Below are 288,358 nucleotides of genomic sequence, written 5' to 3' on the forward strand. Positions count from 1 at the left end.
TAGTGAGAAAAAAATTTAGTACATTCTGAAGTAAGTTTTCAACTGTAATTTCAATATCATTACACGGATATATGAGAAAAATTTCATGATCGTTGAGAAATTATGAAAAAATGTTTAATGTCATAGAATGAGAAATTCAAAATTATTTTCACATTTTATATGTTTATTCAGAAAATGATTCAACTATGGATGATGCATGTTTAGCACTATGAAATCCAATGTTTTAAAATCCTTTTCCCCTGCATTTTTGTTTATTACATTTTTTTTATAGTCCTGAAGAAATTCTCTTATCTGAAGTTTTTCATGCATTTGGGTATTTTGCATGATGTCTAATGTGATCAATAATAAAAGTGGCAGTGAGGCCATAGCTCTAATCATAACCCTCTTGTAACCTAAAAACATTAACTTTCTTTTCTGTGTAGGCAGCTATGAAGTTACCAAATAATGACTGTCCATCTGGAAGGAACTGGTTATCTTTTCCTTGATCAATTATTATGTCTAGCTGAGCACCTGGATAGGACTTCACAAAATGGGTAGCAACTAAGCCTTCCATTTATTTTGATCTGTCCTCAAATATCCACTAAAGGCTTTTTTGTCCAAAAGACAGAGCACTGGATTGCAAATTGGAGCAAATGCTGACACAGATTTGTACTTTCCAGGATTCTTCAAAGCACAAATCAGAGTTTCATGGCCTCCCATGGAGTGGCCAAAAATAGACATCCTGTAGGGGTCCACAGGAAAATGGGCATTTATGAGTTGGGGAAGCTCCTCAGTTACATAAGAATACATTCTGTAATTGTGGCTCCTGGGTGGCTCAGTTGGTTGAGTGTCCAACTCTTGGTTTTGGCTCAGGTCATGATCTCGTGGGTGGTGGGATCGAACCCGGAGTCAGGCTCCATGCTCAGTGGGGAGTCTGCTTGAAGATTCTCTCCCTCTGCCACTGTCTCTCTCTTTCTCTCTCTCTAAGTAAATAAATAATTCTTTTTTAAAAATGTAAGTCTTGTGGTCGTTTTTAAAAATCAGTGCCTATACAGTAAAAATTGGAACCACCGGGCTCATAAGTAATTATTTGGGGACCATTTTCACAAGAGTCCTAATATTACAATTTTATAATTCTGTTTCTGCTAACCACTTCATATTTTTTATTTTCTAGGCTTGAAGTTAGCAGGCTTAACAATTTTTACACTCCTACTCTGCAAGTGTTTATCCATTTTTACGTAAGTGACAAATCAATTCCTGAGTTTTGTTAAGGGCTTTCTATTTTTTGGATAGTGAAGGTCTTATAATAGGGTGGAGAGAGAACATTTGGTTCCTTTTGTGTCCTTCTCATACACATTTTAAAGCAACGGCTTCAGTTTTAGGAAATGCTGGATTTTTTGGAAACATCTGAATGTGAGACTTCCAAATTCTGAGAAAATAAGCAAATAACCAAATAAAATGGCGCTGTAGTGTAATAACTGAACCTTTTAGACTCAAGATTCTAGGTTTTAGAGGAAGGGGCAGATATAAAAATGGCGAGAAAGAGAACTATCAGAAAATGATAAAGAATGTGACAAGGCCATCTTTCAAAAGCAGGAGTAAGATATTTAGCAGATTTTTGAAAAAATAAAATCAGTAATATGTATATTTCTCTCTTGCAAATTAGGGTTATGCTCACCAATCTGAGAGCTCATGTTTGACGGTATAGAGGCTCTGGGTGATCGATACAAGTAAACAAGACCTGATGGGTGACAGCCCATCTGGGCTCTCTGTAAAATGAGAAGGTTCTACTTGACACTGTTTCTTAGTCTAGGGGGGCAGGAGGAGGGCACACAATGCTTCAAGAAGTTTATGAAGGCTATAGATCCTCTCTCCAGAAAAATTCATGATTTGCATGTGATTCCATAGAATCAGATGCCCTGACCATGGCTGATGGATGAGGATGCCTAGAGCCCAAGTGAATCATACACTTCACACAGCCCTTGGCATAGAGTAAGTTCTAGATGTTGGTGATAATGATAACAAATAGCTTCATTTCATGAGGTGAAGAACAAGAAAAAAACCACTTGTTTCATAAACGGAGTTTCATTCAAGCTAGTGATCAGTGAAACTTCCTTCCAGATTCTGACAATAGGCTGTCAACCTGTACTGTCAGCATTTTTTATTTTGAATGGTCATTCTTTCCTGTTTTTAATCAATAATTTTTGGCAACTTGGGAGAAGATCCATTTAAGAACTACTATTTATTTATTAATTCCTTTGTACCAAGCTCTCTGATAAGCAATTAGTCTGCATTAGCTCCTTTAATCCAAACAAATCCTAGTAAGTAAGGTTTACTAATGAAGAAGTTGAGGTTTCCAGTAACTCCAGTGGTCCCACAGACTATTGTGTGGCAGGAGCATCTCCTTTCACAAAGTGAAAACTGTATAGAACACTAATCATTTTTTTTAAATAAATCCACCTTCCTTGGCCCAGGAATTACTGAAAATTTCTTCCAGATTCTAACAACGGTCTGTTAATATTCATCTTCACTGTCTGTTGTTTTGGATTGTCATTATCTCCGGGCTTTCATCAATATATTTTTTAAAGATTTTATTTATTGATTTGACAGAGAGCGAGACAGCAAGAGAGGGAACACAAGCAGGGGGAGTGGGAGAGGGCCAAGCACGGAGCCCGATGCGGGGCTTAATCCCAGGACCCTGGGATCACGACCTGAGCCAAAGGCAGACGCTTAACAACTGAGCCACCCAAGTGCCCCTTTCGTCAATATTTTAATGTGAACTCTGGACAAGGTAAACTAGGAGCTGCTAGCCCTTCAATATACCATTCTGACCAGAACTGTCATTTCCACGGCATAGCTCCAACATTGCCATTTGGCTTCCTTATTAGCTTTGGCTTTCCTCAAGAACTTGCTACCTGGATTATAAACTGAACAATATTCTATGCTCTATACTTGCATACCTTGATTTCCTTTTCATTCATCTTGGTTTCATGCTAAACATGAAATTAGCTAGAACATTCTACTTCAAAGTGTTCATTACGAGGTTGTGAAGAAAAGAACACCATTTTTGTAAAGACTATCATGCTCAACTTTATTTGGTAAGTATTTGCCATTAATGTCAGTAGGTAACAGAAACTGCTCATCCTGTGGTCATCTGCTTTCTCTTTTTAGACTTCTAGGCTCTGCCCTCTCTTTCCACCATTTAAAAGCTTTTCTGATGCATATTCCTCTTTTGGCCTCATATTTTCATACTCTGCACATTATCCTTGAGTGATCTCATCCACTCTCAGATAGTCATGACATGCAAATCTCCAGTCCCAGCCCAGACCTTTTTCCAAACTCTTGACTTGTTTAATCATTAACAACTTGGATCAACCATCCAGTTTTCCATAGGCATCTCAAACTCCACATGTCCAAAATAAAGTTATTATCTTCAACAATCCTTCTACCTCCTGAATCATCCACTTCCCTCCCACCATTCACCCATAAAGAATTAACTTCTGATGTTTCTCACCACCCCATAATTATCACCTGCATTAATTTTCCTTGTGAAACTCAGAATCACCTACATTCATTGATCCATGAATCATTAATTGCTACTTTCTGCATATGTAAGTAGGAAGAGTAACATCCACTTACCCCAGCAGGGTGGGGGGGGATTGCAATTGTTTGAAGGCTCTTTCAAATATATTTGTGTGTGATTAAAATGATGGAATATCTTTGGATGAATTTAAGTACAAAAGGCAAAATATTCCATCCCGGTAAGTTTTTTCCTTTTGGCTTAGAAAATGTTAATATTTTTACTCAAGCCATCTGGGTCTTGGAAATATCATGTGCCTTTGATGACTATATGTGAAAACTATTTTTTGCATCTTTAAAAATTCCTGAAGGAATGCTATTACTAAGTTTGTTTTCCTATTTTTCTGACAACAAATTACAATTAACTTGCAAGTCAAAAGACAAATTTGAAATCTATTTAAGCAGTTCCAAGTCAACCTCACAGATATCAAATGATCTTATTAAAAATATTAATAGCTATAGATAACTCAAGTGTTTCCTTGACTTAATGTCTTTTGTTTGGATGTAATTTTCTTTCATATATAAAAAGTCCTTTAGCACCATCTGCTTCTATAACACTTCGCCATGCTTAAAAAATTTTATTCCCAGACACGGCAGTTTTGAAATTACTCCATCAAAGTTTCTCAAAGAAAATAAACTAGAAAAAGAATTTCCATTCCTCCTAGCTTGTTTCTTAACAAACAGCAGACAAAGACAATGTTTGTTACCCAAGAAACACAGTGCTACATGAATATTTTGTTATAATCGGAAATTTCCCTTCTGATTTTCCCTCTGACCATAAGGCTAACTGGTGCCTGAGGAAACAATATTTTATGTGCTATATGCACAATCTGTGCAATAATATTCCTTTAAGATATGCAGATCTCATTTTACAATCTCAACTAGAAAATGGGGTGAATTTTCACAAAATCTCGTCCATTTTATGGATAAACATTTAACAAATGACTAGATTAAAAAAAAAAATGACTAAATTGCCAAAATAAATTCCCCAAGGGAAGCTGATAGACTGAAGCAGTAACACCAGTAAAAGAAATCCAACAAAGGAAATAGCTCTTCCTCTATGAAACTGAAGCACACTCTTAGAGAAAAATCAGAATTTTCCAGGGCACCTAGGTGGTTCAGTTGGTTAAGCATCCAACTCTTGATTTCAGCTCAGGTCATGGTCTCTGGGTCTTGGGATGGGGCCCTACATCAGGTTCCACGCTCAGCGGGGAGTCTGCTTGAGATTCTCTCTCTCTCCCTCTGCCTCTGCCTCCCACCCCCCGACCCCCCACGCACGCTCTCTCTCTAAAAGAAATAAATAAATCTTTAAAAAAAAAATCAAACTTTTCCAATTCTTGACAGTGGTAGTAGAGGATTAGGCAGCTGAATTTTTCCATGTGTACAACTCCGAGTCAGTGATATTGATTTAGAAATATAAATAAGTGGTATTAGGATAGTGATGTTGAAATTGTTGTAGACAGAATAAGATAGGCCAATTGTCTTCCTAAGGAAGTCCAAGTATGGATGTGAAATTGTTTACAGATCTATTCATCCTTTCAGTCACTATTCACTATACATCAAACACCTGCTATATCTAGATTCTATATTAGTTTCTGGAATGAATCAATAATTCTCTTATAATTTATAATAAAATTTATTCATCATCTTGTAGATGTAAATGGACCTCCATCCTCCAGTATTTTCTACCTGAATCCATTTCCCACAAATGAGCCAGAATTCACTTTGTAAAATTAAAATTAAATTGCATGATAAAGTTCAAACTCCCTAATAATGGTTTACAAAGACCTTGATGGTTTGACTCTTGCTTACCTCTCTCGCTTTGCTGTTCCACCTTGCTCTCTGGCCATAACGAATTACTAACCATTCACAAAACAGGCCTTTGCATGCTGTTTCCCCTAGCCAAATGCTTTTCCTCCTCTCCTTGTCTGACTCTTTTCCCCTGACCTTTTGTTTCTAGGCCTCTCCTTGGCTAAAACTTCTTCAAGAACTAAAGTGTGCACAGGTGAGCCTCTTATGCAGTCAAATGCTCTGCTCCTGAGCTATAGGCACAGGTGAACTTCTTATGCACCACATAACACTCTGGGCCTTATACCTTGTAGCACCTACCACAGCAAGTGATTTACTTGTCTCACTCCTGCTAGACCATATACCCCTCAAGGACAGGCACTGTGCCTTGTTTGCTCTGTAAATCTCATGATGTGAAATGCAGCCTTGGCACATCTTAGTGATAATAACTTGCTAAATGAGTAAGCAGAAAATTGAACTATGCATTCTTCCCATTCATCTTGGTGAGGTCATTTTACAGTGGCAAGCATGTGAGGTAAGGGAACTTATCCTTAGCCTCACTACTTGACTACATGAATTGAGACATCTGGTGGTAAATGCACACACTTAAGCATATTCTCTCCCCCCCCCATACATTTTAGTTCTAATTTATCATGAAAATGTTTCATCCTGAAATCAATAATGCCTGATCTTTCCTACTGAGAATATTAAGTGGCTTCTTCTTGCTTTATGTTTTATGATGGATCAAAATACAAGGCATCTCCAAAATCAACTTATCTTTTTTTTCTTTTTCTTTCTTTCTTTCTTTTTTTTTTTTGAAAGCAGGGTAGAAAGTAAAATGAACTACTCTAGAGAAAGAAATATGCTCTTAGTAGAGAGATGAGAACTCCTTCTGGATAAATTGTTTTGGTCTGCACAGTGTAGCATAAAAAATACCAAACTTCTGCAAAGGTTTTATTTCATTGGTATTTTTTCTTTAAATATTTACTGATATGGATATGGCACCCCAGTGCTACAGCATAATTTTAAGCGATAGTTATAGATCCCAAGATCAAATCTGTAAACTAAATAAACATACATCTACATATATTTGACCGGGAGGAATTAGATCAAAACACTGACAGTTACCTATGGTTGAATTTTATTTTCATTTTCACTCCTCTATATTTTCCTAAGGTTTGACAAAAAGGTCAAAAGAAAACCAATAAACATTTTACACACAGGAATGAACAGAAAAGATAGTAACATTGTTCAAGAGAGAAATTAGTAGATATGGGTGTTCTGTAAGTTTCATCCTATCTTTAAAATTCTATAATTTTGACTTCTCAACTGTACTATGCAAAAATATGTAGATTTTAGTCTATTACTAGACACAGCCGGGATTCAGATAGAAATGTCTGTCTTTCACAATAGAAACAATTCTTTCACAATAGAAACAATTAATGAAATAGTTTACATATGACTTTGGTCATAATAGAAGGTGAATGCCTTGCACTTAGTAGGCACTCATTATGTCTTAAATGAATTTCAATTGGTCAATGAATGTTAAATGACCTTGGTGTTAAAATTCTGTCTCTGCTGCCCTCCAGTGGCTCATGTGCTTAACTCCAAAAGAGAAAATCAAGTGCCTTCCATTCCCAGACCCTTATTTGAGGGGTGTATGAATGTCAGATTTCAGGGCTTGGTATTCCCTTTGGACAGAGTTTTGTATTCAACCTCTGTGATAGTACCTTGGTGGGTCAAGGCCAAATGCATTATCTGTCTCCTTCCACCTGCAAAAAGTCAAACTGAAGCAATAGCAATAGATGCTGTCAAACACTAATTATGTTTATGCTCACACTTCATAGAGATTTTTCATTTGTGTCACCACAAACTTCTAGTAAGAAATTGTGGTGAGGGGCACCTAGGTGGCTCAGTGAGTTAAGTGTCTGACTTCGGCTCAGGTGATGATCTTAAGGTCCTTGGATTAAGCCCTGCGTCTGGCTCCGCGCTCAGCAGGGGAATCTGCTTGTCCCTCCCCCTCTTATTCTGCCTCTCCCCTGGCTAGTGCTCTCTCTGCCTCCTCTCAAATAAATAAATTCTTTAAAAAAAGAGATTGTGGTGATAGTAATAATAATAATTGCAACTCTTTTATTAGAAATAGCTCTGGCCCCTTGTTAAGGGGTGATGGTGTTGTCATGTGCCATTAGGCACAAAAGTTCCCATCAATGGCACATCTTAATGAGCAGCCCAGAACTCTAAACTTACATATCATCTAAGTGTAGTACTGTAGAAAAATGTTAACTCGGCAGCAAATACCATCGGCAAATATCAGCGCTGCCATCGGTGAACACTAGAACTATATTTTGGTATTGCCCTCATCTGTGAGAGTTATACCCTGAGTTCAGTTGGTCGTTAGAGTGGCTGCAGGAGGAAACCTAGTTTCCAGAACATTTAGTTTCAGTTTTTTTGACACTGGCTATGATCTACTCTGAGACATCCTGTACTTCAGGCCCCTCCTGTGGTTTTAGACGATCATCTCCAAATAAGTTATCTTCTACATGACTTCCTTTTTTTTTTTTAAGATTTATTTATTTTAGAGAAAGAGAGAGCAAGAGAGTGTGGGGCGGGGGCAGAAGGAAGGAGAGAATCCAAAGCAGACTCTCCACTGAGCCAGAGCCCCAAACATGGGGCTCAATCCCAGGACCCTGAGACAATGACTTGAGCCTAAATCAAGAGTCAGACGCTTAACCGACTGAGCCACCCAGGTGCCCCTACATGACTTTTTAGTGTTTATCTTCCCCTGTTATTATAGTTCTTCTGGAATACCCTTTTAGTGTTAACCAAGGAATCTCTCAATTCCTTGCTCATCTGCCACCACCATACCTCCGGGTGAGGTGATTACTTCTATCTTTTTGCTCATCTGCAATCTATCTTTTTGAATTATAATCTCTATTTTATTTGTCTCTTATTTTTCTATCTCTTAAAATTTTTTTCCTTTTTGGTAGTATGGAAGTATGAGGTATTACCCTTCATATTAAAGAGTATTTGTGTTTTCCTTATTCTCAGATTATGAGAATTTTGTGTATTGTATTGATGTTTCCATAAGCTCTTGGGTTTAGTTAGCAAATGTATCATTTTGTGCTTTTTTACTTCACAGTAATTTTGTGACTTGTTTTCAATTACAGTATCAGGAATATTAGAACATTTATTTTTACAACTAATCTTAGAATAATTTTCTCACAAAAGCCTTTTTTTATAATACTCAAGCATTTTAAAAAATAAATGTCCAATAAGAGATGTATGATACAAACTGCACCGTCATAAAATGTAATAATATTTAGGAATTAAAATCATGTGTTTTCTTAGGAATTAAAATTGTTTCTTTAAAATATTCATTTGCTTGTTACAAATCCATAAAATATCAAGTAAAAGTTAAAAATTGTATGGCATTGCCAAGATGTCCATCGACAGATGAATGGATAAAGAAGAGGTGGTATATATACACAATGGAATATTATGCAGCCATCAAAAGGAATGAGATCTTGCCATCTGCAACAACATGGATGGAACTGCAGGGTGTTATGCTGAGTAAAATAAGTCAATCAGAGAAAGACATGTATCATATGACCTCACTGATATGAGGAATTCTTAATCTCAGGAAACTGGGGGTTGCTGGAGTGGGGGTGGGGAGGGAGGGATGGGGTGGCTGGGTGATAGACATTGGGGAGGTTATGTGCTATGGTGAGCGCTGTGAATTGTGCAAGACTGTTGAATTACAGATCTGTACCTCTGAAACAAATAATGCAATATATGTTAAGAAAAAAAAAGAAGATAGCAGGAGGGGAAGAATGAAGGGAGGGAAATCAGAGGGGGAGACCAACCATGAGAGACGATGGACTCTGAGAAACAAACTGAGGGTTCTAGAGGGGAGGGGGCTGGGGGGATGGGTTAGCCTGGTGATGGGTATTAAAGAGGGCACGTTCTGCGTGGAGCACTGGGTGTTATACTCAAACAATGAATCATGGAACACTACATCAAAAACTAATGATGTAATGTATGGTGATTAACATAACAATAAAAAATTAAAGAAAAAAATTGTATGGCATTGTGGCAGTTAAAAAATAAAAACAATAAGTATAAACAGTATTTTCCCCATTTTTAGAAATTAAGGTGCATGCATGTATTCTGTGTATGTTTATGTGTTGTGTGTATGCACACACATCTGAAGGAATATACTCTAAGCTACCAACAGTGACTTTATCTGTGTCACAGTTGTCATTATCTGACTCTGTAACCAAGAACTATCCCAACTCTCATTATTCTTCATGAGGTTTTTAACCTACTCCAATTGTGCCTTAAACTTCAGCATATATTTTCATACAATTTCCTAAACATTTCAAAAAATTATATTGTAATGCAATAAAACCTAACACATTATAGTACCATCTCTATTCCATCTGTTCCAATCCATTACTAGCAGAATATATTTGAGATTAGAACATTAAGGTAATTCCTTTGACCAATGGGCATTATTGAGTAAGGGAGAAATTCAGAAGTGGAAATGCACTGCACTTGAGAAGCAAAGACATCAAGCTTGGTTTGCAAGTTTAAAATGATAAATTAAGAAGACATTTTTCCTTAAGAACTTAAGGAGAGACACACACAAAAGGAAAAATTAAGGACTGGACCATGGTATGCTTTTCATTCTTGTTGCAACAAAGGTGAACCATGAACACAATTAGAATTTGTTTTAAAACACCAATTTGTAGTACTTAGTTATGGCAGCCCTAGAAAACAAATACAATTTTCTTAGGAAATTATCCATTTTCTCAAGGTCTTAAAATTGTATTTGTATAGACATCTATAAAGCAGTCCCTTGATTTTTATTTTTTTTTAAAGATTTTGTTTATTTATTTGACAGAGAGAGAGAAACAGCGAGAGAGGGAACACAAGCAGGGGGAGTGGGAGAGGGAGAAGCAGGCTTCCCGCTGAGCAGGGAGCCCGATGCGGGGCTCGATCCCAGGACCCTGAGATCATGACCTGAGCCGAAGGCAGTCACTTAACCAACTGAGCCACCCAGGTGCCCCAGTCCCTTGATTTTTAAATGCTTTCTGCTTCAGTTTGTTTCCACTCAATTTCTCATTTTGTATTTTTTTAACTTCCTTTTTTCTTGATTAAATTAGTATTTTGTCTACTATTTTATTTTGCTGCAAAATGGGAGTTTTATTTATGAATTAGATCTACTGTTTTCTCTTCTGAACCTCAGCAATTCCTCATTTTATCTTTATTACTTCCCTGCTTATTTCTTTCTTTGGTTTGTATTATTTATCTTTATTATTTTTGTTTGTTTTTTTCCCTTGTATTTTGATCTGGGAATTTGATTCATTTATTTTCACTCTTTCATTTTTACTCATAAAAATGTTTAAGGCTATGAAGTTTCCTCTGATCAGTACTTTAAATATATCCAGTGGATTCCAATACATAGTGTTTTCATTATCATTAGTTTTCAAAAATTCTGTAATTTCAGTTTGTATTCCCCCATCATCTATTAAGCAAGAGTTGTTGAACAGAAAGCTTTTAAATTTCCAGTTAGACTTCTGTTGTCAGTAATTTTTATTTTTTGGCTTTGTGATAAGATAATGCATATTTGTACTTCATGGTCCTGATTGACACTTTCCTCATGACATATGATCAATTTTTGTGACTGCCATGTGCATTTGAGGAGGTACACTCTATTATCAGAGTTTGAAGCTTTATATATCCTTGAGATCTTTTTTCTTTTTTTTAAGATTTTATTTATTTGTCAGAGAGAGCAAGAGCACATGAGCACAAGCAGGGGGAGCAGCAGGCAGAGGGAGAGGGAGAAGCAGACTCCCCGCTGAGCAGGGAGCCTGATGGGGGACTCAATCCCAGGACCCTGGGATCATGACCTGAGCCGAAGCCAGGTGCTTAACTGACTGAGCCACCCAGGCATCCCTTCCTTGAGATCTTATTATCAGTTTGGTATTCATTGTCTCAAGTCTATCATATTATTTTATAATTACAATATATATTTGCTGAGTTCTTTTTATATGCATTGTATCTTTTCTTCACTCTTTTACCTTTTAAAATATCTTTTGCTATTTAGAAAGTTCTAGTGTTATCATCTCCTTATATCTTTTTTAAATGCTTTTAGTCCTCTCTTCTTTAACCTTTTACTCAATATTTTATTAGTTTTTTCTGATATCCATTTACTCTCCCCTATTCCCTATATTAAAAAAAGAATGAAATTATTCTACCTTCCTCTTTTGCTGTCCCGTCTCCTCTCATATTTTAGTTGCATTGTTTATATTCATCCAAGAATAATTTATAATATATAGCATACAACATATTCTTCTACCATCCTTGTCCTCATTTTTGTTTTGGTATCACTTAGATCTACAACCGAATGTATTAAATGTGTGCCATTAGCCTTTTTTTATTGAACTTTCACCAGTCACATCTTTGGTTAGAAGAAGCTCTTGCTCTAGTAGATTTCTCAAGAAAGCCTGTTGAATATAGAATGTCCTACTCTCTAGCATATTAGCACCAATATGTGAAAGACAGCTTGCCTTTATACAATTCTTAGTTCACACCTCCTTTCTTTGAGCTGTTTGAAAATGCTGCCTTCCTTTATATATGTTTCTCTAAGAAATTTGATGCTGGTCTAATTATCTTATTCTTATAACTTCTTTGATTTTTTTTTAACCTGGTGGCCTTGAGACTCTTTTTCCTCATTTTTAAAGTCTAATAGTTTTAGACTCATAGGTCTAATAGGGTGTATCGCCACATTTATCAATGTGGGTCAATTTTTTCTTTGTATCTGGTGGGTCCTTTCAATATGTAAATACAGGTCTGGTTTGTTTCCAGAAAGTCTACTTAGATTATACTTTTAAGTATTAGTTCTGTTGTATTGTTTAATTTTTCCTCCTTCTGAAACTGCAATTATACGTAGGTTAGTTCTTCTTTGCTTGAATACTGTCTCAATCACTTTTCTTTGGCCTTTAAAAAATGTCTTCATTTTTCATTTCCATCGTTGTTTTCTTACTATCATTCATTGCACTTTATTAAATGTTCACTCATATCTTTTCTTCCTTGGGTACTCCATAATTTAGTCTTTATTTTTTATATGATTCCCCTCCCTCTCCAGTTCAATCAACTCCCATCTCAATTCTTCTTACTCCTGGATTTTTGATGCAACCTGTTTTTTTGTTTTGTTTTGCTTTTATTCCCAAATGTTGGTGTCAGAATTTTTAATTCTGCTTGGAATATTCTGTTATAATCTCCTTCTGCTTTGCTTTTCTTTTGTTTGAGGAAAAGTTCATCAAGTAAAGTCTATTTTCTTTTAAAAGTAATTTGTACAAAGACTGTGTACCTGCTTGGGGTAGTTTATGAGATTCTTTTTTTTTTTTAAAGATTTTATTTTTAAGTCATCACTATACACAACATGGGGTTCGAACTCACAACCCCGAGATCAAGAGTCACGTGCTACACTGACTGAGCCAGCCAGCCACCCCTTATGAGATTCTTAATTCAAAAACACCTTCTTCTGTCAGTATAGCAAAGTATAATTTCTTTCGAGATGGTGCTTGTTTTTCTGTAAGAAGTAAAAAAAAAAAAATGTGTGCTCTTTGACATTTTTATTTCCTTTTGTCTTCCAGGATCTTAAACTTCCCTCTTTTGCTGCTTCTTCTCATTCACTATGAATTTTCCAAGACAGGATACTCTCAACTTTTTAAGCCTTATCTCACCCCAAAATTTACTCTTTTCCAATTGCTTCCTTACATCCTCTGTACATTTTTAAGCCCCTTTCATGAGATCACTACTCTTCTTCAGTATTTTTACACTTAGGGTTGATTTTCTTTGGAAGCGATTTTTAGATCAATCTTAGGTCCACTGACAGTTAGTTCCCTTTTTCTCTCATGCAGCTTTTAATGGACTGCTATTGATCTCAAATAACACTTCTGTCAGGAGTATGAGATAGAGTTCACTGGCTTTTTGTTTTTATTTTTCTAATTTTACACATAATTTAGACTTTGGATTTCTACTACAAAAGTTTCGCATTGTTTTATTTGTTCTTATTGCTCTTTTTTAAAAAGAGGCTTTAAAGAGCTTTAAAGACTTTTTTTAAAGATGCCTTTGCTTTGGGCTCTCCAGATTCCACCAATTTTAAGTGGTGGGTTTTAATATATTGTCATCAACTTGATTAAAAGTAACTTTGAAAATAATGTGTTTTTTAAAGCAAAAACATCCCACAATTTCTTTTGAGATGCCAGAATCGCTACCAAGCATCTTTGAGATATCAAGGGTACATGGGACAGTTGCATATTTCCCATCGCAAGTGGGAAAATACTGTTGAAGTTTTCTCAACAGGAAAGATGGATTAGGTAAGATAATTATAGCAATTTTGATGTTGAGCCTCGATGGTGTTACTGGATGGTTATTAAAAAAGGTAGTGTGCAACTGCTAAGATGAAGCATTAGTTGAATATGGGTTTGTTGTGAAAAAGTACTATCAGGTTATCTAGACTCCTTTTTTTTTTTTTTGACAGGATGGACAGACTTGGGCATTACTATAAATGCAATGTATCCAAAGTGGAAATACATTTGACAGATCTTTTATTAAATCTTTTGGACAAATTAGGAAAATGTACACTGTTTCTTATTGTTTCCTATAGGCTATTAGACTTATCTTTGTGACACTCATTCCTTCATATTAAAGAGGTCCATCAACACATTCTTTTTCACTAGCATTATCCTAAACAATTTTCCCTTATTTATTCTTTATTTTTACCCCAACTTCTGACTGATTCATTTTCCCATTTATGACTTTGACTTGAGCCTTGGAATTCATTACAATTTGCTGGCTAATAGCTATATTTGGCTAGACTTCCTATTCTCTTGGATTACTTCTATGAAAAGGGATGGCTATAACTTGAAGATGGTAGAGCTTTAATGTAAAACAAAGGGATAAAAGAATGATAGAGTCCATATTTCAGATTTGAAAACAATTTTAATGGCACCATACATACGTTAAGTTAAATGAATTTCACAAGATTTCTTCTTATATGTTCCTCTTTTTTCTTATATATGTTATAATGTTTGATTCTGATAATTATTGACTTTCTTATGTTCTCAAATTTTTTGTTCTGAGGAAACACTCCCAACACTCCCAGCAGATGGCACTGCTAACTTGAAGAACCAATTTCTAGATGCATTAAAAATTGGAGACATGACTTCTTAAAACTATTAACAGACACTATTTTTTCATCACACATGTGTATTGCAAGATAATGAGAAAATAAAGTTAAGCAGATGGAAGAAATTTAAAATCATCCATAATTACAGATAAAATCACTATGAACATTTTAGTGCATAGCCATGTTTTATATTCACATATTTAACAAAAATGGAATATATCCTATAAGAGTTTAGTAAGCAGCTTTTTAAAATGAACCATGTATTATAAGCAAATTACCATGTCAAATTTCAACAACAAAATTTTTTTATGGCTGTAACTGTATCATAATTTAGTTAACCAATAACATGTTATCTGAAATTTGGGTTAATTCCAATTTCTTATTCTCATAAATAACACTGTCATGAACATCCTAGTGCCTAATTCCTTACTTATAGGGTCACATACTTAATTGTCTCCACAGGACAAATTCCTAGAAGAGAAACTTCTGTTTTAAAATATATCTATATTTTTAAAGTATTATTTTTAAATTGGTCCCAAGAAAGGAAATACTAATTTACATTCTTTTTTCCCTTTGATTTATAAACACTGTATATTAAAGTATCATTTGCTTCAAAATAAGTACAAAGTATAACTTTTAAAAAATTCTCTTTCATTAAATATTTTAAAACTTTTTATAGGTTTATGACCTACTTGATTTTTGTGAATTTCATAGAATTCATGTCTTTTACCCCTTTTGAAAAACAGACTACTTCATGATTTCTCTACTTATTTTGTAAGCACTCTTGACATATTAAGGTTATCATTGCCATTAAGATTATCCCAAATATCCTAGTGCCATTAACCCAAGAATAATGCAAGAGAGCATTCTTTTACTTAAGAAACAATATATTTCTTATTTTTAAAGTTTATTGAATTATTCTTTGAGTGTTATTTTAGGATTAATTTTAATAAATATCCTCAGGGGCTATGAAAAGAGTCGATACTTCCATGCTATAGAATTCAAAATTTACAATCCTGCTATATTTCTCAAAATCCTCTACATACTGTCATTTATTTCTTGACCACTGGTTTCTCATGAAAAACAGATGCTAAAATTTTCTACAATCCATTGGGTTTTTTTTCTTTACATATTTTACCATTATATTAGCATTTTCAGTGTGGATTTTGCATTTTGGTTCAAAAAAAAGTTCTTTGCCCGATTTCAGTTGTTTTTCTCTCTCTCCCTCTTTTTAATCTCAAATTACACTTAGTATACTTCTTAATTAATGTATCAATAAGTACATTATTAACATATCAATCAATAGATACTTCTAAAGTGGTTGAAAAGTTTAATCTTTTCATTAGCCTTAAACATTTTACTGGTAATGTTTTCTATGTTTTTTCAGTGGCTTCCTTCAACCAGTAGCCTTGCCACATACCACATATTTTGAATTATTAGGGTCTAAATTCCATAATATAAATGCTATAAAGAAGGATCTTAAGTGTCTCTTATGTACTCACTGCTTAGGGAACTGCCTAGTTGGAATAGAATATTCCCATTGAAATTAAAAAAATTTTTTTAAAAATGGTCATTCACTTAATGACAGGGTTTTCAGGAATAATTTAAAATCTTTAAGCATGGAATAGGTGTATTTCCTTATCAAAACATCCATACAAGGTAGGCATTATTATAATATTTTAGAGATGAGGAAACAGAGATTAAATTATTCCCCCAAGGTAAGGAAGCCAGGATCCAAACCCACATGACAAAGATATCTGAGTTTGTGGTTTTATTTCCACAACCATGCCAGAGACAGACAAGCCTGTGAATTTTTTATGTCTTTTGTTGAATCACCTGTTGGAACTTTTTTCTTATTTTATATAGTTGATAAAAGCTCTTTATGCACTATAGTTAGTAATCAGTTGCAATGTCAGTGACAAATATTTACCCTTAATTTCTCTTAGGTAGAGAATGATTCTACCTCATTCCTGATGTCTATGTGTGAACTCTATTTGCATAAGGTTCCTAGATATTTTCTGACCTTGTTATCACTCCTCTCAAGGGAGAAGAAGCATCATGATCCCACTGATGAGTTTGGGAGGAAACTTCCGCCACAGTGAGACAAGAAGAACAAGCTCTGTTCTGCTCCCTCATGTTGTGAGTTTGACAGGGGCAGATCCCATATGTAAAGGCCTGGGTTGGTCGGAGGTTGTCTGTGAGTGGATGGGTGTGCCTGCCTAACTCAGGGACTTTATAGTAGTACACCACCGATCACTGTCCAGCAACATTCTCCAACATTAGCTTAATAATAAGAAAGGTGGTATTTTGGCCCCTATTGACTAATGATCTCTTTTATTCTTCAACAGGTTCAGAAGTTGGGCAGAGTAGAGAGGTGCTACTTACTGGATCATTTGAATTTCAATAGTTTGGTGTTTTCTTCTCAATGATGTGTTTTTTATAATATAAACTATTTTAATTTTTGTGAAGTCAAATTTCTTGCTGTTTTTATTCCTTAGATTGCTTTTATCCTTAGAAAATCTTTTCCCATTTAGATTTATCTATATTTTCATTCAGCTATTACATAGTTTGGCTTTTTGTTATTTAATTCATGCGAAATTAGTTTATATACATGCTGTGAAGATTTCTTTCCTAAATAATTAAGAAAATACCCTGGCACAACTTTTAAAATTTTCCTTTTTAGGTGCCTGGGTGGCTCCATCAGTTAAGGGTCTGCCTTCAGCTCAGGTCACGATCCCAGGGTCCTGGGATCAAGTCCTGCATCAGGCTCTCTGCTTAGCCCGGAGTCTGCTTCTCCTGTGCCTCTGCCCCTCCCCACCTGCTCATGCTCTCTCTCTCCCTCTCTCTCTCAAATAAATGAATAAATAAATAAATAATTTTTTTCTTTTTATTCACAAAACTGCTATAATTTTATGATATACCATTTATGTGTATGTATATATTTATGTATATGTGCATATATATATGTATTTACCCACATATTAGTACTGTTGTGTCTCTGGACTGTCAATTACCTACCCTGTTGATTCTTTTGCCAAAGTTCTATTTTTCAATTACCACAGCTACATATATTTTTTTATTGAAGTATAGTTGATATGCAATACATATGTATTTTTTAATCATGTAAAAGTTCTACTTTGCATGATCGGATTATGTGAATACATGTTATAATCCACAACATAACCTAAAAATATTATTTTTCAGCTATCAAGTTTGCAAGCAAATGTTTAAATCAATTTCCTACAAAGGTTTTATTATTTTATAAGTAGGATATTTAAGCACTGTCCATGTGTATGAGGCGTCTGTGAGCTCGGCCATGGATTATATTGTGGATTGTGCTACCAGCTGGCCTGTTGTATGACAGAGAATGGTCACCACCAGTCACAAATTGCATCTGTTTGTGCCTCTATTTGTTAGACAATCTGGCACCAGTAACAGCTGAGAAGAAAGATTTGCAAACTGCCTGCCTGATGGATGTGTCTAGAGTTATCTCTAAATCCAAATAAAATGTTAAGTGCTATCAAGAAATCATAAATCAGGCATATCTCTCTTTGAGCCATGAGAAGGTCTTACTAAAGCTTTTATGACACCCCATGTGGGAGAGGTATGATCGGCTGATATTCAAAAAGAGAATTTGGATCAGTTTGTTCCATACTATTAATTAGGTCACATTTTTAACCTGATTGAGCTTAAGGTATACCAGAAGGCCTACCATTTAAGTCATGATGATAAAAACAAACAAACAAAAACCCAAATAAAACAAAAACTAGAGTTTTCGATCACGTAAGAGGAATATAGCACCAACCAAGAATGCAGAAGGTGGTTGATACCAAGGAGTATGTTGGGAAAGCAGATAACCTGTGATCTAGGTTACCTGTTTTATTTTTTATTTTTTTTTAAAGATTTTATTTATTTATTTGAGAGAGAGAGAATGAGAGCACGAGAGGGAAGAGGGTCAGAGGGAGAAGCAGACTCCCTGCTGAGCAGGGAGCCCGATGTGGGACTCGATCCCGGGACTCCAGGATCATGACCTGAGCCGAAGGCAGTCGCTTAACCAACTGAGCCACCCAGGCGCCCTAGGTTACCTGTTTTATAGCCAGACATCAGTCGGGACAGGCATGAACAGTGCAGGGTAGCTGAGCACCAACCAGTACGACACAACCTTGGGGGAGATCCCAGCACTAAACCTTCATGGGTTATGACAAGAAGTTTTCACATTTTTATATCTGTGAAAGTTCTAAATGCCCACAAGAGAGTGCAAAAGTAGCTCTTTATCAGGCAAAACGTAAAAAAAAATATTTCCTGATCTGTTGTATTAGATGCCACCAATGAATACCACCTCTGTCTAATTTAGGGGGAAAAGGAATTACTGGAAGAATATCATGAAGCTCACAGAATCAACAGGAAGGCTAGAGAATCAAACTTGAAAAATGGGTAAAAATCAAAGAAAGTTAGGCAGGAGGCACTATGTCAGAGCAACGAGTCATTGGGCTCTGGGGAGACCTTGGCAGTAGCACTTCTGTCCTGGACTCTGCTGCCTCCATGCACCCTGACAGTGAACAACTTTGGCTTTTATTTTTTTTATTTTTTTATTAACATATAATGTATTATCTGTTTCAGGGGTACAGGGTCTGTGATTCATCAGTCTTACACAATTCTCAGCACTCACCATAGCACATACCCTCCCCAATGTCCATCACCCAGTCACCCCATCCCTTCCACCCCCCACCACTCCAGCAACCCTCAGTTTGTTTCCTGAGATTAAGAGTCTCTTATGGTTTGTCTCCCTCTCTGGTTTCGTCTTGTTTCATTTTTCCCTCCCTTCCCCTATGATCCTCTGTCTTGTTTCTCAAATTCCTCATATCAGTGAGATCATATGATATTTGTCTTTCTCTGACTTATTTCATTTAGCATATTACCCTCTAGTTCCATCCATATCATTGCAAATGGCAAGATTTCATTTTTTGATGGCTGCATAATATTCCATGGTATATATATGCCACATCTTCTTTATCCATTCATCTGTTGATGGACGTCTGGGCTCTTTCCATGGTTTGGCTATTATTGCTATAAACACTGGGGTGCATGTGCCCCTTTGGATCACTACATTTGTATCTTTGGGGTAAATACCCAGTAGTCCTTTGGCTTTTGTTTGACTCACGCAAGACTCAAATTCCTGGTTAGGAGCATCTGACTGGCTGATCCTGTGCATGTGCCCACCTGGTTTGGAGGCAAGGGTCAAGAATCTGAAACCTTGGACTTCTTTAATGTAAGGAAGTGCCTTGACTCCTTAGTAAGTCCAGAAGAGTAGGAAGGGAGAAAGTCTCCATGTCAGGTAGCAGAGAAAAAAAGAAGGAAGAAAAAAGAAAAAGTAAAAAATAGCACCTCCCACATACACACATAAATATATCAAAAATGAAATTCTATACCTAAAATTTAAACATTGTGAATTTTTGTTACTTATATAATAAAAATGTCTTTTTTTCCTGCAATAATTTGTTTTGAAAAGGATTATTTCTTAAGGTCTGGTTTTTTTTTTCTACTTTTGGTAAAAGAAATATCTTCTGTTTGTTCATTCTTTTGATAAGCACCTGGTATTTCTCTGAGAAACAGGGTGCTTGGACCCTCCTAGATTTGCCCCAAATATGGCTGATCTCTAGCTCCTTGATCCAGCAGCCCAGATGGAGTGCAGAGGGATCTGGGGTAGCAGGCAGTCCTGGCAGTTAAATCTCACTTCTGGAGAGTTTCTCATCTGTGTCTCTCAAAAGTTACATGCCAAATACCTCATCCTGTATGGCTGGATCTCAGTCCTGGTGCGGCCTAAGCTATGGAAACCCATGTTTAAGTTGTGTCACTTACCGGAGACTATTCCCCACCTCTGCCCACTCCTATTTTAGCACTCTGAAGTTAGTGGCCTGGGCTTTGGCAAAAGTTTTCCAATGTCGCCATCGTTAGCAGCCAGTGACTTGATAAAGTCTTCCATGGCTCAGAACTCTCAGGATGGTTAGTCTTGAACCCTGTGGGACTCCCCTCCAAAACCTACACCATCGAAGTCCGTAAGCAGCCGCTGCCAAAGGCCTTCCAGGAGGAGGGTTTTCCTATGATCTGATGGTCCATTTCCAACTCAAGCCCTGGACCATATAAATTAATGTATGTTTATAATTCTTCTTCTTAATTTTTGGAAGGCTCTGATTTCTAGAGCAATGCCTTCTTAATGTTCAGAAGGTTCTAATTTCCAAGGGAAATGATTTGCCAGTCAATCCTGATTAATCTTCTTTAAACAGGTCTCGTGTGCCCTGTAATTAACAGAAATTCTAGCATTTGGATGGCACCCTTGCTAGTTTCTTATATGAATGCAGTTGTTTCTCCATTTCTTGGCTGATTCCACTAGTTACTGGGGAGGGAAATGCTAGACATCTGCTGTCAAGTAGCCAACTTGTCCCACTGATGGCAATGTGATCTGCAATTGTTCTTTTTTATATTTTTTTCACCTCCTCCTTTGAATTCTTGTCTCCTCACTCTCCTTTGCCATTGACAGAAAGGTAGGAGGCAGAAATGAATTAGGCAAGAAGGGAAACAGCACATTTCTCTCATATCCCCACCTCTTGGGGAGGCTGCTTCCTGTGAGCTTCACTTCTCTCCCCTGCCCTCACACCTACCTAGCTAACGACTGCTCAGCTCAAATGCTATCCTCTCTGGGGAGTCATCTCAGATTGCCCTCCCCATTGCTGGACCCCCTGTAAGTGCTTAGAGTGCTCCCCTAGAGTGCTCTAAACGTGCCTCTCTCGCACATATCCATGCTATCTTAAATTTTGATGTATTCATTCATCTCCCCACCCAGACTGTGAGCTCCCTGATAGAGAGGGCTTGTCACTGTATTTCCAGGGTCAAATTTAGTTGGTTAAAAGAATGAACAGATTTGGAAAAGAGACAGAAGAGTCAAGAAGAAAAGTTTCCTTAGAACCTCTAGATAGTTTCTAAATTGGTAACATTTAAGATCTCTCATGCTTTGTTCGACCAATATGGCAGGTCAAATGTGAAGAATAAAGAAAGAGTTGGATTATTGGAGCTGATAACCATTTTTGGTTATGTTCTGTTAAAAGCATAGTGCATGTGTTGAGGGTTAATTTATTGATTATAAATAGTTACTAATAGCAAATAATTATAAAACATAGCTTTTGACAATTGTTTCTATATAATCCCAGTTCTTTATAATACCTGCACTATTCTGCACTGGTAGAAAAATGAATTGTTCACTATGAAAATGCCACCCATTAGTGCCACTGCTCCCAAACGACATACAATTTTGTGTTTTATGGCTCTCAGCTGCACACTGCCTGGAAGATACTTTAGACATGAGCCAACTTTTTACATCTAACACATGCCCAGTAAAAGACACTTAGAATTCCAATTGGACTAAATTTGCCCCTTCTCCAGAGGGCACATAAATGAATAAATACAAGGAAATCCCCTCCCATCACACACACACACACACACACACACACACACACACACACACACACACACACACATGCATGCACGCAATCCTCAGAGCAGCTGTGTTATATTATAAGTTGGAGGCCTTTTGTTAGTTCAGATGTTTAAGGTCTGCAAACGCACTCTGCAGAAGAAATAAATATTATGAGTAAGTCTCGTTTCCATGCTTGTAGTGGGGAAACACTTACTAGCACCGTTTACTACAGTCTTATACTGAAACAATCTCATAAAAGAATACCAGCATTACTCACCCAGCACATGACTGCTAAGACAAGATGGTATCTGTTTTATTCCCTCAATATTCAAAACATGATTTCATTCAGATGCTTTCCCAGATGGACTTTCTTTTCAGTAAAACTAATCAGAATAATCATGGATTGTGTGCTTGCTAAATCTATTCTTGTTTCTTTTTTCTTAAACCATTCACCTCTCTTTTACTTTACTGAATAGTGCATATAAATAAAACTTCACAAACGAGAAAGATTGGATATTAGCACTGAATTGTCAAAGGAAAGGCAGGTTGGAGCTGCGTGGGGACTCAACCTGGAATCCAGGTCATTCCATTGAAGGATTTGGTGTTCTGCTGTGAAAGCTTAGAGTCTGAGGTTGACAAATTTCCGAAGAAGACAGTGTACTAGGGATTGATATAAATGTGGACTTCCTAATGTACAAGGAGAAAGGACTCTCATAACAATACCACAAGTCTGCACAATCGTTGCATTCTCTTGTTATTATGAAAGCATGTGTGAAGCCGAAATATAATAAGATTGTTTAGCGAACATAAAGTCAGAACAAGGAAACACAGAGAAATTTATGTTTAATGGCACTGAGAGCCTAACATGTCCATCTCCTTCTGAGGTCCTGTCAAAGGCATTAGAAACACTTTGCCATGCTCCTCCCAAAGCCTGGTACATTCTTTCCCCATTCTTCACTAACTTTTACTAATCCATCTAATCTTGGTTTAATTATCACTTTCTTAGAGACGCCTTTTTTGGTCTTCTTATCTAAGAAAGGGTCCCCACCGGACACTCCAGAGCACTCTGTAATTTCTCTTTACAGCACTTACCTCAACGTGTACTTAGATACTTATCTGTTGCTTGAAGGTCTGTCTGCCTCTAGAATGGAAGCTCTAAGAGAGCAGGAACCATGTGTGTTTTGAGTCCCACTAGCTTCTCAGTGCCGACCAAGTGCCTGGCACATCTGCAAGCATTCAGGACATACTTGATACATGAACAAATGAGAAAAGCTCACCCAGGAGGTGCGCGGGCTGATGGCGAAGGGCACAGGAGCTAGATTCAGAAATCCTGCCTCTGTGTCTTTAGTAACTCTGTGAGCATAAGCAAGTTATCAAACAGGATGCTTTAGAAAATTAGGGCAGTGCTAGTACCTGCCTCAAGCATTCTCGTGAGGATTAAACAATTCATAGCTACACAACACTTGGAACAGTGACTGGCACAGAGTGAGCCCTCAAGCAGAGTTAGCTCTTAATATTGTCTTACAAATGATAATTCTAAGAGAAACTGAAAGTCTGATGGTTAAAACTCAGTTTCCTTGGGATGTTACTGGGATGGGTGCAATTCATATGAACCTCTAAAGATATTTATTCGTGTTTCCATGGTTTTGCAACTATCTTTCTGATGAAGAATACTTCCATTAAATATGGAAGGTATTAAAACAGGGTATACCCGGGGCGCCTGGGTGGCTCAGATGATTAAGCATCTGCCTTCGGCTCAGGTCATGATCCCAGGGTCCTGGGATCGAGTCCTGCATCGGGCTCCCTGCTCCTTGGGAGCCTGCTTCTCCCTCTGCCTCTCTCTCTCTCTCTCTCTCTCCCTGTCTTTCATGAATAAATAAATAAAAAAAATCTTAAAAAAAAAAAAAACAAAAACAAGTTATACCCAAGCCCTTCCAGCTTAGAAGCTACTTTTATCTTCTTTTTGTGGTGTTTTGTGTCTAGGTACTGACCCATTATGCACGAACATCAGAACTTAACTCTAATGGCAGCTGTATTTTATCCTTTTCTCTAAGTTCTTGGGAGGGTCATCTCTGTAACAATGCATTATGGACAACAATATTCAAGGTGGGTATTTTATAACATTTATAAAGTAGAAGAGGACATAATAAATGTGCATAATTCTGTAACGACAGAGGGAATCATCATTGTATTCGTCTTATTTGGTTTTAAAGGCTTTACTGACAAATATGGGACAAAGCACCATATTTAACAATTACATATTATAATGTTGTCAGACAAAACTGGCAAAGTTGTTAGAGTCTTAATCCCTGGTTCATTTGTTGAACATGTATTTATTGAGTGCCTAATAGGTGCCAGCCATTATACTAGGGATGGTCTATAACACTTTGGGTTTGAATTGCAGAATGATATAAACAGGACTCTTGTTATGTGATGAATTGGCATTTTGGTCATCAAACACTTAATAAATTTTTACTATATTGTTGTCTGCTATTTTCAATGATAAAATGCTGACAATGATAGTGTGTGAGAATGTAGTGCTAAAACAACTAAAGGGTGGGCAACCACCTTTTTTATCCCCCCACCCTACATACACATGAAGTGTGTCCTTTGATCATTAGCTGTAGGTGCAATTCAGAGAGCCTATTTTCATGCACAGTTGAGCATTATTTACTTGAAATTAAAATACATTTATGTCAAAACCTACTTCTTCCTTACTTTTAATGCCATTCTGGCAATAAACCCCAAATCAGGCCTTTCTGATGTGCCTTTCTTTATTTTAGCTTTGATTTATCCACCTTCTCCCTGTTTGGAATCCCTATCTTCTAATTCTCTCACATAGGAGATCTGCTGCCTTCAGTCCATAAGATAAAATTTTACCTTTGTCCACATGAATATCCCAAAGACTAAACTAATCCACTGAATCTCAGAATTGGTCCAAACTCAAAGATGTTATGCAATTACTCATTAGTTGCTGAATTTCTCCTTACAAAAAAGAAAGAAAAAGAAAAAAGAAAAACTGATGAAAGAAATTGAAGAAAACAGAGGGCGGAGCAAGATGGCGGAGGAGTAGGAGACCTGGATTTCGTCTGGTCTCAGGAATTCAGCTGGATAGGGATCAAACCATTCTGAACACCTACGAACTCAACAGGAGATCGAAGAGGAGAGTAGCAACAACTCTCTGAACAGAGAAGCGACCACTTACTGGAAGGTAGGACGTGCAGAGAAGTGAATCCGAGGGGATATTCGGGAGGATAGACAGCGGGGGAGGGGGCCTCCGTCGGCCGCTTCTGGCAAGTGCTAGAGCCGCGGAGCACAAAATCGGACCTTTTAGAAGTCGGCTCTGCTGAGGGACGTCACACCAGTGGCTAAGCTGAGGGTGGAACCCTCGCGGGACAGTGTGGTCTCAGGACCCTCGGGGTCAAAGAAAGACTGCAGGTGCCTGAGTGCGGCAGAGCTCCCAGGTATCGGAGCGGGGAAGCCGGCTGCAGAGACGGAGCCAAGGCACCGGCTCTCAGCTCGGGATTGCCATAAACTGTGATCAGCGACACAGTCGGGCCACTGCTCCTCCAGCAGGGACCCAACAAGCGGCAGATCCCGGGAGACTCCCCTTCCTCCCCTGGGAGGAGCGGCGCGGGAGTGCACCACAGGGATCTGCTGGGTTTCGAGACTCCACACGGGGTCGGGTGCCAGAGATAGAAACGCTCGGTCACAGGCTGGGTGAGCACGGAGTGCGGCCGGAGACCGGGGAGACAGGAGTGATTGACTGCTTTTCTCTGGGGGCGCACTGAGGAGCGGGGCCCCGAGTTCTCAGCTCCTCCGGGCAGAGATTGGGAGGCTGCCATTTTCACCCTGGTCCTCCAAAGCTGTACCGAGAGCTTGCAGAGAACAAAAGCTCCTGAAAGCAAACCCGAGCAGACTGCTTAGCCCTGACCAGGCAAGGGTGGGACAATTCCGCCTCCAGCAAAGACATCTGGGAACCACGGCAACAGGCCCCTCCGCAGAAGATCAGCACGAACAGCCAGCCAAGACCAAGTTTACCAATCAAGGAGAACGGGAGAACTCCAGCGCTAGGGGAATACTGCACATAGAATTCATGGCTTTTTTACCATGATACATTAGTCTTTCAAAGTTAATTTTAACTTTTTTTTTTGAATTTTTCTTTTTCCTTTTTTCAACCAACATCTTATCAATCCCTTTTTTAAAAAAAACATTTTTCTTTTTCATTTTTAGAGTCATATTCTATCCCTTCATAGTAGTTACCCTTATTTTTGGCATATATATATATAAGTTGTTCTCTCTTTAAAATTTTGAGATACAGTTTCTTCTATCAGATCAAAATATACCCTAAATCTCTAGTATATGGCTTTGTTCTAGTCTCCTGCCTGATCACATTCTCTCCCCTTTTTTTTCTTTCTTTCTTTCCTTTTTTTTAATCCTCCTCTTTCTTTCTTCAAACATCTTCTTATAAATTCCTTTTTTAAAATTTTTTATAATTTTCATCTTTACAGTCATATTCCATCCCTTCATTGTATCAACCCTTATTTTGTACATATATAAGTCTGTCTTTCTTTAAAATTTTAGGAGGCACTTTCTTCTGACAGACCAAAATACACCCAAAATCTAGTGTGTGGCACTGATCTATGCACTAGCCTGATCATATTTGATCATATTCTGTTTTTTTTTGTTTTGTTCTGTTTGTTTTTATCTTTTTCTTTTTTTTTTCTCTCTCTTTCGTTTTTCTTTCTTTCCCTTTCTTTCCCCCTGGCTTCAGGTCTTTTCTGATTTGATTAGAGTATATTTTCTGGAGACGTTGTTCACCTGTTACCATTTTGTTCTCTCATTCATCTATTCTCCTCTGGACAAAATGACAAGACGAAAAAAATCACCTCAGCAAAAAGAACAAGAGGTAGTACCATCAGCCAGGGACCTACTCAATACGGACATTAGTGCGATGTCGGACCTAGAGTTCAGAATCATGACTTTAAAGATACTAGCTGGGCTTGAAAAAAGTATGGAAGTTATTAGAGAAACCCTTTCTGGAGAAATAAAAGAACTAAAATCTAACCAAGTCGAAATCAAAAAGGGTATTGATGAGGTGCAATCAAAAATGGGGGCACTAACTGCTAGGATAAATAAGGCAGAAGAGAGAATCAGCGATATAGAAGATCAAATGATGGAAAATAAAGAAGCTGAGAAAAAGAGAGATAAACAACTACTGGATCACAAGGGCAGAATTCGAGAGATAAGCAATACGATAAGATGAAACAACATTAGAATAATTGGGATCCCAGAAGAAGAAGAAAGAGAGAGAGGGGCAGAAGGTATATTGGAGCAAATTATAGCAGAGAACTTCCCTAATGTGGGGAAGGAAACAGGCATCAAAATCCAGGAGGCACAGAGAACCCCTCTCAAAATCAATAAAAATAGGTCAACACCCTGACATCTAATAGTAAAACTTACGAGTCTCAGAGACAAAGAGAAAATCTTGAAAGCAGCTCGGGACAAGAGCTCTGTAACCTACAATGGTAGAAACATTAGATTGGCAACAGACCTATCCACAGAGACCTGGCAGGCCAGAAAGGACTGGCATGATATATTCAGCGCACTAAACGAGAAAAATACAATATATTAACAAAAGAAAGAACAAGAATCATATGATCCTCTCAATAGACGCAGAGAAAGCATTTGACAAAGTACAGCATCGTTTCTTGATCAAAACTCTTCAGAGTATAGAGCTAGAGGGTACCTACCTCAATATCATAAAAGCCATCTATGAAAAACCTACAGCGAATATCATTCTCAATGGGGAAAAGCTGAGAGCTTTCCCCCTAAGGTCAGGAACACGGCACGGATGTCCACTATCACCACTGTTATTCAACATAGTATTAGAAGTCCTAGCCACAGCAATCAGACAACAACAACAACAAAAAAATCAAAGGCATCCAAATCATCAAGGAGGAAGTCAAACTCTCACTCTTTGCAGATGATATGATACTTTATGTGGAAAACCCAAGACTCCACCCCAAAACTGCTAGAACTCATACAGGAATTCAGTCAAGTGGCAGGATATAAAATCAATGCACAGAAATCAGTGGCATTCCTATACACCAACAACAAGACAGAAGAGAGACAAATTAAGGAGTCAATCCCATTTACAATTGCACCCAAAACCATAAGATACCTAGGAATAAATCTAACCAAAGAGGTAAAGGATCTGTACTCAGAAAACTATAAAATACGCATGAAAGAAATTGAGGAAGACACAAAGAAATGGAAAAACTTTCAATGCTCATGGATTGGAAGAACAAACATTGTGAAGATGTCAATGCTACCTAGAGCAATCTACACATTCAGTGCAATCCCCATCAAAATACCATCCACTTTTTTCAAAGAAATGGAACAAATAATCCTAAAATTTGTATGGAACCAGAAAAGACCTCGAATAGCCAGAGGAATGTTGAAAAAGAAAAGCAAAGCTGGCAGCATCACAATTCCGGACTTCCAGCTCTATTACAAAGCTGTCATCATCAAGACAGTATGGTACTGGCACAAAAACAGACACATAGATCAAGGGAACAGAATCGAGAGCCCAGAAATGGACCCTCAACTCTATGGTCAACTAATCTTTGACAAAGCAGAAAGAATGTCCAATGGAAAATAGTCTCTTCAACAAATGGTGTTGGGAAAATTGGACAGCCACATGCGGAAGAATGAAAGTGGACCATTTCCTTACACCACACACAAAAATAGACTCCAAATGGTTGAAAGACCTAAATGTGAGACAGGAGTCCATCAAAATTCTAAAGGAGAACAGAGGCAGCAACCTCTTCGACCTCAGCCACAGCAACTTCTTCCTAGAAACATCGCCAAAGGCAAGGGAAGCAAGGGCAAAAATGAACTACTGGGATTTCATCAAGATAAAAAGCTTTTGCACAGCAAAAGAGACAGTCCACAAAACCAAAAGACAATCGACAGAATGGGAGAAAATATTTGCAAATGACGTATCAGATAAAGGGCTAGTATCCAAAGTCTATAAAGAACTTATCAAACTCAACACCCAAAGAACAAATAATCCAATCAAGAAATGGGCAGAAGCCACGAACAGACATTTTTCCAAAGAAGACATCCAAATGGCCAGCAGACCCATGAAAAAGTGTTCAACATCGCTCAGCATCAGGGAAATCCAAATCAAAACCTCAATGAGATACCACCTCACACCAGTCAGAATGGCTAAAATTAACAAGTCAGGAAATGACAGATGTTGGCGGGGATGTGGAGAAAGGGGAACCCTCCTCCACTGTTGGTGGGAATGCAACCTGGTGCAACCACTCTGGACAACAGTATGGAGTTTCCTCAAACAGTTGAAAATAGAGCTACCATACGATCCAGCCATTGTACTACTGGGTATTTACCACAAAGATACAAATGTAGGGATCCGAAGGGGTACATGCACCCCGATGTTTATAGCAGCAATGTCCACAATAGCCAAACTGTGGAAAGAGCCAAGATGTCCATCGACAGATGAATGGATAAAGAAGATGTGGTATATATATATACAGTGGAATATTATGCAGCCATCAGAAGGAATGAGATCTTGCCATTTGCAACGACGTGGATGGAACTGGAGGGTGTTATGCTGAGTGAAATAAGTCAATCAGAGAAAGACATGTATCATATGACCTCACTGATATGAGGAATTCTTAATCTCAGGAAACAAACTGAGGGTTGCTGGAGTGGTGGGGGGTGGGAGGGATGGGGTGGCTGGGTGATAGACATTGAGGAGGGTATGTGCTATGGTGAGCGCTGTGAATTGTGCAATACTACTGAATCACAGATCTGTACCTCTGAAACAAATATGCAATATATATTAAGAAAAAAAAAGAAGAAGATAGCAGGAGGGGAAGAATGAAGGGGGGGAAATCGGAGGGGGAGACGAACCATGATAGATGATGGACTCTGAAAAACAAACTGAGGGTTCTAGAGGGGAGGGGGGTGGGGGGATGGGTTAGCATCGTGATGGGTATTAAAGAGGGCACATTCTGCGTGGAGCACTGGGTATTATGCACAATGAATCATGGAACACTACATCAAAAACTAATGATGCAATATATGGTGATTAATATAACAATGAAAAATTTAAAGAGAAATTGAAGAAAACACAATAAGTGGAAAAATTTATATTCATGCATTGGAAGAATTGATATTATTAAAATGTCCTAATTACCCAAATCGATCTATAGATTCAGTGCAATCTCCATCAAATTCCAATGGCTTTTTTCACAAAAACAAAAGAAACAATCCTAAAATTTGTATGGAACCACAGAAGAACCCAAAAGGCTAAAAACCTTGCACAAGAAGAGCAAAACCCGAGGCATTACATGTCCTGTTTTTAAACTATATTACAAAGCTTTAGTAATCAAAACAGTATGATATTGGCATAAAAATAAACACAGAGATCAATGAAACAGAATAGAGAACCCAGAAATAAATCCATGCATATTAGTTCAACTAATTTTCCATAAAGGCACTATGAATACACAATGGGGAAAAGATAGCATTTTAATAAATGTTGTTGGGGAAATAGGATATCCATATGCAAAAGAATGAAATTGGACCTCTATCTTACACCATACACAAAAATCAACTCAAAATGGATTTAAGACTTAAACATAAGACCTCAAACTGTAAAACTCCTAAAAGAGAACACAGCAGAATATCTCCTTGACATCAGTCTTGGCAATGATTGTTTGGATTTCACACCAAAAGCAAAGGCAACAAAAGCAAAAATAAACAAGTGGAACTACATTAAATTAAAAAGCTTCTGCACAGCAAAGGAAACCATCAATGAAATGAAAAAGCAATCTATGGGATAAGAGAAAGTATCCACAAATCATACATCTGATTAGGGATTGATATCCAAAGTATATGAAGAACTCATACAACTTAATAGCAAAAACAAACAATCCAATTAAAAAATGGGCCAGGGGCTGAAAATCATTTTCCCAAAGAAGACATACAAATGGCCAACAGGTACATTAAAAGGTACTCAATATCACTAATCATCAGGGAAATGCAAATCAAAACCACAACGACACACCACCTCACACCTATTAGAATGGCTATCATAAAAAAGACAAGAGATGACAAGTGTTCGCAAAGATGTGGAGAAAAGGATATGCTTGAATGCTTTTGGTAGGAACATGAATTGATACAGCCATTATGAAAACCAGTATGGAAGTTCCTCAAGAAATTAGAAGCAGAACTACCATATGATACAGAAATTCCACCTTTTGGTATTTATTCAAAGGAAATAAGATCATTATCTCAACTCCCATATCCATTGCAGCACTACTCATAATACCCAAGATAAAGAAACAACCTAAGTATCCCTTAATGGATGGGTGGGTAAAGAAAATGTGGCATATACATACAATGGAACATTATTCAGCCTTAAAAAAGAAGGAAATCCATTTGTGACAACATGGATGATCCTGGAAGACATCATGGAAAACGAGATAAGCCATACATTATGGTACGGTATAACTTATATGCAGAATCTTAAAAAAAAAAAAGTCAAACTCATAGAAACTAAGAGTAGACTAGTGGTTGCCAGGGAAACTGTAAGGTGGAGGAAATGAGAGGCTGGTATCGCTTTCAGTTATAAGATGATTAAGTTCTGAGGATCTAATGTATATCATGGTGACTGTACTTATAACACTGCAGAGTACACTTGAAATTTACTAAGGCCATAGATCTTACACACACAAGAAAGGTAACTATGTGAGATGATGAATGTACTATTTAGCTTGATTGTTGGAATCATTTCATAATATATACATATATTGAATCATCAAGAGTTGTATAGTTTAAATATCTTACAAATTTGTCAAATAAACCTCAATAAAGCTGGGGAAAAACCACCATTTTCCACTTAGATTACCAATTATAGAGAGGTATGTTAAAATCTTCTACAGTGGCTATAGATTTGCCAATTTCTCTTAGCAATTCTATACATTTTTCCTTCATGTATATCAGGGCTATATAATTAGATATATAAAGCTACAATATATGATAGTAGGCCAATAAGAAATACATATTAATGAAACACAATGTACAAATTATAAAGCATATTTATGTGCTCATGGGAGACATCAGTAATCAATCACGGCATGCCAGTCTGCTCCAACCTGACTCCAGAATATTTTCTAGCATTTCACCCTATGCAGTCATCTTAGTTGTTACTCAAAGTAATTCCTTTTGCCTTTCCCTGGCCTACCTTAGTATTGTCATGAAGGATAGAATATTCTAAAAAAGACAGAATTTCAGATAAATGGGATGAATAAAAGATTATTCAAGAACTAGCAGTAGAACAACTGATGCTTTGGGAAAGAATGCCATATTTCTATGGTATAGTAAGAATAATTCTGGATTGATTGAAAAATTCAATATAAAAATAATTAACTCCTAGAAAGTCTAGAAGAGAACATAGGTGTAAATTACCTTTTCTTGGGATCCAGAGAGCTTTTATGACCATAAAAGAGAGGCTGGAGAGAAGTTATAAGAAAAATGTCTGATAGATTAGGTTTTATAAAAATTAAAATCTTGTTTTTCAGTCATAAAAAACAAACTGAACAAATGAGGGAATATTTAGCAGTGTATATAATACTTAAAGTTCTTAATGCACAAATATCTTACAAATTAAAAAAGAAAGAGACAAACATCCTACAGGAAAAATAAACTAGGAACAAACTCATATAATGTACAAGAGGAGAAGTATTAATGGCAAATATGTATGTTGCATAAGTTTACATTTCACACTAACAACAAAATAACACGAGATATCTTTTTTACCCATCAAATTACCATGAAGAGTTCAGAAATGAGAATGTCGTGACAGAGAGCGCATACGTGAAAATATCTGGAAGAAAATTTGAAAATACACACCCAGGGCCTCATAAGTATTCACACACTTTGATTCAGTAATTCCATTTCTATAATGATCTGAATTAGATATAATGATCCATAATTAGAGCATCACATGAAACAGAATGGACGAAATGCCGACATTTTATTCCTAATAGTTAAAAATTGGAAATAACTAAAACAGGTGAATGCCTACACAGACAACAGTGTATCTGTACATTAACAATCAAAGTTGTAATAATCAACGATGGTAGAAATTAAAAGAAACCATGTGCTGTGTGCTTCAAATTTTATTTAACATGCATTTTCTGTATATTTAATATGAAAGAATTTGGGATATAAATGTACAAACATGGTAATAATGTTTGTTTTCTAAGTCTGGGCTTGACCCTGAAATGACTGGCTGTTGTTTTTATTCTCGGTATTTGATGATTGTTTTCCTATTACTTTTTTTTTTTTTACAGTGAATGGCTGAAATCAGAAAAAGATTTTTCAGAAGAAAATGTCAGAGAACAGAGAGTGCCTAAAAATCACATCAGTCTATTGCAGTTCTCAAATATTTCCTAATCCAGAGAGATACAATCAACAACTGTCTTATTAGACTATTGCCAAAAAAAAATCTCAAAAATCTAACTTTGCTCATGAAGACAGAAAATGTCTCCCTGAGTACATACTGTAATCACGCAGAAAGGCATGTGTAACTCACAGCTCAAAATCTCTAGGACTGTCCCCTCGTCAGCACAGTTCAGTCCGGCCCCTTGCCCTCGGCTAACCTAAAGCAACCCCTAAGTCTGGTCCACAGGCCACACACCCAGGCTTTGAGAAAGAGCCAGAGAAGCCCTGTTGGTTTGCCTACCCTAATCCTGTGATTACCAGAACATTACAAAAATAAGACTTATCTGTGGATTTGTATTTTTATTAAATTAAGTCTCCTGAGAGCATCATGGTTATGCATAAACCGCATTTATTAATCCTGGCATAGCTCAAAGAGATCACTGCAAAAATAGACTATGAATAAATTGACCACGTCATACTTACTCAGTGTGCAGTGTAATTTTCCTAGTGTTATTTTGTGCCGCTGAGCCGCTGAGCTGCTGAGGGGCTAAATGAAGGCTTCTCTTTCTCTGAGGTGGTATAGTTTTCAAAACTGGAAAATTCCTTTCCACACAGTGTTGACATTAGTACACACTTCCTGAGCCCTTATTTATCTAGCATAGTCACTTTCAGTGTACTGCGCTATTTATAGAAGATGCGAGAAGATGCATCTAGCATCTAGAATTCATTCAAGATGGCTGAATTCAAGAATGTAAAGAGGCATTTTCATAATCTGTGTGTGCAACTAGCAATTACCGCTAGGTAAGGCAAAGGGCAACTTGACTGTATTCATTTTCTGATCTTTCAATCACATGACCAAAACGAGGGCTAGTTTTGGGAAGCAATTTGCAAAGCCATTTTAAATATGGTGCTAACAGTTCAAAAACATTCTGCTTCAGATTTGCAAAATGAGGATTCCACGAATCAAGTTAAGTCAAACTGAAATTTAATAGATGCATAGATCTCCTAAAGATTCGTCACACGAAATATTGTCTGCCATCTTAGCCATTCACTCTGCAAGTTTGAAATATTCCTCCTGTCCAGGTCCCCAGCGACTACCATGTGGCCAGATGAGATGGCCACTTCCCATTCCTGTACTCCCTTCATCCTCTCAGCAGCCTTTGACCAAGTGGACCACTGCCATCTTCTTAAGGAACTTCCTTCTCTTTCCCCCCAAAATGCACAGACCTGGATCTCCTCCAGCTTCTCTGGTAGTTGTTTCTCACTTTCTTCTGCCTTATTTTAACTTGCTCTTCTTCTTCTTCTTCAATACAGCCTCTTAAAGCCGACATTACTAAGCGCTCAATCCTGGGCCCTCACTTTTGCTCCATCTGAACTCGCCCATGACAATCCATGCTGTCTCATGATTAAACAACATCCATGTGTGCAGAAAACTCCCCCATTGATACTCAAGCCCAAACTTCTTTTCTTGGCTGCAGACCTAAATTGGTCCTACTTAGCAGACATTTTTATGATTAATCATATGATTAAGAACATTCTCCTCCCTAAACTGGTTTTTAATCTGATCTTTAGCATCTTACTACACAACACCACATCCACCCAGGTCTTCTCTCCAGAATTCTCAACAACATTTCTGTTCCCCCTTCTGCTTTGCTAGGTCCTGTTGTTCTGAAACCTGATAGAGACAGCGATCTTTCTTTTTAGAACTTTTTAGAGACATACCGTCGCCTCTGCTGTGTTCTGGTCATTAGAAGTAGTTATGAAATCCAGACCATGCTCAAACAAAGAGGATTCCACTCTTGGGGGCCATCTTGGAGGCTGCCTGCCCCACTGACAGGGCAGGCTTGGCGAGGGCTGCTCTGACCCTTCTGCAGTGCTCTGAACCCTGCCAAGAGCTTCTCTCCTTACACTGCCACATGGTCTACTGGAAGCAGTTGTCGATGTTTCCTTTGGACTCCAGGGCCTGGCCTAGAGCCTAGCCATGACCTGCTGAACTGAACTGAATTGTGCATCTCTCAGCCAGGGCCAGAATATATAAACAGTGCTGGGACTAAACCGAGAAATGAAGCTCCTAAGATGGGATGTTTCCTTTGGAGGTGATCTCACGGTGCCCTAAAAGCAAATCTAACATATTTGAGGAATCTGTGGTAGGAGTCTGGAACACTCCAGTTATAATGAAGAAGCGGAAAGGAGACAGGCAGTGAGAAAGAAGGATGGATCTGTCATCCTGGTAGGAGCTTACATAATGGTTTTCAGTCTTCTGTGTCTCCTCACAATACCTCAGGAAACTCCAGATGAAGTTTGTGATTAAGGGAAGCAGAAAAGAGGAGGCAACAGAAGGGAACATTGCAGGGAACTCAGGTACCAGTTTTATCATAAAAGGAACCAAGGAAGGACATTTGCTTACCACCCTCAGGTTCCCAAATGACAAAGGCCACAGAAGGGCCAAATCCAATCCAATCCAACCCACTCTTTTCCTGTACACAGAGTATGTCTTGAATTCTTGCTCACCCTTCCCCCCCAATTTAGCTGGGTAAGTAGCACAGATAACTTTTCTTCTCTACCAAAGCATAGACTTCAAGTATGCAGCTCTCCACAACTCCAAGCCTGCCTTCCCTCCAGCATTCAGTGGGCCTCCAAACAATCATTTCCCCAAGCTGCAAAATGCGGTTCTGCATGACATAACCTCCACACGCTACCATAAAGGAAGGGGTGGGGGGTGGGCGGGGAGACCTGAGAGAATAAGCCAAGGAAATCTCTTTAATGCTTCACTCCCCTAGCAAGAGAATCCACTAGCAAGGCCTAAAATTCTTAGGGAGAAAGAAAGATGTGGTTACATTTATTCCCTTTCTTTCTTTTTTTTACGATTTTTATTTATTTATTTGACAGAGAGAGAGCACAAGCAGGGCAGAGCTGCAGAGGGAGAGGGAGAAGCAGGCTCCCCACTGAGCAGGGAGCCCAACATGGGGCTCTATCCCAGGACCCTGAGATCATGACTGGAGCCAAAGGCAGCTGCTTAACCGACGAAGCCACCCAAGCGCCCCATATTCCCTATTTCATCATAAAATAGGTACCAAGGGCTATAATACATTGGGAACTCTGCCAGGCACAGGATTCATAGACATAAAGGACACAAAAATCAGCCTTAACAGGCTCATCTTCTTGTGGAGTCTTGCGGACTCTTGACAGAGTCAAGAGCAGGTTAAGAATTCTACCATAACAGCCTGCTGTGGGTTAAGAAAGAGGTGAGCACAGAGTGTGAGCTCCCGGTGAGAGAAGAGGACATCCAACTTGGATTGGGGCATCAAATGAAACTTCTCAGGGAAGTAAGAACCAGGTGGAATCTTGAAGGACCGGCCATGATTGGCTAAAGGTAAACAGGGGAGTAACATTCCAGCAGAAGGGAAACCATGCAAAGAAGCAGGGAGATCAGAAAGAGTGTGGTGGTGATTTCAGGGCACTACAGTGACTCCTCCGACAAAAAGTGTGAGGAAGGCAGGATGAGGAAGGGAGAGAAGAGAGGGCAACAGAGGACTGCCACGCCAGGGAGTGTGGAGGTTACCCCAAAGCATCAGGAAGTCATAAAACATCCCAAGCAGGAAAATGACGTGGTCAAATTTATATATAGAAGGAGCTGTCTCACGTTAGTGGAGAGATCTGATTGGCAGGGAGACCCACTCCCTGCTGCCATAAAAAGTGAGGTGTGGGGGCAGTTGAGGAAGGGACAATTCAGAAAGAATGTAAACTTGTTGAGACTCAGATAAATACTGGGTTAAGGAAAAAGAAGGGTGTCAGGGATGACTCACAGCTTAGTGGCTTAAGAAGCTGAGGAGAAGATGGTGGTATTCACTGAAACAAGAGATAAAGGAATTCCCAAGGTTTTAGGGAAGATGAGTTTAGCATTGGACATACTGATATTATAGGGACTTAGGACCAATTTCCCCAGGTACTAGGATCTTGGATTCATTTAAATTCAGACAGACTCTTCGGTCAGTAGAAATTTAGACTCTAGGTCTTGAGAACCTTGGAAAACAGTTTGAATTTCATCAGCTCTGAAACTATAGTACCTTCCCTAAGCTGTCTCCCACCACTTCCCATAATAACATCCCTCTTTCATATAGGGCTGGGATGGTTGGGAAGTGAACAGTGGAGACCACCATAGCTGTATCAACTTAGCTCTCTTCTCATACTATCTTACCCCCAAGGGCACTTGAACATTGAGAATCAGGTATTACAGGTCAACTTAGAGCCATGTCAACTTGAAAAAGTTCTGAATTTATATACAACTTGTATGTAGCCAGTAATAGCCTGTTAATAGTCAGTCCCTATTCTGAAGTACTTGTTTTCATAGAACTCACCAATAAGAAAAAGCACATATTCTCCAACATTCCCACAGATACCTTCATTTACAGGTACTTGGAACTGGGTCCAAGTATCTGGAGGCATGTTGGTTTCCAGATACATTTTAGCTCAACAAGAGTGGCAGAAAGCCACTATGGAGATACGGCCTGTAAAAATGGCATCTGTCTTAGAGAGCCTTTTGCAGCGATGGGGAGGGAAAGCAAAGTTTGAAGGTTTTCTGTCCTCTCTGATCTCACTGTTAATTCTAGTTGGCTATTAAATGTTTTTCAGATTAATAATATTATATCTCAACTCCTGAGTTTCAGTTACTTGTGAGATAGCCATATAGGTGACTAGCTATGCAGGTGTTTCCAAAAGAGATTTCATTCAGCTACAGGTATAGGGGTCACACATACTTAGATGTGGTCTAATGCTGTAAAACGGTCGAAACCACTCTTAGGAATGTGTACAGCCAAGAAGTGTGCCGAGGACTTAACTTGGGAAAAATCAACATTTAAATTCTGCAGGGGAGGAAATGGGGGGGAGGGGCTTGAAGGAGACAACAACAAAAAGTAACAAGAAAACCAGGAAGGAACTCTATCAAAAAAAGCCAAGTGAAAAAGAACTTTAAGTAAAAAGAATAGCCAATACTGCCACATGTTGAGGAAAATTCAAGTAAGATACATACTGAGCTATCGATTAGCTTGGCAAGTTGGATTTTTTTTAATTTCATTTTGATAAATTTAAGTTTTGGCAATATGTCTTCCCAGGCAGATTTGAAAACTTTATGTAGTCAACTGGATTCATCTTTATAGGATTTCCACGTTTTGTGTCATATCAAAGGTGTTTTCCATGAGAATATACATATTTACATAAAATTTATAAATTTATTCATTTATTTATATTTTAGATATATTTCCTGCAAGTGAGTGTGTATGTGTGTGTGTATATCATATAACTTGAGAGAAAGGCTTAACTTGGGAGAAACGGAATGTTTTGGAAGGATACCAGGTAGCTTCTGGAATACTTGGGAACACTGGAGAGCCAGGCAGGAACCAAGGCAGTCAGGTGGCAAGTCCCATGGCCAAGATCTCAGCAGAGGAACAGCCTGGTCAGGGTGACACAGCTCTGCTGCTGGACGCTGGGCACAGCGGCTGGCACTACCCTCACCGGACACTGGATACTGCTGAGGCCCTGCCACGACTGCATGCTACTCTTGGCACCACCGCCACCGAACACTTGATGCCACCACCACTGGAATGAATTCTAACTACCTCCTTCTTTGTGTCGCCTGCTCCAAATTCAAAGTCCCAGCAAAGGCGTCTCACTGTCTGAGCTTAGGTCACTCATCCATATCTAGCTATCGGGGTTTACAAGAGCAAGTACTCATTTTTCTTGGCTTCTACAGGCAGAGCTGGGACCTGCCTCCTCCCAAAACTCAACAGGCAAACATAAGAAGAAGTTCAAGGGATGCCTGGGTGGCTCGGTCGTTAAGCATCTGCCTTCGGTTCAGGTCATGATCCCAGAGTCCTGGGATCAAGCCCCACATTGGGCTCCGTGCTCCTCCCTCTCCTGCTCCCCCTGCTTGTGCTCTGTCTGTCAAATAAATAAATAAAATCTTTTTAAAAAGAAGAAAAAGAGGTTCAAATACTGAGTTTAAAAAACAAAACCAAAAATTAAAACTTCACGGTAGAGGATAATGCCTTCCTCACAAAGATGTTTTTGTGATTTGCACCTGATCATAAAATGACATCTGTAGTTGTCATAATTTTTTATATATAAAAACTTTAATCAAAACATGAATTGAACAGTATCATTGTACTTGACCCTTTACATACATTCTCTTTTTTTTCAATGAGCAATAGTCATGCCTCATGGACTAACTGGCTACATGGACTAACTTAGCTAGTACACAAAGCCACACATTCTTTTTTTAAGCCTTTATTTTTTAGAGCAGTTTTAGGTTCACAACAATATTGAGAAGGAGGCACAGAGAGTTCCCATATTCTACCTGCCCCTACACGTGCTCACCTCCCCCATTATCAACATCACTCACCAGGCTATTACATTTTTTGGCAAAGATGAACTTATACTGACCCATCACAACCACCCAAAGTCCATAGCTTACCTTAGGGTCCACTCTTGGTATTATATTCTCTGTGTGTTTGAACAAATGTATAATGACACATATCCATCATTATTAGATCATAGAGAATATTTTCACCGTCCTAAAAATCATCTGTGCTCTCGGCCTGTTCATCCCTTCCCCCCCCACTGCCCCCAGAAACCACTGATCTTTTTACTGTCTCCATAGTTTTGCCTTTTCTAGAATGCCATATAGTTAGAATTCATAGAGTATGCAGCCTTTCCAGATTTGCTTCTTTCACTTAGTGATATGCATTTAACATTCCTCCATGTCTTTTCATGACATGATAGCTCATTTCTTTTTAGCGCTGAATAACAGTCCGTTATCTGGATGCGCCACAGTTTATTTATCCACTCACCCACTGAAGAACAGCTTGGTTGCTTCTAAGTTTTGGCAATTACAAATAATGCTGCTATAAATATCTGTGTACAGGTTTTTCTGTGAACATGTTTTCAACTCCTTTGGGTAAATACCAAGAAGCATGATTGTTGGATCCTATGGTAGGAGTATGTTTAGTTTTGTAAGATACTGCCAAACTGTCTTCCAAAATGGCTGAATCATTTTGCATTCCCACCAGCGATGGATGAGAGGTCCTACTGCTTCACATCCTCACCCGTGTTACAGATTCTGGCCATTCTAACCGGTGTGTGGTGGATAAATTTTAAAAGTAAAACATCTCTCTGGCAGCAGCATTAAGGGTCTGAACAGCCTACGGCAGTGGCATCCCCAGGAGGCTGGTGGAGGGCTTCTTCCCTCAGTACTATTTAAACTATATGTATTAACTTCAGGGTCTTTGAACTGTGGCCATATTGGAGTTTTCCAGTGGGTTTTCAGGTGGACAGTGGGGCTGGATGAATCAGGAAGAAGTGCCAAGATCATGGATGTGATCAGCAGGTTAGAGGTCTCAGAGAACAGTTTTGTCCCATAGTATGGAAAATCCAGACAGAGACCCATACTCTTTAAAAGCCCCTGTAACACACTGGAGTACCAAAGATACACTTCCGAGGGGCCAAGGGTGATATGACAGAGAAGCAGTGTAGTCAGTCTTTGGGAGCAAGTAAGAGAAGTGGGTTAAAGTATGATATGCTGACTGAAAAGGTGATTACTGCAGACAAATGGGAGTACTGGCGTGCTCTCTTTCCGGTGTCTGACTCGTGCTCTGGGAAAAGCTGGAACTCTTTAAAGAGACCAGCTGGGATATCCTTCCATTTATCCTCTAGCTCTACTTGCCCCTGCTCTAGGCCTGTGGAGACTGACTTCTGTGAACTCTACCAATGGGCTTCCTTGCCCTCCAGCTTCCTATTGGGCTTGGCCAATGGTGAGAATCTGCCAGAAATCAAAAGCGTTCCCATGAGCTGGCCAAATCCCTTAACCAAAGGTCTCAGTTCCCAATAGGAAGCTCTCTTTCAATACAGTCACCCCTGTCTCTAGGTTCCAATAAGTGGTTTTCTGCCCCTTTGACTCTCAGGCCTCGAGACGGCAAAGAGCACCTGTTGGAGGTTCACGTCTCCACACCAGTTCTCATCGTTCCTCAACATCTTACACCTTTGTACGTCTCCCTTTATTCTACTTGAGTAAGCCATAGATTTCATTTTGGGACCCAGACAACAGCCCAAGATAGAAATTTATAAATTTTATGGGACAAAAATTGACCATTTCAGTAGATAATTTTTCCTTTTGGAAGTTCCCGCTAGCACACAATTAAATACTCCACTGTCTACAGTTCATGCAATTTTTCTTCCACCCATCCCCATCCCCTTGCCCACCTGCCACTAATGAGTTCTCTAGGTCTCCACACTCCAGCAGCCCGACTCCACTCGGTTTTTCAAGTTGGAAATCTGGTATTCATTTTGACTTTATCCTTTCCAAATTTGTCTCCAATCTGCCCTTTCCCCTCCCTCCGCCTCTTGTCCCTCACGTGCAGTAACAGTGGCCTCAGAGCTGGTCTCCATTCTGAGAAATGAACTTAACTGCGCATAAGCAAAACAGCCTCAGGTCATAGGCTGTGTTCCCAAGATGAGCCCCTGAACTGGCTTAAAGCTACCCACATCACTGAATCTCTCCCTTTCCAGTTTCTGCTTCTTTCCTTGTCCATATTCCTACCTTCTTGGTGCTGCCAATATCATCACCTGTTTATTGACTGTGTCTATTCTCAATACATCCACTTTGCTCCCTAGCACCCCATTTCCTTCTCTCTTCTGGAATGCTGCTTCCCTGGACTAATGTATCACTAACAAATACCCTTTCTTCCCCCTACCCTCCAAAATAAACCGAACCATTCAACATCTGTCACTTGTGAAGCTGAGAAGTGCTGGAGAAAAAAAATCACACCAGGGTGTCTGGTATCAGCATAACTTTATAGTGACAACCTCAACTGTGCGCTCTCTTATTTTCCACAATAACTGTCTTAAATCTTCTTCAACCTCACCTTCCACATCACAGAGATGATAGAAGTCATCAGGTGAGGGCTCAGTAAACTCTCTGCCATTCCCTCCTACAAATGTGTCTATTTACCCTTCCTTACCGCCTTCTAGTACAAGATCCTATGCTCAGGACTCCAGCCACTCCTGCCTTTCTGGAGACTTTGAACTATCTATTATCTCTTCTTTTTCTGTGTCTTTAACTTCTTTCTCTCTAGAGGATCTTTCATAGCACACTTTCAAAATAAATAAAGAAGAAGTTCCGGGGGCACCTGGCTGGCTCAGTCAGTAGAGCATGCATGCGACTCTTAATTTAAGGGTTGTGACTTCAGGCCCTATGTTGGGTGCAGAAACTACTAAAAAAAAAGAAAGGAAAAGAAAGAATAAATTCTGTCTTTGTCCAACTTCTCCCTCCAGCTGCTGCTTAAATTTCACTTCCCTTCATGGTCACTCTTCTTGAGAGAATCCGACTCATATACTGTCTCCATTTCCTCACATCCTGCTCACTCTCCAGTCTGTGCACACCACACTGGTCTTTTTTTTTTTTTTTGTAAAATATTTTATATTTAATGAAATAGTACTAAAATTCTTTTATTATTATTATGTCAATCACCATACATTACATCATTAGTTTTTGACGTAGTGTTCCATTTAGTACTAAAATTCTTATCTCATGCCCCACTGCTCCCCGGGACTCCCTTAACCAAGAGCATAAACCACTTCTATGTTGCTAAGTTCAATGGAAACCTTTCAGTTCCTTCTATTGGACCACTCAGCAGCATTCAACATACTCCATGCTTTCCTTCTGGAAATGCTCTCTTCTCTCCCCTTCCCTTTTGTGACACACTACTTTATTAGTATCTATCTTTCTACCTACCTAGCTGCTTTGTGTTCATCTTTTTCTCGCTCTTTTATCTTTCACTGACTTTGAAAGGTTGGAATGTTCCATGGCTCAGCTCTAGGGCTTCCTCTCCTTCCACATGCTCCCCCTCAGCCCATCTGCTTCACTTCTGTAGCTTTCGCGGCAATCTACACTCCCATGGTGTTTCACCACTCTTAGAATGAAGCTCTTACTGAGACAAAGAAGACCCTGAGTGACCTCCCCTATCTGCTTCTGTAGCTTTTGCCCTTACTTCCTGCACCCCCAACAAACTGGCTTTTTCCATTTCCATCACAGCACCATGGTCCTCCTTACCCTGGCCATTTGCACATTTTTCTCCCATTGCTTGTTACAGTCCACCCCCACACCTCCTGAGTTTGGCTGTCTTTTAGTCATCTTACAGAGCTGAGCCTCAGTGGCACTTCCTCAGAGAAGCATTTCTTGCTTCTCGGACTAGGCCAGCCTCATTTTTTTTTTCAGGCTCAGTTTTTACATAATTTTACAGTATAGTGTATCTCTCCAGATTATAATTATTTATGTAATTTTTATTATTCATTCCCTCACCAGACATTAAGCTCCGCTGCCTGTTGCTCAATGTCCCACATACAGTAGGTATTCTGTATAATGCATTAATTCACTGAACAAACATCTTCTTTCAAGAGTCCTTTCCAATTTTATAAGATGTAGGCCTCCTGATGCACCTCTAATCACTATCCTAACAATTCATGAGAGATCCCATCCATTTTTAAAAATAAAAACCCACACTATTGACTCCCCAGGAGTTTTCTGGAAAGGGCTGCTGACCAGTGAGGCGGAGAATTAGGTCATTGCCCTTTATGATAATTAGAAGGGGCTCTTTGCCAAGCTTCACCAGATGCATGAGAGCCTGGTGCAGACCACAAGCACTAACGTGGTGATGTGCTGACTCCGGCAGGAATGGGGCTAGTCTCATCAGCTGCTGTGCGGCTGAATGCCAGTGTCTAGTTCAAGACGTGGCTCAGAACAGTGCTACTCGCTCTTTGAGCCTACTTCCTGGGAGTTTTGGCCAGCTTCTGAGATGCAGAAGCAAAGATAGCAGAGGTGGTGAGGAAAACTTCATTGGTGGCTGACTGTACCTTATTAACAGGAAGACAGGCCCTCATCCCCCTGTGCTCTCCTCATGCCCTGAAAAAGCCATGAAAGAGTGGCACCTGGTCTCACCCTCTGTGGCTGAACGAGCCTGCCAGTATTAGGAAGAGATTTGCTGGCATTGTAGGAATGGAAGGCCCTCTTGTTTCAGGGTTACAAGAAACTGCTGCAAGGAGTGTAACTGGCTGGTAGCCTCTAGCTGCCACACTTTGGAATCTGCTGCAGTGGGCTTCACTCAGCCAACGACTGGTTCATTTCGGACCAGCACTCTCCCTCAAATTCTACCTTGAATTTTCCCTCAACAGAGTTTTGTCTCCCCTTAGCACTTCGTGGTACTGTGCTCGCCTTAAGACACGGGTTGTGGTGGAATTTGAAATAGATAATTTCCTGGAATGACTGGTCTAGAGGGTGCAGTTCCTACTGGATTCAAAGACAGGCGCCATCACCGCTCATTCTATATTTTAGGGTAAAGAGGATGCAGAGTGCTCCTTCGGAAGTCTTCTTCCTGAGTATCTGAAGGAAGAGGGCCCTTGGGGCGGGGGTATCACCTTGGACTTCCCTTCATTGATGGCCAGTACTGATTTAGCTCACAAATCTAGAGTCAACCAAATTTCCAGAACCCTGCACTTTCCCTAGTGTTATTTATGGAAATGACAGGTAGCCACACTGTTCATCTTGCTAATTCCTAAACTGCACATAAAATATGTGCTCATCTTACAAACATTCAAATTTTCCATGAAATAGACAGCATTCACAGGGTATTCTCAACAGAAACAGAAACAGAAATAGGTTTCTTCTATTAAAATTACATTAGGATTATTTTGGTTGCAGTTTAAGGACTCAAACTCATATGAACCAAGCCCCCCCAAAGGGTGAATTTATTAAGTTAAATAACAAAGAAGTGCAGTAGATAGATCTGGCTTTGCACATTATTTCTTGTTCATGGCACATAAAAGCTTCCAACAGCCCTGGCTTACCTGGTCCTCACAGACGCTGATCTAAGAAGGAAGAACATATTACAAAAGGTCCAGGAAAACATAAAACCTTGGACTGGCCAGTATGAGCTATAAGCCCATTTCTGAATCAATCACTATGGGTAGGTAGTAGAGGTGTTCTACATGGAAAATATTTGCAATTTATATAACAGACAAATGACCTAAATTTTTTATAGAGAGCATACATTAAAACTCCTATAAATAAGAAAAAGAAAAATGACCTAAGAAGAATACAGACAAAAGCCACAGAAGAGGAAAATGAGTAACAATAAAAATATGAAAAATTCTCATTAACAACAGTATTCAGTGAAATGAATATAAATTAAAACAATGAAATACTATTTTTACTCTATTCAAATGTAAGAATTCAAAGGCAAATGTTGATGAGAGTGTGGGGAAATGGGACCTCCCATACATTGCTGGGGAGTAAATATACCATCATATATCCATACTTGAGATGACTATGTTGTCAATAGAAATAATGGGCAGTGCAGTATGTGTTAGCACGGTAAAGTCTCCAAGACAGATTGTTCAGTGGGAAAAGGCAATTCACACAGTAGAATATTTTGGAAGCTGTGGAGTTGCACCTTTAGGAGAACTTGCTGCAAGGAATGTGACTGGCTGACAGCCCACAGCTGCCGACTCCATGGACTCATGAAGCCAAAGAATGAGGGCACATCAACACAGGGCAAAGAATCTTAAGCAGTGTGGTAAGTTCAGTGACAGAGATGTGCACAATATAGACAGACATGGACATAGACAGAGACACAGATATGTGCGTGCCCAGAGGCAAACCCAATGCAACTTTGGGAAGATATGGGACTTTGGGTCTGGGGTGGCTCCCAGGAAGGATGATGATAAAGCTGAGATGTTAACTGGGTACAGAGAAGAGGAAAACATTCCAAGCGGGCAGAACAGCATGAGCAACTCATGGAGGGAAGAAAGCTGTGCACAGGGAACTGACAACAGGTTGCTAAATACTAAACTAGAGGCTTGGATTGCAACAGACGAGGCAGCGAGACAGGCAGAGTCCAGCAAGGCCTCCTTTGTCATCCTAGAGAGGCTGGAATAGGTTTTCATATGGCGAGAAGCCACAGAAGGCTTTGGAGCAGGAGAGTCCATCTGAGAAGAGATTAGAGGATAATAAGACACAGGTGAGAACAGACAGGACGCTGTCGCTGTCATTCAGAGAGGGCGAACGTCTGGAAAGGAGATTGCCATAGGGTTATACAGGTTAGAATCAATGGAGGGGAAGAAATCTAGGAGCGTGGAGTTGGTACCATCTGTAGGAATTGGTAATGGGCTGGAAGTAGGAGGTGGGGTGAGAGATGGGGAGGAGCCCGATTAGAGACACCCAGGGTCCTGGCGTGAGGGCAGAGAGGTGGTGAACTGAATCAGATCAGGAAACCTATACCTCAGGGAATACAGTGATGGTTGCAAAGGCATCTGGTATTGTCCTTCTGCCACTGTCTTAAAAGGGATTCTAAAGGGATTTTCTTTCCCTTGTTCCTCCAGCACTACACTTGCATTACTGGCCTAAGTGGATACTCACCAGCTGGCCGTGTCCATCACTACCGCCAAGTCTGAGAATTCCCGAGTATACTTAGAGCCTGTGGAGCTGCTGACACAAACAGTCATTAGCAGACGACCCTTTTGTAACCAACTATGCTTTAAAATGTAAACTGCGGGGGCATTTTCCTTGCATTGTCCAGAAGGAACTTTCTCCTGCCTGAGCCTGGATTAATCATGAGAGAGCTCGTCAACATTCCACTGGTACATATTCTTACTTTGGTTGCCTTCAGCGGGACTGAGAAACTTCCAAAAGGTTTGTTTCGGAAATCTTGTCTTCTTGTTGCCTTGTCACAGTTCTAGTGTGTGTGTGTGTGTGTGTGTGTGTGTGTGTGTGTGTGTGTGTGTGTGCGCGCACGCACACGCGCGCGCACGCACTCTGATCATGACCGATTCATATGATGATGGGCTTGGGTGTTACTTGGTGAAGTTGGGGTACAATGTATGGAGAGGGAGAAAACTGTAAAAGTAAGCAGTTGCTTGATGGTCTCATTTCTACTAGCATCCCTCCCCCGCTTAAGTTCTGCAATAAAAAGTTTAGCCACCCAGTACATGCGAAGCCCTCACTTGTAGGGAAACATCAGCAGGTAGACTGTAAGTTATCAAGGTCCGTTTTGTTTATGTGTGTGTGTCAAACTTCAGGGTGGTCTAAATGGATGATGAAAACCTTTTCACATTAGGTTTGCCAGGAGTATAATCAACCCTACTCCCAGATGTCCAGACTGTTTGCTTCTGAACAAAAATCATTTCCATTTTCAGTTTCAGTTTTGCAAGATTCTTAGTAAATACTTTAGTTCCTAAAAATTGGAATTAAAGAAAGACTCACACCATTTGCCTATGTAATAAAAGCCTGAAGACAATGAGTTCTCAATAACTTTGAGGTTGGAGGCATGATTTGGCTTGGCCAAGAGACTGTGAAAGTTTTTTTTCAGAGCCTTTGGAATGTACCGGAAATAACACCACCTCAGGGAAAGGAAAGCAACTTAAGAAACTGACAGACACCTGTTGCAGGAGCAAGAATGTCCACAGTGATACGGTTTCTGGCCAGTGTATTATGAAACTGAGACTAGTGTATTTCAAATCAGGAAGAAAGGCAGGAAAATACGATATTTTGCAAAGTGACTGAGGGCTTCTTTGAAAATTTTTTTTAAAGGCACGAGTAAGATTGAATGATATCAGTTAAAGGGTTTTCAGATTAAATGTATTAGAGTAAAAAGAATTTTGTGTTTTATGATACTCTCGAATTAATTATTTTCCCCTCTGTTACCTTCCCAAAGAACTGAACACGTTTGTATTGTGTAGATAAGTGAAGGTAGCATCTGTATGTAGATGGGAAATGTAGCTTTAGATTTTGTGGTTCACTAGAATTTCAGAAGCCACAAGGGCAAGACTGCTAATGAGATACAGCTTTCCTCAAAAACAATCTGATTTCATAGATTCATGTTGTTTTGTTTTCCTTTTCTATCTTACACAAGCAGAAAGGTATCTTCAGATGTATTTAAACGTTTAATTGCCAACAAATACTTTAGGGTATCTCTAGATAAGGAAGAATCTAGATCTTTTCAAACAGCTAATAATAGACAGACTCAACATTGGCTTCAGATTATTTTAATACTTCCTGATCATACAACGGACGTCCGGTAAGGTAGCACCTGAATGTTCACACATATGGATTGTGACAAGTCTTATTTGCGCTATTCTAAACCACAAAGTTACATAAAAATGACATGGTTAAATGCTAAAATTCACTAAAATTCAGTCTCAGAAGGAGCGAAAAATTAATTTTGATGGTTCATATCAGAATTTGGTACATTAAAAAAACCTATCTCCATATAAACAACCCCTAATTTATATTCTAGAAAGAAACGATTTATAGTTTCCAGACTTTACAGGTAAAGCCCTTAATTCAAATGCATACTATCTCTAGTTCGAAAAATTCAAAATATGGTGATATAAAGATAACAAAGCCAAAAATCCTGGCTTTTAGATAAAATGATCAGATTATTAATCCAACTTTGTTTGTAACTTATTTACTACTATAGATTATAAAATCAAAAAATTAAAAGAATGTTTTTGCCCAGTCTCCTGTATTTATGGTAAAATTTAAACTAGTATGAACTTAACACCAACCCTAGCCAAGAATACCAGGCCTAGTAGGACAAACATCCATTAACGACACACACCTGCTCTGAGAATAAACATCATAAAAACATAGTCCTTAAAATTTTAAATGTCAGAATTCATGGAATATACTGGCACAAAACCCACAAAAATATGCTATCATTTTAATACTACGAAAAGCAATAAAGATGTTCCACACAAACTATCTCATAGTTACTTTCTCTATTCTTGACAGAGAATAAAAAGAGTTTTTTAGATGGATACCTTTGTCCTAAGTCCTTTATCATGAATGAATCGAGAAATCTGCACAATAATGTGTTACAAAGTAGACTGACAGATTTTAAATAGTGCAAGAGTAATTAGTGGATTCTTTTCTGTCTATATACCATTGCCTCAATAAAATTAATAATAGACTTTGTAGATTTAATAGTTTATTAATTTTAGTTTGAGATTCCCAATGTTCAAAGACAAGGGGAAAAATCACTTGTTCTGAATCATTCCAACTAGTGATACTTAGAACGATGAGCTCACTATCATAACCCACAAGTAGGAGAAATTTACCAACCTTCAGGTATGAAAGTGCCCAACATTTCATTGAATACTCGCCTTAACCACATACACTTCAATAATATTTAGTGCTTTATCAGGGAATATTAAGTGTGTGGTGGGATTTAAAGTCTGTAGGAGTATAGGAGTTCATGGAAGCAGCTCTAAAGTGTGTTTATTGTGCACAAAGAACTCCTGTCCAAATGCCACTTTACTCCCATACCTACAGGTTTCTGAGTCTAAGTGATCTATCTTCAGATATATTTGAGTAATTTCCTCTTCTGCATCGTATGTATACAAAGACAGGATTCACAGATTCAACGACTAGGCACAGCTGTCACTGAAATCCAGGACACCGAGTCCTGGATGAATATTGACGTGCACTGAAAGAGCAACTCATTGCGTGTTTGCTTTAAATACTACTGACCTTAAAGAACAGAAAGGAGCAGAAATGTCAAGATTTCTGCCACATTTCCAGAGTAGGAGGCAGCTTCTCAGTGAAATAGGACTTAAGATTATGGGAGAAAGGGACAAGTAAGGGGTGAGTACAGGACCCGAAGGATGTGGCCCAATTCAGGAAAGCGAGCAAAGGAGCAGACCAGAGAATGCAGAAGAACTACATGGCCATGCTGAGGACCCAACTGGGCTTGGGGACGGAGCCTTTGTCATGGCTTTAATTTGCACCACTGTTTCACTTCATCTAACAATACTATATGCACATAGGAGCAGCGAGGACAGCTGGCTGGATTAGTTCAAGGTTGGTGCTCCCCCGGGTCGGCGCAGCTAAAGGACTAGAGAGTAAGGGAGCTGAGATTATATGGCAACATACCATGCAGTCTAGGCTGAATAATGAAGGCAGTGAAGTGAGGACATTTAAGGCCCGGAAGAGAACATTAAGCTCAAGTTCCTTTTCCTAGTCTCCAAGGTCTTTCCATGTGTTTTTAGGGACAGCAGGTAGTCTCTGTGAGCCTCTGTTCCTCGTAAAATGAAGACGTGCATAGTAGTGTTCAAAATATAGCATTATATACTATGCTAAGGACTGTCAATGATTGGGGAAATGTTCATCCTTGGGCAACATGCACATTTTAGATTGGTCCCTATGAAACTATGTCTTTACCCAAATGAATTCCCCCAGGAGAGGCAATTTCAGACATTCTAACAGGCTCAGCCAGAACTCCTACCAGCCTGTGACCAGCACCATTCCTGAAGACAAGGACCAAAAGTGTGTTCTGTGATAATGAATGATACCACATTAAAAAGTGACTGAGATTATCGATGAAGTTTACAAACTCCAAAGGCATCATCATAAAAAATAACTTGCATTTTATTATATCACCAGTAGAATAAATGTGTCAGTGTCTAAGATAAGCTAAATGATGAGCAATACTGAATACCCTTTTTCTTTGGGGAATCTGAAAAATTTCCAGCACCAAAACGTGTTTTCTCATACTGAAAAAACAATACTGTATTCACGATGTTAGAAAAAAAACAGGAATATATCCCAAGTCTGAGCTCTAATTTTACTAAAATAGAAAGAAGCAAATACACCTGGCTTCTTGGTTTACTCGGTCATTTGGTCGTGTTAATCAACAACTATTCAATCAGAAGCTGGTATGCCAATGCCCATGTGGTTGGGCCCATAAAAGGGTAATGTCATGTCCTTCTCACCAAGCAGCTAGGATTCAAGTTAAGCTACTCTTTGGGTACGGGAAAGTGTTGTGCTCATTTTCATGTATTTGTTATTCATGTGGTCCTTGGATTGAGGAAAGAAATAGTGCCCTAGTTTAAACAGACTCTGGCTGAGATGAAAGCTGAATAAGAGAATGCAAGTAAACAGGAGACAGTCTGCTGAGTCAACAAATATCATTAAATACAACGATGTGATTTTGTCTGTAACGATTTGAAAGTGGGTTTGTTTGGATAATTTTGAAAGATGGGCAAAGTGAACTTAACCAATTATATCCTGCCTATACAAATTGATATTAATGTAAATCTTATTTTTCCCTCTGTCTGTGAGTAGTATTAGGCTGAAGACATAGAATAGCTTAGTGTTAAAAGATAGGAACTTTAAACCAACCTTCACCTTGAAGTTCAGCTCTATAACTTCCTACTTTCATTATGTTTAGACTAGTTATTTAACCATTCTTAGCCTCCATTCCTCATCTGCAAATGAGAACAATAATACTATCTACCATTATGTTTGTTGTCATAAATGAGATAATGAATGAAAAGTATAATGCATGGCCCATGGCAGGTTCTTGATATTGGATGCTAAAATTATTAAAAAAGAGTCAAACTTGACCCAAGACTGCCATGCCACATGTACATGATGGGAGGGTGTTAATCTAATAAAGTTCTTCGTAACGCCTCATATATGTCTCCTTAAATGTCAAGACATTGTAACATTTACTTCCTTGATTTTAACTGATCTCAACAGTCTGTAAAAGTATTAATAGTATGTCTATTACCTCTGTCACTTTGGAAGTATCAAGTGAGAAGAAACTAATGAATCAAGTTTATTTTATAATAAGACATGGCCATGAAGAATGATTTTGAAAATATAAAATATAGAAAAGCTTACAATAGAAAAAAATCATCCCAACTTACAAGACTACTAATGTGTTGGTATATTTTCTTCCATTTTTTTCTATGTATGATAAAAAACTGTTTATACAATTCTGCTGCCTGCCACTTCTACTTAACATGAATGCATGAACATATTCTATTATCTATACTCTTTAAAATACCATTTGCAGTGACTGTGTAAATAATATACTGTTTAGACAAGAGTTGCTGATATATGTTTAATATCCACCTCTCTGAGACAAAAAAAAAAGGCCCTCATCTGTTGCATTTGTTGATTTCTGTAAATATTCCAACTACAGTTGATTTCAAGCTAACGACGAATACTGAATTGGAAAGAGATGTGCAGTAGCATGCCTTTATATACTATTTCTACTATACGGATACATTGGATGTAAATTACTTCAAGAGCGTAGATAACAGTGCAGTGTAGTAAAACAATTAGGAAGTGATCCATTTTGAGTATTATTATTTTGTTTTTGACATGATTTATTTAATTATAATTTTTATTTCAATTTGTTAACTTGAGTAGAGTTGACACACATGTTAACATTAGTTTCAGGTGTACAACAGAGTGATTCAACTTCTCTATATGTTACGCTCTGCCTGTCACAAGCATAGCCACCCTCTGTCACCTAAATTTATATAATTTAGTTTTTAATAACGGCTCTATTTAACAATTGTCTCACAAAATTCTGGAAAAATTAGCCCTTGGCTCTGTTAAGCAAGCCAGTACCAGCCAGCTCCAGCAGATCCCAGCTAGAAGGCAGAACCGGGTGCCGAAACTTTCTTCCACTTCAGCATGATTAGTACAATTTAGGACAATTAATCGCTTTGTACAGTGAAGGTCATCTAATGTGCCTTTCCATCTTGAGATTATTTCCTTGGGAGAGATTCCCAGACGTAAATATTAATGGTAAATTTGCAAGTCATCCAGAGACTAGGAGAACCACTGAACTGTTCAGGCTTCAGTTTCCAAGTTACCAAATCAAGTAACACACAGTGTTCTGTATGGGCAAAGGCCAATTTTGAATGCTTCACGTATATTCATTTAATGAACCCTCCTGACAAGCCTCTGTGGTGGTTTTCTTATCCTCTCCATCTACAGCTGAAGATGCAGAGGCCCTGGCTGAGTGACTTAGAGCGGGAAGTGACAGAACAGGGATTTGAACTTGAGCCCTCTGCTAGTGCCTCTCACTCTTCAGGCTCAATAGTCTTTCCTTTTAAACAATGAAAGCATTCAGTGGGGGGGATGCGGTCGCTGGGGGATGGGCATTAAGGAGGGCACGTGATCGGATGAGCACTGGGTGTTATCAACTGTATAGTAACACAGATACTAAGAAATAAAAACAGTGAACACTTATTAAATATTTGTGGGATGCAGATAATGATGGGCCCAAAGGTGAATTGATCATATTGAATGCTTTCGTTGTTTATTTATTATTTTTTTTAATTTAAATTCAATTAGCCAACATATATTAGTGTTTGATGTAGTGTTCAACGATTCATGAGTTGCATATAACTTATCTCATCCATGGGAACCTTCATGCCTATGTATAAAAGATGTCATTTCACATAAAAATTCTGCTCTCTTATTTCAGCTATTCTCTTCCCACCTTTAAAAAAATATATGCTTGTTATAAAGGCCTCAGAGATACAGTTCATTTAAACATCACATCCGTCAATGTGCTAACCCTGGGGATAGAAAAAGGCCTAAGACATGGTCCCTGGCCCCAAAGCTCAAGACTTCTACAATTAAGTATGGGACAAAGACATAAACAGATCATTTTAATCACATCCCTGTCACAAGTGCTGTAAAAGCGACATTTGCAGGATGACCTAAGGTTCAGAAAAAGGGCATTTGGCTCTGTCTAGCAAGTCTGGGAAATTGGGAGAAGATGCTGCTTAAACTGGATCTTAGGAAAAGAACAACATTAAGGAGGAAGATGTGGGCCTCGTGGGACACTCGAAAGCACCGTGTTCCCTTACTCTCGGCCCATGAGTTTGTCTCTGAGTTTACTGAAAAAAGAAGGTTCGTTTAGATAGTGGATGCATGTTTTATGACCAATGTGCCAGTCTGTTTTCATGAAGCTGTGACCCCCTACCCTGCAGCTAAAATATTGTTCACACTACTTACTTGGCTGTCATGTGTACCTTGCATTTTAACTAAAATGACCATATAATTTGTTGTCCAAAGTCAGGCACTTTTGGAGTAGAGGGCACTATCAATAATTGTGCCAGGAGAGCAGGCATAACTGACTATTATAACTGATCATTATTTATCTATCCATCCTCATTATCTAGATTGTGGCAGAGATGGGTTTTACACATATTTTTTGCTTCTAGTGAACCTGGTGCTTGCTACATGGAAAACAGTAAATAAATCTCTGCTAAATAATAATGATGATAACAAAGTGGTAATGATAATTATTTTAAATAAGATTATGCAATGGGTAGATTTCCAGACTCACCCAAATGCCAGTGTTGGCACTTTGCCACACCATCCAGCCCTTGAGATAACCAGGACCCCACCCCATTTGCTTTGGTGGATTCATAGGTTTCCTTAAGGATTAAAGAGGGGTGCATCCATCCCACTACCAACCTGCTCTCTTCCTTCTTAATTTCTTTGTCCTCCTAACTCTTATAATCCAGGTGGACCCTCATTTCATAGAGGGACAGGAAGAGAGAAAGGACCATGTCACAGCCTCTCCTCCTGTTGTCTTTCTTTCGTGGAACACACACACACACACACACACGCACACACAGAGGCACATACACACACAAACAAAACAACAACACAAAAACAAAAACAAAACCAGCTTTGGAATATAACTCATATACCATGCACCTTACCCACCTAAAGTATACAATTCACAGAGTTGTGCATTTATCATCAAAATCAAGCTGAGAACATTTTCATCACACCTACAAGAAATCCTGTGTCCTTTAGCCACTGATCACCCCCTTACCGCTCCATTCTTCCCCCCCCCGCCCCAAGTCCTAGGCAGTCACTAATGCATTTTCTGACTACAGAATGGCCCATCTGGACATTTCATATAAATGGAATCATACAGTATGTTGTTCTTGTGGTTGGGTTCTTTCACTTAGCTTGTTTCCAAGGTTCATCCATGTTGTGGTAAATATTGGTACTTCATTCCTTTTTATTGTCAAATAATATTCCATGGTTCGGATATACCCATTTTGTTGACCCATTAATCTGTTGGTAGACGTCTGGGTTGCTTCCATCTTTTGGCTATTGTGAATAACACTGCTATGAACACAGTTGCATAAATATCTGAGTCCCTGCTTTCAATACTTTTGGGTATATATTCAGAAGTGGAACTGCTGGATCATATGGTAATCTTAGGCTTAATTTTTTGAGGAGCCACCATACTGTTTTCCACAACAGCTGCACCATTTTACATCCCCACTAGCAATGCGCAAGGGTTCTAATTTTTCCACCTCCTTGCCAAGGAGGTGGAATGTTGTGGATGTGAAGTGGCATCTAACTGTGGTTTTGGTTTGCATTTCCTTAACAGCTAATGATATTGAGCATCTTTTCACATGCTTATGTCTCCAACACAAGTGAAATTTATACAAACTCTTTGAAGATATGTCTATTCGGATCTTTGCCCATTTTTTATTTGGATATTTTGTCTTTTTACATATTCTTTTCCTAATTTACTCACATGCAGATCAGAATTCTTTGTAAATCTGATGAAGCTTGAGCTTCAAAGTCTTTTAAAACCCTCAGTGGGCTCTAGCAATGTGTTCATATGAACATATATTAAGAAATTTGGAAAAAAATGTCTTTAAACAATTGTTAAGACCTCTTTCTACTCTGATTCCCTTTAGTCACACTTCCCTTCAAGTTGATTTGTGTTGGGTGGCCACAGATATATTGTATGTAAAATTTTATATTATTTTCCTCAAGGTGTGTACCCAAATTACATAACTCTGGGCTTCACAAAACCTGGATCTGCCCCTACTTATATAAAATAAATTCCTACTCTCCTGGGAGCCTTCTCTTTTGATTCTCAATTGCCTAGTTTGAAGTAGAAACAAAATTCTCTACCTAAGATCTTCCTTCCTTCTGGCAACTTTCTGCTATGGGGAACTATAATTCTCATTCAGGTATGTGGTTGCCTCTGACTGCTCACAGAAGATTAGTAAACAGCATTCTAGAATGTTCTCATCTGATGTGTCCTCTCCTTGTAGCTCCTGTCATCACCACTCCTCTGGAAACAGTGGATGCCTTAGTTGAAGAAGTGGCTACTTTCATGTGTGCAGTGGAATCCTATCCCCAGCCTGAAATTTCTTGGACCAGAAATAAAATTCTCATTAAGTATGTATTCTGCCTTTTTCTATTAAGAATACCCACTGCTGCCTTGCAATTTAACTTTGTCATAAATGGAATCACAGCTCTTGGTAGTACAAAAGCTCACCTTCTAGAATATGAAAAATGCAAATGTCCTCATTTTATAAATGTAAGATCTGAACGTCAGTGAGGTTAAGAGAATTGCCCAAAGCAAAACCGAGACTTCGTTGACATGGGGACATGTGGGCTATTTCCAGGACCCCATTAGGAAAGACCATGACATCCTCGGTCTGGGGGCACAGAGCACATGTTTCAGGACATGCTGGGGAATTAACAGGGACCAGACTTCTCTCCTCTACTTCTACTACCCCAATAAGGTAAAGTATGTTGTCTAGGAACCTGACCTCTATGTCACCGTAACTTTTTCTTTTGAAAGTCAGAAGGGGTTCCTGATATATAATGAGGCAGCCTCTGCAAGAGATAAAACTCCCACCTGACGTGAAAAGGTCATGCTATCTTTTCCTCATTTACAATAGTTATCTGATCAAAAACACTCTAAAAAAAATCTGTAAGGCAAGGAACCTGGCTTCCCAGCAGGCAATACAGCTTTGCACTAGGGCCAGAGTGCTTACACTGGTAGCCACAGAGGGAGGTCCATGAACTTGCATGAGGAAAAGTTGTGTCTTTATTTGCACTAAACCCCAATGAAATTTAGTGTTTCCTTCTATGATACATGTTGTAATGTGGGAAATTACCCTGTGCTGTGGTCACCTTCAGGTTGTCTCCTAGGCAAGCTATTCCCAAAGTCTTGGGATAGAAAGGCTCAAAATAAGATGCTTGAAATACAGTTGACCAAATCCATTTAAAATAAAATTAAATTAAAAAATATAAAATATATAGAGACAAGAAGAAAGAAATGGGATAAATTAATGTACTTAGGAACCTCGGTTTACTCAGTGTTTCTATGTCCAGTCTGTCTTGTGCCTCAGACTCAGACCGCAGTGTTCTTACAAGGACCAGTATGGAGGCTGCGCCACAGATGGAAGGTGCCTGAAGCTAATAACATATCCTTGCTCTGTTGGAGAGATGTAAGCACATTTGGCCATGACTCTAGCTTGCCAATGAGCCTGCTGAACAGCCATGGATTTTAAGTGTGTTTCTTGGGTAGAGTGCATGGGACCATAAAGGGACCACATATTTATTGTTTGAGAGAGAGAGAGAGAAAAAGTGAGTGAGCAGGGAGGGGCAGAGGAAGAGAGAGAATCTAAAGCAGGCTCCATGCCCGGCGCTCAGAGCCTGACATGGGGCTCAATCCCACAACCACAAGATCGTGACCTGAGCTGAAATCAAGACTCAAACATCCAACTAACTGAGCCACTCAGGTGCCCCAAGGGACCACATTTTATGTCACCAATGGGTGGTTGATTTAGGGATGACAGAGCTGTCAGTCTAGAGGTGGCGTAATTATAAACTTGTCTTTCCATCCCTTTCTACTCGAAGCCATACTCTTCTTTGTTACATCATATTTTCTATTTATTCCATCAATCTTTGGCAGGTTGCTATTTTATTTACTGCCTATATTCAACACACCTTTTCAGCTCTCCCTGTGTTTCACAAGTCACTCTCCTGTCTCCCTCTAATATGAGTCATTGTGCCAATATCTCCTAAGCTATTAGCTTTACGTTTTACATGCTCATGTAAACATTTTCATGAGTTTTATCTGTTATTTGTGTCTTTGTCTTCTATAGTAAAATAAATAAAATAATGTCTTTAAATAATACAGAAAAACTTCATTGTAAATATGGATCATGAATCACAGTAGTCATAAAAGAACCTGTGAAGTTACCACAGAAGTTAGATAGCTTTGTATTACATTACAGCTGTTGCGCATATCTTGACATATTTATACCCTTCCCTACTTTGAAATTGTAATAGTTGTTAGATAGTCAACATTCAGTATTCAAAGGTCGATGTTCAAAGACTACTCTCCTCACCACAGCCCTCCAACTTGTCTGGGAAAGAAGTTTGATGCCTGCATCATAAATAGCTTTGAAACATATGGCCCAATGATCCTCTCATATGTTTATCTCTCAACATTATAAGGAGATGAAGAAATGAAAGATTTTTAAATTACACAAAGAAAATCAGCATTATAATATATAATTATATTACACATAATATATATATTTATTCATATATATATTTATTTATATATAAATAATATAAGCTCATGTTAATTTGGCTTGTAATACTATGAATAAAATCACTTAATACATTTGAATCTTCCCTTTATTATAAGACAAAAATGTTACAAATAAATAAGAAGTAAATGGAGCTATAGGTTTGAATAGTTAGTTAGTCAAAGAATCTGTGAAATAGGAAGAAACTATATTTTGAAAATATATTCGAGTGTCCTTTGAGGAATAATGAATACCTGGACACAGAAGAAACCTGAAAAGCACTACCTCAGACAGGTGATCAAGGTCAATAGCAACAGTGAAAAATGACATTGATAGCATACCCTTGCTATGATGTGATGTGGCACTCTACTTTTGTGATCCTCCTCCCAAAAGCCACAAAACCAGTTTTATCATGATAAAAACATAAAGCAAAGTCCAGCAGAGGGGCATCCTACAAAAGACTTGACAAGTACTCCACAAAATAGTCAACGTCATCAAAAACAAGGAAAGTCTTAGAAACTGTTGCAGTCAAAAAGAGCCTAAGGAGATATGACAAATAAATGTAATGCAGTGACCTGGATGAAATCATGGAACAGACAAAGACATTAGGTAAAAACTAAACAAACCTGAATAAACTAAGACTTACAGAAACTAGTTAATACTGTATCAATATTGGTTAATTGTAATAAATGTACCACACTAATCTAAGATGTTCACAATAGAGGAGACTCATGAGGGAGGAATACGGAAAGTACTATCTTTTCCATTTTTCTAGAAATCTAAAAGTGTTCTGAAAAATTCTATTTTAAAAATTATAAATATTTGAATATTCCTCACAATCCACAAGCAATTTACTCTAATTAAGCAACAATGATGCAACAGCTTATAAATCTTGAACACTTTATATTTCACAGAGTGGCTAGACTCTTGGTCCACAAGTACATCTGTAAAATATTCCAATGTTCATATTTTTCCATGAACATTTACACAGAGCGAAACAAAACAAAATCAACAAAATTACATGTGAGTGAGTCTCATGGCTTGCCATAATTATTTATTGTGAGTTAGTGAACTACCCAATGATTAGACCAAAATCTACCATACATCTTTTGGTTCCTCTTCAAGATCAGTATACAATGGTAGTCCCCTGTTGAGATTAGAACATCAAGAATCCACTTCCTTTCCCATTTTTTGTTTTCATATTAGTTCCCTATTTCTACTGTAACAAATGACCAAAAACTTAGTGGCCTAAAATAATATAGATTCATTATTTTATAGTTCTGGGAGTCAGAAGTCTGAAGTTCTCTCTGGGCTAAAATCCAGGTGTTGACAGAGCCGCATTCTTCCTGGTGGCACCAGAGAAGAATCTGATTTCTTGCCTTTTCCAGCTTCGAGAGGGCTACCTGCCTTCCCTGGCCCCTTCCTCCACTTTCAAAGCCAGCAATTCCATCCCTCTGCCTTCCACCACCACTGTTGCATCTCTTCTCATTCTTCGGGTTCCCTCTACCATCTTTCAAGGACCATCATGATTACATTGGGCCAAACTGCACAAGCCGTGATACTCTATTTTAAGACCCTTGGTATCTGTAAAATCCCTTTTGCCCTGTAAGGTAACATATTCAAGGGTCCTGGGGATTAAGACGTGGATTTTGAGGGGAACATTCTTCTGCCTAATGTATACATTTTGCATAAAGAATCTTTATTTGGTCATAAAACTGACTTTTATGTTGTTGCTTCCCCTCACATTTTTCTGTTTCCCCAATTCCCTTCTCAACAAACATGTAATTTAATGAGATAATGTATGTAAAACATCTATTTTTACAGTTTGAAGCGGCTTTGCTTCCTTATATATTCCAAGGAACTAGAACTGTGCTTGAAACTTGTCAGGCGCTCAACAAATATTTGTTTAATAAGTGAATGCTCAGTTAATTGTTAGTTACTTCTATAAATATTTAGTTCTTCCCGCTAGTCACATTTATGTGTGTGTGTTCGTTCCCTGGCCGCTACTTTCCAGTGATTATGGGGAGAAAACTCATATGTCTTGGTAATAATATACTTTCCTGAATAAAGTAAACTTTACGTTTGGTCTTATCAACAGACATCACCTTTTGAAAGCATTCTGGAGGGACTCAGTGGTGCTTTGATTATTGGAGTCGAGGGAAGATTAGAATGCAATGTTGGCTTTAAATTACCAACTAAGGTTATTATTCAGAACTCATTCAACTTTCCTTTTGCTTTTAACCTGCTTCCTTCATTGACAAGTCATCTGTTTTGATCAGTTAATCATAGCCAAAAAACATCACACAGGAGGGTCTAACCTGCCATTGCTGTCTGTGACCTGCAGGCTCTTTGACACCCGGTACAGCATTCGCGAGAACGGGCAGCTCCTCACCATCCTGAGCGTGGAAGACAGTGATGATGGCATCTACTGTTGCACAGCCAACAATGGCGTGGGGGGCGCCGCGGAGAGCTGCGGGGCTCTGCAAGTGAAGATGAGTGAGTGGGAGAGAGCCTCTGCTCATGATGTTAAAGCTGACCTGGTATACCCCGGAGCAGGCAGTAAATAGAGCCTCCTGCACACCTGGAGGTTCAGCAGCCAGCCAAGTTCAAGTCCAAAACACAACCTTGAGGCAGTGAATTCTACACCTTGTATTCCTGTCCTCAACTACAGGCAAGCCCCTTAGTTCTCTAGCCTCTCTTGTTTTCTTGCCTGTCCACAGTGCCTTCTGCTCCATCCTGCCTTCTGCCACCAGGCAACCTCCCTCTCAAATCTTCTCCCTGCACCTTTAAAACAGTTCCAACCAGATGCACTTTTTATCTGTAACCTCTTTGCAGACACTTCTACCCTTTTGCCTTATTTCAAACTTGATTTTCTTGGATGACTTTTCAAACTTGAGTGGCTTTTCTGCTTCAGTGGAGGCTGTTTATTTTTCCCCACTTTTCCCGTCTACAAGGCTCGCAAGGACCCCTAGCCCCCTTTCAAGCCATTACTGCTGTGCAAAATCTTTCCTCTCATGAGGACATGTGCCATTCTGACCATTCTCTCCTGTACATCTATTCAAGTCACCTGCTTACTTCTAGGCACTCCCCTGCACCCCCCAACATCTACCGAAGACTTTGATTCCAGACTCATTATCTTTCTATCCATCCCCACTCCTGCCACCATCCTAAGGGATTTGAACAACCATGAAACAGCCTCTAGCCATTTCATCCTTACAACTCCTGATATCCACAAGTCCAGTGATATCTGCCTTAACTGTTTGTCAACCCCATCAATGACCTTGTCACCCCCAGGAAATGGTCTGTATTTAAAATTGTAAGCTCCAGTATGTCATACTCTGAACATGGACACTTCTATTTCTCACTCTGTCCCATGAAGAAAACACTTTCCCACACTCATGTTGTGCCTCCAGAGAGAAGGCAAAAACTCTATCTGTCTCTTCCTCAGCTAAGAACAGAGTCCAGCTCTCTCACTCCCTTACTCCCACTAAAGAGCCATCACCAGCATGCTCACGTTCTCCTGCCCTTGACTCCTCCATTCTCCCACCCACTGATGCCCAATCGGGACTTCCTCAGTTCTCTCTCCACTGGGCTTTCTCTCCTCCCTGGTGTTCTATCATCCAGCACTCTTATCAGCACCCTCAAATCTCATGACCTCCTGTGCTGGAAGCCCTAGCTGCTTGTAGACTGTCCACCTTGTCATAATGTAATCTTTATTTTCTTCTGACACCACACTGCTGATGGCAAAAATCACAACATGCAGGTGTCATACAAAATCAGTGGGGTCCTGTTCCACCTGGGAACTTTATTGCAAGTTTTGTTGTTAGCTCTGATTGTCATCACTATTTCTTTTATCTTTTACCTTTCTACTTTGTGGTCATTGTTTTGCTGAAGGAAGTCATTCGCTCCTTCTTTTCAAAGTGTGAGCATGTGATTGTATAAAATCTAAGGATGCATTTTCTGAAACTTTGCATCTCTGGAAGTCTTCACTTTGCCTTTATTCCTGGATAAGAATTTGTCTAGGTACAGACAAGAGTTTAAAAAGGCTCTTCCCTTAGCTTTTATTAAACAATTATTCACTGTCGTATGACATTCCACACTGCAGCTGAGAAATCTTTTTCTTATTCCTGTACATAAGTCTAGTGTTTATCTTTTTTAAAAATTTTAGTATTTTCTCTTCATTTCTAGAATTCTATGAATTTCTCAAATTCATAAGAATATGTTAGGTGTGGTTTTCTTTTATTATTCCTACTTAGTGTTAGGTGGGCCTTTTGAATCTAAAACCAAAGTTGTTTTTTGAATCTGAAACAAAAAGGTTGTTTTTTTTTTCCAAAATAAGACAATACTTTTTTCTATTTTTTCTTCCTCTTCATTTTATCTAATTCTTAAACTTTTAATTAACAAATATTAGATCTTTTTTTTCCATTTTTCATGACCCCAATATTTTCTCATACTTTTTCTACCTGCTTGGAGATTTATTTAACTTTTCCTTCCATATCATGAACTCAAGTCTTCAAGATGACCATTCTACTATTCTGCCCTAATACTGAGGACTTTGATCTTAAAAACCCATATTTTTAAATTTCTAGGAATTACTTCACTGCTTTTTTTCTTCCAAAGCAAACTCTGTGTTTTATGATGCAATATTTGCTCAAGCCTCTAAAAGGATATCACTAATATATTTTTATTATTTTATTTTCTAAGATTTTATTTTATTTTATTTTATTTGAGAGAGAGAGAGCATAAGCAGAAGGGAGGGACAGAGGGAGAGGGAGTAGAGACTCCCTGTTGAGCGGGGAGCCCGACGTAGGGCTCAATCCCAAGACCCTGAGATTATGACCTGAGCCGAAGGCAGACGCTTAACTGAGTCACTCAGGCGCCCCAACTAATGCTTTTTTTTTTTTTTTTTAATAATCTTCCTTTTCTTGCTTCTTCATGTTTAAGTTTTGATTTCCTTTTGGTTCCTTTTTTTCCATGTTCATGTTTTTTCTCAAACATCTACTAATCTTTTATGTTTGATCGTACTTATAAATGAAGTCCTAGAATCATTAGAATAGGGATGTAGAGGGGCTAGTGGGACATTGTGTGGAAGCTGGTCTGGGGGTTCTGTGAGTGGGTAGGTGTACCCACAAGAAAGCTTTCTTTCAGCATATGGGCAGTGAGGAAATCAAGTAAGAAAACTTGAATGTTCTCCTTTGCTAAATAATGAAGGCTTGACTCTGAAGACAGAGCACATTTAAGTATTTCACTATTTTGTGAGGCTACCTTTCCTTTGAACATTTCTCATATTCTCTCTGGCACTAAATGTTCTTTATTTTGGATCTATCCTAAATCTTCTCTTCTTTTCTCCACATTCTCCTTAGGAAAGCTCACCCAGTCATGTGGGTATACCCAGGTTTGGGCCATCCCAATTGCTGACATTTTGGAATGCTCCCACACTGCTTGGGAGAGACCTCCTTCCTGAGACCCCCAAAACCCTGGCCTCCATCACTACTCCAACTACCCTAGGATCTCTTCCAGGAGCTCCCTCCCCCAAGTTCCTTGTGGTCCATCAACTAAGGGTTCCATGCTGGCATAGCATGATGCTTCCAGCATCCCACTTTAACATGATGGCCAGCTCAGATGGGCCAGTGGTCATGGCTCCACCTGAAGAGTCTTCCCTTACAGTGGGGAATCCATGACTCAACATCAATGCTTAACTCATCCCCACTTCACTTTAGCTTCAAGTTCCCCCAAGAGTTCTCCTCACCTCTCACCCAACAGGTGACCAAGACATCTATTTCACTGAGAAGACAGGAGTCATTTGCTTTAAACAAAAGTTATTTGCTTAAGACATTGGGCATAGGGATTGGTTCAAGGAACCCAAGGGAAGGAATGAATAACACTCTCCTGCCCTAGGTCATAGGAATATCAACTCTTAACCTAAGCTTTTGCCAGCAGCTGTATGATAACACAACTCACAGCTGAGGTGCCTGGCCATCATGTAAATGTAGGTGTTCACTGTTGTTGAGGAGGAGATTTGTGTAATTTAGATAGTGGGCAAAGTGACAAAGTTGATATTTTCCTATAATATGTTTAAAGCCTGACTTGTAATTTTGCCATAATCCAAGATCATGCCAACTCTAAATGGCAATAATTGTCTAGATTAAACACCAAAAGACCATGCAGTCTTTGCAAATATCACTCCCAACCACCAACAACCGCCACATGCACAATTAAAATGGGAGGAAAACGTCCTTATTTCATGCTTTTCTCCATCAAAGTAACACACTGATTTTAGCACACAACCTGAAAGAAATAAAATGTGTCCATTTCTCAGTAGTCTCTCCTGCAAAGACAGGTCTCTGTTTTGTATCTGTAACATGAGATTCCTAAGGAAATAAATCTAGTTTTCATTATTTATGAATGTTTCAAGTAGTAAAATAACAGGCTACCTGAACTTGTCAATTCTTCTATACATTAGATTTAATAACTTCCTCTGAAAGCTTACTATCGGAGAATAAACAATAGCTGGCATAAACTATTTCTTCTGACAGAATTAATTTAAAAGCGTTTCACAGAACAGTAAATTATGAAAGTTTGCTTCACAGAGTACAGTTACTCTAAATTGTATGACAGAATTTCTCCAATTACTGATATAATAACGTCTAGTTTACTTTCTAGAGGATAAATGTATCTAATTCTTAATCACCAAATTTAAGAGTCAAAGTAAGACTAAAGGGAAAAGGAAAGCATAACTCAGAGTTATATAAAAAATAGATCAAAAATATCTCTTAAATGTTTTTGTGTCTGTTGGTATGAATTAAATGATGTTGAATTGTTACCATGACAGTTTATTTTAATCAACTTTTCATTAACTATCTTTTAAAGTGAAGAATACTATGACTTCAAACTCCTAATATGTTTCATGAATTTGTGTTTTTCAAATAAGATATGAATAAAACAGAGATAACCGAAACTTTGAAAAATTATTTCTGTTTGATATCCACTCAAAACCTGTCTTCACATTTGGTAAATCCTGTAATGTAATAAATTATTCTTAAAGTGGATATTTAGACTTAAATAGAAAAGAGAAAGTTTAATGCAGCCATATTGCCTTTTTAATTTTGAATTTTTGTTTCCCTTTAGAGCCAAAAATAACTCGTCCTCCCATAAATGTAAAAATAATAGAAGGATTAAAGGCAGTTCTACCATGTACTACAATGGGCAATCCCAAACCATCAGTGTCATGGATTAAGGGGGACGGTGCACTCAGGGTAAGTGATTATTATGAAAACATGTCTATACAACTTGTTTTCAAATACAACAAATCTTTGCAAAGTCAGTTACATGATTACAAATTTCTAGTATAAAACTGTTCCCTTATATAACATTTTAACCAAACTTAAATATTCCTCTTCCCATACACACCAACTATAAGGCATTCTGGTTGGGGCTGGCTAGGGAAAAAAAGATGGGAACCAGTTGTTCTTTATAGGGATGAAAAAGGAAGAAAAGCAAAAGCAAAGCTAGAGTGTTTCTTTGTAAATTGGTTAGTAGAATCATTTTGTTTTCTGACATTGAGTCTTTGAGACATGGGAGATAAAAAAGATAAAACTAAAATCCAGGTCTTGGACCCAACAAACAGTTTCTGGGAGAAGAGTGGGAAAGGATGATTGGAAGGCAAAGGATGAGAACTCGGCAGTGAAGTTAGAGCACAAACATGAACACTGGTGAACAAACTCCCTGACAAATACCTCAGTCACAGAACAGCCAAATTAAAAATCTATTATGTGCATGCTTATTTTATGTTGCTTTTGTGTCTCATACCTACATTTACTGGTAATTGATTACACTGCATCATCATTGTCACCTACTAACTGTGAACTCAGTGAGGTTTCTCATCTTACTATGCTCAGAATATTCCACAGAGAATATGTAGGTGTTGATATACGTCAATTAACTGAAATGAAGTATAATATCGATTAGCTTTGTTTTATTTAAAATAAAACAAATAATTTTGTTTATGATAATCTATAAATGATATTTTTGATGATAGCAGCGATGATGATGACCCGATGAAGTAAGGCAAATGATATCTTGGTAAAGCCATGGACGTTTTAAAATTCATGTCCCTATCCCTGGCAGGAAAATTCCCGCATTGCGGTTCTTGAATCTGGGAGTTTAAGGATTCACAATGTGCAAAAGGAAGATGCAGGACATTATCGATGTGTGGCAAAAAACAGCCTCGGGACGGCATATTCCAAATTGGTGAAGCTGGAAGTTGAGGGTAAGGAGTTGCATTCCTTCCCATTACGGTGCTATTAGAAGGGCCTCGCGTTCTACTGTGAAGGCTGGACATTAGCTTGCAGAGGCAGACATGTGGGTAGACTAGTTCCCTCAACTGTTCCAGATACTAAAGCATAAGGTCAAAACTCTGAAAAGAAAAGATAAAAGAGAGAGAAAGAAGTGTGCCCTAGTATAAAAGGTCATATTCTATCTGTTGCCCACAATCACTGGTAATTTTGACCAAAACAGACTAAATTCACTAAAACAGTAATACAGTAAGACACCAGTTCAGAACTTCTATTTGGCTTAGACAATTCTCCCTTGCTTATAAATTTGAAAACCTCATTTTTCTTTTTTTCAGGAACTTTTTTCAGATTGTATTCTATCACCAAGGGTTGAGAAAAATAAAATACTGACTCAAAATGTGTAACTAAAATATTGATTAATAAAAATATTCCTAGTTCTGTGAGTTACATTGTCAAAACACTTTTCATTTTTTTAAAATGTTCTTTTAAAGTCAACCAATTCAGCAGCTAGTTGTGAAGGTCTTCACTGAGAAGTCAGAATCCAGATAGGGCTAAGTGTTCTACCCATTTGACTGTCCGATCCTTCTTGATCTAAAATCACATCACATTTTGCTTAAAAATAGAAACTACCAGCATGCCTGTGCTTGGTGAGCAAAGTACAAAACTCTTTCCAGCTCTTCCTGTTTTATGCTGTAGAATTAATCTCTCTGGCTCCCAGTTCTCTCATCTGAAAAGTGGGATTTGTTACGAGTATTCAGTGAGGTAAGGTGTTGACAGGTAGCTAGCAGAGGGTCTGACCCTTTGTAAACACTCAGTAACTGTTGACTATAAGAATCATCACCTATTTTTCTGCTTTTCTCTTATCTGGTTGATAAAGTATTTGGCCTTTCTCACACTGGCCCACATTATAGTTCAATTGGGAGAGACTTCGGGAGTTCCCCATAGTGTACTTTGACTCCATCCTACTCAAGCCCACATCTCTTCCTTCTCAATCATATAGTTTTCTATTAGCTCCTTTTAGATTATTTTTATTTCCCAGGCAGGCCTTCCTCTCATAACATTAATAATCTCCTTTCCCACATCTGCTTCTAATGTAACATTTTTTTCAATTTTTTTTACTTTATTTTTTATTTATTTTTTATTTTTATTTATATTTATATTTTTTATTTTATTACGTATTTACTTTATTACGTTTTTTTATTTTTTTTACTTTATTACTTTATTTTTTTTTACTTTATTACATCATTGCATCAGTTGCTCATAGAATCTCTATTAACTCCTCATAGAAAAGAAAGAAGTTGATGGGAATAATGGCTGTCAGATGTAAAAAAAAAGATATATTTTCAGCATAGTTGCTACAATTTAGTATTTTCTGCATCAGCAATGGTATTTAAAGCTCAGTATGCAATACCCAGTTGATGTGACTTATTCAGTGAATAAACATACAAATGCACTCAATCACACATTCGGACACTGACTATCTGCCTGGATTCAGTGTTTCCTCAAACTGTACATGGAATAATACAGAATGAATGTTATCCATTTGTACATAATATCATAAAGATTTTCCTCTTCAAGATGTTAAATATAAGTCCTCTGTATTATAATACAGAATGCTGATAGTTTAGGTCACTGTCTTCATAGATATTGAAAATATTTGCTTTAACATTGACTAGAGAAAATGAACACAAACCACAATTAGTTGGAGTCCAATTACACAGCTTGGTCTTGCTTTGCCATTTAATCTTGCATCACATCTATCAGTAAAACTGAATACTGTCTTCTTTCCTCTTAACGCTTAAATGGTCATGCTCATTGCTTTAACAGTTAATGTATACGGAGGTGTTATTAAACTTGCTAGTACTGAGAGCTCATAATATCATTTAAAGTTACTCCAACAGTAGGTAAAATGATCCTTTTTGTACACATCTATTTCTACTCCATTTTGGTCCCTATTAAAGCAGTCAATATATGTGAAAATTTGTGACATGCTTAGCACAGTGGCTGGTACATAATAAACATTTAATAAATAGCATCAATTATAATCATTACTATTTGAGCATTAAAATTGTAGCAAATCTGTGTGGCTTCTCTTGAAGTTCTGAAAGGTTGGCTTCCACTTAAAGAAATAGTTAAGGCATTTCCACAAGATACAATGCAGACATGATCTATTTAAAGGAAGGGCCAATTTAACCAACAATTCAGAACAGGTGAAAAACCAACTGAAAAGCAACTGGCACAACCCCGAATGTGTCTGTAAGACCTACTAACTGGGCAATTATGAGGGCTGAAGATAAAGCTAGGCCATAGTCAGTGAGGCAGATGAGCATTTGTTATGCATTGTCTAAGTAACTCTGAAAATTAGTTTGAGCAAATTAGAATGAGAACTCCATAATGTCATTCAATGCCGGGCTACACGTACTGCACATGGTCATGCCATGGAAAAGTTGTTTGCCATTGCTAGCTTCTAACGGGGAGAAGCATACCAATTGTGGATGATCTTAGTTGCTGTAACAAACGTGAAACAGCCTTCAACATGAAAGTTAAGCTCCCTTTCTAGATCGCCATCCTCAGGCTGCTAGACCTCTGGAATGGAAACATGAAGATAGTCAACTTTTCTGTCTTGTCTTAAAAGGTTCAAACAGTGACATATAAAATTACTAATGAAACCATTTAACTCAAGCATAGCCAAACATGGATGTCCTTCCAAAAGGAAGAGCAATGGGATGGCTAACATTTTAAAATGCTAAATGCTTACACAGATTATTTTATTGAATCCTCACTAACAGTGAAGAAGGTCCTATCATTGTGCCATTTTAAGAAACTAAGGAACAGAGAAGACAACTAACTCACAGAGGTGTCTAAGACATTGAGTAACGCTAAGTACTGTGTGCTCTATTAAGGAACAGATAATCATGTGTGACATTGCCAAGAGTAGTGTCAGAATAGGGTTGAGAGAAAAAGACAAGAGTCTATAAATGATGGAGAATGGGAGCCGAAAAAAAGAGACAGTAGGGTATCAACAAATTTTTTTCAATAAATTTGGTAGAGAAAAGGGAAAAATCAAAAAAGTCAGCAGTAGCTAGAGGTATATATGGTATATAGGTAATGTTGCTTTGCAAGATTTTTCTTAAGATTAAAATGTTAAAAAACTGAAAATGTTAAAATATGAATGAGAAGGGGCTCAGAGAAAAGGACATTTAAATATAAGGGAGAGAGGTAGACTATTCAAGGGAATGTGGTACTTGAGAAGACAAAAACAGTGTATTGAGGGGACAAATAAGAGTGATAAACGCTATACGGAGGGTGACCACTTATCCCAGTTTGCCCAGGGCAGTTCTGGTTTACACCTGTTGTCCTGGAATAATTATTAATAGAATCCTCCTTGTACCTTCAAAAGTATCCAGGCTTCAATGACAGATTATATGGTCACTGTACTTAGGAAGAAGGAACTTCCTTCCTTGTAATAGGAAGGAGAAAGGGGGTATATTCCACTATAAATGAGTTAATGAGTTTGGTAGATGGAATTTGAGAAAGCTCTGTTGGATTCTATTTCCTTTAGGAAGTAGAAAGTAAGTTTATCTTCCGAAAACACTTCTGTAAAGGGAGTTGGAGGGCTGAGGAGAGTGGAAAGGTTTTAAAATAGCTGTTGGGAATGGGAGAGATGACTCACAAGGGGAACTGGGATTCCTAGGTAACATTAAAGTTTTAGTAGAGAATGGGACCGTGAAAATGGAGTGACATCAATGTGCCTCACTGTAGAAAAAGTAGAAGTTTAGCCAAAGTAGAATGCCAAATCCAAAGGCAAGATACAGGAATTGGAGTTTGCCAGGAAGGAAAACAGGGCAAAGGATTTGAGAATTATTGCAAGAGAATGGTTGAAGCGATTACTCATGGTATTTCTTCATACCAAATATACAAATGTAGGATTAAACTCTTACAGCACCAGCAATATGACAGACAAGATACCATGACTATGTTCCTACTACAAACACCCAGAATTGCTGGCTTATTCATACAACCCGCAGGATAAAATTACATCTCCAGAGGCCAGAACAAATAGGAATTGAAAAAACAGCAGTAAGCTCATAAGCTGGTTCTGCACTGTCCTGGAGCTAATGGCACGGTAGCCATCTCTATAACCTAGAATATGTGTTTTAAGACTCTTAAGGGAACAGGAGACAAGGTTGTGGGCCCCTGTGAAGGAAGGTTAGCACTGAGAGCCTTTCTTAAAGCTGAGAATCGCAGAAGTGAAAAGATGGACCAGAAAAATTCCACCCAATGGTACAGAAAGACAATGTAGAGGCTTGTCTGGCTACCTGAATTCTAGGTGTGAGAAAGAAAAAAAAAGAGGTTTTCTGATAATGAGTCTGTACTCAATGCTTAGGACTATATCTCATATAGGTTTGATGTGAATTCATACTGCCAGCATAGTCTGGGGCTCCCAAGCTAGAGAAATTAACATAACAATTTGTCCCAAGCCAAAGATTTAACAATAAAAAATCTTTAAAAAAATACCTTACCCAGATTATATAGGATTTTCATAATAAAGCCACACTAAGGATGAGTTCACAATGCAAAATTATAGCATCCACAGGAAACAAACTGCCTTAAGTGAGAGTTAGCTGACACAATATTCAAAGGGATTAAAACCCCAGGAAATTCAGCTAACACAATGTAATAGAGACTTGAAAATAAATATGTTTAAACTAATTAAAGACAAAAGGAGAAAAAAAAAAGCAAAGAAAAATACATTAGAAGAAGAAAGGCAGTTCTGAGAAAGAATTATATAATTTTAACAAATGAAAAATATAATTATAATTAAAATTCAATGGATCAATAATGGTATGTTAGAGATGAAGAGATAATGCACGCATTAGAAGTCACCTCTTCGAACACTGGCTGGAGTGTGAAGTGAGGAGGAGAGGGGTCAAGGTGCAGCTGGAGAGGCGGCCCCAGCCAGTGCAGAACTGGGGCCTGCAGGCCAATCAGGCAGGACTGAGGCTGGTCCTAAGGGGACCAGCAAAGGGGATGCTCTGATCAGGGCTACATGCTGAGGCCAGCCCACAAGGTCCAATGTCGAGGACAGACCATGAAGTGAAAAATGAAGTTGAGAAATGTATGTATGGAATGATCCCATTTGTGAGTATGGGGGGGAGGGGTAGATCCCGATTGTTTTAAAATATAAACCTGAATCCATGTGAAAAAAAAAAAAGTCACCTCTTCAGAATTTAGAATTCAATGCAGAGAGATGGGAAAGATAAAACTGAATTAAAGAAATAATTAAGGATAGGCATTACAGAAAGAGAGAATAGAGAAAATATGAGAGGCAATACTCACAAGCATAATGACTGAGAACTTGCCAAAATTAATGAAAGATTTAAATCTTCAAGTATGAGAGGCACAATGAGTCCCAGTCAGTAAAAACAAAGAGCAGGTACATTAATAGTTTCAGACTCAGATTCATCATAATAAACACCAAAGACAAAGAGGTGATCTTAAATTATTGAAGAAAAAACAGATTACTTACAAAGGACAATTAGGATGACAGCAATAAAGAAACCAACACTTTCAACTATTCCTATTATTTGATATAGTCTAATGGAGGTGTCTTTCTTTGTTCTTAATTTAAAAAAATCAAGCTTTAAAATGTGTATACATTTGTCTCAATAATTTAATTCTGATCATTTATCTAGAGGCATTATATACATAAATGTATGTTCAAGATTACCACAAAGTTATTTATAATAGTAAAAATTTTTTAAGAATTTAAATTTGCAAAAAATAAAATAAATTTGCATCCATAGGAGACTGATAAAGTATGTGAAAAAATCCTATGCAGCTATTAAGAGTAAGATCAATCTATATACTTTAACTTCTACAATCATCCACCATATATGTGATTTGGGTCTGTTTTCCATCAATGAGCCTCAGTTTCCTCATCTCTAAGATGGGGTAAAAAAAACTAGCACCTCCCTCTTAGGTTGTTGCAATGATTATATGAATTAATATAGGCACATAGCAAACACTATATAATTATTTGCTGTATTTATTACTATTTATTAAGTACCTATACAGTGCTTACTACGTGCAAGGTTCTATTCTATCTCGTTAGAAATATTAACTCATTAGAAATATTAATGTGTTCATAAGTGAAAAAGTTGAAGAACAGTATGTTTTATATATTCTATATTAGAATGTATAAACTAAGCTGTTAATAGTCATCATCTCTGCATGTAGAATTACATAGGAGGTTAACGTCTATCATACACTTTACATAGCTCTCTATACTTTTTGGATTTTTATAAAGAGGAAGAATTAATACACGTACTTATGTTTTGGAAAAAATTTCTTCCAAACATTATACTATTTTGATAAAGTGACATCAACCTTTCTGTTCACTGGTTTGATATATTATTTTTGCAGTTCTGCTCCATTCTGCTCTAGAACAAACTCAAAGATGGGAAAAGTTTTGTCAAAGGCAATTGGTTCCTATGTTGATTAGATATTTACAACATTGGCCATTGGCTGAAGAACTGGGGTTGAGGGTGAGGTCCTGATGAACAGAACCAGAAACATGCCATTTCCTTAGGGAAGGAATCAATCCATAAAGACAGTAAGTTTGAGGCCTGGAAGAGGAAGGAAGCCACCTGGATGGAGTGGGAAGTGAAGGAGTTCAGAGGGCGGCACCTGCTAGTGGATTCTCCCCCCATTTGACTCTTCTTTCTTACTTTATGGGCAGACCTGGAATCTGTGATTCCATAGTGGCTTGGAGGATCCAACACTAAAATTCAGTTTGGGTTCTGATTTCTCAATGAGCATTTTCTAGATGTGGCTGAGTGTTATGACTCAACGTAACAAAGGTAAATTCCCTGGAAAAGTGAAGCATTACTACTAGGTGAGAACTCTACAGGTATGCTGATTTACCACTAGTGGGGAAGTATCTATCATCTCCCAAATTCCATAGTCACTTGAAATGCAGAAAAGAGTTGTCCATCTCATAACGGTGGAGTCTCTTCCTTTGGAAAATTTAACCCGTCTCATGTACCTCTGTGACAATGGCCTTTAGGATAGGTTTCACGGCAGGATGTGACGAGGGCAAGAGAAATCTCCATATCATATTCCATAGATTCTAAGATGTTCATTTTTAAGTATTTTACCATAGCTGGGGTGAATCTCAGGGATATTTGTTTCTTACAATCGCCATTGGCTAATATTTGTTTCCTTTGTTGTGCATTTTAATATCTCTGAAACGGAGATTTGTATCACTGGTCTTAAAGAAAATCACACTTGGTTGGTAGTTTCTGACCACAAGCTGAGATCATTCTCCAAATATGAGAATGAATATATAATGGTAAAACAAAAATATATCAATCATATTGGCTCATAGATTTCCTTCTCTTTAACTAGAAATAGTCCTTCCACTTAAGATTTCTTTCTTTTTAATTTTTTTATTGTTGTTAATCACCATACATTACATCATTAGTTCTTGATGTAGTGTTCCATGATTCATTGTTTGTGCATAACACCCAGTGCTCCACGCAGAATGTGGCCTCTTTAATACCCATCACCAGGCTAACCCATCCCCCCACCCTCCTCCCCTCTAGAACCCTCTATTTTTTTTTTCAGAGTCCATTGTCTCTCTTGGTTCGTCTCCCCTCTGACTTACTCCCCTTCATTCTTCCCTTCCTGGGCTATCTTCTTCTTTTTCTTTTTTCTTAACATATGTTGCATTATTTGTTTCAGAAGTACAGATCTGTGATTCAACAGTCTTGCACAATTCACAGCACTCACCATAGCACATACCCTACCCACAGTCTATCACCCAGCCACCCCATCCCTCCCACCCCCCACCACTCCAGCAACACTCAGTTTGTTTCCTGAGATTAAGAATTCCTCATATCAGGGAGGTCATATGATACATGTCTTTCTCTGATTGACTTATTTCACTCAGCATAATACCCTCCAGTTCCATCCACATCATTGCAAATGGCAAGATCTCATTCCTTTTGATGGCTGCATAATATTCCATTGGGTATATATACCACTTCTTCTTTATCCATTCATCTGTCGGACATCTTGGCTCTTTCCACAGTTTGGCTATTGTGGACATTGCTGCTATAAACATCGGGGTGCATGTACCCCTTCGGATCTCTACATTTGTATCTTTGTGGTAAATACCCAGTAGTGCAATGGCTGGATCATATGGTAGCTCTATTTTCAACTGTTTGAGGAAACTCCATACTGTTTTCCAGAGGGGTTGCACCAGGTTGCATTCCCACCAACAGTGGAGGAGGGCTCCCCTTTCTCCACATCCCCGCCAACATCTGTCATTTCCTGACTTGTTAATTTTAGCCATTCTGACTGGTGTGAGGTGGTATCTCATTGAGGTTTGGGTTTGTATTTTCCTGATGCCGAGCGATGTTGAACACTTTTTCATATGTCTGCTGGCCATTTGGATGTCTTCTTTGGAAAAATGTCTGTTCATGTCTTCTGCCCATTTCTTGATTGGATTATTTGTTCTTTGGGTGTTGAGTTTGATAAGTTCTTTATAGATTTTGGATACTAGCCCTTTATCTGATACGTCATTTGCAAATATTTTCTCCCATTCTGTCGGTTGTCTTTTGGTTTTGTGGACTGTTTCTTTTGCTGTGCAAAAGCTTTTTTATCTTGATGAAATCCCAATAGTTCATTTTTGCCCTTGCTTCCCTTGCCTTTGGCGATGTTTCTAGGAAGAAGTTGCTGTGGCTGAGGTCGAAGAGGTTGCTGCCCCTGTTCTCCTTTAGAATTTTGATGGACTCCTGTCTCACGTTTAGGTCTTTCAACCATTTGGAGTCTATTTTTGTGTGTGGTGTAAGGAAATGGTCCAGTTTCATTCTTCTGCATGTGGCTGTCCAATTTTCCCAACACCGTTTGTTGAAGAGACTGTCTTTTTGCCATTGGACATTCTTTCCTGCTTTGTCAAAGATGAGTTGACCATAGGGTTGAGGGTCCATTTCTGGGCTCTCTCTTCTTTTCCATTGATCGATGTGTCTGTTTTTGTGCTAGTACCATACTGTCTTGATGATGACAGCTTTGTAATAGAGCTGGAAGTCCGGAATTGTGATACCGCCAGCTTTGCTTTTCTTTTTCAACATTCCTCTGGCTGTTCGGGGTCTCTTCTGGTTCCATATAAATTTTAGGATTATTTGTTCCATTTCTTTGAAAAAAGTGGATGGTATTTTGATGGGGATTTCATTGAATGTGTAGATTGCTCTAGGTAGCACTGACATCTTCACAATATTTGCTCTTCCAATCCATGAGCATGGAACCTTTTTCCATTTCTTTGTGTCTTCCTCAATTTCTTTCATGCGTATTTTATAGTTTTCTGAGTACAGATCCTTTGCCTCTTTGGTTAGATTTATTCCTAGGTATCTTATGGTTTTGGGTGCAATTGTAAATGGGATCGACTCCTTAATTTCTCTCTCTTCTGTCTTGTTGTTGGTGTATAGGAATGTCACTGATTTCTGTGCATTGATTTTATATTGTTACTTTACTGAATTCCTGTATGAGTTCTAGCAGTTTTGGGGTGGAGTCTTTTGGGTTTTCCACATACAGTATCATATACTGATTTTTGATGACTGCTTCAATTTCCTTAGTGGTTATAGGTCTGTTCAGGTTTTCTATTTCTTCCTGGTTCAATTTTGGTAGTTGATACATCTCCAGGAATGCACCCATTTCTTCCAGGTTATCTAATTTGCTGGCACAAAGTTGCTCATAATATGTTCTTATAATTGTTTGTATTTCTTTGGTGTTGGCTGTGATCTCTCCTCTTTCATTCATGATTTTGTTGATTTGGGTCATTTCTCTTTTCTTTTTGATAAGTCGGCCAGCGGTTTATCAATCTTGTTAATTCTTTCAAAGAACCAGCTCCTAGTTTCATTGATCTGTTCTACTGTTCTTTCGGTTTCTATTTCATTGATTTCTGCTCTGATCTTTATGATTTCTCTTCTCCTGCTGGGTTTAGGCTTTATTTGCTGTTCTTTCTCTAGCTCCTTTAGGTGTAGGGTTAGGTTGTGTATTTGAGACCTTTCTTGTTTCTTGAGAAAGGCTTGTATTGCTATATACTTTCCTCTCAGGACTGCCTTTGCTGTATCCCAAAGATTTTGAACAGTTGTGTTTTCATTTTCATTGGTTTCCATGAATTTTTTTAATTCTTCTTTAATTTCCTGGTTGACCCATTCGTTCTTTAGTAGGATGCTCTTTAGCCTCCATGTATTTGAGTTCTTTCCGACTTTCCTCTTGTGACTGAGTTCTAGTTTCAAAGCATTGTGGTCTGAAAATATGCAGGGAATAATCCCAATCTTTTGGTACCGGTTGAGACCTGATTTGTGACCTAGGATGTGATCTATTCTGGAGAATGTTCCATGGGCACGAGAGAAGAATGTGTACTTCGTTGCTTTGGGATGGAATGTTCTGAATATGTCTGTGAGGTCCATTTGGTCCAGTGTGTCATTTAAAGTCTTTATTTCCTTGTTGATCTTTTGCTTAGATGATCTGTCCATTTCAGTCAGGGGGACGTTAAAGTCCTCCACTATTATTGTATTCTTGTCAATGTGTTTCTTCGCTTTTGTTATTAATTGCCTTATATAATTGGCTCCTTCCATGTTAGGGGCATAGATATTTACAATTGTTAGATCTTCTTGTTGGATAGACCCTTTAAGTAGGATATAGTGTCCTTCTTCATCTCTTATTACAGTCTTTGTTTTAAAATCTAATTTGTCTGATATAAGGATTGCCACCCCAGCTTTCTTTTGGTGTCTATTAGCATGGTAAAGTGTTTTCCACCCCCTCACTTTCAATCTGGGGGTGTCCTTGGGTCTAAAATGAGTCTCTTGCAAACAGCATATTGATGGGTCTTGTTTTTTAATCCAATCTGATAGTCTGTGTCTTTTGATTGGGGCATTTAGCCCATTTACATTCAGGGTAACTATTGAAAGGTATGAATTTAGTGCCATTGTATTGACTGTAAGGTGACTGTTACTGTATATTGTCTGTGTTCCTTTCTGATCTATGCTGTTTTTAGGCTCTCTCTTTGCTTAGAGGACCCCTTTCAATATTTCTTGGAGGGCTGGTTTCGTGTTTGCCAATTCCTTTAGTTTTTGTTTGTCCTGGAAGCTTTTTATCTCTCCTTCAATTTTCAATGACAGCCTAGCTGGATATAGTATTCTTGGCTGCATATTTTTCTCGTTTAGTGCTCTGAAGATCTCATGCCAGTCCTTTCTGGCCTGCCAGGTCTCTGTGGATAGGTCTGTTGCCAATCTAATGTTTCTACCATTGTAGGTTACATATCTCTTCTCCCGAGCTGCTTTCAGGATTTTCTCTTTGTCTCTGAGACTCATAAGTTTTACTATTAGATGTCAGGGTGTTGACCTATTTTTATTGATTTTGAGAGGGGTTCTCTGTGCCTCCTGGATTTTGATGCCTGTTTCCTTCCTCACATTAGGGAAGTTCTCTGCTATAATTTGCTCCAATATACCTTCTGCCCCTCTCTCTCTTTCTTCTTCTTCTGGGATCCCAATTATTCTAATGTTGTTTCATCTTACTGTATCGTTTATCTCTCGAATTCTGCCCTCGTGATCCTGTAGTTGTTTCTCTCTCTTTTTTCAGCCTCTTTATTTTCCATCATTTGGTCTTCTTTATCACTGATTTGCTCTTCTGCCTCATTTATCCTAGCAGTTAGTGCCCCCATTTTTTATTGCACCTCATGAATAGCCTTTTTGATTTCGACTTGGTTAGATTTTAGTTCCTTTATTTCTCCAGAAAGGGTTTCTCTAATAACTTCCACTCTTTTTTCAAGCCTAACTAGTATCTTTAAAGTCATGATTCTGAACTCTAGGTCCGACATCGCACTAATGTCCGTATTGAGTAGATCCCTGGCTGACGGTACTACCTCTTGTTCTTTTTGTTGAGGTGATTTTTTTTGTCTTGTCATTTTGTCCAGAGAAGAATAGATGAATAAGAGAACAAAATGCTAACAGGTTAACAACGTCCCCAGCAAATATACTCTATACAAATCAGAAAAGACCTGAAACCAGGGGAAAAGAAAGGGAAAGAAAGAAAAGAGAAAGGGAAAAAAAAAACACAAAAAGAAAAAGATAAAAACAAAAACAGAAGAATACAAAAAAAACAGAATATGATCAAATATGATCAGGCTAGTGCATAGATCAGTGCCACACACTAGATTTTGGGCGTATTTTGGTCTGTTAGAAAAAAGTGCCTCCTAAAATTTTAAAGGAAGAAAGACATATATGTACAAAATAAGGGTTGATACAATGAAGGGATGGAAGATGACTGTAAAGATAAAAATTATAAAAGATTTTATAAAAGGAATTGATAAGATAAGAAGTTGTTTGAAAAAAGAAAGAAAATTTAAAAAAGAAAAAAAAAGGGAGAGAATGTGATCAGGCAGGAGACTGGAACAAAGCCATACACTAGTGATTTAGGGTATATTTTGATCTGTTAGAAGAAACTGTATCTTAAAATTTTAAAGAGAGAACAACTTATATATATATGCCAAAAATAAGGGTAACTACTATGAAGGGATAAAATATGACTCTAAAAATGAAAAAAAAAATGTTTTTTTTAAAAAAGGGATTGATAAGATGTTGTTTGAAAAAGGGAAAAAGAAAAATTTAAAAAAACAGTTAAAAAATTAACTACGAAAAACTAATGAATCATAGTAAAAAAAAGCCATGAATTCTATGTGCAGTATTCCCCTAGCACTGGAGATCTCCCGTTCTCCTTGATTGGTAAACTTGGTCTTGGCTTGCTGGCTGTTCGTGCTGATCTTCTGGGGGAAGGGCCTGTTGCCGTGGTTCCCAAATGTCTTTGCCGGAGGCTTAATTGCCCCGCCCTTGTCGGTCCGGGCTAAGCAAGCTGCTCGGGTTTGCTCTCAGGAGCTTTTGTTCCCTGCAAGCTCTCGGTACAGCTTTGGAGGACCAGGGTGAAAATGGTGGCCTCCCAATCTCCATCCGGAAGAGCTGAGAACTCGGGGCCCCACTCCTCAGTGCGCCCCCAGAGAAAAGCAGTCACTCCCGTCTCCCTGGTCTCCAGCCGCACTCCGTGCTCACCCGGCCTGTGACCGAGCGTTTCTATCTCTCGCACCTGACCCTGTGTGGAGTCTCAAAACCCAGCCGATCCCTGTGATGCGCTCCCGTGCCGCTCCTCCCTGGGGAGGAAGGGGAGTCTCCCCGGCTCTGCCACTTGTTGGGTCCCTGCTGGAGGAGCAGTGGCCCAATTGGGCTGCGGATCACAGTTTATGGCAACCCCGAGCTGAGAGCCCACGCCTCGGCTCCGTCTCTGCAGCTGGCTTCCCTGCTCCGATACCTGGGAGCTCTGCCGCACTCAGGTACCCCCAGTCTTTCTGTGACCCCAAGGGTCCTGAGACCACATTGTCCCGGGAGGATTCCACCCCACGCTTAGCCACTGGAGCGACGTTCCTCAGTGGAGCCGGCTTCTAAAAGTTCCGATTTTGTGCTCCGCGGCTCTATCACTTGCCAGAAGCAGCCGGCAGAGGCCCCCTCCCCCGCCATCTATCCTCCCGAATATCGCCCCAGATTCACTTCTCCGCACGTCCTACCTTCCAGAAAGTGGTCACTTCTCTGTTCAGAGAGCTGTTGCTACTCTCTTCTTCGATCTCCTGTTGAGTTCGTAGGTGTTCAGAACGGTTTGATCCCTATTCAGCTGAATTCCTGAGACTAGACGAAATCCAGGTCTCCTCCTCCTCCGCCATCTTGCTCTGCCCCCAAGATCATTTGTTTCAATCAGTTCCCCACGGAGATGAAAGCATTATTTTCAGTGGCATGATTCCATGTAGTCCCCTCTCCTCTCCCCCCCCCCGCCACCAATTATATTTGCTGCATATTGGTTTTGTTAGGTTGAAAACAGAGACAAAGAGACTTTTCAGTGCCCTACAGAAGGAATTCTAAGTCAAGAGACAGTCTATCTGTTTCTCCAATCTGCCTCATGTTCTACTTTAGGTATCCAAAGAATGATCCATACTGCCTCTCTTATGTATCTTTATTGAATTCATTTTCTCTAAGTTCTCTAACGGCCAGGAAGAGAGACACTCAGTGGCACAGGGATGTGGTAATGGAATGGGATGATATGGATGGCAGGGCTGGAGTTTTTAAGGAGAGGTTGCATCTCGGAGCCTTTAGATGACACTGAAATGCAAGATTCTGATTTTTACTTTCCTGTTTTTGACCCCAATATTAAAATGATAATATAATTTTTTTAGATGCAGTGGAGAAGTCATTGTTGACTTTTTTAATCATTGGAAAAGATACACTTAAAAATTTACAAGTATCTAATTTTCTTATATTTCCCTATATCCTTACATGTTTCCCTTATATTCTTTGACTTAACTATTATATGAAATGATTTATTTATTTGGAACTGAGTGTCGATTTTATTACATTCTGTGAATTTCACATTCAGACAATTCGGCTTTGTGTATAGGAACTGGTTGAGTGTGGAATACTTGAGACTCCATTTAAAATAGGTGTATGGTGGAATGTATTGGACTCCCTGTCAGCTGCATTTTCTATTATTACCTTGTTTACCCTTGGAGGTTTAAGCTATGAAGGAAAAGACTGGGCAGAAGAGAAGCTGGAACCAAGGGAGGGTTCTCTGTCCGCAATCACCAGTGGGAGAGGCGGCTCAGTACCTGTATAAAGCTGCAGATGAGAGCCCTCAAAGTAGATCAAGACCAGGAAGAGAACCATCTGAGGCAGAGGGTTATTGTAGGCTTCCCAAATGTTTAAACAATACCTCGTATGCAGGAGGCCTCAAAAAGCAGAACCCTGTCTCAACACTTGAGAGAGGCATTTGGGGGAGTGAGGAGGGAAGGTGAGCCACCTGGCGAATGTAAGTGGCCTGAGTACATGAGCCTCCATCACTTGTCAAGGCCCTCGAGTGTTGTCAGTCTGTTTCTCTGTAGTCTGAAAGGCTTTCCCATGTATCCTTAGGGCTGACTTGGTCTATCAAAGCCTTTTTTGGGAAGATTTTTTGCAGACATATGCAGTATATCAGACAACAAGAAAATCCCAAAAGATAAAAATAAATCATTACACATATACATTCTATATACATATATATGTATCTGTATATATGCATATACATACATAAACATATATACATACATATAAACATACACACACACATACACACACACATGATGTCCCAGAGGCAAATGTCAATAGATCTAACTAGAAGAGATCAGCACTGTCTTCAAATATGTTAGACTTCTGGCTGCCTTCCTTCCTAGAGATCAGATTTCCTTATTGCATCTAGAAGAGTGGAAGTGATCAAGTAATGTGGACACAACATTTGATTTGCTTTTTCCTTTGTTTATGCTGCAGCTCTTAATATGACAAATGCCACAGAGAGAGGTATTTAAACCCTAACGTGTGCTGTGCTCTCAGTGATTTGCAGTTTTAATAAAATTTGCGGTGCTCCTGTTCCCGGCATCAATTCCACTTGCCTGATGCCACTAACAGGTTTGATTTGCTGTCATGAATACATTGTCTATCTAAAAACCAAACCAAAGAAAAAGGCAGAAGTCTTTGATATCCCTGGGGGTTATTATGGGGAAAATTAAATATGCATGATTAATAAGGTGCATGCTCTAAGAGTTCTATCCACTGATTTCCACTTAAGGAACTACTATGTTGCATTCCCATCTAAAAAGTCCCGTAGTGCTTTCAAGAAACAATGGTACAGTGGTCCTTTAGTTGAGGAGTTGTCACTAGAGTTCTCTAAGGGAAGAAAAAGTTATATAATGATTATAGTACTGAAGAGATGCCACATCAAGTGAAAAAACAGGTAGACCCTCTTTAATTGCAGGTTTGAAGAAAAAAAATGTGCCTCAAAGATTTGTCTTAAATTGTTTACTATAATGGGGACATTGCATTATTTGAAATGAAAAGTTACTGTGACCTGAAATACGCATACTCTAATCAGAGTAAGCTTTGATTTTCATTTTTTAGGTGTCAAAATGAGATGTACAAGTTCAAGCATACATAGGCAAAAAAGGAAACATTCTTTCTCTTTATTGCACTGATTTATGCAACAGAGACTCATTTCACACTGTGCAAGATAGAGAAGGCCATGCCTCCACTGGCCTTAATTTCAAAATGTAGTAACTTTGAATCATGAAAAGATATAATAGAAAGCTATTAGAACTCGATGGCAATATGGAATTCAAATACTATTACTTAAGTTGTTTCCTTCAGGAATCAAATAGATGACTTTCAAATTGTAATTAGTATGTTCATTTCCATGAATGATAAACTAGTCAAGGCATGATTTTTAGAGGGAACTTAACGTACTGGCTAATAACATGGGCTCCAGAGCCTGGAGTAAACTCCTAAGTTCAGATCCTCGCTCTACCACTTGTGGAATGTCAGGTAGTTTCCTTAGTCTCTTTGTGCCTCAGTTTCTCCACCTGTACAAGGAGGTTAATAATACTTTGTACCTCATATGTTGTAAAAAGGATAAACTAAGATAACATATTTAAAGCTCTTACAAGACTGTACAGAGCAGTCACTCAGATAATAGTTATCAGTGTTAGTTCTCAGACTAATATATCTTCTGCGCAACAGAAGCGATGATTTAAAAACACTTGTGGAGATAAGCACAGCTCTTTATTCTGTGTGTCATTTTTATCTTTGAGGTAGACGCAATCAAGTTCAAAGGCAAAAAAAAAAAAAACCCTACATTTTTCTTTAAAAGAGAGTTGATTTTTATTAGCTTTGGTTCCATCAGAAGAGTAAGCATAGGTTTTCGGTCTGAAGTCGTAATTCTGTCCCTTGTTCCACAGATCAGGAAACTTGAGACTAGAAAAATCAGTACTTTCTCCAAGTTAGCAAGGAGATCGGACATCTTGGTTCCCAGGCCAGGATATCTTCCATTACCCCATTCTTGAGTTTTCCCCTTCTCTGTGTTTATGTTTCATAGACCAGCATGCTGGAGTGCTCACATGCTTTAGCATCAGATAGATATGGGTGCTAATCCTGACTCTGCCACTTGCTAGTTATGTGAGGTCGCATGATTTACTCAACCCTTGCAAGTCTATTTCCTCATTTAGGAAATGGGAACGATATTACTTAGAGCATAGAGTTCTTAAAATGGACTAAGAGCATATATGCCTTGATAAATACTGAGGCTCCTTAAATATTGGCTGTTGGTGGTCTCGTTGCCTGTTGTTTACATTCTACCCAGAGAATATTGCTGGTTAGGTCTCTCAGATTTCATAAATAGAATGTCAACATTGCCAACTGCTTCTCTTGTTTCCAAAGAACATAAATCTATCCTCAATCAGCAATGTTTTATAACTGCATGCTTGGTACTTGTCAGAGATTGTAACTTTGGTTTGGCCCCACTGGGACAAGTGATAAGAGAAAGCTTATCTAAGAAGCTATATGAAGATATGCCTTTACTGGCAAACAGGAAAGGGGCTGTTTAGAGTAGACCTGTACAAAAACATAGTATCCGCAATAGGAAAATCAAAGCAACCTTAGTGCATATCCTGGGCTTACCGCATATTTTACTCATTACAGAAACAGCGGTTCGCCAAAAAATCTTGTCAAAAATATCGATCATTCCATCATTTACTGCTTTAAGGTAAATCTTGAGAAATTGCTTTAAAAATCTAGTGCGTGGGTGGGGGAAAAATGGTCTCTCCTGAGAAATTGGCCTTTTGTTTCCCTCCTTGTCGTGAGAATGGTGTACTTTATTTTTACTTTGTTTTTTGCCCTACCTGGCATGTATCTCAGAATCCAAGTCATAGCACCTGTTACACTAAACCAACCAGAAGTCTCCTTTGCCTGACACTAATGTGTTATTTCATTTAATTTATTGTCACATCATTAATTACAGTCACTTCAAAACCCCTATGGAAAGAAATGGAAATAACAAAATTGGTGGATTAATACAACTCTTCCTCCAAGGTAGTGGTTCTCAAACTTCAATGCACATCAAAAGCCTCTGCAAATCTTATTAAAAGTTATAGCTCTAGGACGCATTCCCCAGAGATTTAGATCTAATAGGTCTGTGTTAGGGCCTTTTAACAATTTCCCAAATGAACCTAACCCAAGTAGTCTATGAACCACACACCGAGAAACACTGACTTGAGGATTTCTACTTGGAATGTCTTTATTCCAGACAAAGCTTAAAAATTTAAGGAAAAAGTTAGCTTATCCATAATTCATAGGATAAAAGTTAGAATAAGCTTCAAATTTACTCACTTGTTGAGTGCCTACTGTATTTTATGGAATGAGATTATTCCTAAGGATACAGAGATAAAGACATGGCTCATTTCTGGAAAAGTTTTCAAATTCAGTGAGGAAGATGAGCATGCAAGCAAGTAATTACAAAAATTAAAGTTCGACTATTTGCAATGGTAGAAGTACAGGACAGGAGAGATGGTGGGAGTCAGGGAAAGCTTCAGAGAGGTGAGGTCCAATGGGGCTTTGACTGATGAATAGCAGCTCATGGTACAGATCATATCACAGTGATGGGGGTGGGGGGAAGCAGATTTATCATGAGAGCACAAGCTGCTGCTGAGTCAGGGAGTAAAAGACAGACTAGAGAGTACAAGACAATATCTACTGGGATGCCATAAAAACCAGAATGGCCTGCAATTCAACGCACAGGCTAACACTGAGACTGTAACACGTGGTATCTTTCTTAGACATGGTTTTCAAATGCCATCTCTTTAGCATGGGGACCTACAGTTTGGAGGCCTGTGGTCATATCTGGGCATCTGGAACTCCATTTCAAAGACCACAGAAATGTTCCCAAGCCAAGCCATTTTAGACAACCAGGATACTATGGTGTCACTTAAGCTTAAGGTTATAGCTCCTATTTCTTTTCCTGGCTAAAATTTCTGGTAAGCTAAAATAATAATAATAATAATAATAATAATAACAATAAAATAACTTAAAATAAAAAAATTCTTGTTCTTAATAAACTTTGCCTTCTTTGATTGCTGTCAGAGCTCAAGTATCTTCCTTTTCATGAGATTTGGTCCAAAATGTTATTTAAAAGTAAACAGATTTTGACAAATGTACCATGGTTTTATATAAGATGTTAATATTAGAGGAAGTTGGGTGAAGGGTACCTGGAAACCCTCTATACTATCTTTGCAACTCTTCTGTAACTCTAAAATGATCTTAAAATTAAAACCTTAAAAAGGATAAACCAAGAAAGGCTTCTGTCCTGGCAATTAAGCAGCTTAGCATCTCCTCCCCATGAAAACCAGAATATATGCTTTTTTCAAGAATGAAAAACATGAATCACAACTGAAGTTCAACTTCTTCATTGGCTTATGGTTAAACTTCTAATACATTTTCAGAACCATTTTAGTAAATATTCTTAATAGTTGCTCCATCTCCATCTAGGACTGAACTAAAAACAAGTTAGCTTTGTGTGGCTCTTATCTGATTTACTTGATAAACACTTCTTGCTCATGGTCATTATTCACCGTCCTTATTTACAAGCTAGGGAAATGTTATTATCTCAAAGGCCACAGAAATGTTTCCAGCCCAAGCCACTTGAGAGAATCATGATGTCACAGAGCCAGGCCAGCCTTACTTTGAAGATGCAAAGGAAGGCTGTTTGTGAGGGTGCTGTGTATGTTTTCTAAAGGAGCTTGCATTCTGATTCCTTCGGAGATGGAGCCACAGTGGATAAACCTCATGCATTGCTCTGCTTCAAAGGAAACAGAAATGTAAACAGTGGCAGCGCACTAGAGTCGGGTTTCTCTACTTTAGCTACCAAGAAGTCAGCAAAGAAAATCCAGGTATTTACTTAGGTTTATTATTATTATTGTCACATGTTCTTTTAATGATTGGAAAACAAAATAATCTATCCAGAAACAGAGTACCACAGAGCCTCAATATCATTACTTTTCAATAATCGCCTGAGCCAATTTTTTTTAAGTAAAAAATAAAACTAAAATGACCCTTTTGCTGCCTGTGGTGCTTGTCTTCTACTAGGCATCTCCAACGCAGTAATTCATAAAATACAATGCTAGATGAGACAAATGTAGCCTATTTAAGAATGGATTCAAATAATCTAGTGTTGATTAGCATCCATGTTTTTTTAATAATAAGGTCTGAACAATGGACTTCTCTTTCTATAGAATTATTCCTCTCTTCTCAGATAAGTGAGGAATGGATTTAAGTACAAGCTTTTAACACCTACAAAGGGGGTACTCAACACGATCCGTATCCGGAATGTAGCTCCCTAAGGCAGACTGAAATTTAAAAATAAAATATACCTTCTTTCTTCGAAGGCTGATGGAGAAATAGCTTTCATCAGTCAGGAGGATACCATGAGCTACAAATAGCTCTGAAAAAAAATAAATGAAAGAAAGAAAGAAAGAGCTAGAAGACCTGGCTTCAAAATTAGCCTCCACTACGTTCTAGCTGTGCGTTAGTTGCTTTATTAACTGCTTGGTGCAAATCATTTCATTGAAAAATGAAAAAGTCCTAGGATGTTTTCCTGACAGTACCAGATGTTCAGAGATTTCTTTGAGGTTTTGCCTATGAAGAAAATTATAAACAACGCCATCCTACAAGGAGCAAGAATGTGCAACGGCAGCCTCCATTGAGACTTTGGCCTAGGTGGCCAGATTCCTATTATCTTCTTGGCTCTCCTCACTCTTGCAGTCTGAAGAATGGGAGCCATTCCTCAGTTCTGCCTATTTCCTCCTCTGGTCTCTTTCTTCCTCTCCACAAGGTCTACGTGACCTATATGATCTTACTAAATGTGTTCATTTCTGCCAGGGAATCTTGATGGCTTTCCCTCCTCCCATATAATAACACATTTCCCCTCCAAATTTCTTCTCCAATCAACTAATACAGTGAAGTGAATAGCAAAAACTTAATTTATCTTTCTTAAAATCAAATCATATTCACACACACACACACACACACACACACACACACTCACCTTCAAAACTGAAGAGCAAGTATAAAAACAAGTGTTGGATATTCATGATTTTCAATGGAATATGATATAACTGTATTTTTTTTATAAATACAAATAAAAATATATGCAAATTTATAGTCACAGAAGTAGAATATTAGAAAGAGTCTTACTATTCTTTGAATTTGTGAGACTTTCTATGTATGTATTAGTTTTAGTTCTGGGGTAAATTAAGATAAAAAGGTAAGATAAAGTTCAAAAGTGAGCAATCAGCATGGTAACCTCGGGCTAGCAAGCTTGGAAAAATGAAAATATTTGATGGATTTTTTTTTTTTGTCCAGTGGATAGGAACAGAAACTAAGTCTTGTGGGTGGTAATTATAAGGAGACTGATTTGGTTTGATTTAGAATATATTCCTTTTTTAAACAGTATTTTAGAATATATTCTTTTTAACAGGTTGTTATGATAATACTCAGTTCCCCATAAATCAAAGTATTCAAGAAAATGACGGATATACCTCAGATGTTGATTATATCTCAGATTATTCCAATAAGAGAAGTCTCTGATTCTCTATTCTAAATGTCTTATTGAACGATTCCAAGAAAGTAGAAAAGGAAAATGAATCACTACCCAGCTCCTTTTTTAAGTATTTTCTTTTTTCTATAAGAGACTGTGCTAAACTTTAGGGGGAAACAAAAACATAACAAAAATAAAGTATGCTATGCTGTTCCCTGCCTCCTGCCCCAACGGAGATTACACATCAGTTTGGAAGCCAAGACTGACGCATTACACATAAGGCAGTTAAATGGGAAGAAAGACCATGAAGCCAAATATTTAAAAATTGATAGGTGGTAAAACAGTAAGTTCAGAGGTCAAGAGGGATCATAGGCTAAGCAAGCAGGATACATGAAAAAACTAGGACTATAGTCTGACCTCAAAATGACCAACAATCTCATACACTGAATGAGTGTATTCAAGCTTGAATAGGTTTTGCAGATTATTCTTGCATCATTTTCTCTAATTTAAAGTGATCTCAATTGTGCGTGCATGTGTGTAAATGTGGTACATACTTGAATAAATATATAAGCATGTGTAAATACATATGTATAGAGCTGTATGTCTCTACTTGTGCCTAGAAAGAAACGCTGAGAGTCTCTATATGAAAATATAATTTCTGGCGGAACTTCTAGGCCTCCTCCTAGGAAAACGGCAGATCTTAGATAATCTTTCACCTCTTGAGTTGGTTCTGTAGATCCACAGGGGAGGAAAGGGGTGCATTCTTTCAAAATTTCACACTACTCCCAATTCCAAACAAATCAAGCAAAATGAACAGCAGTGACAACAGTAAGTACAAAGTGATAGCAGAGGGAAGTCAGCATGGTCTTCATGATACACTCTGAAGTACAGTCCAGTAAAAGATCAAACGAAAATTAAGCAAAATTGAAAGGAGAGGAAGAATGTACCTTGGCTTGTTCCAGAACCCAAAAAAGAACAGTGTATGAGGGAAAAAAAAAAAAAAATGATGAGCGAATAAGAATCTCAAAATTTACTGAGGCCTTTTAACTTTAGTGGAAAAAATTTTTGGAAATAATAGCGGTCAGGGAATGAAGACACTTCGTATTCCCTTGGAGTCCCATGCTCCTCTCAGCTACTCACAGATAGTTACTTGGCTGGTGAAAACCAAAAATAGTAAGATTTGGAAATAAGTACAATTGTGTTGAGGAACTAGGAAAACATGCTCAGCCCAAAGGCGTTCAAATGCAATTTTTCAGAGCCAATCTGGCCCAAACATGGACCTTCATTTATTTTTCCTGATTATGTCTGTGTTGGAAACCAGGGATCTCTATGATTTCAAGGGTCCACATGACCAGTTTTCAGTATGAAAAAACTGGTATCGAATAACAGGCACTGCTGGGGGTGTTGTTCAAAAAAAAAAAAGTGATTTTCTTTTTATAGGTACATTTGACAGAAGACTTTTAACTCTCCTTTTAACCATAAATGTATTCAATTTAACAACTTTTAAGTCGTCTTTGACCTTGAAAAAATAAAACAGGAATGTGCCACTGACTTGGTTGGTGGAGGCAGGGAATGTTCAATCAGAATAAAATTTAAAAGGGGAAATTATAAGTTTGCTTATATCTAAGAGGATTGGGTATTAAGATCAATAATGAAGGTTTCTTACGACGAAGCACATTAGAACAGGGAATTGATGTCTGAAAACTGGAGTGTGGCGTTTCTGGCTCTGAATCTACAGCAAAGCTCTGAGTCTCAGATTCCTCATCTGGAAAATGGGCTGAATAATATCAATTTATGTTTAATCACAGGAATAGGATCAGGGTTAAAGGAGATAACATATATCGCGTGTGCAAATATCCATAACCTGTGAAGAGCTATGCAAATACATTCCTAGCATTCAAAGTTGTTAACAATAGCATTGCTATTTTACACTTATAAACAAATGCTGCAGTTGGCTTGTCACTAATTTGAAGAAAGGTCTAAATGGACACAAACAAACTTTCAGGGAAGAAAAACAGAGCTCTAGGTGGGATCTACATCTGATATAGTTATATTAAACATTTTGGAACCATTAATTTGGCAGTTGTTTCTTTCCTGGGATTTTTTTAAAAATTATAAACTCTCATTCTGCATACCCAATGTAGACATTTTTACATTTTTCTTTATGGCTTGCTTCAGTGGTAGTTTCCTACAAGATAATGGTTTGCTCCTCCCTGCTCTCTGAGCAGCCTCCGGGAGTGGATACGGAAGAGAGAATCTCTGTTGGTGGTAGGCTCTGTTCTGCAGAAACCCCCTAATCCTCTGTTTACCACAACATGAGTCTATTGCCATAGAAATGATAGTTGAGATCCCAGATTCAACCTCACTGACTTCACAGCAGGGCCTTGTAAAAGGAGAAGCCATGCTAACAAAGGGAAAGCACAATTTATCAGAATAGTAGGCAGTCTGTTGCCTTGAAAGGGTAATTGTCAGCATTAAAATAAAAATGCATGAATGAGCTATGTTGTTGGGTATGCTGTAGTTTATTTTCTGTGTAGTACCGCCTGACTAAGAGTAGTAATTTGAAATTTTATGTCATTTAATAGTTTGCTTGTAAAGGTCAGCAGTTTCCCTTGATTGCATTTGTTTCTTATTGAAATAAGAAACAAGCAGATTCTAATTAAGCTTGTTGCACAACTGATGTTTCTGTGGTCAAAGATTTTCCCTTTTCATGATGTGTTGTTTTTGTTTGTGTGTTTATTGTGTGCGTTTGTCTTGTTTCTATTAATAGAAGAAAGTGAACCTGAACAAGATACTAAAGGTATTTTTTTTCTTTTTGCCCTGCTTCTTTTAAATATATGGTTCTATTCGATTGTTTATTTTTGCTGACCTTATAAACAATTCTAAGTGCTGTTATTTTTTTTAGGGAATAACAAACGATGTACAGGGAATACTGTGAGCATTTGATCGAGTGTTATTAGATGGGCTGCTTTATTTTATAATGTATTTATTGACCATTTACTTTTATTAAGTAAACTCTGAAAATGCAAACAAATGACATAAATCAGCAGGGGAATATAAATCTCACACAGATTGGAATAGAAAGTTACCTTGTGACTGAAAGCCTTTTTTTGGGGGGGGGGAATGGGGAGGGGAGGGTGTTATAATTTTTGGAGGAATGTAAAAATGTTAAGATGCCAGCTTAGGTTTTTACTGTTATTACTCCAAGAGGACAAGTATTATGCAACTGCTCCAAACCAATCCAAATCAATCAAATTTAAATTAATTGTAATTGCCCAAAGATACATACATATATTTAGTGGAATATGTTTAGAGGAAAGTAGCTGGAAATCAAATTTGTTTGGGGGAAAACCCTACCTTGTAGAATAAGAGTTTTTCTTCCAAGAAAGCAGCTTCTATCCTGATTAAGATTCAAACTTTGTGCTGTTCTAACCTAACCTTTTATGTTTTTTGGATAAGATTCACAAGTTCTCATACAGGAGTTTGGCACTAGGAATAAAACTTAGGCTGGCAGTACTCGAAATAGCACCTCCTTATCTTAGGATACTTTTCTATTTCTAATCATCAGGCTGCTTACAACCAAATTTAGGTAAAATCATTTCACCTGCTCCTGTGTGATTCTTTTTGTTTTTATTTGCTTTCACTTCAACTCTATCAGTCATTGCTGGTTAGAATCAAGTAACCTAAAAAACAAAACAAACAAACAAACAAAAACCCTCCCTTAAGGGACACTAGAATAAAATAAAGGAAAAAATGAGAGGAAATAAAAGCCATGTGAGCTCACTGTGTCCTTTGAAATAATTACCCAGAAACAGAATTTGCAAGGGACTTAAGTACGCCTCTTGTCCAACTCCCTTAACAAGAAAGGAGAGGCCATTCCTCTCAAGCCAAACTGCTTCTTCATTTCGGGACGGCCCCCGGCTCTCCACTGCACCACCACTGCAATTTCAGACTGAATAAGAGCTCTATCTCCTTACTACAAATTCAAGTTACCCCTTAAAATAACAATCAATAGGAAGATTTATCATGTTTCTGAAAGTGCTTCGGATCATGGGAAGAGAGAGAAAGAGGCACGGACGGGTGAGAGTGAGAACGTGATACGGTTATGTTACAAAGGACTCGGGAAACACTGGCTGCTTGAGTCCAACTTTGAAAGTATGATTTTCAACCGGCACTTAGCACCGTAAATTTACCCAAGAGAAACTGAAGCCCGAAACCCATGAATAAATATCACGAGAGAAAACCCAAGGATAAATAGATTGCCCGTGTCTATTTCCCATGATGCAGATGAACAATGATTTGCTTGCCCACAGAAACTGGAGAATAATGGATAAGACTATAGAAAGAAGAGTTGCATCGTGTTTTTTTCCTTTAAAAATCCATACCAAAACAGTTGTAAACATTTTCCAAATTACTAAGTAATGTTGTAGCCCATCTATTAAGTAACTTGTTTATGTAACAAAAACACTTTTATGCTGTTTTGGATGCAAATAAAATGCAAGATAGGGATATTCAATGGACATTTTACTTGATATGAAATATACCACATTACTTTTTTTTTAATTTTATTATGTTATGTTAGTCACCATACAGTACATCATTAGTTTTTGATGTGGTGATCCACGATCCATTGTTTTTGTGTAACACCCAGTGCTCCATGCAGTGCGTGCCCTCCTTAATACCCATCGCCGGGCTAACCCATCCCCCCTCCCCCCTCCCCTCTAGAACCCTCAGTTTGTTTCTCACAGTCCATAGTCTCTCATGGTTCCTCTCCCCCTCCGATTCCCTCCCCCCTTTTTTCCCTTCCTTCTCCTAATGTCCTCCCTGCTATTCCTTATGTTCCACAGATAAGTGAAACCATATGATAATTGACTTTCTCTGCTTGACTTATTTCACTTAGCATAATCTCCAGTCCCATCCATGTTAATGTAAAAGTTGGGTATTCATCCTTTCTGATGGCTGAGTCATATTCCATTGTATATGGACCACATCTTCTTTATCTATTCATCTGTTGCAGGGCATCTTGGCTCTTTCCACAGTTTGGCTATTGCAGACATTGCTGCTATGAACATTGGGGTGCATATGGTCCTTCTTTTCACTACATCTGTGTCTTTGGGGTAAATACCCAGGAGCGCAATTGCTGGGTCATAGGGTAGCTCTATTTTTAAATTTTTGAGGAACCTCCACACTGTTTTCCAAAGTGGCTGTACCAACTTGCATTCCCACCAACAGTGTCAGAGGGTTCCCCTTTCTCCACAACCTCTCCAACATTTGTTGTTTCTTTCCCTGTCCATTTTTGCCATTCTAACTGGTGTAAGGTGGTATCTCAATGTGGTTTTGATTTGAATTTCCCTGATGGCTAATGATGATGAACATTTTTTCATGTGTTTGTTAGCCATTTATATGTCTTCTTCGGAGAAGTATCTTTTCATATCTTTTGCCCACTTTTTGACTTGATTATTTGTTTTCTGGGTGTTGAGTTTGAGAAGTTCTTTATAGATCTTGGATACCAGCCCTTTATCTCTAGTGTCATTTGCAAATATCTTCTCCCATTCTGTGGGTTGCCTCTTTGTTTTGTTGACTGTTTCCTTTACTGTGCAGAAGCTTTTTATCTTGATGAAGTCCCAAAAGTTCATTTTTGCTTTTGTTTCACTAGCTTTTGGAGATGTATCTTGAAAGAAGTTGCTGTGGGCGATGTCAAAGAGGTTACTGCCTATGTTCTCCTCCAGGATTTTGATGGATTCCTGTCTCACATTGAAGTCTTTCATCCACTTTGAGTTTATCTTTGTGAATGGTGTTAGAGAATGGTCGGGTTTCATTCTTCTGCATGGGGCTGTCCAATTTTCCCAGCACCATTTATTGAAGAGACTGTCTTTTTTCCATTGCATGTTTTTTCCTTCTTTGTCAAAGATTATTTGACCATGGGGTTGAAGATCCATATCTGGGTTCTCTATTCTGTTCCATTGGTCTATATGTCTGTTTTTGTGCCAGTACCATGCTATGCTGTCTTGGTGATCACTGCTTTGTAATATAGCTTGAAATCGGGCAACATGCCGTCCCCAGCTTTGTTTTTCTTTTTCAACATTTCCTTGGTGATTCGGGGTCTTTTCTGATTCCATACAAATTTTAGGATGGTTTGTTCCAGCACTTTGAAAAATGTCATTGGAATTTTGATCGGGATGGCTTTGAAGGTATAGATTGCTCTGGGTAGCATAGACATTTTAACAATGTTTATTCTTCCGATCCATGAGCATGGAATATTTTTCCATCTTTTTGTGTCTTCTTCAATTTCTTTCATGAGTGTTCTGTAGTTCCTAGAGTATAGTTCCTTTACCTCTTTGGTTAGGTTTATTCCGAGGTATCTTATGGTTTTTGGTGCTATTGTAAATGGAATCGTTTCTCTAATTTCTCTTTCTACAGTTGCATTGTTAGTGTATAAGAAAGCAACTGATTTCTGTGCATTGATTTTGTATCCTGCCACATTACTGAATTGCTGTATGAGTTCTAGTAATTTGGGGGTGGAGTCTTTTGGGTTTTCCACATAAAGTATCATGTCCTCTGCGAAAAGAGAGTTTGACTTCTTCTTTTCCAATTTGGATACCTTTTATTTCTTTTTGTTGTCTGATTGCTGTTGCTAGGACTTCTAGTACTATGTTGAATACCACATTACTTTTAAAACTGATGACCTAGAAAGCATTTTCAGTTTGGGGATACCAGCAAAATAATGGGAGTTTATTACTAAATTACATCTAAGTTTATTATTACAGGTGTATTTTTATCGATGGAGGTTAGTCTGGCATTTACTTTTAATTGCAACTGGCCTTACTGTTTTCAATGTTTGATAACTATGGTGGAATTTCTTTCATCCCTCCTTCACCTCTTCTGCTTGAAACTGGTAACAAATGCAGACGGGTATAAAAAAATATCAGTTTTATTGCTGATAAAGCTGGATTGAAAAATAAAATTTTTCTACTTTTTCACCCAAGAATTAGACTAACCTGTTTCTTCATCCTCCTCAGGCCCTCCCCACTCTTTAACCTTCCACCCCTAGTTGTAGGACGGAGAAGCCCTGGGCTGGGACACTTGATGCACATTAACCTCATACCCTTGTTGTCTGAGGGTAGCTGGGAGAATGATGGCCCCAAGAGGGCTGGCATACTCATAACATAGAGAAGTCCCTTTCTCCAATCTCACCAATCAGAAGAGTCGCTCATTCATTCATTGATTCATTCACTCATTCAACAAATATTTATTGAATGTCTGCTATGTACCATGCAGGGCTCTATCTACCTTTCAGTCAGCCTGTATTCATGAACAAAACAAGCTCTGCCCTGTGATGCTTACATTCCAGAGGAGAAGAGAGCCAACAAACAAACAAATCCATAGTTATGACATGGTGATAAATGCTATGAAGAACCACAAACAAGGGTAAGGGAATGTGCTGAGAAAGAGTTTGATAAGGAGACATCTGTGACCTTCTTTGGGGGCAAGGGGAAATTAGCAGGAAGGGTGGAAGCCATCTTCCAATACTGAAAAAAGGGGGCAAGTTCCTATTTTATCTTTTGGCAAGAATGTGGCTGTGCAGAAAACAGCTTCCCTTTTATTCCTGGCCTTTTCCCCTCTCCACTCACTGGACTTAACAATGTGTGTGGAGAAGCTGGAGCTAGTGTACTGAATTAAGAGCATGTAGATTGTGACCTGGTGAATGAGGGCACAAGCCACCCACATGGGCTTGCAAGGAGCTCCCTCAGCATCCCAGCTCCCACTTTGGGGAAGTGAAACCCATGGGTTCGTTGTGATTGAAGGCATAGTTTCAACACACCCACACAAAGGAAATAGAATCATAAGATTTATTATTTACAAATCCCAGAAGCCAGGGCCTGGGGAGCATGCTGTGAGCCCAGGGAAGGGAAGTCCTCTGACCCCAGCCACAGAGAAGGAGACAGAGAGTGGGATAGCAAGAACCTACACTTAGAGGTGATTGAGACGGAGAAGACTAACTTTTCTCAGGCTTTACTCTAAGTGGTTATTTTAAAAGGTGCCCAGGAAAAGCAAAGTGGGAACTTATGATGGACACCCTAAACTCAAGTCCTTATCTAAATGTCTAGACTCTGGGTGTGGTAGGGTTTATCATACTGTAAAATGCCAAGGCAGCAACTCAAAAAAACAACTTTGTTTTTTTCAAAAGGTGTTTTTCTCATCACACAATGAAACCCTGGCTCAGCCGAGGGTATATCTGCCCTTTTGGAGGAGACCAGAAGTGTATCAGCACAGTCACACCTTCAGGAAGCCACTGCAAATGCCAATAGTGCTCCTTCATGTACCATCCTGTGCCCCACTGGACCCCCCCAGAAGGTTCTGATATAGCACAGAGCAGTGTATTAAGTAAATTCGCTGCAAGGCCATGTTGACTCTATCTTACTTACCATCTCACATTATGCTTAGCTGTGTTGTGCAGTATAGATCATCAAAAGTTCTGCAGTGAGCCCAAATGACATTCTAAATAATATAATACTAGCCAAAAGGGGAAAAAAAGGCTGTAAATTAGAACAAAATAAATCCTCCCTTATTACTGCTTTTCCAGGAAGAATTTACAGTGCCCAAATGAAAACTCTTGCCTCTATAAATTAAAGCTGAAACAGTGTTTAAATTTCATTCTCCAATTTCTTAGTCTTCTTCTCTTTAGCCAGAAGGCTCTCTTTCAGGTTCAAGGGTACAGAGTTCTCTGCAGCAGCTGCTGGCTACACTTTTCCAGTACGTATGGGACTGAAATAATCCCACTCCCAAACTCTAAAAGATCCTGCTTTTTTCAGATTCTGAGAGGCAATGGGAACCATAAGATGAGTACAATTGTGTCACACTCAAAAAATGTAAGACACACAAGTATAGTCGCAACCCCAACAAGTTCTTTCACCAAATGATGAACATGGACTCGGCTATGCTGTGCAACCCAGGTCTCCATCATTGTTGCCAGAAAACATTAGAAAAGGAGAAAATACCTGAGAGCAGTCAGTCTCTGTTGGTTGTCAAGAGTGCACAACCTGTAAGCTTAGACTAAGTTGGGAGGAATCTCCCATTAGGTGGTCAGATGGGTCACCGTGTGTCACTCCGGTAGATATGGAAGAAATGTGCCCTGCCTCCTCACTGACTGGTCTTCTTGGGAAATTTAGAATTTCCGGTGAGGACAGCCTCGGTCACTTAGTCTTGATTGACACTTCCTTCAGACTCATTCATCATGTGACTTTTTATTTCCTATTTCACCTTGGAGCCCGGCTTTTCTGGAACTTCAGTCGAGGGACAGGCTTCACTTCCTCTTTTAAGGTGGCATTTTTATCCCTGACTAGCAGGACTGGCTCCGAAATTTGTGGGCCAGGTGCAAATGACAATGATTTTAATTCAAAAATCACGAGTAATTTCAAGGCAAGGACAGCAGAACGTTAAACCAAGCATGGGCCCCTCTTAGCACGGTGCCCTGTGAGACCACCCCAGGGCCTCTTACTCTTGGAGCCAACCCTGCTGACCACTATGGCTACCGCCACTCACTCTGCTAAGAAATTTCTCAGGCTGTATATATCACCTGCTAGGGAAAATTTTCCCACATTCTGTTTCAACTTGAAATCATCCCTCATAGAATTTTGATCTAAAACTGTTGTAGAGGGGTGCCTGGGTGGCTTAGTCAGTGAAGTGTCTGCCTTCGGCTCAGGTCATGAACTCAGGATCCTGGGATCAAGTCCCGCATCAGGCTCCCTGCTCCGCGGGGAGTCTGCTTCTCCCCTCTCCCTCTGCCCCTCAGGCTTGCTCTCTCTCAAATAAATAAATAAAATCTTTAATAAAAAAAAAAAACTGTTGTAGATATTTCTGAGGCTCTTAGGACCAATGCCTCTGCCAAATGTTCCTCCTCAGAGCCTTACTTTTCTTCAGTTTTGGGGTTTTCTAAAACTTGATGCTATTTAAATGGCAAAAGTGTGTGTCTCATCCCGTGTTTCTGAACTGTGGGGTAGGCTCCACAGCAATTTTTTAGAATGTTATTATAAAACTTTCAATCTCACAAAAAAAGTAGATACAGTACTACAGTGAACCCCCATGTACCCATGACCCACCAGCAACAATAATCACCAGTCTACCGATTTTGTTTCCTCGATTCCACTACTATGTTATTGCTGCTGGTTTCTTTTAAAGCAAATCCCAGACATTAGTTCAATCATCCAATATGCACATTAGTGAAAGGATTTTTTTAAAAAAACGTAATCACATTACCATGTTCATTACTCCACCCATCCCCAATTAGCACTAATTTCTTAGTACAATTTACTACCAGGACTGTGCAATTGTTATCCAATTATCTCAAAATATCTTTCTACATCTGATCTGTTGAATAAGAATCCAAACAAGATCCACACCTTGCATTTGGGTTATGCCTCTAAAGTCTTTTTAACTCTATAATAATTCCTTCTTTCTCCCCCCCCCAACCCAGTACAAGTTATTGAGAAAACTAAATAATTTGCCCTATTGAATTGTCTATATTCTGGATTTGAATGAATAGCATCCCCGTAATGTTGTTTAACATGTTCCTTAACCTCTTTTTTTGTAGGTTGGTAATTAGACCACAGAACTTTTTAAAAGCAGGCTCAGTTTTGTTTTGCCGGGCAGATTCAGCTACATTTTAAACATCTGATGCATTTTTTTAACCACCTGTTGCCTTAAAGATGGAGCCTTCCTTGCTTTTTCTTTCTTCTGGCTTTTGTGCCCAACACTGTATTTCTAACATGCTCTTCTGGATTCCATCTCTTAGAGTTCTCAATATCAAAAAATAGGAAATTTAATTAATCTGAACCTATAAATCTAAAATTAGAACTGCAAAAAGGATTCAGTTGTCAAATCATATCTTCCCCGAACTTTCTCTTAATTAATCAGTAGGGATTCAGTCTCAGAATGGAGTATTAATTACCTATTCTCCTGCTCACACTTGACCTAAAATACTTCTTTCTTTCTGGTCCAATGTGCTCATCTCATTCTCTAAAAAGGTGGAAAATTTTTTTCTGTCCTCCCACTATGATACACTTGAAGATATAAAGCATTAATTAATTACTTCATTAATTCAATTAAACACTATTACTTCGGTCAGGCACTCTGAACAAAACAGGCTAGGTTTTTGATTGCTGAAAACTCACAATCTACGGGGGTGGGGGAGAGGCAGACAATAAAATAACTTCAGATAGTGGTAAGGTCTGTAAAGACAATAAAACAGGATGATGAAAAATGAATGGCGGCAGGTTAGACCTTATGTTGGGTGGTCAAGGAAGCCCTTTCTGAGGAAATGCCACTTAACCAGAGACTGGATGATACAGGAACGTGCCACAGGAAGATCGGGGGGATGGGTGCTCTAGGCTGAGGGAAAGCATGGACAAGCTCCTAAGGAGGGAATAAGCTTGGAGTGTCCTTGAATGGTGAGAAACACAGGGTTACAGCATAAATGGCTTAGAAGCCAGGGCATGGCATTTGGTATTATACTGAATACAGAGGGAACATGGAAGGAATTTACACAGGAGAACAAGATTTGATTTGCATTTTTAAAAGACCACTCCAGGAGTGCCTGGGTGGCTCAGGTCATGATCTCAGGGTCCTGGGATCGAGCCCCACATCAGGCTCCCTGCTCAGCTGGGAGCCTGCTTCTCCCTCTCCCTCTCCCTCTGCTGCTGCCCCTGCTTGTGCTTTTTCTCTCTTTGTGTCAAATAAACAAATAAAATCTTTAAAATAAATAAATAAAACAAAAGACCACTCCAGCTTGAGCATTCCCTATAGGAGTCACTCACCACTTCTGTTTTCCTAACAGTTTTTGCCAGAATCCTGCGGGCTCCTGAATCCCACAATGTCACATTTGGCTCCTTTGTGACTCTGCGCTGTACAGCAACAGGCATCCCTGTCCCTACCATCACCTGGATTGAAAACGGAAATGCTGTGAGTGCCATCTGTATGGGGACTTGTCTGGGGAAGACTCATTGGAGAGGAATTTCAGGACAGACCACATATTTATGATGTTACCCTGATCTCTGTCATTGGTCCCACCTGCACCTCCATTTTTCAAAGCCTTCTAGGATTTTCATCTTAGAAGTCAATGCCCTAGAAATTGAACTCCATGGGTTTGCTTCTTTCCTTGTGTCGTAAGTGAAGAGTAGAAAATCAAATTTTTCCTTATGCTTTTGTGTAAAAGGGAAGAGGTAATAATTCCTTCCCACACAAGTAAAATAATTTTCACAAAACTCACCAGCTTAAGAATTAGTTCACTGGAGCTGGAGGCTACTTTGATGAAAAGTAATCCAGAATCAGAACCCATAACTGTCAGTTTAACATTCTTGAATTCATTTTTATACGGATAATAATAACATATATTAAGTGATCACTATGTGCCAGACTCTCTTCTAAGCACCTTACATACAAACATTCATTTATTCATTCTACAAATACCTACTGATTATCTCCTGGGTGTCAGGCACTATTCTAGGCATAATGGATACAAGAGCAAACAAAACAAGCAAAATAAGGCAGTCAGAGAAAGACAAATACCATATGATTTCACTCATATGTGGGATTTAAGAAACAAAACAGATGAACATAGGGGAAGGGAAGGAAAAATAAGATGAAAACTGAGAGGGAGGCAAACCATAAGAGACAGTGAACTCTAGGAAACACACTGAGGGTAGGGGAGATGGGTGGGGGGGTGGGGGTAACTGGGTGATGGGCATTAAGGAGAGCACTTGACGTAGTGAGCACTGGGTGTTATGTACAACTGATGAATCACTAAATTCTACCACTGAAACTAATAAAAAAATAAAGTAGTATTTTCAAAAAATAAAACAAGTGAAGCTCCCTGCCCTCAAAGAGCTTCCATTATGATGGGGAAAGACAAACAATAAAATAAAACAAATAGGAGAATATTCTAAGCAGACAGTGTCAAATACTGTGGGAAAATGAGACAGAATGTGCAATCTTAAGAGAAAGATTCCATTCTCAATACAGTGGTCAAGGAAGCCTCATTTAAGTGAAGACATTTGAGCTAAGATCTGAAGGAGCTGAGGAGGAGGCTATGTAAAAAACTAGGGGAAGAACCCTGGGGAAAGTCTCTAAGATAACGTTGCACAAGGTATGTCTGAGGAATAGCAAGTAGGTCAGTGTGACCAGAGGTGAGTGAGCAAAGAGGAAAGAAGTAAGGGGTGAGTTTAGGAATTATGGATCATATAAGCTTATATAGAGCATTGGAACAACTTTGGCTTTTATTTGAGTGAGATGGGATGCCATTTTAGGTCTCTTTATATTATCTGTTTTCCTGCTCACTCTTACTCATTGTGCTTTGTGTCCTTGCGTGCCTAGATATCTTTGACTACCTGCTGTTCATTGTTTAGGGTGGAAAAAAAGGTCAGGGATTAATTTGAGGTCCAGATAAAGATACTTCTCTCCAGAAAGAATTTTTGTTTATTTCTGCCAAGGACCAGAGACAACAGCTTATCTTGGACCATCTTAAACCTAGTTTAAGGTTTGAAGCTCCTTGGTCATCCCAGATAATTATAACACAGCCTACAATGCTAGTGGGCTATTTCTCTTGTAGTTCACGTTGATAACCTCCCTGATATTTGGTTCTTTGAGATTTTGGTTTATTGTATCTCCTATTAGACTTCTCATCTTTATGGAACCTGAGTTTTGATTTCTCTCTCCTTACTCCTCAAAGGAAACAAATTTTTCTGGGCTGGAAAAATGTCTTAGTGAGAATAAAAGTTTCTAAATTTGTTATATCTGGTAAAAACATTTTTCCAGAATTTTAATTTTTTCAGTGTGAGAGTTGGTTTGATAACCCAGCTTACCAATATTGGAAATAAGACTCTTTCATGGATTATTGTCATAATTATATTTTATAGACTTCAACCACTTGTCTATGTTTGGTTTGAATTCAGTCTCTAGTTTCTGATACTCTTTATGAGGTTAAAGATGTTTATTTTAATCTTAATTTAACAAATGTTTTTAACATAAGTCTATGTTAAATTCAATAAAATGCCTTGTCATTAATTATTTTAACTTTGTGATAAACATGTAATTTTTCACTTTAAATTGGAAAATTTCCTTTTCATTCTTTAAAAATGCTGCCCTTTTTTTTGTTTGTGTTCTTTCAATTTGCTGTAATTTTCCTTAGGATTATTGCATCTATTTTCAAAAATGGGAATACCCTAGTTTTTTGGGCTATCATGCTCAGGTTTTGTTAACAATGCCAGCCCTACAGAATCAATTGGCAAGTGGATGTACTTTCTTTTGACACAGAAGTCAAAGGGAGGAACTTGAGATGCAAATCTCTCTTAAACTCAGGGACATTTTCCTCTGTTGTATCCTTAATAATTGTTTTTCTCTTCTCTACATTTTTTTTCACTGCAGAACATAGAGATTAGGAAGAATGTAGTTGTAATAGAAGTTCATTAGACCTCTATTAAATAAATTTATTTAAAAACTACAATCTTTCTAATCTTTATGTTCTGCATATTTTTGTGGATGGACAGAGGGAGTCCTATGTAACACGTCAACTTTTTCTCAGGCTCTAATGTCTACCATAAATATCCCCCACAAGAACCTACTAAAGAAAATCTTATTCACGAGTTCTAGCCCATTGGACAGATGCCTCAGTCTAGTGCTATATGCACTCACAATAGTTCATAACATTCTTCTGCTACTTTATTGACTCAAAGTCTGCTCCTACTTACAGCCCTGTTATCTGAACTCTAGAATTTTCCATGACTCTATCCATTCTCCTCTCAGGGAACTTCCAGAAATTGCTGAAAATTTCTGGCCCTTTGATTATGATACCCTTCCACCTTTCTAGAAATTTATTTTTCCTAATTTTAGGTTTGATTTATCTTTTGGGATTTTGGTAGAATAAAGGACAGTTAAACATGTGGGCTGAGATTATCTTTGTAACTCGGGTGCTAAGCATGACTTGCAATGTAATACAACCTCATTTAATATCTTCTGTTTCTTTTAAGTCTCTTCAGCAGGGTGGGTTCTTTTCTCACCATTGAGGGCTACCCCAAGCAGGCTCTGTGACTTTTCCAGTTCTTTTAGGTGATTTTACCTCACAAACACCATCCCAATTTAGTAATTCTGAGTGCCTAGCCCTGAGTAATAACCAAAGTTTCCAACTGCAATTCACAGATGGGACCTTTCTTTTCTTTTCTTTTTAAAGATTTTATTTTTAAGTAATCTCTCCACCCAATGTGGGGCTCAAACTCACCACACTTGAACACTCTAGATGGAGCCAGCCTACCTTTCTTAAGACAACTGCATGCATGCCACCTGCCTTCCACAACAGTCCTGCGGTTAGCTTCTTCTCTCACACTCATTCACTCTTCCCCGACTTCTTAAATGCTGTTTAAGACTCCTACAGGTTTGGGGTTGGAAGAAGGGAGGAGCAGTAATTGAAGTGGGAAAGTTCTAATTTAACTGACACTCTTTCAGGTTGACTTTCCATCATGGTGCCTGACAAGTATTTAAAACAACTCTTTCCATCATGGACACATTCATGATTCTTGAGAAATCAAGGGATATTCAAGATGAACCCCAATGACTCATTTTTCCTCAGAGCAGCCATCTCCCTCTTAGCCCCCAATTTGTTAGTTGATGGGAAGTCTTTCTGTGGGGTCCCATCAATGCCCCCAAAGAGATCTTTGGGGAAGACTGAAAATAACTCCAAACCAGATCTTCTATAGAACCTGTATATCCACAAACTCTTAGATCCAGACCACTGAACAGAGCTACCCCTTCTTTGCTTCTTCCATTGGAGCTACTAGGCAGCCTGCTGTCCCTTCAGATTTTACAGGTGGGTATCAGATACATCTCTGCTATGTCAACAAATTGCAGGTGTGTCACCCTCAAGTTTGATGATTCACTAGAAGAACTCACAGAACTCAGGAAAGCCATTATCCTTATGGCTATAGTTTATTACAGTGAAAGGATACAGACTAAACTCAGTAGTGGGTAATCAGTTGTTCTCTCCCTATGGAGTCCCATGGAGAGCACTTAATTCTCCCAGCAATGATGGCAACATGTGCAACGCCTTGTACCAAGGAAGCCTACTCAGCCATGGTGTCCAGGGTTTTTCCTGAGGGTCAATTACAAAAGCATGGAGGGTTCACACGAATGACCTTAGCTAGTCTCTGACCTTTCCAAAGTCAACCTGATATAGTATAGAGTCCCTGCTGAACAAAAAGAGCTATTCACCATAATTTGCACTGTAACATAAACTATCTGGCATGGCTCATGGTCTCAGATATACAAAGACACTCTTATGAGGCAGGATTTTCCAAGGGATGAAAAGTTATCTCTTAGAAGCAAGTCAAAGGCCAGTCCTTTCTTTCACATGTGCAGAGTGTGAGCACCTCAAGTCCACTTTACAGTTAACCCTTTACTACATAGCAGGGGACGTATGCCAACCCTCCAGGTGGTCCTATTAAAGACCCTCTTTCATACACTAAGGAGATGGGATGCTTTTTAACCAGTCCCTTGGGTGGGGTGACGATGGTTCTCACTACAGCTAAACAGCTCAAACCTTGATGAGTCATCTAAGGGGTTCTGGGCTACTTGCATTTTTCATATCCTTCAGGATAGTCTCTCTTCAACTTTTTAGGATCTTGGTTGCAGTGTCCATATGTTGTCATATTACAATATATTAACAGCAGCATTTTAAAGTAAAAGGACTGTTCTAAATGAGGAGGAAAAAAGGAAGAGAGGACAAGGAGGAGCAATAGCACACTAGACATGGGGAGGGAAGTGTGTGGGAAACAAAGCATGTCCCTGTGTGAGAATCTGGTGGATATTGTATACCGGGAAAAAGATGCCAAATTCTAAGGCTACCTCAACTAATGAAGAGTGTCATCCTGCAATAGCAGCCTCTTTAGGGCTTAAATTCATTTATTATTTTTGTTTTCACTTTTGTTTGTGCAAAAGGGTTTTTTTCTTTTCTGATACTTGAACAAAACTATTCTCTCATAATTTGTGTTTAAAACTAATTTATCTTGTCTAAGTGCCTACCATGCATCTCTTCAAAATAGAGTCAGTAAACAAAATAATGTCACTTTATGAGCTTGCTGCTTGAGGGACGATAAATAAGAACAGGTGAAGGGTTAGCAGACCTAAGTTGGAAATGGCCCTCTTCAGCGAATGTTCATTGTAGGGAAGTCCACTTGCCTCTGAGACACTGATTTTCCCACATTTGTAATAACAGAGGTGTCAGGTGGCTAGAGAAAACCATCCCTAATATGACATCAGGGGTACAGGTCTCCCATGTTGTTAAGTTAGTCAAGAAACCTGTAGTTCCTGTTCTTTAAACTAATTAAACTTTAAATATCTTTTAAAATTCAAATCTTATTTGGCAGTCTGTTTTGTGGCTCTTCTGTGGAAGCTGCTGTTGTCGTCTTTGGCCCCTCAAGGTGGTGTAAAGATATGTCCTAAGAAAGCTGGTGGACTGATAGGACTCTACTGATTTGACTTCCCCTGTGAAAACAGGAATAAAGAAAATGGAAAGACACACGCTTTAAAAAAAAAAAAAAATCAGTGTTTTCAAAGGCTCATATGAGTCTAGAACTAGAAGATACAGGATTAGTCTGTGTTGGAGTTCGGGCATAATAAAAAAGTCAGATGGTTCGAATTAGTTTCAGTCTTATTGAGACCCCAACTTAATCATTCAAGATGTGATTCACAAAAAGCAGGAAGCAAAATAGACCCATTGCCTCAGATTTTAAGACAGGAATAAAATGAACTAAGAGCGGCTTTCTTCCAGGAAGACAGCAAAAGTACATCTGCGGTTCTCATGGTCAGGGAGAGGGTTGTTCTTAGAGCCAACTTTCAGTCGTGGGGATACTACCCATGTCCAACTATAAACCGAGATGATGTTGCTCGTGCTGACACAAATCACAGGAAATGGAGGCAATCATGGACATTTACTGTATAAGCAGCAAACCAGAAAAGTCTCCTGAGAACAGGGAAGAGCCCACAGTCCTGGTGTTATTTTGGGTGGACTGAACAAACATGAATGCAGAGCTGGGAGCTAACTGGCACAGAATAAAACAGAGTTTGAACTGTGGCTCTCCACTAACGAACTACTAAGAACAATGGGTACTCTAAAGGATGTGAAGGCTCCTTTTCTCCCTGCCTCTGTGAACATATCAACAACCTAAAACCCCAAGCAGTTAGAACAAGAGAAAGGCTAGCCACGTGCCCCAAAGCAATCAAGAATTATTTTGTTTTCTTCCTACAGAAATGTCATTCATTTTTCATGAAAATTTGTAGTCTTAGATGAACTTCAGAGTGAGTAGTGATATTCCTTTTGTTTTACAACATTGGAAATACTAGTTTCACATGGATAGAACAGAGCTTACTTTTCTAAAATAAACTTGTATTTTGATAACCAGATTTATTTCAAGTTATACTGATAATATCTCCATTATTTTGGTATTCAAATAAAAAATGTAGAAAAATTACATGTCTCTCTTGTTTTTCCAATAATTATAGTTTCTAAAATATTTTAAAAGTTGAATCATTTTAATTTGTTAAAAGAATTTTATAAAAATAAATAACCAAATTATCTATGTTAAAGACAGTGCTTTTGAATTTTCTCAAAGGGAGGCTCACCTTTATTTTACCCATATTTTTAAAAGGTAGTATTTTTGCTTCAGAGTACATGAGCTTTGGAGTCATCTTACTGTGTAAATTAAAATAATTACATATATCAGCTGGAAAATATTATGTGGAATATTGCAGCAGTCAGACTGAAAGAAGTGAAGATGTATGGTGATGTTGATCAGAAACAGTATGGAAAAATTCCTCAGTCTGTTATCCCTTTTTCTATGACAAATTGACAGACATTATTATATCTCCCTAAACATGGATGCTTCTGGGCCATACCCTACAGCTCCAGGTATTCTCAGCAAGCTGGAACTATGTGTAACATAAAGCCATCAGAGGTCTTCCTATGCCAACGTCAAGTCATGATGAAGTTACAAGATTATCCATAACTGTGAGCAGATTCTCTCAAACCAGCATTATTAATGTACTACTGATATATAAAAATATTCTACAGGTCAATACTAGTTTGCCACTTTCAAAAAGCTTTTACACACGTTATCTCAAGTGTAAATAAGGACGCCTATTTGTGATAGAGTTTCCTATCTGACTGCCTCTTTTTGAGGTCACTCTCTCAGAAAAAGAACCTACATCCAGAGCAGAGAGCTGTTTATCCAGCTCCTTCAGGTCAGTATGGCTGAGTGACTTGCAGAAAATAACATACTTACCGTAAATACCAGATATAGTCACCTCAATTAAGTACCCGGGTTTGCCTAGGCAATCCTTGGTCAAAACTCAGTAATAATCTGCACCTGAGGGGCAAAAAAATCAAAATGAAGGGCAAAGGATTGTTTTTATTTTTAGGTCATCAAAAAATACTAAACTGTTGGTCAGGATGATCCATGAAGAAAGAAAAACAAATTCAAACTATGACTAACAAGGCCTGCTGTGCATGAGTCACAAACTGAATCAAGCAAGGCCTCTGGAAACAGGAGGAAAAGCATCTAGGAGCCACATCATAATCAAGCAATGAGCCTTGTAACTTGTTGGTGTCTTCACTGAACTATTTCAATACCTTGATGAAGTCCAGGAGAAGAGAGGTCAGCCAGTTTAAAACTCCTCTTCCCTACCAAGAATGTTCTCGGTGACCTTGAAGAGGAGCGTAAGAATGGCTTTCTTAGGTGTGAACATGAAAATAGTGCTAGTTTAGTCAACCTTGGGGGATGACTCATTCCCCAATTGTGTCCTAGGCATTACGCTGACCTACTTCCTGAAGGTGGGATTAACCTTGCAAAGGGGGAAGGTAATTGTTCTATAGATTTCACTTCTATAAACTGGAAAGGGATTATATTTATAAATGAAATATCCCAATAGCATAAAGCGTGTTGATTGAGCACAGAAGTTTGAGGCCTTTCGCTTTTTTCTCCATGGTTGCTTTGTTACTAAAATTCGGGAGAGACCAAATTGTATTTCAAATTGTTCCATCTTTACTATCTCACTTGGAGATTCAAATCCATAAGAGGATGTGCTTCTGATAAATACAATAATGACAAATCCTATCTGAATTCCCAACTGAGGTTATGTCCCTTGAAGAAATTTTTCTCTCTGCCTTGTCAATTTCTCACAAAGTCCAGGCTGTTTATCTGGGGAAACCACCATAATACTTTATGTGACTTAAATTGATGCTCACATGAAGTTTTTATCATAGGGATTGAAACTAGTAGTACAGGGAAGGAATAAAAAGACAAGACAAACTTCCCTGCTTAATCGCTACAGAGAGTGCTTGGATCCAAGACCAGCCAGCCACCTGGCAGCAGAAAGAAGCAAGCCGGTTTCACCCCAGGGCTTCCCCTCCCCTTGTTAGTCTAACTGTGAAAACAGGCAAAAAAAAAACAAAATAACCGGCTCCAAATTTCTTATTCCCAGCCTCGTTCCCTACCATGGGACAGAGAGAGATCTTTCAAGGCCACTCCTCCGAGATAAGATCAAGGTGAATCATGGCCTGATTCCTTGGTTGTCATTCCATTCAAATTTCCCTCAAACTGGCATTTTCCCCTCATACAGTGATGATTAAAGAATAATTATTGTAACTAGAGTATGAATTCTAACTCTGCAACCTCATAGAAAGTGCTGGGCAGCTGTCTTTCCCACAGAGCTGAAAGGATGATGACTAACACATAAATTAACCCGCCAGTTGGGTGCTAATATTGCACTGATATCCTGGCTCTTCAAGGACATTTGATTTTCTGATTTAAACGGTACAGCATGATCTATGTCATGCCTCGGAAACAGAATTGGCTTTACAACCGTTTTTCTTCATAACCGTCCATCCATCTGGTGTGCATGTGTGGGGAACTGAACAGGAGTTAACCATTTCGTAACGCTCACAAGTCTGTGGGTTGTCTGGGTGGTTTTGCTGATTTGGGCCATGATTTCATGATCTTGGCTGATCTAGTTCCTGTGATTGGCACACTGACTGATCTAGAATGGCCTCACTTGTATATCTGGCGGCTGTTCTTGGATCCCAGCTGGGGCAGTGGGGCTAACTGGGCCAGGCATGCCTCCTTCTCTAGCAGGCTAGCTCTTCTGGGTTGGTCACAGGAGGTCACAGGTTCCAAGAGCAACAAGAAAGTAAGCCACAATGTGTAAGACTTTCACGAGTCTGTTTCTGATCTTCTAAAACAAGTACAAGGCCAGTTTAGGTTCAAAGCACAGAGAGAGATGCCACCTCTTGGGGGAAGAGCTACAAAGCTACATTGCAATGTCATGGGCATAAGGAAGGGAAAGGTTTTGGCTATTTTTGCAATCTACCATGGGCCCTTTGTTCATAATTTTGATGCTTTTTCTTTCAAGTCAACTGATGCAGCCTATTAGGAAATCCTTGACCTAATTCTATCCGTTTTTTTCCCTCGACTCCACCAGGTTTCTTCTGGGTCCATTCAAGAAAGTGTGAAAGACCGAGTGATTGACTCAAGACTGCAGCTGTTTATCACTAAGCCAGGACTCTTCACATGCATAGCTACTAATAAGCATGGAGAGAAACTGAGCACTGCAAAGGCTGCAGCCACCATCAGCATAGCAGGTAGGATGGATTTTCACAACCGCATTGCTCCAGGAGAGGGAAGAGTTGGCACTAGGCCCCATCTCATTTGGGGGAAAATCTTTTTTCTTTTATTTCTTACTCCAGTCCCCTTTGGGTGATTTCTTCCTCCTTGAGGACACACCAGAGGTTGATCTAGATAATTGATCTTGGGTGATTTATTGCCTCAAAAACGAAATCCTCCAATACCTGTCCCCATGATGGGTAACAGCTTCCAGAAGTTCATTTCTATTTCTTTTCTCTCCCTCCCTTTCTTCCTCTTTTTTAACCTTCCTCCTTCCTTTCTTCCTTTTTTTCTGTTTTTCCATTTCTTTTTTTCCCCTTCCTTCCTTTCTCTTTCCTCCTCCTTTTTTTCTTTCATGGGGCTAATCACACTTTCCAGGGCTCTCAAAGAGTAACTTGGCAGACACTTAACATGGTTGTGCCAATTTCTGCATGGCTCTTTCTTGAGGGCATTTTTACTTATGAGTATTCGATCTACTTTGTGGTCTTTCCCTTTCCTGTTTCAGGAAAGTGATAGCAGGACTTACAGGTGTTTTCAAGGAAAAGAGCTGACATACGGATTTCTAGGATATTTGTGTTGAGTTATAAAGGTTTATTTTTAAAATGTAAATGCCCCAAAGCCTTCTGAGAACATTTGTGGAATTCCTAGAGATGGAAATAATCCCTGTATCAGGAAATGCCAGGCATGCTATACTCATAATGTGTCTACTGCCCAAGGGTCAGCAGAGATGCTTGGCCTCACATGTGAGGCAAGCACTGGTAGAACCTGTGCCCAGGGCCAGCTCCCCAGATCCTGCTATGTCTTATTACCAGGCCACTTCTTTGATCTTCCATGATGGGGAAATTCCTAGTAATGTTTGTGATTTTAATATGAGATGAATAGAGACCACAGAGAAATACATAGGGAGAACTGGACAAGGCTGGCCTTCTAAAGTATGCCTTTGAAGGAAAGAGAAGATTCTAAAACCAAGGATTCCTTCTGCCTGCTTCTCCAGGGATCTATGTACTTATATCTACCTATGTTGAGATATCATATCAATTATTCTAGAATTTCCACTGATGGGAAATCATTTCTCCTACAGAATGGTGAGAATTCTAAAAGTGAATTCAACTCAATTTAACAAATAATCATAAAACAATTATTGCTTACATAGTACCTTGTTGTTGATAAAAGACTCTTACATGCATTTATTAAATACTAGATTCAGGCCATCATTAGGTAGAATAAAGGATGCAAACTTAAGTAACAAATGAGATCAATAACAATGGAGTCCCTGCCTTCCAGGGACTGTCAATCTAGAAAGGAAGTCAGCCAGCCATATACATTATGGCACAGACTATGTTCTCCTGCAGAAGCACAGACAAAGAAAACAGCAAGCTGTTGGCAAGCTTAGAGCATGATGGCGACTGGGAGTGAGATAGAGAACAGGAAGAAAGGTTTGAAATGTGGGCTCTGGCCGGGTTATGAACAGCCTGAGTAGGCTGAATGTATTCTTCAATCAGTGGGAAGTCATCTAATTACTTTAGAGTAGAGAAGTGATATGGTCAGATATATTGGATATCAGCTATATTATTAAATTAGCAGATGTTGGGTGTAAAAGACTGGGAGGCATGGCATGCAGTCAGGAGGCTATCCCAGGAGTCTAGAAAAGTAATGAAGTTCTGAACGACAAGTGCAGCAATTGGTCCAGAGAGAAGGGGAGAGATTCAGGTGACCGATCAGGATAGAAACGATAGGACTTGAGAGGTGCCTGGGTGGCTCTGTGGGTTAAGGGTCCAACTCTTGATTTTGGCTCAGGTCATGATCTCAGGGTTGGGGGATCGAGCCCCATGTCAGGCTCCACACTGCGTGTGGAGCCTGCTTAAGATTCTCTCTCTCCCTCCTCCCCCTGCCCTTCCCCTACCTCTCTGTCTTAAAAAAAAAAGGAATAGGATTTGATTGTGCTAGAATGTAGCAGTGTAGTAGATATGAGTCTGAGGAAGGTGTCTAGAACAAATAATAACAGATAAAACAAAATAAAAAATCAAGAACATGAGGAGGTCGAAAAGATAAAAAAATTAAATTTTTAATGCCTTTTAATAACCTGGAATTATTCTAGTCTCACTATCTTTGTTTTATTTGATATTTGATCAGCAACCAATGTTAAATAAATACCTATTTACAGCATCTATCCATCCTTCCCTCCATCTATTTAGATAACATGCGTGTGTGCGTGTGTGCGTGTGTGTGTGTGTGTGTGTGTGTGTGTGTGTGTGTGTGTGTGTAGAGAAAGAAAGATTTACATATGAATACTCAAATCCAAGAAAATAAACTGATTTAATCTAGTTTAACCTACATCTCCTCAGGGTGGAAGAGAAAAATTAATTTTGCGAATCTTAAGAGCATTTCATTTTAGGTAATTATTCAGTCATTCACATATTAATTCCCTGCCAGGGCTTTTCCTCCCCTTCCGCCCCTCTCCCCTAGATGGCAGGGGAAAAGGGACTTGGATACATGCAGTGGTGACCTCTGGAACAAACCCCTACCCCGTTCTCTGGTGAAGTCTACAGCTGGAGAACTTGTGATCTCATCTCTTGGCTTTGTTAGGACCCAGAGGATGCCCCTGGCTGGCTCGGCACCTTTGAGGCTCGTTCCTATAACAACACAGTCCTCTCCATCTGGGTCACATCCTTCATCAAGCCCCTCTCTAGAGTCTACTTTGCAACCTCTGCAACTCAGTCACCCTGTCTCTCCCTATGAAGGCAGGCCTGCTGAATTCCAAGTCAGCTCCTTCCTTATCCCTCATGGGGCCTGAAGTAACTTCTGGATCACTTTCATGTTATGCATAATCCATTTGTTATACAAAATCCATTTGTTATACAAAATCCAAGAGAGATTCAGACCTATTGACCTACTGACCCAGTTCTGCTGTCTACCCAACCATGTCATGCTACCATTTTTATATTAATGTGGCCATCCCATGTCAGAGTAAGGAACGCCTATAAGGTTCCTTGCTTCTAGAGTTCCAAATGTAAGAAGTAGAGAAATGTCCCTCTGCTTTGGCTTTTTCCTTAATTTATACCTCTCTTCTACCCAGAGAAAGGAATCTATAAAATGTATATCCGAATTCTTATTTCCTCTACCTTCCTCCTTTCCACAACATACCAAGCAGGAGAGATTCCCCCTCTAGTGCAGCAACCCTCAGGGCCTACCATCTTAAGTACAAAGATGAGTGTGAAGGCAGTGCTATGGCAATAAAGGAGAACCTAATATAATGGGTATATTTACATCACACCAAGGCAGATTCATTGCATGGACATGATCTTCAAGATGCTGAAATGACTACAGAGCATGACTGCCACCATATTGTATACAGCAACATCACCCCTTCATCCCTGACCTCACTGATCTAACTCCATTAATAAATGGATTATACCAACAGAGGAGGCTGTAATACTAAAAAAGTAATGGTATCTTCTGGTGGTAGAAAGAACCTTAAGTTATGGCAAGCAGCATAGAAAGGCATGCCTTTCTATGGAGGGAGAAGTGGTCTTAGGCATCAACTCTGAGAAAAGACCAGAGTGAGGCAATGGTAGCCTGGGGGAAAATAGCAGTAGCATTGGCATGGGGAAAAAGATGGTAGAAGCAATGCATGAACTGGTATATAGCAGCAGAGAGGACTTGAAATTTCCTGCAACAGCAAGGTGAATACAGATGAAGAGCAGTGACCTCAGTAAGGGCAATGGTCATGTAGGCTGGAACCAGCAATGACTTGACTTCTGCCAATGGGCCCAGCAATACATATTTAGCAAGTGTTGGGAGCTGTATGTGAACCAATAAATGTGAATCCTTCTGCACATGGAAAAAAATGTTACTAAGATGAATGAAGAGAGACTCCCTTAAGGAACTAATTCATAAAAAGCTATAGGATCATTTTGTTTATCCCCTGATCAGTTTTTCCCGTTGGATCTCACAGACTTTGAGGCCTGAAGCTCCCCTACTTTTCCTAAAATTTCCCCAGCAGATCTAATGAGGGTGTCTCATGAGTGCAATGGAATAAGACCTCTGAACCCCGTGAGACATCTGCCATTTACTCTTCCTCTCCTTGACCTGTTCTTTTCCATTAAATCTGCTAGGTGCCTCACAATGTTTCCAGTGCCATCAGTGAGGAAATTGCCTCCCAATCCTGAGGTGCTCCCTGAGGCAATATTCCAGGAAAGTGAGGCCACATTGGTGAAAATAAGATCCATGGAGCCACTTAATTCAGAATCATTTTAAAAGAAGCATGGTCTCATGCTCCCGAGACCTCCCAGAGCTTGGATCTCCATTCCTGCTTTCAGCCCCTCTCTTCTTTGGCCTCTGATGGCCTCAGAAGCCCAGAGTTTTGAGTCAGACATGGTGACTCCTCTTGACATTCTGGCAATGCTTCCTTACCCCAAACTCTCCTTTCTCTCCTTTCAGCCATCCCCATCCTCCCCTAGTGTTCTGTAGTCAACAGCCTCCTTTCTCACATTCTCTGTATTTCACTTTGAAGCTTTTACTCCATCTGTTTATTTACTCATCCCAGCAGGAAAACTGGAAATGGAAAAATCTGGTCTAGTGCTTAGGATTAGGTCTAACGATATTTCTAGTGTTTGAAGGAAAACAAAAAAGATCAGCCTTCATTTTTCCAAAACTCTTCCATGTGTATGCCCAAATCCTTATGCATTGTTTGAGAAATGTGATATACTTCTTTCTGACTCATTTACATTTGCTGTTAGTCATCAAAAGGAGTCAGGAAAATTTTGGAACCTCTCCTTATGAACCAGGAAGTTGCATTTCCTTCCAGCCACAACCTTGAAAGGCTCAAGTTGCAATTTAAAATCACCAGGATACTGGGTATTTGGCCAGATGCCTTCTCTTTGTCATTAGAACCCTAGGCTCTGTGACAGAGACCAGCAAGACAGCCCATGATCCCGGTAATGAGCATAATTCTGGAGGAGCCAGATGCCACCAAAATAGGCACCAGTACTAATTCTACCAAACATTTAAAGAAGAATTAACACCAATTCTTCTCATACTCTTCCAAAAACTGAATGGGGGGGGGAACACTCCCAAACTCATTTTATGAGGACAGCATTACCCTGATACCAAAGCCAGATAAGGATATTACAAGAAGAGAAAACTACAGACCACTTTCCCTGATGAATGCAGATGCAAAAATTCTCAACAAATATTAGCAAGCCAAATTCAATATCATATTAAAAAGAGCACTTATCATGATCAAGTGGGATTGATCCCTGGGATGCAAGGATGGTTCAACATACACAAATAAATAAAATGTGATACACCACATTAATAGAATGAAAGATAAAAATCATATGCTCATCTCAATAGATGCTGAAAAGCACTTGAAAAAATGCAATATCCTTTCATGACAAAAATGTTCAACAAACTGGGTACAGAAAGAACATTCCTCAACACAATAAACCCACAGCCAACATCATACTCAATGGTGAAAGGCTGAAAACTTTTCCTTTAAGATCAGGAACAAGACAAGGGTGCCCACTCTCACCACTACTCTTCAACATAGTACTGGAAGTCCTAGCCTGAGCAACTGGGCAATAAAAAGAAATAAAAGGCATCCAAACTGAAAATGAAGAAGTAAAATTGTCTGTTTGCAGATGATATGATCTTATATATAGAAGATCCTAGGGACTCTACAAAAAAACCATTAGAACTAATCAACAAATCCAGTAAAGTTGCAGCATACAAAATCAACATACAGAAATCAGTTGTGTTTTTATACACTAACAACAAAACATCTGAGAAAGAAATAAAGAAAATCATCCCATTTATAAGAGCATCAAAAACAATAAGATACTGAGGAATAAGTTTCACTGAGAAGGTAAAAGATCTGTATGTTGAAAACTAAAAGATTTTATGAAAAAAATCGAAGACACAAATAAATGAAAAGATACCGTTTCATGGATCAGAACTAATACTGTTAAAATTCCCATATCACTCAAAGCAAGCTACAGATTCAGTGCAATACCTATTAATATTCCCATGGCATTTTTCACAGAAATAGAAAAAAAAATCCTAAAATTCGTATGGGACCATAAAAGATTGTGAACAACCAAAGCAATCCTGAGGATGAAGAATAAAGCTGGAGGTATCACCCTTCCTAACTTCAAACTATATTACAAAGCTATAGGAATCAAAATAGTATAGAATTATCATAAAAACAAACTATGGACCAATGAAACTGAATGAAGAGCCTAGAAATAAACTCACATATATATGGTCAATTAATTTACAGCAAAGGAGCCAAGAATACACAATGGGGAAAGAACAGTCTTTTCAATAAATGGTCCTGGGAAAACTGGATAACCATACAAAAGAATAGAACTGGACTCCTCCTATCTTCCACCATACACAAAAAGCAACTCAAAATTGATTAAAGTCCTAAACATAAGACCTGAAACCATAAAACTCCTATAAGAAAACATAAGCAATGAGCTTGACATCAGTCTTGGTGATGATTTTTTTGGATATGACACCAAAAGCACAAGCTAGAAAAACAAAAATAAAAAAATGGGATTACATCAAACTAAAAAGCTACTGCCCAGCAAAGGAAACCATCCACAAAATGAAAAGGTTTCCTATGAAATGGGAGAAAATATTCTCAAATCGCATACCTGAGAAGGGGTTAATATCCAAAACACATAAAGAGCTCATATAACTCAATAGCAAAAAGACAGTCCAATTTTTTTTAAAAAAATGAAGAGAGGATCTGAACAGACATTTTTCTGAAGAAGACATACAGATGGCCAACAGGTACATGAAAAGGTGCTCAACATTACTAATCATCGGGGAAATGCAAATCAAAACCACAATGAGATATTACCTTATAACTGTTTCGATGACTATCAAAAAAAAAAAAAAGACAAGAGTTGGTTCAGCCACTGTGGAAAACAGTATGGAGTCCTTAAGAAATTAAAAATAGAAGTGCCATATGATCCAGCAATTCCACTTCAGGATATTTATCCAAAGGAGATGAAAATAGGATATTGAAGAGGTATCTGCACCTTCATGTTGGTTGCAGCATTATTCACAATATATCGAAACAGTAGATACTAGTTACAAGATATGGAAACAACCTAAGTTTCTGTCAACAAACAAATGTATAAAGAAGATGTAATATATATAAAATACCTCACTGTATATCTTACAGTGTCTCATATACATATATACATACAATGTGATATTATTCAACAATGATAACTGGCCATTGGTGACATGGATGAAACTTGAGGCCATTATGGTAAGTGAAATAAATCAGACAGAGAAAGACAGATATGTATGATATCACTTATGTGTGGAATCTGAAAAAGTCTAATTCATAGAAACACAGAGGACAGTGGTAGTTACCCCATGCTGGGTGGTGGGGGAAATGGAGAGATGTTGGTCAAAGGGCACAAACGTCCAGTTACAAGATAAGTTCTGGGAATCTTTGTCCATATGGTAATTATAGTGAATAATACTGTGTTATATACTTGAAAGTTGCTAGAGAATAGATCTTAAATGTTCTCAGCACAAAAAAGAAATGGTAATTATGAGACATGATGGAGATGTTAGCTAATGCTAAGCCGGTAACCATTTTGCGTTACATAAGTGTATACCTTAAACTTACACAACGTTATAATTTTATCTCAGTAAAGCTGGCAAAAAAAAAAAAAAGACAAAGGGATTCAGTAGAGGAAAAGTTTGTACTTCCCATTCTCAGTGGCATTAACAGGTCCTTCCTGGAAGACTAAGGTTCAGAGTTCCACCTACTCTTATCCAGTTGGAGAGTACAGGAATGAGCCTATGCTCCCACAAAAGCCAGTCCTCGTTCCACCAACACTCCCACCATCTACAATGCTCTTTCTTTGACCTCAGGATCTGGGGCTTCTGGTCACTAAATTTAAAACTCAAATGAATATATGCAGCATAACCAAAATGGGTGTAGGGAGGGATCTAACGTAGTAGTATTGGAGTTCCCCACCCCTCCAATGGACCACATATTTTAAGCATTGATAGTTCACACTATTACCAAAACAACAACAACAACAACAGAAGTTTGAATTCTATTTTCACAATTGACATAGCTAATTGAATGTACAGCCCTGTTTCACGGTCTCTGTCATATCTGATAGTCACACTCCCTCGTCCCTGACACGCTCTTTCCGGTTATGAGAACACGTGGGGATGCATCAGAGAAGCACACGACCAGCTTTACCACCCAGTGCTTCAGCTGGGACAGGCAGAGTGCTCTTACCAACAAAACAGACGCTGTCCCCGGCTGTTTCATGATGGCTTTATCTGGTTTCAAATTGATTAAAGGTGTTTGTTTTTGTTTGAAATGAAAGGGAAGAGAATAAATGAGTAACAGCCAGTAGCCACCCTAAATTGCTATCAGCTGTTCTGCAGTGAAGCCGAAAAGGGAAGCATTCTTTTTTCACAATCAGGCAGCTTTCCCATATTAAAGTTACTGAGTGTTTTAGAAGAGAGCCAGAGTTTTACTGGGTTTTCCAGATAATTGTAAAGATACTACACGTATTGAGGATGGTTGGCAATTTTTGGAATCTTAAAAAAATCTAGTTTTGAGATCAAAGCACTTGCTTATAATTGCAACGTTCTTGGACCCTTCCCTGGCTCCCCACCCTTCCTCCAGAAGAAAATGCGACTGGAGGAATTTCTGTCAGAAACACATGGAAGCCCTCTGATTCTCTTACTATTCTTGACACATCCAAGCACCCTTAAATTAATTTCATTTTTCTTTCCCTACTCATCCTTGAAATAGAAGCCTATCTAAGCTTATTATCTCCTCCCAAATACTATGGCTGGGTCCTCTCTGGCACTGGCACATCTTCATGGTATTGAATCCTCTTTTTACATCTTAAATTGAGATACATACCCTTGGTCTCCTGGTATTTCAACAGGTTTCTCCGCTCAGCTGCTATTAGAACCTGCCTTTACCCCTCCAAATTACAGACCATTTTCTCTAGAAGAATCTCCTGATGTCTCCTTTCATCTTTTCTATCTGCACAGTGGCAGAATGGTCTTGTAGCTTGGGTCCTGTAGGTGCTTTATATAGGTTGGTTTCTCATCTTTAGGCTTGTTTTCATGCTACAAAGATCCTTGGTAGCTAATGGAGGGGAATTTGGAGCTTTGACACTACCTGGGCTGATGATGCCAGTGATGGACCCAGGTTGAGAAGAACACAGTTCCTGCAGACTCTCAGTTTTCTCTTAACTTACCTCCTCCAAATCTGCCTGTTAATGCAGTGTCTGGCCTCCTAACCAAAGAGAACTTTCCAGAAACTTAGGAAGTAGAGCTATCAAAGCTATCTCTTGCAAATCTGAAGGTTAAAATGTACTAACTTTTGTTTCTTTTCCCCTTTAATGTGACTTCCTGTGGGAACTTCCTCTCCTGTTAATAGAATGGAGGTAAGACAGCCCTGTGACATCAGTGTTTTGTTGTGTTTTTTGTTTGACCCGCCCTTTATTGCTCTTTGCTGAGTACTGTAATCTTTCAAAAACTTTCCAATTTCTAATCCTTTTCACACTCTTACAAGATGATAATGAAGATAGGTCACATCTATTGAATACTTACTGTGTATGAAACACTGTGCTAAAGAGCTTTACATGCATTATTTAAATTTATCCTCAGGACATGCATATGAAACAGGTACTATTATTATCTCTATTGTACAGAAAAGAAACTAAGAGAGTTTCTTTGAAATGGAGAGTTCCAGTGACTTACACAAAGGGTAAGTGATAGGCTTGGAAAGTGAACCCAGAACTGACTCCCCAACGTTCCCTTATAACTTTATCTTGTAGATAAGAAAGTGTTACCTTGTAATATAACATTTTACAATGTACAGTGTTTTATTTTCAGTAAAAATGACTTTCATAAAAAACCTATGAAGTGTCATAACTGTTTTCACCTAATTTTACAAGTAATGAAACAGATTCAGAATGATTAATTAGGTAATAATAGTAATAATGATATTAGCAGCTAAGTTTGTGGTACATTTATGATCACCATTTTTCTCATTTTAACATTTCAGTGACTTTATGGGGCAAGACCTATTATCATCCCTATTTTTTAATATGAGGAATCTAATGCACTAGGAGTTGCCCAGACCACACAGCTTGCAAACTATAAAACCTCAATCCGAGCTCAAGTAGACAGACTCAAGAAGTTACATTTGATAACTACTGCACTAACCCAGATAGCACAGTAACTGAGCAGGACCTAGAACTCCAACCACTGAGTCTAATTCCATGGAATAAAATAATTCATTGCATAAGAAAATTTGGTTAGTTCTTAATATTGTGCCAATTCATGTAGCTTTGATGCATTCATTTACTTACCACAGTTCTTTTTTTTCTTAAGATTTTATTTATTTGAGAGAGAGAGAGTGAGAGATTGAGAGCACAAGCAGTGGGGAGGGGGAGAGGGAGAAGCAGACTCCCCACTGAGCAGGGAGCCTGATGCGAGACTCGATCCCAGGACTCTGGGATCATGACCTGAGCCGAAGGCAGACGCTTAACTGACTGAGCCACCCAAGCGTCCCCACCACAGTTCTAAGAGACAGTCCTGTCCTCAAGGACTCTACAGTGAAACTGAATATCTACCGAACAGATACACAACCTAAACGTGGTAAAAGTTAAAATGTAGGCCGCCAAGAAAAGAGATGCCATCTTTTCCTCATATGCCATTCAGCACTCCTTCCAATGCATTTTTAAACCACTCACTCTATTTCTGGCACTATATTGGAAAGCGGAAAAGTTGTTTTAACTTGTATGTATTCACTGCCCCCAAGTAATTTACATTTTACTAGGTGCACATGTACACACACACACACACACACACACACACACACACACACACACAACATGATAATGGAAGCATGGACAAAGTCCAAGGACTCAAGGACAGAAATAGATCATTCAAATGCAAGTAAATGCAAATGAAAAATCAAAAACCCATTAGTAGTCAGTAAACTAAAAAATATCCTACACAGTTTTTCACTTGTGATAACACGAGCACTCTCAAACCGCTGGTAGAAAGGAAACTGCTATAATCTCTCTAAATAGCATTTGGCAGTTTTTATTAGGAGCCTTAGGATCATTATATCTACTGATTGGCTAAGTCCAGTTTTAATAATCTATGTTAAGGAAATAATAAGTGTATGAACAACAAAATTGAAAACAACACCACATTTATTAGTGAAATTTATGAGCAATGTCAATATCTACCAATAAGGGAAATTGGTGTGATTAAAAACCATGCTTTTGAAAAAGATAATAGCACAGGCAAATGTTCAATTATATTAATTCTCATTAATTATATTATTAATAATGCTTATAATCATGCTAAATAAAAATGCAGGATACAAAAGTACATTTACATAATTCTAAATATACTGTATATATAACTATATAGTATGTATATAAACTATAGTATAAATAGCCCTGTATATATTATACTTACATATACACTGATTATAACTGATATATGTACAAATATATAAAATATATACAGTGTTTGTGTATTTGGCTAATATAATTAATTTTCAAATTTTTTAAAATTAAAAATGTTTTCTTCTTTACATCACATTTTACATCTTTATTTTACACAAAAACTAGGTACTGCTTTTAGTCAGAAGAACTACAAGAGGTGTTTTTCAGAGGAAACCGTGTCCTTGAGGACACTGGATTTGGCATTTCAGATAAATGACAATCTATGTCTTAGAGCAGGGGTTGGAAACCCTTTTTCTATAAAGGGCCAGATATTAAATATATTTGGCTTTTCATATACAGGCTCTGCTGCAGCTGCTCAGCTCTGCTATTGCACACAAAAGCAGCCACAGACCATTCATAAATGGCTGAACATGGTTCTGTTCCAATAAAATGTTACTTATGGACACCAAAGCTTGAATTTCATATAATTTTCACTTCTTCTGATTTTTTTCAATCGCTTAAAAATGTAAACACCATTCTTAGCTCACAGGCAGTATAAAGACAGGCAGAGGGTGGAACTTGACCTGTGGATTATATTTGCTGACCCCAGCCTTAAAGAACGAACCGTACACAGATAGTAGGCATGGAAGAATAAAAACAATTCCAGTTTGCTTTGGGGATTGGCAGTGTAGAACCCCGTCATCACACTTGCTGGGAAAGCACAGTGGCTGTAGGCAGTTGCTATATAAGGAAAAAGCTGTCTGTACAGTAGTCCCCCCTTATCCACAGGTGATATGTTCCAAGACCCCCGGTGGACGCCTGAAACCATGCATAGTACGGAACTCTACAGACACCATGATTTTTTTCCTGTATATATATGTACCTATGATAAAGTTTAATTTACAAATTAGGCATAGGAAGAGATTAACAGTAATAAAACAACAGAACCAGTATAACAATATACTGTAATAAAAGTTGTGAATGTGGCCTCTCAAAATACCATACTGACTCACCCCTCTTGTGATGATGCAAGATGAGAATATGCTTGCGAGATGAGACAAAGTGAGGTGAGTGACGCAGGCGTTACGACCTAGTGGGAGGCCTTCCCACCGTGCATCAGGAGGAGGAGCCTCTGCCTCTGGACCGTGGTTGACCCAGGGCGACTAAAACCAGGGAAAGCGAAACCGTGGAGAAGGAGCAAGTATTGTGCCAGAGGACAGGTAGAGCTCTCAGGTGCCCCACCCCTAAGGAGGGTGGCAAAAGCTGTGCGAGTTTCCCCTGGACGCGTGGGGTTGCTTTAACCCAAACCAGCCTCAGCTGGTCGTCTGGATATGCCCTTGGACAAAGTACTATGTGTTCAAAGGGAATAGAGGTCTCCCTCATAGAAACTGTAAGATCACATTGAAAAATGCTCAGCTGGATGTGGTTCATATCTGCTGAAGCACAGAGAAGAGTAAAAAATGCAGGGAGAATCCTTTAAATATTCAATTTGACGAAGGAGAGTTGTCTTTTAAGGAGGGACTTGAGATCATATATCCATCACTGCTGCTAAAAAGAAGCACTTTACAGAAAGGAAGGTCAGCCAGGTTTCATTTGTCAGGAGGCAAGAGAGGGACTGGCTCCATGTGCAATATGAACTAGCATTTTTGGAGCTTGTCCGGCAGACCGTTCCAAAATAACCAGCATTCTGTGAAGAGATCCTTGTGACCTCTGCCCTGCTGTTCGAAGGACCAGCAGGACCAGCTGCTTCTGGTGCTTCTCCACTGGCAGTTCCAAGAACTGTGAGCAGAGGAACCCAACTTCAGTTGGACAGTTCACTTGCACAAGAGAGCAGAAGACACCAGTGGAAATTCTTTGCATTCATCTTGTCCCCCAGTTTTTGCTGTGAGCTTCTTTTAAATTTTTTAAGTGATAGGGTTAGGAGGATGAGGGACCATGGCCCCATATGCCTCCACATCTTGCCTCTGAAATTTGAAAACTATGAACAATTAGAGGTTTATGAGTCTGCAAAAGAGGAGAGGAAAAGGAAAAGGAAGTTGTTTAAGCTCTGAAAGTGTGACTGGGCAGTCTCTATATACATACATGTGTATGCACAGATATACGTTATATATGTGTGTATATGTAATACATATAGACTTGGCCCTGTACATCCTTTACCTTGTAGAGCTGATCTTAGCATAGATATACTTCCAAGGCTAAGTCTTTAATGCTCCTAGGAACATCACAGAGGCAGAGAAAATTAATAAGAACCATATACTTTATATTTTGTCTTTTCCCAGCATGCAAAGGGTTTCCACAGGCTACTTCTCTGCAAGCTGGAAGAAAGAACCAAAATTACAAACCAAGAGCTGATTTCTATTCAAAACCTACTCTTTTTTTCCTGTTTTTTTCTTTCTTCTTTTACATTATATAGCTACCAAATAAATGAGGACCCAGTACTATCAGGCCAACAGAGGCTGTTCCAAAGATTTTTCTAGGGCATTTATTAAGAAAGGCGGCAGACATACAAAGAGAGAGATTGATTATTGTCAATAATCCTTATTTTTGAGGCTATTTTTATTAATTTTTCTTTCATGTACCTTTTCTGGGTTTTTCTTTTTTTTTTTTTTGCTTGTGTTAAAGGAAAAATCATCAATGTTTTTTAATTTAAAAAATACTTATGGAAAAATACAGAGTCAGTCGATGGTTAACACATGACAGCAGAACCTGGATGAATAATTCTCAGCTCAGAGGCACTCGGGGAAATATTTAACTTTTACATGATGCAGTTTTTGTGTTAAATGAAAAGAATCCCACCTGCTTTTATCTATCCCCCCTTTATACCAAGATATTATGTTAATATGTGAGGCCATTTAGTCAACCAGTTTGAAGTACTTATGGTTATTAGGTATTATTCTTCAGTTTCTTAAAGTACAGCCTTTCTTGAACTTTCTTAGTGTTATCACAAACCAGATTTCCCTAAGAGGCTGGGGCATAAGCTATTTCTCTGGGTTTTTGCTCAACCTTACCTGGCCCAAGTTTTCATGACAGCTTTGTGTTTTCTTATTTGAGGCCTTCATTTTTAAAACAAGCTACAAACTACAGGTAATGTAATAAAATTCGTATTGGAGGGACACGTGGGTGGCTCAGTCAGTTAAGCATCCACCTTCGGCTCAGGTCATGATCCCAGGGTCCTGGGATCGGGTCCCACACTGGGCTCCCTGCTCAGTGGGGAGCCTGCTTCTCCCTGTGCTCATGCTCTCTCTGACAAATAAATAAAATCTTTTTTAAAAATTAAAAGAGAGTAAAAATAAAATAAAATTCATGTTGGCTAATTAGTAAAAGGCTAGTCTGAATTAGAGGACGATTCTATATTATGAAACATAATTTCAAAGTATGGTACTTCTTGAAAGTTCATCATTTTACCTGATAAGGTACATAAGCTGTATGCCATTTAATAGATTTGAACACTATAGTCAGCCATGGTTTCTAATTCAGGTATCAATTGTTCGAATTCAAACGGGTTCTCTTAACAATTTAAAAATTCCTCACAAATTCCAATTTAACTCTCTTACCTTAAAATCCTTTATATAAAGACAACAAAATGTGAAATTCCAACAACTGTACAAATCTAAATGAGCATACAACTTTTTTTTTAAGATTTTATTTATTTATTTGACAGAGAGAGACACAGCGAGAGAGGGAACACAAGCAGGGGGAGTGGGAGAGGGAGAAGCAGGCTTCCCGCGGAGCAGGGTGCTTGACGCGGGGCTCGATCCCAGGACCCTGGGATCATGACCTGAGCCAAAGGCAGACGCTTAACGACTGAGCCACTCAGGCGCCCCAAGAATACAACTTTTTTTGTCATTGTTAACAACAGAGATCTGATGGAAGGCATAAGAATATGTTGAGACCATCACAGTGTATATACATAATAAGTGCTCAATAAATATTTGTCGGCTGAGCATAGGAGTTATTACTATAATTCCCAGCACTCTGTTAGGGGGCAGTGGATATGTGCAGAGAATACCAGCAGTATTTTTCATTCTTCCTCTCATTCTCTTCAGTTGTTACAGCAGATAAGCTATTAATCTTATTTTTGTGCTAGCACTATACAATTTAGGTCTTTTCCTCATGTATTATCCATTAACACACGATCTGAGTTCAGAATAATTGCTTACATCACTCAACAGATTAGGCCCTCGGGGCTCTGACCAGATGACTTTCCCCAAGTCATGTGATGAGAAATAGTAAAGCTGAAGATCGACTTAGCTCCTTTGACAGCCTGATCCCAAGCTTCCTCCTCCCTAAGTGGCTTTTAGTCTTTAATGAAATGCTGGGAAGGTGTGTGAGTGAGAGAATTGGGGTACAGGAGGTGTCACAAAGATGTATGTGTTCTATAAAATTCAGGGACGTAACTATCATAACACATAAATAAACTATGCTCAAAAAGCTGGGTCACCACAACTGTTATGTTCAATCATTTGTTAATTGTCATGATGTATTTTTTTTTAAGATTTTATTTATTTATTTGACAGAGAGAGACAGTGAGAGCAGCAACACAAGCAGGAGGAGTGGGAGAGGGAGAAGCAGGCCTCCCGCGGAGCAGGGAGCCCGATGTGGGACTCGATCCGAGGACCCTGGGATCATGACCTGAGCCAAAGGCAGACGCTTAACGACTGAGCCACCCAGGCGCCCACGATGTATATGTTTTTTAGATGCACTTTACTTATTGAAATCAGCTCCATTTGTAAGAAGCATATGAAGTGCCTTAACCAAGAGTAGTTAACTTCTATTTATAATGTAAAATAGTAAAACTACCCAAATCTATTCAGTCCTTGATAGTTCCCAAAGCTTTCCACATCCATTATCACATATGACCCTCATAATAACCCTCTGGGGTAGCTGGAGGTGACCGAATTATAGCTGGGAAGGGAGACAGTATTCAGACAGAACATTTCAGCCAAGTTGCTAGTACAATCTTCTCCTATTGCTGTGATGCAGAGGTGGAAATAAAAAATGAAAAAAAAAAAAAAACAAACAACCCAGACTGAATGCTAAGAAATAGCATGTGATGGAAAACGTTGTTCATTTCTTCTTTCAGTAAACTACAGAAAGATAACAAAGGCTACTGCGCCCAGTACAGAGGGGAGGTGTGTAATGCTGTCCTGGCCAAAGATGCTCTTGTTTTCTTCAACAACTCCCATGCAGACCCTGAGGAGGCCCAAGAACTACTAGTTCATACCACCTGGAATGAACTGAAAGCAGTGAGCCCATTTTGCCGGCCAGCTGCTGAGGCTTTGCTGTGTAACCACATCTTCCAAGGCTGCAACCCTGGGGTAGTGCCTACTCCTACACCCATTTGCAGGTACAATAAAAAAAAAGAAAGAAGTGGGAAAATTCTGTTGGATGCAAACAGGAAGAGTTTTCAAAAGAAGCTGTCATGTGCTATGATAGATGCAAAAGGTGGCTTTTGTCCAAAATAGAAAGTAATTAATTGGACACAATTCCTACCATGTAAATCGCTGGTGACATCCTATACTACAAGGGCTCTGAGCTCCTAGAAAATGTCATAAGAGGTATAATACTCTATTTTACTTGTTATTGTTCATATTACCATATTCATAAATATTCCAGTGGTCTATGAAATAAAAAAAAAAAACCCACAAACGTGGACCTCATTAGTAAGCTACAATACAGAAGAAAAAAGGTCCATTTCAAATGTTTCAGCACTACTGGCCAGTGAATGTGAGATCTTGGTGAGTACTTCAGAATATTACTTTCTGTAATATGTATATTATTTTAAAATACATTCCGCCCGACGTTCTAATTTAAATACTAACAGTCTTTCTCATGGTGGGGGGGGAGGGTGGTAATAAATAGTTATTTCTTTAAAACCCCCATACTCTTTAAACATGGAAATTCATAAATCCATGTTTGATAGAATTATCTTGCCTTTATTTACTTCTTGCACAGGAAAGACAGGAATCAAACTGGCTTTTGAGCCGAGTAGAACAAAGGTGAAATACTGTTTGTACTGCTTTCTAGATACATGTAATCTTGGCTAACCTTCAGTTTCCTCATCTGCAAAACAGAGAGGATTAAAGGATAAACTGTCCTCATAGTATATGTTAGAAACTGGACAGATACTGTTTTCTTCCGAAGAAAACAAATGAAAACTACCAACACAACACATTTCCACCTCTGTTTTGATAAAACCAGAAAATATTGAAATATTGACATAATCATAGGGCCATGAGGTCATTAAAATAGAATGCTCTATTCCTCAACTCACTGCAAATTTTGAGGGTTTGGAGAAATTGTAAGAGGAATATAACTTATTTCTTCACCCAAGAAGGTTATATTTTCATCAAACATGACATCTAAGTATCTCTTGGGGAACAATCAGAATTAAAATTGAATTGTATCTTTGTATGCTAGCACAGAATAAATTTATGAGTAACTTTCCGACATGTATGTCCTAGGCCAGTTTACATGCAAGAGCCACAGATGTTCTTTTCAAGATTAAGAATAATCTATTTTTTGTTTTTTTTAGATAAAAAAAAATCCCTTTCAATGAGACTTCAAATTTATTAGGATGGCATAGTTAATCATCTCCTAAATCTTTAAGTCAATTGTAGTATACTTAAAAAAAATTTTTTCCTTTTAGCTTGTTTGCCTTCCAAGTGGCTCAAAGGTCTTCAACCATTTTGTGTTTCTAGTTATTTCAGTTATTTGTGAGATTTTTAAAAGCATTCTATTACTCATGGTTTTCTGCTCTCTCTCTTTTTCTGGTTTCAGGAATAGAATTCAGTGATTCATCATTTACATACAACACTCAGGGCTCATCATAACAAGTGCCCTCCTTAATGCCCATCACCCATCTAGCCCATCCTCCCCTAACCCCCTTTATCAACCCTGAATTTGTTCTCTATCTTTAACAGTCTCTTATGGTTTGTTTCTCTCTTTATTTTCACCCCCTCATATGTTCACCTGTTTTGTTTCTTAAATTCCACATATACTCATGGTTTTCTAATCATAAATAGTAATAAATAATTTGTGCAACTTTCCAGGAATAACAAAGAATTTCTTTTATCTGACAAATATTTATTGAGCTTCTGTCTCTAAGCCCTATTCTAGGGCATTTGTTTGTGGGGCTTACACTCTAGCAGGAGAAGACAATGAGCAAGAGAAGAAAAAAATAAGCATGAAGTTAAGGGAAATCAGGATTGCCAAGGATGGCTGATAAAGTTGTGATTTTAAAAATAGGGTGTTGAGGGTAGGCCTAATTAAGTTAAACATAATTTTACTGAATATTCTACACTTGATCTTTGAAATGTTATCTGGAATTGTAAACCAGGTTAGTATTATTCAACTGTGTTTTATTTGCCAATGATCAAATTTTAGACCATTATTTTTAGCTTTTACATTTGGTTACATAATCCTATATACAACTACCTGGTGTAGATCTCTGTTACTTATCCCTGATGCTTACTGTCATTCATATCAGAAAATCTTTCTTTTTCTTAAATTCTCAATTTTTATTCATTTCTTGTTCAGCTGGAGTAGGTGGTTTTTTTAGATTACATGTAAAAAACTTTTTACCATAATCTTATGTGTGTATGTATGTGTTTCTGACTATTTAAGTCTTGTGTTACATTTAACTTTCCTGAAAATCTTATACACTCTAATTGTTTTTTGGCTGTGTTGTAATGAAGAACATAATTTTGTTCCTTTGGAGGGAATATTTTTTTCTTGCCAAATGGTTGGAGGATTATTTTTTCATCTTTGAGATTCAAACTATTTGTAAAATTCATCTGGGAGTAATTCTCTTTCCATTATTTTCTTTCCTACCAGTAATACAAAAATAATGGATAATGTGCCTTAATTATCAGGTGTACGTCCTTTTTGTCCTTAGAATGTTTTCTTTTAGTATATCTTTGAGTATTTTCCCTTTTTTTTTTTTTTATGTACTCTAGTTTTCTTATTGGGAAACATTATCTATACTCTGGATTTCTTGCCAGCTCTTCCCCCTCAGCTGTCTCCTCACACAACATTTTCACCCTTCCTTCTTTCTGTCTGCATTCAGTTCAGACTTGTCAAGTTTTCCCGTGATTTGTCCAATGTCTTGCAGTGCCACTTCTTTATGGTTTTTAATGACAATTTTAAGTCCTTTGGTGTCCCTTTCACTTCCTTGTGGACTTTGTTTTCTTCAGTTGCTACTATGTTCAAGTTAACTTAGTTTTCAGTTCATTTTCCATTTCATCCTGATTTTTTTCCCTGTGAAAAACTCTTCTATAGCAGTCATCTTTAATACATGTCAATGAAAACAAAGCAAAACAAACAAAAATTTTTCTCATATGTGCTTCTGCTTAGAGTAAAAAAATAACTTTCCAGGGTATTTGCTTCCTCCACATAATGTGGGCTACAGAATTTTTTTCACCTGCCCCATATTATTTTTGCACAGTTTAACAGTGCTGTCTGAATGTAGAAAATTGCCTTTGTGTGACCCAAGGGTGGGACCCAGGCATAAGAAGAAGCAAGCTAAGCAATATTCCTCTGGTTCTTCAAGTTCTCAGAATCCTTGAAAGCCCCACTGCTCTCCCTTCCATTACAGATACATCAAGAATTCTAAAACCTATTGTTGTTCTTATGACCACACTGTATCCTATCACATTCATATGCATGACCCTTTCATTCCACACATGTTCAGTTGGCCCATATTGACAGGTGGCTGCCCAGAAAAGTGGCAGTGTAAGCATGAGTATTTTTAAAAAGATACGACTGTGACATATATATGTCACAGTGCATACGCATACACACATACACATACACAATTTCCTCCTCTCTGAATCCTTTAGATACTGAATGAGCAATATTGCTATTATCTCCAATTTCTTTAATAATCTTTAATTTCCTTCTATTTTTAATCCCAAATATTTTAATTTGGAGTTAACTGGTTTTTTCCTATATAGTCTATCTTATTCTCTATAGGATAAGCTTAAACAAATATTCATGTACAAAATTCTAATTAGTCCAACTAGTCTTTCTTCAGCCTCTTCACTGGTAATAAAACACATGGATGAACATAACATTTCATATTTAAATAGACTAAATTACTCTGGCTTCGTCAGATGGTAGCACACACAGCAATGGGATAGGAGGCAGCTTCTCCCCAAGGCTAGGGTGGGTAAGGACCCATATGCCTTCCTATAACCTGCCAGGAAGGTGGTGCTCTTCTGTTTTGGTAGATAAAGTATGAAGAGGTGTCAACTGTACCCCTCAGTCCCCGCCCATTAGCTCTGAGATTATAGGAAAATCTCTCAGGCTAGAAACTGATCAACAATGATCTATGACTTTAATTATGTGTGTTTTTTAAACTCTGTGTACCTTGTTTCTGTCCCTTTGTATTTATTTTAATATGAATTTGAGAGAATGCATATTAGGGATTCCTAAACTGTTACCTCTTGAACTTCAAAATTCTTTTCCCCCAGGAGCATTAACTATGCTTTCAAAACAAAACAAGATAGCATTTCATCTCAGGGATAACATGCTATCTTTCATAAGGTCTCACATTATTTACAATAAAAGGATCCTTCCAAAAACACTTTTGCAAGAACAATGTACTATGATGATGTTTTGAAAATATAGAATCTAGGCTCTGCCACAAATTTGGCCTTAAAATGCTATGATTCATCGAGTTTTGTTCTCCATAAAATATTTTAGAGAATATTGCCTGGCAGTAAAGGAGCTCTTCTGTGCAAAAGAGTGGCTGGCAATGGAAGAAGAGACTTACAGAGGACTCTACAGATCTGGGATGCACCTGCTTTCTGTGCCAGATTGCAACAAGCTCCCCAGCATGCACTGGGACCCCATGGCCTGCACCAGACTGCCATATTTAGGTAACAGAGTTCTCTCAAGACTTTAGAGATTAAGACAAATTTACTATTTTAAACTAAGTTGTGAACTTAAATCTCCCAATATTTCTAGGCATTTCTAATGTATTTTTTGAGTTCTGCTGTTTTTAGATATCTAATCACAGAATCCTCCTGTCTATCCTAATTGCACAAGTTAGCATTAGGGTTTAATTTCATTTGTTCAAAAAGAAATTAAGGAGCATTTTTAACTGCTGCTTAAGATCTTATTTTGTAAGGGGATCTTATGAGAGCTTGTAACATTTTTTGGAATGTGCAGAGAAATGGCTAAGAAACCTCATATTATGTCAGATGAGTGGAATAAAAGAATAAAGTCCCCCTTCTTAGCCAACAAAGCAGATTTCTAAGCATGCAAAAATAAGCCACATGGTTGAAAATGCTGATCTCACAAAACAAAGCTGAATCTCTGCATGCTGTTTAATGAACTTCATTTGGAAGGAACTATGTTGTTAGCCCTAACAGCTGGTTTAATTTCAATGACACCATCCTTTCTTATTTGAATGCAAAGAATGTTTTCCAGTTGTATACTGAAAAACTGAAAGAGAACTCGCATTTCTTAGCACTCTCTCACAGAATATGTGAGGTATCTGGATGCTCATTAAAAACAAATTTTTATCCTTTCCCCCTCAGATTATAAAAAGGAAAACTTAACAAGTAAGTAATTTTGTTTGTGCCCTTGAACCCTATGTGTATGTAATCGGATTCATGCATGCGTATTTACACTCATACTTCATGATGTCCAGAACAGAATGTACGGCCCCTCTCAAAGATTTTTTTGCTATGCTTACTGGTGTAAAACAAGAAGGAAGATCATCAGAAACCTCAGCTTACAGCACCCAATTAGGCCATGAAGAGCACCGTATTTACTGAATGATACAAATAATATCCCCTACCCCGAGGTTATAACTTGCTCGATCCTTTCTATGGCTACAAAATAAGCCAAACTGAAAATGTCACCTTTTGATTTTGCATTTTTTATTTTTATATCATCTAATTATTTACAGATGAAAACAAATATTTATTTCTTCATTGAGCCAATTCATGATCCTCATTTGTGACAACAGATCTTTCTTTTGGAAGATGGGTGTTTTTTTTAAGACAGCTAATTACCAGTATAAAGTTTACAGAGTCAAATCAAAACAGTTTTAAAACTGGGTGCCTCAAAATCCCTAGGAAAGAATTCAAGAAGGTTGCTTGGAAAGAGATGTCTTAGACACAAAGTTGTATCTGATGATGCTTTAACCTACCAGAACGCAGAAATCTTCAGAATGAAATTAGAAAAGTTTTCATTTTAATTAACTTCCTCTGATTTGAGTGTTCTAAGGCTTAAATCGTAATCATTTCCTGTGATCTATCTTCTGGGCCTAATTGCCTCTGCACCTGGCTAAGAGCCAGGCCTTGATTTTACCAGCTTCCTTCAAGGACTAAGACTTAAAGTATTAAAAGAAAAAATGCTACCGGTCCCATTTGAATGGCTCAGTGTTAATAAACAAGAGCAGTATGGAAACCCTAAAAATCTATTATTCTGGAAGCCTGTCAAATTGTTATTTCCAAATTGAAGGAATAAAAAGAAATGCTTCAATTCTTTGTCATATAAGCAGCTAAAGTTTAGTTTGATTGGACTTTTAACTGGTGACTGTGGTCTTTGTTATCCTTTGATTGTTTACTCATTCATCCATTCAGGCATTCATTCTACTCTGTGGAAGGTGCTGACCTTCAGTCCTAGACTAGACAGGAACACACACATACACACACGCATAAAATCCATATTTTTGCCTCATATACTTATTCTAAAAAATTGTGAACAGCATAAATCAGCTACAGTAAGCCAATTTCCTACTCTTAAAAACCTAGTTTTATGAAATCTTTGGTACATGTAAGAAAATGAACAGCAAATGTCATCAACAGATCATTTCACTTGACCACGTAATGGGGAATGTCTGAAAGTGTGCTCCCTGGCTAAATGCAATTATTATTGAAGAAATTGGCTCGAGGCTTTCAGGTAGGTTGATAGTTAAGCAAAGAAGGCATCCTGATTAGGTAGAGTATCCCATATTTTGTGGAGTGTATAAAGCCCTCAAATATTTCTTGAAGAGTTACTTGATTTCGGAGTAAATGCTAAAGGTATCACCAGTTCACTTTGAAGTGTGATGGAAGATTTTTTTTTTTTTTTGCTTGAACACACAGAGTAGAATTTCAGTAGTTTTCATTTTTATAACTTTTTTTTTTCCTGAGGTGAAATATCTTTTTGAGCTTTCAATGTCTTTGTACTATTTACTTTGTCTCTTTAGCAGGCATTTCACTATTCCTGAATTCAATAGGGCTGTACACATTTTATGTTCTTCCTCAGCTGGGTTTGTAGGTGACAGAGCCCAGGTACCCCAACAGATCTTCAGATGAGCCTTCTTTCACCTGAATAGCTGAAAGCTATATTAGCTGGATACATTCTTGAGTGACATTCCTCTTCTCTCAGTAATCTACAGATGTCATTTCACTCCTTTCTAGCTTCTAGTTTTGAGAATGACTGGTCATCTGGTATGAGTCTGGTTACTTTTTCCTATAAGCAATTTGCTGCTTCTGTTTAGAAAGAAACTTTGAGATTTTTCTCTTTATTCTTGTTACCTGCATGGTGGAAATCCTATATAATGGTATGTTACTGAACATCTCTTTCCAACTCTGGAAAGTCCAGTATTCAGGACTTTGTCCTGGTAGCGTGAAATCAGCAAGGGAAGTCAGGCTGCAGGCAGGCAGATGATCTTTCTGAAGGCAAAAAGCTGATCATGCTACTCCACCGATGCTAATCCCACTGATGATTCTCTCCATTTACTGCAGGGCAAAGTCCAAATTATCTACCTTGGCATGCAAGGCCTTTTATGACCCAGACCCTATATCTGCAGCCCTACCTATACACAGTCCCCCAGTCAACAAGGAAACTTTTAGGTGCACCTTTAGGAAAGCACCACAACTGCTTGGTTTGGACCTGAGATATGCTATTCCTTCTTTGTGGAATACTACCTCCCTCCCTGCCCCCCTCTCCTCCTGCTCCACCCACACACATACACCTTCAACTGGTTATTCCCTATTCAACCTTTACACTTAACTTAAAATTATTCACTTTAGAAAACCTACCTAGTATGCCTAGACCTGGAGTTGAGTTGCCCCTGGATGTTCACAAGCTTATCAGTCTTATAACACTTCTTACATTCTATTATAATTATTGATTTACTAATTGTTTCCCAGCTAAATACTTGAACACAAAGACTTACCATGTCCACCACAGTATTCTTGATACCCAACATCAATGTTAACTTAGTGAATACATTAATGTATGGATGAATGAGTGAATAAAAATCCCCCTGATGTTCAAAGGGAAAGGGTAGAAATAAAATTGATGAGAGAAGAAAAAGACAAAAAGAAGTTCCAGGTTGGTAATATGGATCCAAAGAGATAATCGATGTCACTCTAGGGAAGGCCACGGCAAACATATCAGAAGCAATAAACAAGGAATAACAAAACTATCCAGAAAGGAAGATATAATTAAATCCACAAAGCAAAATTATTATTCAAACAATGCCAATTTTTGATTTTAAAAATAAATCTTACTAAGTCATCATGCATTATTCTCTTAAAATGTCTGATATATTTTTTAAAAGATTTACTTATTTATTTTGGTGGGGGGAAGCGGGAAAAGGAGAGAGAGAATCCCAAGCAGACCTCCTGCTGAGCGTGGCGCCTTATGCGGGGCTTGATCTCACGACCCCGAGATCACAACCTGAGCCGAAATCAAGTCGGACGCTTAACCCACTGAGCCACCCAGGCATCCCATGTCCGATATTTTTGACAAAAAATTACCCTTATATTTACTAATGAGATTACACTACCAATTTTACAAGTTACATTACATTCCCTCACATGTTAAATATGGTTTGAATTGCCCTCTAAAATCCAGGTACAAAAATAGTCACCTCTTCCTGTCTTTCAATGCTTGCTCCTACTTTATTATTAGCAGGAAGTTTAGCTTTGCAATTTAAGCCCCCCTCCCCACCCATCTTGGATTGATTATTTAAAAAAAAACAAAAACCTTCAGATGACTCAGTCCAAAGAAAGTCAGTTCAGCTTTAAAGCCAATCATAAAGGAATCTAGGAAGTCAAAGTCCACTGTTGCTGTGATACCTGATGAGAAATACTGTCATTGCTCCTGCAAGAATGCACTGATGAGCCATTCTTCCAGTTCCAGTGCCTGAGCTGATGGTCTTCCTGCTACAGCAGTGACCAAACTTGGTCTCCATGAGCTCTAAAACCATTTGCTAGCCATTGGTGCTCAGGCCATAGAAGCTGTGTCCACTCCTACATTAAAAAATCATCCATGGGCACCCCTTGTAATCTCTGCCCACTTGTCATCACTTTTATAAGTGTCCTGTTTCAAATGGCTTTAGCCATCTACTGCAATAAAAGTTTTCTTTTGACTTTGTGATGTGCTACATTAATATATTTCCTTATATCAAACACATAATTCTTTTACTATATTGCAGCCAATTGCTAACATTTCATTTAGGGTTTCTAAAATCTATGTTCCTTAATCTATGTATGCACTTTTCTTTTGTGCTAACATTGCCAGGCTGTGATGTTAGTATTATAATAACTTTCTAAAATAATTTGATAGATTTTTCTTATATTGGAACATTTTATAAAATCAGGAAATTTTATCTCTTCCAAGACCAAAAGAATGTATCCATAATTCTACAATGACTTTTAAATTTCCAGGTTATGACTACTTTCTGATTTTTCAAATTTGGTAAACGGTCCTAACATTTTTCTAAAGATTTAAAAAATTGTAACTGCATAATTACATATTATTGCATTTTTATTTCAATCTACTGTCATAACTCCTTTACCATTCCTAATTTTGTATGTTTGTGCCTTTCTTGTCTTTTAAAAATTAAAATTCCACTGATTAGACTACTTTATAAATGTTAAGACCAACTATTGACCTATTTTTAAATTCTACCATTTGTGGTATGTGTATTCTAACTTATTAATTTTTGCTTGTACATGGTTGTTACTTTATCGGCTATTTTTCTCTGTTTTCTGTAGTTTTTGTTTCTTTTCTGAAGTCTTGAGTTAAATGTCTAGCTCATTCACTTTTCCTTTTTATCTAATGGAGAGAGATAACTCTATGAGTTTACCACCACGCACGGCTTTGGCCAAAGCTCATATACTCTATCAGGAAGTTGTTTTCTAATTTGTCTCTATGGCTACTTTTCACTCTTTAAGTGAAAAGTTATTGAATTTTTTTTTAGACGTCCTATCAGATTTTACTTAGTCTATTGTTAATTGCATTTTAGTCAGAATAAATCCGCATAATTTCTGCTTTTGAAATTTGAGATTTATTTTTGTGGCCTGACAAAAGATCATGTCTGTCAGTATTCCGCAAATATTTGAAAACAGGGTTTATTCTCTCCATGTAAGGTACAAAGTACACTGTTTGCTATCAGAACATTCTTCTCAATTATATTATTAAGATACTCTGTATCCATGTTTTTGTCTTTACTCAGTCAACTAAAAGAATATAAAATATAAATTAATAAGTTTGTTTTAATAGATACACAGAGGACTTTGCACTCTACAGAATGATATGAACATGGCATCTTTTGGTTTCCAGGGTAATGCAGATTTTGCCTTGTTTTCATATTGCGCTGACCTTTCTAATAGGAGTTTGACGGGAGCGCAATTTTTGGATGAACTAACTTCTCATTTGTGTCCTTATATTTCCACTCTTCATCTTCTTCTATTATTTTTGTTTTCTTTGTAAATCAACAGTAAATGTGTATAAAAGCTCAGCTTTTGACGATCCTGACCTCAAATACAATTTCATGAAATTATTTCATTTAATAACTTACTTAGGTCCACAACTGTCAGGTCATAAACAACATGATGCAGTGTAAAGAGCACTAGCCCAGGATCCGCCTTTGTCTTGGAAGAAATAGTTCCTTTCCCTGGGTCTCGTCTTTAAAATTCTGTGATTCTGTAAATTGGATTGACTTACAACTGGATCTCTGGATTCTTACACTTGGACTTTATAGATACATAACCAGGGAGAACCTGATCCATGAAACCATATTCTTAAAATTAAATTTAGTTTACTAAATTTATTTGACTTCAGTGAAGATTGCTTGAATGCAAAGATTGCTTCTTAAACGTTTAAGAATGAATGAAAAGAATTTTGTTTACTTACAGCATTCCCACCCATGACATCCTCAAAGCCGAGCGTGGACATTCCAGACTTGCCTTCCTCTTCCTCTTCCTCCTTCTCTGTCTCACCTGCATACTCCATGACTGTGATAATCTCCATCATGTCCAGCTTTGCCATATTTGTGCTTCTTACGGTCACTACTCTTTATTGCTGCCGAAGACGAAAACAATGGAAAAATAAGAAAAGGTGAGATTCTCATTTAAGCTAACCACATGTAGTAATATTTTAAAACTTACAAGTTTAATACTGGAATTGGGGACAGGAGGAGGGATATATGTAACACTGCCAGTCTCTTTACGACATCCATTGCCTTGCTTTTAAGATGAAGCACCCCACCATGATCTTTAAAAATATCAGTAACTTTTTGGATAAAGTTAGGGATCACATGTTCTAAGGTTCATTTCTCACAGCAGATAGGATCTAAACAATAATGTGGAAGAATTTGGCTATCCCTGCTCCCCATCTGCCCCCAGCCCCAGCCCCATTGCCATGTCAGATTGGATAGTGACAAAATTCCTAAGAAAAGGCACCTTTTGACTCCCAGACCCACGAAAATATTTCTTGCTCTAAAACTGAAGGATCTTCAGCTGCCTTAGTATAATTTGTTTTGTTTCCTCCTAACATCGTATCTCCTTAAAACCCAAGCCCGAGTACAAAGATCTCACCTGATCCTGAGCTTACCATTGGTCTTCCCTGTCTTCCCTACAGAGAATCTGCGGCGGTAACCCTCACTACTCTTCCTTCTGAGCTCTTGCTAGACAGACTTCATCCCAACCCCATGTACCAGAGGATGCCACTTCTTCTGAATCCCAAATTGCTCAGCCTGGAGTATCCAAGGAATAACATTGAATATGTGAGAGATATTGGAGAGGGAGCATTTGGAAGGGTCTTTCAAGCAAGGTAAAGTTACCCATGTGAAAAATCTTTCCACGGAAATATGTTGTATCTGGAAAGTTACCAGACCACTACCTTGATGCCTGGGCTGTATGTGTGATAATTATTATCAAATAATTTTTCACATCATTAACCTCATTTTACTGAGGACTGTACCTTGAATCTTAATAGTTTTTCCTCTCTGCTGAAAAATAGGGCTGGGTAGAAGGATAGAATCTTCATTTATGTAGTGTTCAAATTATGAGCAATTAGCAAAGTTTAATTATATTTCCTTTTCAGAAAATAATTTTATCGTACATTTTAATCATAATTTCTTACACTGTTTTTAGTAAATAATTTTAAAATTTATTTCTCTTCCATTTTCTTTTGCTGTATTCTCCACTTTGTTTAAAATTTACTTTGAACTAGTATTTCCATTTAAGAATTCAGAGCCTGACGTGTAGATATTAAATAGATGTCCATGGAATGGCAAAGCCGAAAAGGGGGAAAACAATGCAAAAATGACAGAAAACAATGAGCTCAAGGAAAGAGTATGTGTAAGGGCCAATGCTAGCCCATTTATTGTGTCTGTCACAATACCCTTTCTGCATGGATGTGGCTCGCAGACACACAGCGGGGCCGGAGAACGTGGACTTGGTTTTAATCACCAATTGTCATTTTGTCCTGGTGTTCTTGGGCAAGACACAACCTAACTGCCACTCATAGTGGCCCTGCTATGCAGGTTACATGATTAATGAAAATCTCACACAAATACTTATGGAGAACCAAAAATATGCAAGGCATCATTTTAGCTTCGGAAGGACATAAAAATGAGTAAGCTATGGTCCCTGCCTTCCAGGAATTTAGATTCTGGCCAGGGATCAAAGGTTTAGGGCCGTAATGACAATCTCATTGGATCTGTGTACTTTAGAATTCCTGACATTTACAGATAATGCATTTTTCAAACAACCTGTGTTGAAAATAGTCCCAGTGATTTTTATTAATTGGCATCCAGAAGTTTTTAGTACAATCGACTACTGGCAACTTTCTTTGATTCTGTGGCTCTAGGAAAGGTTGCAGAAGTGGAGGGAATATATATGAATGTGGGTAGACGAATGTGGATACATATCATGTTCCTGATCGTTGATTTCTTCCTAAATAAATGTATCTCTCAGGGCTCCAGGCTTACTTCCCTATGAACCTTTCACAATGGTGGCAGTGAAGATGCTCAAAGAAGAAGCCTCAGCAGACATGCAAGCAGACTTTCAGAGGGAGGCAGCCCTCATGGCAGAGTTTGATAACCCTAACATTGTGAAACTCTTAGGTATGAAAATAGAAATGAAGAAATGTATTGCATTTATTGCAATTATTTACATTTATTGCAAAACGGAGGCTCCCCAAGTTTTCCTTCTTTATCCTGCACTTGTGCCTTTTCCTTTACTTCTTCATCAGAGAGACATCTCTGTTCCTTCCCATATAATATTTTCTGCCGAGGGAGCAGAACATTGTATTAAATTACCTCAGTTCAAAAAATTGTTTTTTTTAATTGCTCAGAAAGATATGTTGTCATTTCTTTAATTTTCTCTCTAGAACCTACAAATATACTGATTGCTAAATCCCTGGGATTAAAAACCAGCCCCAAAATAAAAAAGCTAAGATAATAGTATTCATTACTTCTCTTCCTTTTTGAACAGAGACTTCTAATTTTTGCCTGAAAAAAGAATCCTAGATCTCATAACCTATTTTTACAGTGATGTGAAGTTGTGCCCAAATGATCTAATATTTCAAAGTGTTCTATTTCCCTCTCACATACAGCAAGAATTTAAGATTTGCAAATGTCATCCTGGCACTAAATCTGAGACTCTATTTATATGAACATTTTTTTTTTCTCTCTAGAACGAACATTGTAAAACCTGTATTTTGAAATGTTTCACTGAGTACCTCACCTAAGATTTTGGACTGTTTTTGCCATCCTTTCCAAATTTCATACAACACCTTCCTTATCACCCTACTCCACAGAAGTAGCAGAAACACAACATTACATGCTCAAAGCAAGCATCCATTCCTAAGTTCACTCACCAAACACGTACCGAGCACTTGCTGTACCAGACACCTGGTAGGTGTGTGGGATTTAAAAAAAGAATAAGCCATGATTTCTGCTTTCAAAGTGCTAACATGTTGGAGGAGAAACCTCAAATAGATGATTGTCACGGGATGGCAGGTCCCAGGCCAACAGAAGGAACATGATGGGTAGTGCTGGGAGACCAGGCATTCTAGCGGGAGTGACAGGTAAGCCGAATCTTAAAAGGAAAATGGGAGATGTTGACGCAGACAAATGGGGTCAGCGTTGGACTGTGATGCTGTCCACAGAAAGCCAGGGCCCCCTGTTTTCCGGTCTTGGTCCTTGGCTTGTTAGGCACAGTAGACACCCCGCCTAACAAGGCCCGTGATTTCGGTTGCAGGCGTGTGTGCAGTCGGGAAACCCATGTGTCTGCTCTTCGAATACATGGCCTATGGCGACCTCAACGAGTTCCTCCGCAGCATGGCCCCGCAGAGTGGGTGCAACCTCAGTCACGGCGACCAGTCCGGGAGGGCCCAGGCGTCCAGCCCTGCCCCGCCGCCCCTCTCCTGCGCCGAGCAGCTCTGCATCGCCAGGCAGGTGGCCGCCGGCATGGCTTACCTCTCGGAGCGCAAGTTTGTGCACCGGGATCTGGCCACCCGGAACTGCCTGGTGGGCGAGAACATGGTGGTGAAAATCGCCGACTTCGGCCTCTCCAGGAACATCTACTCAGCGGACTACTACAAAGCCAATGAAAACGACGCCATCCCCATCCGCTGGATGCCCCCCGAGTCCATTTTCTACAACCGCTACACCACCGAGTCGGATGTGTGGGCCTACGGCGTGGTGCTGTGGGAGATCTTCTCGTACGGCCTGCAGCCCTACTACGGCATGGCCCACGAGGAGGTCATCTACTACGTGCGCGACGGCCACATCCTCGCCTGCCCCGAGGACTGCCCCCTGGAGTTGTACAACCTGATGCGCCTGTGCTGGAGCAAGCTGCCCGCCGACAGGCCCAGCTTCGCCAGCATTCACCGCATCCTGCAACGGATGTGCGACAGGGCGGAGGGGACGGTGAGCGTCTGAGGGCGCACGGCTGCCCAGGGAAACGCGGGGGTCCCCTCTCGGCCTCTCAGAGGCCGCCGCCCGGGGCCCCAGACCGGAAGGAAGGCTGGCGGACGCCAGGAGCATGAGCGGTCTGTGTCTCGGCCAGAACCAAGCCCGCGCAGAACTCCCGCGGGAGCCCCACCCATCCGGAGCCCACCATTGCAAAGGCCGCCTAAGCTTCGTGTACAGAAGATAATGGCACCCTCTTCGGTCCCTGAATTAGCTGGCGGCAGAGTTAGACTATGCTGCATTAAATTTTAATATGAAATGTGATACAGAGCTTCATTTTTAATAGCGTTAATTCCTGTCCATTATGAAAGTATCTTCCTGGAAGACATTCGGGTCAACTACAGAACGCTAAGAAGGAAAAACTATTCATTGTCTCCCCACCGAAAGATGGGTGCTGGTGTTTGTTTGTTTGTTTTTCTTATTGAATTTCTTTCTCGCATTGATGCCTAATTTTATATTTGTAATCCACACAGTTGTGGTTATACTTTATTGAGAGAGGGCTTCTAAGGAATAAAATGACAAATTAGTAAGGCTGTATTCTGATTGTGATTTTTAGTTTCCTTTTCTGTCTCTGTGCTGCTTCTCTTGCGGAAGTTTTCCCTTTGTGTGCCCTTGTCATAAACTTCATCTGCTTATTTTATTCCTACAGTTTTTCTGAAAAAAACTTTCATTAATTTACCTTTTTCTTTGAAATTTTTATTGGTATCTTTTCCTTTGCTTTAATTTTAATAACTTTCCAGGACTTTGTCTTTTTTTGGTTATCTATTTTTTTTCTTTTTATGTCACATATACAACAAATACCCTGACAGACATAACTTTTAAAGTAACACTGTAGAATGTATGTAACTTTTGCAAAGTAATACCATTTTCTTCTGTACTGGCTTCTGAAGCTATGCATTTCAAATTTGTCATCCATTAATTTATTGCCACAGACTATTAAATCCCTTAAACCATAGTTTATGAGATGTCACAAGATGGTCTTGTGGCTCTGAGTTGTTTAAAACTTGATGTTTTTGTGCATTCTGACATTTTTTTTCCTGCTAGAAACCAATACCATAGGCAGTAGAACTAATATAGTGTTATTTATCAACTTTTTGCAGGACTACTAACCCAATCTTGTTACATTTTGATTCTGGAAACCAACCAACCCACCAAGCAACTTCCAGAACTCAGATCCCTGGTGCACAGATTTTTCAGAGGACCTGCCACATGATACATCTTTTTCTAAGGTCAACGTGAATAATATGAATTTATTTCTGAAATGGTATGAACCCAAATTCTCCCGAAAAACAAATAAACAGGGAAGAGAAAATAACAATCTACTGTAGACCAACTTATTTTAATTCAAACTAATTGGTAGTTAGGACATGGAGAAATGGTCTGAATTCTTAAAAGCAGATTTTCAACTGTCTGCTGGAAGAATCCACCTGAAATCTCCAAATCTGCCTCCATGCAACAACTTGTCCTCTTTACTGGAAAACCTGCCATTTCTTGCTCATAGTCCCTCTGGGCAACCAAGACAAAAACATAGAAATTACCCTGGACTTTGCCCTCTTCTTCACCCCTGACATTCTATCAGTTTTACTTTCTAAAACCCTCCTGCTCATGTCCGTTGCCTTTCGATCCAACTGCCCATTACTCAGACTCTATCACAACCTTCCTTCCATTTCAGTCCCAAGCAGATTCCAGATTCCATGGCTATGACAACAGGAGGACATACTTATTCAGAGTTCCCATTCATCAATAGAGAAGTCATAATTCAGGATTGAGACGCAGAGAGGTGCTTTGGATCAAAGTCAGGATTGTAATTCCAAAATTAAGACAGTCATCCAAAGGGCTAGTTGAAGAATAAGGTTGTAGCCTGTGTCCAAAACAAAAGGCCAGGAGGCCAGTAAAGCAGAAAAGCTGGAGAGGGCTAGCATCCCGTGTGGATCTTTCGTGTAGTTATCCATGGCATCTTTGACCTGGTTCAGACATGCGTGTCATATATGCTCTGCAAACTTCCAAGATGTCTTCAGGTTTCTTCAGCTGAGAAAGTTTTATTATAAAAGAAAGACATGGAAATCAAGCCAACCAGAAAAGCCAGCCCACAGAAAATCGGGGTCGGGACAGGTACTCAGTACCCAGCGTGTGGCTTGTGATGCAGGAGTCATGTTGCCCCTCAAACCGGGTGTCTGTAGCCTGGTTCTAACGTCTGCCACTTTGAGCTCTTTTCTGTTTCCCTCCCTACTGCTGAATCACTGCCCTTACTTTCCTGTCTCTTCCTCATGGCTTCTACAGCCTCATGGATTCCCTGTCTGTGTTTTTAGGCTCTGACAGTCAAGATCCCAAAGCAAACAAATCATAAAGATATCAGGAAATACAGTGAGTGAATGAGTAAGCAAGTAAATATGATGGAAACCCTTCAATTCTATTAAATACTTAAAGTAACTGAAAACTAAAATAAGCAGAAATCCCCTTATAATAATGGTAATCATAAAAATAATACTCTCAGCTAGCATTTACTGAATGCTTACCATATACATTCTAAGGCCTCTAAATATATTATCTTTAATTGTACACTATCCCTGCGATGTCTGTACTATCGTTATGCCCATTTTGAGGTGAGGAAACAGGCAAAGAGAGATTGCATAACGGACCCAAGCACACAAAGCAACAGAGCCTAGTGTATGACCAAAAGAGGCTGAGCTCTCAATCACCATACTGTGGTGTTTCCAATGATTGTAGAGGGAACAACTGAATCTTGATGACTCTATGGAGGTGATATGTAATTCGCATGGAGCTTCAAAGCACACACTATATACCCCTTATGCTATTAATTTCCTCTCCAAGTCTTGAATAGCAAAAAAAGTATATTTTGGCATCGTTGATTTAATCAAAAGGTCAAATAAATGGCAGGTTTTATTTTTTTGTTAGTTCTAAGTACATTTTCATGTCATGTAAGGTTATTTGCTCTGTGCTCATGTTAAGGTTCTGTATCTCAGGAACACAGACCCATTACGTACCAGCACTGTTTTCTTTGTTAAATGTAGATCTTTCCCATTGTAAAATCACTGTATAAATTCATAATTAGAGACAAGGGAGAGACACAGCATCATTGTTACCAAGTGTTGGAACAAGCACCAACAAGCCATCTTAAGTGGTTGAGTATCAGATGTGACAAGAGCACCAGGGTGTTGCAGGTGGCACCAAAAAAACACATTCCCTGGTTTGTGAAGAAGCAGAAAAAGAACACTTCTTTCCACTTTCTTTTCGCCATATATTATAAACTGTTACATGTCATTAACCTTTCTTCTAAAAGTCCAATTTAATTTCTGAATAATATTCCAATTTATGGATATACCATAATTTAGTTAATTTATTTTTGAACATTTGAGTCTTTTCTAATTTTCACTATTACAAACAATATTGTAATGGTCATCCTTATTTGCACATGTCCATAATTATCTCTTTATGGAAACTCTGAGAAAGGGAATGTCTGGGCCAAATGGCATGCACAACATTAAGGCTTTTGTTATGTATTATCATATTCTCTAGAAATATTGTTCCCATCTGCATTGTACAAATGATCTCATAGCCCTAAACATTTGCTGTCACAGAGAATTCTCTATTTTTTAGAAGACTTTTCTGTTTGGTGATAGAAAAAGATTATCTCATTTTTATTTTTTAAATTACTAGTGTGGTTGAATTTTTCTTGTTCCTAGGTCATTTATGGTTTTTATTTTGAGAATCATCTAGAGCCCATTTTTCTGCTGTGTTGTTCATTTTTCTAACTGACTTGCAAGAATCATTTTATGAAAAGAGTATTGAGCCTTTGTCATAGTTTAAACAAAAGGGAAAAAATATACACACTTTTACCTTAAAATAACATTTAGTTTATTGCAAATCAATACTTATTTTTTGAAAAGAAAAAATAATATACAATAATAATATACAATGTACAATAGAGAAAATGAAGAAATACCAACCAGCGGTAACTAACATTAACATCATGATAGATATTGTTCCAGCTTTTTTCAGATAGATGCATAAGTAGTAGGTAAATAGATAAATGATAGCTCGAGAGCTAGCTAGATAGATATAGAGAATCATTTTAAATGAAAACAAGATCATACTGTTATATTATTTTAAGCTTTGTTTTTTCACTGAATATATCATAAACATCTTCCATATCAACAAGTATTCATGTGCAACATCACTTTTGGTGGTTGAGTAATATTCTATCATATGGACCTACAATATTTAACTATTATTTCATTGTTGGACATTAATTTTTATTTTTCATTATAAATACAATATTCTGACTATTAATCTTATTGCTAAATTTTGTGAATATTTATCTCAAGTGATTTCTTTAGATATAACTTCTAGAAATATAATTTCTAGATCAAAGGATATAATACACTTTTAATGCTTTTTAAAATATTGACAAATTATCTTCCAGAATTATTTTGTCAACATATACATCTTTCAGCTAGACGAGAATGTGAGCCTGTTTCTTTCAAATTCTCCAGTATTGAGCATTTTAATAGTTGCAAATATAATAGCTTAAAATTTTTATTTTGTAGCTTATGCTTACATTTCTTCAAATGAGATATGGTTGAATTTTTTTTTTTAATGTTTTGGGGATAATTGATTTACTCTGATTTGCCTCCTACTATTTTTTTTCTATTGGGTGTATCTTTTTCTTGTTGCTTTGTAAAAGCACTTTATATATTAAGGAGTTAAATTTTGTCATACGTGATTCAACCACTTTTATCACATTGAAAATGTATATTTCTATTTGTCCTTTACTATAAGAATTTATTAATCAGGAAAGAATGTTGAATTTTCAATCTATGGAGATGACTGTGGCTTTTTCCTTCATTAATCCATTAATAAGTAGAAATGTATGAATTGACTTCCAAATGTTGAAATATCTTTATGTTCTGGGAATAAACTCTCTTTGGATGTGTCACATCAATCTTTTAATTGACTACCAAACCTATTTTGTTAACATGTATTTGCATCAGCATTTATAAGCTCATAAAATTAAAAGTTTATCATTTTCTTCTTTGTTAGAATTTGGTTATCAGTATTACAATAGTTTCAAAAACTTAGGAGTTTCTTCCTCTATGATCCTGGTTAGTTTATTTTAAAATAATGGTTCCCTATTAATAATAGCACTACACACACCTATTTTTTAAACACTCCTAAGAAGGGTAAAAATAAAAAATAAAAGATCCCCTCTTCTGATTCATCTCTAGTCCTAGCCTAATTGCAAACCACTTTACCCATTTCTGGTTTCAGTTCTTCTGGTGATTATCACTGCAACTCTAATAAATACACTTACTTCCTAACAAATATTCTTTCTGAATTGATCAGTTAGAAAAGGTATGTAATATCTCCCTTCATAAAAGATGGGCAGTTCAGAACACTTTTACTCAAACTCCTCTCAAGTTTCTGAGATATGTTAGTTATTACTATCAGTTATATTATCTATCATTATACTTTAAAAGATGCACTTAAAGATCCACCACTGCTTCTGGACTATGGAAGATACAGTTAGAGCTCCTACACTTCCACTACTTTTTCCCTCCCCCTTGCATGTTGTCAGCTGTACACCTGTTTCTATGCAGTCAGGGTCTATAATATTTGCATTTGGTTCTGCAACAAATTAAGATTTGAGTGTTGACAATAGGTTGATTCTAATCCTGAAAAAAAGAAAGATCTACAATAACGTGATGATATAAATAAGTATTGCCAAAGTAATAATGATATTCAATTATTTCAATTTTATAATGTATTTTAATATCCATTAATTCTCATTTCCTCTATTTTATGGATAAAATATCATTTAAAATGTCAGAGTTTTTATATTTTTTTTAAAGATTTTATTTATTTATTTGACAGAGAGAGACACAGTGAGAGACGGAACACAAGCAGGGGGAGTGAGAGAGGGAGAAGCAGGCCTCCTGCGGAGCAGGGAGCCTGATGAGGGGCTTGATCCCAGGACCCTGGGATCATGACCTGAGCCGAAGACAGACACTTAACGACTGAGTCACCCAGGCGCCCCTCTTCTGTTCTTTACATTACTTTTTTCTTCCTTTCTTCTGCCTCTCCTCTCATAGTTTTGTTTTCCACAAATGTCTTGTGATCATTGATCTAACACACATAATTACAAATGAAGAGCTGTTTTGATTCATATTGGTAACAAGAGCAGGCTTCCTCTGCCGATTTGTTGGTCTGTTCATGCAGCAGGCCTCTTTTTAAGGTAGCCCACAGCTACCTGTGGGCTCTGAGTATGTGGTTCGTGGGGAGAGCATAGGCAGGCTGAGTTAGAGCTCCCACAGTTGCCAAAGTGATGAAAAGCCTCTACTCTGAGGATAGAATACTTCAGTATATTTCACTTCTGGAGAAAGCTGTTTTTCCTGCACCTCTTTAATCCCCTGTGAGAGTCCAAGATTCTTTCCATATTCTACTCTGTCTCTCTACCTAGATTCAAAACTCACACCAAGGGCCTCTTCCAGGCAAATCTTCCAACCTATTCAGAGAGCATTTCATGGGGCTCCAGCTGGTGGAGAAGCCTCTCGGTCCACCTGTTCTGTATGCAAGCCTCTGGCTCACACCCTGATTGACAACCCACAGCCCATCCCCGCCCTCTGGATGTGCTGACTCAGAGCCTGGAGTCTCTACTCTGGTGAAATCACTTCCCACCTGCCCTGACAGCTGGCTCAAGCGTCCTGCAGGCTGTGCTTTACTGTTTCCTGAGCCTGCGTTATTTATGAATAAGAATATCAGATACCTTCCTGCCTTCCAAACTTTGTCAAAGTGATGGCACTTAGGTTGGTTTCAGCATGTATGAGGATGTATTCTTATTCATATACATGGACTGTTGCATCAGCAAAATCTTGGGATGAAAGGAAAGGGTTCAGGTCTACCATTTTGATCAAGAAGCCTTTCTGGAATCATTTTAATAGCTCAGAAACAACCTGCTCCTCCTTAATCTTCTTTGTTGGATTTTTCTTTCCACCCTCTTCTCCCAGCCTCCGAATTTTAGAACATGCCCCAGCCCGATACTTGGGCAGCATCTCCCTCTTATCTACACTCTCCCCTAGTGATCTCATCCAGCCATCTCATGCAAGGCTATAAATACCACAGTATGCTGAAATTTTTATCTTTAGCTCCATCCTCTCACCCCAGCTCCATACTCACATTTCTAATAACCTATTATAAATGAGCTTTAAATCCTCCTCCCCTGCTCTATTTCTGGGCCTGATCTACAAGTAAAGCTGAAAACCTCTACACAGCTTGATACTGCCTTTTGTGTCAGGGAAGAGTCTCAGAGCCCCTCCAGAATGAGTGCATGCTTAGCGTCTCAGTGCTGTGGACTTAGATACTCATTCTCAAGAGGGCAGATCTGGCCTGGTTCAGTAACGCCCAATATCCTCACCCGTTCCCCTTACAGCTGGCAGAAATTCACCAGGGGCTTGCCTGTACCTGTTACCCATTCCTGATTTGCAACACTGGTGTGCATGTTTCCGTTTTAATGTGGTCTATGTGTCACTCTATGCGGATTCAGGAGGAGAGCACCTGATGCTATACTCAACTCCCCTCTTTAGCCACAGTCTGCCTTCCTGGGGGGAGGGTTTGCTGGTCCTTGTGCTTGCACATCTTTACAGCAAATGTATTTCAGGTCACTATTCTTTTATTTGTTTCAGATTTATTTAAGTAGCACTGTCGCCAAGATGTATGCATTTATGAACCTTACCTTTGGTACAGATCACCATAGAAACAAGTAGTTTTCAGTATATTATTTCAGCATATTATGTAATTATAAGCAGAAAAAAATATGTGTCTAGATGTTTGCCTTGCCTTCTAAAAGATCATCACGGTATAAAGGAAAATAAAGATGAAGGAAAATAATTACATGACTTCTAAACCTTTACATTCTTCCTTAGTGAGTCCCTCTTCATTAAAAACTTCTAAGAGATTCACAAAGGCCGAGTTTTTCTTATAAGCTTCGTCATCAGACCTGTAATTACACAAGTCACCATCATTACTCTTCTCTCAAACCACAGCTCTGGAAAGGATACGCCATATTTAGAATTGTGCCCCAAAGAAGAGAAACCACCTGCACTATCTAAGGTTATGTCAGAGATGTTAACCACAAAAAAACCCGGACTTAGATATACACTATCATTTGCTGGGTGTGCTCTTAACTATTTAGAGCTGTGATTAAAATTAGAAGCATTGGCGTGACACTACTTTCTGACTTTCTTTTTTAGCAATGTTAGCACCATGGTGGTTGGTATGATGCCCCTTATTTCAGCTGATGCTTTACACAAGTAAGGACCAAATATACGATTTAAGGTCAACTCCATTTTTGCTTCCTGGTTTTTTTTTTTTAATTATTTGGATGTATTACATTAAGAATATTAAAAGAGTCCATCAACTGTCATGTGTTCATTCATTTTATCTTTATTCATTTAAGTCACTCATTTTATCTTTGTTCATTTAAGTCACCTTCTCAGGAGACTCTGAAGATCATCCGGTCCCATATCATTCTGTTCGGGTCGCTTTGTTTACGGCAGCCTAAAAAAAGAATCACCCTGATTTCAATCTACTCCCCAAAGCCTCTCAGAAGGGATAGGCAATGAGGAATAAAACCACTGAAGAAGCAAGAAAGACCTACAGAGGAGTGACATTGAGAGAGCAAAGAACCATGAGTAAACTCAGTTTCTAAGAAGGCAAAGAAGACCAGGGAATGCCTGAGAAGTCACAATTTTTAAGATTATTTTTAATAATAAGCCTCTAATATTTTAAGGAAAACATATTTATCTCAGTTTCTATGGCTGACAAACCCAGTTTCCAGTGATCAGTTTTGCAAAACTTTGATAAAATACTTAAGACAGTTTTGGAAGGAAATATGCATCTACTCATCCAATGTTAGAGAAGTTTGGAGAAAATTCAGTTTTTCTTATGAAAGACCTCTTAGTGCAGCAAATGTGAATTTATCTGGCACTTGCCCAGAACTTATCAGTCCTAGGTAAATCATTGCATCTACAACACAATCCAAGGCACGACAGCTCTAAAGGAAAAATCATTAATCCTCTGACATGAATCTTTTACACTTAGATGCTGCACTTTAAAAACCTACACTTATAGGGGCACCTGGGTGGCAGGTTGGTTGAGCGACCAGCTCTTGGTTTTGGCTCGGGTCATGAGATCAAGCTCGGCATCGGGCTCTGCTGCTCTCCCTTCCTGCTCATGCTCTTTCAATCTCTCTAAAATAAATAAATCCTTTAAAAAAAAAATCTACCCTTATATTTTTTCCCCCAAGATTGCCTTGTTATTTAGTAACTCGCCAGCATTCCATTAATAATCAATTTGGAACATGTTTTTATATTTTAAATATGAACATTTACGACATTATTTTAATGGCTGTATAAGAAGCCATTATATACATGGGACATAAGTGTTATCTAGACAGACAGCAGAGGGAGTGGTGGGAGGCATGGACCCAGGCACTGACTCAAATCCCAGCAACTGACTGAATCCCTCTGTGCTTCAGTTGTCCTCATTTATAAAATGAGAATGATAATAACACTTCATTCATAGGTTGTTGGAAGGATTAAATGGGTTAATACGTGGACAAAGCTTGGGAAATGCCTGATGCACAGTAAATCCTTCCACGGGTTTTGCTATAGAATTGTGCCTAATTTTTACTATTATTTAAAAAGCTGCCATGATCCATCCTATAGCTAAATCATCATTGCTCATCTCTTTTCCCTATTTCTTAAGGATACAGTAATAGAACTGAAAAAATTGGCTCAGACTCAATAAACATTTTTAGGAATTCAATGTATGTTGTAAAATTACCCTCCAGACCTCTTACAACAGTTCATACAACAATAGCAATGTGTGAAAGTACCCATTTCTCATACTCTGGCTGAGAATGCCATCAAATTTTAATAGCCTGTTTGATAAGGGAGAATATTTGTGGCCTTTAAATTTTTAAAAAATTCCCAGAGATATCATGGATTTTTTCACATCTTTCAAAATCTTTTTTTTTTTTTTTTTTGGTCATTTTGTGAATTGTCAAGTGTGTTCCACAATTTCCTTCCTACTGATTGTCCTTCATCTGTTCGGTTCTAGTTTTTTGGAATCCTTCAAAGAATGTGTGTCCTGACATGGCCCTTCATATTCATTATCTTTACTATCACTGTATTAATTTTATATCACTTCCCTCTGATAGGATAAATGTCTTAATTGATTTCCTAATGCACTACATCACTTATCTCAACGATCGAATCCGCTTTTTCCTGTTTCCATTGCATTGTTTTATTTTTAATTATCTTTAATAGGTAATATATTTATTTGAGTCAACATCCAAAGGCTATAAAAATCTATACAGCAGACTTCCAGTTCCAGGAAGATAGAGTAGATGTGCTTTTCCCTGTGCCTCCCACTAAATACAACTAAAGCTCATGAACATCATGTATAAAACAAATATGAGATTAGAAAGAAGGTGGCAGATCAGGTAAGAAGAACACAGACCCGAGGACTGACACGTGGTGAGTTCCCTAGATTTGCTTTTTTGCTTCAAATATCTCAGACTTGGAGCTGAAAAAGCTAGCAACCCAGAAACACCAAAGAACATTAAAAAAAAAAAAAAAAAAGGCCGTAAGTAGTTGCTCTCTTTAGCCAAAGGACCAGGAAAAGGGCAGCCTAGCAAGACAGAAAGCATTTAAACAATAATTGTTCTACTTCAGCCAAACACCATAGAAAAACCGACCTCACCTCCACCCAGACCAGCAAAAACCAAGTGGGGGCCTGAATTTCCACCCTCACCAGTTCATAATGAGGCAGTTCTACCCTGCCCAAGTGGGGTCAGAAAAGGCTGAGTCCAGGTGGGAGCTAAGACTTTCATCCCCACTGGGCTCTAAATGTATGTCGAGGAAGTATTTAAGGCAATTCTATTATGAAGAGGGGAGGCTGAAGGGATGGGGAGAGAGGCAAAGCTTCTACACTTCATTTCAACTGGTAGAAAGTTGGTACCAATAGACTGAGTTGCATACCTATGACGTCATTCCTAGACGGCCATAACAAAACTGTACAAAGAGACATACTTAAGAACATTATAGATAAATCAAAGTGGGGTTTTAAAAATTGTTCAATGAGGGAAGTCAGGAAAAAGAAAACAGAGAAACAGAAAACCAGAACAAACAGAAAGCAGCAAATAACATGGCAGACTTGAGCCCTAACATATTAACAATTACAATAAGGGTTATTGTTCTGGAACTGTAAATGTTTCAATGAGCTTCCAGTTCAAGATGGGAGAGGGAGCACCTGTGTTTGCCTCACCACCTGGGGCCTCAGTAGACTGTAGATTTTGATACATTGCTGGAAGGTAGAAAGTAGATGGAGTCATGCTGACAGAACATAGAACACAGGAAACAGAAGAATGATATAGCGGAGGCAGAAAGCATTTTTCTTGGCTAAACCCTTGAGAAGCTAAACAGAGACAATTTCCCTAGATCTACCAACTAAAATGTTATCAGCTGGCAAGAGGGGGACTCCACATCCTATGGATGGTGACTTTTTGATTTGTCAGGTCCAGAGCTATATCAGTAAATATTTGACCCTCACACCTAATAACCAATCTCCTCTTCAGTCATTCCTTCTTCTGACCCATCTATGAATCTTTTATTCATTCATTTAACCAATAATCCCTTAATAGCTACTAAATGCTAGGCACTGTTGTAGGTACTGGGGAAACCTGAGTGAAGAAGATGGACAAGGTTTGGGATGTGGATTTTTCATCCTAGTGGAGAACAAATGAAATCATGAAAATAAAGATTTAAACAAGATCATTCCAAATAGCAATGAGTGCTATGAGGCCAGGACATCACACAAACTAGTGTATTTACGTCTACCTGCTTACCACAAATAAATGTATTAGTCATTCCACTGCTACTATACCAAGGACTGTTGATACTCTGCCTACCCCAAGTGACGGGATCCTTGCTGCTATCAGAGAGTGATCTGAGCCCAGGATCCCACCCTTAGAGAACCCACTCTTAGGTCACGGTTTTAAGTCAGGTTTCCTAGAAGCCAAACCTGAGGTGAGGATTCCCGTGCCAGTGATTTGCTGAGGGAGGGTTCTCAGGGGAAATCCTTAAGGAGGGAGTGAAGCAAGCCTGGGCAACAACAGAGTTGGGCAAAGCGGTCGTTTCAGCTGAAGTGTGCCTCAGCTTGACCTAACTGGGAGCTCTGGAGCATGAATTATACCACAGAGGTTGTCCTACCCAGAAGCAAGGGAGACTGAACTGGTAGGAGCCAGCCCAGGGCAGGGGCAGAGGGGGAAGGGGCTGTAGCAGGTGACCTTTCTGGCAACACCATATGAGACAGCTCCTGTCATTGGAGGACAGTCCCCTAGAGGAGGGTGTTGGGTTACAGCTGGGGGATGGGTTTCTGGGTCTTCGAAAGGGGATCTGAGTGGAGCTTTAAGGCATCTGCTATACCACTGTCTTCTTAAGCTCTGCCATTCGGGGTTAAAGGAGTCTACAGAATTCTGTGGGATGGAGGCCTTTTCCGACTACGTCTTCCATCATGAGCCATCAATCCAGGTTCACCTGCTCCTATCTTACCAAAAAATCCTCAAAGTTTCTAACTTGCAAATGATACCCTTCTCTAGTTTCCATTGCTAATGCAATGTTCCTTCTCACTGGATTTTTTCAATTGACTCAATCAAAATACGAAACAGAGGAAGGCATTAAGGGGTTAAATAGTATGCTGAAATCACTCTCTTGAATTCAACGTCTGAGTTCCTTGACTTTCTGAACTTTTCAACTTGGAAATATTCCTAATTATTGGGTTTACTTTTGTGGATTCAATCCCGTCATTAAAGAACCATGACACGTTAGCCTTTTATGTTGACCACCTCCCTTAGTACTGCTAGTGGACATGGCATAAATCCTGGTAACAGCATCAGTCGTACTGGTCAGTCCCGGACCCTGCCTTCCTTTCTTGTTGAAGCAACAGCCGAACTTTAGGGGGAAGAACAGGCTCTCCAAATTTAACCTTAGCTGACTACCAAAAAAATGAGATGAAAACTCCCTGGTTCCACCTTTTTTGTATGTGGCACTAACAGCACACATTTAGCTCATTCATTAAATCTTTTTAAGCTACTACTGATTCCTAGTCAGGGGGGTTGCACATTTTCCCAGGCTTTTGGAGTCCTCAAAGTGTCACAAAGGCTGAGAAGAGACAAGGAAAGAAGAAAGCGAAGAAGCAGGGAGACAATCTTCTATCCTCTTTATTATTTACAAACCATAGTGTGTCCCTGACCTCTATCATGGATACAGCCTGGGCTCTCAGCACTTAAGAAATCAAGTTTTTCCCATAGCTCTGATGAAGAATATTCCTGGAGGTCTATGCCTCCAATGTGCCAGAAATGAAAAAGGAAAAGTATCCCAGCTGAAGTTTGGTAAACCATAACTCTTCCCCTTGTCAAGGATTTCACATCTTTGCTCACACTGGGGAAAGTTCTCAAAGCTGATTGGGTGGGGGGGAAGCCGATTTGATAATATTTCACAAACACCACAAAAAGACTTGCTCAGCAAGGAAAATTCCAAACTTGGCACAAAACAATGTAGTCTATCAAATGGCACCAGTGAGTCTCACTCATTCTGAATAATCCACAGCACAGACCAGTACCAACCATAGACCTGGGCGAAAGGGGGCCTTAACTTAGGCCCCACAATTAAGAGGGCCTCACTCTGGTGCTTCTCCAGCAAGGACCCTCCTCATGTGGTGAGAGGTCCCAAGGAGCCACAGACACATGCCTACCTAGGGCCTGTGTGGGTCCTTGTAAACCACGTTCCAGGTTATCAGGTACCCTAGAATTCCAGCACTGGCACAGACCCGGTCCTGAGTCCCTCTAACCGAGTGGACTGTTCAGGTATGCACACCTCTCTGCTGGGGGCTTGGTCAAGGGGTGCTGCAGAAGCATCTGCGGCAAAGGAAATAAAGGCCTTAAAACTGGGAACAAAATCCAGAAGTAAAAACTATCTTAAGTATTGCTAAGTTTTCCAGGAGCAAAAAGAAAATAAGTAATATTTCAATAAACCATCATGTAGGCAGTATTTGAATTGTTATACCTTTTGCATTATTTGCATATTTTAAATAGCACTATAAAAAAATCATTGTATATGTGCCTCTTTTCTTGAGATGAATTTCAAATAGCAGAAATAGGAGCTACGACTTGAGGGGCCAGGCTTAGTTAAACAAATGGAGAATGAGGTCATTCATTTCATGGCTGAAGGGCAAAGGAGAACCTCTTGCCACTAGATGGAGTTTGCTTTTCGCAGAGACACCTTAATATACCCTGAAGGCAGGACAGACTAATTTTCAGGAAGCCAGTGGTTTCCCAGAGGAAACTCAGCTCCTGATGTGGAGATTCAAATTTGGAGAACTGGTCAGAATGGATTGTGAAGGTCTAGGCAAGTTCTGCTAACAAAGAATAGCAAAGCCCCCCCAAAAAAACTATCCAGAAGGGGAGGCGTGGGATGGTACTAGAGCTCAACACAGGGGTATGAAATTTGCTAGGGGAGGCTGGTTCTATAACAGCATGAGGGTGGAGTGAAAAAGCACCTCTGGACCAGTGACCTGTGCAAAGGTTTGTCAGTCTAAACCCTTGCCAAAGCACAGGGATGGGTTTGGACTAGCAAAGACATCGCCGCAACAGAGGACAAGCAGAAACAGATCGTCCAACAGCAACAATTACAACAGTAGGTCTCATGGATTGACTCATCCAGTTCCCTGTCTCCTCTGGAATGTTAAGGCAGAGCTGGTCCCCTTTGACTGAGGTCCTTCCTTGGACAATTGAAGATATAGGAGGAGAGAACGCAAGAGGAAGAATTTGTGGGTGTTTGAATTAGTAATTGGAAAAATAAGAAATGTAAACACATTTGTATCTCTGTCTGGAGAAACAGGTCATTAAATACATATACTATCAGAGTCACAGATTTATTCACACTACAGTACAGAGAAAATGTAAGCTTTTTTACTGCTTCTTCATGTATTCCCACCTGCTGTATAGAGAGGAAACCTATGTTTTTAGGTGACCACAGTAAACTTGGTCCCCTAACATTATTTAAACAGTCCTTTGGGAGCTCCATCACTTCATATGAAATTCTCTGGCTCTCAGATGGATGCACTCATCCTCTGTCCTTTTTCAGGATGGGATCTGGGTAAGTGGCAAAGGGTTCTGGCCTATGAAAATTTAAAAAGGAGGTCCAAGGTTATATACAGTGCCCCTGGATCCTTGCTGGTCCCTCCAGAAGCAAGCTTGTCTGTGCCTCCTGCACTGGTGACCACTGAGGTTTATACAACTGGTTACATACTAGCATATACAACCAGAGACCGTGATGTAAGCTATTTGGCCTCATCCCAGAGTTTCTACCTTATGTCCGTCATAAACCAAAAACAAAACAACAACAACACAGAAAAACCCAAAACCCTCAACTGAAATAAAAGAATTCAATTGGAAATAGTTCAAATATTGGAAAGTATTGAGGGTGTCAGATTATCCACAGCAGTGTTACAATTATAATGTACATATATAAAGGACTAATTGGTTTAATATATGTTCTTTTCTTCCCTTAGTACGTACTGGTTCATCGAAGTTAGTAAATTCCAAAACAAGCCATAATGTTTTCCATTTAAGTTCTAGGAATTATAATTCTACGCCTTTCATGATTCAATGGTCAAACAAAATTCCAGCCAGAGATAAGTTCCCAGTGTTCGGGGGGAAGAAAGGCACACGATTACGAACACGATTAGAGCCATTTACAATGACATTGTAAGCAGTCAGGATTTTCTTCTCATTTCCCCAAGCCAGAGGAAAAAAAAAAAGGAGAAGGCTCCCACCAAAACTCAAGGCAAAGGAATGAAAGAATTGGTCACCCTCCCTAAGTCTTAAACCTCAAAGATGGGGGTAACTAAACTAGAGCTTTATGCTAATTGGATAACCCCTGGCTGCTGACCAGGGTGCACGGTGGGCAATTTGCCTGAAGTAACTGTGAGCCCGGAATCTCTTGGGCAGAATCCTTGGCTTGAGAACAGTGCATCTCCAGGAAATTTCTTTGCTGGGGGCAGGTGGGGGGTGGGGTTGGAGGGTGAGGGCAAAAGGGTCTACTTTACTTGAGAATTTTTTTTCAGCAGAGAGATTTCAAAACAATCCTTATTCATGTCTAAATGTGTCTTCCCCAGGCAGATTAAAGAAGTTTCTAAGAGCCATAGAACAGTTTTAAGGGAAAGACTGTTCAATTGAAATTAGATTAAGTGAAACCGCTTTGGACAATCTGCCCCTGGAATGGCTAGCATCAAAAGGCAACCAAGAGTGGTGGGTTTTATGAGTCTCTGCCTTTCAAAAAGAAATCTTTAAAATTAATATCCTTTTTTTTGTTACAATGGAAAAGTTGAACCATAAGGTACTATAAGTGATAGAAAATGGACGATGTTAATATAAATCAATTGACCAGTATTCCTTAACTTGAGGATTTACTGTTTGATAATCTTAATTTGGGAAAGGTTTATGGTGAGGTTGTAAATGTTTAGATGAGCTTCTTGTTCAAGATGGGAGAGGAAACACATTTGTTTGTCTCACTATCCGGGGCCTCAGTAGACAACAGATTTGATAAATTTCTGGAAGATGGAAAGCAGACAGCATTATGATGACAGAAAACAGAGCACAAGAAACGAGAGAACAATACAGTGACGATAGAAGCCTTTCTCCTTGGCTAACCCCTTGAGAAGCTGGCTAGGCAGAGGCAGGTATAAAGAGTCCAAAGGGACAGAAAAATAGAAGTCTCTTTCTACCAAGGCAACAGCTGCTCCTCTCAGCCATTCACTCCTTTCCCAGGCTCCTGGCCATGCAGAAGGATGGCTGGCACCAGCATTGAATCCCCAACAAAAACTAGAGGTGATTCTCTAAAATAGACCCATCTAAATATGGACAGAGCCAAGGTTACCCACGTGGCTACTGATACCTCAGAGTAAAATGAGCCTCATTTGGGTATTTGCCTGCTTTTATTCTCTAAATTAAAGCCTGCCAAGTACACCAAACCTGCAGCCAGCTCTCCCATCCAGGGGAGAGGCCAAATGAAAGAAAGACTGATTGGAAAAGCTCACAGCTATCCCTCCTGTTAATCAACCCTGTCCTTCACAAAAAGGGAACAGAGATCTAAGCATCAGCAGACATCTGAGACAAACCATAGCACCGACTGAGCTTATTATGAAAAAACAATGACCCCTGAGAAAAAAAGCCATGTTTCACAGAACTAAGAAAGTCTAAGAAAAAAAATATTCTAATTAGTATTCTCCAAGAAGTTTAAGAAGATACGAAGAGACTGCAACCAAAACTATAAGAACCGGTTGCTGTATAAATGGAGAGAAAAACAGCGAGTTTTTAAAAACGTAAATATTTTGGCTAAAAGAGAAAAGTTAACAGAAGAATATATGGTTGACTGACCACACTAATGGCCCCATTTTTTTCACCTCTGACTTTATCCACATCCCTTGCTATTTAACATCGTGGTACCTCCCCTATTTGTCTCTGGGTTTGTCCACACAAATTCCTTTAGTCAGTGATGCTAGCAAATGTGGCAGAATCTGGAAAAATCTCCTCCCTTTCTTCCACTTCTGCCACTGCCATAGAAATGCCTAAGCCAGGATTCTGGATGTACATGGAGTAGAACTCCAGCTGGCAGCCTGCCAACTCTTAGACACACTATGGAGCCCAGCAGACATCAGAAGAATTGCCTAGTCGAGTCCCAACTAATACTCCCCCTCAGGAAGGCTTTCTCTACCCCTTCCATCTAAGGAGCCCCTCTTTGTCAGTTATAGCGGAACCCCCCCCCCGTTATCCGCAGGGGATACGTTCCAAGACCCCCAGTAGATGGCTGAACTGGGGATGGTGCTGAACCCTACAAATACTATTTTGTCCTACACAAACATACCTATGATAAAGGTGAATTTATAAAGTAGGCACCGGAAGAGATGAACAACAATAGCTAATAATGAAATAGAACAATTATAACAATATGCTTGTAATAAAAGTTACGTGAATGTGGTTGCTCTCTCAAAATATCTCATTGTGCTGTACTCGCCCTTCTTAGATGACGTGAGAACACGCCCAGGAGAGGAGACCAAGGGTGGTGAAGGACACAGGCGTTGCAACGTAGAGTTAGGCTGCTATTGACCATCTGATGATTCATCAGAAGGAGGTGTGCATCTGCTTCCCAGCCGCGGTTGACATGGTAAATGAAACTGAAAGGGAACCCACAGATAGGGGTGGGACTCCTGTATCTCATGAGGCTATGCTGCCTTCATGGCACCCATCACCACTAAACGATCTCGTCTACATCTTGTGTTCATGGTGACTGTTCTCTCTACTGAAATGTAAATGCCACCAGATCAGGGACCTTGTCCGTCATATTCACTAGTGTTTCTCTGGCATCTACAATAATGCCTTGCATTTAGCAGGACAGCAGTAAGTAAATGAATAAATTTGTTGAGTAAATGAATAAATAAAAGAGAATGAATGTGTTGGCAGAATGAAAAATTAGAAAGAAGATTGGTTATTAGGAGTGATAGTTAAAATATTTACCAACTGATACGGCCCAGGCACTGATAGATTAGAAAGGTCACCATCCAAGGAAGCCTCCCGCTACTTCTTGCTAAGTGAATAACACTTTAGTTAGTGGATCTGGGGAAGATCCAGAGGATCCTTGAAGTATTTTAATTTTTTAACAACTGGGTTGTCCCCGGTGCATACCATGTGAAGACCACTCTACTGGTTAGGACAACCATGTAATGTGCAATAGTAACAAGGTCCTGTAAACTGGACAGATCCATCAAGCGACTCATTTTTGAGCACTCAGTACTATCACTTTAGTGCTCCAAATCACACATTGCTATTGTCGGACCTCCTATCTGTGCATCCGTGGCTCTGTAAAAGGAGCTTGAATGTCAAGCTGTCAGGCATCCCTCTGGCTTCATGGGATTGAAGTCGTTTAAGGAAAAAGAATGAGATCACTTACACTTCTTAAAAACTGCGGGACTCTCTGAGCTTCCCACCAGCCCCACTCACATTTCTCTGAAGTCAGTGAGGCACTACTTCTGCTTGGCAACAAAGAGCTGCCCTCTCTTATTTCCCAATGTCCCCCTCCTTTGCCAAGATAATCTTTCCCAGACAGGGACATTCAGAAGGAATAGAAGTCTCCAGAAATGGGAGGGAGGGGGGAATCCCACAGAAAAAGGCCCTGGCAGCGTTTAGTTAAATGAATTCCACATTTGGATAAGAAACAGCAACTGACACACATATGAGAATATCAGGAGAGAATGTGTGCTGGATAGTTCACTCAAAAACAAACAAAAAAAAATTTTTTTTTTAATTTTCAGGCTATGGAAAAGAATGCTAGTTGAAAGAATAAAGCAATTAATTTTCCATACAAAATAATCTGTTAACCACAGATGGCAAGTTAACTACTAACCAAACTAATCAGCATTATAAGACTTCACTTGTTTCATTGAAAAAAGAAGAAAGCCTGTTAATCAGAGTCAATTTTTAGAGAGGAATGGTTTATTTCTCTAAATGGCCTTTTTGTGAACAAATAAATGTAAACTACTGATAGTCCTTTGGAAAACCTATCAAGAATGAATGAGAACAGTTTTAATGACTTCAAATTCTTATATCCAGTGGCTTCTAGCATACATAAAAATAGACTATCATTGTATTAAGTATCCTGTCTTGTTTCTTTGAAATATTTTTCCTCATACATGTTAACATTTAAGACACCAGCCCACGCAATGATATGATGATTAAAACCACAAATAAGTTGAACATTAATTAATAATTTTTCCATTTTTAGAAAAACAGAAGCATTATCCCAGAAAGGGATAAAAGAGCTGCAAGTACACAGCTCTTAACCTTGCCTCCTGCTGCCAAGAACCTATTAAATATTTGTAAATAGAAAGCAACCATAGAAGAAAGGCTTTCTGATTAACGGGGGCAAGTCTCTCAGGAAACATCCAACTTGAAAGATATTCTTTTCCCTGCCTAAAGCCAAAAAAGTCTCCAAGCCCTCTCCCACTATAGCTTCAGGAATTTTTAAAATGGCTGTTTTTCCCCAGAACCATTAAAATTACAGAGCAGACAGAATTCCAGCATCCTTACATCTTAAAATAGTAAAAAGAACCCAAAAAGAATCAAAGTAATAAAAAAAAGTTGGTGAAACTATGTAGTCACAGCAGGAATTACCTTAAAAACTAAACTTGGACTGTTGGTCCATTACAAACTTTGGCTTGTGAAATAATTTTGTCTCACCTAAAATCAAGATGTAACTAACATGATCTATCCCATGTGACATGGTGTCCAGAGAAGACCAGGGTAGTAGTGATCGCTCCACGTTCAGGGTTTAAGCAATAACCTAATAATAAGAACTGGTAACTAAAGATAGAGACCTATCATAGATAAGCATACGGAGAGAAAGGGGAATGGAGTAGTCCGTGATGACTAAGATTATTTCAAAAAAGTACTACACTTCATTCTATAGTTTGGATGACTCATTGTTTTATAAACTCCCAAGCTGAGTCACTTCATTATCAGAAGCCAAGAAAGATGAAATGAGAAAGTCAGCTGGCTTGTGTCCTTACTATCTTAGGGCAGAGACTGGCAGCCCCAAACCGGAATGATGCCTGAACAGATCCTATTTCTCTTTCAAGTAGACCCCACACCAAAACTGGTACAAAATCTCTGTTCTCACACTTACAGACTTTCCCTAATTATAGAGAAGGCCAGTAATTTGAGGGTCAATGTGTAATTGGAAAAAAGTTATAAAAATCACTTATCTCCATGTTGAAGTAGTAGCTCAGGCACTTTATCTAGTGACACAATGTCAGATATAGCTTATTACTAAGTCAGTTGGAACAAAGCTTGAGACCAAGGTCAGACCAAGGAGACAACAGACAGAATGGCAAAATGTAAATGTTGAGTAGACTCAGAGGACAGACTCAAGTCTGACATTAGGAGCTCAGAAGACCAAGTGGCCATAGAAGGAAACTTAAACACCACGGGCAAAGAGGCACATTCAAGGTAAAGGACACAGAATTTGGAGGAGTGCATAGCAGGTGTCAGAAGCCAGGCACAGTACCTCTGAGAACCAAACTCCACAGCAAGCCAAGTGTGAATAACAAGCAAGTGCAGATTTGAGGAAGAGAAGCACAGAGCGGGGAGACATGAGACTCAAGAGGTCCCTAAAACCTTGTGTAGCCTGATTCTTACCCTGTTTTAAGGTCCAACGGCATCTCTGCCTTTGAACTGCCTATGAGAATTCTGTAGTCTTAAAAAAGGGCGGGGGGGAGGTGGAGTTTCGTATAAGTCAACTCAAGTTGTTTCTTGTTACTTGCAACCAAAGAATTTTAATTAACATAGCATATGTGCATTGTAAAGGTCTTGAAGTATATCGCCAAGTTGTTCTCCAGCAAGTTCCTAGGGACTCATTTATGCAACAACAGGGTCCTGTTTTTCTCCTCTTATTAACTCTGAATATTTCCATGTTTTCAAATCTTTACAAATTCTCTTTTATATTCTAATGGCTGGCATAATCAGAAATAGCTTTTGCACACCATGGCTTCGCCACAGAAATACAGGAGGAATGGATGGCAGAAAAAGATTCTGGACTCAGAGAACTCAGTTCCTATTGATATAAATTTGTGTTATCTTCCATTGGGAAAATGATGAGATCATTTGTGGCTAAATATGGGGTAGTAAGATCATGCTAAGCACGGGAATCTCGGAAGGAAGGGCAGAAGGGTGGGTGAGTGTGTGCCGCATCATGGTCTAGGGGGAATGGAACATGGAACCCACCTCTTGAGTCTCAAGAAAACTGCCCAACCCATAAAGAAAGTGAGCCTTCAAAAGGATACCTAATCCGCCATACTGTATTAATTACAACTTGACACAGTAAGACAAGATGTGGTGTAAATATTAGGAAGAAGGAAACACCATCATTTTTACAGATAAGACTGATAGCTTATGAGTAACTGAAAATTATGAGAATTTATGAAAGAGTTCAGGGAGGTAGTTAAAAATAAACATGTACAAATCAATATATTCCAGATAAAGCTGGTTAAAATATACAACGCAGATTGTGTCACTCTCAATCATAAGCAATAGAAAATACCTGGGAACGGTCATGAAAATAAATCTGTAAGATCTATTTAAGCAGCAGCAGCAACAAAAAGCTGGAAATTAAGACTAAGTGGAGGGATGTGTTTTGAGATGGGACTATTTAATATCGTAAGATGTAAGTTATCTCCTGAATTCAATTAAAATTCAGTGAAGATATATTTAGAACTTGACAAAAACATTCATCTGAAAGAAAAGTCCATGAGGTTTATAAAATGTTGGATTAATAGGGGCACTTATCCAAACACATATTAAAGATTACCCTAGAGCAGTAATCAAAAAAGTGTGGCATTGGCAGTAGAATAGAAAAAATTCAATTAAATAAAAAGAACAATGTGGGGCAGAGACACATGTGACTTGCCCACTGCCCTCGGTCTCCCAGAATCCTACTATAGCCACAGATCAATAAAGACGGGAGACTAGGAAGAAAAAAGACTAAAATATATATGAGTATTTAGCATATAATAAAAGTTACATTTCAAATCAGCAGGAAGAGAATGGATTAATCAATGAATTATATTTGGGAAAAATAAAGTTAGAACCATCATGCATCTATCACATTCAGTTGCAAAAACCCATTATCTTCTCCAGCTAGTTTAAGCAGAAAGGAATTTATTGCACAGTACTAAATTGCTTACAGAATCACTAAGAGGACTGGAAAAAAATAGGCTATCGGCTATATTTCCAGGAATGACTCCAAATTGGTGGTCCAAACTGCTGAGTCGTTTCTCTGGTCACTGGATCTGAAAACATACTGCCTTTGCTAATTTCTCTATCACTGAAATGGATGTCAGATACCCCACCTTTCTCCCCATTCAACTTACTGGCAAAGTCAAGTCTCACATAATTATGTTCAAGTCACAAAATCTAAATCACATCAGAAACTCTATTTACTCAGACGTGTGGAAGCTGGTTTCAGCTTTCCTGCACGTGCAATGCAAGGAGGTGCATTAGATCAATTCACACAAACCAAAATAACCCTCAGATAAATTACATAAAGAACTGAATTATAGATTAGAACAAAACTCTTAAAGATATAAAGTATTTAAACTAATTTTAAAAATGATAATCACATTTTGTGAATTATCCTTATATAACGTGTGTTATATGCATTAATAGATCTAGTACATGTAATATACATAATTTATAATATATAACGAAACACATATGTACACATGTTTATCTAGGACAGAGAGAGAATGAGCGAGAAGCAAAAAGACTGTATGCCAAAATGATAGCAATGACTATCTCAGAACAATGGGATTGTGGGTTCATCTTCTTTCTTTTTTCTTGCTTATAATTTCTTAAGTGGGTAAATAATAACATAGTATCTCCTCTATTATGAGATTATTTTTTAAAAAAATAACAATATAGAACAATGAACAAATACAATCTAGAATAAAGATTTTTAAAATCCTAAGTAAAATATTTACCAACAAATATTTTAAATAAAAGTTAACCCTTACTGCAAACTTACTCTCTCACAGACACTGCTCTTAGTGCTTTAAGTGTATTAAGATATTCTTTGTAACAACCCAAGGGGTAAACACTATTATTATTTTCATTTTACACAGGGAACCTAAGACACATAAAAGGTTAAGTGAGCTGCCTGAGGTGGCACAGCGGGGAGGGGTCGAGCTGTTAGAGAACCCAAGCTCTAACTTGCAACACTCAGTATTGTTATCAGTATTAATATTGTCAGCGAACATAAACTGGGTGTCAACATACAATACAATTCAGCCATTTAAAGTATATTATTTGGGGCACCTAGGTGGCTCAGTCAGCTAAGCAGCCAACTCTTGATTTTAACTCAGGTCATGATCTCAGGATCATGGGAATGAGCCCCGCATTGGTCTCTGCACTCAGTGGGGAGTCTACTCAGGATTCTCTCTCCCTCTGCTCCAGCCCCCATGCGTTCTCTGCCTCCCTAAAACTAAATAGATCTTTTTAAAAAATAGAGTGTATTATTCAGTGGCTTTTTGTATATTCACAGAGGTGTGTGTCCATCACAATTAATTTTGGAACATTTTCATCACCCCAAAAAGAAATTCCACTCCTCCTAGCTGTCACCACCCGCCCCTCCCCAGGCATTCTAGGCATCATACAAATACTTCACTGGCATAATCTATTTATCCTGGTAACAGCCCTATACGGTAGGGGCTCATATCCCCACCATAGAGATAAGGAAACGGAGGCACAGGGAGGTTAAGAAATGTGTGTAAGTTTACACAACTAGTAAATAGGGGAACAGGGACTTAAATTCAGGCAGTCGGCCTCCAAAACACTTCTCTTAACTACTGTGTTATTCCACCATCAACATAATGCTATTACAAAAATTAAAACTTACGGGGCACCTGGGTGGCTCAATTGGTTAAGAGTCTGACTCTTGATTTCAGCTCAGGTCGTGCACTCAGTGGGAAACCTGCTTCTCCCTCCCCCTCTGCCCTTCCCACCCCCCCACCCCGCTAATGTGCTCTCATGCACTCTCTCTCTCTCTCTCTCTCTCACAAGCACACCCATGCTCTCTCTCTCTCAAATAAATAAATAAAACTCTTAAAAAAATGAAAACTTATGGACAAGTGAGAATTATTCCAGGAGTATAAGAATGGTTCAATTTAAATACAGTAATTTGATATATCATGTCAATAATTATACTTTAAAAAAATGTGTCGAAAAGCATTCAATAATATTCAGTATTTATTTCTAGGGAAAAAAAGTAACAAAAAGATGAAAAAAGCCCTAAACAAATATAGAAGGATGCTGACGCACCTATCTCCAATAGCTGTAACACATAACAGTGAAACAATGAGGGCATACCTGAATAAGAATAAAACATGTGCATTGTTGCTACCCTAACTTAAATTTATTCTGGAACTTTCAACCAATGCAATACATCAGTAAAAAGAAAAAAACGATTTCTCTTGAAATGGAAAATGCAAATTATTTCGCTATAATAGATTACATAAATAGGAAAATACTAGAATATCAGCCTCAAATCATTTTCAGCAATACAACATTCCAATAATCTAAGAAATTGAATGGAAAACTGTGAAAAATAAGACAACAAGATAAAGGTGCGGGGGAGGAGCTGGGGGAACGGGGGGGGGGGCGGTGAGAGCTCAAATCCGTCTTTGAGCCTGCACAGCCCCCATAAACTGGAAATCATTAAGTCTTGCTTCACCTCCCAAGAATGCATACCCGTTAAGATTCTTTACATTCTTTTCCCTTGCCTATTTCGCCTGGAAAAATACTTGAAACCACAATGTGGGACAGATCGTTTATTTTTGTGTGTCAGGATCTTAACTGAAAGGAAAAGAAGAGGATTTTTCATGAATCTTTAGGTTACGATGGTCTGACATTTTATTACTTACAGGATTTATCACCCACATGGAAAAAGGAAGAACTTAGGCAAAGAGAGAGTGGAAAAGCTAAGGACCAGCATTATGTATCCTCTCCTTCCCTGACCGGGTAGGGTCAAAAAACCTCCAGTTGTATGGAATAAAAAGAAAGAACCCCAGAGCCCTTTCATGTCCTTGTGGCCGTGAGGAAATTACAGAGTGGCCATGTCCCGGAGCATCTCACAGACTGCTGAGGTCACCAGGGCTCCAGGCTGAAGGGAATCCTCAGTTGTGCATACCCAGGAGCCCAAGTGTATCTGTTCAACCAAGGGCTATGAGGACATCCAAGAGCTGTAGCTTCACAAACTTACCAGATACTTTTTGATACACCATTCATTTTGCATTTTTACTCTCCCCCCTCCCTCAAAGACTCTGGTGCTTAAGAAATCAATACATTAATTTATCTTTAGAAATCGATCAGTAGCTGAGAGGTACCAGAGGAAAACAGACTTGCAGCAGAACCCTGGCCTAAATCCCAGATGACCTACTTAAGTACTATGTGTGACCTTGGCTGAGCCACTCAAACCATCATTCACCTAAAATTAGTCTCATTGATGTCACCTTTAACCTACTCGTTCCCTTTTTTATGAAAATCTCACTTAGCCTCTTTATGGCTTTGGCCCCCTGCTGATCAGCCTTCCTCCTTGGTCTTTCAGAACACAACCTTTCTGGGTTTCCTCCTACCTGGCAGGCAGATGATTCTTCTCCTTACTCTTTAGCTCACTCCTTGCATCCAAGATCTGACTTCAGTACTCAACTATTGGGTACTTCAGTTATTTGGGTTTAAATCCTCATCCAAATTTAGAGTCAAGTCCCAGACCTTGATCCCGAGACCCTGAACTCTAGACGGGTCATCTCCCCTGGAACAAACCATCGAGACCAAAGAGCAACACACTCCAAACCGAGCTACACCTCTATCCTGCCCCCACCCCCACCCAAATCACAAAATGAGCTCTTCCTGTGAACTTGACACTACTAGTCTGTGCATCACCCTTTGAGGAGCAAGACTTCTTTTCATAGCTCCAACAACTAGATCATCAAATTTTGTGGATTGGACCTTTTGCCCCTCTCCATTCCCACCTCCAGTGCTTTAATTCAAGGTCTTACGACATCCCCTTCAATAGCCTCTCTACTCCCTCCTGATCTCCCCGACGCTTTTCCGGACCATGCCAATATTTCCTACATACTTCTCCCAGAATGACTTTTATCAAAGGCAAGCTGAGCCTCTAAAATGGCTTCCCATGCCTCCGAATTATTAAAGCTCCTTTGCTTTGTACACAAGGTCCTTCATAGGCTGGCCTCATGCTATCTGTAGACCTTCATCTTCAATCACCTTCCCCCATTCCTCAATTAATTACTTCTATTTTTCCCCAAACACACCATGCTGCTCCATGTGTCCTTGCCTTCCTACCCTCCCTTCTTTCTGTTGGCATGTCATTCCAAACCCCTAAGCTTACTCTTCTTCCATCCTCCAAGGATCAGTTCATCGTCCCTTTCAGAGGAAGTCCTCCTTTATCCCCAGTGTGATAGGTTGCATTAGTGGCCACAATTCTTCACCACTCCCTGCATTTACATTTTTGGCAGGGCCTTATCATGAGCCAAGTACACTTACCCACACTTTAACTGTGAGGTTGGCCTTGTGCCTTGCTTTGGCCCATAGCACAGAAGCACCAATGATAATGTGCCAGTTCCAAGTCCCTTTAAGCAAACTTCTGACGTCACCATGAGAAGAACACGTGAGCCGGCCCCAGAGGAACATAAGAAACTCACCGAGTAGGGGCGCCTGGGTGGCTCAGTCGTTAAAGCGTCTGCCTTCAGCTCGGGTCATGGTCCCAGGGTCCTGGGGTTGAGCCCCGCATCGGGCTCCCTGCTCAGCGGGAGGCCTGCTTCTCCCTCCCCCCCCACCCCCCGCCCCGCTGATGATTTCTCTCCCCCCACCCCCAAGAAAGAAAAGAAACAAACTCACCGAGCAGAACTTCTCCACGGAGTGGACTCCCAGGCACTGGGATCAAGGCTTATTGCTCTACACCGCTGAGATTTTGTGGTTGCCCATCAGGCAGGGTACTGTTGATAAAGGATACAGACAGTGTGGTTTATGTGTCCCTTCTCTGCCCTCCCGTTGCATCCTTACACGTTTCCACCGAATTTCTCTCCAAGACAAATGAGAAAGCAAAGACTGACGTGTGTCCCTGCTGCTAGCAATACTAAGCATATCACAAACTTCAGTCAGAGGGGGAAAAACTCTGCATTCTAATAACGGTTTTTTTTTAATGGCAAGAACACTCTGCCTAGCACTGTTCCCCCAAATAGATAAAGCCTGAGCTCTTTCCTTTAGGTTATCCTCTAACCAAAACAAGCTTACCCTTGACTTCTACAAGACTGATGCCTACGCATATATGTGAACCTTCATGTACAGATGACCGTCTTGTGAAGAAACATGTTTTCCTGCCATGAACAAGCTGACTTTAACCTAAGTTATTTGAGGAGCCCAGCTCTCTTGAAGTCTGGAGTAACTTTAAGAACTTTGAGGAAAAATGCTTTTATTTTTCCAGTGCTTTCATCTGAGTTTTTCTTTGTCACGAGCAAGGATGCTGGGCATTGGGCCATGGTGAGGGTTCAATATTCCGAAAGCCTAGGTCCAAGATATGTGTGAGAGCAGAAATCTGAAAGGCACGGTCTTGGGCCTTGGTCCCAAACCAAAAGACTGGCCCATGGTCCAAATTCATCACTGGGAACTAGATGAACAGGCAAGCAGAAAATCCCTGTGTGAGTCTGGAGAAAGGCAAGTTGGGTGCCCGGTTCCTACACTCATGAAAAGGCACCACTGTACCTGTTTAGAGGGTCATGCAGCCCCAGGCAGAGGTGAGACCCCTGCTGGTTGGAACACCATTTGTTGTGAAACTTTCTCACGCGGTCACCCAGAAGTTCTGTGTTGAATTCTTTCGTGTCATAAATATAGACAAGCCTTGTCATACTTGTGCAGAGATATTAAAAGTGATGATTAGGTATAGGGTTTAGTTGTATGGGACATGCTTCTGATAGGATGTTAAATGAAAAACAGAAAACACAATTGTTCGCATGCTATTCTCGTAATACATAGTCCTAGAAAAGACTGGAAGAGAAGACATGCCGAAAGTGGTGGTTAAGTGAAATGGAGTGATTTTTTTTTTGAAGTGTTTCTATTTTTTAAAACACTTAGTGTGAAAATACAACTTTATGATGAAGATAATATCTCATATAAAATAATATATACAAATTAAAACTGGAAATTGAAAAAGAATCTCCGTGAGCATTGCACCAGAGCAAAGGAGTATGTGAACGCCCACCCCTCTCCCCCCGCCCCCCCCCCGCCTCTCCCTGGGGCGATAACCCTATCTAAGGGCTCCATGGCTCACTCCAGTCTGCATAGCCCCTTCTCCAAACTGGGCTGGAGATAAGTGACTCACTCTTTGGCTCTAGGTTTCTAGACTCCACACAGACTACCGCCCTTCCAATAAATTACAATTGAGAAAATTACTGTTTACTTCAATTATATACCAGTTATATATTCATGCTTGGTTTTCCGGATTAAACATGAGACATACCTTGGCCTTTTGCTGAGAGCTTTGAAATCATTCACCAGCAGATGTATTCTGCTTTTTCATTGAGTGTTTCTATACATAGAACAGTAAGGCTCATTTTCGTTTCACCTTCAGGGGATAAATTTTGAGACCTCATCTCCGAAGCCAAGACCTCCTCTGGTAGCCCCATACTATACAGCCTGTTCTAGCTTTAAATGAGTGTGAGTGAAAGAAGCTGGTCTCAATCCCATTTACAGTAACCCTTCACACACTTGATGTTAAAACTGCCCGTCAGCTTTTACTCAAATGAACTCACCTGCTCTGTTTGACGTTACCTCTGAGGTTGTATTTTCCAGGAAAGAAGTGAGGTTTTTTCTGGATACTTGTGACTATCTCTCCACTTGACTATCTCCCCACCCTGGAATTAAGTTGAAGATTTCTGAAAGGAATTTTCTATATTGGTACAAATATCCCCAGCATTGCCTGTAACTATAAAGCAGAATGTAGGTTTGGAGGTGGGAGGAGGAAGCAAGCGAAGATATGTTTTTCTGTCATAATCAATTTCTTTTATAAGATGGCACAGGGGCACCTGGGTGGCTCAGTCATGCCTTCGGCTCAGGTCATGATCCCAGAGTCCCGGGATGGAGCCACGCATCGGGCTCCCTGCTCAGCGGGCGAGTCTGCTTTTCCCTCTGTGCACCCCCCCTCCCCACGCATACTCTCTCTCTCTCTCTCTCTCAAATAATAAATAATAAATAAAATCTTTAAAAAAATAAGATCTCACAAAGACGCATGATGTTATGCAGTAAATTCTAATACAGTTTCTTCCTACCATAGAGGCAGAGAGATCAGAGTCAAATGTCCATGCGCTAAGGCTTGGAGAGCCATCTCAAGAAAGAGCCAGAATTCTGAGCTTTGGATTCGGAATCGGCACTCATAGGGATGTGGCAGCAAAGCTGAAAACTGTAACCATTATGTCTTGGGCACCAGTGCTTCTGCATGATGTCACATTCAAAGACACACAGAACAGCCAAAAATAATCTTTTTAAAAAAAATTCCATCTTAAACTTGCAATTCAAAAAACAGTAAACGGTACCCAATTTGAAACCCTTGTCTTCCCTCTGATTTACCATGAAGATCGAGTTTATATCTCTTCCCCCGATCTCTTCTCCCCTCTTCAGGCTCCCGTCCCCAGTGAGGGCTTTCTATATCCTTCCACTGTTTCTAGGAGCAGGTGAGGCAGAGAACAGGGTTCCTCAGAGAGCAGTGGAAGGCAATAGCGGCGGTGGTAAAAGGGCTTTCTCATGGGGAAGGTGGGATGTTAACATAATTTCCATAAATTAATAATTTTTTACTACGTCTCCCTGACCCTCTGGTCAAAGTTAGCCCCCCCAACACACACACACACACACACACACACACACACACACACACACACACACTGCTGTGTTAAGTGGGGATCCCAGAAGCTCTTTTTATTTATAGCCTAGATTTCCCCCTCTCTTCTACTGGGGCTATCTGAAGCACCCTTGGCTTTCAAGTCAACAACCGTAGACCCTCCCTTACTAGACATAACTCTGACAGATGGACAAATTTCTTTTTTTTTTAAGGTTTTATTGATTCATTTGAGAGAGAGAGGGAGCAGGGGGAGGGGAGGGGCAGAATGAGAGGGAGAAGCAGACTCCCCATTGAGCAGGGAGCCCCATGCGGGGCTCCATCCCAAGACCCTGAGATGATGACCTGAGTCAAAGTCAGATGCTTTAACCATCGGAGCCACCCAGGCACCCCGGGATGGGCAAATTTCTGAGAAGAAAACACACTCAGTTGAGTATTTAATCAGATGTCTCACCTGGAGCTCTGTCCCAGATGTTTGGCATGAAGTTGTAGCTCCTGGTTGCAGACCACGAGTAGATGGCCCTCTTCCCCTCAACCTAAACAGAGGAGTCTCCACCCCAGCTGGGGTCTGCAACCAGAGTGGGGAGTGTGGGCAGAACCTCTCAGTGACGAATTAGAAGTGCAAGTCAGCGTCAGAACTCGTCTGCCTTGGTGAGTCCCACTGGCACCTCTCCGCCAGGTGCTCTCTCTTTGAGGAGTGGCAAGGTGTCTGCCCCCAAAGCTTTAAATGTTGACTTCTTTTTCTCCTTAACCCTATCCTTCACCAATAATGAGATTCATGGGTCTTCAGAGTAGCCTTGAAGTTAATGTTTAATAATTCCTGATTGTAAATCGACACTGCATGAATTCTAGAATCTCCACCCATTAACCATAACCAGAAAAAGTCTTGTTCACAGACTCCTCCAGTCAGTAACTGGTCAGGTTGAGCCATACTGGGGACACCAAAAAGTGATATATGTAGTTGCTAAAAGGCTCAGATGAGCTCCAATACTGATCAAGCTTACTCTTCACTGATAAAATAAATTTAAAAATTAAAAAAGAGAGAGATCAAAAGTACCTTGCCATAGAAAGGATCACTAGCTTAGTACTGAGGTTCTCGTCTTAGTAAAATAGAGTTAGCAAACACAGGAAAAATATTTTTTAAAAATCACTGTGTGCATTTTCAGTGCAATAGACTATAGGGATGCATAAAACTTATGTAGGGTGCTATGGGAAAAGTTGCAGTCAGAAAACAAAAATGAGTTCTTATGGGAAAAAAAAGATGATTTATGTAATTTAAAAATAAATGATAGAAGCCAAAAGTAGTAGAAGGAACACTGGACTTCTGACAAGTTAGAACAGCACCCCAAGAATTCACTCGCCTATTTAATAAATTTTACCTAAGTACCTCTTCTGTCCTCTGTTCTTACTCACATCCAGACACTGGGGATACAACAAGAGGCAAACCAATCACTGCTCTCATAGAGCTTTATTCCAGAATTCAGAGCAAAAAGAGACATTGAAATAAATGATAAGAGGAATGGTCAGGATTTGAATGATAGATGAAGATGATCCTACATCTTCATAATTAGGTCTTCCAGAAGGAGACTAGAGAGCAAATGAAAAATAAAGTAATAGAAAAAATGTTCTCTGAGCTGATTGAGGTTTACATCACAAGGACTCACTGAGAAAAGTTAAAAAACATTCCATTATTTTGATATCAAATATTAAAGCATTTCAGTTAAAAAGCATTATTAGAGGTAACAAGGACCACTCCATTGTGGTAGAATATTTAATTCATGAGGAAAATAATTTTAAACAGAAGTACTCCTATTAAATAGCCTCAAAATACAGGAAGTAGAAATTCAGAGATCCTCCAAGGAAAAGATGACAAATGCACCATCAAAGTAGATCTCAAGAGGTCTGTCTCAGTTGTTGACAGGAAAAACAGAAAACAACAAAATAACAGGTATTAAAACATAATCAATATACTCAGTCTAATGGAAACGTATCCAATTTTGCCTCCAACCATTAGAAAATATTCGGTCTTCTCAAGCATGCAAGAGACATTTATCTTGGAAAGATACCAAGATAGAGACTTGTGATTTCTGAATTCCAAGATGAAAATGCTACACTCTGATAATGCTCCAGACTGGCACCATTCATCACTCGTGCAACATTCAATGCTAGAGACAATTGAGCAACGTTAAAGGTTTCTTAAGAAAAAGATTATTACCCAAGAGCTATATACTGGGCCAAAAAAATGTTCATGTGAGAGGAAAAGTGAAGCATGTTTCCCCACATACAAGCAGTCACAAAGTACGCTTTCTAGAAGAAAAAAAAAAAAAAAACCCAAAAGGAAAATGACTCAGCATAAAGAGGTAAAGAAAGAGGAAGATATGGTATAAAAAATCCTAACGAGCAAACTAATGAGCAGAGCAATCTAAGGACTTATTGGCATATGTTAGTAAAGATGCTTCAAAGAGAAATTGCATTATGAAAAAAAAATCTGAAAATAAGTATGCAGATTTTTAAAGATATATGAAGAGTTTTTGGAGGAAAGGGTAGGAAGGAAGTAAAGCTGGTAAATTTCTGAACTTGAAAAAGGGAAATACAAATGAACATTCTTTTTATTGATTAGAGGTTAAAATATTCTGGGAAAACTTTTTTTTACCTTAATTTAATTAAATTTATTTTTTAAGGCAATACCAGAGCGATTTATCTTTTGTTGATACAGTAGCAGCCTCTCCGACTTACAACCAGGTTGGGATTATCACAAGTTTCTCACCTGGTTTCGAATCCTATCCCGTTGGTTTCATTTCACTTACTTCTACCAATTCATCTCTCCAGGAGCAAACATTCCTATTTTTCCAAATATTCTTTTTTGTAAATTTCAGATCTGCAGCGGGCAGCTCAGCGGGCAGCTCAGCGGGCAGCTCAGCGGGCAGCTCAGCGGGCAGCTCAGCGGGCAGCTCAGCGGCCCAGGATGTAGACTCTGCAGGAACCAGGCGCTGCACGGGTGGCAGACAACAACAAGCCCCCGAAAACATTTTTAAATGTATAACTTGGAAGAAACTGAAAGATAATTTCAAGATGGAAAATTAGGACAAAGGAAATAAGGATACACAAAAGCATAATAAAGAGATAAAAGAGGGGCGCCTGCGTGGCTCAGGTGGTTAGCGGCTGCCTTCGGCCCAGGTCATGATCCCAGCATCCTGGGATCGAGCCCCGCATCAGGCTCCCTTTCTCCCTCGCTCTCTCCCCCTGCTTGTGTTCCTTCTCTCGCTGTCTCCCTCTCTGTGTCAAATAAATAAATAAAATCTTAAAAAAAGAGAGAGAGAGAAAAAAACAAATTTAGTAACCTAACCCTACCATACAAGACTCCGCCGAACAAATAGTAAAGCAAAATCAAGCTTTTTGCTGTGGATAAACTATACACCCAAAACAAAATAATAGAGACTTGGAAGATGAAAACACAAAGAAGAAAACGGCAGGCTTAGAAATACTAACATTTTGAAAAGTCTCAATTTAAACAAACAAAAAAGTTCTGTTTTATCAAGTGAATAAAAAACTGAAACAATGTCAATTGAAGCCATAAGTACTTTGGCCAAAATAACAATCATAATGAGAGACTATGAAAAAACTATCTGAACTTGATACCTAAAGAAGAGCATAAGTTATGATACATTAAATATATCAATCACAAACTTTATTAGAAAATACAGATGTGTATCTCACAAGAAACTCATATTTTTCAAGGGTTTTTTTTTTTTGATCTGACACATTAATTCTAAATTGTAAATAGAATAAATGTGTAAGAAAACCTACAAGAATATTGACACAAAGAAATAGTAGGGGTAAATTTTCATGTCATATTTTAAAACATTTACCATTGTAATAATTAAACATTAAATTATCAAAATTAGTATTAAATTATTAGACATAAATTGCTAAACTGAAAGTTAAGATCAACAGTCTATGTTTTCTCTTATCCTTTCTCCTTCCCAAATGCATATACATTTATAACAGATATATATGTACATATACGAACAATTCCATAATTAGTGTTAGAAAAATTGGCTCTCTTCTTCAAAAAAACAAAGGTACATCTCTACTTCTTACCATACACTTAAAATAAATTGCAGTGAGATTGAATACTTAACAACTAAAAAAAGGAGAAGCACAAAAATAAATGGAATAAAAGATAGTCAAATTACATGTATAAAATGGAAGAAGACAAAGCATTTCGAATTTTGTCATAAAATTCAGGAACCACAAATGAAAATAATATAGAATTAAGGGAAAATGAAGAACTCTTATGTAGCCAAACACACTGTATTCAAAGCTAGGAAAAACATTCACCATATATATATATATATATATATAAGAAAAACAAAGGGCCATTATAACAGATAAATAACTTCCAAATTAAAATGACCAATAACAAAAAATAGAAAAAGGGTGTGCAAAGAAAAATAATAAGCTTCTGAAAAAACTCTCCATCTCACCAAAAAAACCCAAAGAAATCAAAGTTAAAATAAAAGAAAGAAAGAAAGACATACCAGTTTGGCTAAGAATCAAAAGATTGCTCAGTCCCAATATTGATGAAGGCATAAGGAAATGGATTAATAACTGGAAATCTTCAAGGACACCCAGGAAGTAGTATCAAAAATTGAATATAAATATCCTAGTTGTATCAGCAATTTCACTTCTAGAAATTTATCTTAGGGAAGTAATTAGACAAGTGCACAAAGATACATGATTCTTATCTCAGCATTTTTTTCTGACAGGAAAAATTATAAAAACTTCAATGTTTACCCAGCATTGTTTTATTTTTTTTAAGATTTTATTTATTTATTTGACAGAGAGAGACACACAGAGAAAGGGAACACAAGCAGTGGCAGTGGGAGAGGGAGAAGCAGGCTTCCCGCTGAGCAGGGAGCCCAATGCAGGGCTTGATCCCAGGACCCTGGGATCATGACCTGAGCCGAAGGCAGACGCTTGATGACTGAGCCACCCAGGCGCCCCTACCCAGCATTATTTTAATTACAGGACATGCACGCAGTGGAATATCATGCAGCAATTTAGAAGTCTAGATGTATGTAGGTATATATATATATATATATATATATATATGCATGAAATTTGTCCAGAATAAGGGAAAAAAGAACAAATTTAGATAGAATATGTATGCCATGATCCGATTTTTGCATGATGTAGTTAAAATTTATAGTTACATCCTGGAGTTGTAAAAATGTAACTTTATTTCGTTATAACTGAATTCAATCTTTTGTGGTCCTATTTCCATTCAGCGATAGGAAAAAAATCAATCTCAATCATGCAGGGTGACTTCGAAAATTATTTTAAAACTTGTTTATTGAAGCTTAACTCAGTCTCCTCATTCCATTTTTTCCTTTATTTTCTCTCGGAAACTTCTTCCTTGAGACATCTGGCTACAGAAGGGAGCTCCTGGATATGCCGGCGCTCGACATAGGAGGTGTGGTCTATCTCTGAGATTCACAAGGATTACAGGCTGGTCCCACCTAGGGTCAGAGGACTGGACCTCGGGTTCTGCCCAGGGGTAGAGGATCCCATCTTGCTTTCGTGTGTTTGCAGCAGTCATTGCTGGTGTCTGGGGTTCCTGACATGACATGTCCTTATGCCTTGAGTTCATGCACATTCTCCCTTCTCCATTCCAGACTCTCAGCCTCTTTCCACCCACCAGGTTTTTCAGCGATGGTTCAAAACAACACACACGGTTGTTTTTGAGGGGATGATAGCGCTAAGTGGTTATTTTTTTTAGGAGATGAAATCATGACTCTCATAGAAAAAGAAAATGAATACACAGCAAAGATGTTGTTTCGCTCATTACTTAATAAGGGAACCAGTGATGCTGCAACCCAGTTCAAAGAATTCAGAGAACAGGATCTGCAATTCTTCCCATCAGTTTTGAGCCGGAGTAGGAACACCGCCACCAGGAGGCTCCAAACTACAGTTGGGAGGAGATAGTTTTGGCCCACACAGGCAACAGTCTCAGAAGGCTCAGGGCTTCCAGTTTGCCTTAATTATTTCATTGACCTTTAAATAATGTACCACTGGGTTTAATGTAATTAAATTTATTGGGCTTCACTGATTGTATTACTGGTGGGGTTTCCTGCATTTGGTTGAATAATGTCTTGTTTCTCTAAAATCTAAACTTATTCATCAGAACTAGTGCAAACATCTGATGACCTTATTTTCTCTACTGTAGCACCTTTCTATACATCATTTTATTGTAAATCCGTTTCCTTTTCTACATTTTCCATTGTATAACAGAGAATTACATAGTTTTTAAAAAATTTATGAATTAGGTAGATTGCATTATCTAAGAATCTCAGTTCACAATAGTAATTTCTAAACAGAAAATTGTCAATAAAGGTAGGTATTGGCTGTGGGGAGTATTGAGAGCCACTGCATTACACCATTCTGCTTCCTTCTTGAGACCTGTGCTGTGGGCATTGAGGAGAGAAAGTATCTCCAGTGGAGACCATGACATTGGGCTTTAGTTGGGTTTGCCTTTCCCATAATCGTGAGTCCGAAGAGTCTTCCTATTAAATCGCTTCCTTGGAGCCGATGCCTCATTAATATCGATGATACTTGAAATTTATCATCCCATTTCTGTTCCAATTTATGTGTATAAATTAATGAAGTGAACACTTAGGGTACTTCTTAACTATTATTTCCCATAGCACTTCCAAAACTAAAAATATGCTCACTTATCTGCATAATTCTCTATTTTGAATATATCATTCCTTTCTCTATTACTCTGTGTGCAAGGGTAATTTCAATTTTACATGATAAATTAATTGTTTAATTTATTTACTTTAGAGAGAGAGGGAGCATGCACAAGCAGGGGGGAGGGGCAGAGGGAGAGAGAGAGAGAGAGAGAGAGAGAGAATCTTCAAGCAGACTCCCCGCTGAGCACAGAGCCTGACGCAGACTGGATCCCAGGACCCTGAGATTGTGACCTGAGCTGAAATCAAGAGCCTACCACTTAAATGACTGAGGCCCCCAGTGCCCCTACATGATAAATTAATTTTTAAATTAAAATTAAATTAAATCAAATTAATATTAAATTGCATAAATGCTTCCAAATCTAAATTCAGGATTCAGGGTAAATTCACATCTTTGAAATGTTTTGTAGGGTGCTGGGTGGCTCAGTCGGTTGAGCCCCCGACTCTTGATTTTGGCTCAGGTCATGATCCCTTGTGAGAAGGAGCCCCAAGTGGGGCCCCCACTCTCAGCGGGGAGTCTGCTTCAGATTCTCTCTCTTCCTCTGCCCCTCCCCCCACTCATTCCCTCTCACTCCCTCAATAAATCTTTAAAAATTTTTTTTTAATTTAAAAAATAAAGTGTTTTGTATGTAAATGTTGCATTTAACTCACATGTCACAAAATAAGGCAAGACTGGGGCACCTGGGTGGCTCAGTCATTAAGCCTCTGCCTTCAGCTCAGGTCATGATCCCAGGGCCCTGGGATAGAGCCCTGCATTGGGCTCCTTGCTCTGCGGGGAGCCCTGCTTCTCCCTGTCCCATTCCCCCTGCATTCCCTTGCTCCCTGTGTCTCTCTCTATCAAAAAAAAAAAAAAAAAAAATCACCACCTGGGGTGACTTCTAAAAAACAATAAAAAATCAAAAAAAAAAAAGGTAAGACTATCAAAGAAAATTAACAAAAATAGAATCAAGAATTAAATTCAAATATCAGAAGGTAGCAGGAATAATAACACAACCCCATAGCTATTGCTTGGAAAATACTAACAACAACCTCTACCAAAGCTAATCAAGAAATTAAGGAACTATTAATACAGCAATAGTGAGAAGGGAGTATACTCAATACAAAAGTGGTATCTTTTAAATTTTTAACAGATTTGTACTTTTTTAAAAATGAAAGTTGCTAGTTCTGCTAGACCAGGTAGTGCAATCATTATTTTTTTTAACATTGTTGTGGATTTCAGAGGGATATTCACTAATAAATGTATCGCCCCCAAAAAGTGGTATCTTTTAATAAGAGAAACTTACTAACATACACTCAGTTCTGTGCTTCAGAAGTGAACAGACCTCCTCATAGATATCCCAGAGGCAACCACTACCAAACACATCTGTAAATGACCTCATACTCTTCTCCTTACCCTCCTCCCAAATCTGTCCCTTCTCTAAGTTTTCCTATCTTAGTAAATGGCACCACTACCATGCAGTGGTAAGTCAGAGGCAAGAGAATTTTATTCATTTCCCCTTATACACACATTCCATCACATTACTAAATCTTGATTGCTTTTGTCTCTTACATATATCTAAAATATTCCCACTTCTGTCCATCTTTACTGCCAATAGCCTAGTCTAAGCGAACATCATTTTTCACATTAGTGCATCCTACCGATCTCCTTTCATCCACGCATAACCCCATCTAAACTATTACCCAGTCAGTAAGCTTTCGAATCAACACATCCCATCATTTCTCTCCCTGCCTTGAAACCCTTGGGTGGCTCGCTGGCCTTTACTCAAAAGAAAAACTCAGCACAGGGGCGCCTGGGTGGCTCAGTCGGTTAAGCGACTGCCTTCGGCTCAGGTCATGATCCTGGCGTGCCGGGATCGAGTCCCCCATCGGGCTCCCTGCTCAGCGGGGAGTCTGCTTCTCCCTCTGACCCTCCCCCCTCTCATGCTCTCTCTATCTCATTCTCTCTCTCAAATAAATAAATAAAATCTTTAAAAAAAAAAAAACAGCACAAATTACAGGGTTCCACCTGACATATTTCCTAATAATCATCCCACTCTGGCTCCCCATTTTTTCATGCTCCATGTATATAATCTTTCAGGTACCTGACAGCGTGCTTTAAAACTTTTATGCGTGACGTTCCATCAACTTTTCCTGCCCTCCTTCACCTAAACGATGTCTCCAGTCCTCAGCTATGAAATTTAAAGGGACTTTGTCAGGGAAGCCTTGCGTGCGGCTTCATCCCCACTCTTAGACAAGGTAAAGCCCCCCCCATAATATTCATCTCACTTACAATACTTACTCTCCCGATGGCTTCCTTCCTTTCTGGGTTGTAAGCTCTGTGAGGGTGCGTGCTGCATCTTTCTGTTTACCTCTCTTTCTCAAATATGTGCCATAATGTTTAACACGGCACATGCTTCATAGGTGCTTCCTTGGGAAGCCCAAAAATATTTAAAAGGAGTTTAGAAAAGGTAAGGTGAAGTATGATCCTATTTTTGAAATGTTAAACCAAAGTAGAGATAATATGATATGATCTAATGAATATGTAACTAGAAATACATTCAGCTGTGATTAACAGGAGCCTGAAAAACAAATTAGGGCTTTTATTTTTCTTACATCCTGAAAACCCTTAAGGTAGGGAGTCCAGAGCCCATGCAGCAATCACAGATAAAAGCTTAAGGGTTGTCAGCTTACAGATGTTTTTAAAATCATGGAACTAGATAACAGTACCTAGTAAGAAAATATAGGAAAGGAAGAGAACAGGCATAGGACTGAGCTTTGGAGGACCCTAGCAGAAGAAATTATTAATAATATATTCCAGTAACACCAAAGAAGTGACAAGGTGAAATTTCCAAAGCTAGTGTCATACGTGTGACCCTTAAGGCTGCTGCCGGTGAAGACTTAAAAGTGAAAAAAAAAATGGTATTGGAAACTGGACGCAAAAGGATCCTTTTATTTTTTTTTAATTGTAAAGATTTTATTTATTTATTTGAGAGAGAGCATGAGCAGGGGGAAGAAGCAGAAGGGGAGGGAGAAACAGACTCCCCGCTGAGCAGGGAGCCCGATCAGGGTCCTGGGATCATGACCTGAGCCAAAGGCAGACGCTTTAAAGGGATCCTTTTAAAATAGAAGCAGAAAGTTTAGTAACTGACACTTACAACAACATAGAAAGTAGAGCATGTACCTATCAACTGGGTGATTTAATTAGGAGGTTTCCAGGTAGAGTGTTGGCGGTTTTGTTTGTCTTCCTTTTGTCATTTATAGTAAATGGCAACAAGAGACAGATGAGCTAAAAAAAAAAAAAAAAAAAGACTGTTAAATATAAAGGAGCCAGAATTGTTTGAAACTGTCAATTTCTAAAAATGGCCAATGATGCCAGGCTTAAAGCATAGAACAGATTGAAGGCACCGTCAGGAGAACACGGTCTAGGGGCGCCTGGGTGGCTCAGTCATTAAGCGTCTGCCTTCGGCTCAGGTCATGATCCCAGGATCCTGGGATCGAGCCCCACGTTGGGCTCCCTGCACAGCCGGGAGCCTGCTTCTCCCTCTCCCACTCCCCCTGCTTGTGTTTCTTCTCTCGCTGTCTCTCTCTGTCAAATAAAAAAAAATCTTAAAAAAAAAAAAAAAGGAGAACACAGTCTAACGATGAAGTTCAGCTTGCAACTCTAAAATATTTTCCTCAGATATCAGAAAGATCTAAGTTGGTGCCTCCAAGAACCATCCGAAAGACAGGGCTTCTAAAAAAAACCCCAAAAAGTGGTATCTCTGCTATAAACATCCATGTGCAGGTCTTTGCATGGACAAAAGTTTTCAGTTCCTGGGTGAACATCAAGGAGGGTGACTGCTGGTTCTTATGCTAAGAGTAAGTTTAGTCTGGGCTGTACCATTTTGTATTCCTGCCAGCAATGCGTGAGAGTTGCTACGACTCGGTATCCTCACCAGAATATGATGCTTGTTGTCAGTGTTGTGGATTTTTGCCATTCTAATGGGTGTATAGTGGTACAGAGGATGATGAATATCTTTTCATATCTTATGTGCTATCCATAGAACTTGTTTTGTGAGGTGCCAGTTCAAGTCCTCTGACGACTTTTAAAATGGATTAATTTATTGTTGAGTTTTAAGAGTTCTTTGTATATTTTGGGTAACAGTCCTTTATCAGATAGACCTTTTGCAAATATTTTCTCCCAGTCTGTGGCTTATTTTCTCATTCTCTTATGTCTTTTACACAGCGGATGTTTTTAATATTAATGAAGTCTAGTTTATCAATTATTTCTTTCGTGGATCATGCCTTTGGTATTGTATCTAAAAAAATCATTGCCGTAGCCAACTTCATCTAGATTTATTCCTATGCTAACTTCTAGGAGTTTCAGGGTTTTGTATTTGACATTTAAGTCTCTGATCCATTTTGAGTTAATTCTTGTGAGGGGTATAAAATCTACGTCTATATTCATGTTTTTGCATGTGTAAACACTGCAGGACTATAAACTGGTACAACTTTTTTGGAATGTAAATTGGTATCCTCCACCAAAGTTAAAAATTTTAATGTACATTCCCTATGATCCAGAAAAGATTAGAATCCTAATATTCATCAAAATTTAATACTATTTGTCAGCATAAGTTGGTTATGGTGCAGTAACAAATGAGCCACAAAAGCTCACCGTAAACACAGCGAGTGTTTCTTTCTTTATCATGCTGTACATTCAGTATTCAGGGATTTTTCTCTGCCTCGTCAATCAAGGTCTCAGGTTGATGAGGACTTCAGTCTCTTCATATTCACCTCTCTGTGCTTGGCTTTCAGGGAAAAGATCTGGAGAGTAGCACAAAGGCTTTTACTTTCTCAGCCTAGAAATGACATTTGTCACATCCCCTAATAGTCCCTGGCCATAATTAGTCACATGGTCACATGGACTCGCCTAGCAGCAATGTAGTTTTCCAAGAGGCTTGGAAGGAGGGGAAAATAAAATATGGATGAGCTCTAAAAATCTCGACTTCAATTACACATTAAGGTGGCTTCATCTTTACCAACCTTGGATATATCTCTGTTATCAAGTAAAAAACCCAAATATGTCATAGATAGCCAACCTTATTTTGTTTAAAAGAAACCTCTCCACTTCTTCCTGGATAATAGTTTCAGATGTTAATTTCTGCTCTTTTATTTCTTCCCTATTTCCTTCCTTTTCTTTCTTCCTCTTAAACATATCAAAGGCTCCGTGCTTCCTGGCTTGAGGAGGAATGTGGCAGGACCACAGCAGAAGACCTTGGACTCTAAATCTGGATCTTCAGTCCGGAGAGGTCCCCTGGGCTGCGTGTATCACGTGAGTAATTCGCTACTGCATCCTTCTCCTTGGGTAGCTCATGGATATCTCAAATTTTACTCATTATTGTTTTCCTGAAAACTTGCTCCTTATCTATGTTCCTTATCTCACCCCATCACATCCCCATTCCTCCGGTGGCCAAGGTCATCACCTGGATTATGACCTTATCCCCACAATCTCTGGGCACTAAGCTCTCGTGAATCCAACCAACTCCTTCTCTGCACCTCCATTACCACCTTCCTCTGCCATCCCAGGTAATGGGACAGCCACTGATCTTGTCTCTTGCGTATGGCCTTCGTCTTCAATTTCTTCTGAAATGTAAACCGGACCGTGTTACTTCTTTACTTAAATCCTTTAACCCATTCCCCATAATTATTAGGATAAAATGATTCCCTAAATCACTCAAGACATCATGCCTGCCTGCCTGCCTGCCTTTTAAGCCTCAATCTCAGAGTCTATACTTGCTCTGCTTTCCAAAATGACATGTGATCTCTCACCAAGAATTTACGCAACCTATTGAGAATTCCTATCTACCTGGGCTAGACGTGTGCCTGTTTCTAACAGGCGGTTTGGGTGAGCACTAGTTACCAGAGTGGATGCAAGTTCGGGAGCTTGACAGAGCCACACCTTTGTGCAAGTCAGGCCCAAGGGGAGGGTTTTGAGGGGACAGTTTCTATGCTAAGATGGAGCCTTCCTAGACTATTCTTACAAAGGTAGTCCCTCTCCCCCCCATCTTTCTCCCTCTTATTTGCCTTTAATTTCTGTCATGCCAGAGTTTCCTTTGTAACTCAATATAATTTGTAATTTTATTTTTAACTTACGTATTTCTTCCTGTTTTCTGCTTCATTCCTCCTAAATTCTAAGCTCCCATTAGAGATCTTGCCTATCTCGTTCACAGCAGTACCATACATGCCTAGTAGAGGGAGGGTTCTCGAAGAGTCCTTGTGAACAACTAAAGAATGAGATCATGACGACTATCACATCTAATTATGGTTTTACAGTTCTCAATCAAGAACCATTAAGTAAATGGCACCATACTTGTAGTTTTGTTCCAGTCATTTGTATCATAAAAAGGAGGCAGAAAGTACAAGATGATCTCATTCTCAAAGAATTTATAATCTAGTTTGGAATATAGTAATACCTACATACCTATACAAGCATGAGCACCTCACGGAACAAATCATGTACCTGCTTGTGACCTGTTACCTTCTATTGCTTTTTCCGGGCCAAGTTCTTTAAAGGATTTAAAATAATGCAATACATCGTACCTCTCATGGAACTCATAATTTGTTTGGGCAGCCAAGACAAGGACATACGAGAAGTTATGGATCGCTACATAAAATAGACGTAATTATGTTTAACTAATTCTATAGACAACAAATATTAGGCCTCCAATTTTTCCTCTGAGACCCAGTTTCCTCATGTATAACAGGGGCTTTGCAAAGACCAAAATACAAATTATAGGAGTGTCTTCTCTAAGCTGTAGATCACATTACAAATCCAACATGTACTAATATTAAAGATCTTCCCAAAGCATAGCAAAGTAAGTTAAGCAAGACACACTCAGAAAGCACAAATATTGATAAAACATTAATTCAAAAGCCTTGACCTCGTTTTTTCATCGTTCCTACTTAGTTTTAACTGCAGCATTCTTAAACGTGATGGAAAACCTTCATCAGGGTTGTGGAACCAAGGAGCCATTTCTTGGTCCAGAGTGCCTTTATTCGTGGTTCACACATTTTACTTCATTTAAATGAGTGCATTTTAAGCACTACTTAGTACTTTGCTATGTGAGGTGGGGAGTATAAAGTAAGGTTCCTTTCCTGAAAGATTCAAGAGATAAAATGCAAACCAATTATAAACAATATTATACCAAAACAAAATGCACTCTGGCTTCCCTGATGTCAGTGCAAAGACATTGAGAGCATTCTAGAGACAAAATATAAGCTCACTTTGTGAGGGTCTCTGGGTCTTAGGTAATGTGTTCAACAGAGATCTCTGGTCTAGCTTCCATCCTTCAGGAGAGATTTTTACTTTCTACTTCATTCATTCCTGTATTCCTTGAAATATTTCTAAGTTTCTGTAATTTTTATAATCACAAAATTTGTCTCTGGACACATATACACACAACCTCTAGGGAAGTATCAGCCCCCCGCTTGCAACCATTGTTTTTTGTTTTTTCTTTTTTGAAGATTTTATTTATTTATTTGACAGAGAGAGAGAGACAGCGAGAGAGAGAACACAAGCAGGGGGAGTGGGAGAGGGAGAAGCAGGCTTCCTGCGGAGCAGGGAGCCCAATGTGGGGCTCCAACCCAGGACCCTGGGATCATGACCTGAGCCGAAAGCAGACGCTTAAGACTGAGCCACCCAGGTGCCCCACAACCATTGTTATAAAGAAGTTTTAGAAGTTTCAGTATGAAAACGTTAGAATATATTTGAAGAATTGGAGAACAGATTAGTGGTTGCTAGGAGGCAGGATGGGGGTCAGGGAAAGAACTGTGGCTATCAACGTGTAACAGGAGGGATCTTTGTGGTAAGAGAACTACTCTAAACATTGTTATGAATGTCAATATCCTGGTTGGGCTTTATACTATGGTTTGGCAAGATATTGCCATTGGGGGAAACTGGGTGAAGGATAGAGGAATCTCTCTATATTATTTCTTACAACTGCATACGAATCTACAATTATCTCCAAAGTAAAGTTTAATTTTTACATGTTAGCAACATTATAACTAACTGAATAAAATTGGAATTTATGAGCCCATACTGGTATACATAAATGGGAGAGGACAAAACTTTTTCTTACCGTAGAAAGCTAACCAAAAACTGAGAGAAAAAGAATTAGAAATTCATCACTTGGCAACCATCAGAGTAATGATTCATTCATCCAAGAAATCTCAATGGATGCTAAGACTAGACATTAAAATTCCATGACAAATAGCGTATTTCTTACAAAATGCTATTATTACCAAAAAAAAAAAAAAAAAGCAAAAAGAGTGGTCTTCACACTGGAGAAATCCGGCAGGCAACGCCTTAATCAAGTAATCCAAGCTGACATCACCAGGAAAGGAACAAATCAACCTCCTCGGTTACTTGATAGGATGCACACAGTATTCAAGGATGAAGGGGCATCATGTCGGCAACTTCCAAATGGTTCAGGCATATGTTCTGTAAATTTGGCAAACTTTAAGTTTGAGATTGTTTTAAAATAAAAATTATGTTTAATGTAAAAAATGCAACTGATAATTTTTTCCGCAGTCTAGAGCTTAAGAGATCATGGTGTGCCCAACTTCTTCCTCTTCCAATAAACAATACACAGTCAAATGAGGACAGCATGAGTGAAAATGGAATTCTCTAAATCAGGGGTTGGCACAGTTTTTCTGTAAAGGGTCAGACTGTAAATATTTTAGACTTTGAGGGATGATCTCCGTTGTAACTATTCAATTCTGCTGTTGTAGTACAAAAAATAGCCATAAACAATAAACTGATGAGTGTGGCTCTATTCCAATAGAACTATTTAACACTGAAGGTTCATGCAATTTCCATGTGTTTTATATGCCTCCCCCACACCCCAATCATTTAAGAATGTAAAGCCCATCCTTAGTTCATACCAAAACTGGTAGATTTGGCCAATGGGTCTTAGTTTGCCAATCTCTGCTTTAGAGTTTAAAATGGTTTTTACATGCCATGCCATTAAACAGATTAGTAAATAATCGGTAAACATAAACATTATAAATTTACGAGAAGAACTAGAGAATTTTATGTTTAGACTACCAAAGTACAGGTGAATGTTATAGAATGAACACACCCTGCTTTGGAAGATTGCAGACCCATTTTGGCTCTTAGTTACACATATATCTTTTGTCAGATGATGCCGAAATCCAAGCCCATCCCAACACATATACAAACCCCAATCCTTCTGAGGGCTTGGTGAAGCTCACTTGGTGTGAAAAATAATTTGTTTCAAAACGTCTTGCCATAAAAATGTTCTTACCTTGGTGTAACGAGGGGACCTGATAAAGACATGTTTCTAGGGGCGCCTGGGTGGCTCAGTCGGCTAAGCGTCTGCCTTCGGCTCGAGTCGTGATCCCAGGGTCCTGGGATCGAGCCACACATCGGGCTCCCTGCTCAGCAGGGAGCCTGCTTCTCCCTCTCCCACTCCCCCTGCTTGTGTTCCCTCTCGCTGTCTCTGTCAAATAAATAAAATCTTTAAAAAAAAAGACATGTTTCTACAGTTTTAATCTAGCAGGAGTCACAAGCCAGATTTAAGGAGAAGGACTAGAGGGGCACCTCGGTGGCTCAGTCAGTTAAGCATCTGCCTTTGATTCAGGTCATGGTCTCAGGGTCCTGCTCAGTGGGGAGTCTGCTTCTCCCTCTCCCTCTATCCCTGGCTCATGCTCTCTATTTTTAAAAGAAAAAGGGCTAGAAACAATATCACAAAATTACATTTCGGAAGTTGAGGGGCTAGTAGAATAAATTAGAAGGAAGACAGAGAGTGGAACCTAATAGTTAATTGGGAAAGAAAAATGGGGAAACCAGTAAGACTCATTAATTGTATATCAGCTGAGGTTTTGAGTCTAGGATATTATGGTTTTACTAATTTAAAAAAGGAAGTATGTGAGGGGTGGCTAATTTGTGAAGAAGAGTTCTAAGATACCTGATTTCTAACAATCTTACATCCACCTAAATTTAAAGGTTCAGAATGCTCTTCCAAATACTCGGAGACATTCATTAATAAACGTTTTGTTATCTTTTCCAACATCTTAGCAATATACTGAAACAAATATTATTGGCATATAATTGGAAGATACCTGTGACTTTTGTTATTAAAATCAATAAGCATGAACAGGCACCTGGGTGGCTCAGTCTATTAAGCGCCCGACTCTCGGTTTCCGCTCAAGTCATGATCTCATGGGTCGTGAGATTGAGCCCCATATGGGGCTCTGCACTCAGTGGGGAGACTGCTTGAGATTCTCTCCCTCTGAACTTCCCCCCCTCTCTAAAATAAATAAATCTTTTAAAGAAGAAAACAAATCAATAAGCATGAAGATCACTGTGGTTTTATAAACTCCCAGTGAGAGTTTTTCATCAAGTCACCAGAAAGTTTTCAGAAAATTACTTTTTCCAAAAGAAACTCACACTAAGACTTATTACTGACATTGAGAAGAAGCCGTTATGAGCTGGGGAAGCATATAGTGGCTTCACTCAAGAGTTCAGAAGCCCTGGTGGCAGGGAAATAAAGTTGTTCACAGAAGGCAGGCACCATGCAACGCCAATCTGGAAGGCTTCTTGAGCAAGAGAAACAGCACTGACCACAAGCACACACTGCCAAACACTGACTGAAGATGAATTTATTAAGGTCCAATTAGTATGTTTTAATTTCAAATAGTCCAGAATATATGCACATGAAAGTCCAAGTTCATTTCATTCACTTCCAACATAACATGCTCTGTATTTTGTATAAAGAATGTGCAAACACCTTTCTGCTAACTGGTTCCCCACGTTCTTTTCACGGTGGGCGCTTTTCAAGTCTGTCCTCTGCTCAAATGCTGATGGAGCAGACTTTTTCCTTCCTAGACAAAATGATTCTTCTGGACATCTTTCTCTTAAACATACTCCCAACTTTCCCATACCTGCTTCATGACTCTGACTTGACCGGTTACTTTTTCTAACAAACTGGTGCAATGACTAGTTCATCTGGACCATTCACTGAACAGGTATCACCTACCATGGTGGCAGTCTACTGGAGGTGATTCCGAAAGAATACAGAGTATCCAGTCCCATACTGACGCACTCAACCCATTTGCTACAGATGGGTCCCAAGCCATTTACTACGAAGATCCTTTATTCTCTTGGCCATGTTTGATGTCTTCGCATTCTCTTCACTTCTACATTATGGGTGTGGCCACCAAGAGCTGGACATTGGCTCCTCAAACAAAATTTGGGATTGCTAGACATATTCATTAGAGTGTCCAGGTTATCTGTGACAGTTGACTGTTTCTAGTCCATCTTGTGATATAAAAAAGTCACTCTCAACTAAAGTGACCACTGCATTTCCTGTGTAAAAAGGCAATTTAATTGGCTTTCCTCTCAATTGCCACCAGTATGGCACAAAGCAGGAAATCCCTTTTTATAAAAGGTAAGAGCATAAAAAGACATTTCACATTTAAAAAAAAAAAAATCCTTCATGGGAATATGTCCTAAGTAAATAATCAATTATATGGACAAAGTTGTATGTACACAAAATTTTTGCAACATTATTTATAGTAGCGAAAATTAGAAATGACCTAAGTAGTCAACAGTGTGGGAACGGTTAAATAAACTGAGCTGCATCCATTAAATGGAATATTGTATAGACAGTAAAATTATGTTTTTGTAAAATTTTTAATGCCATAGGAAAATGTGGCAACTCTGCAGTGGAAGGAAAAAAAAACTGGTTATAAAATTGTTTACGTATGATCCAAATTATATAAAAAGGGATATAATATACATAGAGGCATACACAGGGGGGAAAGCTGTTAATGGTGGTTACTTCTGGGTTGTGATATTACTAACTTTTTTTCTGTTTTACACATTTCTGTATTTTTCAAGTTTTCTACAATGACTATGTCTTATTTTATAATACAGAAAAAACACAGGCTATTAAAACATTCCTCTGATGTACTGATAATTAGAATGTACTTGGATATTATAAATATCAGTATTACTGTGTTTCATCTTCTAGGACCTTCTTTAGAGTACATTTTCTTTTGGTAATAAACTTACATTCCCTGTTTTACATGTGTTATAACACTTTGATAAGAAGGTAATATTAGGATTAGAGCATCGTTTCATAACCTAAACAAATACTGGCTTTGACCTCTAGGTTCTTCTATGTCCTAGAAGATTTAAAATCAATACCCTCTTATCTTTTTAAGTAAGGCATACTGCATACATACATTACATGCATGCTTTCTAAAAAATCATTCTAATTTACAGTTTCCCCACATAAGGAAAAAAATGGAGTTATGATAGTTTAAAAACAGCCTATAGTCTCATCCATCACAAGCATGTTGATAGGCATACACATGTTTATTTAATGAAATGTATCCTTTGGAAATAAAAAAAGGGAAGCCTGTATGTGGATGAAGTTGTGGATTCAATTAGTCAGAATTTATTCCGACTTGCACCAAACCACACAAAATCGTTTGAAGTCTAGTTAGTGTAGTCTAAATGGACACTCCAGAATCTGTTTATGAATTCCATGGCAAGATCTCCACTTTCTACTTTTCAAAAGGAATGGGGATCAGGATGAGGGTTGTCACGTAAACTCATTTTCAACATATCTCACGTCTTGTTGGGTCTAGGGACGAATACTGCCATTGGTTAGTGTTTAAGTACATGAGTTTATTTTTCCTCCCCCTCTCTCACACCCCACCTTGCCCTGGCATTGGGGGCGGGGGAAGGCTGTTCATCCCTCCGTCCATGATGGCTGGCTTCTCATCTTAGTTGCCTTTCTAAACCACAGAGTGGTCATTGCTGTGAACTCCAGCCAAGATGGTGTGGTTGAGGGAGGAAGCTGAGCGGTCAGAGCCTTCCGTGGGGCCGCTGGTGCTGTCACCACGCTGGCAGCACAGGATCTGTCTGAAGGTGGCGCTCATCTCCTTGTCGCGATAGGAGTAGATGATGGGGTTCATGGCAGAGTTGAACTCGGCGAGCAGAAGGAAAAATTTCTCATAGGCCAGGACGTCACACTGTGGACAGCACACATCGAGAAGTAACAGGACCAATCCAGGAGTCCAGCAGATGATAAAGGCACCTACAAAGGACAGGGATGGAGAAGATTTTAAAAAGGAAGAATGAAAAAGTATGTTATTATGAAGCAAAGCAACTGTAATGTGAAATGATTTGGGTTCAGTATAAAAATACTGAGATTCAAAGCCACCAGATCATCTGAAATGAAATGCTCATTTGCTGGGAAAAAAAAAAAAAACTGAAGAAAGTTTTAATGCTAAAATAACTTAATAATATCTCATTGATTCAGACCCTAATAAAATTGAGTATTGATGAGACAACGGTGATGACTACTTTAAGCAAAACACTGAGTTCGCTAAGCAATTGAGACATGAAGGACTGCACTGGGGATATATACCTAAACACCTACAATGGTGGGGTTTTTAGCGGTATAACATTGTTTTGGGGGAAAAGGTAAGCCTGTGACAAATATGCTTTAATGTTTAATTTAAGGCACAATTTCTGAATTCAGGTTGAAGGGACTCAAATCCTTGCTTTGCTGCTGGTGAATTTAGGCAATTATTTTCTTCAGTTTTCTGATGTGGAAAATAGAAATGATCATAACCTCATCAGGTTTGTTGTAAGGAGTAAATGAGTGCTAAGAAAATAATCGTTAAGTATATATTTTAGCAGTAACAACAATAATACTGTTATTATCTGCTCAGTATCATGGGCCTATTTGGAAATAGAGATTTCCAACAGTAAGATGGATATTTATTTTTTATTCAGCAATCATTTAAAAGGTGTTCTATATGCTTTAAAAATACTAACTCATTTAATCTGTACACCACCATATGAGAAACCATTATCCCATCGTACAGATGAAGGAACTGAGAAAATACTAGGTGATAGTCCTGCTTCCTGAACTTCATAAAAATTAAATATTTTAAACCAAATTTTATGCTTTAAATGTTTTACTAACTTAAATCAACTTTTCTTCCCAACTATTCTGAATTGTTAAGATTTTACTAGAACTGTCAAAAGAATGGAAATACAGTCTGTATTCTTAATTTCAGCTGATTTTGTTCCTCAAATCACTAATTTGGCTCCCAGGGGAAATGGAAGTTGTGAAACAGCACCAAAATCTACCACCGTGTTACCCCGGGATCTACTGGGGATCCTCAGCCAAGAGGACATGGGTCAACAGAACCAGTGGGCACCCTCACAACCCATTACAGCTCACCCCACACGTGTAATCAGGCTCCACAGTGAACAGACAGGGAACAGGGATGACCCCCGGAGTGCATTTGAATCTTCAGATGGAAATGGCACTAGCCTAAGTAGATCCAGGCTTGGACCGGGGTCGTGGATCTGCACCAGCCTCAAGGAGTGAGTTTAGTAAAATGTAAACACAAGAGATTTAGTCTCCAAACAGCCCATTTTTTAATGTGAGCTTTCTTTTTTGAAACTATTCAGCAGGGAAATGAAAATAAAGGAGAAAAGTACCCCCATAAAGCTCTTTGTTCGAAAACACAAATGTGTATTGGTTTTAAACTGCTGTTCACTTTGAAGGCCGTCCAAGGTGCTTCATTTTCTAATAAATACAATACCTTAGACTTTCCTTAGAGAGAAAAAAAATATTTCAAGTATCAGGAGATAATAGCCAAGGAGCTATTTGAACTTCAAGTAAAAATGTTAATAAAGCATTCATTCCAAGTCCTTGAATTTCCTTGCTTGAAAATCACTCAGAAAGCTAAACATAAAGGGAAATCAAAGGAATGCCTCTTGGGTTTCAGAAATAATGCATTATTCATTGAGAAGCCAGGAAGGGAATTATTCTCAGGGTGGAAAATGCTTGGATGGAAAATGCATGGTCCCATTATTCCATTTACTTGGAAACTAAAAACATGCAGGCCCTTCATGAATGGGAGAGCATTCTTGCAAGTTTCCTTTCCCTTTCTTTTATCAAAGCTCTAATTGAACTCAAATTCAGAACTTGATTAGATACCAGCAACATGCATCTCAACAGATTTATTTTAAATAAAATGATCTTTTTCTCCTCCAGGGCAGCAGAAGGGAACATCCTTATTCTCACAGACTTGAAGTGACAGAATTCAGATACAGTCACTTGTTGTTTATAACTTCTTCTGATTTTTAAATTCAAAAGGAGCAAGATCTTTTCAATGAAAGCCAGAGTCTCGGAAAGTAACCCACGGGTCTTACTTTTAGACCAGAAAAAAAAAAAAAAAAAGCAAAGAGACTTGCTAGATCAGCGACAGGAAGTGAGCAACACCAGCCTGACACAGGAGCTAATACATGTGGAGGCTTCATTGAGGAACTCAAGAGTCATCTCCCTTATTCGCTGAAAGGAACTGTTTATAGTACCGTGATCAGGCCCAACCACACAGTCCCAATACTCTTTGGTTCTTCAAGACTCAATGAGTAACTCGAGGGACTCACAATACAGGCCTCAAAAATCAACATCTAAATCCAATCATACAGTTTTCCCTTCTTCTCCCTTCCCTTCTCTTCTCTTTCACAGAGGTGCCAAGGACCAAACTGCCCCAAAGTGAAGATGGACTACAGAAGTAGAAGAGGGGGACTGGAAAATCCCAAAGGGCTGAGGCTTCCAAACAACAGTGAATGGGGCTCCCTGCCAGCTCAGTCAACAGAGCGTGTGACTCTTGATCTCGGGGTTGTGAGTTCGAGCCCCACGTTGGGGGTAGAGATGACTAAAACATAAAATCTTTAAACAATAAAATAAAGAGTGAGTGAATGTTATGAAATCAAGTTTGCTCAAATTATGGACTTACCCCCAAGCTTCTAAAAACAAAAACTACACTCAGGCCACTTTGGTATTAAGTAGCCAACCATAATTCAGTGGGGTGATAGGACTTGAGATGTGCATTATGGACCCTATCAACACCTAATCTGCAGAGACTCAAGTGCACACCAATACCAGGTTAGTAAGAGTCAAAAGGACTTCCACCTCTGCCTCAGTAAAGTGGAAAAGTGACAGCTCCCTGCCTACTCTACAGGGTGTGGTGAGGATCACATTAAGACACAACACGTAAAATCTCCCTAGACACTGTGCATCTGCTTGACTTATACTACCTATAAGCATTGTGGGTAGCATGAGTGAAGGCTGGTGTAGCTGCACCAGAGATTTCCTCCAAGGGCAGAACGTGGACAAATGTTCTGGACTGTAGAAGACCTGGCAGCTCCAAGATGAAACCACCCCCAGCTGTAAGAGATTCCAAGGCCTTGCAGTTGAATATAAGGAGGATGAGAAGGGAAAGAGAGGGAACGCAGTGAAGCATGGGACCCCTAAATCATTCTGAAGGTTCTCATGGGTCAACTCAATACCTAGACCAAGATGGCACATAAAATGACGTAGTATTCAGTGGGGACACTGCTTTATGTAGCTTGTATATTTCCAGGACATTTCTGATGGACATATTCCCACAGATCAGGGCAAAAAGCAAGGAATTGTATGCAACATTAGGAAAGTAAGAGGAAGCATAAGTCCTTTATGGTTACTTATTATAAAGTCAGAAGCCAGAAGTGGCAGAAGATAAGATGTCCAAGGTCATGAAGGCCTTGTGTATCTGGCTAAGACGTGTGAAATTTCTCTAGCGTGGCACACTAGTTCTCAGGCCTAGCCACACATTACAATAGCCTGCAGGGCTTATAAGAAAGAATGATCTTGGGCGCCTGGGTGGCTCAGATGGTTAAGCGTCTGCCTTCGGCTCAGGTCATGATCCCAGGGTCCTGGGATCGAGTCCCGCATCAGGCTCCCTGCTCCTTGGGAGCCTGCTTCTCCCTCTGCCTCTCTCTCTCTCTCATGAATAAATAAATAAAAAGTTTAAAAAAAAAAAAAAGAAAGAATGATCTTCACCTATACTTCCCCCATGAGATTTTAATGTCATTGGCCTTGCTAGTCAGAGTCTCACTGAACACAGAACACTATCATAGAGTGGAAGAAGAAAATAATCTGGATAAAAATAAAGACAAAAACATTGGATGTTTCCAAATTCCAGAGGAGAAATAATAAAAGCCTGAATCAGGGCAGTGGCAATGGGGGTGAGTATGAAAGGATCAGTAAAGTATTTAGGAGACGGACTGCATGAAATGGGTAAGATAAAGAGAGTCTGGGTGTGACTCCTAGATTTTCCATTGGGGTGAAGGAAGAAGGTTGCTATCTTTCACTGAAGGAGGAAAAAGTGATGATCAGGGTTTTCTGAGGGGAGATGAGGAGAAGAGAGAGGATGACCATGAGTTTACTGATCTGTGGTCTGAGACACCTGCCGGACTTTAGATGCAGATGCCTGAAGGACATGATAGGCTCACGGCAATTTGAGTCCTGGGAAACCGTCTCCTAGCACGCTGAACAAGAGTGGTTACATTCTGCACTATTGGCCCATTTACAAGTAACACCGGGAGAGGGATATTCAAAAAAATACCCGTGGGTTAGAATAAAATAGCTGAAGTTGCTCTTCTTGGAACAAGCTTCATTCCTTTCTTACACATCTGTCAAATCAACCCACGAGGGGCCCCGTGCCCACAAAGATGGAAGGAGAGGTGCTGGAATGCGGACGTAAAAAGCAGGGAGGAAAGAGGCTGTTTTGGAACAACGGGTCACAGCTGCAGAACAAGATCGTATTACCACACCTTCCCTCAAATCTACACAACCTCATCAGCTCAATAATGCTTACCATCTGGTCTCACAATTAGAGTCTTTTTTTTCTAGAGTGGCTTTTCCCTAACGAGTTGAACTCTGCTTACATATGGAACATCAGAACCAAAGTGAGAGAGAGAAAAGTCTTTGACAGAGAAGACCGCTAGGGAGGGAGCCCAAGATTTTTGATGAAGAAAAACCAGAAAACATTTCCAGGCTGGCTGGCAAATTTGTGTTTTTACCAAAAAACCAGACATCCCCCAGATCCAAAACAAGATAAGGTTAACTCAATTCCACACCAGTGGTGTATTCCAGTCAACCTCTTCTTTGGCCTCGCTCTTGTTTCTCAAAGGATCTAAGAAACAGTCTGAGGTTGAAGGGGAATGTAAGTGTTCAAATACATACACTCCTTCCATTGCCACTAAATTGTGTATCCCAGAATCCAGTCCAATTTCTGTAGTCATGATTTCTGCTATTAAGGTACACATAAACAATTTGCCTAGCTAAAAAAATCCTTCTAAACCATGTATCTTAAAAGAGGCTACGTTAGATAACAGACCTAGCTTATTCCTAGGTCTAGCAGTCAAGGGGTCATTGCAAAGGAGATGTAAATGACTTTCTGAAATTAAAGTTTTTTCCTATAAGAGTAACCTAATTATTTAGAAGATCCATTTCCTAGAACACTGAGAAGATAATGCATTTCTACTTCTTCATGGTCATAGTAATGCTTCATACATTTAAAGTTGCATGGTTTCATTCATCGTGTGTTGTACTTTAATGTTTCCTTCACTCCTGAGAGCAACGTTTATCCTAATGTCCTTCCGGACATTAGCAACACACAGATCCTCAGGGTGCCTGGCTGGCTCAGCTGGTGGAGCCTGCGATCTCTGGGTTGGGAGTTTGAGCCCCAAGTTGGGTGTAGAGACTACATTTTAAAAAATCTTAACAACATATAGATCTCAAAGCAGAACAGAATACTCATTATGTTTTCTTCTGAATATTCCTGGATAAAAGCTTCAGCTGGTGCTGTCTTCAGCAACGCAATGCTGGCTGATACACAGGAGAATGCCACCCACCCTCGCTTCACTTCAGCATTTGATGCTCTCCTTCACGTTAAACACTGAGTATCATACACATACGTGCTCCATATCTCACAACAGACTGTAAATCTCATCCTGCAACTGGACATTGGAAAGCACATGCTGAAGTGGCTTGCATGCCAGTATCACCTCTTATAGAGCATCTGTGTTTGACACTGGCCGGGAGAAACCACTTCTCCATGGCTACAACCCTAGGCAAGTAAGCAATACCTTTCATCTGCCCATTGCAACAGGCTCCTAACCAATTCCTCTTTCTCCATGCTTCTTCCCCAAAGCTTGCAAAGAATGGCCAGTGATCTTTCATAAGCATAAATCAATTCATATTACATCACTTGCCTGCTTAAAATCCTACAAAGGTTTCTTCTTGAAATCCTTACTGTGATCTGTAATGCCCCATAGGACTGGCCCCTGCCAGTCTCTTCAACCTCATCTCTTTCCACTCAGCCCTCATTCACTAGATTCTAATCACATGCACCAAGATCATTTCTGTCTCAGGACCTTTGCATTTATGGTTCCTTTACCTAGGAACACTCCTTCTGGAGATCTTCACATCTACTTACTTACTATTAAATATCACTTCCTCCAAAGCTATCCCCGGTTATCCTAACCAGTGCTGCACACCCTCCCCACTACACTCTCTCATATTTTGTCCTCTCCTATCGCTTGTCTATACCCAAAATTCTCTCACTGATTTGACATGTTTATTTTCTATCTTCCTTCAGTGAGAATGTCAGCTTTGTAAAGGAAGTAAATGCAGTTTCTGTCATGTCTGGATCTCCAGCATCTAGAAGAGTACCTAGCACACCGTGGACATTCAATGTATCTGCCACACATCAGTCACATGTAACCGCCCAATAGACACATCCAAAACAAGGAAAATTAATTAGTAATAAAGTCACCGAATAAGGTTTGGAAAATAAACATTAATGCCAACAGGAGGCAAGGTCTTTGAATGGGTGTTACTACACGTTCTAAAGGGCATGAGGTGGACTCTAGAGGCAAAAGTCTCTCCATATATGCATTTGTTACTATAACATAAACAAATCTATTGTTAACAGTCCTGATGGGTATCAGATTATCTATGGAATCTCCTGAGTTCTGGAGAAACATGTTTGGTCAGTAATGAAGGGAGACATGGCATTACCCATGTTGCTGCTATAAGAATGGTTCCATAGGATGCTGCTGCCCCATCAGGCCCTGGATTCTGGAGTAGCTACCTGGATTGTGCAGTGTCACTAATTGACCAGACACACCTTTGTGTTGATCCCTCAGAATTCAAAGTTCATGCAGGGGCTCTGACAGGCCGTGATTAGGTCTCATACCCATGCCCTAGTTATCAGGGAGTGGGGAGCGAGAATATATTCTATGCCTTGGCATAGAATGTCTTTCCATTTTCTTAGAACATAAAGTACACATCTAATCACTTATCATACTCAGTATCCATGCATAATATTAGATGTGAATATTTGCAACACTTTTCCAAGTGCCATGCCTGTATTGGTGTGTTGTTTTCATATACTCATGATAATTTATAATAGTTTGCTTACGTCAAGGAAAACTCCTAATTTATGACAGGATAAGGATAATTCTCATTAATCTAACTTTTCTTCCCAGCATAGTGTATCAGCTGCTTTCCTTTCAGTGACTGATAAATAAATAACAGTATGAAGCTAATTCCTTGAATTATTACATTTTGTTTCCCCTATAGAAAGTTTGGAAAATGCAGAAAATATAAACAGGAAATTTTAAAAATCACTTAAGAGTCCTGCAGTCTAGAGATACTTTAGTATATGATCTTGCACTTTTAAAATGTTGCTTCTTTTTAATTCTAAATGTGGGCCTTTTTTCTGATTGAATATGAAATTAACATGGAATGACTACTAGTGATGGGGAAGGGAGGGGAAGTAGATCTTTTATCTTGAGGATGATTATTTTGTTATTTGATTGGTGTTTTTATGTAGTGACGTACCCTAATTTGGTCAATACAATATCCCCTTGAATCGGTGAGGATATGAACTGTAATTTATTTGAAGCTGTTTTGTGTTTCCCGGAGGACTTCAGTTTCAATGTAAGATACTGCAGTACACGCAAATCCACTGCAGGGACAGCATGCTTCAGGGAATGTGTGTTCACGACGCAGGAGACTTTCCTGAATAGGGGACCCTCTGGGAAGTCAATCGCCATCTGAGCCAGCTTTGTCCCATCCCTAAAATATCCAGTGATGCCATCGGGTAAGCAAAATGCTGTATTAGACAATTGCATGGACAGAAGTGCACTCCTCTGAAAGTTCTTATCTATGAACAGTGAATATGAGGTTGTAATAATGTTCAAATAATACAGAAATAGCATGGCCATCTTGTTAGCTCCAAATTCTAAGAAATCAAGAGACAGCTATAGTAAACTAAAGACGCAATGAGTTATATGTCCTTACACATCCACAGACATACCCCACTTCCAGCTGTAGCTAACATTCTCCCAGAGTAGTATATGACCCCTTAGGTCTCTATAAGCATACAAAGCAGGAAATGCTTGAATTTACTTTCAACAAAACCAATGCATACGAAACTATGTTAGAATGGATCACCATCTCTCCCCTTCCTCCCTGAACATGTTTTCTGATGTCTACCCAGCTCTGTCTTGAGGTGAACTAGCGGAGGACAAGACTGGCTCACCAGGGCATTACCACCCACTAATAACCAAAAAACAGTGCTCCTCCAAATGCCTACCAAAGCATTTTCTTGCAAGTGCTTACTATTCTCAAATGACAGATTTTAAACATAAAAATATATACGATTTATATATATGCACACACACTATATGAATTATACATAACACGTATGTATACGTATGTGCATGAATATATATTTATATGTGTGCATACACACATACACATATTCATACCCACATCCAGAACAGTCACTGCATTTTAGTGTTTTTAAAAAAAACAATGAGATCTATTTTCTTAGACATACAGTAAACTCTGAGACCCAAACAAAAAGGATGCCACTTAACATATTCTTCAGAGAAAATTAATTCACCATTCTCAGAACAGTGAAATCTGTTTTGCCTTCTAAGCCCAGTGATTGCAAATTTTTTTTAAAAAGTAAACTTCACCCCTTATTTTAAAAATGGTAAATCTCACTGAAAATCAATGTTGTCAACTCCAGACCAACATCAACTAACTCAGAAAGTGATACTAAACATATTGCATGACTGTGGTCCAACTGTTACCAAGGTAATTTGAATAATATTTATTCCTTTAAAAAGATAAATAAAATCTACCCCCCAGAATCTTTCCCTAGCAAAAGTTCAACATAAACACGGAATTTATAATCAGTTTTACAACATAAACATAAGGAATTCATAATTGGTTTTGCAACATATTTAATTTTTCCGCTATGAATTAAGATTCTCCCAAAATGACTCAAGTCTGAAAAATGAGTACTAAAATCTGGGTGAAAATACAGAATGTAGCTGATGACAGCATCCTATGGATTTTATTCTTTACAGTTCATGAACTACTGGCATGGATCAGCAAGATACGTATTACTCAAGAGACAAACTTCAAGGACGAAGAAATGTAATGAAAATTTCATTTATAATTCATTTCCTTAGTAACAAAACAGGGGAAAAACTTAACCTAAAAGCAACTTCAGCAAATTTTGTGAAATATTCTTGCAACCTAAAAATGTTTCTTTAAAAACTGTGTATAAATATATATGTATAAATACATTTTTAATAGCCAAAAGATATGAAAAGAACAGCAGAAATGATAAATATAATTGTTCTTTTCAATATTGGCTATCCCTCCTACAGTTGCTAAATGTTCTGGATTGATGTTTACAAAGCACAGATTCTTGGCAGAATAGGAGGGAGATGCAGTCTCCCTCTAGTTCTGCTAGAATATGATAGTTGTGTGCCTAAGAGATCTCTCTTTATCAAAAACTTAAGTTTAAAAAAAAAGCTATAAACGCAATCATTCATTTGGGAAGTGGGGATTTAGGCTAAAGAGTTCCAGATTTAAAATCATAAACAGGGTGCCTGGGTGGCTCAGATGGTTAAGCGTCTGCCTTCGGCTCGGGTCATGGTCCCAGGGTCCTGGGATCGAGTCCCGCATTGGGCTCCCTGCTCCGCGGGAGCCTGCTTTTCCCTCTGCCTCTCTCTCTCTCTCTGCCTCTCATGAATTTAAAAAAAAAAAAAGAATTTAAAATCATAAACATATTTTTCCGCATGAACTCCAATTATTTTAACTACAAGTTGCAAGCAAAATATTGGTTGCTCAAAACTAACAAAACAAGATTAAGTATCACAAGGCAAATTCTAAGCATAAATCCTGAACAAAAGTCTATCAGTTCTAAAGCCTTCAAAATAAACTGCAACAATATCACTTCTGGGAATTTGTCATATAGATATACTCACAATACAATTGCACATGTACAAGGAATTCTTTGCAGCATTATTAATTTTAATTCCAGTATAGTTAACGTACAGTGTTATATTAGTTTCAGGTGTACAATATAGTGATTCAGCAGTTCTGTATATTACTCAGTGCTCTTCAGGGTAGGTGTGCTCATGATCCCCTTCATCTATTTCACCCATTCCCCCACCCACTTCCCTTCTGGTGACCAACAGTTTGTTCTCTGTAGTTAAAACTATTTCTTGGTTTGTCTTTTTTTTTTCCTTTATTTGTTTCTTAATTCCACCTATGGGTGAAATCATATGGCATTTGTCTTTCTCTGACTATTTCATTTGGCATTACACCCTCTAGCTCCATCCATGTTGTTACAAATGGCAAGATTTCATTCTCTTTTATGGCTGAGCAATATTCCATTGTATATATACACACACACCACATCTTCTTCACCTATGCATCAACCGATGGATCATTTGGGCTGCTTCCAAAATTTGGCTACTGTAAATAGTATTACAATAAACATAAAGTTGCATATATCTTTTCAAATTAGTGTGTTCATATTCTTTGGGTAAACACCCAGTAGTGGAATTACTGGATTTTATGGTGATTGCATTTTTAATTTTGGGGGAACCTCCATACTGTTTTCCCTGGCTGCACCAGTCTGCATTCCCACCAACAGTGCGCAGGGGTTTCTTTTTCTCTACATCCTCGCCAACACTTGTTTCTCAGCAATGTTTATTTTTAAAAATAAGAAATAGTCTAGGTATCACAAGTAGAGAAGAAAAATAAATTACATTGTATTCATAAAGTAGAATCCCGTTCAGCTTTTTAAAGTTATTAAGATATTCTATCCTGATACCAAATGATCTCCAAGATATACTGTCAAGTAAAAAAAAAAAAAGATAAAGAAAAATATGTATAATATGCTATCAATTATGCTTTAACAACAGCAACCAAAAAAGCCTGTGCAAATATGAACATGCCCTATAATAAGCCCCAACTGAAGTTATCAATAAATTTAAAAAACGTTTAGAACATGAAATTATAAAAATGATACTTAAATGTTCTATTTGAACTTAAAATACCAATTTGTGTTCTCATTTGCCAATCCTTTCACATAGAGCCAAGGCCCTATACGTGAATATGGGTCTGCTAATTGGAGCTCCGCATCCTCCTCCATGTAAAGCCACAGCAATAAAGCATCACATATTACTTCCAAACTGGCTCCTTCAAAGTGGAGTCAGAACTTGAAAATTCTTGTAAAGCAGTTTGAGTACAAAAAGCTTGCAGACTTTTTTTATGGTTTTCTCCAAACATACAGTTGTTCTCATCAGCAAATCTAAAGCAACTTTTTGCAACTTGCTTTCACTAAATATTAACAAAATATCCACCTCAGTTTTCCCAGAATCATCTTGTTGTACTCATTTTTATTCGATAATGTAATATTTAATTAGTTACACTATTATTATAATAATCCTGGCATAAACGGCTTTAGGAGCAAAAACCAATTGATTCTTGTTAACTGTCAAGAGCTGAATTACTTGGCCTTAAAGCTACAGTCTACTAGCTTTCTTTTTTATTCATCCAAATATATGTGTATATTATATGTCAGGTACTCTCCTAGGTACTGAGGATACCACAGTGAATCAAAAAGAAAGAAATCTCTCCTCTCATTGAGCTTAGGTTCTAGAAGGGATGTGAAAGACAACAAAAGAAATAAAATCTCTTTTAGAGGGGGATGGCATTTGGAGACTGGGAGAGCAGGTGTGGAAGCAAGGAGAGCAGCTGGTGGCTCATGTAGAAATCCAGAGAAGAGGGCGCCTGGGTGGCTCAGTTGGTTAAGCGACTGCCTTCAGCTCAGGTCATGATCCTGGAGTCCCGGGATCAAGTCCCGCATAGGGCTCCCTGCTCAGTGGGGAGCCTGCTTCTCCCTCTGACCCTCTTCCCTCTCATGCTCTCTATCTCTCATTCTCTCTCAAATAAATAAATAAAATCTTTAAAAAAAAAAAAATCCAGAGAAGAGACAATGATGGCCTTGAACATGGGAAGGTAATCGCAAGTGTATGCGGATGGTCAAGCTTATCTAATTTGCTAACAGAATGGATATGAGAGAGAGAGAGAGAGAGAGAGAGAGAGGGAGGAGTCAGGAAGCCTGCAAGCAACTGAAATAAAGGTAGTGCCAAGGAGGACACTATGAGAGTTCAGTGGGTCTTGAGAATGAGAGCCTAACTGGAGTGGATTCAAGAGTGAACAGGAGAAATTGGATACTGCAAGAATAGACAAGGCTTTTAGGCAGCTTTGCTGTGGATAAGAGAAAACGGATTATTGGCATTAATTATGTTTTACAAAGTTTTTTGTTAACATGTTGGTTAAGATAAAGTTAATAGGTCTATACTGTGTGTGTGTACACATATGTGCATACCCACCCCCATATACATATAGGCTCATATATAAGAGTAATTTTTAGAATGCTACATCAAACACTGATTGTCAGTTCTATGTAAATGGTATGCTTTAAAAATGTGCAGTTTGTTAGATGCCCCCTTCAATAAAGGGGGAAGGGGAGAAAGATGGGTGGGAGGGAGAGAGGAAAAGTGATTGAGATGAAGAAAGAGATTGACCAAGCCTAGCACTGACCATCTTTAGTCTCTTCTTCGAATCCACTGGCAGGAAGCCTATGTCCAGCCGGCTCAGAACCATGCAGTCACCTTAAGTGGTGGTGCAGGCTTCATGCTGGGGAGGCCCATGGCTGTCCAGCACGGCCTGTGGCTGGTGGCTGAGTCTTCTGATGCAGGAATGAAGTGTGAGCCAGCCCTTCTGATTTCAGAACTAAAGCTCATCCGTGTTAAATATGATATATTTTTTAAAGATTTTATTTATTTATTTGACAGAGAGAGACAGAGCGAGAGAGGGAACACAAGCAGGGGGAGTGGGAGAGGGAGAAGCAGGCTTCCTGCAGAGCAGGGAGCCCGATGCGGGGCTCGATCCCAGGACCCTGGGATCATGACCTGAGCTGAAGGTAGACGCTTAACGACTGAGCCACCCAGGTGCCCCTTAAATATGACATTCTTATCTTAAAAAGAATAGCTAGCAGACTGGGGAAGATTTAAAATCCTATTAATGACAGGATGAGTAATTAATAAACGGGCACACCCATATACTGTTGACAGAAAAGTCATTGGACAATCTTTCTGAAGGGCCATTTGGCAATGTCTAAACTTAAAATGTCCTCTTCTATCTACCAAGTCCAAAAATGTATCATCCAGAAATACCTGAAAGCAGCATATAAATTGTGAATACAGAACATTCAATGAAGCAATATTTGTGATGGTAGAAAAACAGAAATTTAAACATCCATCAATATTATAAATCAGTGGAGCAGGAAACAGCCAGCACACAGACAGACATTGCTGCATGTAGGTATTTATCCACATAGGAAGACAGGCAAACTATACATTTGTAAAGTTATACTACACACCATTCCATTTATTATAAAATTGCAATAGATACTTATATGCATCCACACGCTACACACATCACAAAAAGTCTAGAAAGACACACACCAAATTGTTAACAGTAGTCACCTCGAAGTTTCAGGGTGGTGGTAGTGTAGATTTTAAATTTTAATGTCAATGTTTTTCTAATTTTCAGGGTTTTTTTTTTTACAAGGAACATAATCATTAAGGGGAATTGGTGACAATATTCAGGCATTATCCCCACGGCACTCAAGACGCTAGTTGTGGGGAGGAAGAGAGACTGAGGTTTCTCAGGGATAACGTTTTGTTCAATCTCCCAGACTGTGTGATTTGGAGGACTTTAAAGGTATATATTCATATTTTCGTTGACAAAAGAGTTAGGCCTGAGGTCACACACAGTTTTTTCCCCTTACTAGTGGTGGGACATTGGCCACCTTCTTCAATTCTGCAGAGCCTTAATTTCCTTCTATGTCAAATGGGGAAAGTACTTCCAGCACTAGCGTGAGGAATGAAAGAGACCACCACTAGACTAACAGGCCATCTGATAGACTCCCTTCATTTTTTTCCTCTTTCCTCCTTCTTCAGGAAAAACCCAAGGAATAAATCTAGAAGAAATAGAGATACTTGGATCCCCAGGCCTAGAAGTAGCGAAGTGGAGAGCTGCACTCTCTAACTTCACCCTAGCCACAGAGGGACCACAAGACCGCCTTCCTCCTCCTGTTTGAGAAATTTCCAAAGGCGCCCACCGGCGTTTCTTGACAGGCTCTCAAATTTTAGGGCCGGTCCTCTTTCTCCTTTAAGTGGAAAGTCAATTAAGTATTTTCATTTAGTTTCTTACTTTTAGACCCTATCTCATTTGAAAAAGGATCGGAGCTAAGAGACAAATTAGTAAAAAGTTGAAAGGATCCTTGATTTTACTATGCTTCAGACAGAGGAGAACAATTGCTAAACAGTAATGGGCTACCTCAACCTTGCTATGCTGTTCCAGGGTTCTAGAAAAGGATGAAATCCTGGCTCTGGAGAGCCTGGAAACACAGTTTAAAAAAAAAAAAAAAAAGGCTCTTCTCTGAGCATGCTCAGAGCTCTGGTGTAGGGGACCCAGCTGCCCACAGCCCAGACAGTGGAGTTTCTGGGCAGATTGCTCCAAGTTTCTCTGGGGCAGACGCTGGGGCCTGGCTACCTGACAGTGTGGGCCCACAATCAAGAAGGGCAGAACTGAGACACCCCCTTCCCCGGTCAAGTCCCAAGGCAGAGGCCAGATTCCTAGCTGGGAGACTGGATGAGATGGAATTGTTTTTTTAACGACAGGGTCTGACCCAGCTGAGCTGTTTGAGGAAAACAGATAAGGCAGGGAGGGAACTTCTTTAGGGAGTGGACACAGGCCTCACATTTCTGCTTTCTCACAGGTTACAGTTTAGGAGGGGTTGGTGGGGGGGCGGTACTGATTGGGCAGCATAAGCCATGAGTGTGGTGCTTGGTGCTGGAGGCTCTCCAGCCTCCTCTGTGGGCTTGGAACCCACCCTCCTGAAACAGTTGGGCTGCAGGCAGAGGGTGTATGCTGAGGGAATTCCAGCACAGGCTAGTTTCGGCTAACAGGGTAAAGAACAGATAAAAAATAATTCTCCTAAGAAATAGAGTAACAACAGTACTTAAACCAAATGAAGCTGTGGGGGGCTGGACATTTCTCTTGCTCTTCTCACAGACAGAATAATGTTGTCAGGGAAGATACAAGCTGTGTCGATTCATTTACCTACCTGTAGCTCCAAAGGGTTAGCCAAACGTCTGCTTCCAGTTTACCCTGGAGAGAGAAATGGGCTTTCCCAATTTAATCCAGGGACATGACGCTAATGAAGAGCCTCCAGTCTCATTTGTGATTAGTCTTGTTACCGCTTGAGATTTAAAAATCTGCTGATACCTTCCAGGGCTCTCATTTTTCATAAATACTACCGATCGCTTCCTGGTAATAAACCTTTCTTTTTCAGGCACCTGCTATATCTTCCAGTCTTTTGTGGTCTTTTGAGCTTAACTACGTAAAGTGTTGAGGTGCAATTATACCTTTTACACCCATTTTTACGTGGTATCTTTTGTAATGCCTGACTGAACTTAGCATGGAACATTACAAAGGCACCTCAGGATGTGAAATTTAGTTTTGTAGTTTGTACATAAGTATTTGATTTTTTTTTTTAATTCCCCATCGTGTTCCACAGTACAATGTGGAAAGTAATCCTATGTTAAAAACAAAGCATCAGCAAGAATTGCACAGTAAGATGGAATAATATAAGAATAGAAAGTTCCAAAAAGATGAAACTATTATTATAATAGTAAAATAAGAGCGAGGTTGGTAGATTGAAGACTTCTAGAGTCAGGTGCTACATGCATATTTAACAAATACATAATACATTTAAACATGGCTTAGAAGTTGGGAGTTGGGTTCTGTAACTTGTATATCAATAGGCAACTTTTTTATCATGCAGAAACATTTTTTCCTTGAAGAAGACACAAAGAAATGGAAAAACGTTCCATGCTCATGGATTGGGAGAACCAACATTGTGAAGATGTCAATGCTACCTAGAGCAATCTACACATTCAATGCAATCCCCATCAAAATACCACCCACTTTTTTCAAAGAAATGGAACAAATAATCCTAAAATTTGTATGGAACCAGAAGAGACCCCGAATAGCCAGAGGAATATTGAAAAAGAAAAGCAAAGCTGGCGGCATCACAATTCCGGACTTCCAGCTCTATTACAAAGCTGTCATCATCAAGACAGTATGGTACTGGCACAAAAACAGACACATAGATCAATGGAACAGAATCGAGAGCCCAGAAATGGACCCTCAACTCTATGGTCAACTCATCTTTGACAAAGCAGGAAAGAATGTCCAATGGAAAAAAGACAGTCTCTTCAACAAATGGTGTTGGGAAAATTGGACAGCCACATGCAGAAGAATGAAACTGGACCATTGACTCCAAATGGTTGAAAGACCTAAACGTGAGACAGGAGTCCATCAAAATCCTAAAGGAGAACACAGGTAGCAACCTCTTTGACCTCAGCCGCAGCAACTTCTTCCTAGAAACATCACCAAAGGCAAGGGAAGCAAGGGCAAAAATGAACTATTGGGATTTCACCAAGATAAAAAGCTTTTGCACAGCAAAAGAAACAGTCCACAAAACCAAAAGACAACCGACAGAATGGGAGAAAATATTTGCAAATGACATATCAGATAAAGGGCTAGTATCCAAAATCTATAAAGAACTTATCAAACTCAACACCCAAAGAACAAATAATCCAATCAAGAAATGGGCAGAAGACATGAACAGACAGTTTTCCAAAGAAGACATCCAAATGGCCAACAGGCACATGAAAAAGTGCTCAACATCGCTCGGCATCAGGGAAATCCAAATCAAAACCTCCATGAGATACCACCTCACACCAGTCAGAATGGCTAAAATTAACAAGTCAGGGAACGACAGATGTTGGCGGGGATGTGGAGAAAGGGGAACCCTCCTACACTGTTGGTGGGAATGCAAGCTGGTGCAACCACTCTGGAAAACAGTATGGAGGTTCCTCAAACAGTTGAAATTAGAGCTACCATTCGATCCAGCAATTGCACTACTGGGTATTTACCCCAAAGATACAAATGTAGGGACCCGAAGGGGTACGTGCACCCCAATGTGTATAGCAGCAATGTCCACAATAGCCAAACTGTGGAAAGAGCCAAGATGTCCATCGACAGATGAATGGATAAAGAAGATGGGGTATATATACACAATGGAATATTATGCAGCCATCAAAAGGAATGAGATCTTGCCATTTGCAACGACGTGGATGGAACTGGAGGGTGTTATGCTGAGTGAAATAAGTCAATCAGAGAAAGACATGTATCATATGACCTCACTGATGTGAGGAATTCTTAATCTCAGGAACAAACTGAGGGTTGCTGGAGTGGTCGGGGGTGGGAGGGATGGGGTGGCTGGGTGATAGACATTGGGGAAGATATGTGCTACGGTGAGCGCTGTGAATTGTGTAAGACTGTTGAATCACAGATCTGTACTTCTGAAACAAATAACGCAACATATTTTAAGAAAAAAGAAAAAGAAGAAGATAGCAGGAGAGGAAGAATGAAGGGGAGTAAGTCAGAGGGGGAGACGAACCAGGAGAGATGATGGACTCTGAAAAACAAACTGAGGGTTCTAGAGGGGAGGAGGGTAGGGGGATGGGTTAGCCTGGTGATGGGTATTAAAGAGGGCACACTCTGCATGGAGCACTGGGTGTTATGAACAAACAATGAATCATGGAACACTACATCAAAAACAAATGATGTAATATATGGTGATTAACATAACAATAAAAATTAAAAAAAAAACATTTTTTCCTACATCCTGCCTTCCCATTCTTCAACCCCCTTAGCACATTTGCAAAACTCTGATGGATGAGAATTGCAAACTGATCACACAGGGAGGAAACTCTGCCAGTGCCACATGTTTGAGAATGGACTGTCACTTAGCTCTCTTTTGCATGTTACAGGCACCTGTGTTCTTCAGTTGAGAGCTTCCCCATCACAACTTTCTTTGAAGATCAGAAGACATAAGGTAGAAGAAAAAGACAAATGGAGAATTCTAGAAAGATAGAAAATTTCAGGATACCTAGAAAGAAAAAGAACTGGATATTCACTAAAATTAGCTTTTTTTTTTTTTTAAACTAAGCAGATACCGGGCGCCTCAGTTGGTTAAGCGACTGCCTTCGGCTCAGGTCATGATCCTGGAGTCCCGGGATTGAGTCCCACATCGGGCTCCCTACTCAGCAGGGAGTCTGCTTCTCCCTCTGACTCTCCCCCCTCTCATGTGCTCTCTCTTTCTCTCTCTCTTTCAAATAAATAAATCTTTAAAAAAAATTAAAAAAATAAACTAAGCAGATACCCACACTACACTTACCAATGATGTAGTTTCTATACCACTATTGTTGAATTTGAAAACTTTGGGATTATTTCATAGAGATTACATAAAATCCTCCATCATAGAATTTTTGAAGGAAGAAAGAAAACATTTAATGGGGCAAACAAGGTCTTGGACAAGTCACATCTCACTGGCCTTCACGCATACGTTTCAGAAGCTGAAAAGACTGATAGGTCTTAATCATTTCTGTGACATCAAGCCCTCAAGAGTCCAGTGAAAGCCATGGCCCTATCCTCAGTGGGAATAATGTCCTAAAACAACATTTCGCTTATAAGTCTAGGCAATCCATAAGAAAATTTCTGGACCAAATTCTTCTTCCCAGTGTTAGTTATGCTTTCAGGGATTTAAAAAAAGCTGTTTCATTTTGTCAGTAGCTGTCAACTGCAGAACTATGACATCAGAGAATATAATTTGGCAATTTTATTCATCTATATAGGAAGCAGAAATTCTTTCTTGTAGGTTGATGTGTGCAGAGAAACATGAATTTAAATCTAATAGTATTATAGTGAGGACTTCCACCCCTCTGCCTATTTACTCATTGCTTCCCTCATCCTGCCCCTCTGCAGATAGAAATAGTTCACAAGAGAGGCAGCATAAAGCTATAAAAAGAACATTACTTTTAAAATAAAGAGAGCTGAACTTAAGATGTTTTAAAAGTTATGAGGCACTCAAGGATCATCTGGTTTACTGCACACATTTATGAGATAAAGATAATGAAGTCTAGAAGAAATGTTGCCCTTTCCATAAAACATAAGCCAAAGGCCCATCCTTCATCCATTCTTACTTCTCTGAGCCTCAGTGTCCTTATTTGCAAAAGGAAGAAGATCACTTACAGCCTGAATAGTCTAAGGCTAAACTAGAAGTTTAATTTTCCCCTTTTCTATAGAAGTTAATTCTTATTTATGCTATAAGCTATAATACTTATAACACCCAGCCTTTCATGTAGTGTATGTCACCTTAACTCCAAAACAACCTATGCATATTTTCATTGCATTAGTGCAAAGAAAGAACAGTTCCTTGTCATTCTGTCATATAAAGTAATAGATTTTGATTTGTACCAAAAAACCTGATAACCCTTAGTTGACTCAAACATCAGGCAATTTTTAAAAAATGCAAAATACAAATTCTTCCATCAGAACAAATGATGATTCTGGAAATGTTTGCAATTAATATTAAGAAGGAAAAGGTTTTGGGGGCACCTGGGGCCTCAGTTGGGTGTCCAGCTCTTGATTTTGGCTCAGGTCACAATCTCAGGGTTTTGAGACCAAAGCCCGGGCTTTGCACTGAGCATGGAGCCTGCTTGATATTCTCTCCCTCTTCCTCTGCCCCTCCCCCCACCCATCTCCCTTAAAAAAGGGGGGGGGGGAATGAAAAGGTTTGCTACATTTTGTTACAGAGAAAAATCTGAATATAGCATACATACACACATATGCATTCTCTTCTTCACATCATGAAATCAGTAGGAACCTTAAATTCACTATGAAATTTTCAGATATTCAAAAAGGTTATATCTTTTTTCATAGTTGAAACTCTAGGAAATGCCCAAATTAAATTATAAAAGATGAAAATAGCCATTTTTCTGGTTAAAAGGAAAACAAACTACACTGACTGTTCAGAAGTTAGTTCAACAAAATTCAATCCAGAAACAATAATACCAAGCAGCTATTTTGTGCAAGACAATGTGTTAAGTGTCTTTACGGTTGGAATGCAGAGATGAAATAAGACATAGTTCTGGCTTAAAGAGCCTAGAAACTGAGGTTGGAAAGAAAGGCATTTATGTGACTAAAAGGGAAACAGTGGGGGAGGGGAACATAGGAGGAGACGAAACAGGAAACAAGAAAGCATGAAAAAGTCATGTAGACCAGCACTTTTCAAACTTAAATGTGCATAGGAATCAACTGGGAAGCTTACCAAAACACAGATTGTCATTTAATAAGTCTGGGGGGAAGCCTGAGAGTCTGCATTTCTAAGACCTCCCAGATAATGCTAATTTTACTTGTCCACATATAACTCTTCGGGTAGCAAGGATCTAGAAGACCCTGCTGCCCACCAGAACTTCCTGCAATGATAGAAATGTTCTATATCTGAGCTATCCAATATGGTAGCCACTAGGCACTGAAACTAGTGAGCACTTGAAATATGGCAAGTATGACTGAGAAACTATTTAAAATTTATTGCATTTTAATGAATTTAAATTTAAATAGTCGCCTGCCTAACAGCCACCCTACTGGACAGTGCAGATCTAGACTAGGCAATTGCATGGTACAGCATGCTTTGAGTAGGTAAATCAACCTAGTTCAGGATTTCTCAACCCGGGCTAATGACATTTTGGACTAGATAATGTTTTCCTGGGCAGGAGGGTGGGGGAAGGAGGGGTGGTCTTTCCGTTGTAAGATGTTTCGCAGCATCCCTGGCTTCTACCCACTAGATGCAAGTAGTACTCCCCAGTCATGAAAATAAAGATCTCCAGACATTGTCAAAAGTTCTCAGAGAGACAAAATCAGTGGTCTAGATGATGCTTCTATATGGAAAGGTATAGGAAGTAAACAGCAACATCCTTAAAAGTAACCCAGTATTTGTATTCGTTTTCTATTGCTGCCATGACAAATTATCGCGAACTCAGTGATGCAAAACAACACCAATTTATTATCTTATAGGTCTAGGGGCAGAAGTCTGAGATGGGTTAAAATCAAAGGGTTGGCAGGGCTAGATATCTTTCTGGGGGCTCTAGGGGAGACCCTGTTTCCTTGACTCTTCCACCTTTCAGAGGCCACCTGTGTTCCTTAGCTCAGGGACCCTTCCTCCATCTCCAAGCCAACAGTCCAGAATAACTGCCCCATCTCAAAGTCCTTAACTTAATCACAACTGCAAAGTCCCTTCTGCCATGTAAGGGGGACATGTTCACAGGTTCTGGGAAGTAGGGTATGGATATCCTTGGTGGGCCATTTTTCTCGCCACTATAGTAAAATGAAAGCTGAGAACAGTAAATAATTTCATACCTCAAATAATTTAAGATAAAGTCTTCCTCTAACATCTTACAAAACTGTGATTGTATTCTCTGCTGCAAATACTTTCCCACCTAGAAATAGTATTTTCTATTCACACATAGATCTGTCTACGTAGCTGGTTATTCCACTTCTGCTGTTACAGTTCTCGTGCACTGCCTCACGCCTCCCTAGCTAGTGTTGAGATCACTAGCAGAAAATTACATTTTTAACACCCAAGGGAGAAAATAGCATTCATTTCTAAATCTTTGGATTATTTCTAGAGCTTGAGAATTCTATTTGCATATGTATATAGTTATATCTTAGTCCGTTGTTGCTGCCATGACAAAACATCACAAGCTAGGTAGGTTATAAACGACAAAAATTTATTTCTCATGGTTATGGAGGCTGGAGGTCCAAGAGCAGGGTGCCAGCATGGTCAGATTTTGGTGAGAGCCCTCTTCTAGAATGCAGACTGCCAACTTCTTATTGTATTCTCATGTGGTGAGAGGGACTAGAGACGAGAGCTCAGTGAGGTCTCAGTTTATAAGGGCACTATAAACTGAGGGTGGATGGGGGCTCCACCCTCATGACCCAAGCACCTCCCAAAGACCCCACCTCTTAATACCATCACCTTGTGGGGGGGGGGTCAACATGTGAATTTGAGAGGGACGCATTCAAATTGCAGCAGTTATATTTCCTACTTCTTTACCCCTAAACTTTTTATTTCTCTTAAAAAGAAGAGGAGTATACCCTTATCCAAAACATCCATCAACAACTTTTTCTGTATTTTTTAGATTTTTGCTCCTATGTGCCAAGAGCTGGGGCATCTTCAGTTATAAAACAATTAGTGACTAAGGTAATTAATTATCGTTCAAAAATATTTCAAACAAATCTTTCTTCACTCTGTTCCTATAAATTTCTCTTTAGAGTAAAAGCCTACATCTGCTCAACTGTCTCTGGAAGAGAAGAGTGGTAATAAACAAAGCCAGATGGCATTTATGCTTAGAGTTTCTTTCCCTTCTTGAGTTTGATATACAAGATTTAATGAATTGTCTTTAAAGGCCCATTTTCCCAGACTTGGGAAGTTAAGCTTGTTGAGGTCGACATGAGGCAATTAGGAGGAAGGTGGAGGGAGAAGTGGTGGCCTAAGGATAGAGCATCTGCTGACTCACTTTCCCACCACAGAGAGTGGCAAACTGAAACTGAAGCTTCAATTTAACTCTTCTTCCACACTCTGGAAAATACAAGATCTTCCATTCATAGAAGGCAATGACAGCAGCATTATTACAGAGTGGAGGGGGCTGGGGAGAGGAAAGATTGTGTTCTGGTTTCATTTACAGGGAACTATGAGGGGCAGAAACGTAAAGAGATAGAATAGAGTACTTTTGCTGAAATGAAGCCACTGACCTAACTCATTTTTTCTATTACAGGTAGTCTTAAAGGGTCCCTCCAAACCCCATAATGTCCCCTAATAAGACTTCTGGTCCAGACAAGATGGCATAGACTACTTTCTCCCGGTAGCTCCCAGCTAAGTATCAATACAAACCCTGGGGGAAAACCATTATAAGAAGCAACCAAAAACAAAAATCAAAAAAAAACAAAAAAAGACCCACCCAAAACAAGACAAAACCAAAACCTCTGAAATGCAGAAAAAGGAAGGTGAACTGGTTAGAGACTCTAAGATTGAATGATCTTGCAATGTCCACCTAATAGGAGAAGGCCAACCAAGCCCAGATTTTCCACACTCCCAACCCAGTAACAGAAGGTAGCCCAGCGAGGATCAGAGTGGCACCAACGCCACAGGCTAACCAGCGGCACCGGCAAGGGGAGGAATCAGAGCTCCACTGCCGGTAAGTGGCCAGGGAGAGCACTCTCCTTATTCACTAGGCCTAAGACTCCCTTCCCACCAGGAGAGACAGCAGGCAGCTAGACGCACCAGCAAAGCAGACAAGGCCATAAAAAAGGCCTCACCTGGGAAGTGCCCTCCTTCTCTGCAGGGTTCGGGGGAGAGGGAGGACAGAGGACGGGAGGATTGCAGCACAACAGGTGCCAGGAAGTGTGGCTGTCCTCAATGGCCAAAGAGTTCCTCTCCTCACCCCCACCAGAGGCACTGGGAGGCCCTACCCAGGGAAACCCCTCCATCCCTCAGGTGGAACAAACAGGGACCAGGGGGACCTCGAGCAACCCCAGATCAACCAAGCCAACCAAGAGAGCACCACAAAGTCTCTCAAAATGTAACTGTCATTGGAAGCAAGAGCCTACAAAATTAGGACAAGATCTCCATGCTAAAACTAAACGGGATGACTGCCTGGTAAAAGTAAAGATTTATATAGGACCACAAGCCTTCTAAAATAATAGTCAAAATGTCCAGACACAATGGAAAAAAAAAAAATCACCCATCACACCAAAAACTAGAAAAAAAATCACTACTTGATTGAGAAAAGAATCAATGGATGCCAACACTGAGATGAATCAGATGTTAGAATTATTGGCATCCTTGTCAAAGCAGTCATCAAAAAATGCTTTGACATGCAGCTCCAAATTCTTTAGAGCAACTGTAAAAATAGAATCATCACAGCAAAGAACTAGAAGTTATAAAAAAGGACTGAATTGAGGTTACAAATGTGATAACAAGAGTAAACTTAGTGAGTTCAATAGTAGAGATGACAGAGGACAGATATCGGGAAGCTGATAATCAACAGACTCTACTGAATTTGAACAGAGAGAAAATAGACTAAACAAAACAAACAAAACCAATGGCAGGAGCCAGGACAATAAGATCCAACATTCCTCTGTACCATGAGTCCCAGAAGGACAGGACAAAGAAAGTGTAAAAGAATGTTAGAAGAATCAGTGGTTTAAACTTTCCAAGATGCATGAAACTAAAAGAGAATAAGCCCAAAGAAATACACACCAAGACATTTCATAATTAAATTTTGAGAACTGAAGCAAAAAAAAAAAAAAAAAATGTTGATAACAACCACAGACAAATGACACATTATCAGTAAGGGAATACCAATTCACCGAACAGTAAATTTCCCATCTACAACTATGGAGGCCAGAAAAAGTCACACATTTTCTACCTGCTGGAAAAACAACAACAACAAAAGAATCATCTTCAAATTTTGTATCCAGCAGAACTATCCTTTAGAATGAAGGGAAAATAAAGACATCCTCAGATGAAGTAAAAGAAAAAGAATTTGTTGCTAGCAGACCTACCTTGAAAGAATGGCTAAAAAAAAAAAAATGTTTTCAAACAGAAAGGAAATGATAGAAGAAGGAATCTTGGAACATAAGAAGGAAGAACAACAAAAGGAACAGAAATATGGTTACTTAGCTGGGAGCTACAAGGAGAAAGTAGTCTATGCCATCTTGTCTGAGCCAGAAGTCTTATTAGGATACTTTGTGGGGTTGGGAGGGACCCCTTAAGACTACCTGTAATAGAAACAGACAATCCTCCTCCTGAGTTGTATAAAACCTATTAGATATTTGAAACAAATACTCTACCATCACCTGATACTCAAGTCCATGATATTTCAAAGTGGGGAAGGTAAAGGCACCCCAATGGAAGTGAGGCTGCCACATTGCCAAGTGGTAAAATGTTGACATCAGTACGCCATGTTAAGTCATACATGTATACTCTAACAGCCCTAGCAACCACTAAGAGAAGAATACAAAGGGATACACTCAAAAACACTGCAAATAAATCAAGATGCAATTCTAAAAGCTCCGAATTTCTACTTGGGATTCTGCACATCAGATACCTACACGTATTTAAAAGTATAAAGTCATTCAGGGAAAAGTCCTGGACTGGATGGATCTCTGTCTGAATCTAACTAGGAATATAGATCACCAGAACTTACTGGGCCTCAGTTTCCACATCTCTGAAAGAGAAGTGGCTGGAGAGGTACATCTATAAGACAAACTGGGCCATTTCTAGTGATAAAATTTGATTACTCTATAAATTATAAATCTCCATTCTTCTCATTCACCCTGTATTATTCCTTATGATTCAGATGTCTCTAAAAGCACTCTGAAAATCAAAACAAAAAAGTATTTGTACGGAAAATATTCTTAAAATATGGTTAAGGAGAAAAAAATGGGAAAAACCCACTGATTTGTTATTTGTTATTTCCCAACAACAAATAAACAAGGGACCATTGATGGGAGGCTGACTTATTCAGAACAGAAAAAAGTTTAGCCTTTATTCACTGTAGTATAACATCCTTAAAAATTCATTTTAGCTTTTCCCTGAAATCAGAAAAGTGGTGTGCGTGCGTGTGTGTGTGTGAGAGAGTGTGTGTGTTTTAAGGATAAGCCTTTCCCTTTTTTTTTTTTTGGTATGAAAATTCCAGAACAACTAAACAGATACATGTAAATCAGAAATCTCAAATATTCTTTGAATAGCAAGCCATTCTTCTACTCTCTGTAGTTCCTATTCTGCTCTAATCTCTGAATTATTATAATGTTTATTTCCTTCCATTGTAAAGGTAATAGATAATCAGTACAGATAACCCAAGCAATGCAGCTATTTAGCATGGCTGGCCCAGGAGCCAGGTGGTGGGGACAGGGGTGAGTGGTCTGGGATGGTCTTTCCTTCTTTCCTCTCCAGAGTTAGCCTTCTGGAGGTAGTCAGCATCTGCTACCGGGGGTTTAATCACTGCTTAAGATTCTCTCTCTCCCAAAAAAAAAAAAAAAAGAAAGATTCTCTCTCTCCCTTTCCCTTATTTCTCTCTCTCTCTCTCTCTCCTTCTCTAAACAAAAGAATCATCTCCATAATTTTAGCCTGTAGTAGAAATACAAGCTTATCTTTTCTTTTTCTAATACCAACCCAGTGTATGCCAAAATGGTTACCTCAAAAAATTATCTAATAAAAGCACACATTCCAACCATTCTGTGGTAAAATTTTTGTTCATATTTAAATATTTTTCTTGGATGTGATTCTCACAACCTTAAGAGTTGTTAACCTATTATCAAAGTACTTTAAAAACAGTTTTCTTGCAGGACAATACTTTTTAAATTAAAATACTTTTCTATGTATATTGTATAAATATATTCAGCAAATACAAAAATATAACAGATATATAAGATACATCAATTATATATGTAAGACCCAAGTTTCTATAGTGGTATTGAAATCACTTTAAGGGCCAACTCAAGGATAAAGGAAGTTTCTAAAAATTATGATATGAGGAAATCTTTCATTGATGCAAAATGGATTGAGATTTTTATAATTACAAAAATTAAAATTAATTAGACTTCTATAAATATCTATACATTGTCTATTACTACAATATAGATACCTAGTCACAACAGCTAATATGTGTTTGAAAATATTCAAAATGTATTGATCATATCACTCTGACAAAGGAGAGAAAAGGAGAACACTAATCTAACAACTTATTATCTAAGAGATTATAATCTTATTTAAGAATTTGATGGCAATGATGTCGCAGACAACAAACGTTCCTGATAATACACTGTCCAGGGAGTAACATCACAGAACTATTAAGGGAGGGGTCGAGAGAAACTAAGACTAACAGACAAGGGTGGAGAATGGCCTAGAATGATTCATCAGAGACCTGGCAGGCATGAAGGCATCGGTGGTTCTAACCCCCTTCGCACTGAAAAAAGGTGAGGGGTAAAGTTTCCAGGCTTCCAGTGGAAAAGGTGGAAGTGAGTACAGAGAAAGGAGCATAAAGATGAGGAATCATACAACCACTGAGGTCAAAATAAATAGATTAGCCATAAAGAGAGAATAATCTGGTTGACCTTAGACTCTTCTAAATCAAGGTCCAGTAAGGCAACATCTGCGAGTTTGCAGGAAATGTCTTGATTCTTTATTCTCTCCAGTCATTCACATGTCAGCCCAACAGAAAGTCCTTCTCAGATAAAAGGGAACATTATAGTCTACATGATGGGACTATAGGTGACTATTTTCTTTCTTTTTTTTTTTTTGACTGATTAGACAAGTCATTTTACTTCTACTTATATTAATCTCTCTTTTTTATTATTTCAGTTAGCCACTGTATCACTAGTTTTTGATGATGTGGTGTTCAATGACTATTTTCTTTTTCAGTATCTCCCAATTTATCTTTACAGTGGAAGGAAATTAACATTATAATAATTCAGAGATTAGAGCAGAACAGGACCTACAGAGAGAAGAAAGACTTCAAGAATTACCATTCAAATAACTGAGATTTCTGATTTACATGTAAAATTGTTCTAAAATTTTCATACCAAAAAAAAAAAAAAAGAAAGACTCATCCTTAAAATACATACACACACACACACACACACACACACTCTTTTCTGATTTCAGGGAAAAGCTAAAATGGATTTTTAAGGAAGTTATACTATAGTGGATAAAGGCTAAACTTTTCTAGTCTGAATGAATCAGCCTCCCATCAATGGTCCCTTATTTGTTTTGGGGGAAATAACAGATCAGTGGGTTTTTCACATTTTTTTTCCTTAAATGTATTTTAAGAACATTTTCCATTTTGACTAGGAATTAAAGTACTATTAATTTTAAATATTTATTATTTTAATATTTGAGAAATTCTTAGTAAGCTCTTTTAAAATCCTTTAATTATTATTCTAAAATATTTTAAGACATTACTTTAAATGATACAATGATTTAATAGTAAAAACCATTTTTATTATTAGATTTTACTATTAAATTACCTTAATAGTTTAATTTCAGTTATTAGAGTTTTAAGGAAGAATACGCCTATATAAATTAATACCTTATCACATAATATCTTTGAAAGAAACCCAGAGGGAAATATAAAGTACAATAATAACCTAAGTGGATAAATACATTTTAATAACTGCACTGAACTGAACATTCTCATCTGTCAGAGAGAGACTCATTAGGAAGTCAGGTTAACTAGACACTGTGAAGAAATGCCTTTTCCTCTGTGGACCAGAAACTCCCTGACCTGGATACAATTTCCCAGAAAGCCTCATAAATTCAGAGACAGCTGCTAAGGGAGCGGGGAAGTGCCTTGCTGAAGGACAAGGCAGGCATGCCCAGCATCCCTGGAGGAGAGGTGGTATGCTCCACACACAGGAAAAGGTCAATGGGACTTTTAATTTCCATTTCAGAAGACACAGGAGAACTGGAGACCAGTCATCAGAGTGGAGAAGATGTGTACGATCCTGAGCCCTTTTGTACCTTCCCTTTATTCCTACTACTTCCTGTTTCTCCGTTGAGATTGAAAGTAAACAGTAAGACCCAAAAGGTCTAGGTGCTTGTATAAGGGATGATGAGAAAGCAGAAAGGCTAGGGAGACACTGTATGAAGCTAAAGAAAACCTCAAAGGCAGAAAATCCAGAGAGTAGGTGGATGGATGAAAAGCAACCTGGGTTCCTGTGGACCATGAAAGGGAGAGAGAAAAGCACAAAAGCAAAACAGAAATGAAATAGTTAAATCACAGGTTTTAAATACTTAAAAGACAAGGGAAAGAAAAACACAACTTCTTTCCAAACACACCCTGCTATGACCACCCATAAGGCTAGGCTTCTCTGCTGTGACCCTCTCCTCATGAAGGTGAGTAGAAGAACTTCCTATCACAGAACCTTGAACTTGGAAGCTGGGATAGTGCCAAGAAGCTCCCTCCCTCAAAGGCAATTCTTGACTTCTTCACAGATGCAAACGTCTGATCCCAGACCCAGAGACAGAATATAAAACCTCAAAAAGGGAAAACTCTTGTCTTTTAATGAGAGTTTACCAAAAAAGAGAATAGATGTCAAAGGCCTTTTTGCTGACAGCAGAGTCCTCGTTTAATTGTTTTTACTTGTAAAAGCAAAAAGAGAAGAGGCAAAATTAAATGAGCTTCTCCTTTCACAATAAAACTGTTTTCAGACATTGCTCATTCAGAGAGCAGTGAAATCTTATCAATGGAGCTAATGTTTAGATACGTTTCCATCAACTATAGAAACTGGCATAGTCGAAATGTGAACTATTAACATACAGTCATAATGGCTCTTGTTGAGGACAATGTCTCAACATCACAGTTTTTTTTTTTCATTACTCAGAAACTGTCCAGAGAGAAGGGTTAGAGATTCCACTCTCAATGTCACCTGGCCACTCTGTCCTTCCTTCTTCACCCTCCCGATGAGAGAGCGTTGCTTTCAGTTCACAGGGTGCTCATCTTGCCTCTCCAGGGATTGCCTCAACAAGTGAAACTGGACCGAGCAACCGGTCAAACTTGGCAAGCTCAGATTTTCAGCCCCCGGAAGTTCTGGCACAGAAATAAGGCAAGGAAGTTAGCAAGCACTGAATGAGGACTTTGTGGCGACATTTTGCCTTTACTCTTGTAAAGGCAATCCTACTTCCTACTCAGTGTAGGAAGTAGGATTGGTTTTCCTGTTTCCCAGATGAGGAGGAACCTAAAGGTGATTTCAGTGGACTTGTCAAGCTACCACCCAAAGCGAAGTCTGTGTTCAAATACCAGGTATTCCCAAACCCAGAAACTCATCTGGCATACAAAAGGTGCTATCTATTTATCTATCTATATGGAAATAATGTGTTAAACTATCTGACTCAAGGGGTATTTCTCCCCAGACCATGTCATATGACAAATACAGAGAAGCCACCACATTAAGCACGTTTGTACAAGTAGCATTTACCACTATTCCAAGTCAGTCCTAGAGCCGAATCAGAAACGTTAATCCGAAGACAAGTGAAAGTCAGCACCAATCTGTCTACACACACACACACACACACACACACACACACACACCCACACTTGATTCTCTAAGTCTCTGAGTCCAAGTTGAGCAAAAGTAGTGATACAAGGTATTTTCAATATATTTTAAGTAAGTACATCCCCTTTTAGCTTTAGACATTACAAGCCCATGGAATAAGCAGCTAGACCAACGGATAACCCCATGATCTACCCAAGGAACAATAGCCCATTTTGGATGGAACACAGTAAGTGGGAGGGGGATTATGGGACATAAGTCTCCAGAACAGGCTGCAGTATCATTCTGGAAGGACAAAAACATTAGAGTAAGGGATTTCAGCTTTCCTTCTTAGGCGGTGAGGGACCCACCTGCATTATGGATTAGGAAGATCACCGTGACTATTTTGCAGGAGGGAGAGACAAGGGAAGACGCCACAAGTGGAGGGAGGGACTCTGAAGCTCAGCCTGGTGCGGGCACTATTCCTCCGCAAGAAGGCTGGCTGTTATTAGACTGTATTAATGAGATGTGTCCAAACTTGCAAGTATCAAGTCCTTTATCTCTGGCAGGAGATGAAGGACTACAAGAAGTTTCCCTATTGCTTTTTTCCCTTGTTCCTGCCCACAGAAAATGCCATCACCTCAAAAATTGCCTCTTCCTGGGGGAAAGCAAGCTCCACACCCAAGAACTTACAAACCTCTAGCCTTTTCAGTTCTAATCATGTTTCCCTTTATTTTCTCATGCAGGTATCTCCCTAACTTTTCAAGTTTTTTTTTTTTTATCATTATGTACACAATGTCTCTAATAAATGTGTTTCTACCAAGTTTGTGAGAGTAACTCATGGTTTCCTTCTTATAAGAATGGCACTCCCACCATCTTTATTTTACAAATGAGAAAATTGAGGTTCAGAGAGCTCAAGAAACCTCTCTGGGCATTTCGGCTAACAAATAGTGGGGCAGGGATCTCAATGCCTCCAGAGGCCCTCACTCCGAGCCACAAAGCTAACACTGCCATAGAAACAAACACATGGCATAGAAATATGTCAAAATGGTGGTCGGTGGTCAACCTCAGGATGAGTTTTGTATTCTGACTCAAATATTCTGTATATTATAAAACATCAACACTAGATGGAGTTTACTTTGATAATCGGGAATAAATTAGTGATTAGTTAACAAATATCACATGCAACCCTTGTGATTCAGCACCATGAGGTCCAGAGGGCCCATCCCTTGCTCTGTGAGACATCCTTCATTGTTACATAGAGATCCTTGACTTGGCCACAGGGTCTCCCTTTCCTTTCTTTGCAACAGAGGTGGGACAGTCTCCAAATGAGGCAGATGACTTTTGAGGTCCCTCAGGTTTCTCTTGAGAATGTTAATTACCACCCCCCACCCCGCAACTCACCAAAAAAATAAACAGAAAATTCTGCTGACTTCAATCAATCTATACTTAACTAGAAAAAAAAAGTGTCCAGGTGTTATCAAGAAATATAATCTGAAGAAAAAAAAAAACTTTAAAAAGGACTACAATATAACATGCCTGGCAAACTGCATCCCTGTCTTCCACATGAGCCAAAAGAAAGATTCTTAATGGCTGCTGGAAAAAGATACAGAATACCTAGAGCTATGTGTTCATTCTCAATAATGTAATGACTTTTCAGTTTCCAGAAGATAAAGCACATTCACTTCAAAACATAATCCAAGGGATGAAAAGCAAAATTTTAAAAATTTCTTAAACGCTGGGGCGTAGGGCAGGAAGTGTGAAGTACTGTGCTACATTTCATTCCAAATTGAGTCAACCAACAGATTAGAAAGTCAAGCCCCACAGAAAGGCTTTAACTGACTACACTTTGGCAGCAGGCCACCAGCCTTCATGGAAGAATGTTCTAAGCAATGACCTATGGGACACGGCATTGCATGTGAACACCGTTAAGTTGTCCAGCACATCACACCACGGCCAATGTGTCCATCACAGATGAAGACCCTCAGGAGAAATGTCTCTTTGGGCTCAGTACTCAGAGGCGCTCTCTCTCCTGACTTTACCTTTGGCCACCAAATCATGAACCTTTTGTGTTTATGTCCTTGCATTAACTGCCAGAATGTACGCCCTTCCCAAAAGTGACAGAAAAGTCACTTTCTGACTTTTATTCTTCCCTATTTCTTTTTCTTGCTTATTTTTAGTTCAACTTTGTCCTCTGAACTGTATGCATCTCTTTAAGCTGCCTTAAATTCTTTTTTTTCCCCCACAAAGCATAAACACAGGCATATACTCTGCACACGTCTGTAGGACTGTTTATATAATACTGCTCTTAGAACATAAAAACCACCCAGCATGAATGAAACCAGCATGTCTCCTACAGACCAAGAAGGAGAAAATAAATTTTCATTCCTATTTTAACAGTGAGATCCAAACAAGCCTAAGGTCTGTCCCCCCAGGCCTTTCGGCAGACACTCAGATTACAGCCTGAGCCCAACAGAGTTGCCGGCTTATCGGCAGGGTCACAATTACACTGTGATTATGTGTCTCTGTGCCACTGTGCTCAGGAAGTCCATGGTCGGGGTGTAAGACTTCCATCCTCGAGGTGGGTAGACAAAGGCAACTGTCAGGTTAGAGGTGTGACATTTCAAAAACAGAGGGGAAGGAAGAAGGACAAGGGAAGGAATGCATCAAGAGGCAAGAGAACCAGTTAGGAGTAATTCCTCAGTAGCCCAAGGGAAAGAAAAATTCTAGGCAGAAGTGTTCATTGACACATTGTTTAAGGAAAGGTAAACAGCTTGGGTGCAAATACTTTTTTAAAAATGTGGACTTAAGGGGTGCCTGGGTGGTTCAGTCCTTAAGCGTCTGCCTTCGGCTCAGGTCATGATCCCAGGGTCCTGGGATCGAGCCCCACATCAGGCTCCCTGCTCAGCGGGAAGCCTGCTTCTCCCTCTCCCACTCCCCCTGCTTGTGTTCCCTCTCTCCTGTGTCTCTCTGTCTCAAATAAATAATAAATAAAATCTTTAAAAAAAATGTGGATTTAAATACATAGTATCCTTTAGTCTTTCACTCAATAACACTAATTCCTTTTAAAATGGTGCTTTTCCAAAAGTCAGTTTTTCTTCCAACTAGAACCCTATTAAAACACATGGCACATCTATGGTGGATGCACTCCCTCAAGGGGACCCCCAATGAGTCGCACCCTTGTCTAGCACCCTCCCCTTGTGTGTGGGAAGAGCCTGCAATTTGCTTCTAACAAACAGAATGTGGCAATGGTTATAGGAGTCCCTCTCTTGATTAGGTTCCATTATATGGCAAAGGTGAAGGGATTTTCCACATGTGATTAAACTGACTTTAAGTTGATCAAAAAGGAGATTAACCTGGGTCAGCTGGACTTGATCAAGTCAACTCTTTCAAAAAGAATCTAGAAGCCAGAGACTAGAATAGAACCAACATAGACTCACTCTCTCTTCCTTGCTGACTTTGAAGAAGCAAGCTGCTGTGAATTCTATGGACACAATGAAATAAGCTCTGCCTGCACCTGAGGGCTCTCAGAAGCAGATCCTCCCCTAGTCCAGCCTCCTGAGGATAACAGAGCCCAGCCCAAGAGTTCATTTCAGCCTCGTGAGACCCTGGGCAGAGAACCCACGAAGGCGTGCCTGGAATTCTGACCTGCAGACACAGAGATAAAATAAATGGGTGTTTTACCATGGAGTTTGTGGCAATCTGTTATGCAGCATGGAAAATGAATCCAACATCTCAAGAGAGTCAGTTTGCATGGGAATTGCTTATAGTATTAGCCAAACAAAAAACAAGTGGAATGGAGACTTCAGACTCTCTTTCCCTTGAGAGTTTCTAGGTATGTATCACCTAGATTTTTTTTTTTTGTAGCTTTAATGTTTTTAAAACCATTTTAGGGGCGCCCGGGTGGCTCAGTCGTTAAGCGTCTGCCTTCGGCTCAGGTCATGATCCCAGGGTCCTGGGATAGAGCCCCTCATCGGGCTCCCTGCTCCGCGGGAAGCCTACTTCGCTTCTCCCTCTCCCACTCCTCCTGCTTGTGTTCCCTCTCTCACTGTGTCTCTCTCTGTCAAATAAATAAATAAAATCTTTAAAAAAAAAAAAAAACACATTTTATTGAGGCATGACTGACATCAGACTCTTAACTGTTCACATCATGCTTAGTCGAGCTCTCTCACATTAAATGTTGCAGATACTTGAACTCAAGCTGCTGCAACTATGTCCATGACACTTGTCTGGAAGACCACCACATGGCATCCCTGTGAGGATTCAGTGCCTACTTGCCCCCGCCAAGAAACCTGCCTCCAGTAGGCCAGGACATGTTTAGCCTCGCCAACCTGTGACTTCCACAATTTCCTAGTCAGCCAAGCAGAGAATCAAACTCTATTTTTAGATTATTACCGTGATTCAGCATTCAAGTCAATGCCTTCGAGCCTGACACTAGAAGACCATTTCTTTTCTCTCACCTGTCATTTGGACATGAAAACCACCCAATGAGCATGGATCCAGCAAGTCTTTTTTTTTAATTTTTGATTGTTATGTTAATCACCATACATCATTAGTTTTGGATGTAGTATTACATGATTCATTGTTTGTGCATAACACCCAGTGCTCCACACAGAACGTGCCCTCTTTAATACCCATCACCAGACTAACCCGTCCCCCCACCCCCCCCCTTCTAGAACCCTCAGTTTGTTTTTCAGAGTCCATCGTCTCTCATGGTTGGTCTCCCCCTCCGATTTCCCCCCCTTCATTCTTCCCCTCCTGCTATCTTCCTCTTCTTTTTTCTTAACATATATTGCATTATTTGTTTCAGAGGTACAGATCTGTGATTCAACAGTCTTGAACAATTCACAGCACTCGCCATAGCACATACCCTCCCCAATGTCTATCACCCAGCCACCCCATCCCTCCCCCCCCACCACTCCAGCAACCCTCAGTTTGTTTCCTGAGATTAAGAATTCTTCATATCAGTGAGGTCATATGATACATGTCTTTCTCTGATTGACTTATTTCACTCAGCATAACACCCTCCAGTTCCATCCATGTCGTTGCAAATGGCAAGATCTCATTCCTTTTGATGGCTGCATAATATTCCATTGTGTATATATACCCCATCTTCTTTATCCATTCATCTGTCGATGGACATCTTGGCTCTTTCCACAGTTTGGCTATTGTGGACATTGCTGCTATAAACATCGGGGTGCACGTACCCCTTCGGATCCCTACATTTGTATCTTTGGGGTAAATACCCAGTAGTGCATTTGCTGGATCGTATGGTAGCTCTATTTTCAACTGTTTGAGGAACCTCCATACTATTTTCCAGAGTGGTTGCACCAACTTGCATTCCCACCAACAGTGTAGGAGGGTTCCCCTTTCTCTGCCAACATCTTTCGTTCCCTGACTTGTTAATTTTAGCCATTCTGACTGGTGTGAGGTGGTATCTCATTGAGGTTTTGATTTGGATTTCCCTGATGCCAAGCGATGTCAAGCACTTTTTCATGGGTCTGTTGGCCATTTGGATGTCTTCTTTGGAAAACTGTCTGTTCATGTCTTCTGCCCATTTCTTGATTGGATTATTTGTTCTTTGGGTGTTGAGTTTGATAAGTTCTTTATAGATTTTGGTTACTAGCCCTTTATCTGATATGTCATTTGCAAATATTTTCTCCCATTCTGTCGGTTGTCTTTTGGTTTTGTTGACTGTTTCTCTGGATCCAGCAAGTTTCTAACAGACCTGAGAGGAGGAGCCTGGGTTTTACTTCCATTTTAACATTGAAATCAAAACACAGCCTACCACCAGGCTACCCAGAGGAGACTCAGTTCCATAATAGCATGTTCTCTCTGCTGTGTGCAAAATTATACCCTGATGATATATTTCCATGCCACTGTGCCCAAAACGTGGTTAGGCAGCAATGGCCCTAGAATGGGTGAATGGGTGAATGGCTTAGTCATGTGAACATTTGTGGGGAAAAAAAGACAGGGAGAGGACAAAGTTTGACTCTTTTCCTGAGGCATTTTTCTGTTCATGAGAAACTGAAATTGAAAATTTTTTTTAAAGATTTTATTTATTTAGGTATTTGACAGAGAGCAAGAGAGCACAAGCAGGGCGAGCGGCAGAGGGAGAGAGAAGCAGACTCCCCGCTGAGCAGGGAGCCCGATGCGGGGCTCGATCCCAGAACCCCGAGATCATGACCTGAGCCGAAGGCGGCCGCTTAACAGACTGAGCCACCCAGGCGCCCCCTTGTATTATGTTTTTTTGTGTGGTGAATACAGTGTTTTTTGCTATCCAGTAAAAAGGCCAAGCATTTTCTCTTCTGAAATTATTTCTGGCAACAAAACATTGGTAATGTTCCTTCAAACTGCTGTGATTCCTATACACTAATTAAAACTACTGTCACACTGAGATGTACTGGACCCAGCAGAAATGGCAAATTTTCATTGCTTACAAAAATCACGAGTAACAGTCACCTTTTCTTTTCCTTCTTTTCCTTCCCTCTTTTCTTCCTTCCTTCCTTTTCCATTTCTAACTTGTGAAATATTAAAAGGAAGCAACAGAGCAAATATGGAGCACTAGTTCTGAAATTACAAATCCTGAGTGAGGGTGTGGACTCCAGCAAACAATGAATAATCTTCAGCAATAATGAAGGAATAATTTCTTGACTCAGTCTGATCACCTCTGTAATGTAAATAATATTTGCGCTGTCAAACCTATGAGGTATACGTGTATAATGTCATGAGAATTTTTTAAAAGATTGATTTATTTGAGAGAGAGAGAGAGAAGCAGACTTCATGCTGAGTGGGGAGCCCGACGCGGGGCTTGATCCCACACCCTGAGATCATGACCTGAGCTGAAACCAAGAGTCGAATGCTTAGCCGACTGAGCCACTGCTGTCATGAGAGTCTTAAGAGATTATATAGGTCTGTGAAGATACTTTAGTTCATATAAACCCAATGTTACAAGAATGCAAAGTGCTTCTTCATGTTTAATAATTGATGCTTTCTCTCATCAACTGGCAAAGACAGTCACTAAATTTAAAAAATGAGTGGTTACCTTATTCCTAACAAAATTTAAAATATTTGGAAGTAAATTTCATAGTTACTGTCAGAAAAAAAGTATCAGAACCAGTTAACATTTATTCAGTACCCCAATAATTTATTAACATCAGGCATGGTACCAAGAGCACCGCACATTTTCTCACTTGATTCTCACATGAATTAAGGCCTATTATCATCTCCATTTTGTAGATGAGGAATATGGAGCTTCGGGAAATGGAGAAGTGGTAAACTTGGGATACAAAAGCAAGCAGTCTAATCCAGAGCCCACAAGTAACTACTCAACGGTTTCAGCTACATTTTTCTGGGTTGACAGGCCAAGAACAGCGGCAATGAGCTGTGGTCCGGGGAGTTCTCTGTTGCTATAAAGCAAAGACTGCCCCTGAGGAGTTGGGAGGTCTGGTGTGGAGGGCATGTCCACTCACACCGTGGGAGAGTACCACCGACGGACATGTAAGGAGAAGCCACATCACTGGCATACCATTTAGGCATCCTACAGTGGAAAGTATACTCCCCAGAGTTGTGAACTGAAAAAGTCCTGTCAAATTTAGAGCCCCGTGACTGACCTCAGCCAGCTACCAAACTGTATCAGGTCCTCCACAGCTGCATCTAGGGCCGTGGAGGTCCGGCAACAACCATACACAGACCAGTGCCGCTGGACAGGACACCAGACAGAGAACAGCCCTATGCAAAGGGGAAGGAAATGAGGCGGCTAGAACCAAGAAATAAATAAAAACAGGAACCAGAGAACAAGAGGTGGCAAATAGCCAGAAGAAAACAAAACTGAAGTAAAACCAGAAAACAGAACTATAGCAGGGCCCTGGTTCCCAAACTGCACCCCAAGGCACCTTAGGGTTCCACAGTTAATTTAAAAAAAGAGCACTGCCAGATATTTTAAGTTTGAGGGAATCAGTGACACTCAACATCTGTCAGAGACCATGTGAAAACTCCCAGCTTGAAGTAGTTCACAGTTTCAACATTAGATGGCATTAAATTCCTTTCTGTGACATGTTTTTGCAATATTGTCTGCTATAATAAAAATCAAATATTGCCTAAAACTCACTGTGGCACAGGAAATGAGGTTGGTGGTATCTCATTTGAGTCCAAGTTTTGAGAAGTGGCACAGTGATCAAAAGGTGCCCACAGCCCTCAGTAGTTGCTGTTAAGAATTAGATAAAAATGATCTTCTTTTCTGTTAATTTATTTTTGTTGTTGTTGTTGTACAAAATGTCTGCTAGTTTATTAGGAACTGTGTACTTGGTTTTTTTTTTAAGATTTATTTATTTGAAAGAGAAAGGGGGGAGGAGGGGGTGGGGCAGAGGGAGGGAGGGAGAGAAAGAACCTTGTCAAGCAGACTCCCTGCTGAGCACAGAGCCTGACATAGGGCTCGATCCCAGGACCCTGAGACCACAACCCAAGGCAAAATCAAGAGCCAACCGCTTAACTGACTGAGCCGCCCACACAACCCAGGAACTATATATGCTTATTATATGCTTATTAAGTTGACTTAACTGCTTAATAAATTAAACTCTTACGTATTTATTCAGCACTGTGGAAAAAATGGAAATAAGGACACTGAGAAATTATGGGAACCTCTGCATTTGGGACTAAAGTCATCTAGGGAAGACAGAAAAGTGGGGGAATCTCAGAACTGAGTTTCCAGAGACTTTCAGGATCCCTGAGATGAAAGCCCCACCCAAATCAAGGAAAACCTGTCCCACTGAGTCCCAAAAGCACAATGGGTCCCAATCCTTCTGCTCTGCCTCTTCTTCTCACAATATAATGAATAAAGATCCACCACAATGAGGACTAATCCAGGGACTTTAGGTTTCAACACAACAGTATGATCATTCTATACAAACACTAAGTTATGTATTTTGTTATGGTATCTACCAAGTACTTACATTCCTGGCATCTTATACAATCATCTTACTAATCTTTTGAGGCTTTTCTGTTTCTGCACTACCTCTCCTTATACAGACAAAGAAATGAAAGCATGGGGCAACTGAATCCATGGCCCAAGATGACACTGCTATGTAGTAAGGTCAGGACTAAAATCCAGGCAGTTGGCACTTCGTAGGTAACCCTGTTACCCCTGTGCTACAGTGTTCAGTTGTTAGGCCTGTAGGTTTCCAGCGAAATAAACATACATTAGACTTTTACATGGAACAACGTACTTAAAAGTAGGACAGATATTTACATGGGACTAAATGCATTCCCATTTTTGTTTATTCTTGGTTTCTCAATCCTGGAAAAGCTTCTTTCTTTTCCAGGCCTGCTAATGACTGTGCTCATGAATAAAAATAATGTAAATGGTTACAACATGGCACCATTAAGAGAAAAAAAAAGCCATCCATCCATCCAAATACTGGCATGAATGTAACAAAATATTCTCATTTCTTTGTGTTAAAAGTGTAAATTGATATACACTTTACAGAGAACACTAGTAATCAAGATTCATAAAGTCCCAGTGAGGACAGTAAAGATTCACATTAAACAGTATTTATCTCAGGACGCCTGGGTGGTTCAGTTGGTTAAGCATCTGCCTTCAGCTCATGATCTCAGGGTCCTGGGATCAAGTCCCAGCATCCGGCTCCCTGCTCAGCGGGGAACCTGCTTCTCCCTCTCCCTCTGCCTGCAGCTCCCCCTTCTTCTACTCTCTGTCAAATAAATAAAATCTTTAAAAAAATAGATAATATTTATCTCAATGTTATTTATCACAGCAGAGAGAGAGAGAGAGACATAAAACCTAATTGCCCACTGATCTATCACTTGGAATGTCTCAAGTCTGTGTGGAAAATTCATGTTTTCATACAGATGACCCACAGACCCACAAAAAGATGTTCAATATCACTAATCATCAGGGAAATGCAAATCAAAACCACAAAGAGATATTATCACCTTACATCTGTCAGAATGGCTAAAACGAAAAACACAGAAAATAACAAGTGTTGGCAAAGATCTGGAGGAAAAGGGACCCTTGTACTCTGTTGATGGAAAGGCAAACTGGCACGGCCACTGTGGGAGACAGTATGGAGATTCCTCAAAAAATTTAAAAACACAACTCCCATATGATCCAGTAATTCCACTACTGGGTATTTACCCAAAGAAAACGAAAACATGAATTTGAAAAAAAACAGATACACCCCTATGTTTACTGCAGCATCATTTACAATAGCCAAATTATGGCAGCAACTCAAGTGTCCATCAATGGATGATGAATGGATAAAGACGATGTGGTGTATGTACATACGTACATACGTGTACACACACACACAGGAATATTACTCAGCCATAAAAAAGAATGAATCTTGTCATTTGCAACAACATGGTTGGACCTAGAGGGTGTGATGCTAGGTGAAATAAGTCAGAAAGAAAAATACCATATGATTTTACTCATACATGGAATTTAAGAAACAAAACAATGAGCAAAGAAAAAAGGAGACCAAAAAAAACAACAGACTCTTAAAATACAGAGAACTGGTAGTTGCCAGAAGGGAACTGAGTGTGGGGATGGGTGAAATAGGCGACCAGGATTAAGAGTACACTTGTCTTGATGAATGCTGAGTAATGAATAGTTGAATCACTATATAGTATACCTGAAAATAATACTGTATGTTAATTATACTTCAATAATAAAAAGAAAACTCATGTTTTTAAAGATTACTTAATGGCATTAACAAGCACGGGATATTTTTTTAAATTGTGCAACAAAACTGTACTGTATAATCTCAACTGAAAAGTATTCATTAAAATAAAGGACTGGAAAGAAACTGCATTCATTTTAATATTTTGCTTTTTCTCTAAAATGTTCAGAATTCTAAATTTTCTTATTTTTTTTATTTTTTAAAGATTTTATTTATTTGACAGAGAGAGACACAGCGAGAGAGGGAACACAAGCAGGGGGAGTGGGAGAGGGAGCAGCAGGCTCCCCGCGGAGCAGGGAGCCCGATGCGGGGCTGGATCCCAGGATCCTGGGATCATGACCTGAGCCAAAGGCAGACGCTTAATGACTGAGCCACCCAGGTGTCCTAATTTTTTAATTTTCTTCATCTTCCCTTCTTTCCCTCTTGACAAATATGTGTTACCTTGGTAATCAAGAAAAAAGTCCTAAATATTAAAAAGGGGTTCAGTATCTAAAAGAGGTAAATGCAGTCCAACAATACCCCATTCCTCCATCATCACCTACACTGTAACACTCAAAACCTCATTTACATAAAGCTCTCCTGATTATAGTCACAGGATTCTCTCCCTTCTCTCCATTTTTAGATAGCTTTATACTTCTTTTTTTTTTTGGTATTTTTGTCACTTCCTTCCTTTTACAATAATCATCTATATACACATGGAATTTTTCCTACCAGACTGGGCTTTAGGATGGCAGGGCCATGTTTGCTTCATACCTGTATCTGTCATCAACTTTACTCCCATCCTGCCTTGTAGTTGGGTCATATTGGTAAATGATTAGGGATTATACATTTGGTTATTAGTTATTTCAACACACAAAAGGCAATATAGGTCACGTGAACTGAATTAGTTTGTAAATACTGCAGTGTTCTTAATGGCACTAAGGGGCAGTAACTAGATCCAGTGAGTGGTACCCAAGAAAACAGTTCCATCCCAGACTGTGGCTAAATTTCTGTAATAGTCCACCTATATCTGAGGATAGTCTGGTCTCCAGAGAGACAAGAGTGCCCCATGAATCCAAGGTGTTTTAGCAGAGGCTGAAAGACCACGTGTTCTTCTGGCTTTGTAAGAGGGTATAAATCCCATGATCCTTGTTAAGTCTCATTCCACACCAAGTTTCTAAGATTCTACATGGATACATGTACATGGACAAATAGATGTAGATCCACATGGATAGATGTACATTCTAGATCTACACGGATAGATGAATGGACAAACTAATGGGTTGAATCCCCATATAGGGCTCTCAGCTCCATTTCTATGGGCAGACAGGGAGAAAATGCCACCAGTGATAATATAGGCCTATAAAAGAGGCTAAATGGCTCCAAGAAATGACCATGCTGGGAAAACAGTTCAAAAGATTAATCACAGCCCGTTGCAGGTGGAACTTTCATGAATGCAGAATAACAGGGAAGCATATTCACTTGAACAGGTGCCAGACAAGATTGTAAGCGCTTAACATACGTCATTTAATTCTCAAAATAACCTTCCCATTTGAGGAGAGAGTGATAAGTAATGTTCTCCCCCCAGTAGGGAAAAGCAGCTCTGGAAGGTCAAAAATATTGCCCAGGGTCAAAGCTGATATGTCAGCTGAACTGGGATTTTTAACCCATGGACATATCCATCCTAATCCCATGCTCTTTATGCCAGGCTGCCTCCGGAAGAAAATGAAGGAGTAGCAGAGACAGAATATTCTTTAACCTGTGAACAACTAAATGATCAATCTGCCCTTCTCTGTAAAGGTCTCCATGCAGACACACACAACTGCATCAGGTTAACCCCCCCAAAAAGAACATGGTTGCCTTATCTCCTCTCTTGCGGCAGGGGGGGGGGGGGGGGGATAAAAATGTTCTCCTTGGAACAGAAAATTACATGCCTACCTGAAAAAAATCTTAGACCTGCCATGATTTCTCAAGGGACCTTTATAGTAAGTCCGCTGCATTTTCAGTCATTAAATCAAAGGTGACAAATTTTCCTTGGGTGCTAACAATTAGCGTGGATATTTCAACTATGTTGAGAGTAAAGTCTATTTAGTGCAAAAAATATCAATCTTCTTTATAGTAAGCTTTTCAAGAGCCAAGCATCTTATCTTACTAATACCATTTTCTCCCTAACTCCAACCTCCATTCCCTTTCTCTCCTCATTCTACCGCTTGCAAAGCGAGTCTACAAACACACAAGTGTGGGGGCAATCGCCAGCCCTAACTCACCGTGTAGGTGGTACCCATAATGTGTCTCTTTTAGTAGGAAAGGTGAAAAATTGATTTTAGAAGTGAGCAAAGTCAGGTTTAACGCCAGGCCTATGTGACTCAACTATGGATGACCGGATGCAACCACAGAGATCCTGCTTCAGCAGGTCTGGGCTAGGGCCCAGCCACCAGCCTGTTCAAACAAGCAGCCCAGGTGATTCACATGCTGGTGGTCCTTGAGCCACACCTGCAGAGACATCAACAGAGTGAAGCCCTCCATGGTCCAGATGAAGACAATCACAAGTGGATTGCCCAAAGTAAGTGGCAAACTGGAAGTGAGAACATAGTTAATGCATTTGCAACCACACTACATCACATTTCTTGCTTAGCATTCCGAACTTTTTTGGGGGTCACTGCTTTATAAGCTGCAGCTGCAAAAACATTCATAACTTACATTTATGTGACACTTCCTATAAAAAGAGCTTTCACAATCACTATCATATATGATCTTCACAAAAATGTATTATTCACATGTGCCAGATGAGGGAAGTGAAATTCAGAGAGATTAAGAGTCTTGCTTGAAATTTTTATATTATATATATTTGGGGCAAAGTAATAGGATTTAATGAGTCTTGATCTAGTAAGCCCTCAAATGTTAACCATTATTATTTCTGGGTGATAGACATTGGGGAGGGTATGTGCTATGGTGAGCACTGTGAATTGTGTAAGACTGCTGAATCACAGACCTGTACCTTTGAAACAAATAATGCATAAGTTAAAAAAAAAAGAAAAGAAAACCATAAATATTGACTCAGGAAAAGTTAAAATTGGCAGAAAAACTTAATTAAAAATAAAATTAACCGCCAAACTCTAATAACACTTGTTACTAATTAACTCCCTCCAAATCAAGTATTTTTTATAAAATTTAGCTATAAAATAAGGCCAAGGAAAAGTCAATGTGGGAGGAAAAATGAAAACTCACAATGGTGGACATTTTGTTACAATCTGATATGTTAAAAAAAATAAAAACCTGATAAATTGTCATTTTACAATCTATACAAAAACGTGATTCTCTTAAAAATTTCAGATTTTTAAATCTGAAAAAAGTAGCAAACTAGAAATGCTTTAATTGTGCTATATATTAAATTGTTGAATTAAAATAGACTAGTTATATACACTTCAGAAAATACCTTCTCAACAAAAATGTTACTCTGATATCAATATGTATATGTAAAAAGACAGTACAAAAATGTCCTTGAGATCTACACAAAACAATGGGTCAAAGTATTCCATAACCTTAATAAGTTACAGAGTAATAAAGCTACCTACAACACTATTATTAAAGCTCTAAGTCTGACTGCTGAGGGGCAACACACGGGACATGTATAATACTGTAATAGTTAGATCACTTACTATGTAATGGATTACAGACAGATAAATATATAAATGAATGTATTTTCTAATTCAGTTTCTAATTTTTTCTGCTCTTGCTTCTAATGTCTTTTTTTTTCTAATGTCTTTTACATTTACATAAGGCATTAGCCTTAAAAGTAATAGAACCCAATCAGATTGAACTACAATGTTAAGAAATTCAATTACAGGGGCACCTGGGTGGCTCAGTCGGTTAAGCATCTGCCTTTGGCTCTGATCAGGATCCCGGAGTTCCGGGATTGAGCCCCACGTCGGGCTCCCTGCTCAGCAGGGAGTCTGTTTCTCCCTCTGCCACTCACCCTGCTCGTGCTCTCTCTCTCTCAAATAATTAAAAAAAAAAGTCCATTACAGAATTATAGCAGTCTTGTTATCTTAGACTTACTACTCACATTTCGTTTCCACAGAATTCTCTCGCATTTTAAATAACACGTTGTTACGTATTGGTACTTGTGAATATGCTAGAGTACGTGCATGGTACCTTGGAAATAATTTATTTTTATGAAAACGTCTTCACTTGCCCCCCACCTCTGACCAAGACATTAGAATTTGCCAAATTAAATAAAGCTGGCACTTCTCATCTCTACAACTTTTGTGTATTTGATCATTACATATGTTCTTTGTAGAATGTCCAAATACAGACTCCTGTTTTTGTTCTGAAACTCACTAATTCCAGCTCCTCAATTTATAGCGTGGCTTTTCCTTTGGGGCTGGGGCAATATACAAAGGAGCATTCCAGGGTACCACGTGCTCAGCAAGGTTAGCAAAGCAAATCCCTGCAATGTAACATGGTGAATCACTTGCTGGCTGCAGCAAAAGCTTGTCAACTTTTCACTTCATCAGTTTCCTGGGCAGGTCCTGGAAGGCTGGACTCCTAAGTGTATCTTCCCTCTCCTAAAAGAAAGGAAAATAACTCGAGCAGATGAATTCATGCCCGGTCGCATGAAGAGAAGCTTTTTGAAGTGCAGAAATACCCATTTAGAATGAACTCATGGAAAACCCTGCTTAAAATGCAGTGTTTTTTGTCAGCAAAGGTCTGCTTGGACAGGATAAATAGGTGAAGCCATGAATTTCCAGTCTCCCGATGCCAGATTAAATCCCACTTCTTCAAAAAAGACCCTGTGATTGCTGTGTCACCCTATTAGAACTTATTTGCTTTGGATCATCACAATAACTCCTCTATTAGTGGAGGAGACCTGCCAGGGTTTAAGTAAAGCCATGACCACACTCAGTCTAGACACTATCATCTGCACTAAAATACATGAATAAGAAGTAGCTTCTCAGAGGCATAAGGCTGTAATTTAGACCTCAAAGGAAAAAAAATATCAAAGGTACAAACACAAGAAAAAAAAATCCTTTGTTTCTATGGAGAAACAAACTTCATTAAAATACTTTTTTTCAAAGAGCTTGACAAAGAGTGTGTAAAAGGGGAGAATAATTCTGTTTTGAACTGGATGTATGTGGTATACAGTATGCTCATAAGCCTACATAGCTTCTGAGACACAGACAGAAGATTCTATAAACCAGGTATGTCCCTTTATTTCTAGACAACTCAAAATAAAAATCAGAAGTATTAAATAAGCGAAACCCTTCATGTACTTAAATCAATCTCAGGATAATATGGAAACCTGTAAGACAGAGAAAAATCTCCGCAGAGAGAGTTGACTGCCATCTAAAATGCTTTCGTTCCCACCCACCGCTACGTATTGGGGTTGCCAGATAAAATGTATCATGCCCAGTTACATATGACTTTCAGATAAACAATGAGTACTTTTGTTAGCACATCCCATAAACATTACTTTCATTTGCTAAATCTGGCTATTCCCATGCATGTATGTGTGTTTATTGTAAGTGTAGGTGTCGCTATTTCCTGGCAACAATCTTTCAGGTCCTGAAACATACATGTCACTACAGAGCCCATCTTACTTCCCACAGGATAATTTGCTCATGTAGAAATTCATCCCTTTCCTGTAACCAAACTCATTTACTTTACAATTTCATGTGACACTGCTTACTATGGCCAATTAAAAAAAATGTATTATACCAGTGCAAAAACGTAGGCAAAAAAATGATACGCACGATATTGTCTTAAAATTATACAAGCTTTCCCTCCCGCCCCCAGATTTGCAAGCCTAACAGGAGTTATTGTCTTATCTAAGTGACATTAACTGTAATATAAGGAGGTGACTGAATATTTAATTCAACTCAGAGTACCAAGAATATCTTACTGAAATTATTTCTCTGCCAGGGTTCACATGGCAAACTCTATCATCTAAGACGTAACTCCTAATCACCATCATGAAGTCTTTCCTGACACTGCCCAATGGGAAGACAGCATTCCCACAGCACCTTGCATATTTTATTTACCATACTATATTGCATTTACTTAAATTATCTATCCTGATCTACTAAAATGAGAGCTCCTTGAGAACAGGGCCCATATTTTCACTGATCTTTGCATCTCTCCTCCTTAACAGAGGGCCTATTAGACATTCAATACATGTCCGTTGACAAAATAAACTATTATTAACAAGCTCACACTGGAACCCAGCCTAAAAAAATGTCCTTGACAGGCAGGATGTGGAACTGCCTTATTATAACTACCTTATAACAAACACCCCTTTGAATGAGGCTCATTAATACACTGCACTGAATTTCAAGCTATACAGGTCTATTTCTATTGTTACTAGGGAGCCTGTAAAATTCTATCCAGAATAAAAGGTACATTTCACTGATTTATTCAACAAAAATCTAGAGTTGGCTAACTGCTAGGCCCTGTTCTAGGTGCTGGAAAATAAGATAAAGCCCCGCCATCATGGGATGTCCATAATGATACTCCAAGGAGACTGATGAAGTAGCAGTGAGAGATTACGAGTTAAATATCTTTTATCCTTTTCTCTCCAGGTGAACACTGATGAGGCCCCAAATAAAGTAATCCTAGCTGGATACACTGTAAAGCTGGGCCTGAACAGGAAACAGCAATAAGGTGTCATGACCCCAACCTCTGGCTATTCTTCCATTTATGCCAAACATGGTCCCTCACTGTAGGTCAAAAGCAAAGAGAATGGTGCCCTAAATGGTGGCTGGGCTCTCAGCTGTGCCCTAAGCACAGCACATCCATTTGAAGGAACTGAAGACCCTTTTTTTTTTTTTTAAGATTTATTTATTTGAGAGACAGAGAGCGCATGCACAAGCAGGGCAATGGGGAGAGGTGCAGGGGTAGCGGAGGGTCAGAGGCAGAGGGATAGAGAGTGTTAAGCGGACTCCGCACTGAGCACAGAGCCCAACGTGGGGCTCGATCTCACCACTCTTGAGATCACAACCTGAGCTGACACCAAGAGTCGGATGCTTAACCAACTGTGCCACCCAGGCGCCCCCTGATGACCCCCCTTTTTTTTTAAAGATTTTATTTATTTGACAGAGAGCGAGAGAGGGAACACCAGCAGGGGGAGTGGGAGAGGGAGAAGCAGGCTTCCCGCAGAGCAGGGAGCCCAATGCGGGGCTCGATCCCAGAACCCTGGGATCATGACCTGAGCCAAAGGCAGACGCTTAATGACTGAGCCATCCAGGTGCCCCCTGATGACCCCTTCTAATGGATATTGGCAGAGTGGCCTGTTCCATTTCAAAATTTTTTTTTTTTTTTCAAAATTCATTTTAATGGTTAATGCCATTTCATCTTCAGAGAGTTACCAGGTCAAAACTGTCATTACTTATGATGCTAACAGGACTTTGAATACATAGAGCTGAGGTTCACGAAGATGCAGACACCTCTGCAGTACAGATATATCTTTGAAAAAGCAACGGCCAGGTCGAATAAAAAGTCCAGCCTATTATTGGTCCAGCAGCGAAGAGCTGCTGAAACACAGTAGGACTTCTATACCATGTCATAAAAAGGAAGCACTATCTCAACCACCAAATCCATTGTCGTACATCTGCTGGTCTGTGGGTACGGCAGGAGGAGAGAAAAGGGGAGGGTGCACATGCCGACAAGACCTAATAGTGATGAGGATATTTGCTACCAATCAGTGTTTTATATTAGCCAGACCCCTGTGAGTCAGTTCATCAAGCGCTCCTAATCACTTGAGAAAGGTCCTACTATCCTTCTTCTATTAATTCTGAAACTGAGGCTCAGAGAGATTAAATCACCCACTCATGGTTACAAAACAAGTAAGTCAGAACTTGAATTCTCAACTCTGGCCTATCTTATTCCAAACCTAAGCTCTCAGGCCCTCAGCAACAGTGGATTCCCAGGGGTCACCACACACCAGTCCAGGAATCTTTGCATCCTTTAGGACCTTTAATGATAAGGAAAATGTCTGTGCAGCATTCATATGGGGACAGGAGCCTCCAGGAATACAAAGTCTGAATCAGACCTAAAATAAGAAAGAGCTTCATGTTCTGGCTACTCTGTCCACACCTCAAAAGAAACTGTTAGGTTAATGTGGTATTTTTGTTTTTTGTTTCTGTTCAAAAGTTTCTTCTGAGTAAAAATATTTGAATGGAGCTGGGCAACAAAAGGGTATAAAGAACTGGTATTTGAAAGTTGTTTTCGCTTTTGACCAGGGCCGAGGACTTGGGGTCTGGGCAGCACTGTGGGGCTTTTGTGGGGTGTCTCTCCTGACCACACCCAGGGTGCCAAGCCAGGCTCGAGGCTGGCCAGACAATCGGGGCTCTCATGAATATTCTCTTAGGTTCCACCTCAAAGAGGTCTTAACAGGGATGCCACAGGGACCTCAGGAGACTTGGGGTGGCTCTGGTTCTTCTGCAGAGCAACAGGATGTGTAGCTGGTCACCAGTGGCCAGGGAATAAGAGCCTCTTGTATCCACTCCTTTCCTCTAGTGACGGGACCGACTGGGAAGCCTTCTCTTCCCGTCACAGAGCTCTCTATGGGAGAGTAAAGCAAAACAATTCATTTGAGATTATCCTCTATAAATGTGCCACTCCCTTTAATGGGGAATAGAGATTGAAAGCTAATTATTAAAGAAGGTGATATGGAGGGGCGCCTAGGTGGCTCAGTCGTTAAGTGCCTGCCTTCGGCTCAGGTCATGATCCCAGGGTCCTGGGATCAAGCCCCGCATCGCATCGGGCTCCCTGCTCAGTGGGAAGCCTGCTTCTCCCTCCCCCACTCCCCCTGCTTGTGTTCCCTCTCTCGCTGTGTCTCTCTCTGTCAAATACATACATACATAAATAAATAAGAAGGTGATACGGATAAATATCATAATCCCCTGCTACTATTCCATTTCTATTTCTGTGTTTTCTACTAGAGAATTCTACGTGATTGATCCATGATAGTTGTGTCCTTATCGTTTTGTTGACAGAGTAATAAGCAGAACTGTAATCTTGGAAATCAAATTAGCCAACTTCCTCCTACAGATGAAAGTACAGAGAAATTAATGCACAGAGAAAGTGACTTGCCCAGAATCACCCAGATGGTTAATGGCAGAGTCGCGATAGATCCCAGAGTCATCTACCTTGATGAATATTAACTGAGAAAACACACACACACACACACACACACACACACACACACACCCCGTGGGTAAAACAAACTTGATAAAAAACTAAGATAAATGAGAAATTAATACAACTGCTGTTATTAAGAAAGCTGACAGGATGCTAATATGTGTAAAAACTACATACTATGCAAGTAATTCAATTTCCAAGGACTTTTGTCAAAGTTTCATTACGGAGATTACTAGGCAGTTATAATGAGGCCAAATTCAAGGTGACCCTTTCTCTGGGTGCCAGGTACCTTTACAGCCACAATGTTTACTCCTATCCTGGCTGGCTAGCCCCATAAATACATGTTGATGTTCACAAGGAAGAAAATGTGGAAACTGTGGACGGGACTGAACAACATGGAGACATAGGTAGTGAACAGAACCTTTCTAGAAGTCAATCAGTCAGTCAGTCAAGATCCAGTCAAACCTGGATCTTGGCTTGGGCCACGAGAGAACTCAGATCTAAATTTCTCAACTAGCTTGGGAGCTTCAGTCTCTTTTTTTTTGGTAAAATTAGGGAGTTGGATGGTGTAATTTGTTTTGTTCTATTTGTAATTTACAAGGACTCTTTCAGCTCTAAAATTCTAAATCTGGATAGAGCCTTGCTTTAAAACAAAAAACAGAAGTTCTTCACCATCTATATAACGGATCAAATCCAGTGTTGAAATCTACATTTAAAAAGCCAAAAGAAAATGTGGAAAGAATATAAACAAACAAAAAGCAGAACCTAGTAGAGTGACCACACATCCTGCATTGCGCAGACTTGGTTTACACCTGTTGCTCCTGCATTCCAACCAATTACTGCCTGTTTTCACTACCCAAAGCATCTCTGTTTGGATGACAAATTATATGGTAGCCCCTGTAAGGAACTGGTGTTATCTTGGAGAAGCCCTCACCACCTTTGATCACCTACAGACAGAAGCCTAAATGCCTTGGTATGTTATAAAGGCTTTGACTCTCCAGTCAAAGCTCTCCAGCACCCCCACCATATGCTAGTGACACCTGACTACTTTAGTTCCCCGGAGGTGAGGAATACTGCTCCTGCCATTGCTTAGCTTCTCCGCCTGCATCCTACAGAATGGCCAAGTCCTCCACAGGCATCAAGACCTCCGCTCTATAATGCCTTCTCTGGGAGGCCTCCCTTCTCTCCACCTGGGATCACTCTGCCCATACCTCTACTACCACGTGGCCCCAACAGCTTCCGTAGCTCTTTATCTCCTCTACTGCACCCTAAGCTCTGTAAAATGGAGGTCACCTTCGTCTTTTTATCCCTTAGCACAATCATCAGCACTCAACATGTTTGTTGAATTAAATAGAGAAGTACATAAAGATTTGCTAACAGGATACTGGCTAAATTATCTTTCATTGGAGTGAACACAAAACAATTGGCTTCATTCAACTCAGCTGGTCACCACCACTATTACCACCAGTAAGTTTCTTGTATGGTGTGCGGAGAGCCAGTGTCCTGTGATGGTGGGTCATGGTCTATGACCACCTGACAGCTCAATTCCACTTCTGCCACTGACAAAATATGTGATCTTGAACAAGCTCCTTGCCCCAACTTAACTCAGTTCCCTCAGTATAAAACAGGGGAAATGCAACTTTCCTTGGTGTAGGATTATAAATGGTGCATGAAGAGTGGTGCCAGGTATTGACCCTGGCACAGAGTACACAGGTAATAAGTAGTAATTTGGCTTCAGTGGATCATTTCCAGCCAGAGCAGGTCAAACTAGAAAAAACCATGACTCCTCCTTGCTCCCCAAAGAGATAAGCCCCACCTGGATTTTGCTTTATGTCCCTTACTCTCTCCCGGGACTAAGATGCCAAGACCTCCACAACAGTAAATATTATTCTCCTTCCAAATCCTAGTTCTTTGCTTTTCTAATTATCCCCAACACAAGGGTCAACATGAGGAATACAGCATGAAAGGCAAGGACTTAAAACTCAAGATAGACTGTGGTCAAATAAGGAAGAACTTCTTGACTGCCACTCTGATTCAACTATGGAACACACGCAAAAGGAATTCTTGGTAAAATGCCAAGCAGGGAGAATTCAAGCCTGGGGAAGGCTCACACGACTTCTTGCAGGGACTGTGAACCCTCAAGTGAACTACACCTTGAGCAAAACACTCCCTCAATCAGAAGCAGTCGGTTCCCGGTGCTCCAACACCAAGCACCAGAAAGGGACTAACAAAATGACCAAAATGACCGTCGTGAGCATCTCTAGCAGAAGAAAGAGGAGGAAAGGAATGTTCCCTTCGAGATTTCTTCATCACAGGAAACAAGGCACAGGCAGGGAGGCAACTAATGGGATCACAATGTTTCAATTAAGTAGCACAGAGCTGTTGGAACTTTGTAACAAAATACAGCCATGTGCTAGTAGTTGTTTTCATTATAGAGGCAGGATTGCAGGGAGGTTAAAAAAAAAAAAAAAAGACTGGAACCAGAGTGCCTGAAATGTATTCTAGCCTGTGCTTAACTAGCAGCGTGACCCTCAGCAAGTTACCTAATCTCTCCAGACCTCAGGTTTCACCTCTGGAGAGTGAAGATAACAAATAGATAATGGTACCTAGACTCTGTAGGGCTGTTTGGGGGGCTTGTTTTTTACTAATACTAATTTCTCAGGTAGGGTAGGGTTAGGCACAAGATTAATGGTGCTTAAGTATTTGACAAATAAAAATATTAAGATTCAGTACTCAAAAGCAGCTTATATGCAACCTAGTTCTGAAAAATTGCTACTGGTATTACCATGATACATCTCAAAGATGTCTTTTTTTTTTAGAAAGCAACACAATTTCTTTTTTAAGATTTTATTTATTTATTCATGAGAGACAGAGAGAGAGAGAGAGAGAGAGAGAGAGAGAGAGAGAGAGGCAGAGGGAGAAGCAGGCTCCCAAGGAGCAGGGAGCCAGATGCGGGACTCAATCCCAGGACCCTGGGATCATGACCTGAGCTGAAGGCAGACGCTTAACCATCTGAGCCACCCAGGCGCCCTCAAAAGATGTCTTTACTTCACGTTCACTCATAGGAGTTTGACTTGTTGACCAACACATCTTTTTTTGATCATGGAAACTGAACAGGTCTGAAACCCAGAGTACACAGTAAAATGGACACTGATGGTTTCTAACAAAATTAAACTTTAATCATCCCCACAAGAAATGAAGGTAAAATAAACTTACTACTGAGTCACTTCCCAAGCTGTTGTATTTGTCTGGAAGGCCCCAAACGTGATAGGAGTGTAGCTAGGTCTGGCTTCTGCTCTACGGCTAAATACAGTGGCATGAGCTTAGTGAATTCACCGTGGCTCTCTCTTTTCCTCAGCTTCGAAGGCTCAATGACTTGGTTTTGCACCACGCTTATTCATTCAACAGTTACTTAATAAGCATCTACTCTGTGCCAGATACTATGACAAGTAATGTGGACAAAATGGACAACACGTCATTACAATCCCTACTGGCCATCACAGAGCTGGCAATCTGGCAGAAAAGGCAGATATAAAAAACCAAATGTGCACCCACAAGACCTGATGGTAAGTGAATTTACAGTGGAAACAGCTACGAGTAGACTAGATTTGTTTCCATAAGACCAAGCCATGTCCTCCATGCAACCATTATGACTACACAGGATTCAAGCAGAGGAATACACTGTATGAATGGTATCAGGCATCACCTTGACAAACATCCGACTGTTGAGGATTGTGAATTCCCTATTTTAAGCTTTCCAACCACCCATTCCCTCACTCCACCCATTCTCCCATTCTTGTTGCTTTTCTCAAAAAGGCTGCAGTCCATTTAATTTCTCCTTCCCGTATTACAATCACATACACATCTTGCTTCACCAAATTTCTTCATCTATCACCCTGATTGGAGTTTTCCATGTTCTAAAATTTCTTCCATCACACCCCTATAGAAATCATGTTATTTATTCCAGAGATAGTTACCAATATTCAGTCTTTATAGAGGCTACTAGTTTAAACCTCAGAGGGCAACATTATTTCTCTTATTTTCATGTTTGGGGTTGGCATGGTGGTGTGGGAGGGGCACTTAGGGGCAGATCTACACCAAAACTGTTGCCCCATAAACCCTCAAAATAATTCTCATTTAACCTATAAAACAATCCAATGAGGCACAAAAGTTAACTTTATATAAATCATTTAAAGCTTACTACATACCAGAAGGTGATAGGCATTATATAAAGGGCAAAATTAAAACAACTTGGCAGGTTCATAGTTCAAGTTCAGCAGTCATTGTTTACTGGTATTTCTGTGAACTATAACCAGTACTTGAGATAGTATTAGAAAAAGTACATCCATATGAAAAGTTTCAACCAACATTCAGAATATCAGTAAATAAAAAACTATTTGAGTCAATGCAGAAGTAAAATATCTTGTGTTACTTAATTTCATATAAAAATAACAATCATGGTAAACTAAGACAGGGCTTCTGTTGTGTCAGCAATTTCAAGGTTTTGTTTTTATTCTTAGAGGTCTACCAGAGGGTCACAAGCAGGATACTCAGCTATGATCTCCTGGATGCATTCACCCCAACCAAAAATGGATGGGACTAATGCATCAACCAGAATGTTAGGTTAGTTAGCCATAATTAGGGCTCTCTTTCCAGTGGCTCAAATTAATACAAGTCCCAGACTTTCCAAGGAGCCACACAATCCAGGTTACGTTCATTCAACACTGCTCTACAAACTGATGCAATGAGCATTATAGGAGCTTTCCAGTGAATTTCCAGGGGAAAAGATGAAATGCTAAAGATTTTTAAAAATATTTTTAAATTGTGATCAAACATTAATCTGAATGTAGCCTATGGAGAAAATGTAATTCAATAGGGTAATCATTTAAACAAATTCTCACTGGGTGAACTTTTATTTTTTATTTTTTTTTAAAGATTTATTATTTGAGAGAAAAAGAGCGAGAACAGGGAGAAAGGGGGAAGAGGGAGAGAGAGTCCCAGGCAGACAACACACTGAGCATGCAGCCCAACACAGGGCTCGATCTCACCACCCCAAAATGACGACCCAAACTGAAACCAACAGTCAGGACGCTTAACCTACTGTTCCACCCAGGCATCCCTCACTGGGGGAACTTTTAAAACAGGTACTCTAAGCTCAAAAAGAAATGTTCTGTGTTTGTCCTCTTTTTGGGTACATGGCCAGGAGTCAGCACAGGGTCTGGAACGTATTAGGTGCTCAGAACTATTTTCTGAGTACATAAATGAATAAATATATTCCCCTGATCCTTACCATGAGTTTACATCTAAGAAAAACAACAGTGAAAGGCAGAAGTTATCTGAGTGTATAGAAAATAAAATCTTGCTCTTCACCTTGAAATATGAATTTCCACCACCAAAAACAGAAAATTGATGAAAACATAAATTTCCATAAAGATGGCCATAGAATGTTATTTTGTGCAGCAAATCTATACAAAACTTTAGCACGTTTATAGTTACGACTACAGAATGTGAAAGATAACTTATTTAGAAAGAGTCTCATAAAAACTATATATGAAAGCTTATTCATATTATATAAAAGCTCTTACTATCTGAAAATCTGTAATAAAGAGACCACAAGGCAAAGGTAACACAATTTGGGCTGTAAGGAAACCCTTTGAAAGCCGGTATTTTCAATACTTGATAGCTAAACTCATTAATGACCTTTTTCACATATTATTTATAGCACATCACTGAGACATTTCCCCAAAACCAATTCTGCAATTGTAGAAAGACTTATATGCTGACTTCATCCCAGACATTTGTTGTAAAGTGCCTCATCCCCCTTGTAATTCCTGTATGTTCGTCTACCACTATCATAAGTTAATATGGTTTTATATTAAGCCACTGATAATCCATAAAGTAAGTTAAAAGTCAAGACAAAACTTACCAAGCACAATGACCACAGTCTTCAGAAGACTCATCATGGTATCCCGATTCCTCCGGGGTCCAGAACTATGCCGAGACATTCTCATAGTCCTCTGGCGAACATAGCCAAAGATATGAGCATAGAGAACCACCATGACAACAAAGGTCACCAAGTTGAAAATAGCCCAGAAGACTAAGTAAGAGTCACTGTAGAGGGGTGCCATGTTGGAACAATTTTCGATATCACAGATACAGTTCCAGCCCACACTGGGTATAGCACCCATGACAATGGCCATAGTCCAGATGACCACAATCACCACCACCACCCGCCGGTTGCTCATCCGTGTGTGGAGCTGCATGCGGAAAACCGTAATGTGCCTCTCGATCGCAATAGCCAATAAGTTGGCCACAGACGCCGTCAGGCTGGTGTCAATGAGGCCCTGGCGGAGCAGCCACGTGCTGACAGTCAGTCTCCGAGTGTTGGGTCCTGTGTTGAACATTAGGTAGAAATAAGCCAACCCAGCAAAGAAGTCTGCAGCAGCCAGATTAGCCATTAAGTAATAAATAGGAAAATGGAAGCGGCGGTTGACATAGATTGCTACCATGACCAGTAGGTTGGCCAACATGATGAAGATACAGACAGTGATTCCAAGTCCCATCACCAGCTTGCTGACTGTGTTCCATTCTGTGGCAAGATACTTTCCACTCCGGTTATAAAAGAAGGCAATGGACTCATTGTAGAAGCACTGTGGTTCATTCATGGCTGTGAACTAAAAGAGAAAGGAAGAAAGATGAAAAAGAAAGAAGAAACCACAGATCCAAATTTAAAGACTTATAGTATGGTAAATGTGGCGCGCGCACGCGCACACACACACACACACGCGCGCACGCGCGCGCAAAGAATCTGAAAATCTGATCCTGCATAACATTCTATTATGTTGAAACCCCAAGGCTTTTCAGTGTCTTACTGTCCTCAAGATTAAAGACAGTTGTAGTTAAATAAATGACAAGGTCTGTGCTTGCTGCAGGTCAATGAAGTCTACTAGAAAAGCCACATGGCCCAGAAATCTTGCCTAAAATACATGAGACAGATGAAAAATTGTGCAGAGAATTGCAACTGGAATATTTACCATCATGAAACCTATTTTGACCTGTTATTTAGGGAATCTGTAAACACAGTTGGTTTATAGATAAGGTATTACTGCTCCATTATTCTGCATTTCTGTTCTCACATAGTATGTTCGATCTGTGACACTTTGTAATGCAGTCCCCACAAGGACCACCAGTACCAACATTTCAAAGAGGTCACTATGCATCAAAGCTGCTTTGCCCAAAGCCAGTATTTGCTGTTCGACATTCCTGTGGTCAGCACTGTCTACCCCCACGACTCCTTATCCCCAGAATAGCATTTGTCGACCAATCTATGACGTTAGAGAACTTTTTTCCTCTTTGGAGGACATAAGAAATAGGTCACCTAATGTAACCTCCAAAGAGCAGTTGACACTTCGGTGCTGCTCTACAAAAAGTGAAGTGCACTTCAAGTTTCTCCAAAATGTGAAGTGATCATGTTTTATTACGTGTTTTCTTATTTTTCAGCATCAATTAGAATACTCATTTATTAATTATTCTCACTTGAATCCAAAAGGGACTGAGCAAGTTTATAACAGAATATAGGTAGTCAATAAAACTATTAAAATAAAATTAGAAAATAAACAGTAACATAAAGGAGAAATGAGAAAATTACACATCAAATAGAATAAATCATTTTCCCGAAGCCTTGAGTTTGTCTGAGACTCCTAGAATCAGAAATTATTTAAAGACAGCTCACGCCCTTTTTCCTTTTATCCTGTATGTTTAACCAATGACTTAACAAACATGACCGTTTTAACCACTATTTTTGATCCAATGTTCTACTGAATATCCATAGGTTGTGCATGTTTACCAAACACTGAACATTCCTAAAGAGTGTGAAATGCTTATTAAATGGTTAGTCTTCTGACTTGTCCAGACACTTAGTCTCTCTTCATTTAGACTTTAAGAGCTTTTAGATCATGTTTCTATCATGACACTTACCATGTATATCATTATTTATCAGCTGTTTCTTAAGATCATGGCCCAAGAAAAGAGTGAAAACCTTGTCTTACACATTTTGGTAATCTCATATACTTTCCAAAAAGTCTCATTCATTGGAGGTCTGAGAACCTGATTTGTCATCTCCTATGACAAATCTTTCCAGTCCTCTGGCTATTTCATCTAATTTTCTTGCCTCTCAGTTTCTTGACCTCATCCCTAATGGCTTCCTATTCCATTACAACTCAGCTGCCCACTCCCATGGTCACACCCTGAACTTTCTAACCACTCAGAACTGTCTCCCTTTGGAAATAAATGATACATTTTAATTATTCACCACACTTCCCATTCTTCCAATTTTCTCATTTGATCCCCAATACAGCAGTTCTTTGAAGTCATCTATTTCCTTAAGCATCCTACCTTTCCCCACTGGATTACTCTGTCTTCCCCCTTTTCCTTATACAGCTTAGATCTCATACTCATTGACTCTTTATTGATAACACAGGAACACAGTCTCTCCTTGAAGATTCTGAGGTCAGATCCTTCAGAATTCAATTTTTTTTCCGGCTTTAAGAACACTTATACAGTAGATAATCCTTAGATGATGTAAATCCCCATCAAAATTTGGAGCCTCGTTCCATAATCATACACATTATTTTCTATGGCAAAATATATTTATACATTAAATTTGTTAAATAAAAGTTATATATAGCCTCACATAAATTCATTCTGAGGTTTTGCCACAAAATGAATTATGAAAAAAATCTTCAGTTTTCAGTCCTTGAATTTTGTAACTTCAGATAAGGAAGAAGAGACCTTTCTCCTTCAGTCTACTTGCCCCACACTGTACTTCCATGACAGTCTCTTGGAATAACACCAGTCTTGGCTGAATGCAATTGGTTGCCACTTCCACACCTACACCAAGGCTTCCGAGAAATATTTGAGAAAATCGATATATCTGGCAGATGGATTCTGATCTAGATTCATGACGTCTAACCTCAACGGAGACTTCAGGAGCACAAGGGGTCTGATTTTCCCCCGTCATTCTCTATCTTCTCCACAGTGGCTAATTTAAGCTTACCTACTGTTCTCTTTTGACAAAAGACAACATCGCCTATTCAAGAATCCATCCTTTCGTCCTCTTCTGTTACAATAGAAGGGGTGTAGCTTTTGCCATCCAAGTGTTGTGAACTCCTACTATTTCAAGAACCTTGTTCTAGAAATTGTTTCCTTCCTCCTTGTATCTTCCAACTCCCCCCTCACTCCTCCTTCTCTCCCTCTCCCCTCTCCTGAAGCTTTCCTATCTATGTTCAGGGAAGTTTAGTTTCCACCATCTTTTAAAAGAAAAAAGAAAGTCCCTCATGATCTCATTTCACCTTTCAGCTTTGGTAATTTTTCTCCTTCATAGCCAATTGCTTTCTCCCTTGCTAATACTGTCATTAACTATAGTAGGGCACCTCTGCCCCAACCCCTCCATCAGATCCACTCCCTTAAATTCTTTAGTTCCATATAACTTCCCAAAGTAACACCAATCTTGTCTTCAGAGCATTAGATATGTGACTGAGAAGCCCTTTTCAGAAAATTCTCTTTCATTGGCTTCCATGACATCATAGTCTCCTGGCTTTTGATTCTTCTCTATGGCTGGTCCTTCTCAGTCATTTCTGATGGGTCCCCATGCTCTACACAATATTGATTTCTACATTAGTTATATACTCAGCCAACACATTTTCACTGAGTTTTCTAGTATGTCCTCCCAAGATCTCAATTATATAACCTCAATACTCCCATGATCTATGTATTCAACCCATACTTTTTTCCTAAGCTCTAGGCAAATATCAAATTGCCTACTGGTATCTTGGATTAACCACCCCATAGGATACTCAGTACTCAGTCTCTGTGCTTAAAACTAAATTCAAACCCATAATCTTCCTCATGATCCCCAACTTGCTCCTCCCATCTTCTTCTAGTCCAGAGGCTAGAGAGGCTAGAGAACTACTATCTCTCCAGTGGCCTGAGGGCTAAACTCATCCTCATTACTTAATAACCAAATCCCATATATTCTCCTTGCTAAGCATCTACTCAACCTCTCTATTCCATCCTCACGGAATTATTATCACTACAGTGGTAGTAATACTATTACTTTCTTACTACAGTGGTTTCCTAAGCATTATTACTACATTATTATTATTATTATTACTACTATTATCATTACCACCACCAGCATGATTACTATAGTGGTTTCCTAAGTGTTCTTTCTACCCAGTGCCAATCTCCTCTCTAGTGATCTTTCTAAAAGACACAGTTGACCAAGCTATTCTACTGAAAATGCTTTAATGGCTTACAAGTGCACTTAATGATAAAAACTTAAACTCTTCAACGACCTTATCAGTTCTCACCGGCCCTCCAGCCTCAATTCAAAGTATTAACGACTTCCAACTCTTCTTCTGCTCTATGTAACATCTTGTGCTCTCTCTCATCTCTGCTTCTCAGAACAGTGGTTTTCTCTACCAAGATCACTTGGAGGGTTTCTAAAACACAGATTACTGGCCACATCCTGAAAATTTCTGATTCAGTAGATGTAAAGTAAGTCCCCAGGTGATACTGATGCTGCTGGTCCACAGACCACACTTTTGACTCCCACTGGCTTAGAACAATCGTCCCCCAATTTTCACCTGGCTCCCTTGCTCTCATTCTTCATGCAGTTGAAAGGTTATTCTTTCTAGTCAGTTTCCCCAGACATCCCCAAGTCTAGGCAAGGTTTTTCTACTACAATTCCCTGCAGTTAGCTCTCAACAACACTTACTGTATAATAATTGCTCAATTAGCACTTCCTCATACTAGGCCATAAACCCTATGAAAGCAGAAATTCTAACTTTCTTGTTCATTGTACAGCACCCAACTGTTAGATTAGATGCTAACTATACATTGGTTGCATTAATAAATTCCAGAAATGTTTACAAGTCTCCTTTCTGCAAAGGACATACGATACACAAAAAAATAAATTATAACTATAAATGCAAAACTCTCCTTTAGCCTCTATAACCATTTACTTTCTCTGGACAAATACATTTTTAAATCAAATACCAAGCACACAGTATTTCACAGCATTCCAACTTCTGAACACCAACTGCTAACAAAGTCAAGAGATGGTATGTGCAGCTTCTTCGCTCTTCCCAACTTAGGAAAACTAAACAGTTAAGGAGGAAAACATAAGACAGTGCAAATTGTCTTGTGAAGCCACAATATACTAAGAAGAAGAAAACTGACAGATATTCTCTGCTGGTATCCCGTATATCGCATCCGCAAATGTAAGGTATCCAAGTCCTCTGCCATCTCTGATCTCTCAAAAATTTGAATAGTAAACACCATACTACATCTAATGACATAACTTACATGATTGTTTGAGCCCCAGTTTTATCATCTGTGAAATAAGAAAACTGAGCTAAATTACTATTATCTATATCAAGAGAATTCTGGGTAAGAACTTTCTATTTCATAGAAATTGCCAGCTAAATATCAAGACAGCACAAAATATGCCTGGAATGAAAACAGTAAGGGTAGAATATACCTGAGAAAACGTCAAAGGAATGTCAGCTGGATTGAATGTAACAGGGCTGAACTGAAAGAAGAATGAAATCGCCTCTCTTTTCATCTGCAAAGAGGAGGAGGCCTGGAGTATAGGTGAAGGAGACCCCAGCAGAGTGGCCAACAGGGTAGTGTCAACAGGCTTTCTCACTTCTTCAGGACCCAAGGGATTTAAGCAGAAACCCAAATCGAGCTCTGGGAGAATCTAACTCAACTATATTGGACTATAATGCATTCAGGCAGTCATGCCTATAACAATACAGAAAGCAGGAAAAAAAAAAAAAAGATCAAATACAGTAAGACAAAAATGCAACCTCAGAGGAGAGGACCCTTCTGAAGAACAGAAAACAACTCTCCTTGAGCAGATTTATGCGGGGAATAAAAGAGGTAAAAAGAAAAACATTAAATTACAGGATATTTCTGATTTGTATTCTCAAAATACTTTGTTAGGGTACTAGCACTGAAAAGAGAACAAGCCATCATGAACACACACACACACAACAAAGCAAAAAACCAGTAAAAACTACATGGAGATTGTAATAGTTTCCTATTGCTACTGTAACAAATCACCATGTAGCTTAAATACAAATTTATTATCTTATAATTGTGGAGGTCAGAAGTCCAAAGTGGGTCTCTCACTGGGCTAAAATCAACATGTTAGCAGAGCTGTGTTCCTTTCCAAAGGTCCTACAGTGAATTTTTCTTGCCTTTTCCAATTTCTAGAGACTGTCCACATTCCTTGGTTCATGGCCCCTTTCCCTCCTCAAAGCCAGCAACAGCCAATCAAGTCTTCCTCACACTGCATTATTCTAACACCGACTCTTCCTACCCACCCTCCCCCCCCCCCCCCGCTTTCCACATTTAGGGACCCTTGTGATTACACTTGAGACTACCCAGATAACCTAGGATAATCTCCCCATGTCAAAATCCTTAAGTGAATCACATGTTGCCCAGTAAAGTAGCATATTCACAGGTTCCAGAGGTTAAATAATGGACATCTTCCCAAAACTGCTATTGTGCCCACCAAAGAGATGAAAAACAACATTTGAATTAAAAACAGCAATTCAAACAATGCAATGAAGTGTAAAAATTCCAGAAAACTTGAAATGGAAGTCGAAGACATATTGAAGAAATTCACCCAGCACTCAGAAAAGGTCAGAGATGACAAGAATAAAAGGAAAGGAGGCACATAGAGGGACACATCTAGTTATACTAGCTTCCTAGTTATACTAGGAATCCAAGAAAGATTAGGACAAAGCTGAAGTAAAATAGCTTGAAACATAAGTTACTGCTTAAGAAGAAAGACCTCAGATTACTGGTTTGCGTTTATGTAAATTACAAAACAGTTAATTAAAAGCAACTAGAATTCAGATATAGCTTGGTTAGATTTTGCAATCTCAAGGGTAAAGAAAAATTCTTTAGGTATAAAAAAACAAGAAAAATAAACAAAAAGCAAATAAATCAAATGTCTAGAGAAAAACAGACAAAATGGGGTATTGCCAAGCTACTGCGACAGAAAGATTCCAAAGGACAGAACACTAGCAATCAAAATCTTCATTAAATGGAGAAAATGAGGTCCATAAATTCCACAACCAACTATACTGATGTTCCCATATGAGGATAATATACAACGGTTTCAGAAATGTGGCAGGTCACAAAGAACATCATCTACATTTCCTTCCTAAAAAACATAACTGAGCAAAAACAGTGGCAGCAAGCATCAAAAGCCCCAAAACATAGGAGTCTAAGTCACTGCTCTTCATGTGGTTCTAAAACTTAGAGCAAATATCAAAAATAATTCTCGACAGTGTACTTATAAAAATAACTTAATCTAGAATTAAAATCACCTTATCAATAAGAGCTTGAAATGAGGGAGAAGTATGTAAAAGTGGGCACCCGGGTGGCTCAGTTGGTTAAGCGACTGCCTTCGGCTCAGGTCATGATCCTGGAGTCCCAGGATTGAGTCCCACATCGGGCTCCCTACTCAGCGGGGAGTCTTCTTCTCCCTCTGACCCTCCCCCCTCTCATGCTCTCTATCTCATTCTCTCTCTCAAATAAATAAATAAAATCTTAAAAAAGAGAAGTATGTAAAAGGTCATTTTCTCTTCTTTCTCAAGAAAGAATCAAGAAGTGCTATTTCAGTTGTAACAGTAATTTTCAAAAATGTTTAAAAACCACCTCATTGAATAATTATATTTATCGTAGGAAATCTAGGGAAAACAAAAATATGACCAGACAAAACTCAATACTTTTTAAAAGTTTATAATGCTAAAATCTAAATCACTGTAATTAGAAATTCTCTGTAATCAGAAAAGTTGCAGAATTCTGCACTGCCCAAGGAACAAAGATGTAAATAAAACAGGATTATTCCAAAAATATTGTCCTCGATGCTAAAAAGAGAAGTCCACATTCAGGCTCTTTTCACATCCACCAATTACATCTCAGGATGATGGGCCGGAGGGAGGAGGCCTCTTGGCTGCTCTGCAGAGCAGATGTTCCCAATCTGAGAAGTTTACCTCACCCTATCATGTGATCTCGAAAGAAGTCATAACAATTCTGCCAAGCCTGAACTCTAAAGGGGCACATACAGTGTTCATCTTCACTATGCACTTCATGTACTTGTTTGCGCACCCGCACACATCTACGGAATGCAGGTAGGGGCGGGGCATTGCACGACACTACGCTTTGCAGGGGTATCAAATACCCCTGCTGGCTGTTGCAGGTCCTCTCACAGTCCACCTAGTGTGGTTTTTTAATCTCCTGAGACAATAATTTAGTCATTGGCCAGGTGGAAAAGAGAACACTTGGCACAAGCTCACAGACTGGTAATTAAACCTTTGTGATTTAGTAACTACTTAGATAAAAAGTGTGTATGCAACTGACATTCTAAAAGGGAGATTTTACTCTCCCCTGGATAAAGAACCAGTCATTAAGACATAAATCAAGCTTAGTTTCCCACTTCTGCTAAACTACAACAATGGAGTGAAAGCTTCTTCCCGATTCCGATTGCTGGGGACAGCTAACCAGTCTTCTGTAAGTCCCGTAACTGCCTGGAATGGTGATTTTCTTATTTGTAAAGCAAGGTATGAATGCTTTCTAAGGCCCCTGCAATTCAATTTCTTCAATCTAAAATAATCAGGCCTTCTACACATTTCTTCCCCCTTCCAAAAAAAAAAAAATTAGAAAAGAGCACAGAATTAAACGCAATAAGTCTCTATTAAGAAAAATAGTTCTCACCCCATTTAGAGCCTCAAATTAGAAACAAAAAAAAGTGAAAGGATCTGCCACTAGAACTAGAAAACGGGCCACAAAACAATGCTGACAGAAACAAAAAATGTTTGAAAGCTAGAATTCTTTTTTTTAGGGGGGTGGGCAGAGGGGGAGAGAGAGAATCTTAAGCAGGTTCCACGCTCAGAGCAGAGCCCTATGCCGGGCCTTGATCTCACAACCCTGAGATCATGACTTGAGCTGAAATCAAGAGTCAGATGCTTAACTGACTGAACCAGGCGCCCCTGAAAGCTAGAATTCTTACCATAGGTGGAGAACAGGCAACTACAAGATTTTTGAAAGTTTACCTTAAAAGGTACATAAAATGCTACTTCTTATAAAGTAACAATGTATATGAATAGAATGTGTACATATGTAAAGAGAAACTATGGAAAGCAAATTGCACACTAATGAAAATACTTTGTATCTGTTACAGCCCCTTGCAAGGGGCAGAGATAAAGTGGGCAACATTATACTTATCAAATCTCCAAAGAGAAAATGTTGAGTTGGTCCTAAGAGGAAGGAATGAAAAAACAATCACTAAAAGGATTAAGAGGTTATGGAGAAAATATAATACTCTTCTCAATGCGTTACTGAGTTAAAGGGAACCACAAGCCAAGGCGATAGCCCCCGCCCCAGCAGCACACTGTCAGGTATGGAGACAGGGCATTAAATATTATTGGGAAGAAGATGAGCCCTGAGCCTTGACCGAGGCAGTGAGCTAGAACGGAGAATAATCACTAAGCTAGAAGGCTTGAAGATCTCCTTATCAGTAAAAGAGTAGCGGGGGTGGGGGAGGGGGGGTGTGGGGAATCTACCCTGTTGCACTGGGAAAAACAAGGAAGCGTGTCTGTCTCCGCTTAGGCTCCAGGCTAGGAAATAGATAAAAGTCTCCCTTCATTGTCATGACCCCAAGCCTATAAATCACATATAGTTGTGATCTTAAGTTCAACTTACCTGTCCAGTCTGTGAAGCCACAGGAGAACGACCTGAACCATGGTCCTGAGAGTGTGATATCCCCACCCTCTTCCTCCTGCTCCACACTGCCTGGCACGAGCATACAGCAAACCTCTCGGGGGGGGGGGGGGGGGGCCGACCTCAGTACAGGCACACCAAAGACAAACTCAGCACCCAAAAGAATAGGACACACGAAGAACATCACATGTGAGAACCAGAACAGTCCAAAGCAGGATTAGCCCCAAGCCTATCAGATTAAAGACTATCACAGTATCAGATTTGACATGCATACTTGATCTAAAGGTGATCTTCCTTGATGCACCTTTCCCTCCAATGATGTCTCTGCTCCCATCCTATGTGTTACTGCTACTCAGCACTGTACTTCCATTTGTTTTCAAACCTACATAAAATTACTTGATAGTACTGGTTTGTTTTTTTTTTTTTTTTTTTTTAAGATTTATTTACTTGAGAGAGCGAGCGAGCATGAGCACATGCATGCGCAGTGGTGGGGGGCGAGGTGGGGGTGACAGAGGGAGAAGGAGAGATAGTCCCAAGCAGACTCCATGCTGAGCATGGAGCCCAATGTGGGGCTCAATCTCATGACCCCAAGATCATGACGTGAGCCAAGACCAAGAGTAAGACACTTAACCCACTGAGCCACCCAGGTGCCCCTATTGTTTTGGTTTCATATTTTCAAAGTTCATTTGGTTATCTTTGTAAAGAAGCCAGCATACCTATGTTACAAGAACAAACAAGGAAATTAAAAGCAAAAGAAATTATTAGCCAGTATTTTTTAGGAATATAAACAAGAGCTCCTAAATATATTATATATTCATAATATATATTATACATTTATATATTTATATTAGAACATACATATAATTATATATCATATACAAATATAATTTTACAAATCAAGACTAAATAGGGTTTAATCCAGAATGCAAAGATGACCTAACATTTAAATATCTAATTATATAATTCACCAAACAAATTCAAGGAAAGAAAAAAAGTCAATGATCATTTCAATAGACATAAGAATGTGTTTAGCAAATTGCAGTGCCCTTTCATGATAATTTTGCAATCTAGAATTAGAAGGGAGCTTCTTTAACTTGATAAAAGATCCATGGCAATTGTCATTGTTGATGGAAGTATTCCCTTTAAAAACAGAAATGAAACAAATTACCAACTGCTTTTTAACATGGACTGGTGGTCATAGCCAAACAGTAAGAAAAAAAAAATTGGAAAAGAAAAAACTTACTGTTTTTCACAAATGAGATAATCAGTTACATAGAAAATACAAAGATGACTGTATGAATAGAGTTTAGCAAGTTTGCTAGATTAAATATCGAGTCACATGAATCAGCTGTGTTCCTACAGAAATACCAGAAAAAATATTTTTAGGTCATTATTTTAAGAAGAACTCATTTGCAAGAACAAAATCTCTAATGTATCTAAGAATAAATCTTAATATTCAAAGCTTACAAGAAAACCTAAGGAGAGAAAATATTTTATGGGTAGAGAAAGATATTAAGATGTCAATATTCCCACTATTAAGCTATTAATTCAGTGCAATAAAATGAAAAATCCCAAAGGATTCATCATGGTGCTTGACAGGTTTCCTGAACATTGATACGGAGGTATAAAAGAATCAGAATATCTGGGAATAACTTGGAAGACAAAGAACTAGATGCCCTATAGAATGCCACATTTTATTTTAAAGTCATAGTAGTTAAGACATTGTGATATTGTCACAGAAATACCTGAATGGCCCAGTGGAATACAGAGCCAGAAACTTGACAAGAGACATGCTTTACCCATCAATGGAGAAAATGGCATAACTGTTCATCTATATGAAAAAATAAAATAAACTGATTATCAATGCCACATACACAGAAATCAATTTCGGGTAATATAAAGACGTGTGAAAAATAAATCTCTAAAACTTTTAGAAGAAAATGAGGCATATATTTATAACCCACAAATAGATTTTTCCAAACAAGGCCAACACATTGACAAAATAGGACTAATTAGAAATCTGAGACTTCTGGGGCGCCTGGGTGGCTCAGTTGGTTAAGCGACTGCCTTCGGCTCAGGTCATGATCCTGGAGTCCCGGGATCAAGTCCCACATCGTGCTCCCTGCTCAGCAGGGAGTCTGCTTCTCCCTCTGACCCTCTTCCCTCTCGTGCTCTCTGTCTCTCATTCTCTCTCTCTCAAATAAAATCTTTAAAAAAAAAAATAAAAATCTTGAAAAGGTAACAATCTTTAAAAAAAAAAAAGAAATCTGAGACTTCTGTGCTGCAAAGAACTTTATAATGACTGAAAAGCTGAAAACTAGAAGAAATTCTGGCAACGCATTCAAAAAAGGCTTACAGTGAAATGTAAAAACTTCCTACAAATCAAAAGGGAAAAGCCAAACAATCCAATAGAACAGGCGGAGATAAGGATCGGTAATTCACAGAAGAGGAAACCTTAATGGCCAATAATCACATGAAAAGATAATTACTCCTCAAGGAATCAGAGAGAGTTAAATACAAACTGAAGTCAGATACAAATTATGTCCATCAGGTTGGCAAAAATGAACACATCTGAAACATCAAGAGTTGGTGAGGACAGTCATCTGGTGTCAGTGGGAGTAAAATTTAGTACAACTGTTTTGAAAAAGTTTGGCAAAAACCACTAAGGTTGGACATGTTCATACACGTGACTAAGATTCTAACCCTAGAAAAAACTCACACATGTGCCTAAGGAGGCATGCACAAGACTTTTCGTTGCTACTCTTCTATAACACTGAAATACCAGAAGCAACACAAATATTCGCCAAGTGGAGAATGGGTAAATTGCAATCTAAACAGAAAGGTATGCTATGCAGTTAGAATGAACAATGGAGAACTTCACGTATGCTGATGACCAAAGCAGTGGGTGCAGTATAATGCAGTACACCATTCTTAGGAATGTTAAAAATTTGCAGAAATACTAAATATTGTTTGTATTTTCCCACGTATGTATATATATCCACCAACACATGCAGGGAGATGACAAATCTCAATGTATGACCTGAGCCAAGAGGGAGGTTAATTAAACTGACAAAGACTACAGGGGGCTTCAACTTTATCTGTAATGATTTGTTTCATTTATTCAAGACCCAAAGATTTTGAAATGATTACACCAAAATGTTCAGATTTTACAAAGCTGTGTAACAGATCTACGACTGTATTGTAACAGTTTCTCCGCCCTTCTGTGCGCTTGACATATTAAAAACAAAAACAAAACGGAAAAACCACACAGCTAACTAAGTCTGAGTCACAGCAAATGGGCTGCTGTTGTTCCCTCAATAAAAGAGGGAGCGGAGGGAAGGACAGGAAAGGGTAGCAGCAAGTACTGTTGCTAGACTACACCAGTCCCAAGGTGTGATTAAAGAATGACACCCAGATACGGGATGATACTTCACTTGCAATTTCCTATTTCCTGGGAGACAGCAAGGGGAATGAGAGGCGCCATCATAGATTTGTAGCAGCTGGGAGCTTAGGCCTTAGAATCAGCGAGACCTGAGTTCAAATGCCGGTTATAGAAGACTCCCCTCTCAGGACTCAGTTTCCTCATCTGTAAAAATGGAGAGGAAAACATCACCCACTTTTAAGGACGGAGTACAGTCTCTGTGAGATCTGTTCTCTGGAAACTTTTGAATTCAGGAACCCAGAGAGCTTGACACTCATAAACCAATGACCACCTCCAAACACAACTTTCTTGAAACTCACAGATGAAAACAGTATGTAATTCATCCATGAAGAAAATGAAAAAATTATTTTCCATTAGCCCCTCTTTTTCATAGTCTAACAGTAGAATGTTTCCTTATTACCTTGTTCCAATTCATTTTTTCTTACAGTGATATGGGGGTGGATTGGTGTCTGTTTCTTCTGATGCTTTATCTCTCCCTATACAAATATCCCACTGACTTATTCATTATAACTTTATTATAAATTCTGGTATCTGGAAGAGTTTTTCCCACCTAGTTCTTCTTTAAGATTGTATCAGTTACTTTTGACTTTTTGTTTTTATATAAGTGTTAGAACTTGTGAGGTTTCCAAAAAAAAAATTTAGGATTTTTATTGTGATCACATTCAATCTATAAAATGCATTTGCAAGGAACGGACATCAAATCAATGAGTCTTACAATCCACTGACACAGTTATCTATGTAAATCTTCTCGAATGTCTATTAGTGTTTGATAAGTAATCTCAAAAAATCTCAAATCTATTATCCTTAGGTGCTTGATACTTTTCATGTACTTACACATTGCTTCTCTGGATAATTTTCTCACCTAACAGTTGTTTCTTTTATTATCGATATAACTGATAAATAATATTAGTTTCAGGTGCTCAATTTTTAAAAGTTGGATTATTTATGTATTTAAGTCTTTGCTGTATTCTGCCACTTACACTTATGTACTCTTTTATTCCTACAGAGCTTGTCTTTCTTTTTCTATGACTAGAGAAAGCAATAAAATGTGCATCCAAAAGAAGTCGCATTTAATACTTTATTGGTTTTTTAATGATTTTTAAGGAAAATATGCAAAAAAGTTCTAAGAATAAATGTATATTCCTCATACATCATCTGAAAAAGCTAAACATCATGGTATAGCTACAGCCATAATCCTCACAGATTCCCTATCATGCCACCTTGTTTCTTCCACATTTGCTTGCTCCACTACCACAGAATTGAATCCCCATCTGCAAGTTCAGTGTCATCCTAGTTTTCCAAGCTAATCCTGAATGAGACAATGGGCTAATGAGCAGTTAAGTCTCCACCACGACATGTCTCACAGGAATAGTAGGATCTTTGCCTAACCACAACTGCCGAGTTCCGAGTTCCCACTGGTCACCCACACAATCCAGCATGTCAGAGATAAGCCCAGAACACAAGCCACAGGGATAGGGTTCTTCTGGGTCCTCCCCTCCACTGTTTTTGCCAGATTTCTTTGGTAACCTAATCAACTACAATTAAGGTCATGCTAAACAGAGTTCTGGAGTGTGCAAAGTCCTTAAAGTTGGGGCTCAAAGCTGCACCCAGATGAATAGATCTTCTTTCCAGGTCTCAACTAAGCCTCCAAAACCTCCCCATGCAGGCTGGTGGGGTTCATCTAAATGCAAATATGTTTACATCAGGCAGCTACCCAGCTCAACCATATCCTAACCCTCCTCCTCTGAGACTGGAGATTTTTGCTCCCAAAGCGAATCTGAATCATTGAAGATTACTTTACTGCCAACCTAGCCTTTCAAGAACTCAATCTACTCCATGACCCTTTCACAAACATTCTGTCTGATGCCAAGGAGCAGGCAACAATCCACTATCACTTCTCTCCCAGCCTGCACCTGCCTAGGATTACCATTTATGAAGTGAGAGAAGTTTAACTGAAGGGCAGTTCTTAAGGGATGCCATGCAATTATGAAATAGCGGTATCATCACACACAGCAGATGAAGGCTGATTCTTTAAATGACAGTCTTCTTATAGCAAGGTATGGTTCTCAAAAGACAGAAATCTGGACTCTGTGATTATGCTCTCCTCCGCTGGGAAACACACCAGTGCCCAGCCCCACCTTAGTGTTTATTCCTGGAAAAGCTGTAATGAAAGTTCAAAGAAAAATAGCTGGAGAAGCTAGGCATGCAAAAAGGAAAACAGGCAAGCAAAAAGCATCAGAATGGGAAGGAAGAGTGAGAAAATCACATCCCTTTTGAAGGATAAAGAGGTAGCTCCATTAATTATTAAAGACTAGATGAACTAAAAAGAAAATATTGGAAAGAAAAAGAAGCAAACATGAAAGGTCTTTGTACCCAGTTATCTTTGTACAGTTTTGTTATATGAGTAGAAAATTCAAAATGTGCCCTCATATAGATGAATGGACACACACACACACTGGACTAGTACTCAACCATGAAAAGGAATGAAATCTTGCCAGGTGCAACAACGTGGATGACTTAGAGGGTATTATGCTAAGCAAAATAAGTCAAAGAAAGACAAATACCATATGATTTCATTCATATGTGAATTTAAGAAACAAATGAGCAAAAAGTAAAAAAAAGAAAAGAAAAAAAAGACACACACACAAACCATGAAACAGACTCTTAACTATAGAGAACACACTGGCGGTCCAGAGGGGAGGCAGGTGGGGGCTGGGGGAAACAGGTGATGGGGATTAAGGAGGGCACCAGTCATGATGAGCACTGAGTAATGTACACAACTGTTGAATCACTGTGTTGTACACCTGAAACAAATATAACACTATATGTTACCTATAATGGAATTAAAATTCAAACGTATTAAAATGAGTATAATTGTTAAACACTTCCCAATCACCACTGTCTGGACCTACTCTAAAAAAAAAAAAAAAAAAAAATCACATGGCCTCGGGGTGCCTGGCTGGTTCAGTCGGTACAGAATGCAACTCTTGGCTGTGAGTTTGAGCCCACGCTGGATGTGGAGATTACCTAAAGAAAAAAAATAAATAAAATCTTTTTTTTTTTTTTAAATCACACGACCTCTTGTCATGTGAGCTAATTAACTCCCTATCCCTCTTTCCCCACCTTTATTTTACTTAAGTTAGTTTGGGGGGAAAAATGTGCCCTCATATTCTGAAATAAAATATCCTATCAAGCTTTATGTGAGCTTATAAACACAAAAGAGAGCAGAAATGATTTTAAATTGCAATATGAGAACGCATTTTACCTCTAAGAGAAACACGGTTCAAGATAGAGTAAGTCAGAAACCTCAGTGTTTATCTGTGTATGCAATTACCTCTGGCAACGTGCTGGCGTTTTCCCTGGACTGTTTATCTAACTTGGCTTTCCTCTGATGGATCTTCTGGCATACTACATGAGCACATCATATACACAGACCATACGCAGAGGTAGCCACCTTCTCCCTGTAAAGAATTCTCAGAATAACTATGGAGAGGAAAGGAAGGAAATAATATATGTCACATATCTAAGGGGCTGCGAGTGTACTTAATAGATATTTTGCCATTTAAACAGATAAAGGACTTCACAGCTATTTTGCCATTTAAACTTGGGAGCACAGGGTGCCTGGGTGGCTCAGTTGGTTAAACGACTGCCTTCGGCTCAGGTCACGATCCTGGAGTCCCGGGATCGAGTCCCGCATCGGGCTCCCTGCTCAGCGGGGGGTCTGCTTCTCCCTCTGACCCTCTTCCTTCTCGTGTTTTCTATCTCTCATTCTCTCTCTCAAATAAATAAATAAAATCTTTAAAAAAAAATTTTTTAAATTTTAAACTTGGGAGCACAGTGTATATTACTTGAACTTTAGAGATTAAAATAAAACTGAAAGAGATACCTATATTGAAACTTGCCCTAGCTGTTGGGACTTGAACCAAAATTCACCTATATCTCAGCTCAGGGATTCTCTTTTCTCAATTCCATGGTAGATGAAGCCAGACGACGCTGTGTCTTCACTGTGTGGCACTGGAAATATATTTCATGCTCCAACTATTCACACTTTAGTCTAAAAGCACTCTCCAGCCATCTGTGATCCCTTACTTCAGAGACTGACAATTTAACAATTACAATCATTCTTTTACTTTGGAGCCTTCCGTGTAGGTCTCATTTTTTCTTATTCTTCAGTGGTGAAATATTCTGGTTCATATGTCAATCTACCTCCCACTTAGAGAATAAAGGGAGGAAATGGAACTGCCTTTTAAACCTTAAAAAGTGATTGAATAGTCTTAGAGAAAACTGATCTGAGCGATATGTTTAAAAGACAACATAACTGCAAAACCACTTTTTGGAAAAGCGATTGGGGGTACCTGAATATGGATGTGTATAAAATGACATTAAGGAGCTGTTTTTAACTTTGTTAAATGTGCTAACAGTACTGTGGTTATAGAACTGAATTATTTTCAGAGATGTATATTGATGGACAAGGGTCAAGGTGAGAGGACACGATGCCAAGCATTTGCTTTACAATGGTTCCTCCCCCAAAATGGGAGCAAGTGAAACAAGTAGGGCAAAATACCAATAACTGTTGAATCTAGGTGATGGCTGTACTGGGATTCGTTATGTTATTCTTTTTTTGTGAATGTTTGAAAACTGTCATCATAAAAAGTTCTAAAAACCAGGGCGCCTGGGTGGCTCAGTTGGTTAAGCGACTGCCTTCGGCTCAGGTCATGATCCCAGGGTCCTGGGATCGAGTCCCACTCGGGTTCCCTGCTCAGTGGGGAGCCTGCTTCTCCCTCTGACCCTCTCCCCTCTCATGCTGTTTCTCTCTCTCTCAAATAAATAAAATCTTTAAAAAAGTTCTAAAAACCAGACAAACACAGAAGTCTTTCAATCTCAAAAAATGCAACCCACTTAATATGGAATTCAATTGCTGTACTCCAAAAGTATCCAGTCTCTAACATCAGAAATGAAACCTCTAGAACATACATTTTGGAAACATGATGGATTTTGTTAGAGGAACCTATTGGTAATATTCAAAAACGCCTGTCTTCCAAAGACAAGTCGAGACCTTGTGTTACATCAGAACACTGGATATGAACCAGAGGAGCAATCTGTTAAGACACTGAGTACCTCCCTACCCAAACTCATGTCTTTAACGAAAGCTATAGGAAGTCACTTGGAGGGATAAAAATATCTTTGTTTCCCAGGCTCAAAACCAAGATAGCCACTTCACAAATGACAGACAGAATGAAATACCTTGTAAAATACAGCTAGAACAGAGTCCTCCCTTATTGGAATCCCCAGTGTGGAATCGGAATACCTTTGAAATTCTCAACACCAGTCCTGGGTTTGAGAAAGGCCAAACCATCCATGCATGTTGTGAACCACTTGACCCTTCCATTCAAAAGGAATATGCAACTTTTAATCCATACTCCACCCATGGTTGGATGAAGCACAATTAAAGTACTGCTAACCAGAATTCTAGAAACAGAAACCGGCCATTAAGAGTGGCAAGATTCTTTATTTCCTATCCCACCTCCACCCCATCCCAAGCCCCTACCTGCAGGATATGAACACATTAATTTAACCTAATGGTGAACGTATTCCCATCTGCAAACATTTCCCTAAAGGTTTCCCTGGGCAAGGAACTCTTTATTGGTGCCTGGACTAACACAGCAGTAACTTAGCTACATCGGTCTTCCTGCTGCTGCTAGTCCAGTTTCGCCTCAGTATTTATCTAGCTTCGTAAGAACAAGGTGCTTTCTCAACATGAGAAAACAAAAATCCGCCTTACAGTCTCGTCAGGAGCAAAGCAGGGAATACAAACTTGTCCCACTTCAAAGCACAAGGCCTATCTTTCACTAACTAAACAGTAACCCCAGCCGGAGTAACAATGGAAGCTTTCTTCCCTATTATTGTTTGAAACAATCACAGGCTATTTGTTCATATTAATTAGCTTATATCTAGTATTAGGTAGCCTTGATTAGGAAAATGCTCTTTGTTACCTAATGAATAGAGGAAAACAAAACCAAAAGCTTTTTTTAATTGTTGTTTTTGCCTCAGAAAAGGATTGTCAGGCCTTTCACACTCAAATGTAGGTTTATATTTACACAGGTCCCTGAATTCACTCTAGAAGAACGCAAGTGGATGTGCCAGACAATACCAGGCTAAGCTGATTGAGTGTGCTTATTTCACCTTTGCCTGAGGAGACAGTATATTTAAAAGACTTTTACCTTCTCTGAACCTGGAGAAACCTTAATAATGGGAGAGTAGACATCCATACAGACTCGGGGGCAAAGGCAGGTCAGCCTGGGACTAAAATCTGACTACACAAATTACATGTGAAGAACAGACATACAGATCATCACGAGGTGCATCACTGACCAGAGGACCTGGGAACGAAGTGACCCAGGGATCTGCAGCTCTCCAGAAGAGTAAGCTCCTGGGACCTAATCCCCTTGTTTACTTCCAGGTGGGCTTGGGTTCCTCCAACAATCAGAGACTACGTGTTCCCAGCATTATGTTAAGAATAATGGGACTTGCTACCCTCGTTGAGATTAATTAATGAACTTGTTCAATAGGACTGTCGAAAGTCAGGGTTTGAACCCAGCCCCAAGACTCCAAAGCTACACAGATTTCAAGGGGCGCCCTGAGTGGCTCAGTCGTTAAGCGTCTGCCTTCGGCTCAGGTCATGATCCCAGGGTCCTGGGATCAAGCCCCACATCGGGCTCCCTGCTCAGCGGGAAGCCTGCTTCTCCCTCTCCCACTCCCCCTGCTTGTCTCCCTGCTCTTGCTCTGTCAAATAAATAAAATCTTTAAAAAAAAAAAAAAGAAAAAGATTAATGTTCAGTTCCTCAATGTAGCTTGCAAGGCGCTACAAGAATCTTCTCCAACCTTGTAACCTACCCCATCTACCTCCTCTACAAGCAGAGGTATGCTGATAAATATCTAACAATGGGCTCTTAAGAGTCAGGGACTGTGTGCCAATTTCCATGGTTAAATACTCCACCCTGGCTGATTGCAAGCTACAAGCATGAAGTCAATTGGCTCACACAGTTTCTGAAAACTTAACAATCAGATCTTGGCTGGCTCTAGCACATCTCTGCTTGCAACCTCACACCTCAGCAGACGGCAACTATCCTGAACGAACCTCCAAATGCTGTGCTCTCGCTCTCCCCTTGGGACATTCGACATTCACAAATGTTTCTCCTCCCTTGTCAAAGGAAGGACACATTAGCTCCCAGCCTGGCAGTCTTCCTTCCAGAAGCCTTTCCCTGGCTGCTTTGCTTTACTTCTAAAGTCCCCATACTTCTATCTTAGCAGGTGTGACACCGCTAATTTTTTGTTTCCCTGTCTGTATGTTTCCCACTACATTTCTAAACCCTGTTTCTCTTCCTTATTCTTGGATTCCCCAGGCCTGCCACAGTGAGCTTGTTGAACACTATTAACTAAGATGTACTGAGCACTATGTGCCAGATTTTGTTCTAAGTTGTATACATATTACCTCATTTCACCCTTAAAACAATCCTATGAAGTTGGTTCTGTAATTTTTATGTTCAGTTTGCAGATGAGGAAACCGAGGCCCTCAGAGGGTGGATACCTTTCTCCCACCCCCACGGGCTCAGGTAGTAAACGCTGGAGCCAGGAGTTAAACCCCAGGCAGTGTGACTGGAGAGCCCTTGCACATCCAGCCCAGGGTTTGACTTTTCTTCCCCCCAACTGGCAATTCTCAATGAGAAAATTTTACTTAAATTTAAATTCTCCCTAATGAGAGAAATTAAATATTAAGGGATAGAATGTCATCAGGTAGGGTTAAACTTTAAAGGGACTTTTTCTATCTCCCCAGATCCAATTTTGCACTCTTGGAGAAAACATCATTCCCATTGACAATGTATCTTCTAGACCTTTTACTACGTGCTTACATTAATGTACCATATGGTCATCCCTAAAAACATATGATCTTGTTTTACAGTTTGAATGATATCTTCCTGAATTAGTCTGCATTTTACTTTCTTTTTCCTCCATCAGGTATCCTAGGGAGATATAGCTGTGCTGAGATATATATTTATCATTTTTTTTAACTGCTACATGGTACTTAAAGCATATCAGCAAGCCTGAATTTGTCATTCCACTATCGTATATTCAGAAAGTTTTGTACTTTTTGGCCTTCAACTAATGCTTCAGTGAGTATCTCTATGCATGTCTCCTTGGTGTTTTTCTAATGTAGTTACTGAGATGGGAAGAGGGTATATGCAAAGGGACAGAATTTTAATAGATGCTATCAAATTACCTTCCAGAGTGACTGTACCAATTTACCTTCCCACAGAGGATTTACAAGAGCCCATATTTTCCCCAAGTGTTTATATTAAATACAACATCTTCCTACCTTGGGCGGTGTAAACATTTTCATTAAGTGAGTCATTGAGAAATATTCTCGCGCTCGCCAGCTGATAGTAGCTTGTGTACAAGGAAAGAGGCATGTGGATAAGATGCTCCTCCTGGAGATGCTGAAAAATGCACCAGTGAGACCCAGGGGCTGAAACCTTGCCCAGAAAACCTGTGCTAGGGCCTAACTCACTTCACCAAAGGCTCAGAATGGCTGCTGCCTGGGGACCACCACAGCAGACTCCGACGTGGTGACCTCGGGTAACGGGCACTAAATCTCATCACCCACTGATAAAGTCTCTGCAGCACCAAAAACCCTACTGAGGGGAATGGAAACCAAACAGCCCAAGTCAATGAAATGCTGAAAAAGCAAGATCCATTTGCCAGACAGAGAAATACACATGATGGCGGTCACACTAAACTTTCTGGAAAATACCAAATGTTTTAAAATCTTAAGTAACAGGAGGACTTTAACCAGATGATCCAATTCCAAGGTCTTTTTTTTTTTTTTTTAGAAGAGACAAGAAGCATTTATATATACATGAAGTAAAAACGCTCCCTTCTCCCTCCCCCTTCTCCATTCCCTCCTCCACATACCCCTACCTTGAAATACATACAGAATCTAGTAGCCTGAAAAACGATACAGGACACACACACCAAAAAAAAAAAAAAAAAGTGTGGAAAAACATTCTGTATCATCAAGATTTAAACTTCAAACAATATGGCTCTTTTTTCAAGGGTATACTTTTTTTCTTTAACCTTGGCTTGAAAATGATGATCATGGGGGCGTCTGGGTGGCTCAGTCATTAAACATCTGCCTTCGGCTCAGGTCATGATCCCAGGGTCTAGGGATCGAGCCCCACATCGGGCTGCCTGCTCCTTGGGAAGCCTGCTTCTCCCTCTCTCACTCCCCCTGCTTGTGTTCCCTCTCTTGCTGTGTCTGTCAAATAAATAAATAAAATCTTAAAAAAAAAAAATGATGATCATGAATGAGATGGGGAAGGTCACACTCTAAAAGGGGGAGAAGATGAAGGAAGAGCAGATGGGAAACCAGTTGTTGAGCACCTACTATGTGCTCTGTGTATATCCCACCATTTAATCCATAGAACCATCCCATGAAGTATGGTGACATGAGAAGACATGGAAGCTGAGCGAGGTCAGCACGATGAAGGCCATCCAACCATCAGGATGTGACTTCAGGCCTAATGCTTGCAAAGGCTGTTTCCCCACTAGACCACACTTCCTGCTAAAATGGAAAGAATCCAGTTACTACTCTAGTAGATCTGATTGTAAAATAATCTGCAGGCAATGTTCTTGCCACGTAACTGCTCTTCACTGGACAGAAAAAGTAACGTGTGACTACTGTTCACAAGTTCCTGGAGGTGCATCTTCTTTTCAAAGCTCCTAGAACAGGTCAAGGCAAAATAGTAATTAGAGGAAGCAGACAATGAGACTGCATTCAGAAAACGTCCAAGATGAGATCTGTTCTGAGACAGTTCATTAAAACCCTAAAAAAGCTGAGAGAGGGAAAGCAGCAGGATTGACCGTCAACTGTCTTGACTGGGAATTTGATGCCTATCGGAACAGCCAGACATTCAAAGCACTGAAAACCAAGACCCCGACACACAGAGGCTGGGCTGCTATCATCACTTGCTCATTGTTCCAGCTGCTTCTTGAACTCAATAGCACCTCCCTCACGAAAGCACTGTTATCCAAATGCCCACCAAATGATCACTAGAAGGTTGCACACCATCCCTAGAGTCAGACACACCTTCTGAAATTCAATTTACATATCTGATGAAACTAAGATTAGCCCAAACTTAAGTGAGGTTGAATCACTTACCTGTGGTTGTGAATTTACAGGGGTTGAAGTGAAGGCAGCAACCATGGCAGCTCTGTAGTTGTGGGCAGTGACCAGGCCCCAGCACAGCAGTGCCAGACACAGGAGTCAAGTTACCTTAGTTGTTGATCAGATCACAGTCATGCTAGGAGGAACTGTGTACCTGGAAAAGGACAGGAAAATCCACATTTAGCCTGAGAGGACTAGGGCGTGGGAGTGAAGTACCACTGGCCAGAGGAAGCAAAAATTCCCGTACCATGTACCAACTCCTAGCTTAATGAAAAGTACCCAGAAGGGAGCATCGAACATCTCAGAGCCAGGACTCCAGTCCCACTCAGCCAAATCATGTTAGGTTGATGTACTTTCAGAAGTCCGAATCCAGCTGTCCTTGCTAGCTATTTTGAGGAGGCCATTTCAAGCTGTAAAGCTGGGGACAGGGGGCCCAGTGGAGACATCATTCCATCATTCAACAATAAAGGACCCACGATTGATAACTGCCGTTTAAATACAAAGGGCAAAGAGAATAAGACCATCAAGGGTCTTAAAGATCACCAGTTCAAGTGTACCCATCTGCAGATGGAAAACTGAGGTGTGGAGAAGAAAGAAACTACAGTCCCACATTTCGTTAACAACAGAAGCAGGAATGGAACCACAAACAATTCCCAGTCTCATATGGAATATAAGACAGTGAGTATGTTCCATGTTTACACTTCCTCAGGAAACTTAGTCACCACTAAGATTAAAGAAAGGCAAGACATCCCAAAGTTACAGGAGTCAGTTACAAGAATGAATCAAGTACTCCAACTGGTGGTGGGGGGGCTTCTTCCGTCTTGCCCACGAGTGGGGGAAGAGTGAGGGCATTTCTACAGCCTTTTTGACATCCTCGGAGAGAGGATGCTAGATAGGTACAAAATATAAACAAGTCTCCTGTTACTGATATATTCATTAAGGAAACTCAAAAAGGTGCTGAATTCTCTGCAGTAAAGCATGGCCCCAGTTCTGTCCAAAGACCGGTATGATTGTTTCCACACTGCAATTAGATCCATGGGGAATTTTTTTCATTTTAAGAATTTACGAAAAGTCTTCCCTTCTAAGAAAAGTTCTCATTTTTAGGTTGTTTTCAGACCACCTAACGATATCTTTTCTTTTATTCAAAAGATATTTATTAAACATCTACAGTGAACCAGGAGCATAATGTATAAAACTGAGCCAGCCTCTGACCTCAGGGAGCTTTTGTCTGGAAATATACTTTCTCGTTTCACTAGCATGCAAGATGATACCGCAACACGTCTCAACTACTGGAAGATGATACTTTCCATTATAGCAGAAGTAAAGATTTAACTCTTCAGCTGGACATTTAATCCAAGGCTTCTGAACACCGATTTCTGTGGCACTACTCTGTCCCAGATGGATGATGTCGGGCAAGTCACAAAAGCTCACAACTGTGTCCTAAGAAATAATTTAGGTTTGGCAGCAACTTCTATGAATGTGAAGTTCTGAATTTTTATCCTGTCTTTGCATATTACCCTTCAATACTAGAGTTTCCATCACTTTAGGTTTTATTTAAAACTATGGCTCCTTAAAAATAAATAAATAAATAAATAAATAAATAAATAAATAAAACTATGGCTCCTTCCTAACTTTCTCTTCTCTGTTAGAGTGATTATAGTTATTAACAGGTAAGGGGTAAAGCTGTCAAAGTATTTTGGTATAACATTCAACACTAAATTCCTTAGGTGCCTTAATGTTCTCCTTAATTCTAGCTTTAGGGGGGAAAAAAAGACCTGTTGTTTATCAAACCGCGAATCTAAGTGAACAGCCTGGGAGAAAGGTCTATGTATAGGGGAGTGCCTTTTTGCTTGACTGCCAAGCCTACACTGAGAAAATTATAGGACCCCCATGGTGCACTGTTTTGTACTGAACTTATTCCTGGCATCATTTGTCCCCACCCCTCCTTTTTTTTTATTTTTTCTCTTTCCTTCTCACGTTATTTATAATTCACATCATCTTACTCTATCATATGTGGGGTAGAGACAGATGAATATATAAATAGCATGATAACCAAAAAAACAAAATAAGCAGGCAAGTGAGATTCTATTCTGAAAGACTCACACTATGTGCTCGGGTCCAATATCTAAGTCATTAAGCAATATGACCTTAAAAGATTTTCAATACTCCGAGTACAGAGACTTGCCTGAAAGATGAATAACCACACTGGGATTTAATGAAAGCCTAGGAGATGCTGGGCGCTGAGAAACTCATTTCGCATACAGGTTAAGGCGCATATTGTTAACTCATTTCATGGACAAGAACCCTGAGGCTTTACAAGTTTGTGTAGCATACATAACCAAAGCCACACGGCCCCTTAGACATCCTTGAGACGCATAAGAGCTAGCCCAGATTCTTAGTTTCCTATACTCAAGAAGCAAGCAAGAAAATAAGGCAGAAACTTAACTGCTTTCTCCTAAAGCCGACCTATCGAGTTGTGAGGCTTTTGTGGAACCTTTTCTTACATGATGGGAGTCCTTTATGAAATGGCATATGGTTAACTTAACTCTAAAACTGCAAGGCCTAAGCAATACTACCGCAAAGGGTATAAATCAGCTCTCTTGGGGAAGTGAAGGGCTAAAATTACATTTATAAAACCTATGTACTTCCCAGCTTATTTACCGAAGTGCACAGATCATGGGGGGAGAGACAAGATGACATCCTACATACTGCCATTCGGTCCCCAGCCAAGTAAGCGGTCTCACTGTGACCATACGAGTCTCCCGCTGTCCCAGGCCTCGCAACGTCAACCACAGCATCGCACCGAATTTCTGAAGAAATTCATCCCTCTCTGAACTCTTCCAAGTATCTGGATGCCTGTCCTGTAGTCCTTCCAACCTGCCATGGATCCAGCTCTCGTTTCCTTCGCTTGAGCTGGAAGATTGCGCTCCAGCTAGAGAGAGTCACGGAGCAAAGGGCCCTGTTGACCCCAGCTGCCTTTGGGTCATAACTGTTGCCCTTGCCCTCCTTCTCTACTTCTCTTCATTCTCCATTCTAGGCATCTCTTCTGATCTGTACCATTCTTCCCAAACCACAAACCACTTCTCATGCCCTTCACTTGCAAAAGATCAGCCATCACTTATTTATTTACTGGCCCATTCATCTATTCCTCTATAGTCGTTGAGTATGAATTAACTCATTATCCCTCCCTACAATTCAAAACAGATGTACGAAATACAATCCATAAGTAAGAAAGCTACATAGACTCATTCCCCTGTGCCAGATTACTAGAGAAATCACCAACTGACTCTAAGAATAGGAAATATCGTGAATCAGCCCTAGAAGCCACAGATGGAACCCAGCTATTGTTTGAATTTTCAGAAAAATATACTAAAAAGAATCAACATGGGAGGCTGACAGAAGGACTAAGGTACAACATCCCCTTCATGCGAAACTGCACTGAATGGACAGAAAATAAGCAAATGAGACCCTAACAGACTCATAATGATACTCCTAGCTCAGAGGGATGAGGGGTGGATGGAGTGAAGCCAGGAAGCATTGGTGTACATTTCAAATACACTCACCCCTTAGATGGCCTTCCTGGCTTCAACCGAGCAAGTCATCTCCGGCGGTATGTATACTTCTGATTTACATGTGGCCATGATGACTGCCCCAGAAAACGTGTGGGAAAAAACCCTACCATCTGGCTTCTGACATGGGCAACCTTGCCAAGTGACAATGACCTTAGTAATTACTGAGTGCCACACCAAATACCTAAAAGAAAGTCTTTGGTTCTGAGGCAAACTCCCCTTTGTTTACTTCTGCAGCTGATGCTGGCTCCTTCCCTAGGCCTCAGAGGAAGATGAATTTCTAACTGGCAAATTAATGTGTACTATAAATCTAACCATTTTTCTCTATCTGGACTTGAGTCAAACAGTGACTCATTTCAGTCTCTTGAAAGAACACAGGGCAATACCCAATACTGAATATGCATAGACTTCCCTCTCTATGGATAAGCAACAGAGAAAAATCCAAATCCACTAAGCAAATGAAAAATATTATGGCTCAAGAGAAGGGAAGATTCTAGGATCAGAGCAAATATTTACTTAAGGAATGGGTGTACTATATTAAGAAAAAAACTTTAAAAATTATGAGGTAAGAATGAGTCTGCGTCAACCAGAAAAAAAATCTGATTTATGAACTTGAATGAAGGTGGTCAATAAAGCAGGAAACAGAATAAAAAATAAAGCAAAAGACAGTTTTTATGAAACAGAAGATAAACCAGAGCTTAGTCAGGGAGGTACTTACATGGGTAAAGATTTCAAAGCTGCCATCCCCAAAACATAACAGATGAATGAAAAGTACTAAAGGGGGAAAGAAAGAAGTCATCAATGCTACAACCAGGAAAGAGTAAATTTATCTTTAAAGCTTTAAAAAAGCATTACATATAAATAAAGCCTTTTAGGTGAAGTAGAAAAAAATTCCAGACTTTAAATTTGTGTATCCTTCTGCAGAAAGCTCTATATAGTCTGGCAGAAACCAAGTAGAAAAAAATACTCTGAACCTCAAACCTGGAGAAACAAGATGTGATATAAGAAGGTCCGAAATAGCATCGGAAGCCAGCCTTAGAGCATCTAAGAACTAATGCTCTTCTCTGGATTCTAAGCAGATGAAAACAGAACAATAGTAACACCAGAAAGGTAACACTGCACCCATTGAAACAAAAACAGGCTACTTAACAAATGCTAATTCAAAATGCAGTAGAAAGATTGGAATATCAAGTTAAGAAACTTGCCCAAAATGTAGAGCAAAAAAAAAAAAAAACAAAGGAAAAGAGAATAATAAAAAGGAGAAAGGTAGGGGACTAGTCAAGGAGATCCAATAGCTAAAGAAAAGCAATTCCAGAATGAAATAATAAAAGAAATGGGGGATGGGAGGAGTCACATAACTCAAAACATTTCCTAAAATGGAAAAGTCATAAATTTGTTGATTATTAGGGTCCACTGAGTGCCTACTTGCCCACCTCAACTGATTTTAATATGCCAACATTAAGCACATCATTATGAAAAATTTTTAAATGGTAGAGATAGGAAAAAATCCTGTCACCAATCAGAAATTGGGGGTGAGTGGTAGGGGTGCTCATAAACAAAGAATTGGGGATCAGAAAGTCTTTGGACTTCTCAACAGCAACCGGGAAGCTAGAAGGCAGTAAGGCAAAGAGTCAGGTGATTTACAACCTACAATTCTGTTGGAGGATGTTCTTGGGCAAAACAGGAAGGAAAATAAGAAAATGAAAGGCATATAATACAGGAATTGGAGTTCAATACAGGAGAAAAATAAAAGGAATTTCTGGCATCATTGAGAAAAGAGATCCCTGGATGACAGGTAATAGGATTCAAAAAAGAGCCTGGGCAAAAAAAAAAAAAAACTGTCCATCTGGATACATCGAGAGCAAACTTCTAGAACTGACAAGAGTTTGGGACTGAATGAGTACACAGAATACGAAGCACACAGAACACAAACATAAAAAGAAGGATTAAAATTTTCTCTTTTATAAGGATTTGTAGAAGAGAAGCATTCATAGAATTCTAGACAGGTCCACTACTAACAACACTAACAAGGTCATGATGGCATTAACACTGAATAATGAATGGCCTAATCAAAATCATGACCTAACTGTATTAGGACAAAGAGGTACAGGATGGGAATGTGTGTACGGCACATCTTCCCCGTGGGACAGCAAGAAATATTTAAAACTGATAGATCAAAAAGTGTAAGTAAAGATCTTAGAGATGCAATGAAATTACTGAACAAAGCCACCAAAACAACTGAAAATGCTAGGCATGTTGAGGGAAAATGGTAGGGAGAGAAGAGCTCCTTTTCTTAAGCAAGCTTCATATAGCTACTTGATACTTTAAGTCACAAACATGTAGAACTTTAAAAAATAAGAGTAAAAAAAAAAAAGGAATAGTATCAGGGCTGACACTAAAAATTTAAAACTACAACAGGCAGAAGTGTCACAACAGAAAACCAAGTTGATGCCATGGAAGAGGAGCTTGAGAAAAACTACACACACTTAGAGTAATAGAATTTACTAGACTGATTAGACAATATGGCTATGGAGCACAGAAAGTAGAGATTCAATATAAAAATAACTGGTAGATCTGAGGGCAAATGGCACAATAGTTACCTAACAATAAAAGCAAACTTTTTTTAAAAGATGATGGAGAAGATTTAAAGAGCTCACCACAAAACAATAGAAAAAAACAGATAAGATGCACTAAATCAAAATTAAGAACTTCTGTGCAAAGGACATAATCAAAAGTAAAAGTACAGTCCATGGAATGGGAGAAAATATTTGCAAATCCTAAATCTAAAAAGGAGTTTAATATCCAGAATGTATAAAGAACTCCTACAACTCAATAACAAAATCAAGCAATCCAATTAAAAGATGAACAAAAGACTTGAACAAACATTTCTCCATATACAGATGGCCAAAAAGCAAAGAACAAGATAGTCAACATCACCAATCGTTAGGGAAATGCACATCAAAACCACGATGAGATACCACCTCACATCCATTAGAATGGTTGCTATCAAAAAAGCAGAAAGTAAGTATTGTTAGGGATGTGAAGATTGGAACCTTTATTTTACTGCTGGTGGCATTTACTGGGAACATGGCTCAGCTGCTATAGAAAACAGGATGGCGGTTCCTCAAAAAGTTAAGAATGGAATCATCATAAGACCCAGCAATTCCACTTCTGGATATACAACCAAAGGAACTGAAAGCAGGGTCTCAAAAGAGGTATTTGTACACCCATGTTCCTAGCAGCATTATTCACAGTAGCCAAAAAGTAGAAGCAACTCAAGTGCCCATCAACGAGTGAATGGATGAACAATGTGGTACATAAATACAATGGAATATTACTCAGTGTTAAAAAGGCAGAACACTCTGATCCGTATTACAACATGGATAAACCTTGAGGGCATTATGGTAAGTGAAGTAAGCCAGTAATGAAAAGATAAATACTTTGTGGGCGCCTGGGTGGCTCAGTTGGTTAAGCGACTGCCTTCGGCTCAGGTCATGATCCTGGAGTCCCAGGATCGAGTCCCGCATCGGGCTCCCTGCTCAGCAGGGAGTCTGCTTCTCCCTCTGACCCTCTTCCCTCTCGTGCTATCTCTCATTCTCTCTCTCTCAAATAAATAAATAAAATCTTTAAAAAAAAAAAAGATAAATACTTTGTAATTCCACTCATATGAGGTGCCTAAAGTAGTCAAATTCACAGAGACAGAAAGTGAAAGGGTGGTCGCCAGGATCTGCGAGGAGGAGGAAATGGGGAGCTGTTGTTGAATGGGTACAGCATTTCAGTTTGGCCAGATGAAACGTTCTGGAGATCTGTTTACCAACAATGTGAATATACTTAACACTATTTAAACTTGAAAATGGTTTAGACAGTAAATTTTATCTTATGTATCTGTTACCATAATTAAAAGGGGGGGAAACAAGAGCTCACCACATTCCAGGTAAAATATGAAGTACATTACCTGCAACTGAAACACAGATCTGTTAAGTTACTAAACTGCAAGAGTTAAAAGAATTCCCATTAAAATAAAAATCAAGTGGGGGCGAAAAATTAGGCTGTACACAGCCACCATCCTGACCACAACAGATAAGATAGGAGCAAATTTCATGATTTCGTCAGAAATATGGAATGACTCAAAAAGCATATGTTCACCCAAATTGTCATTTACTTCCAATAGCAAGAACAAGACACTTTTATTAAATACAATCAGGATATATTTCACCCTGAAAAATCCACTCGATGGCATAATGCAACTGACCGTGTGATAAATAAAAATAAGGTGCTGAGGAGAGCCTCAGCACGAGCAGCCGGTCAGTGTAAACACAGAATACCTGTGATCGTAACAGGACCAAAAAATGCAGTTATTATAACTAATAACAGCTATATAATTGAAATGCATATAGCTGTAATGAGCTAAGATAAAAACTCCAGAAAATCAGGGCGCCTGGGTGGCTGAGTCAGTTAAGTATCTGACTCTTGGTTGCAGCTCAAGTCATGATATCAGGGTCGTGAGGTCGAGCACCGCATCAGGCTCTGGGCGAGTCTGCTTATCCCTCTCCGTCTGCACCCGCTCCCCTCTGCTCGCTCTCTTTAAAACAAATAAATAATATTAAAAACAAAACAAAACAAAAACTCCAGAAAATTGCAAGAAAAAGGAAAACATTCTTCACCTTTTGAGTTAATCAATACTGTTTTATTTCTAAGGTCAATAAAAGGAGAATTTCAGGCTCAAAGAGCCTAAAAAGGAAAAGGGGGGGTGGGGAAATGGGTGACTAAGGGTCCATGGTACATTTTTTAGCTCAATTTCCTATCCTTACACCACTGCTTCCCACAAAACCAGTGAGGCAAATGGTCCAGCTGGGATGAAGAAAGCTGTGATCACAGGGTCCATTTGCTTCTCATGCAGAGTTAGAACAAAGAAATCAGAAAAGCACTTAAGAAACCAAATCATTTCTTCATGTTTTGTTTTAAAATACCGTCTCTACCTGTCGCAGCAGAAACTTTTCCTCTCTTCTTCAAAGTATCAGGTCCAAGATCTTGCTTCAATATATTCACTGAAGACAATACGTTTTGTGTTCTTAAATCTTTTCTTTTCCTACATATAGGATCAGTGTTTCCATTTGCTTCTCCAGCTTTTCAATCAGACCTTTCATTCTACACTTGGCCTAAAAGTCTATCATTCTTTCCATATGACACTCAGCTGATGCATTCCAAGGAAGGGATACACGTGGCCTGCAGAAGGAGAAACGAAAGCACCACCATCGCCAGGTTTAACATGTATCTTATCTGTTCAGAGTCCAGTATTCTACAGATAGAAGAAACTGGCCCAAAAGTACCTAAAGAAACTCACTGTTCTGATTTCTAAGAGTGCACTGACAGGCATACTGTTTTCACTTTTGAACAGTGCTCTTGACTGGGAGAGATACTATCCTGAAATGTATCAAAATAACCAGGAATTGTTAGAACACAATTGGCAGAAAAATCTCAGAACAGTTGTCACTACTAAAGCGGAAGATGTGTTGGCCATACTCTGCTTACAGTCTCAAACTCAAGCTAGCTTGTGTTACGTTGCTTAGAAGATGGGGGGAGAGGGGTTGTAGTTTTAGTAAGAGTGGATCAGGAATGGGCTACAGTTACAGGTTTCAGAGTTAGAGAAAAATGAACAAGTGAGTATACTCACTCACAAAGGAGGAGAAAAGGGATGGGAATGAAGGAAGAAAAATCATCTTTTTAAAAGGATGGAGAAAATCCTCTTGAAAGGTAGGACAAATTTCTTTATTCTGTTTCTTTCCACAGGCCAAGGCGCACAATGTCTAAGCTCTGGGTCTCCTTGGTATCTCACGCCACGACCCTCAGACATCTGCACAGGGACCCAGAGTAGTGCAAAGACTAATGGGACTCAGGACTTGCATCTAAGGGAACGAAGAAGTACCCTGAAGCATAGCATGGATAAATTTTACTGAGGAATGTTTGGGGAGGGAGCCTCTGAGCCATGCTGGAGTATTTGAGGTCCCTCAGTTTCAAGACAAGGAGAATTACCACTTCTGTAACCAAGTCTCGGGCCAAGCTAGACTACGCCAAACATAGCCACTGGAGGAGATAGAGGATATTTCCTTCTGAGAGCAAGTGCATGTTTCTAAAGTCAGAATTCCTAAATGGCCTACAACTGAAGGAGTATGAACATGCATATTCATGTTAGTGGAGGTGAGGGAAAGGGAAAAGCGGAAGAAAGGAGAGTAAATGGGAGTGGGAGCAAAGTATCCAAATAGCGGGCCAGAATACAGAAGTCTACAGCTGTGATAAGAACAGTGATTCAGCCCAGAATAACAGTTTGTAACAGCAAAGGATTCCGTTAACAAAGGCATCTAGGAATTTATACTGTGTAAAGAATACTAAGAGCAAAGATTTTGCTACAAGGAGGCTCAGTGCATTATCATATATGACTGGCAAATTTTAGAAACAATCTAAACATCTAATACTACAATACTTGCCAAATTGAGTTATTAAAACTGTTTACATACAATTTTATATAATAAAATTTATACAATAAAAATTAAATTGTACTGAAATTGTGTATCTATACACCCCCTCATTTGGGAAAGCATACAAAGACAATACATACGTTATTTACTAAGCCCTGAGATGGTACATGATATCACTCAGAATATCTTGTTTTGCCAGAAAGACAGCACTCAAAAATTATGGAGACACGTTGAAAGAACAGGGAAATTAGCTTGAAGGGCACCCCCCTGGCCTAAAATAAAAATTTTTGAGCTTCAACATAAATGACAGTAACAGCTTTATAATCCTTTAAATAGAAATCCAGGAGTTCATTTTAATGTAAATAAACTAATAAAAGTTTGGTAAGAAATGGAATATTTACATAGACCCAAATACTTTCCCACAAAATCTGTATTCATTACAAAAGCAAATCAGTAGCTTTACAGTGGAGAAGTCTGGAAGACACCACCTTAATCAAGTCTTCAAAGTAAACATCATGGGAAATTGTAACAAAATTGACATTGTACACCACCTGACAAGATGTAATGAGAAGAACACAGCATCCCTTCTTTGATATTCCTGCCAAAGGTTCAAAATCTGAATTTAATCAAAAGGAAACACAGGCCAAACCCAAACTGAGGGACATTATGCAAAATAACTTTCCCATAATCTTTAAGTTTTACTTACTGACGTAATCTCTACACCCAACGTGGGGCTCGAACTCACGACCCTGAAATCAAGAGTCATGGGCTCTTCCGACTGAGCCAGCCAGGCACCCCATCCTATAATCTTTAAAAGATTAGGTCATAAAAGGGGAAAAAACACTGAGAAACTGTTCCATGTTAAAGAAGACAAGAGACATGACAAATGAATACGATGCAAGATTCTGGACTGGATCCTTTGCTATAAAGGAGATTATTGAGATAAGCTGGGGAAAGTTCAGCAGGATCTGAAAATTAGATACAATAACGATGCTCATCTCCTAATTTTGACAGTGGCCTTGTGACTATGTGAAGAACGTCCTTGTATATAGGAAATATATTCTATAGTATTTGAGGGTGTCAACATCATGTCAACAAGTCACTCCTCACTGACTTGGTGAGATAAAAGTCCCTTCCTACTTTTGTACTCGCAACTTTTCTGTAAGTCTGAAAGAGGAGGGACAGGTGGAGGTTGAGGAGGGGAGAAGCAGGGGCAGCAGAAGCCCTGCCATCTACGAGAAAATGTGTTTAATTGGAAAGGAGTGTTCATGTGTCACCATTTAACATACGAATACACATGCCCCAGAATCAACTGAATTTTACAAAATTTAATCTGGTTAGGAGTTACTGTTACAAATTACAGGACTACCCCAGACACACATGGGCCTGATTTCAGAGAAGACAGGAAAAGATGTCTCAGACAAATGGCTGCGTATAAGGGGCATGTTGCCAAAAGTCAAAGAGGTCTTTTGAAAAAGGAGAAGTCTGGACCACAGCACATAGTGCAGGCAGCATCACACCACTAAGTTTTGCTTTAGTTGCAAACCTAAAGAAGTATTATAGTACAGAAGAGATACATTCACATGCAACACAACACAAAGGAAAAGGCAGATGCCCCAGCAATGTGGCTTTAAGAGCCTATCTTCTGTTTCCAGGCTATGGGGGGAAATGTGACAAGGTACCACGTTCTTTGAAGATGGTAGATTATGAAATTTCTTCTGCCTACCCGTGAGAATAATCTCTTCCAGATGTTGTTTGGCGCACAATGTGCTATTCAGAAATATGAACGTTTTATTTATTTTTGAAGTTCAAGAGCCAAATAAGAAACCTAGTTTCCTTCACTAATCTCTAATTAAACTGGAGATAAGTTCCCTTAAAAAAAAAAAAAAAAAGTCCTGTACATCCTAAGTCTAGACTTAGACATCCTGGCCAACGTTTTGAGGAGGAAAAAAATAATACCTGTTGAATACAATTCTAGTTCTCTTCCTTGCCATGGGAAAAATGAGGCGCTTAATTTAATTTCCTTTCCCGCTCTTAACATACACCACTGTTCCTCAGTGAAGTTGCTCCTGGCAATCTCTCTCTAAAACAGACTCCCTTAGAACAGTAAGTATGGGGGGAAATCTAAAGAACACTAGGATTGTGTGACAGCAAGAATTATTCCCAGCAGGGCGGAGGATATGTAAATACCATCGTTTCCTGAGAATTCACATACGTGCTTTCGCCACACTTGAAAGGTCAGTAAGGAAAGGCTGGCCTCGTTCGTTAATATAACAATTTCATGAGTCACATTTCAAAACATTATCACCCCTGTTGAAGAAATTAGGAATGTGAAGCAAAGGGAATTGAAGGGCTCTCCTCAGTTCGCAATGATTTAGTAACTATGAAAACACAAAGGGGCCCCTCCCCGAACTTACGTGAATGGTATTCTAAGTCTTGTTTTCCTCTTATGAAAGGATTTTAAATGTGACAGTGGTTATCTTTTTATTTTTTTTAATAATTTTTTATTGTTATGTTAATCACCATACATTACATCATTAGTTCTCGATGTAGGGTTCCGTGATTCATTGTTTGTGCATCACACCCGGTGCTCCACACAGAACGTGCCCTCTTTAATACCCATCACCAGGCTAGCCCATCCCCCCACCCCCCTCCCCCCCAGAACCCTCAGTGTGTTTCTCAGAGTCCATCGTCTCTTTTAAAATTATTGTTGAAGGTGTTTATCAGGAAAGCAGCAGAAAGTGGAAAGGCAAAGGAGCCTTTTTACAAACTGCAAAGAGATAGTCAAACCGCCAAGTAGCCACAGAACCCCTATGCCTGAGACACGACCTAAAAACCAGCTGGAAACCTAAAAACAGCTGTGAGACCCCACTTTAAAGACTTCTGACCATCTAATCATCAGTCTGAAAAATGCTATCCTACTTGTTCAGAAAAATCACAGGGGGAAATCCAAATATGTAAAGAACGGAGGGTGTCCTACAGGAAAACATCTCGCTAGCGTGAAAAGATACGATACGGCTAAGCCCGAGAGATGAGAACGCACAACAAAATTAAAAAGGGAATTCTGGTAGAAAAGGAATCAGAAAAAAAAGTTTTGCTCAACGGATGCTACCTGAAAAATCTGGAAGAAGGGAAAAAAAAAAAAAAAAACTCCACCAACCAGACTCAGTGGCAACAGTTTCTACCTGACCAAGAATTTCCTGGGGCTTAAAAAAGGAAGGAGGGTGCTGGAGAGCCGGGGTGCGTGTGGTTGCCATTGTAAGCCAAGTCATGGAGGAAAAAATAAGCAGGCAACAGATCTATAAATCCTTTGGGTTCCAAGATGTCTTCATTTTACACTACTATGGCTCTGGTTCCAAGAAACTGAATGTGGTGTGCTCAGTCCATAGCCAAGAAGTGGATCCAGAGGCAAGAGGAACCGGTCACCTCTCTAAGGAGCCATCCCAGTTTGAGTGGTGGTGGAGGTGACCAGGAGGACAAGCGAGGACTCTTCTCCTGCTGAGGCCTAATGGTTTCGTTTTGGAGGCTGATCTCAGATCCATGTTACATGAACTCCTCTCAGCTGGAGTTCATAGCGCCACACTGATTTCTTTTGGCCCCAATCCTGCATCGCAGCTGTTTATACTTATTTGAGGTATGGTGTATTTTGAAACAAAATGAACCAGATTTCCCCTACTGCCTATGTCAGTGCCTGGTAATGGAAAACATTAACTCTTTCACAACCAGGATACTGACAAGTGTAGTACATCCATCATATGCAGGAAGACCCAAAGGAGACAGGGATCTGGAGCTGGGAGAGTTCTCCAAGTAAGCTTATTTCAAAGCAAAGGGCAGATATTCCACCATTTACATAGTTTCTGGAACCCGTCCATCTCCATACGCAGTCAGTTTACAGGTTTTAAAACAGCAAGAGTCGTGAGTTCGAGCAATTATATGCCAACAAACTGGACAATCTAGAAGAAATAGATAAATTCCTAAAAACATACAAGACTACCAAGACTAAATCATAAATAGAAAATGTGAGATCAAACACAGTAAGGAGATAGAAACAGTGATCAAAAACCTCCCAACAAAGAAAAAGCCAGGACTAGATAGTTTTGCTGGTGAATTCTACCAAACATTTAAAAAAGAATCAATGCCAATCCTTTTCAAACGAGAAAGGAATACTCCTAAACCCATTTTATGAGGCCAACATTAACCCGACACAAAAGCCAGATAAAGATACTACAAGAAAACATAAGCCAGGGGCACCTAGGCGGCTCAGATGGTTGGGCGTCTGCCTTCGGCTCGGGTCGTGATTCTGGGGTCCTGGAATCAAGCCATGCGTCGGGCTCCTGGCTCGGCGGGGAGCCTGCTTCTCCCTCTCTCTCTGCCTCCCCCCCTGCTCATGCTCTCTCTATCTGTGTCTCAGATGAATAAATGAAATCTTAAAAAAAAAAAAAAAACCATAAGCCAATATCCCTGATAAACACAGGTGCAAGGGATGCCTGGGTGGCTCAGTCGGTTAAGTGCCTGCCTTTGGCTCAGGTCATGATCCCAGGGTCCTGGGATGGAGCCCCATGTAGGACTTCCTACTCATAGGGAGCCTGCTTCTCCCTCTCCCTCTGCCCGCCACTCCCCCTGCTTGTGTGCGCTCTGTCTCAAATAAAATCTTAAAAAAGGGGTGGGGTGGCTCAGTTGGTTAAGCAACTGCCTTCGGCTCAGGTCATGATCCTGGAGTCCCAGGATCGAGTCCCACATCGGGCTCCCTGCTCAGCAGGGAGTCTGCTTCTCCCTCTGACCCTCTTCCCTCTCGTGCTCTCTCTCTCTCTTTCTCTCTCTCTCGTTCTCTCTCTCAAATAAAATCTTAAAAAAAAAAAACCACAGGTGCAAAAATTCTCAAAATTTTAGCAAACCAAATTCAATAGCACACGAAAAGGATCATACAGCATGATCAAGTGGGATTTAACACTGGGGTGCAAGGATGGTTCAACATACACAAATCAGTAAGCATGATACAACCACATCAATAAAGGATAAAAATCTTATGATCCTCTCAACAAATGCAGAAAAAGCATTTGACAAAATGTGACATCTGTTCATAATAAAAACTCTCAACAAATTGGGAATAGAAGGAACATACCTCAAAGTAATAAAGGCCACATATGACAAACTCACAACTAACATTATGCCCAAGAGTGAAAGGCTGAAAGCTTTCCCACTTTCAGTCCCAGATCAGGACTATAGGCAAAGATGGCCACTCTCACTACTCCTATATACTGTATTGGAAGTTCTAACTAAAGCAATTAGGCAAAAAAATAAAAGGCATCCAAATCAGAAAGGAAGAAAAGTCGTCTGTGTTTGCAGATGATATGATCTTATAAAAAAGAAAATCTCAAAGACTGCACCAAAAACATCCTGTGTTTTTTGGCTAAATAATATGTGGTGTATATATGTACAATGAAATATTATTTAGCCATAAAAAACAAAAATCATTTGTTTCTATGCACTACCAACTATCTGAAAAAGAAATAAAACAATCCCATTTATAATGGCATCAAAAACAATAAAATGCTTAAGAATAATTATTTGATGAAGACAGTAAAGAGCTATATGCTGAAAATTAGAAGACTGATGAAAAAAATTGGAAGACACGAATGGAAGATATCCTGTGTTCATGGATAAGAATATTGTTAAAATGTCCATACTACTACCAAAAGCCATCTATCAATTCAATACATTCTCTAGCAACATTCCAGTGGCATTTTTCATAGCAATAGAAAAAATCCTAAAATTCATATGGAACCACAAAAGATCCCAAATAGCCATTGTTCCTAAGAATCATAAACCTAGAGGTACCACAATTCCTGATTTCAAACTTTATTATAAGCTATAGTAATCAAAACAATATGGTACTGACATAAAAACAAACACATAAACAACTGAAACAGAACTGAGGCTTGAGAAATAATACCAACATATATGATCAACTAATATTTGATAAGGGAGCTAAGAATACTCAGTGGGGGAAAGGATAGTCTTTTCCACAAAGGTGCTGAGAAAACTGGATATCCACATGCAAAAGAAGAATGAAACTGTATTCCTTTTTCCACTACTCATAAAAATTAACTCAAAATGAATCAAAGACTTAAGACCAAAATTATAAAACCACCCGAAGAAAACTACAATATCCTTGACATTGGCCTTGGCAACAATTTTTTGAAAATGACACCAAAAGTACAAATAACAAAAGTAAAAATAAATAAGCAGGACTATATCATACTAAAAAGTCTCTGCACAGCAAAAGAAATAATCAACAAAATGAAAAGGCACCTACAGAATGGGAGAAAAAAAAACTGCAAACCATCTATCTGATAAGGGATTAATATCTGAAATATATAAGGAACTCATACAACTCAATAGCAAAAAGTGATTTTAAAAAAATGGGCAAAGGTCTTGAATAGACATTTTCCAAAGACATACAAATGGCCAATGGATACATGAAAAGATGCTCA

General features: G+C 39.2%; 2 protein-coding genes and 1 pseudogene across 6 annotated transcripts in view; 1 reads left to right on the forward strand and 2 right to left on the reverse strand.

Annotated features, from left to right (window-relative positions):
* Positions 1-301: 301 nt before the first annotated feature.
* On the reverse strand, positions 302-37,943 carry LOC114213478 (S-formylglutathione hydrolase-like; annotated as a pseudogene).
* A 9,210-nt stretch (positions 37,944-47,153) lies between these two features.
* MUSK (muscle associated receptor tyrosine kinase) lies at positions 47,154-141,867 on the forward strand. 5 transcript variants are annotated; one of them, XM_088018795.1, is made up of 15 exons: positions 47,154-47,232; positions 56,445-56,571; positions 61,069-61,220; positions 65,853-65,980; positions 66,852-66,993; positions 91,281-91,310; positions 100,344-100,468; positions 110,027-110,186; positions 119,654-119,660; positions 126,766-127,029; positions 131,388-131,563; positions 137,834-138,035; positions 138,558-138,749; positions 139,898-140,046; positions 141,185-141,867. In XM_088018795.1, the coding sequence occupies exons 1-15, from the start codon at positions 47,154-47,156 to the stop codon at positions 141,865-141,867; spliced, it is 2,616 nt and encodes an 871-aa protein (XP_087874921.1). The 5 variants fall into 5 exon arrangements, with proteins under 5 accessions (XP_087874921.1, XP_027964628.2, XP_027964629.2 ...); XM_028108827.2 differs by lacking the exon at positions 91,281-91,310 and adding an exon at positions 132,227-132,250; XM_028108828.2 differs by lacking the exon at positions 126,766-127,029.
* A 49,037-nt stretch (positions 141,868-190,904) lies between these two features.
* Positions 190,905-288,358, reverse strand: part of LPAR1 (lysophosphatidic acid receptor 1) — a 135,670-nt gene continuing 38,216 nt past the window's right edge. The window contains exons 2-4 of the mRNA XM_028108764.2: positions 271,814-271,973; positions 248,281-249,028; positions 190,905-192,327 (exon numbers count right to left, since the gene is read on the reverse strand). Coding sequence (XP_027964565.1) covers positions 192,026-192,327; positions 248,281-249,028; positions 271,814-271,858 — 1,095 coding nt within the window. The 5' untranslated portion in view covers positions 271,859-271,973 and the 3' untranslated portion in view covers positions 190,905-192,025. The remainder of the gene's footprint in view (positions 192,328-248,280; positions 249,029-271,813; positions 271,974-288,358) is intronic.

The sequence above is a fragment of the Eumetopias jubatus genome, unplaced genomic scaffold, assembly GCF_037043125.1.
Source record: "Eumetopias jubatus isolate StellerSeaLion01/CBP00866 unplaced genomic scaffold, mEumJub1_p1.0 scaffold_15, whole genome shotgun sequence".
In the NCBI taxonomy this organism is placed as follows: Eukaryota; Metazoa; Chordata; class Mammalia; order Carnivora; family Otariidae; genus Eumetopias; species Eumetopias jubatus.

What these genes read in the sequence shown, in the direction of transcription:
- MUSK (XM_088018795.1), top strand. Translation starts at nt 47,154, where the DNA reads ATGAGAGAGCTCGTCAACATTCCACTGGTACATATTCTTACTTTGGTT. An exon ending in ACTCCTACACCCATTTGCAG is followed by an intron (nt 127,030 to 131,387) that starts GTACAATAAAAA and finishes AAAATATTTTAG; the next exon opens with AGAATATTGCCTGGCAGTAA. An exon ending in CAATGGAAAAATAAGAAAAG is followed by an intron (nt 138,036 to 138,557) that starts GTGAGATTCTCA and finishes TCTTCCCTACAG; the next exon opens with AGAATCTGCGGCGGTAACCC.